General features: G+C 43.2%; 2 protein-coding genes across 2 annotated transcripts; both read left to right on the top strand.

Annotated features, from left to right (window-relative positions):
* Positions 1–49,006: 49,006 nt before the first annotated feature.
* FLT4 (fms related receptor tyrosine kinase 4) lies at positions 49,007–196,020 on the top strand. Its single transcript, XM_084839141.1, has 31 exons — positions 49,007–50,038; positions 50,869–50,988; positions 99,762–99,858; positions 114,338–114,612; positions 125,542–125,654; positions 127,415–127,577; positions 129,874–130,013; positions 134,419–134,590; positions 135,745–135,862; positions 136,933–137,087; positions 140,115–140,277; positions 143,801–143,942; positions 154,719–154,827; positions 156,341–156,700; positions 158,081–158,227; positions 159,998–160,129; positions 160,429–160,535; positions 161,161–161,296; positions 161,962–162,066; positions 170,354–170,467; positions 170,677–170,765; positions 171,655–171,811; positions 173,628–173,722; positions 175,753–175,875; positions 177,652–177,763; positions 178,176–178,275; positions 181,824–181,929; positions 187,368–187,507; positions 188,925–189,045; positions 191,297–191,382; positions 193,374–196,020. Exons 2-31 carry the CDS (start codon positions 50,931–50,933, stop codon positions 193,591–193,593), a joined length of 4,155 nt encoding a protein of 1,384 aa, XP_084695267.1. The 5' UTR covers positions 49,007–50,038; positions 50,869–50,930; the 3' UTR covers positions 193,594–196,020.
* A 15,219-nt stretch (positions 196,021–211,239) lies between these two features.
* RNF130 (ring finger protein 130) lies at positions 211,240–260,982 on the top strand. The gene is made up of 9 exons (XM_084839142.1): positions 211,240–212,569; positions 228,453–228,647; positions 232,170–232,420; positions 236,155–236,226; positions 240,713–240,795; positions 252,926–253,022; positions 254,911–255,115; positions 257,885–257,978; positions 260,267–260,982. The coding sequence occupies exons 1-9, from the start codon at positions 212,311–212,313 to the stop codon at positions 260,280–260,282; spliced, it is 1,272 nt and encodes a 423-aa protein (XP_084695268.1). The 5' UTR covers positions 211,240–212,310; the 3' UTR covers positions 260,283–260,982.
* Positions 260,983–264,262: the final 3,280 nt, after the last annotated feature.

The raw sequence follows: 264,262 nt of genomic DNA, 5'->3' as shown, positions 1-264,262 counted from the left end.
GCAGAATTGGATGAAAACTTCAGGGATAGTTGCCCCTTCTGAGGGATCAAGCCTACCAAATTTTAGAACAATAACTTCCTAGGGGCATCCCTAAGCAAGAAACCTGCAAACTGCAGAGAGCTTCAGCTATTGGGTGGTATAGAAATAAATAAATAAATAAATAAATTTCAGAAGTATGGGTGCAGCGGTTCATGTGGAAGGGAAATTCTCCATTGGAAGCTTCCCCTTCCCACCCCCATGTGGTTTTTGGATCAAGTTGTATGAAAATGGTGCACATAACAGAGGTGTCCGTGGGCAAGAAACCTGCAACATTTTAGAGGGATAGGTGCAGTGGCTAGTGAGTTATCATACTTGAAAACCAATTTAAGGCTTTTTCGTAGTGAAGTGTGGTGGCACTGGAAGAATAGCCATCTCACAATCCCATCCTTGCCCGCCCCCGAATCACAGTGATTGGAGCCCATGGTAAATTGTGCTATAGGAGTGGAAGGTGGACATGTCAGACACTCAACTGCATTCTCTCCCCCTGCAGTGTTTATAGGGCACACTTCATCTAGGAACCCAACAGAACTGGACCAAAGCAGTTTTATTCTGCTTGGGCTCTGGACAGTAGTGAAAGGGGGGAATCCGCATCAAACTCTAAACCATGCCCCTTTTTCAAAAGTGCCCCATCCCCTTTGGAGACCGGAGGTCCCACCTCCGGAAGTCCTGCCCCAGAAGGAGCAATCAGCTAGTCAGGTCGTATGACCTGACGGGGGTCATGTGACCCCTCTACGAACTCATCTTGCCACCATGGACCAATAGAATGAGGTTTTAGAGCCCTAACAGGTACGGGTGCAGAAATGGCCCAAAGGGCCATTTCCAAACCCTCCCCGGATTGGCCCAGAGGGTGAACTCATCATGCCACCGTGGACCAATAGGAAGCGGTTTTAGAGCCCTGACATGCGCAGGAAACCCAGATTGGCCCTGCAGGGCTCACATGCCTCTGTAAGGTCATGCCCCGCCCCACTGACCAATAGGGACAGTTTTACCCCCAGAAAAACAACCTTTCCTACCTAGCAATCAAACGCAGGGGCAGTCAGATTCAACTGAGGCAGACTTTTTTTCTTGTCCAGACATGTTTCTTGCATAGAGAACATGGAGACGCCAGGCACCCTTGAATACTGAACCCCAAAAAGGCTGTAAGCTGAGTAATGTTGACATACTTTAAAAAAGAACTAGAAAGGGAGAGCCTGCTATAGCTCCTGCGAATGTGAGAAGAAAAGATGCAGCTGTTGCCGAGATCATACCTGTAGACATTTTTACAGAATTCCTGGAAAATTTTGAGGAGGCTGTAAGCAGCCTGTTAAAACAATGAAGGCCATCCGCAATAAGCAGTTCAATAAAACTTTAAGGAAGAAAGGAACTTTACATCTGTATAGATGTACTGCCACAAAAGTTACAATTGCAGTTTTCACAGAGCTACTAGGGGGCAAGCCTTATGGAGACAGAAAAAGAGGTTTCCCAGTCAAAAAACATTCTATACTAAGTTGTCTAGCAGCACTCCCGCCTCCCTCCCTCCCTCCCCCCCTCCTTCCCTCCTTTCTTTCTTTCTTTCTTTCTTTCTTTCTTTCTTTCTTTCTGCAGAGCACTTGTTTTATATTTAAAACCTGCTATAAGCTTACCTGCAGTCTGGTCATTCACCCTAGACATATTTAAAATGGTGCTGGGGTTTCCCAAAAAATATGCTCACTCCTGTATCGTTAATCCCTACACTGAGATATAATTGATTGCAGGCAGCTCCAGTATAACTATAATGTTTTGATAGAGGGGGTTAATTGACAAAGCACATGACACATTTAAAATCAGGGGGGCTACATGTGTAAAAGCAAGTTACACTATTAAAAATCTATTGCACAGATAATCGGGGCTCAGTGTTAAAGCTTAAAGGTTTCACAGCATCTTTGTAAAAAGAAAAGTTAAATTCCTCTCTCGGATGAGGGGTCAAAAGTAAAAGAATACATTAGAAAAAAAAATTGTAAGAAGTTAGATGCTAACTTCTTAGCCACAAGCCTGTACAAAGACTTAAAAGCCTCATTTCCAGAGAATGATTACAAATCACACCTTTTAAAATAGAACCCTGTGGAAGTACGTATGCCTGGCCAAAAGGGTCTATGCTGTTTTACACTGCAAGGCTGGTGTTGAATTGATGGCCTGTAGATTAAAAATTACTCAGGCCAAAGGTCTTGCGAGTTTCTATCTTGTGCTATATAGCAAGAGTGGTATCGGGGTCTGCAGATTTTTTTTTTAAGTTACCCAGATCTCTCAATAGTTGAAAATTCTGAGATCGGGGGGGGGGGGGGTTAAAAATCTACAGCCCTGTCAAAAGGCTGCATTATTGAGACTGAATCAAGGCAAAACAAGCTTAACAAAGCTTCTGCAAATACTTCAGTTTCTACAAAGGCCCAACCACCCTCCTCAAATCCTCCAGCTAAAAACCCTTAAAACTAATAATTTCTCTCACCTTTTTGTTGTTGTTCAGTCGTTAAGTCGTGTCTGACTCTTCGTGACCCCATGGACCATAGCACACCAGGCCTTCCTGTCCTCCGCTCTCTCCCGGAGCGTGCTCAAGTTCATATTCATTGCATCCGTGATGCTATCTAGCCATCTCATCCTCTGCCGTCCCCTTCTCCTTTTGCCTTCAGTCTTTCCCAGCATCAGGGTCTTTTCCAGAGAGTTTTCTCTTCACATTAGGTGGCCAAAATATTTGAGCTTCAGCTTCAGTATCTGTCCTTCCAGTGAGCAGTCAGGGTTGATTTCCAATCAACTTAATGTTATGGTCCTACTAAATTACATCCTATCTACAATCATTTTAGGAGTTAAAAATATGCGGAAAAATATCCAGGGGACTTGTAAGAGTCTTCTCCAGCACCACAGTTCAAAAGCATCGATTTTTCGGCGCTCAGCCTTCCTTATAGTCCAGCTCTCACAGCCATATGTTGCTACTGGGAAAACCGTAGCTTTGATTATATGAACCTTTGTCAGCAAGGTGATGTCTCTGCTTCTTACTATGCTGTCTAGGTTTGCCATAGCTTTCCTCCCAAGGTGCAAGCGTCGTACTCCTTTCCCAATTTTGAACCAATCGGTTGTTCCATGTCCGGTTCTTACTGTTGCTTCTTGACCCTCGTACAGGATTCTCAGGAGACAGGTAAGGTGGTCTAGTACTCCCATCTCTTTAAGAATTTGCCACAGTTTGTTGTGATCCACACAATCAAAGGCTTTAGCGTAGTCAATGAAGCAGAAATGGACGTTTTTCTGGAATTCTCTTGCTTTCTCCATGATCCAGCAAATGTTGGCGATTTGATCTCTAGTTCCTCTGCCTCTTTGAAACCCAGCTTGTACTTCCGGTAGTTCTCGGCTCACATACTGCTGAAGCCTAGCTTGTAGGATTTTGAGCATCACCTTGCTGGCATGTGAAATGAGCGCAATTGTACGGTAGTTTGAACACTCTTTGGCATTGCCCTTCTTTGGAATTGGAATGTAAACTGACCTTTTCCAGTCTTGTGGCCACTGTTGAGTGTTCCATATTTATTGGCATATTGAATGCAGCACTTGAACAGCATCATCTTTTAGGATTTTAAATAGCTCAGTTGGAATACTGTCATCTCCGCTAGCTTTGTTGTTAGTAATGCTTCCTAAGGCCCACTTGACTTCACTCTCTATGATGTCCGGCTCAAGTTCAGTGACCGCACTATCATGGCTATCAGGGACATTAAGATCTTTTCTGTATAGTTCTTCTGTATAGTTCTTTCCACCGCTTCTTAATCTCATCTGCTTCTGTTAGGTCCCTGCCTTCTTTGTCCTTTATCATGCCCGTCTTTGCACAAAACGTTCCCTTGAGATCTCCGATTTTCTTGAAGAGATATCTAGTCTTCCCCATTCTATTGTTTTCCTCGATTTCTTTGCATTGTTCATTTAAGAGGGCCTTCTTGTCCCTCCTTGCTATTCTCTGGAACTCTGCATTCAGTTGGATATATCTTCCCCTTTCTCCCTTGCTTTTCGCTTCCCTTCTTTCCTCAGCTACTTGTAAAGCCTCATCAGACAGCCACTTTGCTTTCTTGCATTTCTTTTTCTTTGGGGTGGATCTAGTTGCTGCCTCCTGAACAATGTTATGGACCTCTGTCCATAGTTCTTCAGGCACTCTGTCTATCAGGCCTAATCCCTTAAATCTATTCGTCACCCTTTTAGCAAAATACAAAATCTCCTCAAAAGAGAAAAAAGCCACTTGCCTTCTAGCAGAGCTGCAAGAATGTCAGGAACACATTTTGGGGGGAAATTTCTGTGGAAAAAACAGAACAGCTTATTTAAAAAAACAATATACTAGAGGTTTGAAACTATACAATATTACACATACACACACACACACACACACACAATGCTATTTGGTCTGTTGGCTTGATGCTAAAAGCATGGTCATGCCCAGGTCTTTCTTTAAGCCTTTTTTATTTTATTTGTAAAAGGAGAGAAAGAGAAGTATACTGACCGCCTGTCCAGGGGGAAAAGGAAGTACCTGGCTTTGCACTTTTCTTTTATACCGCCAAATCCTGTTGCGTTAGCTCTGGGGCTGTGATTGGATACAGCCAAGGATTCTCCACCTCCGAGGATGTTTTGTGTTATCCACTTGCAGGGAAATTATGCAAGAGCTTAATTACCACCACACCTTCCTCTTCCTCGGCCATTTCTGAGCACATGGTTTTCAGGGGCCCAAAACTAGCTTTATGCATACTCTCAGTTCTATGTTCTTTGTGTTTTACAAGATAATGAAGTGTATGTCTACCTTACAGATTTGCTGTAACGGACGTCTTTTGCTTCAGACTTGAAGCATTGCTAACCCTTGCAATCTTTGTTCTATACTTTTTTACAAAATGCTTACTTTTCCCCACGGAAAATAAAATCTGCTATACTTTCAATAATATAACTTTGATGATCTATGGGGTGGTTTCTACAGTTAAAAACTTGTTAAGAACCCTATTTTAAGTACCACCAGAAACGACAAGTGTACTTTTACAAAATTCTTGTTAAGGGCTACAACAGTATATTTCCCCTACGTATGAATGTACCAGGGGCTGGGGGCTGCAAGCACTTTCTACATATATCTTTAATGGTTACTTCTGTACATAGCAACTTAAAGGCTGTTACTGCAAAATTTTGTGTCTCTCGGGAATTAGGGAATCCCACACTCTCCAATAATAGGAGTTTGGATCAATACTTTTACCAATCTGCTAACAGCTGATTCTTACAAAGAAAAACAGACAAAGGATTTTTACAAAATCTTAGTGGTGTTTAAAAATATGTCTACCTTGATGGGCTGGTGTAACCCTTGCAACATTTATTTTCTGTTTTGCACAAAATGTATATATTTTTTTTTTACAACAGAATTGTTGTAAAAGGTTCCTTTTGCTTCAGAACTGAAATGTAACCTTGATTTTTCTGCTTTTTACAAATTTATTTGTTTTATTTTTTTATGTCATTTCTATACCACCCAATAGCCAAAGCTCTCTGGGTGGTTCACAAAAATTAAAACCAAACAGCACACAATAAAACAATATAAAATATATAGAACATTAAAACCACAATATAACAATACAACCACAATAAAACCTAGCAGCAGTGCAGGAATTTAAAATACAGATTTAAAACAGCAAAGCTAAAAGTCTAGAAAGCTAAAATGCTAAAATGCCTGGAAAAATAAAAAGGACTTCACCTGGTGCCGAAAGGAATACAATGTAGGTGCCAGGCGAACCTCATTAGGGAGTTCATTTCCACTCCCATAGCCGGGGTGCCACAGCAGAAAAAGCCCTCCTCCTAGTAGCCACCCGCTGTCAGGGGCCCTTGCCGGCCTCTTTCAGTCTACTCCAGTAGCCAACTCCAGACACAGACAAAGGATTCTTTTCAAGGCTTTATTCCTTTTACAACTTAACTCTATCACCAGCGACTAAGCTATGAACAGCAGAGTAACCTATGCTCTGGGTTGGAAACAGTTGGTCCCCGTTTGAATGAGAGTCACTTGAAGACCCTGAACTTGTGGGCTAGGGAGAGTCCCTCCCCTTTTCCCTTGGGTCCTCTGGACGCGACCGTTGCTTGCGCGCCAAACGGGCGCTACGCCTCCTTTCCGTGCCCTCCATAGCTCGTCGCTCTTTGCGTCTGCGTCGAGCATCCAGCCAGCCCTCCTCCCACGCTCTTTCACTCCCAAGACCGCTATCTATGACTGGAATGCCGGCAGGAGGAATCTCTGCCAGCTGCAGGGCCTGGGAGGGATGAGCACGCTCCTCTCCCACGGACGGCTGTTCCTCCTCAGAATCAGAACTGCTCTGAGGTTCTATGGGCTCAGTATCCACCCTGACATCCACCTCACTTCCTTTGGCAGGGGCTCACGGAGAAGGGCCGCTGAGGATGATCTTAAGGTCCGGGCAGACACATCTGGGAGGAGGCGATCCTTCAGATAACCTGGCCCCAAGCCGTTAAGGGCTTTAAATGTTAATACCAGCACTTTAAATTGGGCCCAGAAATGGACTGGCAGCCAGTGCAGCTGAAAAAGTACTGGTGTAATATGAGCTCGCTGGCCAGTCCCTGTTAACAATCTTACTGCCCTATTTTGGACCAGCTGAAGTTTCCAGACCGTTTTCAAAGACAGCCCCACATATAACGCATTGCAGTAATCCAGACGAGAAGTTATCAGAGCATGGATCACTGTAGCTAGGCTATCTCTGTCCAGATAAGGGCATAGTTGGTATACCAGCCTAAGCTGATAAAAAGTGCTCCGTGCCACTGAGTTCACCTGTGCCTCAAGTGACAGTTCTGGATCCAAGAGCACCCCCAAACTATGGAAGTGATCCTTTAGGAGGAGTGTAACCCTCTCCAGAAGAGGTTGAATATCACCTAGACGGGCAGACGAACCACCCACTAACAGTACCTCCATCTTGTCTGGATTGAGTTTCAGTTTATTGGCCCTCATCCAGTCCATTACCGTGCCCAGGCACTGATTCAGAACAGCCACTGCCTCACCTGGGTTTGATGAGAAAGAGAGGTAGAGCTGGGTGTCATCCGCATATTGATGGCACCTCAGCCCACACCTCTGGATAACCTCCCCCTGTGGTTTCATGTAGATGTTAAACAGCATGGGGGATAAAATAGAGCCCTGTGGAACCCCATGGCACAATTGCCATGGCACAGAGCAATAATCCCCCAGCACCACCTTCTGGAATCGGCCATCCAAGTAGGAGTGGAACCACTGCAGTGCCGTGCCTCCAACTCCCAACCCAGACAACCTATCCAGAAGGGTACCATGGTCGATGGTATCGAAAGCCACTGAGAGGTCCAGGAGAATCAATAAGGTTGCACTCCCCCTGTCGCTCTCCTGGCAGAGGTTATCCCACAGGGCGACCAAGGCAGTTTCCATTCCAAAACCAGGCCTGAAGCCCGATTGAAATGGATCTAAATAATCCGTTTCGTTCAAGAGTGCCTGGAGCTGTCCTACAACCACCCACTCAAGCACCTTGCCCAGGAAGGGGATGTTGGCCACTGGCCTGTAAATGTTAACATCCTCCGAGTCCAGGTTAGGCTATTTTAGGAGTGGTCTGATTACCGCCTCTTTTAAAGTGGCCAGCATCACTCCCTCTGTCAAGGAGGAATTTACAACCTCCTGGACCCAGCCGGACATCCCATCCTTGTTTGATTTAATAAGCCATGAAGGGCAAGGGTCAAGCACACAAGTGGTCGATCAGACTTGGCCAAGCACCTTGTCTGCATCCTCAGGCCTCAATAACTGAAACTCATCCAATAAAACTGGACCAGACGGTGCTCTGAACGTCTCTACTAATGGAACTGCATTAATCGTGGTGTCCAATTCATGACGAATCTGAGTGACTTTATCTTCAAAGTGCCTTGCAAATTCATCACAGCATGCCACCGAGGGTTCCGCTGTCTCTCTCCCTGGCCCAGAATGTAACAGGCCACAAACTACTCAGAAAATCTCCACTGGACAATACTGAGAAGATGCAATGCTGGTGGAAAAGAACTGTCTCTTTGCCACCCTCGCTGTCACAGAGTAGGCTCGATACTTCTTTTCTCAGCGGGGAAAATAAAAGGCTGTTACACTTTGAATAATATAATAACCCTGGTGATCTGTGAGGTTACTTATAGAGTTAAAAACAGAAGGTGCCCCACTTTAAGTACCGATGGAGACTGCAGGCCTACTTTACAAGGCTGCTGTTAACAGCTACAACTAGCAGTACAATTTTCCCCTACATATAAATAGATGGGGTGAAAACAGTCTAATTTTTTAATTAAAATTTCACTTTTGTTTCCTATGTACATAGCAGCTTAAAAGGCTGCTACTGCAAAATCTTCTGTCTCTCAAGAATTAGGGAACCCCACCTTCTCCAAGATCAGATGCTTAGATACATTTTACCAAGCTGCTAACAGCAAATGTGAGAGTGTATTTCCAATTAGAAGTCTATACCATTGACTCCTACTCTTTTCTAAAGGGCAGCCCCTGTTTTTTGGCTCCCCATGTAGGATTTTTACAAAATCTAAGTGGCGCTTAAAGAATTATTTACTTTTTAAAGACCCTTGAAGGTTTTACTTGCAACCCCTGTGATTTCTATGTTTAATGTTTCTTTCAAAATGATCCTTTTAATAAAAGCTTACTTTTCCCCTTCAACTCCACCATCATTTGGGATCTAGTTCCATTTTGGGAATTAGTGATAAAAGTTTATTCTTTCAAAATGATTTTTAAGGAAAGAAATAAAAAATAGTTTTTCTCCTTCAACTCTACCAGCATATACCCCCACCTTTTGGAATAGACAGGGGGTGATGATTGGATTACAGCACAGGCTTTACTTGGCAACCTTTAATTTTGTCTACCTTACAGAGTTGTTGCTACCCTTGTGATTCTTACAAAAATGCTTACTTTCAGCTTTACCACCATATCCACCTCCCAGGCACCCATGAATACAGTTGATTGGCTTAAGGCATGGCTACTGGAGTTACCTTTGTTTACTGATTGAGCAGGAACTTCTCTATTGTTTTTCTGCTTTTTATAAAATGCTTACCTTTTTTCCTCAATGGAGAAAATAAAAGGCTGCTACACTTTGAATAATATAACCCTGATGATCTGCAGGGGTGGCTTCTACATCTCAAAATTGGAATTAATGATACAAAGTCACTTTACAGGGGTGAGCATAGTTTTTGGGAAACCCTGTTGTTGTTTATTCGTTCAGTCACTTCCAACTCTTCATGACTTCATGGACCAGCCCACGCCAGAGCTTCCTGTCAGCCGTTGCCACCCCCAGCTCCCCCAAGGTCGAGTTCGTCACCTCCAGAATATCATCCATCCATCTTGCCTTTGATCGGCCCCTCTTCCTTTTGCTTTCCACTTTCCCTAGCATCAGCATCTTCTCCAGAGTATCCTGTCTTCTCATTATGTGGCCAAAGTACTTCAGTTTTGCCTTTAATATCATTCCCTCAAGTGAGCAGTCTGGCTTTATTTCTTGGAGTATGGACTGGTTTGATCTTCTTGCAGTCCAAGGCACTCTCAGAATTTTCCTCCAACACCACAGTTCAAAAGCATCTATCTTCAGCCTTCCTTATCGTCCAGCTCTCGCAACCAGAGGTTACTATGGGGAATACCATTGCTTTAACTATGCGGACCTTTGTTGTCAGTGTGATGTCTCTGCTCTTAACTATTTTATCAAGATTTGTCATTGGTCTCCTCCCAAGAAGTAAACGTCTTCTGATTTCCTGGCTGCAGTCAGCATCTGCAGTAATCTTTGCGCCTAGAAAGACAAAGTCTGTCACTGGCTCCACGTTTTCTCCCTCTATTTGCCAGTTATCAATCAAGCTGGTTGCCATAATCTTGGTTTTTTGGAGGTTTAACTGCAACCCAGCTTTTGCACTTTCTTTGGGAAACCCTAGCACCATTTTAAATGTGTCTAGGGTGAAGGACCAGACTGCAGGTAAGCTTATAGTAGATTTTAAATATAAAAACAAGTGCTCTGCAGAAAGAAAGAAAGAAAGAAAGAAAGAGAGAGAGAGAGAGAGAGAGAGAAAGAAAGAAAGAAAAAGAAAGAAAGAAAGAAAGAAAGAAAGAAGTGCTGCTAAGCAAGACTAACACAAAACTCTCTAACAAAAGTGTGGCTGGATCCTGATATTCTGTTGACTCCTTTGCTTATCTTTGTCTGTCTTCTACATCTCAGTGTGGGAATTAATGATACAGAGTGAGCATACTTTTTGGGAAACCCTAGCAGCATTTTAAATATGTCGTAAGCTTATAGTAGGTTTTAAATATAAAAACAAGTGCTCTGCAGAAAGAAAGAAAAAGAAAGAAAGAAAGAAAGAAAGAAAGAAAGAAAGAAAGAAAGAAAGAGAGGCGGGCTGCTAGACAACTTAATATAAAATGTTTTTTGACTGGGAAACCTCTTTTTCTGTCTCCATAAGGCTTGCCCCCTAGTAGCTCTGTGAAAACTGCAATTGTAACTTTTGTGGCAGTACATCTATACAGATGTAAAGTTCCTTTCTTCCTTAAAGTTTTATTGAACTGCTTATTGCGGATGGCCTTCATTGTTTTAACAGGCTGCTTACAGCCTCCTCAAAATTTTCCAGGAATTCTGTAAAAATGTCTACAGGTATGTTCTCAGCAACAGCTGCATCTTTTCTTCTCACATTCGCAGGAGCTATAGCAGGCTCTCCCTTTCTAGTTCTTTTTTAAAGTATGTCAACATTACTCAGCTTACAGCCTTTTTGGGGCACCCAATATGCAAGGGTGCCTGGCGTCTCTATGTTCTCTATGCAGGAAACATGTCTGGACAAGAAAAGAAAAAAAATCTGCCTCAGTCGAATCTGACTGCCCCTGCGTTTGATTGTTAGGTAGGAAAGGTTGTTTTTCTGGGGGTAAAACTGTCCCTATTGGTCAGTGGGGTGGGGCATGACCTTACAGAGGCATGTGGGCCCTGCAGGGCCAATCTGGGTTTCCTGTGCATGTCAGGGCTCTAAAACCGCTTCCTATTGGTCCATGGTGGCATGTCCAGTTCGTAGAGGGGTCACATGACCCCTCTGGGCCAATCCGGGGAGGGTATGGAAATGGCCCTTTGGGCCATTTCTGCACCCGTACCTGTTAGGGCTCTAAAACCTCATCCGATTGGTCCACGGTGGCATAATGAGTTCGTAGAGGGGTCAGGTGACCCTGAAGATCATATGACCTGACCAGCTGATCGCTCCTTCCGAAGGTCGCAGGTCCTTTACGTGATGTTGACATCCTTCAGGGCCTCTCCCACTCTTTGTAACCATTATCATGGGGATTTTCATGATGAGGAAAGTCTAGTATTTTCTCTCCATCCCAGTATAGGAAGGAGCGATGGGAATTTGATGCAGGTGCCCCCCTTTCACTACTACTCTGGACTTCATTCAAATCTGATGCACACCCCTAGAAAATAACATTAACTTGAAGACAGACATAGTAACATTTAGTATGTAAAAAATATTATAAATGGTCAGAAAAGATCATGAGAAAGCACTCAGCAAACATAAGAATGGTACTGAAATGTCACAGACAAAGCAATCCAAGCCATTTGAATAGTAATCTTAGGCCTACATCATTCTCCACCCATGTCATAACTTTCCTAACTATTTTGGACTATTCCACTATTCATATCTACCGATCCAGTACAGTGGGTCACAGATCCTTTAATCTTTATCAGAACCAGAACAACAGAAAGAAAGAAAGAAAGAAAGAAAGAAAGAAAGAAAGAGCCCAAACAATAGAGAGAAGCAGAATGAGGTGCAGCAATTCAAGATTTATGTCTTGAAATAGGCAAAAAGAAAGCAACAGGTGTAAGAAGGGTTCAGTCCACCCGCCCCTCACCCACTTCTCTGCTTCATTTTGCCCCCACTCCTGTTTTTCAGCTATTTGGCAAAACCTGCATTTGATGACATAAGTCTCCAGCCACCATTTATATCTAGTTCTGTCCCTCAGCCTTCTTCGTGCAGCTCTGACAGCTGTACTGCCTTTCAGGCACAGAATTTGCCGCTTGGGCTTATTCAGGAGCAACTGCATCCTGGTGTTCTAAAGCTTTTCTCCACAACTTGGAGGGTTAAAAACATATTCTCAGAATGAAAGACGAGAGTCCCGTAATGCTGAGGAATGTAACAAAAGGTAACCTAAAAGCCCGATTCTGCGATTTATTTAGATTCCTAAGACTGGGGTTGGAGTGACAGGTTGGACTTTTGTTAGCAGTGCTTTAGCACCTGGGAAAACTGGCTATATCACATCCTGGCTTAAGAAACTCATGTCTGTCAGCAACCTTTCCAAAGGCGGAGATTATAAGGACTCTTTCTGTAGTTTAAGACTATCAACAAGCCTGGTGGATCCAGGCCCAGTTGGCAAGACAAATATCTTCATTGGCAGAAGCCAGCAACTTTGAGAGATGAGAAAATGGTTGAAGACGCTTAACTTGATGGATGAATTTGTCACAGTTATCTAATGTTACAGAAGCCAGGGATGACCAATTATTTTGCCCTGGCACTGAATGAAGCAGATCTCTTCTGTCTTGGAAGCTCAGCTCTCTGGTTTAAAGAAGTTTTCCAGGAGGGCCAAACGGCTTTGTGAAAAAGCTTCCCTTCCACTCTCCAGTCAGAGCCACCCGAAGCCATTTTGTTGCCTGAGGCAAAGCAGCAGAAGGCACCCCTGCCCTGCCCCGCCCCGCCCCCAAATCAAGGTACATATTACCCAAGGCTGGTCAAAGTATTGTGGCACTCGTGATGGAAAATTCCACAAGTATCTCCCCCCAACCCACCCTTCTTGGCTATAAAGATACAATGATAAGTTAAATAACTAACAATTTGCTGCTTTTTCATGACACCCCAAATCAGCTGCCTGAGGCAACCATCTCCCTCTACCTCATGGTAGGGCCAGCCCTGCTTCCAGTGCAGAAGCAGAGGATAAAAGGATATTTATTGTCTTCTGGCAATATTTTGTTGTTGTTGTTGTTCAGTCCTTCAGTCGTGTCCAACTCTTCGTGACCCCATGGACCATAGCACACCAGGCCTTCCTGTCCTGCGCTCTCTCCCAGAGTGTGCTCAAGTCCATATTCATTGCATCGGTGATGCTATCTACTGGCAATATTTACACATATCTTAAATTTGTCCCAATGAAAACTGGAAAACTGAATTAATTATGCAAATATATGAACTTAATTAGCATAAGCTCCATCACTCAGTGTGCGGTTTTGCATGATTTGGAATATTTGAGTAATGGTGTGGCACATTCACCTAGCCTAAACAATGGAGGCCTAAAGGGCCAGAGATTTCTACAGCAACCCAAGGACCTGCCTAAGGACGTCCCTTTCCTCATATCTTGTGCCTCCAGCAATAGGCACTACTCACCCAGGTGTTCAAACTTTCTACCTGTCACAGTTGGGATAGCAGGGAAGTGAGCAAGGATCAAACAGGCCTTTCAGAAATAACTGTGCTTTATTACTACATAACACGCCTGGAATAAACTCCACCTACAAGCCATTGCAGCAACAAACTACTGGAGTTCAAGAGGTCCTAAAAGCACTAACATTGACCCACAGCACCCCCTGGCATACATACCCTTTTTCTGTGTTTACTGATGGGCTTAGAAATCCCAGGTGGCTCCATTTCAGCACGTGTTGTGGACAAAGGGGAATGATGTCTTCCTTCACTTGGCCGCTCTGTCAAGTCCACAGGAAGTGAAGCGGGGGCATCAGACTCCAGACTGCTCTTGATGAGATGCTTCTGATAAGTCAGTCAGGGTGGAAGAATGCCTTCCCAGTTGATCAACATGGTGATGCCACACTGGTCCATCTGGACTCTGAGCCATGTATGACACAGGCTCCTTGACTTCAATGATAGCTAAGGAACCATTTTAGCCCAAATCTGTAGTTCCTGGCCAAAACTCAGATCTTGTCATGAAAATAAGGTGCTGAGAGAGCAGCATCCAGAGTACACTGCTGTTTACCTGTAAATTCTCAGGCTAACTCTGGATGGAGATGGTTCTCTGACAGAACCCCAGGTTCTGTGGCTTAAGAGTGATCTCAGGAAAGGGACCAAGAGCGAACAGGAGCAGCCAGGAAGACAGAGCTTGCCATGACCCAAGAACATATGGCACCAGGACCTTGGGGAGGCCAGCAACTATGGGCATTCGAGCCCTGGGATTGTATAAAAAGAAACATGTTCTTGTGAAAAAATAATACTTAAATAATAGCACTTTTGACCGAAATTGTCTTTGTCCAAATCTAATCAGACTGGGATTTCTCTAAGATTGCTGTACTGGATGGGGAACTGCACCTGATCATACTTATCAGTAGTTATGCAACACTTCCTTGTAGGGGTGTATTCATGTCTACCTTCTGATTAATGTGTCCTAATCCCATCGTGGGGCACTGTATTTTGGTGCGGCTGGCTGGTCATATTACTGATTCTTGCCTGACTATGAGCTTCACCGCACAAGGCTTAGTGGGGCTTCTGCTTCTGGATTCTTTGCAGGATTAAGTTTGGCTCCTTTGCACGGGCGGACACATGCTTTGAATCAGGGAATTCCTATCTTGGCAAGTTCTATATTTTTCATTTTACAGCCACTAGATGATCCTGCAGTTATAGCAGAACTGCACAATTACACACAGCTGATATATCGGATTAACATTCCTTATTGGGTTATTGCCAATCTTTTAAAAAGCGGGAAAAAGCTCAGAAAGCACGAGAAACACGTTGACAATGTTGTGTAAAGGACCCGCAAACTTCTGTGAGTGACCAATCATGAGCGTGCAATAAAAGCCTCAGGTAGAAATGCTTTATGTGACCAGAAATTCATGACTCATGACGCTAGCACTTGCTGGACTCTCTTGCCCACTTCAACTGGAGACGTAAGCCCCCCAGGCTCATCTTTACACAAGCACACAATATCAAATAATGGGGCAGAGTGTCTCCCATTTTGATAGATAATGATACATTATCATTACAGAGTTCTGTTAATCACATTCTCTGAAGCATATGGGACTGATCACTGATGAGATATGATACTAGGCTAGATAGATTTTGGCCTGTTCTGTCCTGGGTAACTGAACATGCCTGCCACACTCAGAATGGCTCTGAGGCAACCCTGAATATTCATGCATGAAACGAAACACTCCCCCATCTCCAACCCACGACATGCAGTAGGGGTTGTGGGGTGGCTACAAAGCCATTCCTGCCACGTGCGCTCTGGGTTTGGATGACACGCCAACCCACGCTGAAGTGCAGGTAATTATGGAAACAACTGGCAGACCTGGGGCATGTGCGGGGGCGGAGGGAGAAGCCATCATGCTTCTTTTACTCCCGTGATCATCAAACCCAGTCTATGGGTTAGCATTATGTGCAAAGCAGGTCATAATCTAACAAAACACAGCCCACAAGGGAAAGGAATCAGGAAAGAGGGATAACATTTCCATGTTGGCTGCTGGATCCGTTCAGCATTTTAATTAATACGATGACTTTCCTTAGATTTCAAATGCTATAAGCCAATGACTGCAAAGTTCATAGGTTTACCTAGTCCATTGTTATAGAGCAAGGTCTTGTCTCTGTCTCTTAGGAGACAGAGAAGTTGTATTTATGCATAGTAAACCAGATTTGGGGGGGCACCCAATTTCTTTATTTATGGAAGAATTCCTTTGATGTACAGTGATGTCACAAAACATGTGGAATAAGGAGCTTTTAGCAGCATCTTTTTGAAGCTGCCAGGTAACGCTGAATTACTATGGCCAGGAACCAAAGAATAATGAGCCCAAAGGGCTTGAGACTTGTTTTCCTTAAAACAGCAGATCCCCGCATGGTCAATGTCTTTCGAACGCAGGGAACTTTCAAAAGCAGTCTTTTGATATGGCTTGGGAGTCAGTTATTTAATGGTGGGGACAGGGAGAGAGAATAAAAAATCCTTCTGGGATAGTGCAAACCATGTGTGAACCTAAGCAGGTCTGTGGATCCCAGTTTATGGGTTGTTCTGACCTCAGTATACATTGGGGCTGCATGTCTATCCAGGCAGCTAAACTCACATCCAATCCACACTTTCATGTAAATCAACTTTATTGAAAACACAACTTGAACAGCAAGCAACTAATAAATGCAGAGGATCAAATATTTAACTGTAGAAGGAGGGTGAATGGAAGTTGAAGCAGACTGAAATAAAACACATGGTATGGATGCGGTGAAAAGACCATGCAAGGCCAGCCTTCCAGGCTGCAGTTCAGCACAGCAGCAGAAAACTCAGTCAGAGGGAGTCTTATTCGTACTCCAGAATAAACCGGAGTAAAAGTTCCCCCTAGCAACAATCAGTCAATGCATGTAGCAAATAATAAGGCCTGATCAGTTGCTGACAGATCTGTACAGGGAAAATTAAAGCAGTTCTAAATGCAAAACCTTGAGGAGAGCGGGCAACATAACAAATTACATAATGCCCAGTTGGGGCAGAACATGTGTCTTAGGGTCAAGAAAGACATACAGCAAAAAGAAGCTATCAGCATTGTGAATGTGCTTTGCGCTGTCTTTCTGAGGTACATGTGCCTGTAGCATATCAGCAAACCATGCTATTGCTACTGGTTTTGTCAGGTCCCCCTGCTTAAAGGCAGCTGCCGGCGTGGTCACATCACTCTAGTGCTGAAGGAGTTGCACCAGTTGTTTTTCGGGCCAAATTCAAGGTGTTGTCTTTGACCTTTAAAACCCTATACAGTTCTAGCCCAGCCTATCTCAAGGAGTGCCTCCAGCAACACCAGATAGGCCGCTCAACAAGATCAGCCTCGGATGGCCTTCTCTCTATCCCGTCAACCAGGATGGCTAGGCTGGTGAGGACGAGGGCCTTCTCTGTGGTGGCCCCCACTCTGTGGAACTCCCTCCCTAAGGAACTCCACCATGCCCCCTCTTTATTGAGCTTCTGCCACGCATTGAAAACTTGCTTGTTCAGGCAGGTGGGTTAGGGTATTTTTAGAAGATGATGTTTTAATGTTTAATTTCACTGTTTTAGATTGTTTTTACTGCTATACATTGCCCAGAGTGGCCGGGTGACTGGCCAGATGGGCAATTAAGAAATTGAATGAATGAATGAATGAATGAATGAATGAATGAATGGTGGGGAGCCCAGCTGATCCCTTCCATGTTATCACCTGTTTTCCTAGCAGGAGGAGGAAGCTGAGGTAGAAACAAGGGGACAAGTTGCTCATGTGTTCACCTGCCTCCTCACTCCTGCTGCAGCTGCCTCCTCTTCCTTCTCCTCTTGCTGGGAAAGATATGCCTTGAAGGTGAGGACCTAAGATGGAAGTAGCCTATCTCAGGGAACCAGCTGGGGTACCTTGCCACCCAGCCTGAGGAGGGGAAGGAGAGGAGGTGGCAGGAACAGTGTGACCTGCCGGTAGCTATAGCATATACCAGCCTTTGACTTGCTGATGTCGTGTAGCAAATTACACACTACAGGAACATGAGCACCAATGGGAACTTTTTTTTCTATCATCAATTGCACCTCATATTGCATATTTGTATAGATATAAATTAGTATATGTAAGTGTTATGCAGATTGGTGTCCTCTGGGCCTGGTCCCCAAATCTTTTAAGTGCCTAGTAACATCCCAAGGAAGTAAAAACATTCTCCTGTGGTTGCTGCTTCAAAGATTCATCATGGAGGAGTTGATCTACTGCAAATTAGCAGAAGAAGCCATTCCTTATACACACATTTTAACATTCAGTTCCATGAAGCCAAAGACTGCAGGCAACCAGGTCCCCTACTGCTCCTGTACAGCGTACACAGTAGGTGATCATCTGTTTTCACGAATGTATCAGCCAGCTGCAGGGTGTGTCTGAGTAGCACAAATCAGAGAGGCAGCTGCTTTGGGAAAGAAAAAAAATGCACGGTGTGGGAGAGTCTCTTTGCTGGGTGTTTATTTGATTTTTCATCTTCATGTGCTGAGTACTCATCCTCCAAGAACCAGTTTCTTTATACATTAACGACAGCCCTGTGTCTTGGCCTATTCCTTCCTTCCAATGCCTCAAGTCATTTCTAGCTCCTCCTAAGCTCTACACCACCCAGCATTGCTTGTGCAGGAGGACCCAGGGAGTTTATTCAACCCATTTTTGTCTGTGGATATCCTGGAACAGAACTAGCTCCCTAACAGCCTGCTGGCCACAGATGAAATGAAAACAGAATAGCAAAGGGGTTGTTTGTTTGAGATCTCCTGTGGAGAGCAGAAAAATAAAGTTCCTGGGGATCTTTTGTCCATGTCCAGACCATAAGAAAAGGTGAAGACAGTTCGATTCAGCAAAGAAGCTGGCTGACCCACACGTATGCTGCAGTGGGACTAAATAGCAATCCTAATCTCTCTGGAACAGCAAAAGAAATCCTCTTTTTTGCCAGGTTTCATTGGCTGAACCAACCCCACAGTTATATAGGTTAGCCGTTCTGCTTAGATAATCGCTTCTGGCTGTTGCACATGCAGCAGCTCATTCAGAATTCTACACTGTATTTTGCGGACACGAGATCAACTCTATAATCAGTATTGCAGCAGTGCACACTTGTGCTGCTTTTCCTCTTCAGCACACTTTGGAAAACAATATAAGCCTTTTGACAAACCAGATGATTTCTATCTCTGTTTCCAAAGGAGGTGGGAAAGTGCATGGTATAAATTATAGCATTACGCTAAAGGGCTGGTTTATACATGCAAAGTGAATCTCCCATTTAATAGAACGCTCATGTTCATGAAGTTGTTCAGGCAACTTCATTGGCTTCCAACTGAATTTTGGGGCACAATTAAATGAGCTGTTACTGACCTTTAAATCCAAAGGTACTTACCCACGGGATCACTTCCTCTAATATGCATCTCCATATGTGTAGCTCATCTCCTGAAGATGTTCGCTGCTGGATGATGCAGTCTTTAGGTGAGGAATGGGGACCCTATGGCCCTCCAGATGTTGTTGGAGTATGACTCCCATTATCCATGACTATTGGCTATGCTGTCTGAGGCTGATGGGAGCTGGAGTCCAAAAATATATGGATGGACACAGTTGTATCACTCCTGCTTTAAGAACATGAAAAGAGCTGTGCTAGATCAGATCAATCTTGCCCAGCATTCTGTTCACACAGTGGCCAACCAGCTGTCAACCAGGAACCTACAAGCAGGACATGAGTGCAACAGCACCCCCCACGCACACACACACCCATGTTCCCCAGCAAGTGGTGTACATAGGCATACTGCCTCTGATACTGGAGGTAGCATGTAACCATCAGGACTAGTGGCCATGCTTTAGCCCAATGACTATAAGAAGCACGGCATTTTTTGTTGTAGCACACTCTTTTCCTCCTTAGAAAAGCCTTAGAAAAGCCAGTCCTTTTCAGCTTTTGGGAGGTTGGTTACTTCAGAAGGTCTTTGAAGTAGCAGGCATTGAAAAGCACTGCAAAAGCAATGTTTTCCAGTGGAGTCATTTCTTCCACTCAGCTGGAAGTCTAAGTTATGTACATTGCATGCGTGCACCTGCTCTTAGGGCCAAATTACAAGTTTCTTGCAAATGCCTGTATTTAGATCCAGAGTGCTTCCAGACACAGGGCTCCTAGCACTACCAATCAAAAGGCGTTGTGCAGCTTTCTGACTTTTCTTCCTTAGTGGATTTTTTTCTGGTGATTTCTCAGCTCCCTCCCCCTGATTTTCCATTTTATCCCTTTAGGAAGTTCCAGATCATTTTTTTAATGGTACAAACATGTCTGGAACCCCTTGTGGAGCAAATGATTTGGGAGAAGGGAAGATCACAATCGTGATGGAGTACTTAAATATTAAGTACTTCCTCCCCCTGTGACTTCTTCAGTTCAAATCACCCCCAGCCTTGAAGCTGCTTTTCACTAGAAGCTGCAGCCACTGAGTTTAAGTACATGTTTGTGTGTAATGTGTATTTTGGTCCTTAGAGAATAATGCTTGTCAAAGCAGGAATCCACTGTTGACCATATTGCTGTGTTACTCAGGCACCATTGGTTTCATTAATAACATGATGTGTGGCACACTGACTTCAGTTCAGTGCTAAAGGTCATATCTGACAGGGCTTCGCAGAGACATTCTGTTGCTGCCCCTACCCATCTCCTGAGCATTTCTGAAAACAGCAACAAGGTGCTGCTTTTGATACACTTCTCTGGTATCCACTTCCTTGTGAGTCCCCACTACCACCATGTTTCACATGACCACTCACACTTGCCTGTTCAGCAGCCTCTTTCCTGTCCTCTTTATTTTCTGTCTATCTTTGCTTCCCTCTCTTGGCCATCCTAACACGCCATGGTTGACTGGAGAAGGGCCAGTCTTAACATACATTTCTATGGAGCAAAAACAAGGTGATTGAACCCTTTTGCCTATGGCACAACGCATCAGTTCACCATGGGAAGAACTGAGCACCCCCAAAATAAAAACAGGATAAAAATCATTCAGAGGCAGTTTTGAAAAGTTAAAAATATTTTGCGTTACTTATTTTCACTGAATGTACACAATACTGGGTGAGTGCTTGTTGTGCGCTAGAATGACAAATTACAGTGTGGTGGAGTTTTGTTTTTGTTTTGTTTTTTAACTTTTATTTTTTTTAAGTGCAACATAGTTTCTGCACATTCCCCCAGTCAGGATGATGGACTTGGAAGGCCTTATTCCAACTCCCACCATGCACTTCTTTGATTCACTGAATATGCCCTTGACCCATCTGCCTCCTGTACAAGGAAGAGACTTGTATGGGGAGAGAATGGACTGTGGGTCAGGAGGGGAGGAAGCACATTGAAGCCCCTGCTGGGGTCACTGTCAGGAAATGAATTGCTGACAAGCATTTCAAAGAAAACTTGAACATGTCAAAATGTCTGTGTATTAATTTGTTGACCCTAGGTAATGCCACAATCCAAGCCATATATTTTCTTTCAAACCTGGCAGTGTGGGTGCGACAAGCAGATTATGCTGTATGTTGTGTGTGTGTACTATATGTGCAGTATGTGCAACTAAAATCCTGGTTTTTGTCTCTGTGAGATGATATTGGACAGAACAGGATCTAATAAAACTTTCAGAAACGAGCATCATTATTGCACTTTTCTATATCACCTAGTCCTTTACTAAAATACATTTTAAAAATAAGCTAAAGCTTTCATGTTTTTCCATAATTTACAATTTTGATTATTTTTTGCAGGTTCACATGAGATTTCCAAAGGTATCATGCAAATCTTTTCTTTTTCAAGAACAAAACCCTGTTATCTGATGGGCTGTCACACAGGGCAAAGATTTGTTCTCTGTTGCCCCAGGTGGCAGGACTAGATCTAATAGGTTTAAGTTACAGGAAGGTAGATCTGGGCTGAACATTAGGAGAAAAGTCTTCACAGTAAGAACAGTTTGACAACAGAACAAGTTACTTAGGGGTATGGTGGCTCCCCCTTGCTGGAGCCAGTGGAAGCTGGTGGTTCTGATGTCAGTGGGGCAGTAAGTCCACTCTGAGTTTGTCAGAACCAGTCAGAACTAAGAGCTATTGAAGGTAGCTGGAGGCCTTCTCACAGTGGCTAAGCAGCCATCTGCTGGGAATGATCTTGCTCTGGCATTTCCTGGATCGAGCAGGGGCTTGGCCTACGAACCCCCTCCCCTAGCATTATAGGGTTAGATCCAGACTATGTTAGTAGAACTTAGTCCCCATTGAAATCAGTGGGACTTAAGTTGTCATGTCTAACTTGACCCATTGGAATTATTGGGACTCAAGTTCAGCTCACTTAGTCTGGGACCAACTCTGTGATTCTATTATTCTAGATATGGGAGCACTGGGGATTGTCTTAATTTGTTTTCACTTTAAATGCCTGTATTATAATCATTCTAAAACTGAAAATTCTTTGGTACATTGACACAGCTCTTATCTTTAATCAAATCATTCAGAAAGAGATTATATTTTGCCAAAAACTTATTAAACATTTGCTTTTCTTCTCTTTGTTTGTATAGAATTAGTCAGTGTTGCTATTTTTACAATCTTCTTAATAAATCATTCCTCTATTTGTTCCTGCTTCCCTCTCTCTCTCTCTCTCTCTCTCTCTCTCAAGATTATTTTGCTAACCTAATTCCAGCAGTTGTCAGTATATTTAGCATTAAACTGTCTCACTTCTCCTCATCAACTACTTCAAATAGCCTACAAGGCAAGAAATCAAGCTGTCCTTTTTTCATTCCTTTGGCTTGTGTTATTCACTGGTCATGTTATGGTATTTGCGCGGGGGGGGGGGACTGCATTCAGGATCACAGTAAAGCAGGAGTCTTAGGTTCCTCTAAACCATAACAATGAACAGTTCCTGTTGTTCGCTGATAGCCATTTCTCTGTGATGGGAAGTTCTCCTTCACTGAATTATGTGTAAATAAAGCCATATGTCACTTTCCACCATTAGATGGCAGTGTGGTAAAGGATGGGCTGGCGTGTGTGTCAGCCTGCATGGCGTGAGATCCAGCCATATAGTAACGGATTCCAGTGCCAGGTGAAACTAGGGTCATAACTCATGCTGTCCCTGTTCTTCAGGTAGAACACAAATCTCTCCCCCCCTCCCACCTGCTACTGAGGCTCAGATGTTACTCACCCCCCAAGGGAGCAGATAAATATGTGGAACTGAAGCCAAGGTCTCATGATTCCCAGACTTTGCTTCCCACTGCCATCAACGCTCTTTTAAGTGGAATAACACTGTATTTCCTTCTGCGTTAAATATATGTGCGTGCCACCTCTCCATCTGTTTATCTCTCTGCCATACCTCTGTTGCAATGGTGAAGAGGAGAAGCAGGTCTGGGGGCCTTTTGTCAGTGGGCCCCCTGATGAAGTGTGGGCCCTTGGCAAGTGCCCAACCATGCCAGCCCTTGACGGCAGCCTTAGAACTGGGATTTTACCTAATACAGATGGTTATAGAAATGTCCTGTCCCAATATTAATTTTCACTCCCTTCTACCTGCTGTAGCATTGGACTAACTGGTTATACAGCATCAACCAGCACTCACTCTCTATAAATAAATATTTATACGGGTTCTGCTAACATAGCAAAGAAGGCACTTCAGTCTTCAAAGTCTCTGCCCATACGTCAGCACAAGGAGAAAGGAGGCAGCTTAAAGAGGGTACAAAACTAAAATCATGACATCTGGCCCCATCACTTCCTGGCATATAGAAGGGGAAGAAATCGAAGCAGTGACAGATTTTATTTTCTTGGGCTCCAAGATCACTGCAGATAGTGACTGTAGCCATGAAATTAAAAGACGCTTGCTCCTTGGGAGGAAAGCTATGGCAAACCTAGACAGCATAGTAAGAAGAAGAGACATCACCTTGCCGACAAAGGTTCGTATCATCAAAGCTATGGTTTTCCCAGTAGCAACGCATGGCTGTGAGAGCTGGACTATAAGGAAGACTGAGCGCTGAAGAATCGATGCTTTCGAACTGTGGTGCTGGAGAAGACTCTTACGAGTCCCCTGGACTGCAAGGAGGTCAAATCAGTCAATCCTAAAGGAAATCAACCCTGAGTGCTCATTGGAAGGACAGATACTGAAGCTGAAGCTCAAATATTTTGGCCACCTAATGCGAAGAGAAAACTCTCTGGAAAAGACCCTAATGCTGGGAAAGATTGAAGGCAAAAGGAGAAGGGGACGGCAGAGGATGAGATGGCTAGATAGCATCACGGATGCAATGAATATGGACTTGAGCACACTCTGGGAGAGAGTGGAGGACAGGAAGGCCTGGCGTGCTATGGTCCATGGGGTCACGAAGAGTCGGACACGACTGAACGACTGAACAACAAGTAGGTGATAGGAAAGGCCTCTGCTGGAGACCCCAGGGAGCCACTGCCAGTCCATAGGAAGGCAGCTCCCTATGTGTTACAACCTATATGAAAAAAATTAAACTTATTTTGCAGTTAGGCAACTGAGACTAAGGGTTGTTTCCCATGATACAGAATTAATTGGTGCATGCCTGTACTGCATTTATCCCCAACATTTCCCATAACAAGTGAAAGCCATTGCATGTTTTTTGTTTAACCATACGTATATTGCATATGCGCCACTTAGGTAAATTTCCCTAAGATCCCCAAGGCTACCGTTTGAATGCTTTTCACTCTGAGGTACAAAAGAGGAAGAGAATTGGACCCTGCCCCAAGATGATACATTCCATACAAGGTTACACTGGCAACCAGAAGGTAGGATGTAATGGCTCGCATTCTGGCTTGTCAACACTGGCTAACCCTGTGTTAGAATTGCAGTTGGGGTGTGACTATAATACCTCCTTTTTAAGGAAAAGATGGGCAGGCAGCTGAGGGGCGTGTTTTGTTTTAGGTATAGATTAGAACATTATACATGAAGGAAAGTGATTCAACTCTTAATCTAAAGTACAGTGACTAAAATTGGACCTGGAACTAGGAGATGGAGATGGAGGTGTCAAGTCTTAACCATAGACTCAGGAGCCATTCAAATCTGTAAGTATTGCAGAAGTTATTGTCTCTTGCACTTCTGCTTAGCTACAATAAAAATGTTATCTACAATCATTGACAAAAGATCTCAAGCATGGTCAGATATGTGTCCAAAAATTAATTCTGGAACTCCTCAGATTTGCCCAAGGGTGAAATCCATGGCTCAGTCTGGACCACAGATGATGAGTAAGATCTACTTTTAGAAGGTATGTGGAGGCATCAGTGATTCCCACATCTGCCATAAGTAATGTTCAAACTGGCTTTTATTACCTGGCCTTAGGTATCAGCTGGTAGGATTGAGACCTACCACCTGTTTGTTAGACTGTTGTCCCTCCTGGATATTAAAATCTTCCAAGACTAAGCTGACTAGACCTTGGAAGTAGGGACTGTCATTGCTTATTGTTTTAAATTGTAATATGTTTTTATTGGTCTGATCAGAAAATGTTTTATGCTGCTGTTTTAAGTTGGAAGTTTTTAGGTAGTGGTTTTCATGTTATGTTTTGATGATATTAGTTGTAAGATGCCTTGAGAAAATGTTTGTTTTGAAAGACAACATATACATCCTAAATATATAAAATAAAGATAAATAAATGATCAGACCTTCTGCAACTTTATAATGGAAATAAGAGTGAACAGGCCCATTTGGAAGGCATGGTCCTGAGGCTGGTAGCTACTGTACTTCCATGCTTCACTCATGTCTGATGGATTTACGTTCAGCTTGAGTCTGACTTTGATAAGTGGCTGCTCTATATGTCCATGGCTCTTTCCTTCCCTCCTTTCAGCACTGACACCCCACTTTTAGGCTGGTCAAGCCAAGGCTTCCTTTTTCCCTGTATTATTCTTTTTTCTCTACTCATTCACTACTCTAGTAATCTATATATTACATAAGAGAATGCTTGTAGCTTTATACTATTATTCTTTTATTACTTCCCTCTTGTCATGCCAACTTGTGACTTAACATTACAGGGTTACCATGGGAGTGAAGATCCCTGAACCTATTAAACATAGATGTTTAATAGTTAATGGTAGCCTATAGGATGCCTTCCAAGTCTTTGTCTCTTTGATGAATAGTGCCAAACCAGTGTCCTGTCTAGAGTATTTCTACACCAGGCTAAAACCCCACAACTTTACCAGGGCTTTCTGCTTCCATTTTAAAATGCAGGATCACAAAGGGCTCCTTTTACACGTGCTTCCCTCCCCACTCCTGACTTTCCCTCTTATCTGGGTGTTCTATCTTTTCATTATACAGCCACTAGATGGCACTGTGTTCTAGCTCCTCTTCTTGCACAACTTCTTTTCACAAGGAAACACAAAGCTCTGTAATTTGATAGCTCATTGTCTCCTATCTTTTTTTAAAAAAGGGCTAAAGCTCATTTAGCACAGGAGATGCCCTGGAGGTTGATGACACCATGTAAAGGACCTGCAAACTTCCATGAATAACCAATCTCATTTGCAGGATAAAATCTCCATTTGGAGAAGTCCTAGCTCATGACCCTGTGGCATTATCCAAGCCTATAGATATATCTGATTTAATGTGGGAGAAATGGCAACCAGACAAGACTGGAATGTTCCAACATGGAAATGAACTCTTGAACATTTTCCTCTGCTAAACTGGAAAGGTATCTAGAACACAGAAGCCCACTGGTTCATCTGGGAACAAACACTTTTTTGTGAAAGAACAAGTAGTTGAATTCGGATGCCCTGAATTCTAGACATCTAGCATCCTTTCCTGTGTTTGTGAAATGAATATTGCATCTTTGATCTTGTTGTCTGTTGAGCAGCTCTGTTTTTGTTTTTGCACAAGAAACATCCCAAGAGACACATGGCAGGCAAGTGACCTTTGTACAATTCCTTAATGAAACTTGTTAGAGCAGTTCCCTGCTAACCTGCATTCTTCCAGATTGCAGAGCTCTACTGCCACTTTGACTGGCACAGCTGAGACCCTCACCAGCAGCAACATACTGAATGAACATGAGCAGTGAAGAAACATACTTTCTTGCCTATGGAGGTTTGCTTGACTAATGGCCTGGAAAGGGAATGAATGACTGAAATGTACAGAAAATGTTTTTTTAAGACTGGGAAAATGGGTAATAAAATTCAATGTTTAACGAGCAAAAAATGATGTACTAACATACACACACCTCAACTGTACTTAACACACTTCTGGGTTCTGAAGTGGTTATTGACATGAAAGGTAGATTATAATTTAATTGTGTATGGGTTTCTGAACACTTTGATGCAATGGGTTGAAAATGACAAATAGGCAGATCATTAGGAGAAATAAAGGAGAAAGTATCTTAATATCTACCTTAAATATTGTACATAGTCCCAGCAATCTCACCTCAAAAATCGATATAATAAACTAGAAAGATGCAGTGGAATGCAACTAAAAGCACTGGGTCAATGAACATTTGCCATGTGAGAAGGGGCTTTCCGCTCAGAAAGGAGGTGAGGGGGATAACATGGAGGCATAAAAAATCTTGACGAGATGAAGAAAAAACTGAACAGGGAAATAGTTTAAATATTTAGGAATGTACTAGAACTGGCGGGAACATAATGATATTAACATGACCCAAATTTTAAATGATGAACAGGAAATATTTTTCACATTGTGTACTGTTATTCTTTATAACTGGGTTACATATTTCTTGAAGACAGGAACTTTGGTAGCTTTAAAACAACAATAATTGAGTGATATTTCTTTTCACTAAGGCTGACTGCTCCACACTGGAACTGATCACTGGTGACTGAAGTTCTTTGTTATTACCCCCATACTACTATATAATTCTAAAACAGGTGGAAATAGAGAGTTCCAGAGGTTCAATATGGTGCTAAATAAGCCACAATGAGGACAGCTTCTCATCCAAGGCTGTGTATTCAATATAGAATCAACACCCCAAAACAAATGTACAGGTGTTCTGTCCCATTCAAGAAAAAGTTGGAAACACAATTAGGCAACCATGATAAGAAACACTGGAGAGGAGATGTAATTTTGTACTGCTTCTTTATCACTGTCCACTAGCTGTGAAAAAAATACTTTCAGTTGGATTAAGACAATGAAACCAAACAGTTCAATCCAATTTTGAAAATGTTGCTTGAGAAATGGACACAGCAATCTAAAAAGAATTTAAAATAAATAAATAGACTGTATTCAAATCTCACTCTTGACATTTTTATACATTATTTTGATCATACAACTTTATGTCAAGGGCAGTTCACCAGTACATAAGTTTATTCACTTATTTACATCTAGTTTTATGACTGGTTGCTAACAAATCACATATAGCAGAGCACATACATAATGTGAGTGAACAAACACATGTTCAGATTAAGGTTTCTCAAAGTTGCCTTGGAATGGTTTCTATTGCATTTTTGTCAAGTCTAAGTTAATAAAATGTAAAGGCAGAAACTAATATGAAATGTACAAGCTTAAACCAAATGAATAAGAAGCAGACTTTTCTTTAAAAGGGGTGAGGCTGTGAAGGATACAGACCTAGAATATTTGACAAAAGAAATGAAAATGGAGGTACTAAAGAAATTTATTCAAGTAGTTAGTGCTGATTTCAAACCAAGGGATTTGGATTCAGATGCTAGCTTTGCTATAGGATCACTGGATGAAACTTGTCACTCAGCCTTGGTTCCATGGGAATAAAAATAACCCACCTGTGAGAATTATTGGGCAGTATCCAAGTTGACACGAGCACTAATATAAATTACATTATGCTAGCATAAAGGACCTTTAGCGCAACACCAGTGTTAGCTGGCACAGCTGTGTTTGTGCAATGATTTCCAAGGAATCCCATCACTACAGCTAATGCGATTGGTATTGTGCTAGAGGTCCCTTAAGCTAGCACAACACAATTTATGTTAGCAGTAGCACTCATGTCAACTAGGATACTGCCCATTGTGAGCATAAAAGTAAAACTCTGACACACTATGGTCTAATCCTATGTCTGGGCTTAGGTCCCACTGACATCAGTCAATTAAGCAAATAGAAATCTGAACAGAGCCAAACAGATGCAGAACTGAAGCCTTAAAATTATATATAAATGGCTAATATTTGCTGTTGAAAAATCCTATTTATCCTAACTGGAGCTATTTATTCTGGCCGGTGCACAGATTGCATGAAAGTCAAGGCTGTTGAAAGAAACAAATTCCAAACATATATTATAAACACATATTTAATAAGAGCTGTAGGAAACAGTTTCCATCTCTCTCAGGCTCATCTCATTTATACTTGCTGTACACCGAGGTTTCTGATCCTGAAATCAGTTCATATGCATGGAGCCACTAGCATCACTTCAACCACAGATGAGTGCAAAGTATAGGACTGTGTCCCAGCAGTGTGTAACATCCTATAGACAGGGATAAAAATAAACGTATTTTTTGTTTCTGCTAAAAAATCCACAAAGTCAACTTATTCATGCATATTTATTTATACAAAGCTTTCTCTCCCATCCTGTTAGTGCCTATGCATTACTCAGTGCAGCTCACAACACTTTAAAATCACAATATCATAACATATTTAATGTATATCATAAAAACCATTAAAGCACAATTAAAATATATTAAAACTACAACAAAAGCAGACACCGCAGATAAAACATAACTGTTACATAAAGCAGGAGATACTTAGCAGGCAAAAGCCTGCTAGAATAAAAAATTATTTACCATCCAGCAAAAAACAGCCAAAGGGGGGCCATCTATGCTTCACGTGGTGTTCTGCAATATTGGTGCAGCCACTGAGAAGGCTCTACCTCTTGTTGCTATCAATTGTGCCTCCACCCTAGGTAGGGCACACAGAAGGGCCTCTCTTGAAGATCTTCATTACCTATATAACATAATAAATATAGATAATATTTCAGAGAAGACTCTATAAAATGCATTTGAGCATCTCTTGTTCTATTTGTTCCAAATATGAATATTATTCATGCAGAATAGAATTTGGAAGAGAATCAAATGTGCAACCCAACCAATTCAGGTTTTGCACTCACATTATAGACCAATTACTTATTTGTTTATTTATTAAATTTATATCCTGCTAAATGTATATTTCCACTAAAAATAATCCATAAGGTGCCTAAGAGTAAAATACAGACAAAACAACAAAGGTATGATTTAAAAAAAATAAAACTAATCCATTTAAAACACACCAATAAAAAGCCAGTGGGTTGGAGAGGGGGGGAGAGAAATAGCAGCACCCAACAGATTAAAAACCCACAATTAAACAACAACCTGATCTAAGTCCTATGTCTGAAAACAAATGCAAGCAAATAGTTAAACTGATTGTTTAACAACACAGAAAATGCCCAGAAAACAAGGGCCTTGAGTATTACCTTACAATGGGGACAGATTTCCTATGCGCAATTCTTCAAGCAAATTCTCCATCAGCATGAGAACCCCCCTTAGGGAGTAAAGGAGAGAAGCATTATAATGCTATCCATCATCCAAAAAAGTGCTTTAGGATTCTGGCAGGGCATGCAGACAAAACCCCAAATTCAGGTAGAAATAACTAACCATTCTAATTCATCACTGCCTGAGCTAATTATTCCCAAAAGGCAGAACACTCAGTCAAACTCCAAAGGTGGCTAAATTGGTGGATCAGACAGCCAGACAGCTATAGCACAGTTCAAGGCTCACAAACATCTGTACTCCTCTCTACGGTTGAGACTATGGTTGAGACTGTGGCTGTAGTACTTGGAGGCTAACTGCTGGGGCAGGTGGTGCTGGCAGAACTCTGATCAGCAGCTGTTCTATTGTGCCTGAAAAGAAAGCACAGCGATCCAAGCTGGAAAGGGACCCTTATTAGTAAGCTGAAGTATTCCATACTTCGGCACCTAAACTTTGGAATGTCCTTCCTGAGGTACATTGAGCCCTCTCCCTTTTTGTTTTCAGACATGCTCTGAAAGTGTTTTTATTTCAACAAATTATTAATGTTTAATTGTCTGCTGCATTATCTAATTTTAACTGATAATTTACTTTTATTGAAGTGCTGCTTTTTGCTGTTTTGATAGTCTGTTCTTGCCAGATGGATGGATGGATAACTGGAATTTTACTGTATTGTTTTATGGTTTTATTTAACCTTGTTTCTGCCTTTGAATGGTGCTTATACTTTTCTGTACCATGTCATCTTTTTATGTTATGTTTCAAGGTGATGCTGCAGCACCATTCCCAATTGGGAAATGTTGTGGAAACAGTTTCAGAACGAGGATTTTGTGGAAAGCTTCTTCAAAAGATCCTCTTATTTGAGGAAGTCTGTGCTCCAGAATGTGACCTGGAGATAATGTGCAATGGTATTGCTAACCTTAAGAGGAATTTGGAATTGCTCAAACTATGATTGAGTGTTGACCATTGAAAAACAGGGAGTAGACTGAATGAAAATAATAACAGAACCCAGAAACCTAGCCATATTTCTTTTTGAGAGCAAATTAATATAAAGTCCAAATCTTAAATAATGGACTTTCAGGTCAGGAAAGGAATGATTATAAGCAGAGAAAGTGTGTGTAAAAAATGTGAAAGCAGAGTTCACATGTGTTCCATCATCAAAGTGAGAGTTCTGAAACCACAGAAAACACTAAATGTCGCTGCAGTCCTATACATGTCTACACAAAAATAAGTCCCGTTGAGTTCAATGGGGCTTACTCCCAAGCAAGAAGCGTGACTGCTACCGTAATTATTTTGAATAATCTTATGAATGAAATATTAGTCAATTAATTCTAAGAGTTTTAAATTAAGAGTTTTAATCTTCCTATTAAAGAAATATTAGTCAGTTAGTTGTAGGAGTTTTAGGGCGCAATCCTATCCAAATAGGTGACCATCTATCCAATTCAGGGCAAGAGAAACATGGAGGGGATTGTTCCCTCCGCGCTCCTCCTGCCCTGCATTTTTGGCTAGACAGCTGATTGAGGCTGTCTAGCTGCAGGAGGGCTGCGTGGGGAAGGAAGCTGCTGTACGACACATTGGAGGTGTCGTACAGGCATTTCCGCCCTCCCCGCCCTGGGAACGCCCCTAGCCATGCCCCTTTCCGGCCACTCCATGCTCCTCTTGCGAGCACAGAGGACAGGGCTGTTCCACGCTGCCTCCGAAGCAGCATGGAAGTGGGGGGAAGGCAGTTCCTGGAAAACAAGATATCCTATGGCTGTCTATCTTGCTCCCTCCATCAATTAAAATCTGCATACTTTTTTGTATGAATAAAGCAATAGTTCCAGGTGACATAAAAGCATTATTTTCTTTGGTTTTAGATAATCACATGCATGTTATATCAGATGTCATCCCAGATATGGTATTTCTCCTTTCTGAAACAGGGCAAGGAATGCCTCTTCTAATGTGGTGATTGTCATATGAAGTACTTGTATGTGTAATAAACGGTTTTTTAAAAAATCAGCTGCCCAGTTACTTGGGAGTAACATTTAACTGATCAAATAAGTGATGGAGGGAGCAATCGTGTGGCCCCTAAACTTTATCTGAGGGGCCATAGGATACTGGGGATTCTCCCCTCCATGGTTAGAGACAGCACTCTGAACTCAGAAGGGGGAGTCAGAGATTTGAACCCCCTGGCATGGCCCCCTCGCAGCTGCTACTGCAAGAAACACACCAGCTGTCCTCCAAGGTCAAAAAGTTACCTCAGAGAGGGGGAAGGGGGGGCCTTCTGGTGGGCGGGAGGTGAGGAGACCAGAGATGCCAGGATATGAGCTATCCTGAGGCTCTTTCAACCTCCTTCCTACTCCTTCTGAAGTGCTGTTGCCAGACAGCCAAAAAAAAGCCCATTTAGTGAAAAATGCAGGGCAGGAGGATGGGCAGGCGAAGATCACCTCTGCCACTCCTCCCGCCCTGCATTGGGTGATCAGAAGCCGCCGAGTTCAGGGGCTTCAGATCATCGAAGGTGCAGTCAATAGCTGTTGTTCAGTTGTTCAGTCATGCCCGACTCTTCGTGACCCCATGGACCATAGCACACCAGGCCTTCCTGTCCTCCGCTCTCTCCCGGAGTGTGCGCAAGCTCATATTCATTGCATCGGTGATGCTATCTAGCCATCTCATCCTTTGCCGTCCCCTTCTCCTTTTGCCTTCAGTCTTTCCCAGCATCAAGGTCTTTTCCAATTACTTTTCTCTCCACATTAGGTGGCCAAAATATTTGAGCTTCAGCTTCAGTATCTGTCCTTCCAGTGAGCAGTCAGGGTTGATTTCCAATCAACTTAATGTTATGGTCCTACTAAATTACATCCTATCTACAATCATTTTAGGAGTTAAAAATCTCCCAAATTGTGCCCCCGTGTCTCAGACATCTGCAGTAATATCTTCAGTCTCCTTTCATCACCATTTGGGGTTTACGAAATAGCACATGATGGGTATATGAACTACTCTGGAGAAGAGGTTGACTACACATGCTATTCATGCATTTGCAAAAGCTGAGCACGTGTTCCTCATTCCCATCCTCTTTTTTTATGTCTGTAGGGTTGTATTTTTTTTTTTATAGTACAAACCCCCCCCCCCCCCATCTACCCATCTATCTAGCCTCACCTCATGCTAGGAAAGATATACACTGTAATGCAACGGCTGGTGTCCAGATTGCCAGGCCTGGATGTAACTTGAATCTGGAAATTATTACGTTGTGTCCATTTATACAAAGCCAGAACTCTACATTTATAAGCTGATAATTTAACAGTATTTGTGTAGGGCTCTTTGGCTTTGATTTTCAACATTTGCTTTTGTATTTTCTCCCCTCCCACTGAAAAAGAGAACTAGTTTTCTTCTTAACAGAAGCCACATTAGCTCTTTGGCAGCCATGTCTTAGATGCAGAAGAAGCCTCTGTCCTGAAATAGGCTCACTTGGTATCAGTCTGCACTGTGGGTGGTCAAGGGAAACCTGAAGGAGAGTTTCCTTCACTGTGCCATCACTGGCACAGTGATGTCAATCCACCTTGCTACGCAGGGCTAACACAAACAGCTAGACATGTCCTGGGTGCCGGACTCACTGTGCCCTCTCCACTCCCCCAGGATGAGGGACAGGAACTTGGCGGGGCACAGGATCTTAGGGACTGAGTGCAATCCACAATACTCTTAAGCAATTCTACTGATTTTAATAGGACTATTTGTGAATAAAGATTGTAGACTGAGGGTTTATATGCATGTAGGGCTGCAATCGTATGCACACTTAGGCAGACGTAAGCCACGCTGAACTCTGTCAGGGTTGCACAGCAATACTAAGTGATTGCGGGGAGGTAGAATGAAGCAGCCTGCAAGGGTGGGAAGATGGGGGTGGTAGTTTTACACTTACCCATCCCACATAATGCTTTTTTAAAACAATTATTGCATTCATTTATTATTACATTTATATCCCACCTTTTTTCCTCCAAGGAACCCAAGGTATCTTACATAATCCTTCTCTTCTCCATTTTATCCACACAACAACCCTGTTTACACCCGCAAAGGGTTCCATGGCCATACCGGGGGCCTTCACAGTTGATGGGGCTCCCCACTGACAGAGCTCTTCTCCGCCAGTGGAGGGGTACTTCCACAACATTTTAACTTCTGACACTGGACAGCAGCTTTCCTTACAGTGTTAACAGCAGTTTGGTGGGATTTTCATCAGGACCATTGCAGGTGATGTAGGGGTTACGCCTCCCGTCCATGTCTTCTGCAGTCCTGATAAAGTTCCTCACTCCCAGGGCATTATTTTTTTAACTGTGACTTGGGGGTTGTTAAGAATGGGTTAGTAGAAGTGGGAGCCATGCAGGGCTGCTTGGGTAGTCACGTACGAAGTAGCCACCTGGAGGATGATTGTTTTTTGGATGTTTCTCAGCCCTGCAGCTCAAGGCCATGCTCTGCTCTGGCTAATTGGGAAAATGAGAACAGCCATGTCTGGTGGGAAGATTCAACCTCCTTGGGGGGGGGTGGAGTGGGGTGTCCTGGGACTGGGCTTGGATTGGGGGTTTCAAATCTGCCCTGCGTTGCTAGGGCTGGGCAATAAAAAGAGGGCTACAGAACGGGCAGGTGTCTCTTCTTGACCCTGATGGTACAAAGGTGTCCTGCTGGTCGATGGCTATCCTGAGAGGCCCATAGTTTGGTATGTATAGGATAGACTAGCTAGCTTTATTGTTTTGCTCTTGGGAGTGTGTGCCTTGGTGTTTGGCATTTCCGGTTTTGCTTAGAGTTTTGTACTTTGCTTGTAATTTCCTGTACAACCTACCACCTCTCCCCATTTCTTCCTCTTTGTTCCTTTCCCCTAATAAACTTTTATCCCACTTCCACTCAGTGTGGTGTGTCCTGTATAACTTCAGTGCTAAATACAGTGCCTATTGGTCTGGGAAGGGAGCTACTGGGTCAACTCTGGGGGAACTTGTGGCCAAGTTGGACCTGGCCTACCTTGCAGGGTTGTTGGTGTGAAACCAACAATCCTTCACATGCTGTTAGCGGTGGGATAAGACACTGAGGTTGTCCAGGGTGCTTGGGAGCATTGAGGAACCAGGGAGAGGGAGACGCTGAAGCTGGGGTCATATCCTCCCAAGGTTTGTTGTTTTGGCTAGTTAGGGACCATGCAGGCTCCAACTAGGGCTGGCTCTGAACAGGAGGAGGCAGCCTCCTCCCAGCTGCCAGGAGCGGAGGCCAGGAGTTCGGCTGTTATTGAGTGGATTGTCGGCGCTTCTGCCTCCGGGCTGGGGGGAACTGGAGCGCTGGCTGCGGCTGTGGAGGTGGAAGATTGGCCTATGGATTTAGAAGCTGCTCCCCTAGCTAGTGAGAGGCAAGGGAGCCCGATGCCAGCTTCTGAGCCAGACAGTATTCAGGACAGTTTGGGGAGTGGAGACGCGCTTCTCAAGAGACTCATGCTAGGCAGCTGAGACTGATGGAATTACAGCTTGAGGTGCTGAAAACCCAGTTGCGTGCCTCGGGAGAGAGGAACATGTTTGCTCGTTTGGATCGCAAGCTTTTCCCTGTCTATCAGCCAGGACAGGACATTTTCAGGGTTTTTTTTCTCTGTTTGAGCTGGCCTGTGAAGACCAAAACGTGTTGCCTCACCAACGTATGGCCATTCTGCGGGCTCAGGTTTCGGGAGAACTAGCTGACTTACTGGGGTCATTGGCCCATCCTGACACCCATGATTACGAGCTGTACGGTCCTCATAAAACAACATTATGGCTTATCTGCTGATCATTGTGGGCAATTTTTCAGGAATTCATGACATGCAATGAAAGAAAGCTATGTTGCCTTGGCGGGAAGATTGGTGAAGGCACTGGACATTTGGTTAGAGGCAGCCAAAGTGGGCTCCTTGGATGAGCTGCGTGAGTAGGTGGGGCTGGAGCAATTCCGTTCCCTGCTTCCCTCGGAGCTGGCTGTCCTGGTCAGTGATCGAAGCCCTAGGACTGTGAGAGAGGTGGGGCTCATGGCTGACCAGATGAGTATACATCACCAGAGGGAATTTCCACGGTCTGCTCGCTCTAAACAGCCTGGAGGAGCTGGAGCAGGGGGGAGAAGGGGGTTGAGGCCAAAGAGAGTAGCTGGCCCCCCTGAGCAGCTGAAGGGGGTCAGCAAGGGCTCCTGCCCAGAGCCACTTCCACTCCACAGACTGTGGGCTGCTACTATTGCACGGAGGTGGGCCACCTGAAGCAAGACTGTCCAAAGTTCTAAAAAGAGGGCGAATGAGGCCCAGGCGAAGGTGGCTATGATTGGGTGCCCCCTGACGCCGGCTGCTGGTCTAGCTGCTTCAGAATGGAATGAGGGAGGGGAAGGCTTGAGTGGGCTGGAAGCTGATAATCTGCTGCCACTGAATGCGGCCCCTGCCGGCGTGAGGACCAGCCTCCCTTCGGAAACCTCCTTGCCAGCAACCCCATGAACCTGGATGGAGGCCAAGGGCTCGGATGTCTTGAGGCCAGCCGGGAGTGATCAGTGCAGCTTTGCCATCCCTGGAGCCCCAGCGTCTGGCTCCCCTGCCATGATGCAGCTTTTGAAGCCAGGACAGATCAAATGGAGCCAGATGCAGTTTTGTGAGTGCATTGTTCTTAATGGGTCTCCAGTCATGGCTTACCAGGACACAGGGGCTGATGTTACAGCTGTGGACCAAAGATACTTGGAGGAGGGGCAACTTTGGGAAGGCCAGACTTACTCTGTGACCCCTTATAACTCCCCGAATATCAAAGTCCCCATTGCTAGGGTTCGGGTGAAGTATTGGGGCTGGAAGGGAGAGCTAGATGTAATTGTCCATCAGGAGAAATCTTCTTCCCCATGGGGGGTGTTGATCGGAAATGACCTTGCATTCTGACATGCACAAATGAAGGCCATTACTCGTAGCCAGGCTGCTAAAGCACGGGGAGGAGCTCCTGACCAGACAGAGGAACCACTGGAGAGCCTTCCACCAGCTGAGGCGGAGGAGGCTACTTCAGCCCCAGGGCAAGGTCTAACGATGGAGGCCCAGATGGGGAGGCCAGGCCAGCTGGAGAACTTCGGCCCGAGGAGGGGGAAGATGGACTGCGGGGGGAAGGTCGCCCTAGCCCTGCCTTCATTGCTGTCCAGGTCTCTGACCCTACCTTACAGAAGTGCCGAGAAGAGGCTGCCCAGGGTATTATAGCTGTTTCTGCAGTCTACCTGGTGTGCTTATTTTGGGCAAATGGGGCTTTGTATAGAGAGTTTGCTCCCAAGGGATGTGGGGGTGAAATGGACTTGTCAGCATCAGCTGGTTGTGCCCCAAGCCTACAGAGAACAAGTCCTCCACCTGGCCCATGAGGTTGCTTGGGGTGGCCACCTTGGCATCAGATGCATGCAGAGCCAGGTAACAAAAGGGTTCTACTGGCCCCTAGTGGCCAAGGCGGTGAAGGACTATTGTTCGTCCTGTGATGCCTGTCAGAGGGTTGGGTTTAATCAAGACCACCCAAAGGCCCCACTCCAACCCCTCCCCTTGGTTAAGGCCCCTTTTGAATGAATTGGCATCGACATCATGGGACTTTTTATTTCCCCCCACAACCAGGACAGGAAAGAGGTTTATTTTGACTGTCATAGACTTTGCCACTCGATATGCTGAGGCTGTACCTTTGTCAAACATCACCGCAGCCACTCTGGCTAAAGCCTTGCTTTCCTTTTGTTCTCATCTAGGAATACTCAAGACAATTCTGTCAGATCAGGGCACCAGGTTTGTTTCTGAATTACTGCAGAAGCTATGGGAGATCGGGGGTTTTAGCATCCTGTACCATCATCACACAAATGGACTGGTGGAATGGTTTAATCAGACTCTGGGCCAGATGATTCAGGCCTACACTGTCTAACATCCTACTGGCTGGGATCAAGCCTTGCTGTTTTTGTTGTTCACCTACTGTGATGCCCCCCAGGAGAGTCTGGGATTTTTGCCCAGTAAACTGATGTTTGGCAGGGAAATCGAGGCCCATTGGCTCTGTTACAAGCAGAATGGGAGGGAACAGTGACCTCCTCCCCTCAATCTGTTGTGGCTTTTATGCAAAACTTGCAGAATACCTTGAGGGATGTTCAGGAGGTGGCTGAAACCAATTTGGCTCAAGCCCAAGAGGGGCAGCCAAACTGTGGGTGTTCCAACCTGGGGACCAGGTGATGGTACTTAAACCCCTCAAACCAGATAAGTTGTCCAAGAAATGGGATGGCCCCCTGGTGGTCACACAAAGGCTGCGGGAGGTTAACTATTTGGTGTCCTTCCCAGAATCGCTCCATAGGCCAAAAGTGTTTCATGTCAATATGTTAGAACCGTACGTGAGTCAGGACCATATGGTATTTCGAGTTTTGGCTGAAAAGGAGGACATCGGGGAGGTGGTGGACATGCTGGAGGAGTGCCAAGGGGTTGGGGGGCTTGAAGAGGTTGTTCTTCCTCCAACTTTGACAACTACTCAGCACCAACAACTGGAGACACTCCTTTGGGATTATAAGGCTATGTTCTCAGCAGTGCCTGGGCAGACATCCCTAGCCCAACACTCCATAGTGACTGGGGATCATCCCCCTATTCAGTCTCCCCCCTATCAAGCCACGGGCAAACATGCTGCTGATATTGCCCAGGAAATTCAAGCTATGTTAGCTTTGGGGGTAATCTGGCTCTCCCATAGCCCCTGGTCCTCTCCCGTGGTTCTGGTAGAGAAAAAGGGCAATGGGGGCATCAGATTCTGTGTTGACTATAGAAAGTTGAATTTGTTGACCCAACCTGACCCCTAGCCGATGCCCCAGATTGAGGCTCTTCTAGAGGACCTGGTACATCACGACAATTGACATGACCAAGGGGTACTGGCAGGTGCCCCTCAATGAGGAGGCAGGCCTAAGGTCAGCTTTCATGACCTACCTAGGCCTTTATGAGTTCACGGTTTTGCCCTTTGGCTTAAAGGGGGCTCCAGCTATGTTTCAGAGAGTAATTAATGGGCTGCTGAATGGGTTGGGGGCTTTTGCCTGCCTGTATCTGGATGATGTGGCTATTTTTAGTCAGACTTGGGAATCCCATTTGGAACATGTCCGTCAAGTGTTTGGACGTATTCAAGAGGCTGGCCTGATCGTGAAGGCCTCAAAATGCCATTTTGTCCTAGGAGAAGTCAGCTACCTGCACCATCGGGTGGGAGGGGGCACTATCAAACCCCTGGATGCTAAAATCGCCTCTATTCAGGATTGGCCGGTACCCAAGCAAGTGCAGTCCTTTTTGGGACTGGCTGGATACTATCAGCAATTTGTGCCCCATTTCAGTGACCTGGTTGCCCTCCTGACCTATCTGTGTAAGAAAAAACAAACTGTGCAAGTGAGGTGGACCGCACTGTGCCAGCAGGCTTTTGACCAGCTGAAGGCCAAATTAGTGGACTACCCAATTTTACAGGCACCTGATTTTGAGGCCCCCTTTGCCCTCCAGATGGACACTTCTGAGGCAGGGATGGGGGCAGTCCTACTACAGAAAGGGCCAGATCAAGAACGCCACCCGGTAGTCTATTTGAGTAAAAAAACTTCTGCCCCGAGAACAGAGCCTGGCTACTGTGGAGAAGGAGTGTCTGGCCATTGTGTGGGCCCTGGGCAAGCTCCACCCTTATTTGTGGGGCTGCAAATTCCAGCTACAAACTGACCATTCCCCCCTGTGCTGGTTGGACCGAGTAAAAGGGTCAAATCAGAAACTGTTGCGATAGAGTTTAGCCCTGCAGGACTATGATTTTGTTGTTTTTCACATTCAGGGCAAGAAGAATACCCTGGCAGATAGTCTGTTCATAATTTGAGCCAAGTGGCATGGGAGGGAGCCTTCAGTCAGTGAGCCTACACCACGCTGGGCTCAGTTTTGGGAGCAGCGTGAGACGATTTATAGATCCTGTTCTAGTTTTTTTTTTTGTATGAGGTGTTTATTTTAGAACTTTAGGTAACGGGGTAGGAGATAGAGAATTGGGAAATTGTCCCCCAAGTTCTCATCTTTTAAAAGGGGGGGATACTAAGAATGGGTTAGTAGAAGTGGGAGCCATGCAGGGCTGCTTGGGTAGTCACGTACAAAGTAGCCAGCTGGAGGTTGATTGTTTTTTGGATGTTTCTCAGCCCTGCAGCTCAAGGCCATGCTCTGCTCTAGCTAATTGGGAAAAGGAGAACAGCCGTGTCTGGTGGGAAGATTCAACCTCCTTGGGGGGGTGGAGTGGGGTGTCCTGAGATTGGGCTTGGATTGGGGGTTTCAAATCTGCCCTGAGTTGCTGGGGCTGGGCAATAAAAAGAGGGCTACAGAACAGGCAGATGTATCTTCTTGGCCCTGACAGTACGAGGGTGTGCTGCTGGTCGATGGCTATCCTGAGAGGCCCATAGTTTGGTATGTATAGGATAGACTAGCTAGCTTTATTGTTTTGCTCTTGGGAGTGTGTGCCTTGGTGTTTGGCATTTCTGGTTTTGCTTAAGAGTTTTGTACTTTGTTTGTAATTTCCTGTACAACCTACCACCTCTCCCCATTTCTTTCTCTTTGTTCCTTTCCCCTAATAAACTTTTGTCCCGCTTCCACTCAGCGTGGTGTGACCTGTATAACTTAAGTGCTAAATACAGTGCCTATTGGTCTGGGAAGGGAGCTACTGGGTCAACTCTGGGGGAACTTGTGGCCAAGTTGGGCCTGGCCTACCTTGCAGGGTTGTTGGTGTGAAACCAACAATCCTTCACAGGGGTCATCTGCATGTGGGATTTAGTGAGGAAGAAGAGAACTTCAGGGTTGTTTGTGACACATGATGTTATCACCACCCTGCAGCAACTCCCTCAAAAATGTGCATTTTCTGAAAGTTGTTTTAATGCGTATTTTCCTTAAATGCTGCTCCTACACGCTTCAGTTGCAGTGTGCCCCATTTACCCAAATTAAATCCTGCATGCTGGGTGCGCCTAGGGGTGTGTCTGTGCCTGGCTCTGACCTTTGGTCAAGGGGTGGAGGGATTCCCCCCCCCCCATTTCCTTATTTCCCACCATTGGCAGCAGCGTACTTTTGGGACACAGGCTTTTCCCCATTCGCATCTTGAAAGAGTGGACACAAGGCTATGGCTACACCAAAGTAATTCATTGCCTTCAATTGCACTTTGCTGAGTATGGAAGCAGAGAGTGAACAGAAACATTTAAATTTCTGGAGCAGCAAATGTGCGCAGAAGTCTCCAGCTGCCTCCGTTTCTCCTCTGCTGCTTGTTTCCCTCTTGTGGCGGCGGTGACTGCTTTGGAGCACAGCCAGGACTCCCCCAGGAGCATTTAAACTTCCTGCCTTTGTTTCCAGCATTTAGACCACCGACCAGAGGGTGGGGATTGAAAGACTTGTCTTTTCCCCGCTGCCCACCCTCGTCCCCAACAGGTGGCTAATAATCCTCTGGAGTCAGCTGGGCGGTGGGGGTAGGGAATGCCACACACTCCCCTCTTTCCCCCTCCTCTCACCTCCCTGCCTCCTGCTAGTTTCCTCCCTTCATTGCTGAGAAATCCTCAAAAGCATAAGGGGGGTAGGCAAGCCTGTTGCTTCAGAGCTCCACTCTTACGAAGCTTTGAAAGACAGTAGTGTGTCTTGGCAGTTTCAGTTATTCAGAATAGCCTCTCTTCCCCATTCACAGTATCGGAATAGCACTGTTTCAGTCATTCAGAATAGCGAAGTAGCTTCTTTACATTCACAGTAGCACTTTTGGACACAGGCTTCTTCCCACTTAGCACTACTTCCCATTCACAAGCTGCTTTACCCATTGAGATCACATAGCGAAAACCATAATTTCGCTTTGCCAGGCGGTCAGAATACTGCAGTAGCAGCTTCACCAATTCACAGAATGCAGCCTGTTTTCCCCATTCATATAAGCCCAGTTTTACTCTTTAATCTTTCACAATATCCCAATGGTGGATAAGAGGGGAGAGGTGTGGGGTAAACTACAGGGGCTTAATTCGGTGCTTCTAGTAAACTTTCCCTGAGCAGGGCAGTGTGGACAGGGGCAGGGAACAAGCCTCTCTCATTTTCTGACCAGCACCTACTGGGTTGATGATGTTCATTTCTACTTGGCCCACCCAAGCCCAAAGTATGGGAGTTTCATGCACTATGCGACCCATGAAACTGGGTTTTTAGGTATGTATACTCCACTTTTCCTGTTTTGTGTACCCCTAACTGACCAAAGCAAATTCATGAACATCCGGATATAACAGAAAAGCACTTCTCATTCCGTTTCCATGTAGATCTGCCCTCTGTTGCTAATGTCACATTTAGCCTCTAGTTTGGCTGTAGCTTTGCAAATCAAACAATCCAACGTTTAAATTATGCCAAGTCAGACATAAACACAATATGATGAAGATCCAGTCCATATATTCTTATTTATAGTCTGACACATTTTTCAAGAAACTTTCTTAGAATTGTTGAAAGATCCATATTATGTAACAGCTTGTTAAGTACTACTAATGCTGAGCTTCACCAAAGCAAAATTTGTGTGTATATTTTTAAACAGAAACTGAGATTTTTACAAAACCATTTGTAGATGCAGATGAGGTTTGATACTGCACTGATGTTTTATTGTATCCTCTCCAACCAGGTATCCTTCAGATGTTTTGGACTACAACTCCCAGCATTCAAGACCATTGGCCTAGGGATGTATCAGTTTTGTTAAATCTGTTCCATCTGAGTTTCATGGATTTCAGACATCTTTCATCCATCATCCATTCATTGATGTAACTGGATTATTTTAACCAGAATTTTGTTCTACTTGCACTAATGCACATTAGCGCTAAAGTGTGCTTGCACTAATGCACATTAGTTAATGCGAATTAGAGCTAATGGAAATCACATATCTTCCCTTTAGTTTGGCTGCAGCACACCTCCGGCAAATCTGGAAACATGCCTGCCATGGAAAGTGTGAAACTACCTTTAATCCTTTAAGTTTCTAAAAAGCCAGAATTATGTTATCTGTCATCAGGGAATTACTTAAGAGCGATTATCTTCTCTGCAGGCCATCCACAAAAGGTTAATCTCCCATAAGAACGCAGACAAAGCAAGCACTTTACAGGCTATTAACACCTGTAAGTCCACAAAGACACAGGAATAAACTTCCCTATAAAAATGAGGTGGCTATATTCCACGCCAGCTAGAGCAAAAGGCTACTTACTGAACTCACCGCTTATTTTGTGGCACAACTAGCTCCTAAGAAACCACAGCACGAAAGCGACTCGGTGCAGATGCCAACGACTGATCCTGATCCTTGGCACCTCCTGGCTACCTTTGTCCTAGCTGTGCTTTGAAAGATTCATTATGCACTTATTAATGTGGGGTTTGCTGAAAAAAATTTAAAGGAGAGGAAGAGAAACAAAACAACAAACAGCTGGAGGAGGAAATAGCAGGTCAGATCTCAGAGGCACTGATTTTTGCAGATGGAGAAAGACCTTTCAGTGACTCCCATGTGTTTAAAATGTTCTTGTACTTCAAAAGAGATTGTATGTGCTTATCTGTAAGTGTGCGTATACACATGGCTGCACATGTGTTCTTGTATATGCAGTAGTGATGTGGTATATGTGTACTCTATATGGCTTTGGACACGTTTGATTTGTACGTATGTATGTCTGACCATGTTTCTAGTCATCCATGTGTGTAGTTAGCAGGATGCATGTTGATGTGCATGAAAACTTTACTTATTTATATGGAACAAAGTCAGCCATGCTGGTCCATAAGAAAAAAATCCAAAATCTACAGTGAGGCAATATCTTTTGTTGTTGTTGTTCAGTCGTTCAGTCGTGTCCGACTCTTCGTGACCCCATGGACCATAGCACGCCAGGCCTTCCTGTCCTGCGCTCTCTCCCGGAGCGTGCTCAAGTTCATATTCATTGCATCCGTGATGCTATCTAGCCATCTCATCCTCTGCCGTCCCCTTCTCCTTTTGCCTTCAGTCTTTCCCAGCATCAGGGTCTTTTACAGGGAGTTTTCTCTTCACATTAGGTGGCCAAAATATTTGAGCTTCAGCTTCATTATCTGTCCTTCCAATGAGCAGTCAGGGTTGATTTCCTTGAGGATGGACTGATTTGACCTTCTTGCAGTCCAGGGGACTCGTAAGAGTCTTCTCCAGCACCACAGTTCGAAAGCATCAATTCTTTGGCGCTCAGCCTTCCTTATAGTCCAGCTCTCACAGCCATACATTACTACTGGGAAAACCATAGCTTTGATTAGATGGACCTTTGTCGGCAAGGTGATGTCTCTGCTTCTTACTATGCTGTCTAGGTTTGCCATAGCTTTCCTCCCAAGGAGCAAGCGTCTTTTAATTTCATGGCTACAGTCACCATCTGCGGTGATCTTGGAGCCCAAGAAAGTAAAATCTGTCACTGCTTCCATTTCTTCCCCTTCTATATGCCAGGAAGTGATAGGGCCAGATGACATGATCTTAGTTTTTTTAATGTTGAGTTTCAAACCAGCTTTTGCACTCTCCTCTTTCACCCTCAACAAGAGGCTCTTGAGATCCTCTTCGCTTTCTGCCATTAGGGTGGTATCGTCTGCATATCGGAGGTTGTTGATAATTCTCCCGGCAATCTTAATTCCGACCTCTGATTCATCCAATCCGGCATTTCTCATGATGTACTCTGCATATAAGTTAAATAAGCAGGGTGACAATATGCAGCCTTGTCATACTCCTTTCCCAATTTTGAACCAATCGGTTGTTCCATGTCTGGTTCTTACTGTTGCTTCTTGACCCTCATACAGGTTTCTCAGGAGACAGGTAAGGTGGTCTGGTACTCCCATCACTTTAAGAATTTGCCACAGTTTGTTGTGATCCACACAATCAAAGGCTTTAGCGTAGTCAATGAAGCAGAAATAGACGTTTTTCTGGAATTCTCTTGCTTTCTCCATGATGCAGCGAATGTTGGCGATTTGATCTCTAGTTCGTCTGCCTCTTCTAAACCCAGCTTGTACTTCTAGTAGTTCTCGGTTCGCATACTGCTGAAGCCTAGCTTGTAGGATTTTGAGCATCACCTTGCTGGCATGTGAAATGAGCGCAATTGTGCGGTAGTTTGAACACTCTTTGGCGTTGCCCTTCTTTGGAATTGGAATGTAAACTGACCTTTTCCAGTCTTGTGGCCACTGTTGAGTGTTCCAGATTTGTTGGCATATTGAATGCAGCACTTTAACAGCATCATCTTTTAGGATTTTAAATAGCTCAGCTGGGAGACTGTCATCTCCGCTAGCTTTGTTGTTACTAATGCTTCCTAAGGCCCACTTGACTTCACTCTCGAGGATGTCCGGCTCAAGTTCAGTGACCGCACTGTCATGGCTATCAGGGACATTCAGATCTTTCCTGTATAGTTCTTCTGTGTATTCTTGCCACCTCTTCTTAATCTCATCTGCCTCTGTTAGGTCCCTGCCTTCTTTGTCCTTTATCATGCCCGTCTTTGCACAAAACGTACCCTTGAGATCTCCAATTTTCTTGAAGAGATCTCTAGTCTTTCCCATTCTGTTGTTTTCCTCGATTTCTTTGCATTGTTCATTTAAGAAGGCCTTCTTGTCTCTCCTTGCTATTCTCTGGAACTCTGCATTCAGTTGGGTATATCTTCCCCTTTCTCCCTTGCTTTTCGCTTCCCTTCTTTCGTGAGCTACTTGTAAAGCCTCATCAGACAGCCACTTGGCTTTCTTGCATTTTTTTTTCTTTGGGACGGATTTCGTTGCTGCCTCCTGAACAATGTTATGGACCTCCGTCCATAGTTCCTCAGGCACTCTGTCTATCAGGTCTAATCCCTGAAATCTATTCCTCACCTCCACTGTATATTCATCAGGGATATGATTTAGGTCATACCTGAACGGTTTAGTGGTTTTCCCGACGTTCTTCAATTTAAGCCGAAATTTTGCAAGAAGCAGCTCATGATCTGAGCCACAGTCAGCTCCAGGTCTTGTTTTTACTGACTGTATGGAGCTTCTCCATCTTTGGCTGCAAAGGACATAATCAATCTGATTTCGATATTGACCATCTGGTGACGTCCATGTGTAGAGTCGCCTCTTGTGCTGTTGGAAAAGAGTGTTTGCTATGATCAGCATGTTCTCTTGGCAAAACTCTATTAGCTTTTGTCCTGCTTCATTTTGTACACCAAGGCCATGCCTGCCTGTTATCCCGGTGATTTCTTGACTTCCTACTTTAGCATTCCAATCCCCTATGATGAAGAGGACGTCTTTTTTTGGTGTTAGTTCTAGAAGGTGTTGTAGGTCTTCATAGAACCGATCAACCTCAGCTTCTTCGGCCTCAGTGGTTGGGGCATAGACTTGAATTACTGTGATGTTGAATGGTTTGCCTTGGATTCGTACTGAGATCATTCTATCATTTTTAAGATTGTACCCCAGTACTGCTTTTCCCACCCTTTTGTTGACTATGAGTGCTACTCCATTTCTTCTAAGGGATTCTTGCCCACAGTAGTAGATATGATGGTCACCTGAATTAAATTCGCCCATGCCTGTCCATTTGAGTTCGCTGATTCCCAAGATGTCGATGCTCAATCTTGCCATCTCATGTTTGACCACCTCCAGCTTACCTTGAGTCATTGATCTTACATTCCAGGTTCCTAAACAATATTGTTCTTTACAGCATCGGATTTTCTTTTCACCGCCAGACACATCCACAGCTGAGTGTCCTTTCGGGTTTGGCCCAGCCGCTTCACTCTTTCTGGCGCTACTTGGAAATACCCTCTGCTCTTCCCCAGTAGCATATTGGACACCTTCCGACCTGAGGGGCTCATCTTCCAGCGTCATATCTTTTAGTCTTGTGATACGTTCCATGGGGTTTTCTTGGCAAGAATACTGGAGTGGGTTGCCATTTCCTTCTCCAGTGGACCACATTTTGTCAGAACTCTCTGCCATGACCTGTCCGTCTTGGGTGGCCCTGCACGGTATAGCTTATGGCTTCACTGAGTTACGCAAGCCCCTTCGCCACAACAAGGCAGTGATCCATGAAGGGGGGCAATATCTTTAGGACCTACCAAATAATGCACAACTTTGGAGGCAAGCTAAAGATCTCAAAAGCACGCTCACAAATTTGTGCATATTTGGTTAGTCCCAATAAAGGTATTGCCTGACCACAGATTTTGGTTTTTTGCTTATTAAGATGGAATGCATGTCAACACGACTTTATAGGATCTCTGTGTGACTCTGTCCAATTCCACAAATATATGCATGCATATCTGGACCCATTTCAATCAGGTTTTAGGCCAGGTTTTGGGGTGGAGACAGTCTTGGTCACCCTGTGGGACGTTCTTTCCCAGGAGAAAGGGGGAGTGTGTCCCAGTTGGTTCTCTTAGACCTCTCAGCAGCTTTTGATATCATCAACTATGGTATCCTTCTGAGGAAGAAATCTGAACTGGGCACTGTTTTACAGTTGTTCTGGTCCTACTTGAACAGCCATTTCCAGAAGGTGGTCCTAGGGGACTATAGTTCTGCCTCATGGAAACGTTGTTCTGTTGTCCCTCAGTGCTCTGTTTTGTCCCCCATACTTTTAAACATCTACATGAAAACACTGAGAGAGGTTGTGTGTGTGTTTGTGTGTGTATGGGGGGGGGTGTAGTTAACTGCACTGGTTGCCAATCATTTTTGAGGCCCAATTTGGGCAGTATCCAACGATGTCATTCCGTTAGCACAAATGATGTTGCACTAGTGGAAACTAGGTTCTGAATTATGCACAAGAGAAGAATCCAACTAAAGTTACATTTGTGCAAGTGCAGTTGCACAAGAGGTTGTGCATTATGCTGGAGTGCTGGTCAGAAAACAACAGAATGAAATTTAACAGGTATAAATGCCAAGTTCTACACCTAGGAAAAAGAAACCAAATGCACGGTTCCAAGATGGGGGATACATGGCTCAACAATACTACAAGCGAGAAGGATCTTGGAATTGTTGTAGATGGCAAGCTGAATATGAGCCAACAATGTGGTGTGGCTGCAAAAAAGGCAAATACTCTTTTGGGCTGCATTAATAGAAGCATAGCTTCCAAATCACGTGAAGTACTAGTTCCTCTCTACTCAGCACTGGTTAGGCCACATCTTGAGTACTGTATCCAGTTCTGGGCACTATACTTTAAGAAGGATGCAGACAAACTGGAGAGGGTTCAGAGGAGGGCAACGAAGATAATCGGGACTGGAAACAAAGCCCTATGAAGAGAGACTGAAAGAACTGGGCATGTTTAACCTTGAGAAGACTAAGGGGAGATATGACAGGCTAGCACTCTTGAAATACTTGAAAGGTTGTGACAGAGAGGAAGCCAGGATCTCTTCTCCATCATCCTAGAATGCAGGACAAGGAATAATGGGCTCAAGTTACAGGAAGCCAGATTCCGGCTTAAAATCAGGAAAAACTTCCTGTTAGAGCAATACAACAATGGAACCAATTACCTGGGGAGGTGATGGGCTCTCCCACACTGGAGCAATTCAAGACAAGGCTGGACAGCCATCTGTCAGGGAGGCTTTGACTTGGGTTCCTGTATCGAACAGGGGGCTGGACTCGATGGTCTTGTATGCTCCTTCCAACCCCACTATTCTATGATTGTATGCTTCTATAACCTGTTGTTCAACCAGTTGCACATTCCACTTGTGTAAGCTATTGTGCAAGCAGTTGTGCAAAAATAATGGGCAACCGCTTGCACAACGGAAAGATTCAGCAGACCTCCACTAGCACTACTGAGTTTGCGGAATGACACCTTTGGATACGGGCCAGTATGTTGGTGCTGACCTTTAAAGCCCGAAACAACTTAGGACCAGTCTACCTGGAGTGCCTTGTCCCATATGATCCTGCCGGATTGTGAAGATCATCTTTGGAGGCTCTTCTCCGGGTGTCGCTGGTCACAACGGTGTGACAGGTGGCTACCAGAGAAAGAACCTTCTCTGTAGTAGCTCCCCATCTGTGTAATGCTCTTCCCAGGGAGATCTGCCTGGCATCTTCATTGTATACATTTATACACCAAGTCAAGACCTTCCTCTTCCAGCAGGCATTTAAACTGTTGTTCTGATTATTGTTACTGATAGCTCTTTAATATTTTTAATATTTTGATATGTTAATGGTTGTATTTATTGTTCTGGTTGCAATTTTATTGTTTGGGGCTTTTTTTCTTCTGCTGTTTTTACTAATGATTGCAAACCACCCTGAGGGCATCTGCCAGTTGGGCACTTTATAAATTTAATAAACAAAACAAATAAATATCAGAGTGCGTAATGTGTTTTACTATGCTTTTTATGTTGCATTTGTAATCTTCTCTTCCACTAAGGACCTTATGGTTTTGTACGTGGTCAATGTTACCTTCACAAGCACCCTGAGAGGCAGGTTAGAGAATGAGAGATCGTGACTTGCCCAAGGGCAGGGCCGGCCCAAGAAACGTTGCTGCCTGAGGGACAAGATGGTGTTCGTCCTGTTCCATGTAAAAAAGACAAGTGGACTGGCAGATGAATTGGTCTTCAATACTAATGATGGGACAAAGTTCTCCACAGACCTTGAAGGCAGCAGGCTAACTTAGGGGGCATAGAGTAGGCCGCACAGTTCTCTCCTTGAACACCTTGCTGCTGCTTCCTAGCGTCTGCTGCCTGAGGCGACTGCCTCACCTGCCTAATGGTAGGGCCAGCCCTGCCCAAGGATCACCCATCGAAGCCAAGTAGAGATTTGACCTGAGGTCTATCTTGTCCACATCTGCCCAATATTTTTCTCTCTTAAATTGTCTCGTGTCTTTTCTTCATTGCTTCTTAGCATCCACACAAGCTTTTAGGGACTCAGATGTCTTCATTCAGTTCATTCACCCCTTGCAAGCAACAGCGTCCCAAATGATGGGCTCTATTCACATCTTGCCCATCCACACCGAAGACCAGAGAGCCACAAAACCTGCACAGAGGTACTGAGGTCCACACAAACCCCTGTATCACATTGTACCTTGGAAGGGGCTTCTTCTCTCACTTCCGGTTTTGCGTCGAGCAAGCACAGCAGCAAGAACCTGATGTTACCGAAGGAAGATGTATATATAGCAAAGGAGCTCATTATCTTGTGGTTGGCCCATTTTTCTTCCAGCAGAGCCCCTGTGCCTTTCACAGTGGCATGACCAGCCGAAATTCAACAGGTGAAGCTAGCCAATCACCAAATCCCCATGTGATGGATTTTGTTTTGTCTGCTGGCTCATAAACGCAGAGGGTGCCTGCAAAAAGAAGTAAAGACCCTACTTATCCTGTTTGCTTTGGGAAGCAACCCATCTGCACTGGAAACAGCACTACTGCGAAGCCTCTCTCACCTGCTTCTTTACCCATTTTGGTGGATGCCCCCCACACTTATCCACTCCAGCAACATGTCTTCCCATTCCCAGGAGCCATGGTCCATGTACTCTTGCCGTGAGTCATCCCTTCTCTGCCTTCCTCCCCGCGCTTGTCTACCACCCACCCGCGCCCTTTAGCACTCCTGCCCAGCCTCCCCTCGAAGAGCCCCGTCTCTCCCACTCTCACAGACCCAGTAGTCCCTCGCCCCTGGGCTCAGCTTCGTTGCCAGCAGGCCCCGCCCCACGCTCGGGGACCGCGTCCGCTCCTCCTTGGCCCTTCTTCCCTCTTTGCCCCTCGCCTTCTCCGCGCCCTCGGCCCCTCACGTCGCCCCCCGGCGGCTGTCTCGTTCTCCCCCCGCCCCCGCGCCCGCCCCCGGCTTCCCGCCTTCTTCCTCGCGCTTCCTCCTCTCCCTTCTGCTCCTCGCAGCGGCTCGGCTCCTTCCCGCAAAGCCGCCGGCCGAGCTACCGAGCCCCGGCAAACTTGGCCGAGCCGCCCAAGCGGGACGCGCTGGCAGCAGCAAGCGGCAGAGGGAGGAAAAGGAAAGGGAAGCGGGGCTGCGCCATCCCCCTGCTCCCGGAGCGCGTCTGCTCTCCCTGAGCCGGGCAGAAGCAGCCTTGCGCCACGCGGGGGACAGCAGCGGCGGCGCCGGCGCGGGGAGCTTTGCGCCGGCCGGGACCGACCGCCCGCCACTTAGCAGCAGCAGCAGGCCACTTGCCAGACGTGGCTTCGCCTGCTGCCGCCGCCCCTTCCCGACGCGCCCTCGCCCCGGCGCTGGAAATGAAGAGAGCGTGCACGCTGTCCCTCTGGCTCTGGATCGGCATCGTCTCGGAAGCAGGTGAGCGAGCGCAGGCGCGCCGTCGACGGAGCGCACGCTGGCGCCAAGCGCGCCGGGCAGCTGCTATAGGCGGCGGAGACGGACCGGGACGGGGGTGACGTCCCGCTACGGGCAACGTGTCCTGACCGCCGGGAGCGCATCGGCGCCTCCCTGCCACTGCCGCCCCCTCGGGTGCCCCCTCCCCCGTCGGACCGGCGGCCGTCTAGTGGGCCAGCGGCGCCTCTGGCCCTTTCTCTTTGGCGTTACGCTTTCGCCGTGCATGCCCTCAGCTCGGCCCCTGCGCCTGGCATTTGCCGCTCCGCTTCTCTCTGGAGCATCTTCCCGTCCCATTTGCCTCCCTGCCCCTCTGTTTTCCACTTCCCCCGCCTCTACAACAGGGGTGGGGAACCGGTGGTCCTCCAGATGTTGTTGGACCCCAGCTCCAGTCAGCCCCAGTCAGCATGGCCAATGATGGTGGGGATTGCATCCAACATCTTCGGGAGGGCCACAGGTTCCCGGGGATGATGGGGACTGCAGTTCAACAACATCCGGAGAGCCACAGGTTTCGTAACCCTGCTCTCCTCCATTGACCACCACTTTGGATTTTGCAACCCGTTTTTGTCCTCTTTGCCCGTTGCTGCTTTCCATATTCCCTTCCTCCTGCATTTCCCCCTTTTGTTCAGTTCCACCGCTCGGGGCACAGCATCTGCCAAACACCCGCTTCCTTCAGCGCGTGCATCTTTTGCAACTGAGGTTGTACAACTAAGCCTCTTTCCACCACCAGAGGGCACTTTTGGGTGACTAATCATTCCTTCAGGGCAGGGAAAAGGGATTTATACATCCATCCCTCTGGGTTAACCTCAGCAACAGGGATTTCTTTCAGGGGACAAACCTGCTCTGGTTCCGCAAGAAGTGCCTACTGGTGCTGTACTGATTTAAACAATGACAACAACAAGAACAACTGCTTTCTGCTTGTGATTGGTGTTGCTGTGAGTGAACTCAGTGGGGCTTACTTCTAAGTAAACATGCTTACATTGGACTGTGAATGTATGAGGGGAATCAGGAAGCACCTCCATTCCTGTGTTGTTTTTAAAATGGAGGTTTTTGCCCATGTGGAGATGATCCCTAATAGAGGGTTGTACTTAGTCCTACTTAGAACAGACCCATTGAAATGAATGAGACATAAGTTAAATGAACATTGGACACAACCCAGAGTCTGTGCTCCATAGGTACAGAGACTGGTGGAGGGAGGAGATGCAAGACAATGAATGGTTCTCTGTTTAGTTTTCATAAGATCATTCATTAATCGGTCACTAGTTATGTGATTCTCTGAATAAGGAAAGTGCCATGTAAGCACCACCATTTTAAAAAATCATTCTAGTCCAATATTCCTGAGGTGTTCACTTTTGCATAAGCACGTTCTGGACTAATTTTAATTCTGGACAGAAGTGGTTGTCTGTTGGTGAAAGAAGCATCTCTCACTTATGGATAACCTATTCTTACTTTGGTTCAGGTGATTGCATTTATCAGCAAAGCACATTGGCTCAGCACTGTCAGATTAAATAAAAAGCAACTAGGGATGCAATCCTGTGCACACTTGCTTGGAAGAAAGCACCACTGAACAAAGTGGGACTTACTTCTGAGTAAATATGCATTGGGCTGCACAAAATGCCTGCGGGGAAATAGTCTGTATGTGTAGGAGCAAATAGTAAAAATAAAGCTCTAGGCCACATTTGCTGAGATGGAGAAAATGCTTCTGTGAAGGAGGACTATGATACATGATTTGCTAGAGTTCAGATGGGAGGCTATAAAGAACCAGAGACCACAGGAAAAATCTTAGCACAGGAAGCTTTACATGTGGTTAGATCAATTTTTGCAGCATAAGACCATCTTCTATAATCCCAGCTCCATGATTCATCGTTGTTGTGGTGTATTGTTTACGGCACCAAAAAGAGATGTAAAAGCAGGGTCTTTAGCGAGCAACATTTGAGAGGTATATATAGAATGTAGCACTGCAAGCCTACAACACGGGAGTAATGCTTTTAATGCATAGTGCTCTGCCATCAGAATGGAACACACTGCATTGTGATACAACGTGTAGTATTTGGGCTCATGTTACCTTTTTCATACTGGCATAATGTATCGAGGCTGATAGACGCTGGGTTAGAGTGACCGAGATGCAATGTTACTAGCTCAGGCTTTATGCTGCAAAGAGAATTTTATCAATGTGATAAGGACCAGAGTTTCTGTGAGGTGGGCAAATGGTCTGAAGTGAGAATAACACTGCTCTGTCCTGAACTAATAGCTGGAAAGCAATGGGGAGAGCACAACAGCATAAGCAGATGTGATAAATGAACAGTGCAGCATACCGGCTTAGAAGGGATACAGGGGTGGGCATCTTTTGGCCCTCCAGATATTTTGGCCTACAACTCCCATGATCCTTAACCACTGGCTATGTTGGCTAGGGCTGATGGGAATTGTAGGCCAAAACATCTGGTGGGAGGCACAAGGTGCTTACCCTGATTTAGAACATGGAGACTCAGTTTTAAATCCCCCCTCAGCCATGAAGGTCACTGGGTAAGCTTGGTCCAGTTATACTCTCTCTCAGTCTAACTGACCTCACGGGGCTGTTGTAAGGATGCGAAGACAAGGAAAATATGTCTTTCCTGGGGAAAGGACTGGATAGCAGTTGAGTGAGTTGGCTGAAGCATAGCGGGGTATATTCTGGACCTGTGTCCTGAGACAGTAAAGCCAAACCTCATACAGAAATAGGCTTCTGCCCATAAATTGGCTGTATTGGGTGCACACTAAAAACAGCAATTCAATACTGTGTTGTATACGTGTTTGGGGGGGCGTTGTGCAGACTTCTGCTGTTCTTATGTACATTTTAAAATACTGATATTTTATTATTTTAATGCCACATTTTAATGATTGTAGACCACCTTGCAGATAGAATCAGGTAAAAAGGCAGGACACAGATATACTAACTAATATGCATGACCACATGTTACCCCATATCTCTCCTCATGTGGCAGTTTGTTGTGCACAAGTTCGCACCATAGGCACTGTATACGTTTGCACATGGCACTATGTGCTTGGCCCTCCAGATGAATATGGTTTGGGGTGTTTAAAGAACTGTTTTTAGTGCTCTTAGTATGTTATACTGCTGCTGATTTTAATTTGGTGTTGTGAGCCGAGATGGTTCTATTCTTTGCTGCTGATTTTATATTGGTTTTATTCTGGGCTGTTTTTATTTATTTATTTATTTATTTTTAATATTTGTATTTTATGTTTTTAATGTATGATGCAGCACCCAGAGAACTTTGGGCACTTGAAAAGTAAAGTAAACTAAGTAAATACATAAATAAGATAAACTGGGTGACATTCAGTTCCTGAGCTCATTTACTCTGCAATAGGTTGATGTCAGTTGAACTTATTTTCAGGTAAGTATGTGGAGGATCAGGATATCCAGCACTGCTAAGGTTATTGAAACAGCAGTAGTAATACCCTTGGTATTCTACCAGTCTATTATCACAATACCAGTGTCTCACAGTCAGGCCTCACTGCAGTTGTTAACACACAGAGATTTTATGTGTAAAGATCCCCACCTCCACCATAATGGTCACAACCAACCAGATTTAAGGAGTGGTTCAGTAGTAGAAGTATGGGACAGTGTGTCACAATGCACTCCTATGCATGTCTACTTGGAAATAAGTCCTACTGCCTTCGGTGGGGCATACTCCCAGGTAGGATTGCCACCTCAGTGACTCAAAATAATCACATACCACTGGTGGTGAGTATACAGTCGAAAGTACTTGATTACTGCCAGAGTTATTCCACTGGTTATAGCTATTTCTCTTACTATGAAATCCTTTATGTGTCTAATCAGAAGTAAGTTCCACTTAGTTCAACGGGGCTTACTCTTAGGTAAGTTGATATAGGATTGCAGCCTCTGTCCACAATAGCTGTAAACAAAATGGTGCAACTGTGATGGAGCTGTTTTTAAAACAAAGGTACTTGAGCACACTCCGGGAGAGAGCTGAGGACAGGAAGGCCTGGCGTGCTATGGTCCATTGGGTCACGAAGAGTCGGACACGACTGAACAACAACAACAAAGTTATTGATCCTCTCTTAGGAACCATAACCAAAAGCAGCACATTTATTGTTTCTATGTTCCCTCTTATTAGTAGATCTATGCATTGCTTTGAACTTCAAGAAAGGGTGGTGGTTATTATTTGTATTGTGATTATTTATCTGAGCACTTGCATTCTGGGAAATCTGACTGCAAAAAGTGGCACTACATCTGCATATATGGGTCCAAGGCTGAGCCACAGCTGCAAAAATATAATCCAGTCACTCTGCCCTGTCTCAGCCTAACCTACCTCACTGGGTTTCTGTGAGGATAAAACGGAGGTGAGGAGGAGATCCAGGTCACCACCCTGAGTGCCTTGGGGCTCGTTCACGGGGACCTTTTGTCCTGCTATTGAGATTGCTCCTTCAGGGAAGTTTGCAGGCTCTTTACCTGAGCTGGCTGTGACCCTCCTGCACTAAATGCCCTTTGTTCCATTTTTAAATAGATCCGCAGATAATGAGCTATCAAATTACCCCGTGGTGTTTGTGTTCCGCCTCAGCTTCCTCCATGAAAAGTGTTAAAGCAGAAAGATGCGGAGCAAGATCAATGAAAGATAATGGAAGACTCAGATATAGGGAGAAGGAAGGGGGATGGGGACGGGGAAAGGAAGCGCTTGTAAAGGGAGTCAGTTGTGATCCTGCATTTAAAACGGAAGTAGAAAGCCCCGTTTTAAACGCAGGATTTTAGGCTGGTGCAGAAATGCCCTTGGAGGAAGTCTGGTATAAGAAGATAATGAATTAGTGATCATACATTCTGTTAAGAAATATTAAGTGTCATGTTTTCAAAACAGATGGACAGCTTTATAGATTCCTTTTTCTTTGCCTTTTTCAATAGAAAAAGACAAAGGCAATTCTATCATACCTCCTTAATTTGTACAATCCAGCACAGCTATTTCCATATGGCCCTGGTGGTTTATGACTCTGGCTTGTCTTGGAGCCAGAGTTCCTGGTTCGCACATTGCAGTAAGCAAACCACAGAGAGAAAGTCCATGGTTCATTCAGCCACTCCTGCTTGCAGTGGAAGTGATTGGGGAGGGTGCACAAGCATGCTGCTCATAAATGAGAAGCCAGGATTCTTCCAGAGCCCTGGCATATTGTTACATGCAAATCAGGCTGTAATATAACAATGAGAAAGTAATGAGATCTGCAATAGTGAACTACAACAGGGGTGGGCAGACTTCAGGCTTCCGGGGTCTAGTACTCTAGTTTTTTACTAGAAACTCAGGTCCACCAGTGGGGGTCGGGTGCAGACGTACACAGGGTAGAATTAAGGAACAGAGTGCCTCTGGGCACATGGATCAGACCAAGAATTCTCTTTTCAGTATGACAAAAAGCTCACAGTCCTTCCACACAAAAATCCATTCCTTACTCTCCCCCCGCCCCTCGCTTTTAATTTAAGCAACCTTATTTAGGTGGGGAAAGTTATGTTGTTGTTGCTATTCTTAAGTGGTTTAGAGTCAGAAACTCTTGCTGACCTCCTGCAAGTCACCCAGAGGTCCATCAGTAGATCCCAATCTACCCTCTGCCTACCCCTGCTCTACAGTCCATACCTCTCAATTTCTCTGGCCTGCAGTACATATCTGGCCCACATCAGATTGACTTGTCCAGCTCCGTGGATCAAGTCTCCATTTACAGTGAGAGTGCTAAAAGCGTCCTTCTGGCAAAAGGCCAAGTAAAATGCAAACCCACAGCTTCCAGGAATGTAGCTGAGGGAGGCAGACAAATCCTTGTAGCAGACTTGGTGGAGTATGCTGACATGACTACAGAGGGCATATGGAATGTATTATTGCCTCACTTTTCCCCAATAGATCCCCAAGTGCTGTAGCACCTGCCGCAATGTGGACGAGTAACACAGTGTGCTGAACAGACTGCCCCCGCCCCACTCCATGTAGTTTGTGACTTGGTGCTTGGCATTCCAAAGGGTTGCAGTGTGGTCCTAATTTCTCCTTTGTGGGCATAGAAATATTCCTGCAGCTGCTTCGCTATCCACTGACTGGTTAAATTAATCCCTAGATTTTTATTGCCTCTGGCTATCTTAGTCCTTTGTTTTCATTTCAAGCTGTTAATGAGGAGGGTTAGATTAATCCCATGGGCACATTTCCCCTAAGGTCAAAATTGTAATGGTGAGGAATAGAGTGTTATTGCCTCTCTAAAGTGCCACAACCAGGCTTAATGGCTATGTGAAGTCAGGACAGTCAGTCGCTCCTATGTTTTAAGCCTGGCTGGCTCCACCCCTCTCTTGAAAATCATTTTCTGCAGACTGTCCAATATCCTTAGATGTGGACCAATGGTTTGACTCAGTGTAAGGCAGCACTACCTGGCGGAACAGCTCAGGTTTCACGTGCCAGAGGTTCCAGGTTGGAACCTAGGTAATAACCTTTCTCTAGGAGAGGCAGGAAAGGCCTCCCACACATAGCCATATATGAGCCAATGAAGAGGAAGGCTGCATGAGCCAATAGCAGGGGCACTGCTAGACCTCAGCCCTAGCCCCAAATCTATTTCCCTGGAAGCCCCAAATCTGTTCTGCAGAGCCTAAGTGTCCGTTAGTACCAATGGAAGTTTTTTTTCTCAGCTTAATTGCCATGCAAGGGGCAATTTTCAAGGGGGATTGCAGCTCAGAAGGGAAGAGTTAACTCTTTCTCAGATGCTGCAACACCCCCCCCCCAACTTTTTCCCTTGCATGGCAACTAAGGTGGGGTGGGGTGGGGGTTCTACTGGTTTCGCATGATCTGGGTCAGGATGAAAATTAATTGAAGAATTAATTTTATTTGAGATGATTTGAAGAGAAATTTATTGGCATGCTTTGCCTCCTGTGAAATTTAAATAATTCCTAGTAATTATTTTTAAATTTGCATATATAGATTTAAATTAGCATATATAACTAAATTATAAACAAACATAAATAAACATTAGCGTATATAAATAAATATATGGGTATAAATTAGTATATAGATATAAATTAGCAGATTTTTGCCCAATGGGCTTGGGCCCTGTACCTTTTAAGTGCCTGGCAATGCCCCTGGCCAGTAGCTACACACAGGCCACGTGCCTTTGGGAGGTGGGCTGTAGGCTGTAAGGCACATACTTTACATGTAGAAGAATATAGGTCAGCTTTCCCAAATCCGGTGCCCTCCAGATGTTTCGGAATTGGTAGTCCAAAATGTTTGGAGGGCACAAGGTTGGGGAAAGCTGGTCTATGTGCAATTCCTGGAATCTCTAGGTAAAACTGGGAAAAACCTCTGTCTGAAACGCTGGAGCACTGCTGCTGCTCGGTGTCAACAATACTGGGCTAGATGGACCAATGATCTGACTTGGTATAAAGCAGCTTCCTATGTACCTTTTGCAGCTTACAAAGGAAGATTCCCAGTTCACCTAATATTTTCTCATTCAGTCCTGTTAATTGTCCTTGTTGCAGTGCTCTTCTCACAGTACAGTAATCTTATTCAAGGCCAGCCCAGTTCAGATGTGGCTACTTGGCAGTAAGATTTATCCATGCGCCAAACCAAGAGATCAAAGAAAAGCTAAAAGAAGTTACCAAGTGGCCAAGTGGAAAATCTGTTATTATGCTCTGATCCATGACTGCCCCGCATAACGCACACAAAGACTATCCTAAGGCAAAATCACACGGGAGTCATGAAACTTCAGCCACTGGAGAGGCAAGAAACCATGTGAAGTTGTGTAATATGCAGGACAGGGGATGATGTATTAATACAGGGATGGGGTCAATAGGACTGTGAGATCTCCACATCCAGCCTGCTGATGCCCTGGTAGAGGCTCCAGCCACTCTGTGAAACCCCTCCCACTGCTCATTGTCCCACCCCTCAGAGAAAGGTGCTCCAATCTGCTCACGGAGGAAGAGACCTGGGTAGCCCTTTTCTCTATATGCGGATAAAAGAGTTATCTATTCATGGACAGAAGACTTGCAGACCTCTCTGTGCATGAAGAGAGGGGCTGCACCTTTCTCCATTCACAGAGAGCATATGTATGAACGGGTGTTCGTGTATGTATGTATGTATGAATGAATAAATAAGTAAGTAAGTAAGGTGTGTGTGTGTCTACCCCACCCCGCACACACACATACAGGCTGGATCTCACAGTCCTATCGAGCCCATCCCTGCATTAATACATCATCCCCTGTCCTGCATATTACACAACTTCGCATGGTTTCTTGCCTCTCCAGTGGCTGATGTTTCATGACACCTGTGTGATATATATGTTTTTGAATGAATAGTGTGCATGACAGGGAATGGCTGTCCCACTTTGGGATGTGGCCCTATCCACTGCTGGCATGGAGCCCCCAACATGCTTCCACAGTGCCAATATGGCCCTCGGAGCAAAAAAAATGTCCCTTACACCTGTATTAACATCTTGAATCTGGTCCTCACACTTTGCAATTGTGATTTTCAATTAGCCCTTCTGACTATTCCAAGCATTTTCAAATGTCCTGATTTTTCACTTACTCCTTCTGTATAGTAACAGTGATTCCTCCATTCTCTACATCTGTTTTATGACTTTACAGCAAAGATTTAAAAACAAAAAAACAAGTTATCAGGCAGAAAAAGTAATAACCCAAGTTCATATTCATAGCAAAGAGTGCCGAAAAAATGTGGACCCTCTGGAATCCATCTTTAGGCACTAGGAAGTTTCTAAGAGGTATACAGGGGGTTGGTAGGGCTTACCTGTTCATAGCACTAAACTTAGAATTGGCCAGATGTCCTTGACAGGCAGTTTAGTCCCCTAATGACTTCAAAACAGGAAAGATTCTGTTCAGCATCTTGGAAGCATGTGAGTAGTTGTAGTGTAAACAAGCAACTATAAACCTTCCTGTAAGGAGATAAAATAACCAGCTCATGTTTTTAAGACATGCATATGCTTAGATTCCTTGCATGAACTTAATAGACTATATAGTTAATAGTTTGCTGGTACACATGGGTTAAATGTATGCATTGCTGATACATGCATTTACTAAAATGAAGACATCTGAAGACATTTGTTGAAATGAAACTGTGCGAAGTGTTCCTCTCTCCCAAGATGGTGCAACACCGAGTGGCACACTATTGTATCCTTCACATAGTTAAACCAGGTATCTGCAGGATCCTGCATTAACAGGTAGCTTCCAAAGAGTTAAGTGAAGATGCTTAGCTGTGATGCCAGGCTTGATGTCCAAGCCCTTGCTGGTAGAGGTCAGCAGTGGTTCATGGGAAAGGAAAAACTGGCAGCTGGGCCGGATGTCCTGCATTTTCCCACTTCCTGCAGCCGCCTGAACTACGTTCCTTATTTAGCTTTCCTAATGGGCAGGAGGAATCTGATGGCGGAAACTGTCATAGCCTGATAACAGCTCAGACAGACCCCTTTATGATGGGTGTCATGGCAGGCAATGGGTTAGTGTTCATTTTGATGAAGATGGAGGAGGAGAGCAGCATGGTTGGCCCACCACCCAATTTCTCATTTGGGCAGGGTTTGCAGTGGCCATTTAATAAACAGCATTTTCCAGGGGAGAAGGCATCTGTGCTTCAGTGTCTTGGTCTCTTTACTCATTTGTATGCAACTCGCACTGCATTCCACTTGGAAAGTCATCAAGGCTGTGCAATGATGACGTCTTTTAGGGAAGTTTTGATGTGGGTGGCTGAGCCAGCTGATGCAGGGAGGAGTTCATGGGGAGAGGAGAGGGGGATTCTGGAGTAGAGCCTCCTGGCTGGTGTCCAGGCCTGGGCAGAGTTTTCCACTGACTTACGATGACAATGTGTCAGCAAGGCCAGCAATAACAATGGCATGGACCATGGTGACGCAGGGCTTGTCAGCTGGAGGTGGGAGGCAGTCAGTCAGAAATCTGCGCACAAGCAGCATTAACAAAACTTTTGGAAATATCTGTTCACCATTTATGATGCTCCAACATGATCTATGTACCAGAACTAGGGCAGGTATTTACATACACAAGTTCATATGAGAACATAAGAAGAGCTGGATCAGACTTAAGGTCCATCTAGTCCAGCACTCTGTTCACACAGTGGCCAACCACTGTGGCCAACCACTGTTTCCACTGGAAACCCACAAGCAGGGCATGGGTGCAACAGTACCCTCCCACCCATGTTCCCCAGCAACTGGTGTACACAGGCATACTGCCTCTGACACTGGAGGTAGCACATAGCCATTAGGACTAGTAGCCATTGATAGCTTTATCCTCAGTGAATTTGTCCAGTCCCCTTTTAAAGCTGTCCAAATTGGTGGCCATTACTACACCTTGTGGAAGTGAATCCCATAGTTTAACTATGCGCTGTGTGAGGAATTACTTCCTTTTATCTGTCCTGAGTCTACCACCAATTAGCTTGATGGGATGACCAGGGGCTTCATTAGGAAGGGGTCACCTGGGCATGGGGCATGCATCTTTTTTGAGCTGTGCAATAGATCTTTTGAACTGTCTTAATTGCCTTTTTTTTTTTTTTTTTTACATTTTCTCATTGACTTGCATTGGAAAACAGAAACGGCCATAAGTTTTGTAGTTTGGATGATAAATACATGAAATTTGGAGACCTGGTAGCCTGATCTGATTGAACCTGCCCAATTTCAGGCAGTTAGATCCAGTGACTTTTGTGCTAGTCGCAGGTAAAATTTGCTATTTTCGAGAAAAACTATCAAAGCAAACAGCTATATATATATTTTTGTGCTTCCACGTAAGTTCACGGAATTTGGGGACCTGACAGCCTCTATGGAGCTGGCTGAGCCTGCCAAAGTTCAGACAGGTCCAGTGGCTTTTGTGCTAGCCATGCATAAAGTTTCCTTTTCTCAAAGACTAAAAAAGTAAAAAACTGTCAATCCGCACAGGCGATTAGAGATCCTAATCAGAAGGTGTTTAAGGTGACCATTAGGAGGTCAATATCCCTAATCTCTGGTGTAGGTTTTGTTTTTTGAGGCGCAAAAAACCTCTCTCCTGCTACTTTACTGCTCTTACATGCCCACTGTTAGGTACTTGCTTGCAATGAAATTTTGAAGAGGGAGAAGGAAGAGCTCCATTTGAAATACTGGTATGTCACACAACATCTGATTTTACTGCCCCAAACTGGAATCTTTGGCTTCTGCAGAAGTTTAGTAGCTTCAGAACAGCAAAGGATCCAATTAGCCTCCACAAACTTGTTTCTCCTCCTCCACTTTAATTTCTCCTAAATAGCTGTAGACTCAAATTCTCCTCATAAAGGAGAACACCTCATAAAGTTAACTTAAGTACGTGCAATCCTTACAAACCCTCCACATCCTCCTAAATTCCTCTGAAGTACTACCTCTCTGAAAGGAGCCACTTGGCTTAGGGAATTCTCTCTACCCCCACCCTGCATTTCTGATCACCATTCTTCTTCCCTCCCCTATCCTGTTCTTTCTCTTCTTTATTCCACCCAGAGCATATCTTGGGGAATTCTTAAAGAGAATTCTTTTCGGTGGGCAAGAGAAGTTCTGAACTGTATTTGACTTTATACAAACAGACAAGAGGGTTGTTTTTTCTCCTTCTCACTCAAGTCTTTGAGAAAAGTGGGTTCACATGGTTGCAGAGAAACACATCTGGGGCTGTTTTGTTTGTCAGGTGCCATTATCCAGCAATAGGAAGGGCTGCAGCTCAGTGGTGGAGCATATGCTTAGTATGCAGAAGGTCCCAGGTTCAATCCCCAGCATCTCCAGGTAGGGCTAGGAAAAAAATCTGGCCTGAAACCCTGGAAAGCCACTGCTGCCAGTCAGTGTTGACAATACCGGGCTAGATGGACCCAGGGTCTCTTCCTGTGTTCCTGTGAACAGAAAGCTTTAATGAAAATAGGAGTTTGGGGTTTGTTTTTTAAGTGGAGGGGAGATAAATACTGTTCATTTATACAAGCCTATGTATGCCTGCTCAGAAGTCCCATTATGTTTAATGAGGCTTACCCCCAGGAAAGCATGCATAGGATTCCAGCACAAGTTACTTTTGCAGGGAGGTTTGCATTCTACATGTTTGCTCATAAATAAGTCCTGACATATGAGCATGGTACTGCAGGCTTAATACAGTGCTTCAGTGGTAAGGGAAAGGCGCTTAGTACATGCTTAGAGTTTCTCCATAACTTAACCCTAGTTTTGAAAACTGATTCATTGGCTGAATCTTGGTGAAGACTTGGCACAAATGACATTATGGGGAGGAAAATACAATGAGAGCGTGTGCATAACAAGGAGGAAGTAGAGGAGAGTTGCACAAAACAAGACATCTGTTTTTATGAAGAGTTGCTGGAGGATGGTAGGGTGAGGAGGGATGGTTGCATGGAGGGGAATAGAATTGGTAAGGGGAGAATGTAAGTGCTCAGTGGTGAAAGAAAATCATTCTGCATATGCTCAGCGGCACTCTATTTAAGAACGTAAGAAGAACCGTGCTTCATCAGACCAAGGTCCATCTAGCCCAGCATTCTGTTTACACAGTGGCCAACCAGATACCCACAGGAAACCCACAAGCAGGACATGAGTGCAATAGCACCTTCCCACCCATGTTCCCCTGCTGCTAACAGTGGTGAAATGTAAATAAATTCTAGTAATTTTAAATTTGTATGCATGCATATCTTTCAGAAACCATGCAGTTTTCTTGCCTGGGGGACAACTTTAATGGCCTGTGTATTTTCATTCAAATTTACCCAAAAACTATTGGGGAAGGGGTGAAGGGAAGGGAAAGCAAATAACTCCCTCCCCTAAATTGGAGAACTCCCCTTCCACATGAACTGCTACACCTATCCTTCTGAAGTTTTGCTGGTTTCTTACTTAGGGACAACTCTAGTCCGTAATTTTCAGACCAATGGTCCACAAGGAAAATATGGAGAAAAGTATGTCCTCTTTTGGAGACCTCAAAATGTCAAGGCCACCTTTGCACAAAAACCCTTGTGGCTATCCTTCTGAAATTTGGCAGACATCATCTGCTCTGATGGGGCAATGAATCCTGAAATGTTTATCCACTTCTTCCAAGTAATAAAAATGTTATTGGCAGTTCCCTTTAAAAGAAAATCAGAATATAAACCCTGCACCTATTTTTCTGACATTGGGGAAGTGTCTAGGGGGCTACTATGCCTGAAATTATCATCCAGTTCTGACCAAGAGAAAAAAGTTACTTTTTTTCTAATTTCCTATGGTAGTCAACAGGAAGCATAAAAACTCATTTTTCCAAACCTTGACTCAGGTTTGGTGCTGAGCTGAAGTGGTCCAACTATAAATTGGCCCGAGCAGAAGAGGGATGTTTTCCAAAACGCTGAATTGGGGTCTGAGTTGAAGGGGGGGGGGTCAGAGCATGCTTCTTTTGTTTCTATATATGTAATCTATATACAGATGCAAGCACACCACTTGTGCGCTCGTGCACACATGCACACGTGTGTGTGTGTGTGTGTGTGTGTGTGTATCTTAGAGGTACGCTTAGGCTCGGATATATATATTATATATATGCAAATTTGTGTTATGGGCCTGTGCCCTGGATCTTTTAAGAACTTGGAAACGCCCCTGGGGATGACCATGGGTTCTAGTATTATGGGAGAGGGAGAAAAACTTCTCCCTGTCCACTTTCTCCACATCATACATAATTGTGTACACCTCTATCATATCTCCCCTTATCCCCATTTTTCCACGCTAAACAATCCCAAATGTTGTATCCTTCCTCATAGAGTTGCTCCAGCCCCTTGACCATTTTGGTTGCCCTTTTCTGTGCTTTTTCCAACTCTACAATATCCTTTTTTTAGGTGCAGTGGCTGGAACTGTACGCAGTATTCGAAGCATGGTTGCCTCATAGATTTGTCATTACCCTGGAATACCAATGAGCCATGCAGGCTCCACAGCCCTGGAGAGGGCACTTGGGGGTAATCATGGTGATGGCCTCACGCATCTCACTATTCCACAGCAAAACTAGGGCCTCAACAGGATTGCCAGTTCTGTCCATGGGGGCAGAAGGAGCAAAGGAAAGGGTTGGAAGGAAGGAAGGAAGGAGCAAAAAAAAAGAAAACATAAAACCAAATAAGGGTAGTGCTCAAATTTCTACACCAATGAAGAGGGTAATGTTACTCTGGATTCCAGCAGAATAGAATAAGGCATGCAGTTATGCAGATATATTCAATTAGCATAATTGTGTACTATTCATAAATTTTTAGTTTTCTGGCTGCAGAATTCTAAATTATGAGGCAAAGGCAGGTTTCGAAAGTAATTCTTGCCTTGTAACCCTGATTTGTGGATTGGCTGTGGTTTTGAAGGGGAGTATTGCAGGGTGGTAGTTCTTAAACTTTTCCAGCCCAGCAATTTTCCCCCCAGCCCTTCCTCCCAACCCGTTTTTTCTTGTTTTACACAGATTTTTTTTTGGGGGGGGCAATTGGCTACAAGTAGCAGAGTGGTCAAGCAGGAAGCCTGGGAGAAGGAATGTGGGGAAGGGTTAAGCACCTCCACCCACTGACTCTCCCTTGTAAATGCCAACTGCTGCATTTACTGGCAGAATTTGCTGAATTATTATGTGCTAACTGTATGTATTAAATTGTACACAGTAATGTTTTGGTTGCTGCAAGTAACTTGCAAATGGAAATCTGAAGAGAAGGGATGCTAGTCAGATTCAGAACAGCCTACTGCCCTTTCTATTTACTTCAATTTGCTGCCCATTCTGTTTTTCTTGCTGATTTCTACCATAGCAGTTAGCATCTGCAGGAAGGAATAAGGACAATCTAGCAGATGGCAGCTCAACAACCAGAATAGCTGATAGCTCTAGTCTCAAGAGATGTGGACAGAGAAGAAAGAAACATAGCTGTGTCCTGCAGAGTGTGCCTCAGAAAGAAGGAAGGAAGTTTTTATTACTAGGCTTAATCCTAAATTCGTTGTTTTGCACTCAATGACTTCCGAGGGAATGTTGCCTGATTAAAATTGGGAATAAAAATTCCAGGAATCACTCCAAAGTACAACTTTCCAGAATGGCTTGGGCTATGTAAAAACATTTGGCTCAGAAGAAGTTTAGATATTGAACCTGAATAATCAAGGAAGTATAGAACTGAGATTTGTGGATAGCCATGGCTCTACAATGCCTACTTTATTAATGGAATACAGTTAAGGACGGGCCCTAATAAAAAAAAAAAGTTGTACTTAGGGCCTGTTGAAATAAATGGGGCAAGTTAAATAGTGACAAGCTTAATTCCGCTGTGCCTAACATTATTAGTATCAGGACCAAGGTCTACAAGGATTTAGTGGTCCTTTCTTGACATGTCTATACTGCAAATTATAAATTGTACAATTCAGATACACATACTGTGTGACAACCCAAACCTTTCAGCCATGTAATATGCTTTTTCTGATAATACAGTGAAATTTATTTGAGCTGTTGGATCATCCTTTATATGTATATTTTATATAAATACCTTGTTTAAACAATACTTTTCCTAAGTGGCCGAAGTACTTCCTATAAAATTATCTAAGAAGTGATCCTTACAACAACCCTGTAAGGAAGACTAGTGTTATTATCCCTATATTTACAAATGGGGAACTGTGGTTTTCTATTTTTCCAAGCCATCCAATGAATTCATGGTTGATTTGAATTTGGACTGGGAGATTCCAGATAGCAGCTTATGCCCTTATAGTAAATCCTATATATGTCTACCCAGAAGTAATCCCCATTACATTCAATTGGGCTGACTCTCAGGTAAGTGGTATATGATTGCAGCCTTAAATGTTAATCTACACCATCTCTTGGCAGGATTCGAATACGTCACTTGCTTTCTCTGAGATGTGACCCACTAAGGTCATATTTGTTCTCAGGAAAGGCTTAGGATGTATGCATAAAATATTGCTTGATAATGTTGACAAAAATTATGTCAAAAGTTCAGAGATTCTTGACAATCAATAATGAAGCCATTTACTTACTTACTTACTTACTTATTTATTTCACTTGTACCCCTCCTTTCTACCAGAAATGGCACTCAAGGCAGCTTACAATCACTAGTAAAACTTGATAAAAACAGTAATAAAAGAAATACATTAAACACAATTAAAAGCACAACAGTAACACAGTAAAAACAGCCTCCAGCCCAACAGACCCACTTATACATCAAAGGCCCTATTGAATAAAGCACTCTCTGTCTGGTGGTGGAAGGATAGCAGAGAGGGAGCGAAGCTAGCCTTCCTGCGCCAGGGGGTCGCCACTGAGAAGGTCCTCTTTCGTGGCGCCTCTGAAAGCGGTGGTATTGAAAGGACAACTTTCCAGAAGATCTTAAGAACTGGGCAGGCTCATATGAGAGAAGGCAATCTTTTGGGTAGCCTGGTCCCAAGCTGTATAGGGCTTGATAGGTCATAACCAGCACTTCGTTCTGCCCAGAAACGGATCCGTAGACAGTGATCCGTAGACAGTTACAAGCATGCTCCTTGTAACCAATCCCAGTCAGCAGTCTGACTGCAGCATTCTGGATCAGCTGAAGTTTCTGGCCAATGTACTTCAGCTATCTACATTGTGGATATATAGGTACATGCTTGCTCAATTTATTCAAATACAGGGTTTTCCAAATTTTATTGTATGACCCCAGGAAACGTGGGCTTGGATTCTTCCTTCTGCGAACAATTTTCACGTTCATGGAAAGGGACTCTCCCTTCCCTCTGTAGCCCCCTGAAAATCTGCATCTGGAGGTCAAGGGACCCTTGGGAATGGTGTGGGATTTGCTGAGAGAGGAGTTGGCAGAAATCACAGTGAAATTAAAATGACAAATCAGAAATAGAAACCAACAGTAAACCCCTAAAATTGCAGCAGCATAAAAGCACAAGAAAGGCCAAATTAATTAAATGCATGCTGAAATAAAGTTAAGGCAACAAAGCATGCTTACCTCTAACCATGGTTGAATGTAATGTCTGCACTGGGTCTGTGTCTGCCTAGATGCCCATCAATTATCTGCACAGTAACTGCATCTGCCCTGAGGACATTTCAGAAGAAGGCATACCTCCAATTATTTTTGAATAGAGCATTAATACTCTATTAATGTAAGAATCCTTGGGGTAAGAATACAGATGAGGGTGTGTGAGGAGAGATGGTATTTGAGCGAGGAAATGGACTTTGCATTTTGACCAAGATATTAGCTAAAAATTCTAAAGCCTCCTTGGAGGAAAAAGTGTGTTTGTGTTTTTAAGTTTGTAGCCTTCCTTATCCTCTCATCCCCCACATAATGAGCACCCACTGCATAATTTTGATATGTAGCTTGGACAAGCACTCGGCTTGCTCCCGACTTTGCAGTTCAGTGGCAGTCGGAGGCCTGTACTCCCAAGGCTTGGCATTTCCCAGTATTTACAGCCCTGCTCCGCCCCCAGCTGCTTAGACAAATAAAATCTAATGCTGACTGAATCCTGTCTGTCCTCAATAGCAATAATAACAAGATCTGGGTGGCATTTCAAAGAATGTATCGGTAGGCGAGGTTTTGAAATTAGCTAGCAATAATAGTATTTTAAATTGAGGGCTGGCATAGAAATGAAATAGTTTCTTTATAATAGGCTAGAGCCTCTGACTTAACTGCTGTCAGCTGTTACTGGTACGAATGGGAATGCAAAAGATTGCTCATAGCACTGACCTCTCACTAACCCCACCCCCAAATGAAAACAAGTTTGATTACAATATTAGATAAAAGGAATAATAAATGTGATTTTGTGCAAACTCGAGAGACCCACACAAGTGTAAAATGATACATTAGCACTGAAATAAAGTTGGTTAAAAAACAGCTTCCTCCACATTTACAGTTTTATGATGTTTAAAAGGATAGAGAGACTGAATAATCAACTTTAGAATGCAAACCATAGAGCTTCGCCACAAAGCTTCTGCATCAGATTCAGATCCATTGTGGATACATCAAGTTAGAAGGTGCTTTCCTATCCCCATTTTACAAGAGAGTGGCTTATATTATGAGAGAACAATGCCTGCTAAAACACAGCTCTGTGCAACATGGCAACATGGCTTGACCTGGCTTTAACCACACAGCGCTTTTGTATTATTTTCATTACATTGATATCCCACTTTTTCTCCAAGGAGCTCGAGGTCCCCCTCGCCATTTATCCTCACAACAACCTTGTGAGGTAGGTTAGGCTGAGAGAGAGACTGTCCCAAGATCACCTAGAGAGATTTATGGTTGAGTTTGGATTTGTACCTGGCTCCCTCCAGTCATCGCCTGACACTATTACCACTCCATCCCACTTGTACACCATAATCCTACATAATACTTTCCTTGGATTTCTATCACTCCTGCTTTGTGTGGTGCTAACGCCTTGCCCCATATCTAGGGGATATTTGGGTTTTGTCTGGGGTTTTTGTTGGTTGCAGTATGGGAAGGTTGAGTAAATATTGGTCTACACAGTTTGTTATTGGAAAATGACTCTTTCCTGGCCTAGCTTTCCTTCATCCTTCCCATATCCTGAATGGAGCAGGTCTGAATAACATGCCAGAGGGATATTTTCAAGAGTCAGATGGTCCCACAAAAGCTTAAGGCTCTTGTAGAGCTACATGCTTAGAGAGAACTTAATATTTAAAAACATTGAGATTGGGGAAATCTGTATACCTTCCCCAGAAGTTTGTTTCGTGCTGGCAGCAATGGCGTGCGTGAAAATACTGTATAATTAATCAAGACTGGAGATTAGGGCTTTTAGAAACCACAGAGTTTGTAGCTTTGCCTACATGTTTTTGCTACATCTTGAATGCACGGGACCAACTAGCTCATGTGATTTTTAACCCCACTCAAGCTTACTTAGTTATTAAGTGCAATGTCTTTGGTAGTAATTGCTATCCTTATATGGAAGTAATTAGAACATATAAACATTTCCCTGCTATTGTGTTATAGATCTGAGCACCCTTGGGGTTTGAGTTATTGTGTGCGGGAACAATTTTAAATAGGAAAACAACAATCAGTAGATTTGGCCAGAGATTTTTTTTAGAAGTCCTTCGGAGGTTTATGATGTTCTGCAAACCATTTGGCAAACTATTGTAACAATCTTTTTCTAGCTTGCAGTTGTTTAGTGAAGTTCTAACTATGACAATATGATTGACTGACCACAGGAAGCCTGCAGAGATAGCCAATGTATGGCATTTCAACTGACATCTTTTTTTTGTCTGGAAAAAAAATGAATTTCATGTCTGCATGTGATTTATTTCTAATTGCAAGATGCCTGAGATACCTGTGCAGATTCATCTCTATCTCTTCAGACTCATTATAATAATTAGGATTGCTATTTGCAAAGATTACAGTTTTCCTGACTATTTCATTCAAAAAATGTCTGTGAAGGCCTTCAGTCCATATCAAATAGGGGAGGCTTCCAGAAAAAAAAATAGATTAATAATCCTTTCAGAATTAATAAAATGATCAAAGCCTCTTCTGTCTCAAGGTACCGCTCTCTGTGCTGTTATTGATTATAGCTCATCGTTCTGTCAAAGAATCACAGGAAGCCATCATGAGACTGTAAACCTAAAGGAAGGATAAACCTTGCTTTTTTGGGAGATATCATATGTTTCAAAAGCAAGAAAACAGAGCTTCAGCCAGTAACCCCAAAGTAACATACTTAAAAAAAAGTATTTATTGATTGATTATTACATTTATATCCCACCTTTTTTCCTCTTGCAAGGAACCCAAGATGGTTTACATGGTCCTCTTCCTCTCCATTTTATCCTCACAACAACCCTGTGAGGTATATTAGGCTGAGAGTCAGTGACTAGCTCAAAGTCACCCAGTAAGCTTCACAGGGACTAGAACCCAGACCTCCCAAGTCCCAGTCCAACACTCAAGCCACTACACCACACTGGCTCTCAAGGACCAAAGTAGGCATGGTACTTTCTCTCTCCTATTAGTGCTCAAGTGCCTTCATGAAGAAATTCAACAGGTAGTGTTTCCCAGTATGGAGCTGCTGTAAAGTGGAATTCTTCACCAGTTGAATTTCTGTCAGGCAGCTGTTAAAGTCAGAGGAGCACTGACAGAAAAAATGCACTGACAGTCCTAGAGAAAGAGTTGTTTAGTTCCGTTGCCATCAATTATTGGCAGGTCAGATCCAAAGGGAAATGAGTGCTTTCGGGTGGGCAACGAGCACCACTCCTACTGCTAAAAGCAGCAAATATCAAACTCCCCAGAGGGATGAAAGGGCTGCTGACAACCCAGATCCGAGAGGAGGTCTGCAGGGTGGCCCTGGCTGACCCGCTGGCATTAGGCCGGATATGTGGCTACCTGACAGGCTAACTTTGGCTCAGGACATCTCCTCTCTGAGAGGATGGAGCACGGGGAGAAAGGGCACTGGGGGGAGGGGAAAGGAAAGCTGACAGGGAGAGAAATGCAAACACGGCCTAGCGGTTACGGTGTGGGGGAGGTGTGGAGGAAAATGAAGGGTAAACCTGGCAGGAGAACTCAGGAAATCAGGCCGGAGCAAAGTAAGGGGATGATGAGATAGAGTTTCCTGGAGAGGGCCAGGGAGAAACGCAGACAGATAAACAGTCAGGAGGACACAGACCAAAGCCAAGGGTGCCATTTCCTCAGCAAAGTCCTAGAGGGTGCTGCGCAGCTGGCAACTAGCCAAGGCCCTGGTTTCCATCCCATGTTCTTCTATCTCCTTCTGTCTTCTGGTTTTACTTCAAGGTCTTGAACATATGGGAAGCATATTAGAAAGAGAATGGGCTACTGCCCACCCCTTACACACACATACACGCTACTGCTTTCCAAACACTAAATATTGTTCATAAGACCTGGCAACATGCCAGGAGTACTGCACTCCTGAAGGCAGGGCCAAGTATTAGAAATACTAGGTTATGCCCCCCATGCACACACCCATCAGACCTTTAAAGGGCTGTATCTTGTAATGCTGTGTCACATCATATCAGTGCCATGTTATTCCGTCATACCTTGTGTTTCAGAACCTCAAAACCTCCCATCTCTTTCTGAAGACGGATCAATCCCTATAGAAATGTGAAGTAAACAGATGCAAACTAATCTGATGGGGGTACTAGGCCTGATTGCATCAAAGAGCAGAGCTGGCACATATTTGGTATGGTTACTCAGAAATGTATGGCTACTCAATAGACATTTGGGGGTTTATTAAATATATAAAAGGATGCAAAATACCAGCAAAACCAGAAGTGATATCACTATATAATCTACTAATAATATGTTGATAATGGCAAAAATGCAGGCTGTTACCAAATGGAAATCTGACATGTATCAGTCCATTAGAAAATTGCTCAATAAAATGTGGCATATGACTAAATAAAGTTAGGGTGCAATCCTATCCATGTTTAGAAAGAAAGAAGGCCTACAACTCCCAACATTCCCTAGCCAGCCATGTTGGCTGATGAATGCTGGGAGTTGTAGGACTTTTTCTTCTGTCTAAACATGTACAGGATTGTGATCTTAATAAATTTTGTAAAGCATGGACACAATCCTTTCTAGGACACCCCCTCCTTATTCTCATTTGGGGACATTTTGTGAAATATTGGATAAATTATAATGTATGTAGCATAGAAGTATTGTGATTTTACTATATTATGTTTTTATTAGACCTTTCCTTTTTTATGTCCTTTCTCTTTTTATTTCTGTTTTTAATTTTACGAAAAATGTGTAGACTATAATAGCTCTACATGGCTATTGTAAATTGAAAACGATAATGATTAAAACAAACACACACGGCCACAAGTAAAACTTCCTCATCTGTACAATATTAAAATTATACTGACTGGTCTACCTCAGAGTGAGAGTGTCAGCATGGGACTGCCATTTCCCATGTAGCCTGGAGGTCCTATACCTTCAAGGATTCTGCTGCAGGGAAGGATTTCCATCATTTGCATGTCATCCCTCATTGCTTCAAGGCTCAGGGTGCAGCATTTTTCTGAGAGTCATGTTATTTGGGTTCAGCTCCACTCTGCAGCAAATGAGTGAGAGGGAAAGACAGCAAAAGCGCTCTTGCTGGCACCTGGAGTGAGAAATGGTGGAAGGTCAAGCTCTTTCCTGCAATATATTATTCCAAAGTGTTGGGAAATTGGTTGTATAAGTGGGACTTGCCATAGAATGTTGCAGTACATACTCACCCCCAAACCTGGGGGGTGGGGGAGACAACCTGTGGCCTTCCAGATGTTGGGCTACAGCTCCCATCCCTCATTACTGGCCATGCTGGCTGAGGCTGATGGGAGTTGCACTCCAACATCTGGAGGGCCACAGTTTGCCCACCCCAGCATGGAAGCATACTCGTTCAGGATGCCAACTGGCCATGCCTTCCTCCAGACTCCTATAAGCTGTCAGGGGCTTACGCCAGCCAATTCACACTTACTCCTCCCCTCTTGATTTTCCATTCTTCTTTCCCAACTGTTATTCAACATTCCAGTGGCATTCAGCATGGCTCCTGGTGGTCACTAGGCAAGCAAAGTTGTCATTGGGCTGTGTTCTTTTTGGTGGGGGAGTGTCCTTGGGTATTTCCGGGTTTAAAAAAATGTACTTCTGCAAACCTCAAGGTTCCTCTGAGCATGCTGATACTTTGCTCTTTTTTCTTGTTGGCCCATTTTGGTTCCATTTCTGCTGGCATGAGGGAACTGTTCATTGTTAGAGAGAGGGATGTCAGTGCTTGCATTCCAACTGGCTGTGAACCCATTTTAATCCTTCTCTTAATCCTCCTACTCAGTTCTTATACTGGATAGACAAAAAGAGATGCACCCTAAAGCAGCACAACTACTATGGGTTTTACCTGAGTGTTGTAAGAATAGACTCTACCTGAGTGTTGTAAGAATAAATTAATTGCTTGAGGAGGCGATGTTTGACAAGGTCATTGAAGATAGCTACTCTTTTAAAGAAATGCACAAAAGGTCCCATAACCCCTTCTGAGAGGCTTGGCATTTGCAAGGTTTTTTCAATTCCATTGATCTCCCTGTCCCATGAGTATTTTTGTTGTAGTTTTAAGGAACCTAAACATGCAAGCTGATTCAGGTCTCTCTCTCCAACTATAATAATGTCTCAAGGAACAATTTAGAATTGCCAGATCTCCTGTGTTATTATATCATATTTCAAAATATATCAGCTCCATAAAACAAGAGTATCTTGGCGTCTTGGCATCAATGATTATGATCTAGCGGTTCTATGACAGTTTCTTGTACAGCATTAAAATGTCCCCCCCCCTTAAAAAAAAAGTATTCAGAGCTAGGCCAGATCTCACCATCTTGTTCTAGTAACTATGCGTAACCAATAGTTTTACAGCTTTCTGATGGGATGTAGGTCTCCCTGAAAAGACTTGGGAAATTGGTAAGTTTGAGAAATGTGAGATGCACTCAATATTCTAGTAACTAATTCCTTTCACTTGTGTGTCTTGTCTCGACCAGCATGATGTACAACACGCTCCTGTACATGTCTACTCAAAAGTAAACCCCATTGCATTTAGTGGGGCTTACTTCCAGGTAAGTGAGCATAGGACTGAAGCAATCGTGTCTCCCCACTCTGTGCATCCCTGTCAGTGTAACTTGTGTGTCTGTGTGAAGGGAGATTTCTATTCAATGGAACCTGAAGACCAATGGAGCTGCCAGTTCTTTCAACTATTGGTGTGGACTTTAGCTTCCATGACCCCACCTTCTTTCATGCCACTAAAACATACCACTGATACTTTCTCCTTCTGTCACTTTAGCTGCCCAGAACAGTGACTCCCACCTCCCAAGTTGGCTGTCCTTGTCTTAGGAAGGTTCCCTTATGGCAAACCTTGGGAACCCCTGCTTTAGGATGCTGTGTTTGCCCTGCCAGCTCTCAAACAATTACATTTGTTGGGTTCCCATAAAACCAGAGTGGCATGGGACATTTTTTAGGCCAGTTAGTTAATCCCTTATTTTTTACTGTTATTCTTCCCTTATTCTTTGCCCTGATACACGTAACTGCATTGGCTCATCCATTATTGTTATCCTTGTCTTCCCCATTCCACCCTGTTCTCTAATGTCTCCCTCCCTATTATTATATACATTGTAAGCTCTTCAGGGCAGGAACCATCGTTTTTGCATATGTTACTCTGTAAAAGCATGGTGTTCATTGATGATGATGTTCTACAAACAATAATTTACGTTAAAAATTATCAGTTGCTGAACACTCTAGCTGGCTCCCCCATAGTCCTTTATGATGTTGTTTGTCTCTATGCCGTTTTTCCTGCTGCCTTTTAAAATTCCTGAATGGTGTTCGGTACATTTTCTTGATAGCTGTCCTGTCTGTGCGGCCTAGTTCTTACTGTGGTGGTAAATCTGTGTCTTGGCCATAGCATTTCAGGCTACAGGTAGGAGCACACATGATTGAATACTCGTACGTACAAAATAATTCCCTCCACATAGAAAACAACACATCAGACAGAAGGTAGTGGAGAATCTTTCTTCATGGCATCTGATGATGATGTTGTACAGGAGCACTGAATCATGGTAGATGAAGTCTGCATTCTGAATTGCAGCCTCAACTGGTAGAGCATAGACAGTCAGAACTATGTCAGAGCTGCTTCATGAGTTTTCAGGGCAATTTATAGTTTACTTTTTCTACTTTCTGTCACCAAAATTATTTCATTGGTATTTGCAGTGGAAAAGGTATAAATTGCAGTAATTAAAATTTGCTCTTTAGACTTCCTGGGCAGGGATAGGGGAAGACATAGCTGCTTACGACCTAGGTGTTTTGAAGTTCCACCTAGACATTTTGTCTTGCCTTTATTACTTTACTCCAGCAAATATGGTGTTATTTAACTGAGATAAATTCTAATCTTCATTGCATATCTTCAGAACTATTGAGATACTAATATAATTTAGGTAACAAGTAGTCTTTTAATATTTCAGTTAATTTTTCGTATAGTTTCAAATTAATGACAGCAATTTATCTTAAGTGTCATGTACTATAGCAAATCCTACTTGGGAAAGGAGCAGGCATTGTCCCATGTTATGAATTATCCTAGGGTAGGCCTAGGAGCCTAATCATTTAATTAACACCATGTGGGGCAAGTTGGAGGACACTGACTAATTCTTAATTTGTTTTATTTATTCCCACTTGGGCTAAATAAAGTATTTGGACTAACTCTCAGTGTGATTAATTCTGGATAGGTGGGCAGACGTGCCCATGTTATAATAAACATCTTGTAAATTATTGCAAAAATGTAACTAGAAATAGTTGTGATTAGCTGTATATTTCTATGGCGGAGGGCATTGGCTGAAACCATGCAATTAATCTTGTAGGAGACAGGAGTAAGACAGTGATGGAAGACTTAAAATTAACCCCATGTGGAGCACACATGGGATATTGCTTGATGCCCTCATGTGAAAAGTAGGAGGGATATTCGCACTGATCCTATGAAAATAGCACATAGCATGAATTCTGTGTGTCTGCTCAAAGTGTGAATGTATTTATTTACATGTATATTTTGTATACTTGAAAATTGTCCCCACTATTATTGCTAAGACAATTTACTCAGTAAGGAGAGAGACTCCGCGGGAGGCAAGAAGAGAGAGAATCCCCCCCCCCAAATGACAGATGTGCCCACAGGACTGAAAAGGTTGTCTACCTCTGATTTACTATATATCCATACATTTATACCTTAACATAAAATAAACAGCAACTTCATATCATTCTCCATCAACAACAAATTGTTTTACACTTCAGAAAAGTTTTCAGTGGAAGCAAACCGCAGAGTTGGGGAGTCAACATCAGGGTTCGTCAGTCTGATGGCTCTCAGTGTTTTATCTGGCACAAGGAGGACACCATCAAATGGTCAGTCCTGGCTGACTATTCAGATCATAGAGACACACAGAAGAGAGTTGCTCTCTATGTTTAGATAATATATAAAAAGAGACCTTGCAACATGTTCATCTGCAAGTCCATCTTCACAACTGAAATGTCACACAGACACATCAACAAACTGAGCCTTTGTTCAAGCCCATCAATCTTGCCCTCCCACACTCACCCCCTTGCTTGCTACCACTGCCTCTTCCCCACGACTGATCCTGAAAGCGCTGGTACATGCGTACATGAGATGGAAACTTGGCTGCAGGATGCTTTGTTAACTGTATCCAGCTGAAGGCAGAGGTGGAGGCAGCAGTGGATAGGTGAAGGAGACACCAGGAGCAAGGTGGATGTGGAGGATAAGACTGATGGGCTTGATCCAGAACTGGGGTTCCTAGTATGTTGTTTGAAAGCTGAGTTGTGAAAGCAGGTTCAGAGCACTGAGAATGCACTGGGAGTCCTTTTTGTATTTTACTTCAGCTTAGGGCATTTACAGCCCAAATGATGTAGATCCCTATAGGTTCATAATAGCAGCAGGGTGTCTAGAAAGCAATACCAGAACCTGGAAAAGTAATATAACGTGTTAGTTGCAAAGACATCCACCAGGTGGTCATCACGAATTGCCATGTTGACTTGACCCTTTTTTTGCCCCTAATAATAAATCTGGACTATGCTCTGTTTGTGAGAGCTCTTGAAAGCAGCTGTGAACGTTAAAGATCAAAATACATCGCTGGAATATATTTGCCTGTCTTCTGTGACGACTGGCTCTGTGCTTATAAAACCAAACGATTTGGTGCAGGACAGGATGGAGGCACAATTCCAGCTACTCCAACTGTAAAGGAGAAGCAGAAGAACACACAAGCATAGAACCAGGAAAGCAAAATTTGTGGCCTTATCCTGACACTTCTGGTGCTGACATCACTGGTCAGCAATAACCTCTGCTCTTGTTGATACAAGGAACTAACCCCAAAGGCCGTCTAGACATTGGGTTTGCTGCCAACCTATTCACTAATATCTGGAAATGCTCAGAGATCAACTTGGAGGCAAACAAGGGGGAGACAGAAGATTGAGAAGGGAAATGCCATTTCCCGTGTGTGTGTGTGTGTGTGTGTGTGTGTAGATTTCATTCCCCTCTGCAAAACTGGTGCTTTCTACTCTGCCTCCCACCCTCTCCTGAGTCTGAGGCTTGGAACATATGCCGGTTTTAACACAATACCACGTAACTCATGGCCATCTCCTTTCTAAGACATCCTTCGCTTTTCCCCTCAAGTGCCCCGGCACGAGGTGTGAATTACAGTCCAGCCACATGTAACTGATCAGATGGATTAACATCTATCCCACAGCTGAGTAGAATAACACAGAGAGGATATATCAAATATTAGTCCTATGGAGGATAGACCCATTGAATTGAATGAAACTAATCATGACTAACTTAATTCCCATTCATTTCAATGGATCTACTTAAGTAGGACTAACATTGCATACTACCAGAAGCAGCTCACATATGGCTCAGTGTGCGCACGTGTGTGTGTGTGTGTGTGTGTGTGTCACATTGCATATGAGCAGTAAGTGCAGAATAATATGAGGCCACATTCAGACATTACATTAAACTGTGGTTTAGGGTGGTCTGAGAGTTGGTGACTAAAATGGGAGATTTGGCAATAAAAATATGGTATAAGAGAAGAATCTTAAAATGTCATATGATTTTGTCCTTTAAAAAAAACAAAAAAACACCCACCAAGACTATGGTTTAGTGTTACTCGAATGAACCTTGGGCTCGTGCATTTCCCCTCTGCCCTCTCCTCCTCCTGCATGGCTGTGACGAGAACATCAGAAGCTTTTGTTTCCATTTTCAACTAACCAGTTTGTTTGCTGTTATGTCTAAACTAGGCGAAACCATGTTAGCTTTAACTACGGTTTGTCTGAACAAGCCATCTTTAAAACATGGTTTACGATACTGGCTTGTTTGGATAAACCATCATTAAAATTAACCACAGCTTTCATTTTGGTTAGTTGTAAACAGAAGCAAATGCTGCACCAAAGAAGGGAAGAGAAAGTGGGCAGAGGCTTGTGCATGTAATGTAAAACTATGGCTTGGCTTAGCATTATGTCTGAATGAGGCCTATGTGTAAAAAAGAAAGATGTTGAAAGAAGGAAGAAAGGAAACGTGGGGGAAATCAGAAAATGGTACAGAAGTGCGATGTGAGGCCAGTGAACCAGAAAAGATGTGATGATAGGAGAAAAGGGGAAAAGTTTAATGGAGTCAAGCAAAATACTATGAGGTAAGGGAATAAGCTATTGAAGTTCACTTGTTGTGAAACATTAAAAAAAATAAAGACATCTCCACCACAGTAAATTGGGGACACATGATAAAACAAATTATGCTTCATCAATTTACTAATTGAATAGATTATAAATATGAGGTGTTTATTTATTTTAGAATAAAATAAATAAGGCAAGCCCTCTCAAGCTGGCATGGGCTCCCATCAAAATAAAAACACAAAATAACACTACAAAATACACCACATGCCTATAAAACCACACTCCAAACTATGTTTAAAAAGCATTAAAAGCAGCCATTTAAAACAATACATGCCACCACACGTATTAGTTAAAAGTAGGTTGAAATAAGGTTTTCGATATCCATTTAAAAGCCAATAAAGTAGGAGTCACATGTACTTCCCTAGAGAAGTTCCAGAGAATTGAGGTGTGCATTTTGCAGGGAAGAGAGCTGTTTCAGGGAAGAGAGCTGTTGCACCAAGGTTTAATCCTGAGGAGACATGCTTAGACTTGAGCTGTGTTTTGTATGCTTGCTGGGAAAATGTCCAAATTGATAAGAATTACATCTGGCCCTGCCCATTTTGCTTTCTCTGTCCTTGGTCGTGCCCAGGCCCTTAGCCCCACCCACTGCTGGAATACGCCCCTCTCAAGACCCTTCACAAATTGGCATTTGGCCCCTGGGGCAAAAAAGGTTCATTTCCCCTGGTAAAGGTGTTAAATGTGGACACCATAGTCTGAGCAGGTGCTTTCTGTACCAGCTGAAGTTTCTGCATACCTTTAAAGGCAGCCCCACATAGAGCATGTTGCAGTGGTCTGGATGTAACCAGGGTATGCCTAACTAGGCAACGTCTGCCTTCTCTAGTTAGGGCAGCAAGATTATTAACAGGGACCGGCCAACAAGATCACATTACGCCAGTACTATTCAAGCTGCACTGGCTGCCAGTCCATTTCTGGACCTGATTCAAAGTCCTAAATGGCTTGGGGGTAGGTTATCTGAAGGATTGCCTCCTCCCATATGTGCTTGCCTGGTCCCTAAGATCATCTTCAGGGGCCCTTCCCCAAGAGCCCCTGCCAAAGGAAATGAGGCGGGTGGCTACCAAGAAGAGGGCCATTTCTGCTGTGGCATCCCCCCGCTGCGGAATGAGCTTTCTAGAGTAGTTTACCTTGGGTCTGTGTTGTACTCTTTCTGGTGCTGGGTGAAGACCTTTTTATTCTCCCAGTATTTTAGCATTTTAACTTCCTAATCTTTTAGCTCTGGTGTTTTAAATCTGTATTTTAAATCTCTGCATTGCTGCTAGGTTTTATTCTGGTTGTACTGTTATATTGCAGTTTTAAGCTTTCATATTTTATATTGTTTTATGCTGCACTCAGTTGTTTTAATTTTTGTGAACTGCCCAAAGAGCTTCAGCTATTGGGCGGTATAGAAATGAAATGGAATAAATAAAATAGAGTTGCAGCTAGTGAGTCAACCTAAATGGATAAAGGGCACTCGTACCAACTGATGACACCTGTGCCTCCATAGAGAGTGCCAAGTCCAGGAGAAACCCCAAGCTGCAAACTTGATGCTACATCAATCAGGGGGGCTCACGTGGACTTGAAGAATAATAAAGAAAGGGTTTGTTCTTCTAACTTCATGTCAAAAGCAGCCAGCAGTTTCAGTTGTTTATCAGACTGGAAGGGAAGTCAGTGAAAAGGACAGAGAGCGTGAACTAAGTACTTTGCTGGAAGGAACCCTTGTTAATCAGCAAGTCTGACAATTCCTCCAGGGGTGCGGGAGGGAAATGCAAAGAATGCTGGAGCATTTTGGAGCTAGTGATGATCAGGATACTGGAGAGGATTTCCTGCTGGCAGGAAAGGAAGCTTTCAAAAATGTGTCTGAAAGGTCTTAAGTATTTCATCCTCACCTTTGAAATTCTACACACCTCCCACCTTGCTTCTGTGAACTTCCCAATTAGCAAAACAAAGACTCTGTAAGATCACTCTGGCTCCTACCAAACACCTGTCCTGGACATTCCAGAATGCACCAAGTGTGAAAGTCTGACCACCCTTGGGCTCTAGCAGCTGAGCATGTAGAGCTGCAGCCAGTCATGCAGCCACAGATGATGTTAGGGAACTGGCCCTGGAGAGTTTGAATAAGGTGCCCCTATAACAACCAGGAAGGAGTGGGAGCAGCCTAGATATTGGCAAATATTATCTGGTTAGCTAAGGGTAGGAACATTGTGGCCAGAGAGTGAGAACAGAAAGGTACACATTTACTATCAAGAAAGCAACACCAAAAGGGCTACCATAACAAAAGAGCGATGGAACAATGACCAGGAAGAACACAGTGAGACTTCTGTTCAGGCCAGTTATAGTAAACTGCCAGTACCCTGGATCACTAAGAAACAGCTGTTTTATTCATTTATGCAAATAAGTGTTTTTAATCTGTACTCCAATCACTACCTAATGCTCTATTGTGGTACAAAGGTTTGTACATAATAATCAGTCAGCAGAGTACAAACAGTCACAGAGCACAAAACACTGTACAAACCCTTTGTATGAATTTCTGTAGCAGATGATGCATCACACTGCTGGTTTGGACACACCCTTGTTATCCAATGCAAATGTTTGCCAGTTCTTGCTTGCAATAAGCCTCTACCTGTATTAAGCAACTGTACACACTGTACAATTGGAAATGCATTGTACTTTATTTGGAACAAAGACACGGAGAGGACACCATGTTCAGCAGAACATTTTAGCCTCTGGGATGGGCAGCTTCCAGGGGTTGGGGGCCACACCCCTGCCCTCACTGCCATGTCACTGAATTTGCCGCCGAAATTCAGTGGTGCCGCAGGGGGGAAAGCTGCAAAATAACCTCTTTTTAAAGAGATAAAACAGCAGTTTCCTTCAAAAATTTGGCAGTGAGGCAGTGGCAGAAAAACCAAAACCAAAATTGTTTTAAAATAGCCCCTTTTTGCTGTCACCATTTTATCCTCTGAACAGGGGTTATTTTGTCACTCCCTCACCCCACCGTATTGCCACATTGCGGCAACAGCAGCAGCTGGGCAGTGGGGTGGGGGCAAGAAAGGCCAGGGAGGCCACATGTGGCCCGTGGCTCTGTGCTGACCACTTCTGCTGTAGATGTTCTATGGTAAATCCAAGGAATCAGATTAATGAGGTGGAAACCATGGGTGCCACTTAGAGAAGGCAGAGTCAGATATCACATCCCTTCCATAGTGCTTTAGACCATATGTGATCATTTCTCAGGTATATCTTTAGTTGTTATGAGTAACTACAACAAATTATCTGATTATGCAATATTTCTTTGCAAATTAATCTTCACATGTAGGAAGAAAGCCAGACTATGAAGCACATGGTCTTCGATGTCTATATACTAATGCCCAGAGTATGGGAAACAAACAGAACGAACTTGAACTCTTAATACAAGAGGGAAATTATGACCTGATAGGTATAACTGAGACTTGGTGGGATGACTCTCATGACTGGAATACAGCAATTGAAGGATATAACTTGTTCAAAAAGAACAGGAGGAACAGAAAGGGAGGTGGGGTTGCACTGTATGTGAAAAATACATATCTCTGCACAGAAATACAGGAGGAGGAGCTTGGTAGCCCCATTGAGAGCATCTGGGTTATGATAAATGGAGCAAAGAATAAAAGGAACCTGGTGGTCGGAGTCTACTACCGGCCACCCAATCAAGGAGAAGACAGGGATGAAACTTTTGAAAAGCAAATAGCCAATGTTTTAAGGAAGCATGATGTAGTAGTAATGGGGGACTTCAATTTCCCCGATATTTGTTGGGAGACAAATTCTGCAAAACATGGCCCCTCCAGGAAATTCCTGACTTGTGTGGTGGATAACTTCCTCCTACAGAAAGTAGAGGAAGGAACTAGAGGATCGGCTATCCTTGACTTGATCCTATCCAACAGAGATGACTTAGTGGATAAAGTGGCAGTTACAGGAACTCTGGGGGAAAGCGACCATGTTGTACTTGAGTTCTTGGTTCTAAGGGAAGCAAAAGCCGAGTGTAGTCAAACGCGTACCCTGGATTTTAGGAAAGCTGATTTTCATAAACTCAGAACAATGATCAGTAAGGTCCCATGGCAAGCGATGCTAGCGAGAAAAGGAGTCCAAGATGGGTGGGAGCTTTTAAAAAAGGAAATTCTCAAGGCACAATCACAAGCAATTCCAACAAGAAGAAAAGGTGGAAGACAACAGAAGAAGCCAATGTGGCTTCAAAAAAGCTTAGGGATGACCTGAAAACAAAAAAGGACACATATAGGAAGTGGAAAGAAGGCCAAATAACAAAGGAAGAGTACAGGCAGATAGCACAGAATTGCAGGGATGGCGTCAGGAAGGCTAAAGCTGAGAATGAGCTGAGGTTAGCAAGGGATGTTAAAAACAACAAAAAGGCTTTCTTCAGCTACATGCATAGTAAAAGGCAGAGGAAAGAAATGGTGGTTCAGCTATTAAATAAGGATGGCAAAACGATAACAAGATGACAAAGAAAAGGTAGAGGTGCTCAATTCCTACTTTGGTTCAGTCTTCTCCCAAAAGAGGGTCTATGACCCCCCTGGCAAAGGCGAAGTACAGGCTGAAGGGGCAGGATTGCAGCTTGAGATCGACAGGCATATGGTCAAGGAACACCTAATTACTTTGAATGAGTTCAAATCTCCAGGGCCAGATGAACTGCATCCTAGAGTCATAAAGGAACTGGCAGAAGAACTCTCAGAACCGCTGTCTATTCTCTTTGAGAAATCATGGAGGACGGGGGAAGTGCCAGATGACTGGAGGAGGGCTAACGTTGTCCCTATCTTCAAAAAGGGTAAAAAGGAGGAACCTGGGAACTACAGACCAGTCAGTCTGACATCAATCCCTGGGAAAATTCTGGAGCAGATGATAAAGCAATCCATCTGGAAGCACCTTGACAACAATGCCGTGATTACTCGAAGCCAACATGGATTTGTCAAGAACAAGTCCTGCCAGACAAATCTGATCTCATTTTTTGATCAAGTAACCTCCCTTGTAGACTGTGGGAATGCTGTAGACATCATATACCTCGACTTCAGCAAAGCTTTCGACAAAGTGCCCCATGATATCCTGATGAGCAAACTAGCTCAAAGTGGGCTAGATGAAACAACGATCCGGTGGATCCACAGTTGGCTACAGAATCGGACTCAAAGAGTGCTTATCAATGGGAACTTCTCAAACTGGGGAGAGGTAACGAGTGGGGTACCGCAGGGCTCAGTCCTGGGCCCAGTGCTCTTCAACATTTTTATGAATGACTTGGAGGAGGAGGTGCAGGGAATGCTGATCAAATTTGCAGATGACACAAAATTGGGAGGGATAGCTAATACTTTGGAAGATAGAAACAAAATTCAAAGTGATCTAGATAGACTGGAGTGCTGGGCAGAAAACAACAGAATGACATTTCATAGGGATAAATGCCAAGTTCTGCACCTAGGAAAAAGAAACCAAATGCACAGTTACAAGATGGGGGATACGTGGCTCAACCACACTACAAGCGAGAAGGATCTTGGAATTGTTGTCGATCACAAGCTGAATATGAGCCAAGAATGTGATGTGGCTGCAAAAAAGGCAAATGCTCTTTTGGGCTGCATTCATAGAAGCATCGCTTCCAAATCCCGGGAAGTACTAGTTCCCCTCTACTCAGCACTGGTTAGGCCTCATCTGGAGTACTGTGTCCAGTTCTGGGCACCACACTTTAAGAAGGATGCAGACAAACTGGAGAGGGTTCAGAGGAGGGCAACAAAGATGATCAGGGGACTGGAAACAAAGCCCTATGAAGAGAGACTGAAAGAACTGGGCATGTTTAGCCTTGAAAAGAGAAGACTGAGGGGAGATATGATAGCGCTCTTCAAGTACTTGAAAGGTTGTCACAGAGAAGAAGGCCAGGATCTCTTTTTGATCATCCCAGAGTGCAGGACACGGAATAATGGGCTCAAGTGACAGGAAGCCAGATTCCGGCTGAACATCAGGAAAAACTTCCTGAGTGTCAGAGCAATACGACAATGGAACCAACTGCCTAGGGAGGTGGTGGGCTCTCCCACACTGGAGGCCTTCAAGATGAGGCTGGACAGCCATTTGTCAGGGATGCTCTGACTTGGATTCCTGCATGGAGCAGGGGGTTGGACTCGATGGCCTTGTAGGCCCCTTCCAACCCTACTATTCTATGATTCTCTAATTCTATGTTTTTAAAATGCAGGGCTTAATATTCACTATTTTCCAAGCTGTTGGCAGTCTCCTTTACATAGCTCAGTACTGCTTAGCTTGTTGGGTTTTTTTCTGTAATGCTAAAAATCAGCTTAAAAACATAGGTGGGGCTCCTTGTGTGCTTGTTTTGTTCCTTTGTTTTAGTAAGAGCAAATTACGCAGAACAAGATAGTGACTGCTGTGAAGTGCCAGTGCATGGACCAGTAAGAGCTGTTACAGTGATCCATCAGTACACCAAGGACTCTTTTCTGATATGCAGCAAACAGTAACAAATGCTGTTTTAGGGAGATTAACCTTCCTTCCTAAGCAGTGAAGTATACATATCAAGAACAAAGAGGAATGGACAAAGTGGGAATTACATCTCAAACTTGCCAATAATGATATAGTCATTGCTCATTATATGCTGAATCAGCAATCTCAATTAATAGAAGAGGTTTGGTGACAAGTAAATTTAAGCAATGACAGACAATAAGTCCAGTTTGGATAAAGTCTCTTGTCTGCAGCTTGCCCCTTTAAGAACCATAAAATGAAAGATCAAGGATAGAAAAACCAATAGGAAATACAGATTTCCAGAAATAGACAAGGTGTGAGCAGCTGTGGAATCCTGCTTCCTTATTCAATGTCCCATCAATCCAGTTCTGTTTATTTTAATATCCTGCTGCCAGCTCTCTTGGAAACCATGTTGAAAAAGTAAATATTAGCTGAAACTGCAGCATGCCTTTTTAATTACACTAATTCTTTCTGCATGTCAACTATGTGCATATTAGAATAATATATGCACATATGAGACACAGTAGCTGGCTAGCACTCTTTATAGACACACATGGTTGCTACATGTTAACACATGTCATCATGGATGCTTATGAGCCCATTTGGTTTCTTCCAGGAGTCTGTGGAGAAAAAGCCTAAAGGTTAAATGTGACAGGATATAAATCTTGGGGAGGGCAGCATGATGTTCTAGCAGGAGTATCTCCCTCACACCTTGGGATTTTACTAGAGACACAAACCATCTGCACATCACTCAGTGCTGTTTCAGAGCAGATCTCATTGCCAAAATCAACTGTCAGGAGGGACAAATTGTGCTTTGCGGGCACCAGTGAGAATTCCAACCTGGCTGGAAGTCAGTTATACAAAGAGTCAGTGTAAAAGGAAGGGGTGGTTTGGGGCAAGAGGGAATGGAGGTGTAAGAGGATGTAGGGGAGGCTTTAAATTTGAAGGTCTGATCCTGCCTTGATATCTCAAAGTTTGTCCCTAGTTCCAAAGCTGCAAAACAGCAAAATGGCTACACGTGATGTCCGAAGACTGCTGTTAACTTTCTAAAAAGCCTTCATGCATCCTACTGTTGCCAGACATCCCACATGTTAAGGTCCATCCCTTGTTTGAAAGGGTTACTTCCCACTTAAGCAGGGAGTTAGCATGGTTCTTTGTTTGACAAAGTGTTTGAATGTGGAAGACCTAAGTTCAGCTACGGCGGCCTTGACACAGCTTTGGTTCCTTACTGTAAAGTTTGAATAATTGTGAGGATGTCTAATATAAAAGTATTTTGCACTAAAAATTCTTATGTAAATGATACATAATAATTACATCCAAATACTACAGGAGTACAGGGTATAATAGAATGGATATCCCACCTACCCACCCCATATTTTTTCATACCTTAGCTCAAGAGACCTCCATATAGTGACCTTTACTTTTGGTATTGTCAACTTGCAATGTCACACCGTGGCACTGGCAGAGGTTATGGTAGAAATTTACTTCAGACTTAATGAAGAGGCAGAGACATTTGGCACAACAAACCAGAGAATAATAGATTCATAACATGGAAATACAGATGACTGGAAAGTCACAAGAATCTGAAAATATTGTAAGAAATATAATTCTATGTTTATATGAAACCTCCAAATACATTATGAAATACATAATTTTATAGTAATCCCATGATTACTATATACAAAGTTTCAGGTTACAATAAAAAACAGTGATTCAAGAAGACATATTTTAGTGGGGTCTCTGGTATACTCCCGTTAGGAAGTATCTTTTTCAAACAGTTCTTTTGAACCACACTAATCAATAGTACCAGAGCAATGTTCACCTTTCAAAAGATTATGAGTGATAACAGGAACGATATCCCACTCTCAGAAGACTGTTCAAAAGTTTTCTTCAAAATACAAATGCCTATAGATAAGATATAATCATTTATACAAAATGCCAAATGTTTCAACATGCATGTGGTAAATATACATATGCAGGGGAATTTAAAAAAACAAAAACAAATAGAGGACTGCAATATTTACAAATTTCCTGTCTAAATGTTCACTCCCTCACTCTCTAACTGAACCTCATTCAGTTCCGTGACTGTCCCTCACCTGAATTCAATGGATTTTTAACTCTCTTGAGTAGCTCAACTCTAAAGCAGTTCCTCCCCAAATTCTAAAGGCTAGGTCATTACACCAACATGTGGAATACCCCAAACCAGATGTGCATGTGTTTCTTGAGCATGTGCTTGCCTGTTTGGCTATTAAGTGGGGCTAGGGGTTAATTTTTAACACTAAAGGGAGTACATAGGTGACAGGAATGAAACCTACCCTTCCCTAATCTTGTTCCATGCGCCCCATTCCTTTAAGACTCCCCCCCAACACACACACACACACACACACACACCAGCTCACTTCTGATATCAGAGCCATGATGGGGGAAAAGTCTTAAAGCAACAGAATGGAGTGGGAATGAGTGAGAATCTCCAGTGCTCCCTCCCATTCCCTTTTTGTCTTGAATGTCTGGCTGCAAGGGAGACTTCCCAGTTTGTCAAACTATGGTTTCCGATGATATCTGAATCAAGAAACTGAAGCTGTAGGGAGCACTCAAACCAATTTCACAGTTTTGACTTATGGCAAACTGCAACTTAACAAACCAGGAAGCCTTCTCTAAAGCTAGACGTATGAGACAGAGAGGAGAGAAGATGGAGCACTCAGGCTCATCACTTGATTTGTTGGACCAGGAATGAGATGTCTGAACCGGGCTACTGTCTAGATGTGGACTCTGAATAACTGTAAATGAAACAAGTGCTTCTTCAGATCAATTCAAAGATGATATATCTCAAGCAGGGGCAGCCCTCCTACACCTCCCATCAGCCCAAGACTGAATTGCCAATGGTGAGGGATGATGGGAGTTGTAGGTGAAAACAGCTAGAGGCCCACAAGTTGCCCACCCCTGAGCTAGAGGGAGAACCTAGACATTTGTGCCCTGCATTGCGATTATTTTATAATGAAAAGCGGAAAAGAAATGTCTTAAATAAATAAATATTTGATACTAAATTATTTGGAAAACTCCCTTTTTGCTGCTGGAAAGGAAAAATTGAGGAATGTACAACAAATTGATGGGAGGGATGGTTCCAGGCTGACTGGTCAGTGTTACAGATGTTTGTGTTGTTCTCCCCACCCCCACCCCCAGTGCAGCTTGTGGTGTATTCCAGTAGAGGGTTTGTTCCTTTTCCTGTTGTACTTGTGGAGAGCCTCAGACAGGATACATCTGCAGGAATCCCAAAACCTAAACCTGCACAGGCTGTACATTTTTTTCTCCACCCACCCCCACAACCTTCTCATGGTGTTGTTGGCCTAACAGGTCATAAGTGGAGAGAGATGGCTTCATTTTTTGTCACTTTGCATCCTTCCTGGTATCCTCCACCCAGTTCTGTGTTTGTCAGGAGTCTTTGTACTCAGCCATCTGATTATCTCTCCTTGACAAAATGGAAGAACACTCATCTCAGTCACCCACCATTGTTTGCATGCTTTGCCTTTACCTTAGGGCAGCAATAGCTGATAGGGACATGGCTTCTGTCTCTTTTCCCAAAAATACTTGGGATTAGGAAGAGCACAGCAGACCAGTGTAGTGGATAAATTAGGGAACAATAGCTTAAATAGGCTTGGTAACTCTATTCTAGTGTGAGAAAATCCACACCACTGAAGTGTCAATCTCACTTTGAATTCTGTACGAAATGGGGAAAAGGAAAAAAAATAGTGCTTTACATTTTTTTTAAATTTAAGAATTTATACCACCTTTCAAAACAAAAGTTTTCTCAGCATTTATAAGAGGGAGAGATATTCCAAAAGAGAGCTCTGAGCAAGGGTGACATAGTCCCACCTGCAATGTTCCCATCTTCCTGACCTCTACTCTTTATAAGCATCAGTGTAAAAAGAATACCGGCAAAACTGGGAGAAGCATGGAGAAAGGCTTATATCTCACTTAGACATTTAGGGATTTTCTACACGAGGCTGTTCATTTCCTGTATTTACTTTTGGTTTTAGTCCCAGAATTGAGATCTGAGCTCTACACAAAGAGCTTTTCCTTACCTGCTCTTCAGCTACATGACCTCTAGGTGGCACTGTGCTATAGCAGAACAACACAGTTACACAAGTAGGAAAGTATGTTTACTTTTGCTTTCAGAAATATTACTTCATTTCCCCCTCTCTAAAATAAACCAGGAAAGTGCTGTTAAGAGACAGAACTGAAACTGGAGGGTCACACCCTCATTTAAAGAATCCATAAACAACTGAGAGTAAGGAATGCCAAGTGCACAATAAATGCCTTGTGTAGAAAAGTTCTTAGGTTTTATAGATCAGTGCACTAAGAAAAGAATGGGTTGAGCCTTAAACACGAGGAAGCTCATATTTGTTTCTATGGAGCACTTAAACCATAAATGATTGTGTATACATATATGTGCATAACAAATATACATATACATGCATATACATGCAGTGTAATCCTATGTATGTTTACTCAGAAGTAAGTCCCACTGTATTCACTGGGACTTGCTTCCTAATAAGTGTGTTTAGAATTGCAGCCAGCATTTCTGTACTGCCCAATATCTGAAGCTGTCTGGTTGGTTCACAACACAGCCTTACAGCCCCATGTTAGAGGCAAGGAGTTATCTAAATTCCAACTTCCTGCTGCAATTTGAGGTGCTCAAGCCCTCAGATGCTCCCTGATATCCTCACTTCAGTCGTTGTCATGCTTATGCATATATCTGCTAGGTACGTACTGAGGGTCCATCAAACTGTTTCTGTAGCAAAAGATCCCAGCCATCTGGTCACCAGAGTTTGTACTAGAGGCAGACATGTCCAGCAATAAATTGGAAATACAGATTTGTATTCAGGATGAATCAGAAATACTTTTTGTTTTAAAATGATTATATTTTCAAGGGATTTCACAAAAATGCTTTCATTTATTTTCATAACCACAGGATGCATTTTTTGTTCAACATCCAAATGTTTTTCTCTCTTATGCATCTAACACTTGTTAAGTTATAGCTTCAGGGGGGAAATGATGCTTAACCCTTTCCAGCTGCACCTCTCCCACTCATTCATTCTGTTTTCTTTCACCCAGTACTGCAAGTTTGGAGCTGGTTTTCCACTTGTGTTTGCACTTCCATCTCAGTGTTAAGAACTCTGGGGCTTGAGGTAGGAACCCTCTGTGCCCAGGGCTAGGATGACCTAGTTTGGCTACATGTGCTCAGGCCTTAGAGACCTCTGCAAGTGCACAATATCCAAATGATGAATGATGTGAATATTGAAAAACACAAGTTAACAATTTTATAAAAAAATCCTTACTCTTAATTAACATGGTGTTAATGCAAGCCAGAGGGACTTCAAAAACTGGAAGGCAATACAAATCTCTAACCATTATTTCTTTTAAAGTTGGGGGTTGAAAAATGCATCGATAGACATTGACCTCTCTAAGTGGCTTCTGTCTTCATTGCCTTCATTATCTTTCATATCTCCAACTCAGACATTCACATCTGTGTTTGTGTTCATGTGCATGTATATGCACACGTGCTCAGTCCTGCTCTGATTCTACTACTTGTTCTCTAACTTTTGTTCTTCTCTTATTATAGTTAATTGTTGTCAGCTGACTGCGACTATGTGCTCAGAGCAGACTGAGGATCCATTCTTACTTTACTTTTTGGAAGTCAAACCAAGAATGATTCTATCTTGAATTGTTGATAGTTCATAGCATCTTCAGTTGTTCAAGCATGGTGAACACTTATCATATGAAGTAAAACCTCTGAAAACTAGCAGTCAGAATTCACCCAGATATGGTAAATACTGAATCTTGTTACATGCGTTCATAGGAAATATTCACCAAGCAAAAACTTTACTTGGTAAAACGACATTGTGGAAACATTATTACATCAAAGAGTACACTGTGTGAAATTTATTTACGTATTTGTTTGTTTATTTATACTGACAATGCATATCCTGCCTTTCAGTCAAATGGCTGTCAAGGTGGCTTACAAAGCCATTTACAACTATTCCCCTTGCTTCTATAGTCCCAGTGTAAATGGCAGGTGGAACAGTCTTTCTGCAGCTGCTGCTGCTTCTCTGGTCAAGGGCTGGAGCCAGGCTGTTCTTGACCCTCCTGATGGCATTCTTCCTGAGAAAGAGGAGCAGTTGCAATCTCTGAGCAGCCTTTGTTCCTCTAGCAGCCTTCTACTCACATCCACAATCTTACGACAACAAACGAAGGTCTCACTTGTTGGCCTGGAGATCTATATAATTTTTAGTCCATAATTTCTACTCTGTCATTTTTTGTTGAGGTATTTTCAGTAGGAGTCTAAATACTCAGGGTTGTGATGAGTAAAGGTGAGGACCAAAGAGATACTCCATCTTTCCACACACAGCCTAGTATGTTTCATTCAACAGTTATCTCACACAGCAATATAACAGAAGTTATCCAACCCCCACATGTGAAGAAGAGAATGTTCAAGCCTCTCATATTGTAATCAAGGCCTAATTCAAATGATACCTCTGCCTTGTGATCGTTGCTTCTGGTCTGGTCCCATGCTGAACTGTAATATCTGTCACAGCAAACCAAATTAGTCTGTTCTGTACTGTCCAAACTAACAAGGTTCTCTCTACTTCTTGAACCTTAGTTTAGTCAGATGGTCAGTAGTGCACACCTAAGGGCATGTCAACATAGTAGCTTCCTCTATTCCCATTTTGGTGGTGTAGAGCAGGGGTCCCCAACCCCCAGTCCGCGGCCTGTTAGGAACCAGGCCGCGAAGGGGTGTGCGAAACCCACTTACCTTGGGTCCGTGGGCGGAGGAGGTGATCCGTCCATCCCCCCTGGAATCCTCGCTGGCCCTGGCCGGCTCTGCTCCACGGCGAGTCCGCGGCGCTGCTGGCCAGCCCCAGCTGCTGGCAGACTTCCGGCCGCTGGGACACTAATGGCGTCCGCATAGCGGATGCCATTTGCGTCCCTGTTCTTCAAGTAATAGATTTACGTAGCCTATTACTGCAAAGAACAGGGACACAAATGGCGTCCGCTACACGGACGCCATTTGCGTCCCGGTGGCTGGAAGTCCGCCTGCGAAACCTCCCCGCCCCCAGTCCGTGGTGCAAAAAAATGTCAGTCCATAGCAATAGGGCAGTGTGGTTTGTTTCGTTCCTCTTTAGGAAAGTCTGCTTCACACTTTGGAAATCATGATGCTAAATGCCACGAGCAAAGGGGGAAAAAATGCTCTCGATATCATAACAATCCAGGGAGGGTCTGCCTCCATCCTGTCATTTCATATTGCTGTTGTGGCTGCTGCCACTACTATTATTACTACTCTTGCTCCAGCTGCTACTACAGGAAAAGCATGGTTGGGAGACAAGCATGTCCGTCAGAGACAGAGGTGCAAAGACTGCTGATGCTAGCCCAGTTTTTATAGATACTCCTAGTCAAATGGCTGCAGTCTGAATGACTTCTTGGCAGGAAGGAAGTATAAAACAATCAAAATGAGCAAGGATGTCTACACAGAGCTACGTTTTGGGCAGGTCATTCTTATGGTCTGGGTGTTACTTTGCACGTTTCTCAGCAGTCTGTGGGGAATCTGCTTCCCAAATGTTCTCTCTCCTGCTTCTCTGGCATTTCTTACGTGCTTTTCCAGATTGTAATTCAAGCTGACTGAGTTTTCAGTTTCTCTTTCCCACTGTCTTTCTCTTATCCTCCCCTTGTTGTTATAAAACATAAGTGTGTACTGGCCAAGGAGTGCAAATATTTTAACTTCCTCTGGCCATGGTATGACTGAAAAACAAGTATTGTTTTACTCATAAAGCGGCATGTACCTAGATGTTGGAATATAGTTTTAAACAAGGAGTCAAAAGTGTGCCTGATACCTGAATCATCTACAATTCAAATCTATATGGACATTGTCTCCTTTGTAAAAGAGAATCTGTGAGTTTGGGGTGAGAGAGTGTAAATATGAAAAATAATTCCTCTCTTTGTGATCCTTGCTTTCAAGAGTAATCTCAGTAGGCCACAGTATTTTGAGCATTTTTTAAAACCTAGGGGCCTATAGGCAAAAGGAATCCTCGCTAATGTCATAGTAAATTAGATATCCTATGAAAAATATATCCCAGAATGTGAGATTACTAATAAAGAAAGTGATTTACAAGCCAGGATAAGTAAAACCCTACCGTGCACTTACTTCAGAAGTCTGAGTGATGCTTAAGTTACTTTACCCTACTATTGTGGGCTTGTCACAGTTTTCATACCCCGTCTTTCCCCCACTCCAGGGCTATGAGTTCCAAGCCTTGTCTCCCCCTGCTGGAATTCTAGTCAGTAATGGTTAGATTTGAACCTTTGCCCATGTGGCTCACTAGTAAAATAATTTAGAGCAGCAGTAGAGTCATAGAATATACAGGGAGGGGCTGTGGCAGAGGATGTGCTTTGCATGCAGAAGGTCCAAAGTTCAATCCCCAGCATCTCCAGCAGGGCTAGGAAAGAACCTTGCCTGAAACCCCAAAGAGCCGCTGCCAGTCAGTGTCAAAAATACTGGGCTAGATGGACCAAGGGTCTGACTCCAGTATAAGGCAGCTAGCTTCCTATGTATTTAACAGGTAAGGGTGCTAGAATGTCTCTCGACTACCTCCAAAGCAGGTTTCACAACATCCAAAAATAAATATCCTGTATTATTGTGTTATTTGAAAGCCATGTGCTATAGTGGTTTGAGTATTGGACTGGGAGTCGAGGGATCCGGGTTCTAGTCCCCACTGAGCCATGGTAGCTGAGGTGACTTCGGGTCAGTCACAGACTCTCAGCCCAGCCTACCTCACAGGGTTGTTGTTGTGAGGATAAAATAGAGAGGAGGATTCTGTACACCACTTTGGGTTCCTTAAGGAGGAAAAAAGGTAGGATAATAAAATAAATAATTAAGGCTTTAGATATTTTTTATTATTTTCACTATATTGATATATTTGTTTCTACAATGTATTTGCTTTGCCCCACACTTAGAATCATAGAATAGTAGGGTTGGAAGGGGCCTACAAGGCCATTGAGTCCAACCCCCTGCTCAGTCCAGGAATCCAAGTCAGAGCATCCCTGACAGATGGCTGTCCAGCCACATCTTGAACGCCTCCAGTGTGGGAGAGCCCACCACCTCCCTAGGAAATTGGTTCCATTGTCATGGTAATGCTCTAACAGTCAGGAAGTTTTTCCTGATGTTCAGCCGGAATCTGGCTTCCTGTAACTTGAGCCCATTATTCCATGTCCTGCACTCTAGGATGATTGAGAAGAGATGCTGGCCTTCCTCTCTGTGACAACCTTTCTCTTCTCAAGGCTAAACATGCCCAGTTCTTTCAGTCTCTCTTCACAGGGCTTTGTTTCCCGTCCCCTGATCATCTTTGCTGCCCTCCTCTCAACCCTCTCCAGTTTGTCTGCATCCTTCTTAAAGTGTGGTGCCCAGAACTGGACACAGTACTCCAGATGAGGCCTAACCAGTGCTGAGTAGAGGGGAACTAGTACTTCCTGGGATTTGGAAGCGATGCTTCTATGAATGCAGCCCAAAAGAGCATTTGCCTTTTTTGCAGCCACATCACATTGTTGGCTCATATTCAGCTTGTGATCTACAACAATTCCAAGATCCTTCTCTCTTGTTGTGTTGTTGGGCCAAGTATCCCCCATCTTGTAACTGTGCATTTGGTTTCTTTTTCCTAGGTGCAGAACTTGGCATTTATCCCTATGAAATGTCATTCTGTTGTTTTCTGCCCAGCGCTCCAGTCTATCAAGATCATTTTGAATTTTGTTTCTGTCTTCTAAGGTATTAGCTATCCCGCCCAATTTTGTGTCATCCGCAAATTTGATAAGCATTCCCTGCACCTCCCACTACAAGTCATTAATAAAAATGTTGAAGAGCATTGGGCCCAGTATTGAGCCCTGCAGTAGCCTGCTCATTACCTCTCCCCAGTTTGAGAAGATCCCATAGATAAGCACTCTTTGAGTCCGATTCTGTAGCCAACTGTGGATCCACCTCATAGTTGTTTCATCTAGCCCACGTTGAGCTAGTTTACTCATCAGGATATCATGGGGCAGTTTGTCAAAAGCTTTGCTGAAGTCGAGGTATATTATGTCCACAGCATTCCTGCAGTCCACAAGGGAGGTTACCTGATCAAAAAATGAGATCAGATTCATCTGGCAGGATTTGTTCTTGACAAATCCATGTTGGCTTCGAGTAATCACTGCATTGTTTTCAAGGTGCTTACAGAGGATTGCTTTATCATCTGCTCCAGAATTTTCCTAGGGATTGATGTCAGACTGACTGGTCTGTAGTTCCCAGGTTCCTCCTTTTTACCCTTTTTGAAGCTGGGACAACATTAGCTCAACTCCAGTCATCTGGCACTTCCCCCATCCTCCATGATTTCTCAAAGATAATACACAGTGGTTCTGAGAGCTCTTCTGCCAGTTCCTTAATTACTCTAGGATGCAGTTCATCTGGCCCTGGAGATTGGAACTCATTCAAAGGAATTAGGTGTTCCTTGACCATGTGCCTATTGATCTCAAGTTGCAATCCTGCCCCTTCAGCCTGTACTTCGCCTTTGCCAGGGGGGTCATAGACCCTCTTTTGGGAGAAGACTGAGCTAAAGTAGGAATTGAGCACTTCTGCCTTTTCTTTGAAATCTGTTATCATTTTGCCATCCTTATTTAATAGTTGAATCACCATTTCTTTCCTCTGCCTTTTACTATGCATGTATCTGAAGAAATCCTTTTTGTTGCTTTTAGCATCCCTCGCTAACCTCAGCTCTTTCTCAACTTTAGCCTTCCTGATGCAATCCCTGCAGTTCTGTGCTACCTGCCTGTACTCTTCCTTTGTTGCTTATCCTTCCTTCCACTTCTTATATGTGTGCTTTTTAGTTTTTGGTCATCTCTAAGGTTTTTGTGAAGCCACACTGGCTTCTTCTGTTGTCTTCCACCTTTTTTTCCTGTTGGAATTGTTTGTGATTGTGCCTTGAGAATTTCCTTTTTTAAAAGCTCCCACCCATCTTGAACTCCTTTTCTCGCTAGCATCGCTTGCCATGGGACCTTACTTATCATTGTTCTGAGTTTATTAAAGGCAGCTTTCCTAAAATCCAGGGTACGTGTTTGGCTACACTTGGCTTTTGCTTCCTTTAGAACCAAGAACTCAAGTTTAACATGGTCGCTTTCCCCCAGAATTCCTGTAACTGCTACTTTATCCACTAAGTCATCTCTGTTGGTTAGGATCAAGTCAAGGATACACGATTCTCTAGTTTCTTCTTCTACTTTCTGTAGGAGGAAGTTATCCACAACAGAAGTCAGGAATTTCTTGGAGGGGCCATGTTTTGCAGAATTTGTCTCCCAACAAATATCAGGGAAATTGAAGTCCCCCATTACTACTACATCATGCTTCCTTGAAACATTGGCTATTTGCTTTTCAAAAGTTTCGTCCTGGTCTTCTCCTTGATTGGGTGGCCAGTCGTAGACTCGGAGCACCATGTTCCTTTTATTCTTTGCTCCATTTATCATAACCCAGATGCTCTCGATGGGGCTACCAAGCTCATCCTTCTGTATTTCTGTACAGAGATATGTATTTTTAACATATACTGCAACTCCACCTCCCCTTTTGTTCCTTCTGTTCTTCCTGAACAAGTTATATCCTTCAATTGCTGTATTCCAGTCATGAGAGTCATCCCACCAAGTCTCAGTTATACCTATCAAGTCATAATTTCCCTCTTGTATTAAGAGTTCAAGTTCGTTCTGTTTGTTTCCCATACTCTGGGCTTTAGTATATAGACATCAAAGACAATGTGCTTCATAGTCTGGCTTTCTTCCTACATGTTTGTGAAGAATATTGTTGGGCGCTATTAGAGCTGTTCTCTCTGTTGCGGTGCATGAGCCTTCGCCCATTGTGACCCCCAACTTTACATCTCCCTTCCCCATCGGATTCAGTTTAAAGCGCTCCTGATAAATTTCTTCATGCTGTGGCCAAACACATTCTTCCCAGCCTTTGTGAGGTGCAACCCATCCCTTGCCAACAGTCCATCTTCCAGGAAGTATAGCCCGTCGTCCCAGAATTCAAATCTCTCTCGTCGGTGCCACCTTCGTAGCCAGTCATTCACTTGGGGTATTTTTCTTTCCCTTTCTATCCCTCTTCTAACTACTGGAAGGACGGATGAGAAAACTATCTGGGCCCCAAAGTTCTTGAGTTTCTTTCCGAAAGCTTCAAATTCTGACGTGATTTCTTCGTAGCTCTGCTTGGAGGTATCATTTGTTCCCACATGGATGAGAAGAGAGGGATACCTCTCAGTGGAACACTTGTCATATATGTTTTTGTTTTCTTTTAGATATTATATTAAGCCTTTCCCTCTTTGGTATACATTTTATTTCAAACTATTGGAATTATTTGAATATGCGTAAGAACGAATGGATAACTTGGAAGAGACAATTTGCCACAGGGACTTAGATTGCTGCTCCATTACACATAGCTTGCAGAACTTATGCAAAGAGCATTGGCTACGGGGCACCTGTAAAACTACTAAGGACGCAATCCTATCAGGAAAGGCAGCCGCCTCCCAATGCAGGGCAGGAGCAGAGCGGAGGGGATCTTCCCTCCGCACTTCAGCTGCCCTGCATTCATGGCTAGACAGCCGATTTCAGCTGTCTATCTGCGGGAAGTCAAGGCGGGGGATGCGGGACGGTGGATATGAAGCATTGGAAAGGCACTTCCACCCTCCCTGCCCCCAGGAACGCCCCATTTTTGCTGCTCCGCGCTGCTCTTCCAAGTGTGGGGCCGATCCACGCTGCCTACAAGGCGGCGCAGGAGAGGGTGGAGGTCGGTTCTCAGGGAACTGACCTTGGAGTGCAGGCTCTGAGGCCTGTTCCCGGGAACCGACCTGTCCTATGACCATCTAGCCGCTGACTAGTGGCCATAGGATTGTGCCCTAAGCCTGTTTGAGGCTTCTGCTTCTAGGTTAGCAAGAAACAATGTGTGATAAAAACTGGCTGAAGAACTTGTACATTTCCAAGAAAAAAAACCCCCTAACTCTCTCAGACCAGTAACAGCACTGAGAGCTTTTCTATACAAGGCTGTTAATCTGCTGTATCTACTTTCGGTTTCCTTGCAGAATTAATATCTGAGCTCTATATAAGAGCTTTTCCTTTCCTGCCACATAACTTCTAGGTGGTTCTGTGCTATAGCAGAATAACGCAATTAGACAAGTAGGAAAATATGTTTTTCTTCGCTTTCAGAAATAGTACTCCATTTTTCCCACTCTAAAATAAAAAAGTGCTCTGAAAAAACAGAAGCAAAACTAGAGGGTCACAGTGTCATCTAAAGAAACCATAAACAACTGTAAGGAATGAGGAGCTCACAATAAATGCCTCATGTAGAAAAATTCTGAGCCCGATGACACAAGCCTGTGCAACCTTCCATAAGAGCACCCAAAGACTATAACGTACAGAGTGACCATAGGTATTAAGAGCTGACATCTCTCTGACCATGTGCTGATAGCTGGTGGTCAAGAGAACAGAGGGTATGAAAGGAGGAGGCTTGAGCAATTGATTCTCTGAGAACTGGGAAAAGAGTGTAAGGACCAGCATCTTGGGGGAAACTTTGGAGCAAGACCTCTGCAGCCTCAGAGCAGTGATAAACTTCCCTTTGTGCTTCTAGACTAGCCATCTAGCAGTCAGCACGCTTGTCAGTGGTAACTGTATCCCTCCTCTCTTGCAGATTGTGAGTTTTAACTTCATATTCAATAAACGTTGTGTTTCTTGCCATATGCTCTATATGAGTCTTGTTATTTTTGAAATTTGGGCTTAATGCACAACAGTGTCACCTCTTCTCAACTCCAAAACCATTAAAAAAAATTCACAATGATAAGCCAAATTAACAGTGTGCCAGAAGCAGGGAAACGTAGAGATACAAATGGCAGGATGGCTTTTTCACGTTGCTCATTTATCCATTATAACCAGTTGACTGAAACCCATGAAATGAATCTTGATATGCTATTACTCATTTTTTCATTCAGTGTTAACCAGACAACCCTGAAATATCAAACCAAGTCAGGTCATGACAGGTGCTTGATAGAGCTGCTGCAGTAAATAATCACGTTAATCAGTGCATGCTGTTGTGCTATACCATGAACTTGTTTTTTCTCTCTGTAGATCTAGTGAGTGGCTATTCTATGACCCCTCCCACTCTCAGCATCACGGAAGAGGAATACGTGATCAACGCCAAAGATACATTGAATATTACTTGCAGGTAAGAGTCATATAAGAACGCCCTTCACTTTTGCCAACTTATGTCAAAGTTCTCAAAGACAATTCATAGGCACTCGGTGGGAGACCTCCTCCTGGCTTCTGGAGAATGAAAAACCTGAACTTAAGTGGACTCATTATGATTACCTGGAATAGGGTTCTGATAATCCATTTTTGGTGGGAAAAATTGGTCTGGGACCGCAGCGGGGGTGGGGGGTGGGGGGAGTGGAAATGACTAGAAAGGGGAAGAGCTACAAGGTTAAGTAACACACTCCTACTTAGTGCTTCTCTACTGCAAATTGCTTCTGTTGAACACTGTAGAAGAAACAGAAACCAGGGTTTTAGAAGAGTTAGTACAGGTATACACAACCCATGGCCTGCACCCTGCATGCACCCTCCTCCAAGGCCTTAACTACAATCCCCCAGACTGCCTCCCCTTGCTGAATTCCTCCCCCACTGTTTTCCTCATACAGATCGCTCTTCCCCACCACTGTTAGCAATGAGGAAAGAGCAATCTCTATGAGGATTGCTGGGGTAGGGGGTGGAGAGAAGGCTCACCTTTTATCCCCCAGAAATCCCCATACAGTGCCCCCATAAAGCAGCAGCAGGGAAAGAGCTATCTGAATAAGGAAATTGGCAGGGGAGGAATTCCTGTTTATGCATGGAATTAGCATTCTTTTCACCCATGTTCACAAATTAAAAAATAACAAAAAAAGCAAGTGCAGGGACATATTTATTTATGTTATTTATTTAAAACATTTGTATCCCGTCCTATATCATTAAGATCTCATATAATAACTATGGCTGGAATACATCACATTGCAGTAGTTCCGCATGATGAAGGGGACCCTGGGCTTGTGTTTCTTGGACAGCAGTTTCCCCAATGTCACATAGCAAATCTCTTTTGAAATTAAAAGGGCTTTCTAAAGCAGATTTTGATATCGCAGAGAACAATCTCACCTTAACAGTGCTTTCTACTGATTTACTTGGAACAGAAGTTAGGTTTACAAGGCTTTGGGAGGCACTTTGGGAGGCTGTCATGCAGGCAAGGCCTAAAAGTCAGTGTCCATTCTAGTAGATGCAGGCATATTTGGCCACTGCAACATGGTCATGCAGCTGTGCTTTCCCTAGGCTTGCACCTTCCACTAAAAACCTATCGCCAGATCTTTTCCTCCATAAGAAACCCTGATCTACATCAACAAAACAGTAGCGCAATGTATTAGAGTTGAGTATACGGGCTTCTTCACTCAGAGCTTCTATCCTGCCACTGAGATTGGTTACTCACGGAAGTTTGCGGGTCCTTTAGATGATGTCGTCAACCTCCAGGGCGTCTCCCACACTAAATGACCTTTATTCCATTTTTTTAAAAGATTGGAGATAATGAGCTATCAAATTACAGTGCTTGACAACAATGGAACTACAGCAGCAAAGTGAAGTATGGAAGCTAGAAGAGCAACAGCAAGCTGAGGCAGAAAAGGAAAATACTGAGTTGAGGAAAAATGAAGTAGAGGATACTCTGTGGAAAAGGGTAACAGTTGGGAGCAGAAGACCTAGAAACTACTCTGCACCAGTGCAAGCAGAGGAACTATGGAACCGTTTCCAGGTACTTGGGGATGAGACTGGAGGACAGCCTGCAGAGGAAGAACTACAGGGGGCCCCACATGAGAGCAGTCAAGAGGCTGAAGGTCAGGCAGGTAGAGGCAATGAAACCAAGGCCTACAACCACAAGAAGAGAAGAGTAGTAGTTGTCGGAGACTCCTTCCTGCGTGGGATTAAAACCCAAGTATGCGAAGAGAAAACTCCCTGGAAAAGACCCTGATGCTGGGAAAGACTGAAGGCAAAAGGAGAAGGGGACGGCAGAGGATGAGATGGCTAGATAGCATCACGGATGCAATGAATATGAACTTGAGCACGCTCCGGGAGAGAGCGCAGGACAGGAAGGCCTGGCGTGCAATGGTCCATGGGGTCACGAAGAGTCGGACACGACTGAACGACTGAACAACAAATGTGGCGAAGACCCATGGACTTGCCAGGTATGCTCTCTCCTGGGAGCACAGATTAGAGAATTGACTGAAGAGTTGTCTACACTCATAAAGCCCACTGACAGATATCCCTCTATTTTCATCCATGTGGGAACAAATGATACCACCAAGCGGAGCTACGAAGAAATCACGTCAGAATTTGAAGCTTTCGGAAAGAAACTCAAGAACTTTGAGGCCCAGGTAGTTTCTCATCCATCCTTCCAGTAGTTAGAAGAGGGATAGAAAGGGAAAGAAAAATATTCCGGGTGAATGACTGACTACGAAGGTGGTGCCGACGAGAGAGATTTGGATTCTGGGACCATGGGCTATACTTCCTGGAAGATGGACTGTTGGCAAGGGATGGGTTGCACCTCACAAAGGCTGGGAAGAATGTGTTTGGCCACAGCATGAAGAACTTTATCAGGAGGGCTTTAAGTTGAATCCTATGGGGAAGGGAGATGTAAAGTTGGGGGTCACAATGGACGAAGGCTGATTCACCGCAACAGAGAGAACAGCTCTAATAGTGCCCAAGAATAGTCTTCACAAACATGTAGGAAGAAAGCCAGACTATGAAGCACATGGTCTTCGATGTCTATATACTAATGTCCAGAGTATGGGAAACAAACAGAATGTACTTGAACTCTTAATATGGGAGGGAAATTATGACTTGATAGGTGTAACTGAGACTTGGTGGGATGACTCCCATGACGAATACAGCAACTGAAGGATATAACTTGTTCAGGAAGAACAGAAGGAACAAAAGGAGAGGTGGAGTTGCAGTATATGTTAAAAATACATATCTCTGTACAGAAATACAGGAGGATGAGTTTTGTCGCCCCATCGAGAGCATCTGGGTTATGATAAATGGAGCAAAGAATAAAAGGGACATGGTGGTCAGAGTCTACTACCAGCCACCCAATCAAGGAAAAGGCAAGGATGAAACTTTTGAAAAGCAAATAGCCAATGTTTCAAGGAAGCATGATGTAGTAGTAATGGGGGACTTCAGTTTCCCTGATATTTGTTGGGAGACAAATTCTGCAAAACATGGCCCCTTGAAAGACAGAAACAAAATTCAAAGTGATCTTGCTGGGCTGGAGCGCTGGGCAGAAAACAATAGAATGAAATTTAATAGGGATAAATGCCAAGTTCTGCACCTAGGAAAAAGAAACCAAATGCACAGTTACAAGATGGGGGATACGTGGCTCAACAATACTGCAAGTGAGAAGGATCTTGGAATTGTTGTCGATCACAAGCTGAATATGAGCCAACAATATGATGTGGCTGCAAAAAAGGCAAATGCTCTTTTGGGCTGCATTAATAGAAGTAAAGCTTCCAAATCCCGGGAAGTACTAGTTCCCCTCTACTCAGCACTGGTTAGCCCTCATCTGGAGTACTGTGTCCAGTTCTGGGCACTACTCTTTAAGAAGGATGCAGACAAGCTGGAGAGGGTTGAGAGGAGGGCAACGGAGATGATCACGGGACTGGAAACACAGCCCTGTGAGGAGAGATGGAAAGAACTGGGCATGTTTAGTCTTGAGAAGAGGAGGGGAGATATGATAGCACTATTCAAGTACTTGAAAGGTTGTCACAGAGAGGAAGGCCAGCATCTCTTCTCAATTATCCCAGAGTGCAGGACACGGAATAATGAACTCTAGTTACAGGAAGCCAGATTCCAGCTGAACATCAGGAAAAACTTTGTGGCTGTTAGAGCAATTTGACAATAGAAACAATAACCTAGAGAGGTGGTGGGCTCTCCCACACTGGAGGCTTTCAAGATGAAGCTGGATAGCCATCTGTCAGGGTTTCTTTAACTTGGATTCCTGGCTGAGCAGGGGGTTGGACTCAGTGGTCTGATGGGCCTCTTCCAACCCTACTATTCTATGAGTTCTGCTTGAGTTCCCTCGTGAAAAGAGGAGGCAACCATCTAGCAGCTGTATAATGAAGCATATGGAAGACTCAGATAAGGGGGGGAAGGAGGGGGACAAGGGGGAAAGGAAGCCCATGCAAGGGGAGTCCGTCTTGATCCTGCATTTAAAATGGAAGCAGAAAGCCCCGTTTTAAATGTGGAATTTTAGGCTGCTGTAGAGATGCTCTACATCTCCAACCTATGTATCTGCCTACCTTAACATGCACATGTTCTTACCCTAAACAGGTTGGTGAAAGCCCTTTATTTAATACCTCCTGCCAGGGAGAGAAAAACAGCTATTCCAGCATGATTTCTTTACTCCAGATCAGATGAAGGATTTATTTATATGTCAAAAACTCACAGGGAGCAAGAAAGTGTCTTATTTCCAATCTGGATTCTTATGTGGAAAGCTACCCTTGCCAAAGCAAAGAGCTGATCTGTTCTCTGAGTTATACAAAGGAATCTTCCCAAATAGCAGTTGACTCTCCCATCATCCCTTGCTGTTGTTTTGAGCTGGATCAAAACAACAGCAAGGGATGATGGGAGAGTCAACTGCTATTTGGGAAGATTCCTGTGTATAACTTTAATTCTCTTTAATTAATTATTTAATTTTCAAGGGGAAATGACCAAAAACCTGCCACATGCTGGAATGAAGACAACAGGAAGGAAACATTCTTAATTAGTGCTTCTGGGTCATATATTCACTGAGAAGGGATGGGGCCCATATCCTTGTGCAAGATCATGACTATCATGTCCACTAATAGCTGCCTCCCCCAACGTTCAGCTCCCTCATTCTGTTAATAGCTACGGAGTCCCTTGTAGCTATTTACAGAATGGGTTGGTGGACACATTTGGAATTTTAAGAGTGTGTCATGGGTACTCTCCCAAAGAGCCAAAGTACAAGGTAGATGTGGGGTTTCAGCCCTGGATGCCAAATCACATGTTTGCCCCCACAAAGCACAACAAAATAGCCATTTCACAGAATGCAGACTGGTGATGCTCAGAGAAATTCACACGCGCATGCACACACACACACACACACACACAGGCAAAACATACCACACCATACACCCACATGGGGAAAAAATGCAAAACACACGCAAACACATGGCATGGGTAAAATACCCCTCCTCACCCCACACCCCTCTCTATCCCCCCAGGATGCTCCCTGACACCCCCCTCTAGCCCCCTAGGACACTCTCTACCATCCCAGATTACCTTTTTCTTTTTTTCTGGATGTCTGAGTTGCAGGCACCCAGCATTTTTATTTTCTAAGAATGCCTCTAGGGCCCATGTGGGCATTCTTGGAAATAAGATGGTGCTGGAGGTCAGCACTTCATTTTGCAGTATGCCAGTGTCCCAGTTAAAAAGCATTTTTAAAATTAAAATATTAAAAAATATAAATAAGGAGGGAAGGAACCTGGCAGGTACCAAGAGGGGTGTCTGCAGGCACATTGGTGTCCATGGGCACCACAGTGGAGATTCAGCTAAAGATTCAGCCATCTGTGAGCTTCCCTGCATGAGGCTGTTAATCTGCTGTATCTACTTTCGGTTTCGTTGCAGAATTGAAATCTGAGCTCTACACAAAGAGCTTTTCCTTTCCTGTGTTTCTGTTACATAACCTCTAGGTGGTGCTGAGCTATAGAGGAATATTGTAATTACACAAGTAGGAAAATATGTTTTCTTTCACTTTCAAACATAATACTCCATTTTCCCTGATCCAAAAAACCTGGGAAAGTGCTCTTAAAAAACAGAAGTGAAACTGGAGGGTCACAATGTTGTCTAAAGAATCCATAAACAACCATGAGTGAGGAATGATGAGTGCACAATAAGTGCCACATGTAGAAAAGCTCTGCAAAATAAACCTTAACTGCAAGTCATACTGAAGTAGTACCTTCATCCAGAATTCCCCTGCAAAACTTATTGACGCATTGTTGACTGCATCACACATAAGCATATTTTCTGCTCTTAAGATATAGTTAGTATTCTCTCCCTCTTTGCCTGTTGGTTGTGGGCTTTTATTTCTGCAATGTCTTGAAGCGATAGTTTTACCAAAAAGGAAGTTTACCTTATTGATCTCTCTTACCCACTACCATGATCTTCACTATGTACTCCCCACAACAGGCTCCTAATATGAAGAAAATTCCTACTTGTTCATGCATCTTTAATCTTGCCCAGCTGTCTTGTTTCACAGTCTCTCCTCTGGACCATGGACCACCCTGAATAGATATGGCTCATATTAGTGGGAGCTGGGGGAGTTAAAATACAGAAATATTTAACATCCAGGCCACTGGGGAGGATGCTGGGGTGGGCCAGTAGGTTTCTGAAATAGACCAAATTGTTTCAAATGAGTATGAAGCAATGTCTCTCCTCAGATTTCACTGGAGAATTGGAGATAGGTTTGTTTGTCCATGTTGTAACTCTAGCAAGAATGTTCTGGCTGCTGCTTGTGAGCAGTGTTAGAATGTACCCTCACCATCCTCCCAGCTCCTTTTGCAAACGTCCAAGGTTTTTTGCCTCCTTGCACTTATGATGCTGGATTCCATTTAGTCCCAGGAACATGAACCACCCGGATTACGTACCTTGATAATCCCAGAATGAAACAAAGTAGGAGTAGGAAAAGTACAGAGAAGCATCATTCACTAGTACCAATGCAAACATTGGATTATGGATGAGTGGATGACCCCCATTCTATGTTGTTATTATTCTGCTCCATATTTCACTCCACATGCCTTTCACTTTAACTTAATTTCAGAACTTGTACACATGCAGTTTGCTGTGGTTGTCCGTTTGTATCTTTTTTTCTCCTCACTCCCTTTGCTGGTTATTGATGTGCGCAAACTTCGATATGCATTGCTTATATCACAGCACAAAAAGATTTTATTTTTAGGCGATTGCACAGTTGCATCAGGATGACTTCTTGTATTCTGATCACATCTATGAACACATGGGTGTGAGAGTATTGATGAAATCACACTGCAAAAAGGAATCTTCATGTGCTTGTGAGTCCTACTAAGATTCCTTTTTGTGCTATGGCTTCATCAATGTGCACACGTTTGCACATTGGCAATTGTTAAAGAGGAAAAAAGATGTGAAATGAAAACTGCAGCAAACTGTTTCTGCACAGTAGTCAAAGTAAAGTCTGGAAATCAAAAATGGATAATTAATCTCTAATTCATCAGTATTGAAGCTGAATGGTGGGGGATTCAGGAGAGATAAAGGAAGCACTTCTTCACACAGCACATAGTTAAAGTATGGAACTCACTATCACAGATGTAGTGATGGTCATCAATTTCAACAGCTATAAAAGGAGATTAGACAAATTAATGGAGGATAAGGCTAGCAATGGCCACCAACCATGATGGCTAAATATTACTTCCAGTCTTGAAGGTGGTATACCGCTGAATGCCTGTTGCTGAGGAACACGAGCAGGAGGGTGCTCGAGTCTTGGTTATGGGCTCCCCATTGGGGCACCTGCTTGGCCACTGTAGGAACAGAATAATGAACCATTGGTCTGGTCCGGCATGGTTCTTCTCATGCTCTGCTAACAAGATCAAGCAATTTGGATCCCCAAAATATCTGGAGAAGTTCAGACAGGGATAATTTCATAAGCACCCATCAACCAAGGGCCAATGTTCCTCAAATCTTGCATAGCAGAGTTATGCCACAGTCCTGATTCAAATCAGGACCACATGCATTTACACTGAAGTAAATAAGCCGATCCTGCATAGCTCTGCTATGTGTGATCTGAAGAACATTTAATTTGGGCCTGAATGAAAGGATTTAAGACAAATTCCTCTAAATGTGGCCTGGGCAAATTCTGGTCTTTTCTGTATAGGGAATATATGAACTATCTCTGCAATTCTTAATTCAAGAACTGAGAAGTAGACCATATGGAAACTGGTGGCAGAACTCCAAAAAAGAAATATATAAGAAACTGGTACTACCAGCCATTATTTGATATAACCTTGAACAAGTACCAGGCATCTTAATCATTAAACATTCAGAAAGAGGTGTGAAGTACTACTATCTACTATCTAATTGCCACCACAGAGAAGAGGAAATCTGACCATACCCCTTCCACCTCCCCCGGCAAAGATAGACAGTAACTAAAGATAATTCAGGGCATAAAAGACCATGAAGAACCTGGCTTGTGAAGTGCCTGGCAGAATTTTGCCCTTGCGGATTGTCAGTGTTTCAAACTATCAGTACCTCTGGAAGCAGGACCCTTTAACTGGGATACGTCTGGCTGTTGTATAATGCAAAGGCTGGTAGTAACTTTGCCCTGGTTGTTAAGACAGAATTTGTGGTGACCACCACCTTTGTTGCCCCCCTTGGATGAGGGTGGGGTTTGCCTATGATGTCACACTGAATTTTGTTAGTGCTAACACACCTCTGAGGCCTAGTACAACTGCCAGGGCAAGCCCAGTCTCCTTCCCCAGCTCTCAGCTGGGAGACAAGCTTGAACCTCTAAGCACTGGTATTGTGAACCGATGAGGGATTTTATTATTTAGCGGTATATAAGTGTCACAATAAATACAGAAGGAAAGAAAGAAAGAAGCTTGCAAATCAATGAGACATCTTGCAACTTTGCAAGCTTCTCCATGCCTCAGAGAGAAAACCCCTATAGCTTGGAGAAAGGAAGGAGGGATCTCTCAGACATGGGACAGAGAGGCTTGGAAAGCTGGCAGGTGGTGGACTTCTCTCTTTCTGGAGAGCTGCTGCCAGTCAGAGCAGCCAATACTGGGCTAAATGGACACATACTCTAACGTGTATAAGTTAGCTTCCTATGTCCTCAGGATTCATCAAACTACAATTCCCAGAGTTCTAGGAGGAAGCCATGACAGTTAAACCGTGTTATAAATAAACAGTGATTATAATTTTGTAGTGCAGATATGCCCTGTCTCAGCCTTCCCTAACCTGGTGCCCTCCAGATGTGTTGGACTACCTGTCTGGAGGGCACCAGGTTGGGGAGAGCTGTCCTATGTGGTCCCAGTTCACTCTTCTACCTTCATATAGTTTCCCCTTTCTGCCTGCACAGCTAGCCCTACCATTAAGCAGAGTGAGGCAATCACCTCAGGCATCAGAGCCCCTTCCAGCCATTCCCCTCCCTTGGAGGACAGAGGTATGTGCCACACTCCATGTCCTGCTCCCCCTAAATTAGCCTGCTGCCCTCAGGTGTGGCAGAGGAGTTTATCCCATTGCCAGTCTTGAAGTAAGATTGACAGTCGGCTTCTGTACGTGGAATGGGCGCCCTCTTGACCCTTGCCCCAGGCAGCAAAATGTCTTGGGCCAGCAATGTCTGTCTGCAACCTCAGTCAAACCAAGTGCAGCCTGTGTGCCACACTCAGACTGTGGAATCTTCCTCAGCCTCAAATGCTCCAGTACTCCTCCTTGCAATGCTTATTTTGAGAAGCCAACTTGTGGTGATTCTCTAGGCAGGATCACTAGTCTGGCTGGTCCCTCAATTAGACTCCTCTGCTCAGCCCTTCTGCCTGACTAAGACTGCATTGTATTCTGCTGACTTTGCTTACTACCTATTTTCCTGGAGGTGAAAAGACTTAAAACTTTTCCTTAGGAGCTCTGTCTTGGGCCATATCTCCATGACAACAGAAAGAAAAGCTAGAGGAGGAGTACCAGATTTTTAAAGAAGGAATCAGCTTTGCTGTGCCTTGGTCCATGCAGGGCTCCACGAGCAGGTTCTTCACACCAGTAAAAATAATTTCACAGTACATACTTCCTGGTGGGGGTTGGAGAGAATGTCATCTGACTGGCAGGGGCTGTTCAACCAATAAGAGAGCCTCCCCGCCCCTTTCTCCTTTCCCCTGAAAGTCCAGATGCAGCTGCACTTCAGGAGCAAGCCTCATTGAGCAGAATGGGAGTTACTTCTGAGTAGACACACATATGCTTGTGCTGGGAAAGAGGGGGGAGACACAGGTATGGGAAACCAGCCCCCTTTCTAACTGCAGGATCTCTATAACAAAGGTGTGAAGTAGTTACTTCTTAAAGCAATAAATGAAGCCACAGAGAATTGGGCTTTAAACTGTGCCACTTCAATTAAGGGGGATCTCTGTAAGTTCTGATATGGACATTCAGGGGAGAAGCCTCATTGACCACTAATTGGTTTCTGCAGGGACAGAGAAACACTCCTTGTCCGGGGTCACGGTGAAAGGTGGTAGGCTGTCCCACGCTGGAGGCATTCAAGATGAAATTGCACAGCCATCTGTCAGGGATGCTCTGACTTGGATTCCTGCATTGAGCAGCGGGTTGGACTTGATGGTCTTGTAGGCCCCTTCCAACCCTACTATTCTATGATTCTATGAAAGGCACACCCCTGGACAGGGCTAGCATACCCAAGGTAAATGTGGGGGTTGGGGCACATAGCAACTATATCAGGGAGAACCTCACTTAAGGAAAAGAATCGGACTTTAAGCAGTCTCAGGAAATCCGGTTTTTCCCCTGATAAGCTCTGGGGTGGCTGCTAGATGGCCACAATGTCATATATCCCTAACGACCTTGAAACGCAGCCAGCTTGGAGTAAATCGCTCATGGAGACACCCCCTGTAGGGTAGCTGTGCACCCTCCCCAAGTTAGGCACAGAGAAAATCATTTATTCGGACACTAAGGTCCTGGCAGCAGCTGGGTGTTCTTCTCAATTTAATCCACAGTTTACTCTGTTACAGTTTCCACTATAATTTCACTGGGTAGGAATTGAGGAGAGTAGGCTTTGTAGAGCAGCTGGCCTGAAAAGACAGGAATCTTCCATGCATCTATTCCTGCCTAAAATAGCAGAATTTTCATGACTGTTTCTGAACCTTTCTCAACATATGTACACTCGCATTATCTACATAGAGCTGCTATGTAGTAATATCTATTGTTTTTCTAATGGCGGCTATTGTCTGTATTGTATTGTTATTGCAGTTGTTTTAATGTGCCGTGAATCACTTTGAGGATTACGCTCAAAAAGCAGGATAGAAATTTTTAAAAATAGATGGGAAGAAATATCCAGCTAATGCAGTCTTCCCCAACCTGGAACCCTCCGGTTGTCAACTCTCATCAGCTGTAGGTAGCATGATCAGTTGTCAAGCATTCTAGGAGTTGTAGTCCAACCTGATGCGTCCCACTTATACATGCTTAGTATGTTGATAGATAGAAGGTGCCAAGTTTATCCACAGGTGGGAATGGTCGCACTTACTGGCTGAATTTATATTTAATGATACAGCACAGGTTAGCATTAAGAAGATGAGCCACCTCTTCTGGCAAGGCTGTGAGGAGGAATTCAGAAGCTTTTGGTTCTGTTTTAGACTAACTGCAGTCTGTCATAACATCTAAATTTGGATAAACTGGGGCTAGTCTTAACTAAGCTTAGTGGAATCAAGCCAACTTCAAACCATAGTGGCATGCATTTTTAACCATAGTTAATAACCACAGTTTAGGCCTTTGGACATAATGTTAAACCGTGGTTGATCTAAACCAGAAGCAGAAGCGTCCAGTCTCCTAAAGGCTTGGCTAGAGAAGGAAAGGGGAGGGTGTAATACATGGGTAGAATCCAATAAAAGTCCTACTTAGAGTAGACCTATTGACAAATCTGGAACACTCAACAATGACCACAAGACTGGAAAAGGTCAGTTTACATTCCAATTCCAAAGAAGGGCAATGCCAAAGAGTGTTCAAACTACCGTACAGTTGCGCTCATTTCACATGCCAGCAAGGTTATGCTCAAAATCCTGCAAGCTAGGCTTCAGCAGTATGTGAACCGAGAACTACCAGAGGTACAAGCTGGGTTTCGAAGAAGCAAAGGAACTAGAGATCAAATCGCCAACATTCGCTGGATCATGGAGAAAGCAAGAGAATTCCAGAAAAACGTCTATTTCTGCTTCATTGACTATGCTAAAGCCTTTGATTATGTGGATCACAACAAACTGTGGCAAATTCTTAAAGAGATGGGAGTACCAGACCACCTTACCTGTCTCCTGAGAAACCCTCCAACGTACAACGAGGGTCAAGAAGCAACAGTAAGAACCAGACATGGAACAACCGATTGGTTCAAAATTGGGAAAGGAGTACGACAGGGCTGCATATTGTCGCCCTGCTTATTTAACTTATATGCAGAGTACATCATGAGAAGCGCGGGGTTGGATGAATCACAGGTCGGAATTAAGATTGCCAGGAGAATTATCAACAACCTCAGATACGCAGACGATACCACCCTACCAGAAAGCGAAGAGGCTCTAAAGATCCTCTTGTTGAGGGTGAAAGTGGAGGGTGCAAAAGCTGGTTTGAAACTCAACATTCAAAAAACAAAGATCATGGCATCTGGCCCCATCACTTCCTGGCATATAGAAGGGGAAGAAATGGAAGCAGTGACAGATTGTATTTTCTTGGGCTCCAACATCACCGCAGACGGTGACTGTAGCCATGAAATTAAAAGATGCTTGCTCCTTGGGAGGAAAGCTATGGCAAACCTAGACAGCATAGTAAGAAGCAGAGACATCACCTTGCCGACAAAGGTTCATATAATCAAAGCTATGGTTTTCCCATTAGCAACGTATGGCTGTGAGAGCTGGACTATAAGTAAGGCTGAGCACCGAAGGATCGATGCTTTTGAACTGTGGTGCTGGAGAATACTCTTACGAGTCCCCTGGACTGCAAGGAGGTCAAATCAGTCAATCCTAAAGGAAATCAACTCTGAGTGCTCATTGGAAGGACAGATACTGAAACTGAAGCTCAAATCTTTTGGCCACCTAATGCGAAGAGAAAACTCCCTGGAAAAGACCCTGATGCTGGGAAAGATTGAAGGCAAAAGGAGAAGGGGACAGCAGAGGATGAGATGGCTAGATAGCATCACCAATGCAATGAATATGGACTTGCGCACACTCCGGGAAAGAGTGGAGGACAGGAAGGCCTGGCGTGCTATGGTCAATGGGGTCACGAAGAGTCGGACACGACTGAACGACTGAACAACAACAATTGACATGAATGGGACTTAAATTAGTCATGACAAAGTTAAGTTCCATTCATTTCAATGGGTCTATGGTAAGTAGGACTTGTGTTGGATTTTACCCCTCAAGTCCATGGGGGGGATCTTCATGACAACGGAATGAGAAGTGCGTTGGAGTATTACCCAGATTTTCATGCCATCGACTTTGGTCCATCAGGGACACACGAAGCAAAATCTGAGTGTTTTCAGGGGTTACACAGCACTTGAAAGGAACATACTACTGGGTGAAGTGCGGGGAGTAGAACTGGATGTTATCAAACTGGCAGGGGCTGCTCAACCATTGAGAGAGGCTTGTTTCCTGCCCCTGTCCAGGTTCCCAGTTGCTACTACATTGTTATGAATGGAGAGCAAATAATTTTCCCCATGTGTGCAGACTTCCCTGAAGAAGCCAAAATCTCTGGTTCTCCAGTGCAGCATTTGAAGGCCCCCCCTGAGAGCAGCTCAGCCACTCAATTTTGCCCCATTCCAGGACTCTGCCCCAGAGTTACTGCTTCCAACCCTCCTGTTCTCCTTCTCCCTGCTTGCAGTGAGAAGCTCCCAAAAGATCATTGCTGTGATAAAGCGGAGAAGGGTCTTTACATAACAACGGAGAAACAACTTTACATCAGAAAAACTAGACACATCAGAAAAACTAGACGACATCAAAGAAGGACAACATTGTAATAGTGATTTAAGAGAGCAATGGAGAAGCGAAAGAGTGCTTTAGGGCGAGTTACTAAAGTTAGTCTTTAACCCTTTTACTGTAGGGGAGTGAGATTTATTTCTTGCTTTTGAGTAAACATGCACAGAACGGGGGATATGTTGAATATTAAAAGCAGGCTGCCTGAGGTGAATGAGTATCCCAACTACTGTGGTAATATGAGGGGTTGCTGCTGTGCTCCTGGGGATTTTCTCAATGGGAAAAACTACTTCCACTGCGGAAACAAGAGGGAATGGGGCCTCCCACCCCCTTGAGCACATCACTGCCAGGTCACGGTGGCACACCCAGGATTTAATGCAGGGGACGATGACACATGGCACACTGTGGTAAAACTGCCAGGGAGCCGCTTTCAGTAAAAAAATGTCGGAGTAAAAGGAGTTTCAGAAAATGCGACCTTTCAAGAGGGAAGCGGCTGCTTGGCAGCAGATTGGTGATGACATCATCTGTCACAAAGGAATTCAGACTGCTCTAACTTTGCACTAAATTGCTCATGAAGACAGCCCCCAAGACTCAATGTCGCTCATCCTCGTAATGCTAAACATAGGTTAGTGTCACATGTGAACCAGGCCATTCCTTAAACTGTTCAAAAAAAATTTACAAGAAAAATGGCTTCTGTAACCAGCACAATTCATACAATATGATGAGAGAAATCTGAGGTAGGCCAGGTTAATGAACATGGTTTAACATTAAGGATAGGATAGAAAAATATAAGAGAGGCAGAAATAATTGATTTACATGTTGCAGGAATCCAGTTGGTTCTCTAAAATTGCAATTTAGAATGTAAGATTGACCACAGAGAGTCAGTTAATAAACCACCTAACCCAACTTATTTTATCCCTTTTTATGCTGCTAAAGAGGACAGCATCCCCTGGAGTGGTCGTGGCCTGGAGGCAAAGAGGATACTGTCCAGATTGGAAAGGAGAGTGATTCAGTGGTGTTGGTGAGTCTCAACAGTATCCGAACAGTCAAGGAAGAGGATTGTGACGGCACTGACACAAAGCCTTACTGCAAGACCCTGACACTAACAGGGACTCAGGCTAACAACACGGGCTCCTACCGCTGTTACTACAAGTACATCAACGCCAGAATCGAGGGCACCACTGCAGTCAGCACCTATGTATTTGTGAGAGGTAAGAAGGTAAAAGACCTGCACGGGAAAAACAGATTAAACTCCCAAGTGAAGGAGCTCATTGGCCAAACTGTACTACAGCCTTTTCAGATGTTATTGAAACTCTCTATTATATAGCTGGTTGATAAAGGAAAAGCTGTTTGGAGTTAAAGACTGTTGTAAATGAAGAGAGGTGACTCTGCCTTTCTAAAGAGAAATACCAACAACACAGTTTCAAACAATGCAAAGGGGTACAACGTGCCAAGCCATGTGCAGTTTTCCAGCCTCCCTCTATCCTGACCTACTTCATCCGTGGCACTGGTCAATGTGCAGTGCTGTCACTGGTCTCCTACTACACCATGCTCTTAAAAGGTTTCCCTGTTCCCTGTTATATTCAGTACTTTAACTGAATATTCATATATAGCTGCATATGTTGATCTGGAAGGACACTGTTGCTACAATCCTATACACACTTCCCTGGGAACAAGTCTCATTGAATTCAGTGGGGCTTACTTTTGAGTAGACATGTATAGGATTGCACTATAAGAATACCTTTTTTGTTTCAGGTAGATGTGTAGTGTTAAGAGAGGGAGCAGTACCACCTACACAACCCTAGAGACTGCGTCATTTGCAGCGCAATTCTATGCATGTTTACTTGAAATTAATTCCTATTTTGTTCAATGAGGCATTGAAGCTCAGAATTGCCATGCTGCCTAGGTAGATATACCATATTTATTGGATTCTTGTGTTTATTTATTTTTATTTCATTTTAAAAACACATTTCCGTAAAACCCTTCATTGCACGAGATTCTAGGGTGGTGCACAGTATTAATAAGAAATTACTTAAAAAAACTAATACAGTACAATAAAATTAGTATCAAACATCCATTATAAAAGACAGCAATAAAAAAATCAATTACAATTAAATTACAAAGGCAGATTGAGAGATTACACAAATTAAAATGCTGGGTAAAAACATACATCTTAACTTGATGCCAAAAATGATTGTAAACTAGGCACTAGGCATACCTCTTTTGAGTTCCAAGCCACTTAGAACTTTAAACTACCAGCATCTTGAACTGGACCTGGAAGTAAATAGGCAATCGGTGCAATTGTTTTAAAATTGGAATGACGTGAAAGAACCTGGCAGCACCAGTTAAAATTCTGGATGCTGAATTCTGAACTAATTGGAGCTTCCAAGTCATCTTCAAGGGCAGCTCCACATATAACACATTACAGTAATCCAGCCAAGTGGTCACCACTGGCAAACTATCCCTGTCCAGAAATGGCAACAGCTGGAGGACCAGCCAAAGCTAGTGAAAGGTACTCCATGCCACCAAGGCCATCTGGGCCTCTAGTGACAAAGCTGGCTTTGGGAACATCCCCCAAGCTGCAGACATCTTCTTTCAGAGGGTGTCAGGATTCCTTTTGCCCCTACTGAACTTCAAATGCCAAATCAAACACAGACAAGAGGCTTCAATCTACAGCTTTTAATCCATTACTTTAAAGGGTTATACTGATGCAAATTCTCAGTGACTCTCATTCTACAAGGAAATGCCTTCAGGGGGTTCAAAAGGTAGCTATGAAAGTTGCCCGCTGTTTGAAAGGAAGTCAGTCTCACTAGCCTAACTTAAGGAGTGGGGTGAGGTCTCTGTCTCTCTCGTGAGGTTTCTAGGTGCAGCTGTTCATGCAAGGCCAATTGGGTAAACTGTCTAAGTTCCGCCCCGGCCTTCTCCGTCTTTGCTCTGCATCTGCACCTGGCATCTATTAATACAGACTCTCCAAACCCCACCTCTCCCTGTTTGCTGTCTCTCATGGGGGGGGGGTGAAGAGGGACCCTCCTCCTCCAGCTGGACCTTTGAAATCTGAGGAGTCTGCCTAGCCATATCTGGACTAGCCTGGGAAAGTACTTCCCTCATGTCTGGCAGTTCTTCTTCAGAATCTGAACTACTATCCCACTCTCTGCACTCAGAAACACTCCTGACAGACGGAATGCAACCCCATGCAAAACAGGTTGACCACCATTGCCCTGGACCCAAGAACCATCTACCCACAGTGCCTGCATCTTGTCAGGATTCAGCTCTTAGCACTCATCCAACCCATTACCAAATTCAGACACCAGTCGTATGCACTCCCTGGACATAATAAACTACGGGAGTGGATGTCAGGGTGGACACTGAGCCCATAGAATCCCAGAGTAGTTCTGATTCTGAGGAAGAGCAGTCGCTCCTGGGAGAGGAGCGCACTCCTCTTTCCCAGGGCCCACAGCTGACGGAGATTCCTCCCACCAGCATTCCTAGATTAGAAAGCAGTCCAGGGAGTGACCGAGCAGAGATAGCAGACTTGGTGGATGCGCGACGCAGAGAGCGGCGCCAGATGGAGGGCACGGAAAGGAGGCGCAGTGCCCGGTTGGCGCGCAAACAATGGCTGCGCCCCGAGGATCCAAGGGAAAAGGGGAGGGACTCTCCCTAGTCCTTAAGTTCAGGGGTCTGCCAGTAATTCCCTTTCAAACAGGGACCAACTGTTTCAACTTAGGGCATAGGTACTCTGCTGCTCAGATCTAGTTGCTACCTGTAGAGTTGTTAAGTTGTAAAAGAAGAATAAAGCTTTGAAAGGAATCCCTTTGTCTGTGTCTGGACTTGGTTACAGGATTAGACTGAGAGAGGCCTCCAAGGAGCCCTTGACAGTGGATAGCATCAAAGAATTGGAGGCTGCTGATTGAACTGAGCATATGAATGAATCTATAAGAGAAATTAATAGAAGAGGGCTGCCTTGCTGCCTCTGACACCCAACCCCCCCTGCCCGAAGTTCTGAGATTATGTAGCTTTTTTCTGCCCACAACACCTGGTCAGAGTAGAGTTGTTTCTTTGCACATATATGCTGGTTCCCTCTCTCATTGCATTGGGCTGATTAAATCCAGAGGAGTTATGGGTGTCAAGCCCCCTCCTGCTGAGAACAAATCAAGAGTCATCCTCTTGTGTGGGATTGCAGAAGATCTGCTCTGTCCAGGGGATTCAGTTACAACGGTGCCTGGGGTGAATGTTTCTGTTGGACTGGAATGCAGGATTTTCAGTTCCACGGCACCCTAGAACTACAGCATTAGCCCTGTCTAGTTCTTGTTGTTTTTTTAAAAAAGAAATTAAATCCACTGTTTGGGAGAGAAGGGTGAAATGTGGAAGCCGTTTTGAATAAGCCCGAAGCAGAGAAGGATAAAAAGATGTATTGCTAAGTATAGTGCTAGAGGTGGACGCAGAGACTCTCTTCTCCCCGTTTGCATACTGCCACACCTCTGCACCTGAATTGTGATTTGCCATAGATCTGGATCTTCCAGGCTCCCAGATTTTTGCAAGTTAATGAAGGCCTGACATGCAACATTATTCTGCTTTTAATAGTCTTTACCTGTCCAATGAGCTGTCAGTCAAGCAGAATTCTGATTTAAAAGTAGGAAAGGCTGTTGATTAGGGGTCTAATCAAGAACTTTTTACCTCAGATGTGTGACCAGGAATGCCGGAAAAATCCTTTTGGGGGGTGGAGTTGTAGCAGCCATGTCAGAGATCATAACATGGTACAGAGTCATGATCTCTGCTACAGAGATCAGAGATCAGAGTCATGATCTTCTGCTACAGAGTTTGACAATTTTTCCTAGGCTTCCCCCCCCCCGCCACCGCCCAATTTGGTTTCGGTTCCCACTGTGGCGCCCAACTCGATCTGCAATGAGTTGGGCCAGTTCATGGATTTTCCAGAAATTTTATGCATTTGAGGAAGGAGAAGGTTCTGTAATTTGTTCAAATTTCTGGGCAATTTGTGCAAATCACAGCCAAATTTGTGAAATTATGGCCAAATTTGCATAAATCACTCAGAAATTTGCACAAATAGCAGAACCTCCCCCCCCCCCCAATGCAGGGAAAAGTTCCTGGAGTTTGGTGAAAAGCCTGCATCTCCGCTCACAGATGCAAAGCGAGCTGTACACACCACAGAACTTTGTCAAGCCAAAAATAAGCAGATTTCCAAGCGACATGCATTCCTATGTGTGTCTCAATATGAATTTGAGTAATGTCTCACTTTCTCATACAATCACACTTACTACTACTTGTCCTTTTTCTTACTGAAAACACCCCATATTAGGACCAAACTAAACATTCCTTTAATCACACATAGCCGAGCTATAAGTGATTGTTTCCACTACTCTCCTGAAAGAACACATGAATTGGGATCATGGTTTAAGCTACCTCCCGCTTCCCCCATTTTTATTCCAAAAGTCCACTCCTCCCCCATGGGCAGTGATTAAAAAAGGATAAGAAGTCTCCATCGATTCCAATGAAGACTTTTTTTCTTTCTTTGTACCCAACCCCCCATGGCAGGGGGTTGGAATTTTCAGATCAAAATAAGGGGGATGGAAGCTTAAAACTTCCTCTTCTGAAGCACCATGGTCCTGATCCAAATCAGGGCTGTGTGCACTTCCAGGAAAGTAAGGGACATAATCACACAAAGCTCAGCTATGCATGATTAAAGGAATGTTTATTTTGGCCCTTAATTATCTGGATTTTTAAAAATACCATTGCTGTAGGATTCTGACAATGCTCTCCAAAACATGTGTTCAGTTGATCTGAAAAACAAGTTTTATCCCTTTCCTCCCATTTTCTTGACTGTTTATGTGATCAAGAGTGGTTAAGTAGTATAAATAATCTACCACTATTGATCTTGGGAATGAGTTCCAAATGTGGTGATTCTAAATCAGTGAAAGGCCTGTTCACATGATCATCTGGTGCAGGCTTCTACAACCTGGTGCCCTCCAGGTGATTTGAACCAACTGTCATCAGCTCCAGCCAGTATGGCTAATTAGTATGGCTAATGGTCAGGAATGCTGGGAGTTGTAGTCCAGAACATCTGGAGAGCAACAGCTTGAGAAGGCTGGTCTGATGCATGGTGAAAAGCATGTGTATTTTGTAGCACCCTGCCTGTGATGAGGTAGTCATATGTATCTGTTTTCAGCACATGTTGGAAAGCACTAGAAAAAATGACAATGTAATACATAATATCTCTGCACTAAAATGTGTCCAAATGAAAACACAGTTTACTACAACCTTTACTGAGAAGAATGTGCGATGAGAAAAGCACCAGTTGCATCTTTCAACTAGGTTTCCATGTCACATAATTCAGGATGTTCCCTAGTTTTCAATTCTGTAGTAGTGGCAGTTATAGCATCAACAAGCAGATGAACTTCACGTGTAACGTTGTAAGGGGAAGCTGCACAAGCTCTGCATCTCTGAAGGTTGTGCATCGCCCCAGTATGAGTTCCCCTTTAATATCACAGGTACAGTAGAAAAAGCAATAATGCAAGAAATTTGTGGATTTGCATCTCGGAGTTTCTTCTTCTAACACCTGAAGCATGCTCACTACCTGTTACACAGAGCCCTGATGGTGTTTTAAAGAAAGCACCTTCTGGGGAGAGTCATATTTGGTGCCAAGAACCTGCCACTTCTCCACTCCAAATCACTCTTCCGTAATTGTTCCCTCCCCCGCCCCCCTTGCAGGCTTCCAAATGCAGGTTTCCCCTTGCAAACTTGCATTCAGAACTCCAAAGAAAGTGGGGGCAGTGGGGTGCAAGGAGAGAAAATGCCCGTGGGGCAATTTGGAGCAAAGCAGTGGTTGGCAAGGAAAATATTAAGCACCGTTTCCCCACGCCAATTCTCTTCTCCAAATTCTCCTTTCTCAAAACTGTAGAAAGTATAGAACAATGAATTCACGATGCATTCATGCAGGCCCATTTATCACATGTGACTGTTCACACTTTTTTGTTTTTTTATTGCACAACAATACATCCCAGAATGGTCTATTCTTTGCTACACTGAGGGCCCACATCAGAGCCAAATAAAAATGTGTGCCCTGAATATGTCAGCCTGCTGCTCCATGCTTCTCAGGCTAACAGAAGTGGTTACTTCTCCTGGCTCACTGGCCCTAGGAGAAGGACCATGCTGTTGGTATAGGACAGGGCTGGGCAACTTGTGGCCCTCCAAATATTTTGGACTACAGTTCCCATCACCCATCACCATTGGCTATGATGGCTAGGGCAGATGAGAGTTGTAGGCCAAAACATCCACAGAACCACCAAGCAACCCACCCTGGTATAGAGCTAACAACTTCATTCAAGTGATCTCTTTTTACAGACATCACTGGAACACCATTGAACCCAAGCACATAAAAGTGGTCACCATGCCACTCCATTCCTGTGTGAATTGGCCCTCAGATGTGTGAAAATCTCTGAACTGATAGGCAGAGTCTTTATGCTTTCCTGGTCCCAGTCCTTGCTGGAACAAGGGACCACTGCCCCTAAACTCAAAGCCACACGTTAGCCTTCTGTTCCATAGTAACAAGAATTGCTATTCCTTCTCGCACATATGATTAAATCCAGAGGAGTACATGTATGTACCATCTCTTTCTCTTAAACACACCTCCCCATCAACCAACTCACATCTCTCCCTACCAACAATCCTCACTTCTTTTGGGTGGAGGCGACCAAACACTTAGAAAGCTGGGAGTCGGGTCACTGTTTAAAGGGAAGGTGCAATTGCTTTTGAGTTATGTGGGTATTAGTGTAGATCATGGACTTTGGATATTTAGGATCCAGTCTAAATATAATATGGGCAATTAATAGTGAGCCCCTGTGGTTTGCCAGCTGAGCAACTGTTGCTGGTATTTTAAAATAAATCATTCTCCGATAACAAACTCAAAATAACAATAGCCAGAGGCATTAGAACTTTGGCAGGAATTTCCCTGCATGAATGTTAGTTCTCTCTTAATCTAATCTTCCCTTGGTCTTTGCTATGAACATCTGTGGCTGCTCTTCAAATACATCCTGGAGGAATATTTATATAAAAACACAAGAGATGGAATAAAATCCAAAACCTCTAGTCAGGAGCATTTAGCAAGAAAGAAGCTGATGTACAACACTGCCCATGAAAATATGTCTCAGTCATGACCCTGGGCTACAACTGTAGGTGAAATAGGCTTGTTCTCAAAGTCTAGATATCTGTGTTGCTCTTTGTCAGCACAATGGTAGATTGAGCTGGGCATTTCTGAATATAATGAACTTCTGGAGAAGCAGTGTGAGAATCAGTGCTGTGTAGTGGTTAGAAAATCAGACTCCGATTAGGGAGATCTGGATTCAAAACGCCATTAAACTATGAAGCTCACTAGATGGGCTTGGGCCAGTCACTCTCAGCCTAATCTACCTCACAGGATTGTTGTAAGGATAAAAGTGGAGGGAGGAAGAACTTTCTTGCATGCTGGTCTGAGCTTCTTAGAAGGAAAGGCAGGATATAAATGTAATAAATACATAAGCTGTGGTTTGTTAGGGCATGTGGGATACCTAATTTACCTAGAATCTCTTGGCACTGACTTCTTGGGATTTCCTCCACAATTTGCCTCATAGCTGCACCTCATTTACCTGCATTTCCCAGGGATGTCATTGTGTGGGTGGATTTGTTAAACAAGGATGAAGTGGTTGGATGAATTCATGGTTAAATGAATGGACAGACAGGTAAGCTAGAGTCCTCTTCTCATTGTCATAAATTTTTCCACCTTAAGTGGAAACTAGAAGAGGATAGGCATCATGATATGTTCCTGTCATAGATTTCATCACCAAACCAGGGTTAATCTAGTTGCATTCAGACCTAGCCTTGGGTGACAAAAGTCACTTAAGACAAAATAAGCTAACTAAATTTAACATTGGTGCTTAATCCACAGTAACTGCCACCTCTCTGCTATGTATTTATATCCAGGTAGGTAGAGAGGCCTAGTTAACACCACAATTGGAATGCCTGGAACTGACATAAAATCTATGTGCCTCTTTCTTATTTGGCTGCAGGGGTTTTCCAGTCATTACCTTCTCAGAGATGCATAAAGCAGAGTTGTTGAATCATCCAGGGCAAATGAAATAATCTTAAATGATGAAGAAGTTTTATCCAGGGAAAATGACATGAAACATAAAACCAAGGATATTAGGATATAACACGCACACATCCAGTAGCATGCTAACTTTAGCGAAAACTTTGAGTTGGCTGAAGATGGATTACACGTCAGGAAGACAAAATTAAAGTTCCAATAAGTTCTGTGAGAGATTACAGTCTGTTATTGGGCAGTTATAGTTGCTCTGCTCAGAGAACAAGAACTCCTCTCTGTCTTAAAGAATATGTCAACCTGGATTCCAAACATGTATCACACCAGTTGTAGCCCTCCATGAAACAATTATACATCCTTTGCAGGGCGGGGGAACCCAAGCTAGTCTTAGGTATAGTGACATCATGAGTCAAGTGACTTTTAACCAATCCACAGAATGTGCATTACATTTCAGATTGGACAATGACTCAGACATAAGTTGTCATGAGGAAGGAAGATGGGCAGTTGTCCAATATGGTTGGATTACTGTCTTATCAGAGAGTATCTGAAGGAGATATCTGCCTAATTGTAGAATCTCAACAATGGAAACACAGAGAGAGGGAGAGAATAACATTCATTAGTCTGAAAGTCCTTATGTTAGGGCCTAATTGTTGTCCCTAGCAAGCCTAACATTACAGAAAATGGTTATAGTGTAATCAACAAGAATACCGTTTTTTTATAAAGAAAAGGAAAGGGAATAGAATATATAATAAGTATCTACTGTAGATTCCATCTAGTAGTTTTTTATGGCTGATAATGTTAAAAGGCAATTGTGGAAGGAACTTTTATTTACAGAACACAGGAGAACAATTCACAATGCAATGAGTTTTTGACTGATCAGATATGTTTTTCATCTTAGTACATTGGCATACCTGTGAAATTATCACATATCTATCCCCCTGTGTACAATACATCCCATTCATTTATCTGTAACTCATATACATCTATACATAATGCGTACCACACATTGAGCTGCCATTTTTAAAATGTGGACAAGCTTGCCAAGCTGACTTGTTTTTCTACTGTTTAATTGGCCATCATGGGTATTTTACTACTTGTTTTCATTCTTGGACTGAAGTTTATCTGCACTGTTTAGCTATTTTTTATTTGTTTAATCTGGTTTATTCTTTTATTGCTTATGTTAACTAGTAGCTTTGTGTACTAATATAAAAAGATGGGCTGTAAAGTGAAATAATAATGATCCGTTTAAGGACAAGCCCCACCTCCCATGAAAATCAGTACTTGTTAATTTTTACTTTTATTCCCTGTTCTAAAATTCTGTGCTGCTGGATTATCTATTTATTTTAAATATGCTGAAGGAGGAATATATCTTAAATGATGCTGGAAATTTTTTTGCTCTTAACAGCAAGAAAGACAATAATCAGAAATAACCTAAGCTTGACTGCCAGTAGATTAGACCAGCCTTCCCCATGTGTTGGCCATGCTGGGTGGGATGATGGGAGTTGTAGTCGAAGACATCTTGAGGATGCTAGATTGGGTAAGGCTGGATTGGACTGACACAACAGAGATTAAAGGCTGTCATGTCATTACCCCACAATTCAGTATATAAGATTTGGTTAGTTATGAAGCGGTTGTCAGGATTCCCTTAGCCCCCACTTCATTCAGTACTCAAACATACACAGACGAGAGGCTTCAATCTACAGCTTTTAATCCATTACTTCACAGGGTCATACAGATGCAAATTCTTAGAGAACTCTTCATCTACAAAGGAATGTTTTCAGGGGATCCAAATGGAATTTACGAGTGTTGCCCGGCATTTGAAGAGGGAGGGAATCTCGCTAGCCTAACTTAAGTGGGGGAGGTCCCTCTCTTGTTGTGATGCCTCTAAGCACAGCTTTTCACTCAAGGCCAATCGGGTAGACCATCCAAGTTCCGCCCCTGCCTTCTCTCTCTTTGCTCTGCGCCTGGCATCTGTTAGGTCAACCTCCTGTTCGCTGCCTCTCACGGGGGGTGGGTGAGGAGGGACCCTCAAGCTCAGCTATCTATACGTTTGTAACCTGAGAAGCAGGCCTACTCATATCTGGACTAGCCTGGGAAAACACCTCCCCCATGTCTGATGGGTCTCCTTCAGAATCTGAACTGCTATACCACTGCTATCCCACTTCCTGCGCTCAGAAACACCCCTGACATCAGTAAAGATTGAAAGAAAGCATAATCAGCCATGTTAAAGAAATTAGCAGTGGTGTCCAAATTTTATTTATCATATTTACATCCTGCCCTTCTTCCAAGGAGCACAGGATGGTATATAGGGGTTTATCATATTATCCTTACAACAACCCTATGTTGTAAGTTAGGCTGAGACAGACACTTACATTGAACCGAGATTTGAACCAAGGTCTCCCCCTTTCAAGTCAAACACTTTGTTCATTATAACACACTGGTTTACAGACTATTTGAGCTAATTTAGGACCAATATTACTGTGAACTAGAATAAAACACTTAATTCAAAAATTAGGATTAAGCAGGCAACCCAAATGAAATAGTTTGTTTTGATCTAAGGGGGAAAAATCTTATATGCAGGTCTGCTGCCTGGGTTAGTTAAACATAAGTGTTTTCCTAAAAATAATCACTGTGTTTGGGTAAACATTTGTTTTACTTTGCTTTCTGGGTGTCCTTTGGCTATGAAGTGCAAGAGAAATATACTACAGATGGTAAACTAACACCTGCAATTCTGTATACAGTTACCTGGGTGTATGTCCCACTGAATGCAATGGGACTTGCTTCTGAGTACACATTCCATGGATTACACTGTAAGGCTGTCATCCTGTACCCACTTACCTGGGAGTAGAAATGTATAGGATTTCACTGCAAGAGTGTTTGTACATTACCCATCTTTTCCTCATATTTATATTTGCATCAGGCTTCCTTCAGATTTTAGCAACCTTCTCCCCAAGAGAACCTAGAAGGAAAAAATAATTATATTTCCCTTGTCCCCCTCTCCCAATTCTGCTGCTATTCTTCTCTGCTCTTTTTCCACTTCTTTCCTTCTCAGATTTTGAACAGCCATTTATCAATAAACCAGAGACTCTTCTTATTTACAAGAAGGAGAATATTTGCGTCCCATGCCTGGTATCTATTCCAGACCTTAACATCACGTTGCTCTCGGTAAGAAACCTCCCTGTGGAATGGTTCTGGACTCTGCCTTGTTTCAATCTTACCAGCTTGAAGAGGAGAGGAGAAAACACCTTGGGTGGGAGCGGGGTGTGGAGAGACAAACAGAGCTCAAAGAGAACCTGCTAAAGCTGAATCTGTGGGAAAATATCCATAGTGATGTTTTCCAGTAACATTTGTGCTTTTTCCTCTTTGTTTTGTTCTCTCTTCCCTCTTGCACTGCTGTCTTCAGATTACCTGTGGGTTACTCTATAACATTAATTATTTTTTTCTGAACAGGTATACACAACAGTACAGAGCTTCTGAAGTAGGGATGGGAACCCTAGGGAGGCAAGAGGAATATTTCATACATAGTTCTCTCTAAAACTTCTGTATCGGGCACATCAACAGCAACTTAAGCAGTTTTGCATTTCTGAAAGTTACACTGACTTTCTGCAGATGGGGGTGAGGGGTGGGGGGCATTTAAGAGATGATGTAGAGGCAAACCCAGATTTGCTACCAAGTGGTACATGCAACAAGGAGCTGCAGCCACTCATGTTCCCTGAGTGTATGATACATCAAGAGTGGGCAGAAAGTTGATCTCCAGCTGTTTTGGACTTCAACTCACAGAAGCCCCTGCCAAGATGGCAAATGGTCATACGTAGTTAAACGATGGAATTTGCTACCATGAGATGTAGTGATGGCCACCAATTTGGATGGCTTTAAGAGGGGGTTAGATTAATTCCTGGAGGAGAAGGCTATCAATGACTACTAGTCCTGATGGCTATACGCTACTTCCAGTATCAGAGGCAGTATGCCTGTGTACACCAGTTGCTGGGGAAAATGGGTGGGAGGATGCTGTTGCAGTTGTGTCCTGCCTGTGCATTTCCTGTGGGTAGCTGGTCAGCCACTGTGTGAACAGAATGCTGGACTAGATGGACCCTTGGTCTGATCCAGCACGTCTCTTATTATGTTCTTAATACTAGGAGTTGAAATCTAAAATATCTGGAGATCTACCTGTGATATGTATCTTTGGAAACACCTATTTGTCACATTCACATTTTACAGTGTGAAAACATCTCAGGGTGAAATAGCTTTTGGCTAAACTGCAGGGGTTGCTGTCTCTTAAGGGGATTCCTAGTCCTATAGGAGTTATAGGAAACTGTGGAAAGAATCTGTGCATTGTTGCATGCAGCTGTATCTGACCTTACCATTAAATGCAAATGAAAAGATTAGTCTTGGATGGCCAAAAACAATTATATATTATATATATTAGATTATATACTGCAGGCTCCGTGTCTCAGGAAAATGGCATCCTGTGCAAAATGTAACCTCACTAGCTTCGTAGAATATGAAACCATTCCTTCTGCTCCTAGCCATGTAGTGCTCTCACATTTACCTTTGTACTCTGGAATTGGTGTGGCCTGTCTGGGCTGATTACATCATGTAATCCACCCTCTCAGCTGCTTTTTTCCCCACCCCCTCACATGGTAGCCATTCCAGAATTGAAATAAACACATGAGAAAAGCTTCATTTGGACACATATTATTAATGGAATTTATGTACGGAGGTGTCTGTGGAAGCGTCTGCCCAAAAAAAAGCACCTGTGGTAGCATGCCATAACATAATGTTTTCTATAGGTTTCTATTTTCGGTGGATGTGAACACTACATTGTAACTGACTCTGCGAAGCCCCTGGAAATAATAGAGAGTGGAGAATGTAGGCATATCACCATGCATTTCTAAAAAGAGTTTTTAAATTTTCTCTGATTCTAGACAACCTCTGCCATCTACCCAGATGGGAAGAGCATTCTTTGGGACAACAAAAGAGGAATCTTGGTTCCCACCCTGCTGATAAAGGACTCCTTGTTCGTTCAGTGTGAAACTGTCATTGACAAGAAGTCCTTCAAATCCAGTTTCTTCCTTGTCCACATCGCAGGTGAGCTTTGGAACAGAGTTGGTCACTGTGAAACTTGCCCTCTTTAAGATTATCTTCTTTAGACTGCCACTAAGATCAGTAAAACTGGCCAGCACTAGAGAGAGGACCTTCTCAGTGCTGGCTCTACCCTAAGGAATTCCCTCTTAAGAGAGGTATACAGCTGGCTTCATCCACCTATGGCTGCTTTTAAGAGAGCTTTAAATATATATATATTTTTCCCTGACATTGTTTTGAAAAGGTTTTATGGTATTTGCTGCTGTTAAATATTTGAAATTGCATTTTAACTGTTTTAAAATGTTAAATGTTTTAAAATGTTAAAATGTTACAGTGCCTTTATAACATATCAAATCTTACTGTTTTATATTGTAAGCTTCCTTAAGAGAACCACCATCGTGAAAGGTGGCTAAGAAATATGTTCATTCAGTCAGTCATGCAGTTTAATAATCATTTTTCATACATGGGGCTTGAAATGGCTCTTGCTTCAATTTATACAAAAAACATCTTGAACATAAGAATAAATTCAAAATCTATATAGCATAATGCCTTTATTAGGCCAACTCAAAGATCACAAAAAATGTGATCTTTGTGTGTGTGTGTGGGGGGGGGGGTTGTGATCTTTGAGGTGTCCTAATAAAGGTTTTATACTATATGGATTTTGGAATCTTGCTTCAGTGTCTTTTGTAATTTGAATGTAAAATCTATTTTGGCCAGAAGGCTCAGTTTACATTACAAATGCCTCTCCTTCAGTTTTTCTGCCACATCAGCAACAAGCAGAGCATTTACACACATGGTTTTAGTTGTCTTGGCCCTGGTTTCATGCCATGACCAGGACATGGATTCAGAAGAGGAGATCGTCTATAGTGGCATGAGGCACAGACCCTTAGACAGGTCTAGGAACTAATCACCCAGACATCCCCTCCCCATGAGCCCCCACAAGCCAGAATTTCCTGGGCTAAACGCTTGACCTCAAGGGCAAAGATGCCAGCACATGTAGCCAGACATAGCTGAGTGGTGACAGAGTGCAAGGCTGCAGGCCCAATAATGGGCCCTTTAAACCTTTCCATCCATCCCAGCAGGAGCCGAGTTTGACAAGTTGTCAATTAGGAGCTGTCCTAGGTGCTGCGACTCCACCCTGATCTCACCCTTCTGGCAAGCCTGGTTCAGGGTGCCCTTCGACTCCCTACCGCTAGGTCACCTCTCTCTGCCCCTCCCCTACCTAGAACCTTCTTTTGCACCCTGAGCTCCCACTTGGGGTCAGAACGGGACATAAATGTCCTTTGAGTGTTGTTGTTTGAGCTCCATTTCTTGGTTTTTACTTGTGAGAAAAATGTTTTTCTTTAAAGAACTGGTGCAAAAATAACCTCTGATCATAGTTTTTTAATGCTATTTTTCTTCCTTGTCTCCTTCACAACAAAGCATGTTTTCTGTAGGTGAATAGGTGGAAAACACTTGCACATTCAATATAGGCTGTTCCTAGTGAGTTTCCTGCCCCTTCCCAACCATTGTCCTATCGCTTTTCCAAAATGGAAGATCTTTTTCCATATTTGCACATTGGTAGATAGGTGTAATTGCGCATTTTGAATATTAAAAACAAAAGTGCATACACAAGTTCAGGAGTAAGCAGCTGGTGCCAACAGAAGCAAACCATTTCAGAATTAAATAGGGCAACATGAAATGAAATTAAAGGAGAAGTAAAATAAGAAAAGTCTGTGTACGAATAAAACCTCACATTTGGTTTTTTCCATTTGAGTACACTGGCACTCTTCATTGCACCTTCAACTGGGTGCATCTTATTAGACATATTCCATGTCCAAAATGTTCTCTTTGATGCAGTAAACCAGGGATGGGCAACTTGTGGCCCTCCAGATGTTTTGGCCCACAACTCCCATCAGCCCTAGCTAGCATAGCCAATGATGAGGCATGATGGGAGTTCTAGGCCAAAATATCTGAAGGGTCTGAAGTTACCCACCCCTGCGGTACCCTCATTCCTATTCTCTGCTTGTGGCCCACTATATTCTGTATGACATCTTTTAGACCAGGATAATTGAATAAGAAAGAAATCAACAAGCTTCTAGGACCAACTGGCCCTAGAATAGCATGATGACGCAGACACATCGCCAAAGAATTAAACAAATCCAGGGAAGAGGGTATCTTATCCCAATGAGTCTGAGATGATGTGATTTTATTTTTAATTTTACAATTTTGGACAATTGTAGCAAGAGTTCTGCTTTCCTAAGGAAAAGGCTAATTTGTATTTGTTTTGAGTGGTTGTCTTTCTTGCTACATTTTACACTAGGAAATGAACTTTATGACATTCGGCTGTTTCCCAGCAAAGCTATGGAGTTACTAGTGGGAGAAAAACTCGTTCTCAACTGCACAGTATGGGCTGAGTTTAATTCAGGAGTTGATTTCCAGTGGGATTACCCTGCAAAACAGGTATAAATTAACATTTGTTTTGTTCATTTCTGTCTTCTTTGGCTAGTTTGTGTGCTGATGGGTTTTTATGATTTGTGGTACATGGGGCAGAAGGAATCACACAGAACTGTACCAGTACAATCACGTCTAACATGCCCTGCAACCCCTTCCACATTACCTGTAGCCTCCCTCTCCCCCTTAATTTACTCCCTGGAGCAAAGAGAAAAATAAAATAATGGCTTGGTTCAGACATAATGCTAAGCCATCATGTGGTTTGTTGAAATCAGGCTTGTTTGTGTCTGAACCCAGCCCTGCAAACAAACCATGTCTTGTTAACCAGCCACAAATCCCAAATAGAAGCCATGATATTGGCTACAAAATCTGACTAGTTTAAACCATGGCTTGTTGTGGCATCTGAAACCAGAACTGTGGTTTATCCTGGCTTGTTTGTGTTACTGTCCACCCTGAAATGGAGGTGATTGTTGAGAAAGCCTGAAAACAAAACTGCTCTGAAGGGTGGCAAAATAGGTGGGAGAGAAACAAATAAGAAAAAGGGAAAACAAACCACAGTTTTTCTGCTCGTCTGTAAGACAATCCATGGCTAAAGCAACAAACCATGGTTAATATAAACCACGGCTTAGCATTACATGTGAATACAACCAAGGTATTCTGCAGCAGATGGTAATCCAATCCAGTTTTGAACATGTTTGTCCTCACAAAATCCCTGATACGTCCATCACTATATTATCACTATATACAGATGAGGATCTTAAATTGACAAAAGGTGATTTCCCCAAGAGTTACTCCTTAACTGTACTTTCCCATACAAGTGTGGTAGTGGAAGTTAAACAGGACAATTTTACTCCTTGAAACACTTTGCCCACCTTTGGGAAGAAGGTTTGCAGTGGCAGCTGAGCTAGGTAGGTGAAAGTTCCCCATTAACTTACTTTAAGGAACAATCCTATGAGGAGAGGCGGCTGCTTCCAAACCTGGAGGCGACTGCCTGTGCAATGCGTGGCAGGAGGAGCGCAGAGGGGATCATCTCCTCCATGCTCCAGCCACCCTGCATTTGTGGTTAGACGGCCAATTTTGGCTGTCTAGCTGCGGGACATCAGAGCGTAGGATGGGGAGGTTGGATGACGCATAGGAAGCATCGTACCAGCACTTACACACTCCCTGCCCCTGGGAACACCTCCTTTTGCCCTGCTCCACACTGCTCTTCCAAGCCCAGAGCCCGGGGATGATCTGCACTGCTTATGAGACGGCAGGGGAGGGGGCAGGGTGGTGGTTCTCCACAAACTGGCCAATCCTATGGCTGTCTAGCCACTGACTAGCTGCCATAGGATTGCGCCTTTAACTACCTTTGTGGCTAGCTGGAGTATCTTAATGACAGCAAAAGACATGGAAGCAGAGAGAACTATTTAAAAAAAAATCCCATTAGTGATAGGAGTGTGCCTACATTGGGGCCAGGGGGCAGGGGGAAATAAGGTATGTTTGCTCACTTCTATGTTCTATCAACATCCCAAACATTTAAAAGTGGTAAACATTAAAGACAACTTCATCCAGAGGAAGAAGCCAATATTAGTAGCATAGTGAAATACATCTATCTGGAGCAAACTAACAACAGTTGTTTTAACAGCGAAGAGCAGACAGAAAAATCTTACCCCAGAAGCTGCAGCATCCTCCCCCTGTACCCCCTCTGCTCAGGTTAGATCGTTTTCGGACACCTTGCCTCCCCACTTCTTCACCCCCAATGCATGCACACATCTGTATCTTGCTTAGAGATTGTCAGGGTGGAAACTGAGCCCATAGAGCCCCAGAACAGTTCTGATTCTGAGGAGGAACAGCAATCTGTGGGAGAGGAGCTCGCTCATCTCTCACAAGCACAGCAGCTGGCAGAGGTTCCTCCTGCCAGCATTCCTGAGAGAGAGAGTGACCCTGGCAGCGAGAGAGCGGTGGAGGGGGGCTTGCTGGAGGCTCGGCGCAGATGCAGGGAGCGGCGACAGATGAAGGGCACTGAAAGGAGGCGCTGAAAGGAGGTGCTCTGCTCGTTTGGCGCTAAAACAATGGTCGCGTCCCGAGGACCCAAGGGAAAGAGGGAGGATCTCTCCCTAGCCCATAAGTTCAGGGTCTTCCCGTGATTCTCCTTCACACAGGGACCAACTGCCTTATCTGGAGCATAGGCTACTCTGCTATCTACCCCAGTGCAGTTCCTTGCTTAGTCGCTAGTGATTAGTATCTGTAAGAGTCATTAAGTAATAAAGGAATAAAGCCTTGAAAAGGATCCTCGTCGTCTGTGTCCTGAGTTGGCTATTAGAGGGGACTGTAAGAGGCAGCTAGGGCGCTCCTGACAGCGATATAGCCTAACAATTTAAGTGTAGTCTACCGCAGGCATATGTTTATCATAATTATTAAATGAAGCAATATTATTGACAGGAAAAGTAGCTTGATGGAACATTTTTCAAAGATACATGTTGTTTGTTGCGAAATAAATCAGCAGCTATCCTCCATTAAATGTTTAATCAAATATGAGATTTGAGTGGTGAAATGGTCATCAGACCATCTGTGTTCTGTAGCTGAAATACTGTTTGGAACAGAAAGGTATTGGCCTGTAGATAAAGCTGAATTTATTTGTATTCTAGATTATTTTAGCTTCTGATGCTGCTGTTCCTAAGTATCCAAGAATAATAGCTCCCTGCATGGTGGAAAAATAAAAATATTTTTAAAAAATTATAGGTGTTGCTCTTGGCTACACAGGCCATGCTCTATAGGTTTTGCTTGGTTTTCTTAAGCTGCACACTAGCTTACTTACACTAAGTTCAAAGGTAAAACTAATATGCATTTTGTGAATACTCTGTAACGCACCCATGATTTGGGGTGAGGTGGGATGGGAGGTGGATTTCATCCCTTAGTATTTCCCTGTACAACCTAAATACAGCCTCAATGTGACCAAAAGGCATCCAAAGGCTTGATTCACTAGGTAAGTGAATGCAGTCCCCATTACTTGCACATTCACTGGAGTTTCTGTTGAAGTTAGGACTTTGAGCTAATGTCAGTTACCCGGACTACAATGACCCTTTTAAGGAGGGGAAGGTTCCTGTACAAGAGTTCCCTCAGGGTAGCAGACACAGTAATCAAGTCGGAGAAAAGAGATGCAGCAGAGGCTGGTGGCTCCAGTTTCGGAGGGGTGGTGATTCCATTCCGGGTTTTAGTTAGAACCAGCCAGAGCTCTAAAGGTGCTACCCAAGGTGCTGAACCCATTTTGGGGATAGGGTGCAGCACCTTGGATAGTGCCTTTAGAATTCTGGCTGGTTCTAACTAAAACCCAGAATGGAATCACCACCTCTCCGAAACTGTACCCACCAGCCTCCACTGAAGAGATGCCTAGCTCCGCCTCTTCCAAGTCACTTTGGATGCCGCTACTCCACATTGACTTGGCCCTGCAGGCTTGCCTCTACAGCTCTACTCGTCTTCACCCCTCCTTTTGACTCCAGTTCTTATCGGGGGTTCATTACAACAGAGGTACTAGCGCAGGAGTAAGTCGGCCACATTGCCCACCCCCAGAATCCACCAGGGGCCGCACCCCTGCCCTTGTTGCTGTCAGCCAAATTGCTGTGGCACTGGCAAACAAGCTGCGATTTTGCTTGAAAACGAAGTATGTGGGGAGCGCGGCACATGTTTATAAGTAGAATCACGCCCCTAGTAGGCTTCCGGGAGCACAATTTTGCTACCAGACAAGGCGCGCACTCTCCACATGCCTTGTTTTCAAGCAAAATCGCAGCTTTTTCTGCTGCTGCCGCCACAGCAAATTCTGCAGTCTGGCGGCAGTGGGGCCCCCCAAAATGGCCAGGGGGTCTGCATGTTGCCTATTCTGTGCTAGCACCTCACGTACACCACATACACAGCACCTCCTATGACTTGAAGTCTCACTGTACAGAATCATTTTTTAAGAAATCGAAACCCCTGCACATAGAAAATTAACATGTCAGGGGAAAGGATTCTTGGCGGCCTCCCTGATTTTCTGGTTTCCTATATAGAGATAAATATTTTGTATGAAGGAAGATTCAGTAAAGAGTACAATGTGAGCCTCCACCTGCAGTCTGAAGTGGTTTAGTCTGGAAAGGATCACAAGTTTACCACATCAATGAGAAATGTAGGTTTTGACTACTCTTGTCTTCTACCTTTTAAACAGGAAGGCTGAGTATTTCCATTATTAGACATTATTTAATTATTAGAAATTATTTAAATTATTATATTATTTAAACAGGAAGGCTGAGTATTTCTATTATATTATTAAGATATAAGGAAAGATGAAGCTCAGAAGAAGTCCACCAGTCCAGGGGGTGCTGGTGGACTTCTTCTGAGCTTCATCTCTCCTTATATCTTATCTGTTTATTCCTTTCCTTCTATCACCACCTTCTGGCAGGTGAATCGGAAAGTCACAGAACTGCCTGAGAGGCGCTCCCAGCAGACACATACTGAGCTGTCCAGCATCCTGATCATCCAAAATGTGAGCCAACAAGACCTGGGAAAATATACGTGCAAGGCTAGCAGTGGGGAGCAGGACTTGAAGCAGAGCACAGACGTCATCGTACATGGTAAAAACCATTAACTCAGGCAAAGAAAACCTTTTACGTGCTTCTATTTATTAACGTAGTAGAAAACAATGTAAAGGTAGCTGACCTCTTCATGAAACAATGGCAAAGCTCATATAAGCTGAGGTTTGCCTAACGAAAGGATCCCCAGAGGAAGGAGAACATCCTGTAAAGGCTGCCCTTGCTGTCCTGTAGTGCCTGCCATGTCAAGACTTTCTTATGTGGCACACCAAACACTCTGCGGTCCAGCAAAGCAGAGCGCCCCTGATAGACAAAAGAAAAGTGTGTGCTTCTGGGAGTGGCATGACATGGTACGACTTAATTCAGAATCACTGGGTAGCCAGTATTTGTATTGTTCTCCATGTGGGGTATAATGGGAATACCCAACTACTGAGAAATCAGAACAGGCGTTATTCCTCGTAAAAGAAAAAGAAAAAAAATATAATAGCTGAGTGGTAAGTACATTAACTATGAAGCTAGTCACTTTCCCTCCTTATGCCTATGTCATTCCATAGGAGATCTAAGGTGGGATCCAAATTTAGGCTGGATCAACTGCAGTGGCGGAAGTGGACTTCCCCACCCCCTTCTTCCCATAGCAGCCCCTCCAGCCCTCTGAAAATACTACACAGAGAGAAAGGAAACCCTGCTGAATGGGGTGAACTGTGATATGGGGGAGGGGATTCCCAAAAGTCAGGCAGAGGGTCCCTCCTCGTGCAGAAGGTACCTCCTCTGTCCTCAAGGCAGATCTTGGATCAAACCTCTATAGTATAAGCCAGACACCACCACCCACACAAGACAAAATTTTGCTTGAGCTGAGACATTCTGGCAAAAGGAGTGGTAAGTGTACAATTAAAATATTTGGCCAATGGAACATTATTTACAGGGTAAGGTGCATTAGCGTGTAAGAAATAGCACTGTGTTTTCATGGCATAAAATGTGACTTGGTGTGCCCATCACAGGCTGTTCTCGTGTCTGTACAAAGGCACAGCTGTACGAATCCAGTGTCTAATGGGTGTGCATACTGCTATTTTTTTTCAAATTGCATACTTCTGCTTCATGTATGAATTAGTGGTAGCTCTGCTGTTGCTTCAGCCAGCATATTTAACAGCTTTCATTCTGCTTCTCTCCCCCACCCCCTTATCCGACTGGTTTTACAGAGAAGCCTTTCATCAACGTGGAGTGGAGAAAGGGTCCAGTGATAGAAGCGACAGCAGGAGATGAAACTGTGAAGCTGCCAGTGAAAGTGGTTGCCTACCCCCAGCCTGAGTTTCAGTGGTAATACATTCCTCTTAGCACACAAGCTTAGTACGCATTGGGAGTGTTCTTTGTAGAGAAGGGAATAGGGGAGGAGGAAGACCACTCTCATTAAGAAGGATCTCACTGGAATCTCATTTGAGGGGAGAGAGACTGCCCTCCCACAGTGTGAGAAGTTGGCTTTGGAGGCCTGTTTCCAAACCTGAGCAATTCATGTTGATTGCTGTGGTCTTTAATCTTGCCTCATAATCCAGCATCTTATGTTGTGGAGAAACAAGCTGCTCTTTTCACCAGAGACATAAAAAATCTTCCTCATCTTTTCCTTCTTCTTCTTCCAGGTTTCTGGCAGACATTAGAGGCAGGGGGAAAAAAAATCTCTCTCATCATTAGTTCCGTTGCCAAACACACTATCTACCCCCACACAAGTGCTGTCTCACATTCCCCATTTCTGTATAACACCTGTTATACCTTTAGAAGGGTGAGGCCCTTCTGAGTGAGGGAAAATTATGGAATCTGGTACTGGGGCAGTAAATGTTCTGGTCTAGACTTCTACCTCCTCTATCCTAACCAGAAGGGATAACTGCACCCCCCTGGTTCAGATGTGCCAATCTCATTCTGATCAACCAGCTTCATTTTGTGTACATTGGGTATGAAATAACAACCAATATGGGCCCTTTGGTTTACTCCCTTGCTCACCTAAGTGGCAGCAGATCGCCATAGGTGACCATTCTAAAAGACAAGACAGTGACGTGTCCATTCATACATCTAAATGTTTCCCAGCGTGATTATTAGCATTTTCATTTTGCCAGTAAACACAGCATGCCTGCCTTCCCCAACCCCAACTAGTGCCCTCCAGAAGTTTTGGACTACAACTCCCAGCATTGCTGACCATTGGCCATGCTGGCTGGGGCTTATGGGAGTTGAAGTCCACAACATCTAAAGGGTGCCAGCTTGGGGAAGGCTGCAGTAAGCTTTTCCTAGGGGAACATTTTTCAAGATGTGCCTCATTGCACTGGCTGAAGCCCTGTAATTGCCTTTCAGAAGGAACATGCTAATCCATACACATCCCTTCTTTCTCTTCTTCCGCTCAGGTATAAGGATGGAAGGTTAATTTCCAACAGACAATCTCAATATTCCCTGCAGATCAAGGATGTGGTAGAGCAGAATGCTGGCTCTTATACATTGGTTCTGAGGAATGAGCTGGCTGGACTGCAGAAGAGCATTAATCTCCAGCTGGTGGTCAATGGTAAGGAGGTAGCTGCAGTGGAGACAATGTGGCTCTGATTTCGGTGGGGCTGTGAATCCATTCTGGGTTTCAGTCAGAACCAGTCAGAATTCTAATGGCGCTATCTAAGGTGCTGAACCCATTTTGGGGCTAGGGCTCAGCACCTTGAATAGCTGCTTTAGAGTTCTGGGTGGTTCTGACTGCAACCTAGAATGGATTCACAGATCCACCAAAATCGGAGCCACCAGCCTCCCCTGGGTAGCAGGCTGGGCTAATAGGAGGCACTGTGTAGCCTGACAGCCATTTGTCCATGATGGATTTATTTCATGAGTACGTCCATGAATCGGCAAGGACCAAACTAGACATGACATTGTTGCTTGGCCTTGCATGGTTGCCGTTTTTAAGTAGATAGCTGATATGGGGAGGCTGGGCTGGATTAGGGCCATGGCATGTGGGAGGGGCTTGAATAGCTTGTCCCATAGGGGTGGGGGCTGAGCTTGCTATTCACAATGGGTGCGAGGAGCAGATGCAAGGATGCTGTATTTCAATCAGGACTGTGGTGGGGGCAGAATGTTAAAGCCCCCACCCCACCCCTCACAACCATGCAAGGCCCAAAGATGTGAATAATGCCAGGTCTAGTTTGGCCCTGCGTTTGTGTTTCTCTCCTTCCCCGCCTGGGATATCTCTGGTATGGTGAGAAAAATACAAATGTAAAATGAATGTAACTGGGGCAAGTTCAAGTTTTGTTTGTTTGCTACCATGCTAAGTAGGGCAGCAGTTGAGTGCCAGGTTTGGACAGGAGGTACTTGGGTTAAAATCACTGCTGAGCCATGCAGCTGGGTGGTGTTGGGGCACTCACTGTCCCTTACAGTAAAAGTAAACTTTATTAGAGGCATGCAGCTGCCACCCCTCCATGTATCTTGCTCCCTCTCCCTTGCAAGTACAACACATGATGTGTCACCTTTGTGCTGCACGTCTTCCTGCCAACACCTCATCTCATTGCCTGGCAGAGGTGGGGAAGTGCTATGTCACACATTCCCCTCTAGTACATATTGCAAGGAAGAGAGGACAAAAGAGCAGGGCTGGTCCAAGACCTTTTGCTGCCTGAGGCAAAGCACAAGATAGCGCTGGTTAGACTGGCGGTTGAATCTCATTTTGACACTGATAACACAGTATCCTCCTGAGGGCAGCAGGCTAGCTTAGGGGAGCCATACAGTTCTGTCCTCCAACACCACACTGCCACCCTCTCGACATCTGCCGCCTGAGGCAGCTGCCTCATTCTACCTAGTGGTGGGGCTGGCCCTGACAAAGAGACATGGAGTAGTGGAGCTGTGTTTCTCTTGTAACATCTAGTCTGTCCTTAGCTTAACCTTCCTCACAGGTTTGTTGAGAGGATGAAATGTTGGAGGAAGGGCAGGGTACAGGCAGGTTATTGATGTTTACAATAAATAAGTATCTGTGGAAAATCAGGAGTGAACCCCTGCATCACTGTGGAGAATTCTGGGTTGCAGTCAGTTTGCACAGGGAGCCAGGAATGCAGGAGCAATTGAGAGCCTGGACTGGCATGCTGCTTCCAGTATAGGAGACATCCCTTCAAATGTTCTGGTCCAGGAGGCTTTCTAGTGTGCCTGTATGGTACAGGCAACCAGGAATGAAATCAGTCTGTTTCCCAGGCATCGGACAAAGTGAGCTTTGGCCCATGAAACTATATGCCACAATAAATTTGTTGTTATGCTACAAAATCCTTTGTTGGTTTTCCAACGACAGTATCTACCAGCTTCCAAGGTTGGCTCTGCGGTCCGATCTCTAATATATTTTATCTGATATTTTAAGAAAAGACTGGAATATGAGTGAGGAGGCAGCAATACTGATTCTGACTGAGATTTCCCACTTACCCTACTCAACGTATGCTGAAGGGTTCCCTGATGAAATGCCCTTCATTTTGGTGAAAATACACTTGGGAATGAACTCAGCACTTTATGGACCTCTTTAAAAACTCTGCACTAAGCTAGACATGATGGCAGCAGATCCATTAGGACTGAGTTACCACCAGATCCCTATACATTGAGCCGTGGGGGTGGGGGGGCCTGAGGTCTCATGCAGGCAGGTGAGAGATGCTGAGCTCTTCCCCTACCCACATTTCCCCCCGAACTGCTTCTTAAACAAAAGCAGCAACAACAAAAACTCTCTATCTCAGTGGGGCTCCATTACAAAGACAAAAATGGCTAAAAAAGCTATGTGGAGTCATTGCAGTGAGAACATGGCTGGGAGGAGGAAGAGTTCAACTCCCCTCCATCCTTCCCTGCTTCACACCGCCCAGGTTGGGTCATTTCAAGTTTGGCCCTGTCTGCTAGAATACAACTCCCATCATCCCCAGCCAGCATGACCAATGAGCCTGATAACTGGGGGTGATGGGAGTTGAAGTCCAACACAGCTGGAGGGCACCAGGTTGGGAAAGGCTGCTTTAAACATACCTAACTTAAGGCGCAATCCTATGTATATTTAGACAGAGGAAAAAAGGCCTACAATTCCCAGCATTCCCCAGCCAGCCATGCCTGCTGGGGAATGCTGGGAGTTGTAGGCCTTTTTTTTCTGTCTAAACATGCATAGGATTGCACCCTTAAACTCATATCGCTTTACCCATCACAATTCAGTGGCTAATTTCTAAAATGAGAGCTGACAGATAAGTATATGTTACCGCCTGGTAAGTTGATACTGGCCTACTCGTTCATAGCAAGCAACAGTTGCCCTCAAAACAATATCTTCTAGCAGCAGCAGCAGCAGCAGGGAAAAGCCAACATACCCTGTTTAACAGAGGGAAGCACTATGAAAACTGCAACTGTATTTCTCTCATTCCTTTTAGTCTTAAAAAGTTGCTGGAACTTGGGAGAGGAGGGAGGGTAACTACTAGCAGCAGCATGAAGTTGCAGAGGCTGGGGAGGAGAGGGGGAATGGAGCGGGTAGAGGACTGGCAGAGAAAATGGCGCACGTGATCATCCCAGTATACCTATTACTGAGGCTGATATATTAACATTCCTTTGATTTCAGTTCCTCCACAAATCCACGAGAAAGAAGCCTCGTCACCAAATATTTATTCTCGTAAGAGCCGGCAGCTACTCACCTGCACTGTCTATGGCATTCCAGCACCAGAAAAGATCCAGTGGCAGTGGAGGCCTTGGACGCCCTGCCGGATGTTCCCCCGGCACAGTCTGTAAGTGGCTTTCCTCCTTAGATCTCTGCTGAATTTGGAGGAAAGGCAAGGAAGACCTTGGCATGGCTCTTTAAGGAAAGGAAAGGAAAGGAAAGGAAAGGAAAGGAAAGGAAAGGAAAGGAAAGGAAAGATCTTGGCAGGAAAGGAAGACCTTGGCATGACTCTTGAAGGGAAGGGAAGGGAAGACCTTGGCAGGAAAGGAAGACCTTGGCATGACTCTTTAAGCCAGCCTTATCCAACCTGGTGCCCTCCAGATGTTTTGGACCTCAACTCCCATCAGCCCAGACAGCATGGCCAATGGTCAGGAGTGCTGGGAGCTGTAGTTGGAGGGCACCAGGTTGGGGAATTCTGCTTTAAGCCACTGCACAGGATATGGTTGCCATGTGGAGGCCACTTTAAACTGCATCATGTGGCTACTGTCTCTGCACAATGAGCCGTTTGTATGGCTTCTTGAATATCTTGGAAGATTTTTTTCTCCAAAGCACCACAGTCTTTTGGGGGGACATTTGCAGTAGTTTGGAGAAAACTGCTAGTTTGTGTGGTATGAGCCACACTGTAATACAGGTCCTTGTCTTGGTAAGGAGGAAATGATCATGTTGGCCAGGACCTAAGGGCAGTTTGCTCATTCACATAAAAGGCAAAGGAAGAAGAACTAACTAAATTTTTATAATAGGCTGATAATACTGCCTTGATCACAGAGAATAAGAGATGCAAAATAGGCAAGGTTGGGGCAGTGTTTGTCGATCAAAGTATAGTTGGTCCAAGTGCATCAGTTTTTAGATCATGTGTATGAGGTGAATTATGAAGTTCATTCTTATGTCAGCACTTTCCAGCTGCAGAAAAGCAGAAAACATCAGTGTGGAAAGGACCTTTTAATTTAGCCAACAGAATGCTTTCCACCATACAGGTGTGGATAAAATGGCAGCTTCCACGTTGCTCTGGTAATGAATAAATTGGACCATGGGCTGCCTTTGTATGTTAGGTTTCTCAAAGAGCAACACAGGGCAGTGGGTTAAGAGCAGACTTTTCTTCTTCTAATGGTTATGTATGTTGCTGATTAGGTCTGCATGGAATAATTTTGTTGGGCTTTTTTCATTTTGTGCTTTCATTGCATTTCTCTGGTCACTGGAGGATTGGTCTGAAGATCTGCATGACATGGGAGATCCATGAACTAGATCAGCCTTTTCCAACCTGGTGCCCTCCAGATGTGTTGGACTACAACTCCCAGAAAGCCCCTATAGGGCACCAGGTTAGGGAAGGCTGAACTAGATCATCCAGGTGTGCTTTTAAAAAAAAAAGGAAAGAGGGCTCTGATTTGGATTAGAATTGCTGTGCTGTGCTGTGGTTTTAAATTGCTCCTTCACCCCTGAAGCTGTTATTTTCCCAGGTGAGGGGAATATTGAGATACCATATTGGTACCTGTATGTCTTTGCCCCAGAGGAACAAATGGAACCTTCCGGAGGGCTGGGGGTGATTTAACTGAGGGAAATGGCATGCCTTCCTTTCTACAGCACTGCAGTCTCAGTCTGAGTCAGGGACTTTAGGGCTAGTTTTATCAGTTTAGAAAAAGCAGGAGAGTCAAACCTTTAAGCCAGCCATGGACCTCCTGCATCATGTCTAGGCTGATTCTCAGTGTCTGAAACTGGTTACTCTGTAGATTCCAGTTAACACAGTGCTGAGAAGATGGCCTAGGCGACAGCTGCCTGAAAAGACAGTTTGTGAAATGGGCTCAGCTCAGATGTTTGACAGGCTGAATGGAGCAGAAAAAGATCAATGAATGCCATGTTCCAGCATGAAAAATAAGGCAGCTCTTTCTCCCATCTTTACAGACATCTAACAAAACAGGTGTGGCTGTACTAACTGTGCCTGTTGCAATTTGAACTGCTATAGGGTTTTATTATCCTCTAAAATATTTTTACTTCTGATCATGCAAGGGACAGAAAGAACACAAACCTTCCTGCTGTACAGGAACAATGCAGGCAGAAATTACTGCAATGGCAGATCTATGGGGTTTCCTGTGTGTTGCAGCATAAAATTTATGCAGCTGGCGGAAAATTACACGTTAGGAAATGGTGGCACTGCTAATTAAAAGAAACAGACTCAGAAGATCAATGGGAGTGTGATGCAACGTTTCCTAAAATGTGTTTCAATGCCTTTGTTGTGTACTGGAACAGTATCCCATAAAAACAAATCTATGGGTACCACCTGCAATTCACACACCTCAGAAGGTTCCAGTGATATTTTGTTTCTTTATTTGATTTGTACACCACCTTTCCACCAAACAAAGTGGTGCTCAAGTAAGAGATAAAATAAGTTGTGGAATGCTCTGAAAAACAAGAACAATTGTAGAACCTCTATACCTATTCAAGAGGATTAATGTGCGGGAGTCAAGCTGCGTCCTCTTCCTCTGGCCAGGACATTTGACAGGGAAAGTCTATTATTACTGAGGCAAAAAGACAGAAAGAGGCCTCCATGGTAAAGAGGAATGTGACAGGGAACATTATTGGCCCAGGAGGAAGCAGGGTGTCTATAAAAATACTGATGCCATAAATGTGCTGTTGGACTGGTTGAGGAAACGAGGGCATTTCCAGTCCCATCAGAATGCTTTGTGGCCCTGTCAGGAGGAAGAGGAGCAGTGAATTATGCGCACTGTCTCCCAAGGCCACAGTGTTTCTGCTTATCCCAGCTCCAGAGGATGCAAGTGGCTACATCATGATTTCCTGTTTTTAAAACAAGTTTTCACTCTTGCTACAGGACAGTAGTGCAGTAAAGTTCTGTACATTCATCACCTCTAGAGAAAGCCTATCTAACCTCTGTATTCTTGGGCAGGGAGGGGGGGCTCTCACGTTAGAAACACATTTACACTTATCCACAAAACTCTCCCCAGTACACCTGTGTTATTTGCTCCTCTGTACAAAATGCTCCAGCTCCAAGAACTTATCATGGTTCCCTAGATGGACTAACGGTCCATCTAGTAAAGCACCTTGCTTCCCACAGTGGCCAACCAAATGCCTCAGAGAAGCACAGCAGCAAGACATGAAGACAATAGCCTTCTCCTGCTTTTGCTCTCCAGAAAGCAGTATCGAGTGGCATCCTGCCCCTAAACATCAAGGTTCCAGATAGCTATCATAACCAACAGCCATTCATAGGCCAACCATCCATGACTTTGTCAGTTCACTTTTAAAGCTGTCTAAGTTCATGTCCATCATCACATCATATGGAGCAAATTCCAAAAATTATGTAAATTTATTTATCTGTTCTGACTCTTCTGCTGCCAATTACTTTCACTTGATGACCCTGAGTTATATTATTATTATTGGAAAGGGAGAAAGTGGTCTCCAGACCATGCATGATTTTATAAACCTCTATCATGTCCTCACCACCACCACAGTTACCTTTCTCCCTAATGATATTATATCCAGTATTGTCTGTTTGTCCTGCACCCTTCTCAATAGCTCCTTTCCTTGCTGACAAGATCTCCTGTTTCTCTCCATCTCCTTCTCTATATGACTTCTGTAAACAGTAGCCGACGGAGGGCTGTACGACGACATCAGCGGGACCGGATGCCCGAGTGTAAGGACTGGAAGGATGTGTCGCAGTTGGATGCTGTGAACCCAATTGAGAGTATTGACACCTGGACAGAGTTTGTGGAAGGAAGGAACAAGGTGAGGCCATTTCCCTGTTTCCTTTCTGTTTTGGAAGGAGCTAAAAGAGAGACACCTCAGACTCATGAGATGGAGCCTGGGCTGGTTTTGAACATGAAATCAGCCTGAATTGGCTCGCCACATGGTCAGTCAGTTAGGCAACTGTTACAATGCATCTCCAAGCAGAAGTGTACTACATCCCCAAACAGGTTGCCAAAATGGACTGAGTAAGGATGTGGTGGGTTTTGGTTTGGAGAAACAATTACAATTTCATACAGAAAAGTAGCATTTTTTGCTGTGTGGTAAAACTACATATTGAAAATCCTATACAACCATATAAAACTTCAACTGTACCATATTAAAAATGAGCCCAAAATGGTTTTATGTGGTAGCCCAAAGTAGAATCCATACAAGGCTTGGATTTGAAGTGAGCAATGTACATATATGCCCATTCATGGCCTGCATGTCTCTGGGCTGTTTATCACAACCTCGAAATCTTGCAAGGTAGTTTTCCTAGTGGCATTTCACATTATTTGTTCTGGAGGCTACAAGACTATGAGTTACTAAACAGTTGGTCTGCTGGGCTTGCCAGCTACAAAGGGAAGCTCCTCCTACCCCCACATCAGATTACTAAATGGAATTAATTTTCTGAGCCATTATGAATGCAGTAATGCATTCGCAAACTTAAAAAAAAATGGGGGGTCATGTGCAAGAGTGCCTGTCTACTATGGAGCTCAGCATACTGATATCCTCCTCTTGTCAGTGTCCTTGTCAACTTCATCTTCCACTTCTGCATTTGCCTTGGTAGCAAGCACCTTCTTTAAACAAAGAAAAGAAAAAAAAGTTGCTTCAGGTACTACCAATTACACCCCCCTGAAAAGCTCCTTCTCCTGCAGCCACCAGCTGCTTTCAGCTCCCTTCACCCCTTTCATGCTTGTTGTTTCCCTCCACTGGTCTCTTTGTTAGCTGTCAGATATACGAATGGGTTACAGAGCAGTGATGGGGACCAGTAAAAATACACAAATTCCAGGGCAGAGCAGGGAGTGAGGGGAATTGGTAAAGATTTGCAAATTTCAAGGCAGACATCTGAGGGGGATCAGTAAAGATATACATATTTCAAGGCAGAGCAGTGAATAGGATTGATAAATATACACAATGTACATGGCACAGAAGTAAAGCAGAGGGGAGAATGATGCAGATTTCATAGCCGTAGACTTTTGAATGTGTGCACTTGTGCATGGCTGATTTTTTTTTAAAGATTGTGAATACATTCAGGACCCTCTCTGGTGTCCTTTCGTCTAGATTTTTATAAGCACAGGACAGAGGGCACTGAGAAGGGATGAGAGAGGATGGTAGTGGCAACATCACGAAGAGCGGCAGAGGTTTTTGCTGCTCTTGCCGGGCAGCTTTCTAGCCGTTCCTAATAATCCATGATGAAGTCGCCCTGCCAAGGTCAGACATCACAACAAGCCACCCTGAACAACCCAACAACAAGCCATGAGTTATCAGGCTTGTTCATGGAAAATAAGCTATCCTGCAGAAACTGTGTCAGGTTCTGACGTCACGACAACCCACCATGGGTAATCACCGATGGTGGGTTTTCCTTTCATGAGAACCAGGTCAGTGACTCACACAGCTTCTGCTTATCTCTGCTAAACTGAACTAGACAAATATTTTCTCCTTCCTTCTTACTTTAAACCTAACATACCTCAGTTCCCAGAGACGGATTTCCACTGTTCTTTACTCCCCCTCTATAAATCAATATTGATTAAAGAGGTCAGAGGATTGTGTTGTTGTTTTGTTTTTTGGTAAAATCAGATATCAGTGGTTAGGAATCTGGGCAATGGCAGCTCTCAGTTAATCAGTGGGAAGTACTAACAATAGGTTATTGGATAACTCAAAAAAGACATAACCAGTGTGGTGTAGTGGCTAGAATGTTGGGCTGGGAGCCGGGAGATCCGGGTTCTAGTCCTCACTCAGCCATGGAAGCTCACTGGGTGACTTTGGGCCAGTCACAGACTCTCAGCCCAACCTACCTCACAGGGTTGTTGTTGTGAGGATAAAATGGAGAGGAGGAGGATAATGTAAGCCATCTTGGGTTCCTTGCAAGAAGAAAAAAGGCGGGATATAAATGCAATAAATAATAAATAATAAATAAATAACAGAATGGTCAGGATTAAAAAATACTGTGAATCAGCAGAATTTGTGATACCAAGATGAACATAGAATCATAGAATAGTAGGGTTGGAAGGGGCCTACAAGGCCATCGAGTCCAACATGTGATATCAATATGAACATTTCTCAGTTTACAGCCATTGTGACAGAGGTCCTAATAAGCAAAACTGCGTACAAGGGGGAAGCTGTTTGTAATACTTTTCGTATCCATTTCCCATTCACTCTCTCATATATCTCATTCACACATTCAAACAATTGACTGTCGTTGTGATAGTGCTGCCTCCTCCCTTTTCTGCCTTCCTTGCAATAGGTCTCCATCTGGTCACTAGGCCTAGAGTGGTGATAGGTTGTTTATTTTTAAAACTTCTGGCAGCCAGAATATTCAGAGACATTCCATAACACCTCAAGAGATAAGCCTACAAATAGGAGGGTCTCATTTCAATATACTGGTGCCAAGCTGTAGTCAATATCTATGGAAGTTTCAAGCTCTGCAGCCTGCATTTTCTCACAGTTTTTTTCACAGGAGTGGGCAACCTGTGGCCCCTGGAGTTGCATGCAGTCATGGCCTATTTTCAGAAGCCCTCTGCAAGCAATTAGTTCAGATCACAAGAGTGGTATGTGCCCTCCCTGGCAGCCATGCTGCATGGGAAGGAAGAGGAAGAGAGAGAAAAGGGGGTGGCAGAAAGAGAAAAGGGGTCACCTGGCCACTTTTGGTGCTGACACTATCGCCTGCTGGCTTCAGCCCCACTCACTACTGGCATGGTGCCTCTGACAGATTACCCAGCTGCGAGAGAGAAAAAGTTGGCCACCCCTGCTTTAGATCATAGAATGTGCACGAACAGATTATTCAAAGCTAGGTTTGCCTTTTCAAATAAACATATAGATACGTCAGAAGGTGATTAGGACATTTGTATCACTGGGAAAACATGTGCAGACATTCCACAATAATTAGTTAATAATTGGGAGGTTGAGCATACTAAATGTTGCCACCTATAACTATGAAACTAAACATCTGTTGAGCACTACTAAAATGGCTGTCGTTATTATTCAAAGGATAAGAACGCAACAGATCTATGTGAATGGTACTCTGTCCCCCTTAGGCTGGGTCAGACTCCACATTAAGGCAATTGAGAGGCAAATCCAATGGCAAGACCAGAAACAGGCGAATGGTCAAGCGCAGAATTAGCAGGTAAGAGGGAGAGTTCCAAGATAAAGGTCTGAGGGGTAGTCATGGTCCAAACCTAGGCAAGCAGTCAGATGCAAACACAATTCCAGAAGCAGAGTCAAGGAGGGGTCCAAGGTCAGTAGCCCAAAGTTTCATTCACAGACCAAGATCAGAGAAACAAGGGTTCACAGTGGTAGACCCTGAGGTAAAGTGTTGTTTCCAGCAGCTAGTAGATCTAAACTGAAGGATTAAATGCTGGAGCCAGAGCTCCCCCCACACCCCCAAGACTCAGCTGCATCCTTTCAGTCTTATGTAAGAAGTACTGCTCATGAGGAGGGCCCTACTCATTTGGAGTCCTTTAAAAGACGCTTGCTCCTTGGGAGGAAAGCTATGGCAAACCTAGACAGCATAGTAAGAAGCAGAGACATCACCTTGCCGACAAAGGTTCGTATAATCAAAGCTATGGTTTTCCTAGTAGCAATGTATGGCTGTGAGAGCTGGACTATAAGGAAGGCTGAGTGCTGAAGAATCGATGCTTTTGAACTGTGGTGCTGGAGAAGACTCTTACGAGTCCCCTGGACTGCAAGGAGCTCAAACCAGTCCATCCTAAAGGAAATCAACCCTGAGTGCTCATTGGAAGGACAGATACTGAAGCTGAAGCCGAAATATTTTGGCCACCTAATGCGAAGAGAAAAGTCACTGGAAAAGACCCTGATGCTGGGAAAGATTGAAGGCAAAAGGAGAAGGGGACGGCAGAGGATGAGATGGCTAGATAGCATCACCGATGCAATGAATATGGACTTGAGCACACTCCGGGAGGACAGGAAGGCCTGGCGTGCTATGGTCCATGGGGTCACGAAGAGTCGGACACGACTGAACGACTGAACAACAACTCCTGAGGAGCCTGGTTGCTGCGGTTCTTGAGGCACGCGTTTCACCTGCAGGTAGCAGCCTGCGGCTCCACCTTCTAGCGCCAGTGCACTGAGCAGCCTCCTCCTCCAACTCTACAAGGGATTATAGTCCTCCGGGGCGCCATCCAGGGGTTCCTCAGAGTCCACCAGTACTGGAGCACCCAGTGTGGCTTCCTGGAGGTGCTAGGGGTGTCGGTGTCAGGATAATACAAAGGGTTGTGGGGATCCACAGTCTCTGAATTGTTATCTGACTAATCATCCTGGCCTGGGTTAGGCATAATAACCAGAAACCTGACACACTGGCAAATTTGGGATGATGTTAACGGGAGTCACAAACTAACTTACATAGAAGTGGCAGGTAATATTGGGTAAAATCCAACATAACTCCTACTTAAAGTAGACCCATTGAAATGAATGAGACTTGAATTTGTGATGACTAACCTAACTCCTATTCATTTCAATGGGTCTCCTCTAAGTAGGACATATTGCTGTTACCCATTGATCCAAATTTGCCTTGCTTTCATTGAATTCAGTACTGAATGTACATTGTATTCAAATGCATAATAAAAAAAATTAACATTAGATTAGAAGGTACCGTACACACTAGTTGTTCAAAAACAATCCAATGGATGGAGTCATAAGATCATCTATGAGCAAAGTTGTGTGGATGACACATTGCAATTAAACATTTTCATGCAGTGAATATGCAGGAATCATTCCAAAGGCTATTCCATAAGAACAGATACCAGAACTGTTTTTAAGCCAGAAGTGTCTTTAACGTTTTCCTCCTGGCAGGAATTACTTCCAATTTCAGAACACCTCTGAGGGGAAAAACAGTTGCGGCACAGCATTTAAGGGGTGAAAAGCACAGGCAATGACAGTTCAGCTCTCTTTTCTCTCCTGTCCGTGCTGTGCTTATGTTATGTATCCGGGGTGGGGTGCGGAGGGCTGGGGGGTACTATGGCTTAATTATTGTTTTGAACCTTGGCAGTTCCTGTGGAGTTGGGAGTAGCAGCGGTGGGTGGAGCTTCTGCTGAGTTCTGCAGTTCTGTGTGTGATAAATAAAGGACGGTTGTGCTTGAGGCCTGCTGAGCCTTACAGTCACTCCCTCTACTTATACAACCATTTGTGGCAATGAGGATGGGATACTGAGAGCTATACAGTCAGTAAGGACTGTGAATCCAGTTAATACAGCTAACTGGTAAGCAGTCAGCTAGGCCCACTTAAGAACTTGAGCAACTCCTGTGTTTTAAAAAAGAGAGAATTAAAATCAAAATGGCTGCTTTGGGACATATCGAAGAGTTTGATGTTAGTCAACCTGCTTCCTGGGATTCTTATACAGAATGGCTTTCATTCTGTCTTGAAGCAAATAAGATCGCTAATGCTGAACAAAAGCGAGCTGTGGTCATAACTGTTTGTGGGCCACAGACATTTGCCATAAAAGTCACCCAAAACTAAGACATTTCATGAACTTTTAGGATGATTGAAATCTCACAAAATCCTTCAGTTATTGTGCAGAGATTTAAATTTCACAAATGAATGCAGCAACCTTGAGAGGGCATTGCCACTTATATTACAGAACTCAGTCATCTTTCTCAACACTGCAACTTTGGGGTTTTTCTAAAGGATATGTTGAGGGATTGATCGCCTCGTCTGTGGGGTTTATGACGAAGCACTACAACGACGCCTCCTGCCCGAGCCAAACTTGACATTTGCAACGGCTCAAGAAAAGGCATTAGCCAGTAAGACTGCATCACTATGTGTCACAGAACTCAAGAGAGATGCAGATGGTGTAAATGCCATCCAGACCAAGCAGACTGAGAATTCTGGGCAGCAAGGTCAACAGAACACATGAAATGCACCCTCCATAAAATCTGCAGATACGCCCTGGCTTCCCTATTCCTGCTCAGGCTGTGGAGGACCACGTCAGCGCTCTCTGTGCAGATGGGTCAGTGTGGCATCGCCATGTTGACCAGCTGAGAAGGTGTTCTGGTCAGAGTGGTTGTCATCAGCAGAGGTAGCTGCTGAAGATCTGTCTGGCGCTGATGTGTGTCTCTTACTGCTGGTTGAAGCACCAGAACCACTAAGTGAGGGGAGCAATACTCCTTCCTTACCTATGGCAGTTACTGAAAGGTAGTCATCTGAGCAATCTACACCTACTAGTCAAGTGCAGGGACTGTGCCGTGAAAGGGTACCTCCTCGTTGGTTGGAAGACTATGATAGCTAAGGGGGGCAATGTTTTGTATTGTGGGGGCAGGGTACTATGGCTTAGTTATTGTTTTGAACCTTGGCAACTGTAGAGTTGGGTTTAGCAACAGTGGGTGGTGCTTCTGCTAAGTTCTGCAGTTCTGTGTCTGATAAATAAAGGACAGTTGTGTTTGAGGCCTGCTGAGTTTTACTGCTATTCCCTCATCCTATACAACAGCTTTAAATCTAGTCCCCCATCACTTGCCTGCCCACCCCACTTCCTATAGATTCAGCCTCAGACCTGATTTTAACTCACCTGTCTGCTACTGTCACATCTAGTTTGGCCCTGAGCATGATGCCAGTACAAATCTGTGAATTAAAATTATGAGGTGTCATGTTGACATGTGAGAATCTTACACTGCATTTCCTCTCTGGAAGGGATTTTTTTCCTCTCTCCTGATATGTTGCCCCGCCAAAGACTAGCCAGCATTTAAAAGCTGTTTCTTTCCATCCTCCCTGGTAAGTATAAGTGCTAGAGTCATGCATGCTTTTCTATGACTAGCTTCCTGTTCTTGGTGACAATGTCAGTTACCAAACACATGCACATAATAATGATGCGGGCTAAAGAACAAACAAATGGTTCCCAGTTTCCTGAAGTCACTTCCTGTTTTCATACGCCCCTCAAAAACTACTTCCTGTTCCATTGCCACAGGCAGGGAGTTCCTCACAGAAGGGCCAAAAAGGATGATAGGAAGGAAAAAAACATGTTTCTTGTTCTTTTTCAACCTGGGCTAATGGTTTACATCAAGGCACAGATGGTTTTCTGAACCTATCCTAGTAATAAACAAATGCATTTGGTGATATTACTTGGGATAGTTATTTTGCATATATTCCTTTCTAGTGCTTCACCATCACTTTTTTTTTTTTTTAAGGATGCTGGTGAATGTTGACTCCAAAAGCTGTTTTGCATTTCATTTTGCATAACTGATTGTGGGGTGGGGGGTATTTAGTTTATTGTTATTAGCTACCTTGGGCATGTTATCATGGAAAGGTGGCTTATCCTTTAGGGTGCAATCAGTGCATAAGTAAGAAAAAAGTCCTACAATTCCCAGCATTCCCTGAATGCTGGGAGCTGCTGTAGGGCGTTTTTTGTGTCTAAACATGCATAGGATTGCACCCTTAATAAATAAATAAGGCTTGGATCCAGAATCCGGGTTCCACCAGCAGAAGAATGCCACTTGCAGAATGGAACTTCTGCATCCTCTCCTCCCCCCTGCAGCCCCTTGCCCCCCCTTTTGGGCACACACCCTCCAAATCTCCTCTGAAGGGTTGGCAGGCATGGGGGAAGGGGCTGCAGGGAGAGGAGAGGATGCAGAAATCCCGTTCTGAAAGCAGTATCCTTCTGCTGGTAGAATGAGGTTTCTGGACCCAACCCTAAATAAACATTCCTATGAGTGTTATAAGAAAATCGGTGACGTTCTGGCCTTCAAAGATTTTACCACTGGTGGATTAATAAATGCTGCTGTAGTAGCAAGGGAGTTTTTCCAGTTGGGATCATTGTTAGTTTCACTTCCACCAGACAATTTAAAATTAAAACAAAAGCTGAGGGGAATACATCACAGTGGGAAAAGACTCACTGAGAATTTAAAATACTCAGTGTTATCTTTTCCTGGAAAGGTAGGAGAATATTTAAGTAGTGCGGCTAAACTGAATGGGTTTATCAGCTTGAAGCATATGGAGGCATGATGCCAGGTGAATTTTTTGATTACGTGTGTTATCTGTGAGAGAGTGTGTGCATTTCAGCTGGGGGCTCTGTGGGGCTGAAAGGCGGAATAGCAATGATTTTATAAATATATAAATAAATCCCGCCCTTCCTTTGACAAACTGAGTGTTTCCTATGGCGGTCCCAGGCAGTCTCCCATCTAGGTGCTTTCCAGAATAAAACCTCCTTAGCTTTAATAGTAGCAGCAGCATCTACCCCCAGACCATTCTCTGGACTTTTGTATATTACTTATGCCACTGGTGTTGTTAGCCATGGACCTTTGGGAAGATGTCTGGGGCCCTTGGAGCCTAGATGGCCCCCAAGCAACTCCCCAGAGATGGGACAATATCCCCCTGGAGCAGGGGAAACAGTTCAGTAGCAGCAGGCGCGGTGTTCAGCTGGCCCAGCCACAACTGCCACCATCTTAGTTTCCCAGAGTGCCTTTGAGCGATGGAGGCACTCTGGGAAATGAAGGTGGTGGCAGGCACACGTGGCTACTGAGCTGTTTTTTAAAAGGGAGAAAAGGAAAAGGACCCCTTTCCCATTCTGGTTCCAGCCTGGTAAGTGAGGGCTGGGGTGGGTGAAGGACAAAGTGACGAGGAAGGTCCCAGCATCCACCCCACCATTTCTTCCCTCCAACTTATGAGGTGGCACTGGGATGGGAAGGGGCTCCTTTTTCTTCTTGAAAAACAGTCGTGCAGCAGTAACCAGCCAAGCTTGCTCCAGCACTAGGCTCGGCAGCATCTCTACCATTGCACAACTGTGTTTAGAAAGTAGGAAAAGGGGGCCCTTCCCAACATCACCTGAGAAGCAGCTGGGGAGAGAAGAGCGGGGCCTGATGCTTGTCTTCTCCACTCCCCTACCAAGCAGCGTAGAGGGAAGGGGATCCCTTTCTTCTTCTCCTTTCTTTTTTGTCCACTTGAAACATGGCTGTGGTGGGACAGGTGCGCTTGCTCAATGAAGTGCCTGGCCAGCCAGCTCCACCAGCCTGTTGTTTGGCTGAGCGGCACACCTCTTGCAACTGATTTTTAGAAAAGAAGAAAAAGAAAGGAATCTCCTTTCTGACCATGCTTGGTAAGAGAGTGGGGTTCAGTATGCATTGGAAAGCACTGGAGGGGAGGGGAGCGGCAGGTGACCAGAACGGTGTGGCAGGGGGAGAAAGTTGAGCCGTGTGTGTGCATATGTGTGAGTTGGCTGGATAAAGTGGCAGTGCTGGAGAGGACAGGGCAGCACCACGTAGCGCCCCCCCCCCCCAGAGTTCACCTTGCCCAGAGCCCCCTCAGAGACGGCAGCACCACTGCCTTCTCGTACACACTCATCAAATCAGTTCCTTTTGTTTCTGGATAAATGTTGGACAAGAACTGTAATCTGAAATGGCATTGGACATTGCACAGAAGTAGCAAAAGAAGAAGCACAGATGAAATCTATTCACATCTCGTGTAATGTGCAGAGAAGTACCCATGTATTACCGCAATGGTAAGATGTAACATTACATCAGAAGCATGGAAAGAAGATGAAAAGTCACTTGTGTTTCCTCTTTTGCTGCTTCAGTTAAAGCTGTCCAAACTGTGGATCATTCACTTCAGTTGTCTTACTATCTAATCTCCTGGGCAATATCTCATGTCTGAAGCACACAGCTTCAGTGCACATCTGGAGCAATACAATTCAAATTGACTCTAAATGTTGGGTAATGTGCTTATGCCACATGTGTCTGTACTGCAAATTTTGTCAAATATGGTATTGGTTCAGTTGAACTGGTCAGAAGTGCCGACAGCTTTTATAATTAAAAACAAGTACATTTTGCCTAATGATCTATCCTCTCACATACAATCTGAAAAAGTCAACAGAGCAGACAAACCATAGGGTATGTTCCCACCAGCCGTTTTTCATGCATTCTGTTGGTCTTTCTATTGAATTGAAGTGGTGCTGTTTGGACTACATATGCAATCCCTGTTTAAATGGGCACAAAGGATGGTATTTATCTGGTGCACACACTTATTTGTTCTCACCCTCTGCTTGGCCCAAATTCTCTGTCAGTTCAGTGTGCACCGTCTGTTTGTGTAAACCCTCTTCCATCCTAGTTTCCTGTAACCAGGAGGCAGCTCATAAATAAAGTGTGCTGCCCCCTGTTTAACTCTTTTTATTGAAAGGGGTCTCTTAGTGCACAGCAGCATTTCAGCAGCAGGAAGTGGTGAATGGAGATCACAGTGTAATACGTAATGCTGAGCAAATGTTTAGTGAAACAAAATGCACAGACATGAGAAACTAAACAAATTTGGGAATGAGTGGTATGAACTTAGCCATAAATATTTCATTCTGCAATTCTCCACAGGATAGAGATGCAGCTAGAGCAGCCTTTCCCAACCTGGTGCCCACCAGATGTTTTGGACTACATCTCCCATCAGCCCCAGCCAACATGGGGTGTGGACAGGAATGCTGGGGGTTGTAGTTCAAAACATCTGGAGGGGTAGCTGGTTGGAGAAGGCTGATCCAGCATATCATCCTCACTCCTGGAAGGCTGCTAAGGAGTGGCCAAGAAGGTCTGGTGTCTCTCCACCTGAAATGCCACTCATGCTGCCATTCTCTTTCTTTATCAGACGGTCAGCAAGTTGATCATCCAAGAAGCCAACGTTTCTGTCATGTACAAGTGTGTAGCCTCCAACAAAGCTGGTCGTGATGAACGGCTGATCTATTTCTATGTAACTAGTGAGTATCATAAAGCACAGGGGCTCACTCCTTTATCTTTGTGTATGACATTTGCTCAAACAGATAATCCACAAATATTTGAAGGATTCAGAGAGTATTATGTTTTTAAAACCTGTTGTAAACTGCTGAATGTTGAGTGTTCATCACAGCATTACTGGCATTATGTGCTCACAGTCAGGAAACAACACCGTGTGTTCGTACATGTATTTATAGTCTCCCCCGTGAATGAAAATGCAAGACATCACTGGAAGATGCTGATCACTCAATATCGAAGACTAGTGCTGAACTAAAATTCTGCCCAGCTTTGAAATGTATCCATTCCAGATCATGAAATTTATAATATATGAGTTGTCTGAAACTTTGATTAAACATTCATTTTGATGGTGAAACCCTAATTTTGGTACTCATGCTTTAGTTTTACCACTAGAATTCTGCAACTAGGTCCACACATTTGCCACCGAAAGTCATTCTTCAGCATCATGACCGAAACTTGAGATTTGTGGCCGAAAAATTAGTTTCCAAACAAGGAATTCAGAATTTGAATTTGGAAATTTTCCTTTTGCAAATGTTGTACTTGAAGTGTCCATAGTTTGCATTAGAATTTCATACTGGTTTCATGTGTAGCGAAAATGCAGGGTCTTTGTAGTAAAGTCTGTATTCAGAATAGAATGTTGAAGTTATAGATGGTTAAAAACCAGCTTGGACTCTGCTGCAGATGAGAGTAGCAAAGTGACAGAGGTGTCCTGGAGACAGAAAATACAAGCCCAATTCCCTTCTCATGCCTCCTGTGACTGAGGAAACCCAAGGTCTGTTCCATAAAATGGTGCGGCTCCCAAGTGTTTCTGGTGCAGTAGCACCCCCTAGTGCCCTCCTCCCAGAATAGACTCTGTGTTGTCTTGATCGCATTATTTAAGCAGGTGGGGGTTTTGTCCCTTCAGGAGTGTAACTTATCTGCACTTAGATGTGATTGAGTGCTTTTTATCTTTCTAACAGAGACAAATGACCACTGCATGTGCAGATAGGAATACTTCTTTGTTTACCAATGGAAGCTAATTTGAAATCCAACCAAGCTGACACTGAGATAGTGTGGCTTGATCTTAATTTGAGCCTAGTCTTCAGTGCACTGCCTGTTATTGTTCTTCTCTGAAGCAACACACCAACTTGTCATCATATAAATGTGAAATCATTGTCGTATAATAATAGTAGTTTCCTCTTATCAGTGTTTAGATTGCAGTCATGGATGGCCCCTTTCATCCTTCTGTGTGTCTGGACAAAGCTGAAAGTACAAAGCTTACCTTGGGGTCAGGATACTTGAAGCCCAGACTTCAGGAAGCTTCCTTCGTGCATGCATTTAAATAAATGCAAACAAATAATTAGTGGCTTTGCACGGTCCTTAAGCACGCAGCCATAAGCACATAGATAAAATAGTATCCTATAAACATAATTAGGGACAGACCTTGAAGCATTAAAGTCTTGATCACACCTTTGTTTCCTTATCTTGCTTTCTTGGCAGCCATCCCAAATGGGTTTGAAATTGAGTCACAGCCTTCAGAGGAGCCTATTGAGGGACAAGACCTGAGGCTGAGTTGCAATGCTGATAATTATACCTATGAGAACCTACAGTGGTACCGGCTTAACCTCTCCACACTGCATGATGAAGAGGGAAACCCGCTGGTCCTGGATTGCAAAAATGTCCACCACTATGCAACTAAGATGCAAGGCGAGCTGCACTTCAAGCCCAACTCCAATTATGCTGCTTTGACACTTACCATCCCAAGTATTTCTCTAGAAGATGAGGGAGACTACGTGTGCGAGGTGCAAAACAGGGAGAACAGTGAGAAACACTGCCACAAAAGATACATCTCTGTGCATGGTAAGAACCGCAATGAAACTGCTAATCGGGTGGGTAGGCAGGTCTTTGTGATGACGAAGGATGCATGGAAGGAGAATGCTTGGCCAGAACAGAGGAGTGCTAACACTGGCGGTAGAATTCAGACCACTCAGATTTATCCTAGATTGAGGTGATCAGAAGATAATCTTTTGGGCCACAAATTGATCTACAAGGCACTTCTTTGTGGATTGCAAATTCTTCTTGGAAACCTGAGGCACAGCTTTCATTTGACAGAACAATAAGTGTCGGTACTAGTCCTCACAGCTGTAGAAACACTGGGAAAGAAAGTAATGGCTCTGATGGCAGATCAGATGCTGTCCAGTATATGTCTAGCTTATTATTTCTGAGCGAGTCTTGTGCTTTTGTGAGGCTGACTTGGGATTTTGAATAACCAGAGTTAGCAGTAATGGAGTTCATCATTTTCCTAAACACACTGGCACACCCAGCTGATAACAGTAGGAGTCTTGTTAAACTTACTAGTATTTCAAATATTATTTCATGAAAACGAAATGCCACATGCCATAATATTATATTCTTGCTGACAATATGTGGATTTAGGGGCAGATGTATTGTGGACTTTTAAGGGTCACTGCAAAGGTTAAATTCCTAACTGCATTACCACGATAACTTCATCTTTGATGTAAACCATGACTAGAAGTACACAGACTTTCTGCATAACCCAGGACCACAGTTCAAAGTTGGTTACAAGTTCTGATCATGTTAGTGCTGCAGACGTAACAGTGAGACTCAGCAGGGAGAATTAACACTTCAACAGGGGTGGGGGAACGGAGGGGGAGTACCCAGCCTACTCACAGCAGCCAATTCCTAGTAGCTTAATCATTAAGCATTTGGGGATGTTATGTCTGCACTGACCCTCAAGCATAAACTGAGATCTTTATCACATTAAGGACACTTCCACCAGGGGTATTTCAAGATGAGGGGTTGGCCCTGCCTCATTCACGGACGTTTACACCGGGTAGTCCAGATATCGTTGTCTTCTACTCATAACAGTCCCATGTTTTCCCATTGCTGCTTTGTCTTTATTCATAACGCAGAAAATCCATTAAGGAAGAAAAGATGAAACAGCTGCACAAAGCCTTCTCATTGGTAGCGCTGGGAGCTGTCTGTCTGGAAGCATCCTAGGCTTCTCTTTCTTTTGGTCACATTCTGGAAATCACACAAATGGCTTTAAAGAAGAACTGCAGTGCTTCTGCTAGCTATGGCCAGGTTCCATTATGGCTGTGCAGTTTTTATGCAATTTTCAACACACTATCCCCAAAGAACAAAGTCGTCTTCCTTCCTACAGAATGCTTTTTTCCTTTAGTCTCCTGACATATTGTTTTCTTAATGTTACTTCTTTAGCTCTAGAGGTCCCCAGGTTGAAGCAGAACCTATCAAACATCTTGGTGAATGTGAGCGATTCCATAGAGATGCGCTGCAAAGTGGACGGCACATACATTCCAAACATCAACTGGTACAAGGATGAGAAGCTTGTAGAAGAAGTCTCAGGTATGGCTGATGGAAGCGATTGGGTGGGAAGGAGTGGGGCACGAATTTTCCTGTTTGTACAAGGCTCTGGTCTGGATTTGGAGCTTTCAGCTCTGGGCTGGGATTATGTCCAAGTGATGGTGTGTGGGTGCATTTGGTTCAACAGCAGACAAAGGGCCATACCAAAATTACGGTATGGAGGTCAGGCAGGCACCAACACTGCATTGTTTCCAGCGCCTCCTGAAAACAGCACTTTTCCAGGAGGCATTCTTTAGTTGACCAGTTACGGTTTTTATTGGCATTGTGTTTTTAAACAAGTGTAATTTTAATGTGGTTTTTTAAAAATCTTTTTATGCTCTTACTGTTTTATCTTCTGTGTTCACCACTCTGAAATCTGTTCTAGATATGGAGCAGTATATAAATATTGTAGATAGATAGATGGATGGATGGATGGATGGATGGATAGATAGATAGATAGATAGATAGATAGAACAAACATCGGTGCAGCCAGTGTGGTGTCATGAGCAGAATGTTAGACTTGTACAAGGAAGATCTGAATTCAAATGTCCACCCAGTCATCAAGTTCTTTGGAAGATTTTGGATCAGTTGCTATCTCTCCGCCTACTATATTTCATAGGTGTACTGTGATGACGTAATGGATGGGGGAAGCTCATATACACCACCATGAGCTCACTGAAAGGTGTCATTAACTAATGAAGCCTTTCCATGCACCTGTGTGCACATATCCGCAGGTCTACACTGCAGTGCAGGGGATAAACCGACTATGTTTGTAATTAGTGCATAGAAGCTGAGCAATCAGAAAAGTATATGCTAATGTAAAATTTGTGGAGATGCTTCTAAGTGACAAGCAGGCAAGTCAGATTTCATTCCTGCAGTTTGCTTGGAGCTTCCCCTCCCCCACAAAAGTGAATATCTGTACTTCAAATGGGCAGCAATCCAAAGGAGCCGCTTGCATGCGTGTAAAGGAACCACAGGCAACGCTTGAGCAGTAGGTTCTCTGTTGTTTTCTCTACCAGAATTCTTATAGTTACGAGGCAGGATACTTTTAGGATTAAGCAGCTTGCCTCATCAGTTCTAGGATTGATGTTCTAGTCTAGGACAGCGGGCACAGTCCCCGTACACCTGAGTAAATGGCTCCTTTGGATCAGTTTCATTTTACTGACCTGCAGTGGCAAACCAGGCCATATTAGAATCTGTCTCAGAGAAGATTTATTCCATGAAGCAAAAACTGATGGAATTTAAGTGCCCCTGTCACCACTGGACATGTTCCCAAACCTCCTCTGGCTGTGAAGCCTTCAGAAACTACCTGCCTGGTTTCTGGCTTTTTATCTATAATAACAAGGACTAGAAACTTGCTTTTTAAAAATCCAGAAGAAAATTGGGAAATCTGCAGAAATGACAATACTGTGCATTAGAAGCCACATTCTGTGATTTATCCCATGCACGTTTCTGTCGCCTTGATAGTGACATGCTGCCTTCCATGTGAGTTGTGTCTTTCTGTGCTGCATTTGGGTGCTCTTGCACCCAAACATTTACTTTGTTGCTGGGAGATAAGGGACATCTCCTTGAAAGTGCTCAAATGCCAATGACAACAGTGTGGTGAGTGATGGTAAAAAGGGACTAATGTCACTTTGACTATAACTGTGGTTTAATTTCAGTTCATCCTTCTCCTCCCTAGAGAGAACTTTAATGTAGGGCCATAAGAATCCAAACCCTCCCTAGGCACAGTTAGTTCACACCTGAAAGCTCTTTCCCTTTTGCATGTTTCAGGGATTGACCTGGCAGATTCCAACCAGAGGCTGAGTATCCAGAGGGTGAGAGAAGAGGATGCTGGGCTTTACCTGTGTAGTGTCTGCAATGCCAAGGGTTGTGTGAACTCCTCTGCCAGTGTCTCTGTAGAAGGTACTGTTAATAACTTCAACCCCTAAACCTATGTAAAGGGAAATGTATTTGGAAAGAAATCAGAAAGAGAAGAGGATCCATCCAAAAGGGCAACCCTTTGCGAGGCTAAGGCAACTTCATCCTCCTTCATTCAAAGCACAAAATAATACTCTCCTGTCCTTGGCCCAACTTGAGGGAAATCTAGAATATTCTCACCAGTGTTTCCATTGCTCTTTCTCAATATGTCCTTGGTTTTGCTATGTGCCTATTTTAAGCTGTTTTCTGCGGCTAATTCCACCATTGCTCTTCCTGGTCTGTAGGCTCAGATGACAGGACCAATGTGGAGATTGTGATCTTAATTGGGACAGGTGTCATTGCCATCTTCTTCTGGATTCTCTTAATCCTCATCTTCTGTAACATTAAAAGAGTAAGTCCCCTGTTCCCTCTGCCTTCTTTCGGAGACTGATTTGGTGAACAGCAAGCAGAATCATGAACAAGAGATGAACCCAGAGGACAGCCGCCTCTACGTTCCATTCTGATGTGTTGCTTTTTTCCCCTTGAGGCATCTAGTTTTCAGCAGAACCAAAAAAAGTGGTGCTGGCAAACACAGTAGAATACAGTTGGCATTGCTGCAGAAGGAAAACCAGTAGGGCAGCTCATGCCTAGCTAAACAGTGTCCCTTTGTCACTTGCCCTCAACAAAAGAGCACGTAATGTGGATTTCCTCTGTCTCTAAGAGCCAGTCTGGGATATTTCCGAACTGAAATGTGAATTCCTGGTGTGTGAAATTCTTTGTCCAGGGACTAATCTAGAGACAGTTGGAGAAAATGCAATATATACTGGGCTAATTGTAAAAAATATAGGTGGTCCCATTTCTATGGGGCTGGGGCATACCAGTTTTGATGCTGAAGGGCCAAACCATCCACTTTGCCCTTTGCTCGGTCAAGCAAAGCCCAGTGTTAAGGTTCCGGATATGAAGAGAGCTGCACAGCAACATATACCCATTGCAAAATGACAGAGATCAACTAGCTTCTCTTTCTTCCTCCCCTGCAGCCTGCCCATGCTGACATCAAGACTGGCTACCTTTCCATTATCATGGACCCAGGCGAAGTTCCCTTGGAGGAGCAATGTGAATACCTGCCCTATGACTCCAGCAAATGGGAATTCCCTCGGGAGCGGCTTCGACTAGGTACAGTGGAGCACATGGTTCGTTGACGAGTGAGGAACAGGTGTCATTCTTTCTCTGGCTGATCATTGTGATTCTGACTGCCATTTCTGACGGTTGGTTTGCACTACAAAATATACTTATAGAAGCAATTGTCCAGTCAGTCTCAGAACACAGTGTTTTCCTGTCCCAACAAAACATCCATCGTGTTCTAAAGTGGTCTAAGCACTCAGCTCTGTGGGGCTGCCCAAAAGTCAGGCAGACAGTGGATAGAACTATGGTGGAATGATCATCCTTTTCCGGTCTAGTCCAAGGAGATGCCCTCACCTTTCCCACGCGCTCTGCTCGAGGGCAATAAATGGCACCTCTCTTTAGCTAGCTGTTTCCTTCCTCTGCTTTGTCGACACTGGGTCTGTCTCACTTCCTCCCTCTTCTGGCCCTTTCTCTGAAAACACAACCACCTGGAGATGGTGAAAAAGCCATTCCTTCCTCTTCCTTTTTCACACCTTTTCTTCTTTTTTTTTCCAGTTTCCTGTTTTGTTTTGGTCCTATTCAAGTTACTCTTTTGTGGGTTCTTTGAATAGTTATATAAAATGAGTTCCTCCCATTGCACCCTGGCTCTTATTTTACCCTGTTTTTGCCATTGGAGCCATTACTTTTTTTACCCTGTTCCCCACTTCTGTTTTCAGGTAAAGTCCTGGGCCATGGAGCCTTTGGGAAAGTGATGGAAGCCTCTGCATTTGGAATTAATAAGAGTAACAGCTGTGAGACCGTGGCAGTTAAAATGCTCAAAGGTAGGCAAGATAAATGGCTTCTTTACACATCAGAGTATTAGTTACCTGTCTGGAAACATCCATCTGGTTAATGTTTGTATCTGGAAGACATCCTTCCCATAATTTAAACAAATCCCTCATCATCTCCTGAATGCCATCCTGTCCTTATACTAGGAGGTTCCACAAACCTGATCTTTCTTCATTGAAGTCAACAGTGATTAAATATCTTCTTTTCTGAATACTCTGTTTCTTGGCCTTTGACTCTGTTCATCCTGGCAGTATCTGCTAAACCAGCCTTTCCCAACTTGGCACCTTCCAGATGTGTTGGATTGGAATTCCCATAATTCCCAGTAGCGATGTCCAACATATCTGGAGGATGCCAAGTTGGGCAAGGCTGTGCTAAACAATGTCCCATGTCTCCCAATATAGCTGTCAACTATTTTGGAGCTGACTATTCCGCTTGTAGCTTATAACTGAATGGAATGGAATGAACTGATTGAAATAAATATGGTAGTTCAATGTAGGTGATATTTTGATAGTGTTTATTGAAGATATGTTTCACTTAATAACACAGAGCTGGCCTACAGAGTCTTCAAAAGTTGGATCCAGGTAGGAAAGAATCAAATCCAGGAACATCAGGGCAGGCAGGTAGTATAAGGACCTGAGGGAGCAGGAGACTCATATTGAAAGCTGTTCCTTAGAAGCACAGCCTGGTTCTCCACAACAAGTGAACACAGAGTACCATTTACCAAGCGTAACTTACTTTGGTATGTATGGGATCGCTTTGCAAACTGGTTGGTTGTACTGGTAAAAACAATGTTGTCATTCTTCTGCTTCCACAGAAGTGTGATAAAATTGTCCTCACTAGTTGGCAGAATGGTACAGATGACTGGCTTACCAGATGGTTACCTGACACCATGGTAAGTTACCATTAGGTAAATGGTCATCTGTATTCAACCAGTGGTATTCTACCTTTCTTTTGCTGGGCCTGCTAGGGGGCTGGGCCCAAAAAATGCAAGGTAGGCCAAGCAGTCCCACCTGTGACTTCATTCCTAAACCCTGCTCTACTACCTTGGAATAAAATCTGACTGGAATATTATCTTAAACAAATTGTTTAGAAAATCAGAAATGAGGATTCTATCACAGAGGATACCACTAATTAAAATTCTGTGGGAAACCCATGGTTTTAACTTGTTAATTTTAACTTCTTCATGGTTTTAACTTCTTCATATTAACTTCTTCATTTTCAATTGGATTGATTGATCTGTTAGCAGGGCAAGCTCTAAATTTAGATTCATCTACTCGGCTGCCTCAGGATAGCACTTTGCAGATGGCAGCAATTGCAGCAGAACATGGGGGAAGGACTTTCCTTTTCAGTGTCATTTTGGGACATTACGCATGGTGTCTGCCTAAAGGCTGCCCAGGCATGGTGAAACAAGAAGGCTTTTGTGTGATGCAAAACTACCAGGACGAACAGGGGAAGGGTTGAAAGAGCCAAGAGGAAATTTTACACAGAGAGAAAAACAGCAGTATTCAGCCTAGTAGGGAAGCAAGTCACTCTAGAGGGGGGTGGGGGAAGTAGGGAGGAATCCAGGGAGGCAAGCTGGAGGTGTGACTGTGAGTGATTATTTGTGGACCTAGCACTGTCACTGGGGAGCTTATGAATGGGCAAAGATGAAAGGAGCAGGAGTGCCTAGCCAGACCTCAGGAAAAAAGGGAGGTGATACAAGAAAGTGCCAAGGAAAGCAGGGGTGGGATTTAAATGCTGGGGTGGGGGAAGGAGGAGATTTTAGTATTTTGCTAATAGTACAAAAATACCTAAGGCTAGCTTGTCTGTTAATAACACTGATTAATGTTTTCAGCCTTCATCAGTATACTGAAACGTTGATAGCCGGGAAGAATATTGTTTTATGGAATGGTTTAAGGTGCCTGAAATTAATAACAGATTTACCTAATCAATGTAACATTTTAAACTGCAGCATTTAAATCTCTATTTGTTTTAATAATAAAATAACTGTTGGGATTCTTCTAAAATTACTATTAGCACCAATTAGTGTAGGGAGAATATAGAAAAATACTCCTTTTCCTGGTTATTTCAAAAGGCTTGGCATTTCATAGTGGCTGTTAAAATGGAATTAGAGTCCTGAACTCCAATATTGGTAATGGAAGTCTGCATTTGAAATCATCCTCTTTCCAAAATACCAGAAAGCCAGTTGAAAACTGTAGAGAAATGGCCGCAGTTGAATGAAATTAGCAAATGTTGCTGCTTACCATAATCAATAAGGCATGGTGTACACATGGACAGAGTGAGGCAGTAGAATGCTATGGTGATAGGTAATATGGATTGTACCACATTAGACTGCAGGTAGGTGGTCACATTTTTAAATGCTCCACTATATTAAAAACTCCCTGCAAAGAGAAAACCGGCACAGCAAGCAGAGGGCAGGAGCAGAACCTTTCTCCCTGACTTGCTACCATTTTAGTTTCAGGGAGGTGGTGTGTGTGTGTCTGTGTGTTTAGTGTGGAGGAATATTAAAAACTTGTATTTTCCATCTGTAGTCCAAGTTAGTGCAGTCCATTCTACCATCTCATTACCATCTCATTCTTCTGTATGTGTTGTTATTGTTCAGTCGTTAAGTCGTGTCCGACTCTTCATGACCCCATGGACCATAGCACGCCAGACCTTCCTGTCCTCCGCTCTTTCCCGGAGAGTGCTCAAGTTCATATTCATTGCATTGGTGATGCTATCTAGCCATCTCATCCTCTGCCATCCCCTTCTCCTTTTGCCTTTAATCTTTCCCAGCATCAGGGTCTTTCCCAGGGAGTTTTCTCTTCGCATTAGGTGGCCAAAATATTTGAGCTTCAGCTTCAGTATCTGTCGTTCCAATGAGCAGTCAGGGTTGATTTCCTTTAGGATGGACTGATTTGACCTCCTTGCAGTCCAGGGGACTCATAAGAGTCTTCTCCAGCACCACAGTTCGAAGGCATCAATTCTTCAGCGCTCAGCCTTCCTTATAGTCCAGCTCTCACAGCCATGCGTTGCTACTGGGAAAACCATAGCTTTGATGATACGAACCTTTGTCGGCAAGGTGATATCTCTGCTTCTTACTATGCTGTCTAGGTTTGCCATAGCTTTCCTCCCAAGGAGCAAGCATCTTTTAATTTCATGGCTACAGTCACCGTCTGCGGTGATGTTGGAGCCCAAGAAAATACAATCTGTCACTGCTTCCATTTCTTCCCCTTCTATATGCCAGGAAGTGATGGGGCCAGATGTCATGATCTTCGTTTTTTGAATGTTGAGTTTCAAACCAGCACTTGCACTCTCCACTTTCACCCTCAACAAGAGGCTCTTTAGATCCTCTTCGCTTTCTGCCATTAGGGTGGTGTCATCTGCGTATCTGAGGTTGTTGATAATTCTCCCAGCAGTCTTAATTCCGACCTGTGATTCATCCAACCTGGCGTTTCTCATGATGTACTCTGCATATAAATTAAATAAGCAGGGTGACAATATGCAGCCTTGTTGTACTCCTTTCCCAATTTTGAACCAATTGGTTGTTCCATGTCTGGTTCTTACTGTTGCTTCTTGTCCCTCGTACAGATTTCTCAGGAGACAGGTAAAGTGGTCTGGTACTCCCATCTCTTTAAGAATTTGCCAGAGTTTGTTGTGATCCACACAATCAAAGGCTTTAGCATAGTCAATGAAGCAGAAATGGACGTTTTTCTGGAATTCTCTTGCTTTCTCCATGATCCAGCGAATGTTGGCGATTTGATCTCTGCCTCTTCGAAACCCAGCTTGTACTTCCGGTAGTTCTCGGTTCACATGCTGCTGAAGCCTAGCTTGTGGGATTTTGTTCATAACCTTGCTGGCTTGTGAAATGAGCGCAATTGTACGGTAGTTTGAACACTCTTTGGCATTGCCCTTCTTTGGAATTGGAATGTAAACTGACCTTTTCCAGTCTTGTGGCCACTGCTGAGTGTTCCAAATTTGTTGGCATATTGAGTGCAGCACTTGAACAGCATTATCTTTTAGGATTTTAAATAGCTCAACTGGAATACTGTCATCTCCGCTAGCTTTGTTGTCAGTAATGCTTCCTAAGGCCCACTTGACTTCACTCTCTAGGATGTCCGGCTCAAGTTCAGTGACTGCACTCTCATGGCTATCAGGGACATTAAGATCTTTCCTGTATAGTTCTTCTGTGTATTCTTTCCACCGCTTCTTAATCTCATCTGCTTCTGTTAGGTCCCTACCTTCTTTGTCCTTTATCATGCCCGTCTTTGCACAAAACATTCTCTTGAGATCTCCAATTTTCTTGAAGAGATTTCTAGTCTTTCCCATTCTGTTGTTTTCCTCGATTTCTTTGCATTGTTCATTTAAGAAGGCCTTCTTGTCTCTCCTTGCTATTCTCTGGAACTCTGCATTCAGTTGGATATATCTTCCCCTTTCTCCCTTGCTTTTCGCTTCCCTTCTTTCCTCAGCTACTTGTAAAGCCTCATCAGACAGCCACTTTGCACATTTTCTTGCATTTCTTTTTCTTTGGGATGGATTGAGCTGCTGCCTCCTGAACAATGTTACGGACCTTCGTCCATAGTTCCTCAGGCACTCAGTCTATGAGGTCTAATCCCTGAAATCTATTCCTCACCTCCACTGTATATTCATCAGGGATATGATTTAGGTCATACCTGAATGGTTTAGTGGTTTTCCTGACATTTTGCAACATGAAGCTCATGATCTGAGCCACAGTCAGCTCCAGGTCTTGTTTTTACTGACTGTATGGAGCTTCTCCATCTTTGGCTGCAAAGTACATAATCAATCTGATTTCGATATTGACCATCTGGTGACGTCCATGTGTAGAGTCGCCTCTTGTGCTGTTGGAAAAGAGTGTTTGCTATGATCAGCGTGTTCTCTTGGCAAAACTCTATTAGCCTTTGTCCTGCTTCATTTGGTACACCAAGGCCATGCTTGCCTGTTATCCTGGTTATTTCTGGACTTCCTACTTTAGCATTCCAATCCCCTATGATGAAGAGGACGTCTTTTTTTGGTGTTAGTTCTAGAAGGTGTTGTAGGTCTTCATAGAACCAATCAACCTCAGCTTCTTTGGCCTCAGTGGTTGGGGCATAGACTTGAATTACTATGATGTTGAATGGTTTGCCTTAGATTCGTACTGAGATCATTCTGTCGTTTTTGAGATTGTACCCCAGTACTGCTTTTCCCACCCTTTTGTTGACTATGAGTGCTACTCCATTTCTTCTAAGGGATTCTTGCCCACAGTAGTAGATATGATGGTCACCTGAATTAAATTCGCCCATGCTTGTCCATTTGAGTTCGCTGATTCCCAAGATGTCGATGTTCAATCTTGCCATCTCATGTTTGACCACCTCCAGCATACCTTGATTCATTGATCTTACATTCCAGGTTCCTAAACAAAATTGTTCTTTACAGCATCGGACTTTCTTTTCACCACCAGACACATCCACAGCTGAATGTCCTTTTGGCTTTGGCCCAGCCGCTTCACTCTTTCTGGCGCTACTTTGAAATTCCCTCTGCTCTTCCCCAGTAGTATATTGGACACCTTCCGACCTGAAGGGCTCATCTTCCGGTGTCATAGAATCTAAAATTGTCTGTTTACAATTTCTAACCATACTTTGCAAACCATAGTTTGTTCCATTACGACTAAAACTGAATCCTTACTTGGTAAGCAGAGCAGAACCCCCCTCTATTGCCTAATATGATCAAATGTCCTTTAAAGTGCAGGGTCTTGCCATTGTTCCCAGCTCGGGGACAATCAAAAGCCCAGCTGGTACTTCCTCTACCTCTCTCCATACTCTCTGTCTCATTCAATCAGCCCCTTGCATGGCATAGCTATAAGGCATGAGGGAAATGGAAGAACCCTAACAGGGTAGCACCAATGGCTTCTGTGCCATTGGCACTTTGGCTGAAATTGGGTTTCTGTACTGGCACAAGGGATGGGAACAACTTGTCTGCCAGGCTTGACTGATTAGTGCTGCCTTATCCTATGACACACCATCGCCCTGGCTCAAGAAAATTAAGAACAGCGATAAACTTCTATTCCTGAGGAGGTAGCCCCACTAGCTTGTTTCAGCAAAGAAGGAGCCTATGTTCAAAGGTGTATGCACTTTTTAATGTGCACTTAAAATACGCTGCTAACAGTTGGTGTTAACAAGACTGTGTTTTTAGTTTTCTCATATCTTTGGACATCACATGAAACTATGCTTTAGTGAGATGTGAGTGAGTTAGGCTAGGCCTCCCCATGGGCTTGCAAGCTCCCCACTTCCCTCTTCCCCTGCAACACAGCCCCAAAGAGGAACTCAGGAGCTTCCACTTCTGCTTTTGATTTACCACAGCTTGCCATATCATCTGAACCTGGCAAACCTGGTTAATCCATGGTTAGCTTCAAGCAAGTCAACTTCAAACCATGGTTTATTAAACTGGCTTACTTCTGCTACCCATAGTAAAGATTTACCACAGTTCCAGGTTCATATAGCATGGTAATCTGTGGTTAATCAAAGTGGAAATGAATGATCCTTAAGTCCTTTTCTCAGCCATGCAAGAGGAGGGGAGAGGAAGTGGGAGCACATGAGCCCTGGAGAAGTCTAGGCTTGTTTGCATTTCGCTTAACCATAGTTTAGCGTTGTGTCTGAATGCAGTTGCTGGAAATGATCACAGAAAAAGGGGACTTCCATTTCAAAATTAATTTACTTCCTTTAACTAAGAGCATGTTCATGTTAAGTCTTGTTAAGTTCCATGTAAGAGAACTTAATGTTAAGCCTTGTTAAGTTCCGTGCTTAACTCTTCCATTGAAACCAACAGTACACATGTTGATGTGTGTGTGTGTTTGTCCTATTAATGGTTAATAATTAGACTTTAAAACTAAATCTCAATTTAAAAATAAATAAAATGACTACCCTTCCAACACTATAGGTATATTCATTATTGACAAGTAGTTTTTGCATATGGGATAAATACATAGAAAGGGTGTACCCACAGAATTACATTCTCATTTGTGTGCATGGCTTAGGCTGCCATCCTCTACTCACTTACCTGGAAGTAAGCCCCACTGAACTCAATGGGACTTATTTCTGACTGGGTATGTACAGGATTGCACTGAGTGTATGTAAACTCTGTGAATCCAAATTCAGATCTGTTTTAAAATGTACATGCAATTCTATGGTTTTCCTGTAATACATTGCTTTTGCTGTTACAAGGCTAATCACTTTTGTAAGGGGAACAGTAAAGAGCAGAGAAAGTGGTAAATAGTAGAGGAAACTGTAAAATGTTACAAATTCCAATAGCTACGATAATGCAAATAATGATAATGAGAAAACAGAAGTGAGTGACATACTCTAATGGAGGAGCAATACAACAGTTATCTCAATCTATGGTGCTGCTGCTCAGGTTCTCCATGTGTCAACCTTTGTACAGCAGATGTTCAAAGGAACCTTTGGGTATTCAGTATTCTGTTTATCAAAATCTCTGGATTATAATCCAGCAACAAGCTCTGATCCCATCTGCTTCAACCAGAATCAGAAAAATCCAACCCCCTTGAAATTCTAACTGACCAGAAATGTTTGTAGTCAGAATCCCAAGTAACCACGAGTAATTCAGATGATGGTAAACAGAGACCCCATCTGATGTCCCCGTTCCACCTCTAGCATTCAGTGGGGCTTACTCCCAAGTACATGTGCATAAGATTGTTCTGTAGCAGGCAAATATTTGAAAGACAGGGCTCCGTTGTGCTGGTATGATATCCACCTAATTAAAAAAAACACACACGTTATTGTTTAGAGAAGTTGTCAGTGCTGCCAAAGACTACCCTTTCCTCTCTCTTAAAAGACAGAATGCTGAATGAAGAGAGAAATCATTTGTTTATTGTGGATTATATTAAGCTCTTTCTTTGCAATGTAATGTCTGCACCTTTTTGTTTAAAATGCAAAACATTTTTAATATAAAGAAGAAAGAAAGAAGTGCCAGTGTGGTGTAGTGGTTAGAGTGTTGGACTGGGACTCAGGATATCCAGGTTCAAGTCCCAACTCAACCATGAAACTCACTGGGTGACTTTGGGCCAGCCACTGACTCTTAGCCCAACCTACCTCACAGGATTGTTGTGAGGATGAAATGGAGTGGAGGAGGATTATATGAGCCACCTTGAGTTCCTTGGAGGAAAAAAGGTGGGATATAAATGCAACAACAACAACAACAACTTGAATGGTTTGAGGGACTAATATGGATATGTATGGATATGTGAAGTTAGAAGTAGTAATTAAGAGTTCACTGTGACATTGTTTTCAGAGGGAGCTACTGCAAGTGAGCACAAGGCACTCATGTCAGAGCTGAAGATCCTCATCCACATCGGAAACCATCTGAATGTGGTTAACCTGCTGGGTGCCTGCACCAAACCTAATGGTAAATATTCTTGATCAGCTTCAATGGTAAATGGGGGATATAAAAATGCTACAGGATCTGTTATCTGATTAAACACTGACCAGTCCCCCATTGTGACACATTGCACAGCTTTTGGTAGTGTGTTTATATCATGAGGATTGTACAGTCTGGAAGTCAAGGCATGCCCTTGTCTGTGGACCCACTTCCTTTCCTCTTGGCTTCTTCTGCAGGTCCCCTCATGGTCATTGTTGAATTCTGTAAATATGGAAACCTCTCCAACTACCTGCGGACCAAACGGGAAGGATTCAGTCCTTACAGGGTATGTGACTGACCTTACCTTGGCAATATTTCTAACACCACTTTCATTGGATAGGCTGGAAGGAAGAATAAACAACAATAAGTGCACCACAGATTTAGTTTGGATCAGACTTGACAATGTCATTCAAGACAGTCGCCTGCTTACCTGCATCCTAGTTCTTCTGACACTGTTGCTTGGTGTGTGAATAAACAGGCTGAGGGCCAACTAGATAAGATGGCGGCAAGCCTTGTGCCTTAAGACCTGGGTTGTTCTGTAAAGTGGGGGAAGCAATTTAAAGCAGAGGAGCAGCTGTTGGGAGTGCTGCTGCTCCTCCACCCAGTGCCCATAGCTTTTGCTTCCAGTTTCATTTCTCCTGGCTTGCCCTACATGTGATCTAGGAGGCTGGCCAGGAGAAAAGCAGCTGGAGGGAAAAGCAGGAGGGGCTGTGGAGTTAAAAGCGACAGGAAGAGGCCGTGATCAACATCTTTCTCCCACCCATTGCTCCTCTAAAGCAGAGGATGTCTGCCACCATCAGGTTCAGAGGCAGCACGCCTCTGAATATCAGGTGCCGGGGAACAACAGAGGACAAGGGATATTGCCCTTGTGTTCTGCTTGTGGGCTTCCCAAGGGCATCTGGCTGACCACTGCGGGAGGCAAGGTGCTAGACTAGATGGACCGTGGTTCTGAAATGGCAGGGCTCTTCTTATGTTCACACCCGCTTTCTAGTTCTGTGGCAGATCTGCATTCTAATGCTGCCTCCGTGTCTCGCCAGTCACTGAATTTCCTTTTGCTAAATGGAGTTAGATTCTCTGGGCTGCCTAAGCTGAGCTAAGGCATGTTCACAGTGCCTGACTCACTGCAGCAGTTAGCCTGCCTCATGGTAACCTTTGTGGTCTGGCCTGCTTCCTAGGAAAAATCCCCTAGATTGCGCATCCAAGTTCGTTCCATCGTGGAAGCTGTCCGAGCAGACAGGAGGAGCCGGTCTCGTACCAGTGACAGTGCAATTCTTAATAGACTTCTGATGAACAAGAGCCAAACAGCACCACCTCCGCCTCTTATACAAGAAGGTAAAGAACTGTAGCTATCCAGTTTTTCCTCTTAGGGATGCTTCCAGATGGAAAACTAGTGCTACCAACCAGAAGGCACTGTGCAGCTATTCTGTCTGTTCTTCCTTAACAGTTTTTCTGTGATAAGAGATGGAAGAAGCAGTGGGAAAACATGGGAGGTTTTTGAGTGGATGGTGATGATTTCTGCCCCCCACCCCAAATTCTGTGGATGAGACAGGGCAATGGCATGATAAAAGCCTTGTCTGGAAGAACCCTTAGTCTAGCAACTCATTGAATTTTCAGGGGGATATTGATTTTCAGGGAACTTGAACCAAAATAAATTGTGCAGGATTTCTTAAATGTTGTGCTAGTGAGCCTCCAAATGTAACTGAGACCAGTGAGTGGATAATGTTCCCTTTCATCCTGGACTTGAAGGCAGAGGGAAAGAGGGGAAGCAAGACTCTTTGGGTCTGTAGCACACTTCACATGCAAAGTAGGTGAAACCTCAAGAACCAAAGGAATACAAGAACCATTGTAAAGCCATGGCGCCAGGCTATTGACCCTCAGCAACATCCATCAGTGTAAAAAGTGAAGGGGAGCACATCCTAAACAGCAGCTTGCATTGTTTACTGAGAAATGGAAAGGGGGACTCTGGACTTTGCCTCCTTAGTCATGAAAACCAGTTTGTGGAGTATGGGGCAAAGTCAAGGAAGGGCCTGGACTTTCCCTTGAAAGTGTCAAGTCCTCCTTCAGCGGGCTGTGTCATGTCATTGTATATTGTGCGGCACCAACATGAGGATGAAAGAACATATGCCCTGTGTAGGAAGTTTGGTGGGAATTTTATTATTGGATTCTAATAATATCTGTAAGAGTTAAAGAGCTTTATACCAAGGGGTTTACAATCCAGGCCTCAAAGAACTGCACAAGCATGAATAATTATAATTGTAATCTATGCACTGAATGACAAGCTGAATGACAATCATACGAAACATATGTGCTTTGGTTTTCATTAATAGATACAGACACAACTTTCAGACGTTCCCATTTCTGTGTCAGATTCTCAAATGTTTTGTTTGAGACAAAGGAATGTCTTCAAAATAATATGATCAGCCTTTCCTGGTAGGCCATTGCTCTTCACTCCATGAATATATCAGACTGTCTACAACTAGTTCCCACTCTAGCTAAGATCAAGTAGCAAGGTTATACAGCAACAAAAGCCAGCACCCTGCAATGACTTAGGCAGTGCCTTGGCAAAGAAAGACACAAAATGATTTCCTTGGGAGCAGACAGGCAGTTCCCCTATCTGTCTGGTACTGAGATGTAATTTTCTTCATCAGGAAACAGATGTAGAAATCCCATAGAGGGACATATTAAACCCATCTTTATTTCCTTCTGCAGGCCTCACATCTGTCTGCTGGGTCTCTCACAATTTAATGGATAACTCTTGGTGGGTGTCGAACACTGCTTTCCCCTTTAAGCAGAGACAATGTCTAGTGCAGAGGGCACTAGTGCTCTCTTATGTAAAATCTGGGTATACTTCCAGCAGCACAAACGATAAATAGTCATGGTTTCTGTCGTTGCAGTCCAGCATTCACCTACACATGCTCAAGTCCGTTTGAGTTCACTTGAACTTAAGCATATATAACTGTGCCCTGGATTGTAGCTGTTGATCCCAGTTAATCCACTTTATCTCTCCATACTTTGCCAGTAAGTCTAAGATATCTCTGGGACGTTCTCCAGAAAAGAGCATTAGCACAGCCTGTTGCCTGGAGAAGGTCCCTTTTTTTTCTGCCACTAACCTTCAGAGAGTAACCTCCTTTCTTACACATTTGTACAGTGGATGATTTGTGGCAAAGCCCTCTGACAATGGAAGATCTGATCTGCTACAGCTTCCAGGTGGCCCGTGGCATGGAGTTTCTAGCTTCCAGAAAGGTGAACACTCCATTTATTTATCCTGACGTGCTCTTTCTATCAACAGACATGATTGAGAGGAGATGATAGAAGTGTATAAAATTATTCATGGTGTGGAGAAATTGGAGAAGATTTTCTCCCGCTCTCGAACTAGAAATTGAGGTCAGCCAGTAAAATTGGTTGGCAATAGATTTGGAATAGATGAAAGCAAGTACAAAAAAAAAAAGCATGATTATTAATTAATGGAATTTGCTGCCACAAGATGTGGTGAGGGACTTTTAGGTAGCATTAATAGGGAATCAGACAAATTAATGGAGGACAGGTCCATAGTGGCTATTAGCCATAATGGATATTTAGAATCTCCAGATTCAGAGTCAATATCCTGTATACCAGGGGTCCCCAACATGGTGCCCACAGGTGCCATGGTGCCCGCAGGGACCTGCAGAGGAACCTGCAAAGCTCTCCACTCCCTACCCCCTTCAAAACATATTTTTTAATAGAAAGTCTGAAAAACATTAAGGTTCTCCTTCCTGTTCCTGAACCTGCCACTGATCACCTGTTCAGCGGGCAGGAAGAGAAGGAAAGAATGGCTTCCTGGCCCCACCCAGTCTTCTTACATTCTCGCAGTCCTTTCCCTTTTACTCTCTCTGTCTCTCTCTCTGTCTCTCTCTCTCTCTCTCTCTGTCTCTGTCTCTCTCTCTCTCTCTCTCTCTGTCTCTCCACTCCCAGCCTCTAGCCTTACTATTTCTCTCCACCCAACCCTTTTGCTCACTATTTCCCTTCCTGTCCTTCTTTGTCTCCCTTCCTAGCCTCTAGCCTTGCTCTTTCTCTCCACTCACCCCTTTATCTCGCTGTTTCTCTCCACTCCCAGCCTCTAGGCTCACTATTTCTCTCCCAACCACCACCTCTGTTGGGTAACCAGGCCCCCATGGCAGCCGTTATGTGACTACCCACATCCTCCATGGGAGCCATTTTGTGGTGGCACCAACAGCAGTTTCTCAAATTCCTAGATGTGGCCACGGGTCTACTGCTGTATACTAAGAGCAAACTCATTCTCTGTGTGTGGATCTTTATATAACCATAACGCCACTGTATACACCAAAAAGGGAGATATCAGCAGGCTTGCAGGAACCCCAAGGTTTGCAGAAGTACAAACAAAATTACAGGAAAAAAACTAACAGGTGGAAACCCCAATGAGGATTGGCCATGGAATGCTGACTGACTGTTTGGGTTGTGAAATGGAATGGAATGGAGTGTCCTGGAAAAGAGCAAGACTGGCTGGCTCAGAACACAAAACAGGAGCACTCCGTACTGCAGCATTTTGTTGCACGTCCCACTTGTGCCACATCATTTCAGTTGCTGGCGGGCCAGAGTGGGAGGTTGTTTCCTTCAAGCCCTGCTTGTGGGCTTCCTGGAGGCATCTGGTTGGCTACTGTGGGAGCAGGATGCTGAACTAGATAGATTTTTGGGTTCGTCCAGCAGGGCCTTTTTTACTTGCATAGATAATGCAGCCTTGCAGATACATGGAAGAGAAACATGCCTGCCTTCTAACAGGTCTGGCAAGCTGCACTCCCAGAAGGGTTCATGGCTTGTCATGGAAGAGAATAACTGGCAAGCTGACTTAACACTCCAGAGGAAATAACTACTGAAGGTCTTCATAGTATCAGTGTCCTGCTTGAATTACTGAGCTATGGTCCTCCCCCTGCAGGAGAAGGGCCATAGCTCAGTGGCAGAGCACCTGCTTTGCATGCAGAAGGTCCCAGGTTCAATCCCCAGCTCCTCCAGGTAGGGCAGGAAAAGCTCCTGCCTGAAACCCTGGAGAGCCGCTGCCAGTCAGTGTCAACAATACTGGGCTAGAGGAACCAAGGTCTGACTCAATATAAGGCATCGTCCTGTGTCCCTATGCTCCTACTTTATTTGAGAGGAAAGGCCTGGAAGAGACTTCTGCACTTTCTCAGCTTTTTGGATTCCTCTTTTGTCCTTCCCACATTGGAATGCATTTCGACGAGTCTTTTTGATATATCTCCCTGCCCCCTCTCATTTTCCTTTAGTGCATCCACAGAGATTTGGCAGCTCGCAACATCTTACTATCAGAAAACAACGTGGTGAAGATCTGCGACTTTGGTCTTGCCCGGGATATCTACAAGGATCCTGACTATGTCAGGAAGGGCAGTGTGAGTTCTGGGTTCTGGCTGTGGGTGAGCTGGAATTGGTCTTATAAGTTTATAGTCAGCCAGTGGCCTCAGTATCATTGCTTTGCTTGTGACTGGTACTTGTTGCAGTGCAGATGGAAAGTTTATAGATTGTTCTTAGAGTGGATACATACAGGAATGAAGCAGAGAAATAAAAGCTCGAGAAGCTATATCTAATGCAGTGCCCTGGCACATAATGCACATTTTGTTGAGTATAAGCATCTCTGTAGCATATGGCTACCAGATTTCACCCATCATCTGCAAAAATCAAGAGCCTCGTGCGGCACGGAGTGGTAGGCGGCAGAATTGCAACCGAAACTCTCCCCACGACCTGAGTTCGATCCCAGCGGAAGCTGGGTCTCGGGTAGCTGGCTCAGGTCGACTCAGCCTTCCGTCCTTCCGAGGTTGGTAAAATGAGTACCCAGCTTGCTGGGGGAAAGGTAGTCACGACTGGGGAAGGCCATGGCAAACCACCCCGCTATAGTCTGCCATGAAAACGCCGGCGAAAGCAGCGTCCCTCTAGGGGTCAGTAATGACTCGGTGCTTGCACAGGAGGAACCTTTCCTTTTCCTGCAATAATCATCATGTGTTCCTCACCTGAAGCATGTTCATGCGTCTGATGTTAACAGCACTTATGTGCAATCCCCAACTGAATCAAAGCCTACATCCATTTGCTTACAATTATCCCTTGCTACCCTCGATACACATAGGGGTTAAATCTAACATTGCATGAGCAGACTTCTGCGGGTGGGGCTGCAGGAGCGCCGGGGAAACCGTTCTGCCAGCAGTTTCCGTTCTACTGGTGAACAGACAGGATTGCACCCTACAACCCATAATGCAACACACCTGGATTAGTAATTAGTAAAATGGTGGGGCATTTTTTATTTCTCCCCTCCTCCAAAGTTGCTTTGAGCAAGCCAAGGTGATGAATTTGACTTTTAAAAAAATCTGTCTTGAGGTTTAGGTCATTGCCACAACAAAATATAACCTATTTTCAGACTTCTACGGTAATCCAAGCATTTTGAACTCAGAAGTTCAACTATGTGCATGCCAGAGATGAATTATGTGCATGCCAAGCTTTCTATCTCTGAGCTTGCTATCTACTGTGGAAATAGTTTTGATAACCCATTTGAGTGAGTGAGCAAGTGACTGAGTGAGGCCCAAGCATCTACTGTAGGTCGATAGATAATACCAGACTGCACTTCCTTATGAAGCTCCAAAATAGATACTTCTTGTGCACCTGATTTGCTGCCTGTCAGTATGGGTCAATCTAGGATGTTTGGAGATGTTCTTGTGGCTTGTCTTCTTTAGGGCGCCAGCCTCCTTGAACTTATGAGTATCCTGTGCTGAGTGGGAGCGCCTTGCGCCTGCCTCTCTGCATTTTAGCTAGATGGGTGATTTCACCCATCTAGCAAAGGCTTCAGGGAGGGGCAGGGAAAGAGGCTGGGAAAAGGTGTAAACCAGCTGCCCTGGTCTCCCCTTCCCACCCCTAGGAACACCACCTTTCCCCCATCTCCACACTCCATTTAGTGAGCAGAGAGAGGTAGCTGGTGTGATTCTCTCTGTATTGGCTACAAGGCGGAGGAGGAGGGGAGCGCAGTTTCCTGGCTTCAAGCCCCATCTCCAACTTTGTATCCAGAAAACTGAAGAATCCTAAGACTCCCAGATGCTGTCTAGGGGGAATAGCATTGCTCTCCCTGTTGCTATTCACTTTCTACTGGACTGTAACAACCAAAGACATCTCTTTCTGTCCCATAGGCCCGCCTCCCACTAAAGTGGATGGCCCCAGAAAGCATCTTTGACAAAGTCTATACCACCCAAAGTGATGTCTGGTCATTTGGAGTCCTCCTATGGGAAATCTTCTCTCTAGGTAAGTGCTGAGTAGTTGGACTCTCCACTGGGTCATCCATACTTCTGTGGGTATGTGATTTTGAAGGTAGATTGTCACAAGGACTCCCACAAGGAGTCTGCTTCGCCCCCAGCTTTATATTTCCCATCCAGACACTTCATTTGCAGATCTCTTCTGCTAATTGCCTTGCTACATGGGATCTTAGAGCCCACCTGTGTTATGCATTACAAAGCCTGCTGTTGGGTCTCAGCGGCACAGCTTGCCCACCTCCCTGCATACACCAGTGATCTCCCATCTCATTTCACTAACTTGTAAACTTCTTTACATTATTCTGTATAGAGCAGATGGGGACATTCTTGCAGGTGTGGCTTTCTTTGCTGCCCCCTGTCCGTTCAGACGATTACCTAATAAAGCTATGGATTATCTTCTTCAGGTGCCTCCCCTTACCCTGGAGTCCAAATCAATGAGGAGTTTTGCCAGAGACTGAAAGATGGCACCAGGATGAGAGCTCCAGAATATGCCACTGCAGAAATGTGAGTCAAAGTACTTGAAAACGTTGTTGTTGTTCAGTCGTTAAGTCGTGTCCGACTCTTCGTGACCCCATGGACGATAGCACGCCAGGCCTTCCTGTCCTCCACTCTTTCCCGGAGTGTGCTCAAATTCATATTCATTGCATCGGTGATGCTATCTAGCCATCTCATCCTCTGCTGTCTCCTTCTCTTTTTGCCTTCAATCTTTCCCAGCATCAGGGTCTTTTCCAGAGAGTTTTCTCTTTGCATTAGGTGGCCAAAATATTTGAGCTTCAGCTTCAGTATCCGTCCTTCCAATGAGCAGTCAGGGTTGATTTCCTTTAGGATTGACTTATTTGACCTCCTTGCAGTCCAGGGGACTCGTAAGAGTCTTCTCCAGCACCACAGCTCGAAGGCATCAGTTCTTCGGCGCTCAGCCTTCCTTATAGTCCAGCTCTCAAAGCCATACATTGCTACTGGGAAAACCATAGCTTTGATTATACGAACCTTTGTCGGCAAGGTGATGTCTCTGCTTCTTACTATGCTGTCTAAGTTTGCCATAGCTTTCCTCCCAAGGAGCAAGCGTCTTTTAATTTCATGGCTACAGTCACCGTCTGCAGTGATGTTGGAGCCCAAGAAAATACAGTCTGTCACTGCTTCCATTTCTTCCCCTTCTATATGCCAGGAAGTGATGGGGCCAGATGCCATGATCTTCGTTTTTTGAATGTTGAGTTTCAAACCAGCGCTTGCACTCTCCACTTGCACCCTCAACAAGAGACTCTTTAGATCCTCTTCGCTTTCTGCCATTAGGGTGGTATCGTCTGCGTATCTGAGGTTGTTGATAATTCTCCCGGCAATCTTAATTCCGACCTGTGATTCATCCAACCTGGCGTTTCTCATGATGTACTCTGCATATAAATTAAATAAGCAGGGTGACAATATGCAGCCTTGTCGTACTTCTTTCCCAATTTTGAACCAATCGGTTGTTCCATGTCCGGTTCTTACTGTTGCTTCTTGACCCTCGTACAGGATTCTCAGGAGACAGGTAAGGTGGTCTGGTACTCCCATCTCTTTAAGAATTTGCCAGTTTGTTGTGATCCACACAATCAAAGGCTTTAGCATAGTCAATGAAGCAGAAATGGACGTTTTTCTGGAATTCTCTTGCTTTCTCCATGATCCAGCGAATGTTGGCTATTGATCTCTAGTTCCTCTGCTTCTTCGAAACCCAGCTTGTACTTCCAGTAGTCCTTGGTTCACATGCTGCTGAAGCCTAGCTTGTAGCATTTTGAGCATAACCTTGCTGGCATGTGAAATGAGCGCAGTTGTACGGTAGTTTGAACACTCTTTGGCATTGCCCTTCTTTGGAATTGGAATGTAAACTGACCTTTTCCAGTCTTGTGGCCGCTCTTGAGTATTCCATATTTATTGGCATATTGAGTGCAGCACTTGAACAGCATCATCTTTTAGGATTTTAAATAGCTCAGCTGGAATACTGTCATCTCTGCTAGCTTTGTTGTTAGTAATGCTTCCTAAGGCCCACTTGACTTCACTCTCTAGGATGTCCGGCTCAAGTTCAGTGACCGCACTATCATGGGTATCAGGGACATTCAGATCTTTCCTGTAGAGTTCTTCTGTGTATTCTTTCCACCTCTTCTTAATCTCATCTGCTTCTGTGAGGTCCCTGCCTTCTTTGTCCTTTATCATGCCCGTCTTTGCACAAAACGTTCCCCTGATATCTCCGATTTTCTTGAAGAGATCTCTAGTCTTTCCCATTCTTTTGTTTTCCACGATTTCTTTGCAGTGTTCATTTAAGAAGGCCTTCTTGTCTCTCCTTGCTGTTCTCTGGAACTCTGCATTCAGTTGGATATATCTTCCCCTTTCTCCCTTGCTTTTCGCTTCCCTTCTTTCCTCAGCTACTTGTAAAGCTTCATCAGATAGCCACTTTGCTTTCTTGCATTTCTTTTTCATTGGGATGGATTGAGTTGCTGCCTCCTGAACAATGTTACGGACCTCCGTCCATAGTTCCTCAGGCACTCTGTCTATTAGGTCTAATCCCTGAAATCTATTCCTCACCTCCACTGTATATTCGTAAGGGATATGATTTAGGTCATACCTGAATGGTCTAGTGGTTTTCCCGACGTTCTTCAATTTAAGCCGAAATTTTGCAAGAAGCAGCTCATGATCTGAGCCACAGTCAGCTCTAGGTCTTGTTTTTACTGACTGTATGGAGCTTCTCCATCTTTGGCTGCAAAGTACATAATCAATCTGATTTCGATATTGACCATCTGGTGATGTCCATGTGTAGAGTCGCCTCTTGTGCTGTTGGATAAGAGTGTTTGCTATGATCAGCGTGTTCTCTTGGCAAAACTCTATTAGCCTTTGTCCTGCTTCATTTTGTACACCAAGGCCATGCTTGCCTGTTATCCCGGTGATTTCTTGACTTCCTACTTTAGCATTCCAATCCCCTATGATGAAGAGGACGTCTTTTTTTGGTGTTAGTTCTAGAAGGTGTTGTAGGTCTTCATAGAACCAATCAACCTCAGCTTCTTTGGCCTCAGTGGTTGGGGCATAGACTTGAATTAATGTGATGTTGAATGGTTTGCCTTGGATTCGTACTGAGATCATTCTGTCGCTTTTGAGATTGTACCCCAGTACTGCTTTTCCCACCCTTTTGTTGACTATGAGTGCTATTCCATTTCTTCTAAGGGATTCTTGCCCACAGTAGTAGATATGATGGTCACCTGAATTAAATTCGCCCATGCTTGTCCATTTGAGTTCGCTGATTCCCAAGATGTCGATGTTCAGTCTTGCCATCTCATGTTTGACCACCTCCAGCGTACCTTGATTCATTGATCTTACATTCCAGGTTCCTAAACAAAATTGTTCTTTACAGCATCGGATTTTCTTTTCACCACCAGACACATCCACAGCTGAGTGTCCTTTCGGCTTTGGCCCAGCCGCTTCACTCTTTCTGGCGCTACTTTGAAATTCCCTCTGCTCTTCCCCAGTAGTATATTGGACACCTTCCGACCTGAGGGGCTCATCTTCCGGCATCATATCTTTTAGCCTTGTGATACGTTCCATGGGGTTTTCTTGGCAAGAATACTGGAGTGGGTTGCCATTTCCTTCTCCATTGGGCCCCATTTTGTCAGAACTCTCTGCCATGACCTGTCCGTCTTGGGTGGCCCTGCACGGCATAGCTTATGGCTTCACTGACTTACGCAAGCCCCTTCGCCACAACAAGGCAGTGATCCATGAAGGGGCTTGAAAACATAGCCAACTATGAAAATAATATAGGTCAATAAAATGTAGATCCACAAGAGGTTCCAGAGGTTTAAAGGCTTTTTTCCTGCTCTCTGCTTTTGTTAGTGTACAGAAGGCATGAAATGATATCAAGTTCAAATGCTTCTGTAGTAACGTTGCTGGTGCTCAAGTACAGCATCTCCCTTACGGAGGGGCTTTCCCTTTGCAGGAATTTCCAAATGTTGCCTCAGCAGCTCTGTATCTGATTGACAGTTATAGGGTGAAGAAGTTCATTAGCTTTATGCAAAAGCTTGTATTGTTCTCTGCAGTTACCGTATAATGCTGAGCTGTTGGTATGGCGACCCCAAGGAGAGGCCAACGTTCTCTGACTTGGTGGAGATCCTGGGGGACCTTCTTCAGGAAAATGTCCAGCACGTAAGTTCTCGTTCATTATCATAGCACAGAAGCCAGCTGCAATAGCCAGAAATAACTGGAAAGTTATTTCTTTGTTGACCTGCTGTGTATACATTTAGATCAAGGATTGTCTAGCATTTCCACAGGTACAATCAAACACAACTCTGTTGATTTCATTGGCGCACGCGCATTCATATCAGCTTGTATGGATGGCATGCATGCGCATATGACATGTCTTCCAAAGGTTTTCTTGCGATACTTTAATATTCATGCCTAGGCTGCCTTGACAGGGGCAGCTCAGGATTCCTTGGCCTCCATGTCAACTGTGGGCCTTTACATGCTGCCTTTAAACTTTTAAAGTCTTATATTAGGTGTTATCATGTTGTATTTTATGGTTTTAATTGTTGTGAACCTCGGTTGTATATAAATGATATAAATAAATGAATGAATGAATGAATGGCCTGTCTCAGTTAATATCTGGACCAACACATGTTGTGCCAGATATTAACTGAGGACATACCTTTGATTTGGTATTCTATACTGGACTAGGGGAAAATGATCTGTGGGTGGAGGAGCCATTAATGACTCCATTGGCATAGACAGATCAGGGATCAGTTTGGACCTTCAAGCTGCCTGTAACCTCCACAGAGGCAATGTACTGAATTTGATGGTCTGCCCCAGGAGACTAGCGAATCCAAATGGTTTTCTGAGGTAACTTTGGAATTTCCTACAAGCTTAACCAGCAGTTCTGCTGAGGCTCTGGTCGCCACTTGGAATGAGGGGATGACCCAGACTCTCAATAGGATTGCTCCTAAACATCGGGGCAGCTGAGGTCAATGAAGCACCAGGACCAATGACTAGAGCACAAATGGCAAAATACTTGTAATGAGTATGACTGAACATATTTAAGAACCCATCTTAAATCTTATTCTATGGGTGATGGTGGCAAAAAGATCATATTTCTCCACTACACTGCATCTGCTCTATGTCATCCAGTGGTTTTTGGGTGCAGTGAAAGGCCTTCTTTGAGTAGGCCCAAAAAACAACAGCTTGAATCCTCAAAAGCCTGCTGTGATAAGTTTGGACATTTTGCAGATAAAGTTACTCATATCCATACCAATTTAGATGCTATTGTTTTAATTGAGTCAGAGCTGGATGTAACCAGAGTGCTGTCTAGTCTTGTTATCATGTATATATTTCAGCTTGTACAGCCTGAGGACATGGCCAAACTGCTTGGAGGATTGAGACCCACCACTTGCTCACTGAACTCTTGCCCATTCTGGCTTGTTGAATCATCCACAGCTGGGCTGGGTGTTTGGATCTCAGAAGTGATTAGTGCCTCTTTGATGGAAGGGGTGATCCCTGCCAGTTTAAAGGAAGCAATAGTGAGACCACTATTGAAGGAACCTAGCTTAGATCCACTGATTTTTATCATTACCGCCTATTGTCAAATTTGCCATTCTTGGGCAAGAAGCATGTGTAGCTTCTCAACTCCTAGTAGTGTTGGACAATGCTAACTATTTGGATCCTTTCCAGTCTGGCTCAAAACCCGGTTTTGGGATGGAAACAGCCTTGGTCACCCTGGTAGATGACTTACATCCGGGAATGGATGACAGGTGACCCTGTGGATTCTTCTGGAGCTCTCAGCAGCTTTTGATACCATTGACTATGGTATCCTTCTGGATCTGGGTTGGGCACACTGTTATAGTGGTTCTGGTCTTTTCTGGATGAACAGTTTCAGGCGGTGGTACTTGGGGACTTCTGCTCCGCCCCATGGCCATTGGTGTGTTGAGTACTGCAAGGTTCCATCTTGTCCCCTATGGTTTTCAACATCTACATGAAACCACTAGAAGAAGTCATTCGGAAGTTTGAGCTGAGGTGCCATCAATATGCAGATGATATTAATCTCTACCTCTTGTTTCCATCTAATGATCCTAGGAAGGCTGTTAAATGCCTGAACTAGTGTTTGAAGGTGGTTTTGGGATGGATGAAGGCAAACAAGCTGAGAATCCAGACAAGATGGAAGTGCTGTGGTTAGGGAAACTGGCTAACCTGGGTAGAGGGTTATATCTGCTCTTCGATGGGGTTGCAGTCTCCCTGAAGGACCAAGTGCACAGTGCTCCTGGAATTGGCACTAACTGCGGAAGGTTGGATAGTGGTGGTGGCAAGGAGTACTTTTTACCAGTTTAGGATAGTTTGCCAGTTGTGACCCTGTCTATAGAAGCAGGGTCTTGTCTCAGTTATTCATGCTGCGGTGACATCCAAGCTGGACTACTGTAACACACTGTATGTGGGGCTGCCTTTGAAGATGGTTCGGAAACTTCATCTGATACATAATACTGCCACCTAGATATTGGTGGGGGCTGGGCAGTTGGCTCATGTGACACCAATACTGTGCCAGCTGCACTAGCTGCCAGTGCATTTCTGAGACCAGTTTAAAGTGCTGGTTTTAACTTTTCAAGCTTTAAATGGTTTGGGGCCAGGTTACTTAAAGGGCCACCTTTCCCCATATCAGCCCGCCTGCATTCTCACATCATCAGCAGAGGCCCTTCTCACTTGCCCACCACCAAGGGTGGTTTGGCTGGTGAGTACAAGGGAGAGGACCTTCTCAGTGGTGGGCCACACCTCTGGGATCAGTTTCTGTCAGGGGTTTTCGGGCCCCTTTTTTGCAGATCTTCAAGAAAACTCTAAAGACCTTTCTATTTTCACTGGCCTTTCTGTAACTTCTTGGGCTGCTGGTTCTAGGTAACTTTTGTTTTTATTGATTTTTTTTATCAGCAACCTTTGTTTTTATTGAACTTTTAATTAATATGTAGTCATTAAGTTTTATTGTATCTGTTTTGATCTTGTACTCCACGTTGAGAGGGTTTTCCACTTAAAGGCGGCCTAAAAATACTTTTAAATAATGATTAAATTTTAAATTATTAAAAGGCCATTGCAACCAAGGGTCCATAGGTCAAATGCAGTTTGAGTGAAACTTTTTGTTTCCAGTTGAACACACCTAGTGGTGAGCAGTGTCAAGCAAATATGGCTTCCCCCCAAAGATGTGAGGAGAGTGTCTCCCATTATCTGTGTCATGGACCTGCTACCCAGTATCAGCTTTCAGATAGTAGCAAAAGCTGTTTCTTAGTTCTGTTGTTGCAACCTGTGCAACATCATCACGTTTGTAGGAACCAAATGGCTTACACTCTGGCCCCTTGCTCTGAGACAGCACTATTAAAAAATCCAGATGACCATGTCCCACAAACAGCCTACAAAGAATCCAGACCACAGTGTGCCACAAGCAGATAGTAGATGAATTGTGGAAAGGTGTTTGCAAGTCAAATAGCTCAAGATGACTCAAGGCAAAAAGCAAGGCATAAAGCCAAGGCACAAAGAAAGAAATCCTTCTGAGCTACTACCAGTCTGAGTGGGGGGTGGGGCAGATATCCTTCCCCGCCAACAAACACAGAAATCAGTCATACTTTATGAGACCAAAACCTTTGCACCAATCTCGTCCCAAAGGAAAATGCATAGACTGCATCACCGCTACACTCAATATGTAGGCCCTGGCTTTAGAAGTTCCACAGGGAAGTGGGGATGGGGTAGAAGAACTCCAGCAGCAGAGGCATCAGAAAAGAACCTGCATGGCATTGTCGAATGCCTGTGAAGTGTTTTGCTCCCCCAAGATTATTGTAGAGTTTTCAACTTTTTAAGTGTTTAAAAACCTTCCTCTAACCTCAAGTAGTCACCATTAGTTATGATAGTGTAGGATATTAGGCCAAACAATGGAGGCCTTCCTATCCAGAGTTCATGGGTAAGTGTAAGGAACATCCCATGAAATCTCAAGATGTCTTGGGTGCTGTGGCACAATTTTTTTTATTCTCCCATTATTTTAGCATTTTAGCTTCCTAGTCTTTTAGCTTTGGGGTTTTAAATCTGCATTTTAAATCCCTGCATTGCTGCTAGGTTTTATTCTGGCTGTACTGTTATATTGTGGTTTTAAGCTTTCATATTTTATATTGTTTTATGCTGTGCTTTGTGGTTTAATTTTTGTGAACCGCCCAGAGAGCTTCGGCTAATGGGCGGTATATAAATAAAATAAATAAATAATGACATAGGATAGATTTAGTTTCATTATTTGGCAGCTGTTTGTCTTGCAGTCTAGTGTTTCTTCTGCATTAAAATTTCAAGTAACCTTCAGATGAGTCAAGTTTGGTATCTTATGTTTGATTCTAGACAGGCCCCACACAATTAATGCTGTGAATCTGACAGGGTTTTAAACACTTTCCAGGCTTATGTAATATATGAAACTACTTGCAGTTAAAAGAGAGGGAGACTTCATAAGGTCACATTATTTAGATGTATCAGCTCAAGCAGTATTCATTCAGTGGGTGGTCCATTGGACTTGAGAGAGACAGGGTGACTTTGGGGCTCTGTCGCGTTCTTCTTCTATACCAAAAGAAAACCATTCTCCTATGTCAATGGTGCAGAACCCCGTTTTCCCGTCATACCTTTGTAATGATGCTTGAAGAAAAGGGCTCTGAAGCTTGAAATCAGAAATGGGCCCAATAAAATATATCTCCTTGCTTATTCGTGTGTCTTGTATCCTGGGAACAAGTTCATACACATTAAGGGCACAATCCTATTGTGATAGACGGTCGGCTCCGACTTCTTCTGAAGTCGGAGGCGACCAACTATCCAATGCAGGGCAGCTGATGCATGGAGGAGAGAATTCCTCCAGTGCTCTGGCTGCTCTGCAGTTTGCCTTAGCCTGATTTCAGGCATCTAAGCAAGGCTTTTGGGGAGGAGGCAGGAACGGGGCTGGAGACCGCATAGGAAGCTGTCTAAAAAAGCTTCCACAGTCCCCTCCCCGCCCATGGGAATGCTCCCTTTTCACCCTGCCCGTGCTCCATGTTATGAGCATGGACAGGCATGGAGGGGCAGTCACTGCCGTTCTCTCTGCCCCAGCTGTGAGTGGGGGGCGGGGAGCACAGTTTCCCGGCTATGAGCTCATAGTGCTGTCTACAAGCTTGGAGCTGGGAAACCAAAAAATCCTATCTCCCCCAGACTCTGTCTAGGGGACATAGGATTGCTCTCTAAACTACACAGAGTTGGTGCAGCCTGCAAGCAGTTAAATGGGATGAATGATAGCAAGGGACATCCCTTCAACATCTTATCTCTGCTAGTTAGGGGATGCTGGGAAAGGTTAAGACATTGTATCACTCTGTGAGATAAAATGATTGATTTACTGCTTTCCTCATGAAATGCCCCAATCCGTTATCCCTCACAAGTGTGTGTCGGCACAGCTGTATACAAGCACCCATTAGAAATTCGGTGGGCACAGCTTTGGCAGGGGTTTTTTCCTGAAAGAAAAGAGAGAACATGGAAAAAGTGTATTCACTCCCATAGTTGCTGCTCCCTACTTGTAAAGCCCTCTGTTCTCCTTGCTCATGAACATTTATCTACGTTCCCATTAGGAGGGGAAGGATTATATCCCACTGAATGACTCTCAGAGCTCTGAAGATGATGGCTTCTCCCAGGTGGCTTCCTCCATCCAGCAGAACTCTGATGAAGAGGAATTTGACATGAGAATACACTGCCACAATATAGCAGCAAGGTGAGTCTCTGCTGATCCCTGGGAAACATGACAGGAGGAAGAGCCTAGCAAACAGCCATCCCACTTTCAAACCATAACTTTTAGAAAGCCCAGGTGTCTGTCTCACAGGATCAAAGGTTTCTGTAGTGTTAGGCTATCAGGAACATGTCAATATTTTTAGCACTGGGACATGCGCTTCCAGTAAGGGAGTCTTTATAACAGCCTTGGTGCCTCCTGGATGTGTTATCCCCATCCTTGCACTTCCAACACATCTGATGGGCACCAGGTTGGGAAAGGCTGCTTTATGTTCTTCCAATAGCCAAATCAAGTTAGTTATGACATACAGTTTTGCACCTGAAGAGCAGCAGAGGCTGAATGGGCCCTCACCCCTTTCCCCAGGATGCATGTTTAAGGCCTCACTTGATGCTGCATGCAGGTGCATGCAGCATTCCCCTGATGTTTAGTTCTTCTGTTCTTAATGAAGCAGCCTTGAGGAGGCTGTGATCAGAAGAGAAAGAGTGGCATAGGAGAAGTGGTGTTCAAACTTGCCCTGTGCACAAGGAGGAAAAGCAGCTAGTTTTGAATAGGACAATGGATTTTTAAAGAACCCTCTCCCCTTGCTGCTGCTCCACTCCTCATCACTGCTTCTCAATGGTGCTTTTCTTTTAAAAACACAGGAACATAAGAAGCTGCCTCATATAGCTCTCCAGGGCCTCAGGCAAGAGGTATTTCACATCAGCTGCCGCCTAACCCTTGACTTAACTGGGGGATGTCAGGGATTGAACCTGGGTCCTTCTGAATGCAAAGCATGTGCTCCACCACTGGGCTACGGTCATCCCCCACCCCTCATATTGGGATAGTGTTATGCACATGTCTAGTTTGGCTCTTAGGTTAATCTTGCAGAATGGAGCATTTGTTTGAATTTAGTAACATACAGCAGGCAGCAGGATTCATCTTCTGCCACAGGGGATATGTGATGGTTTTGTTGGGGGTGGTGACTTTCTCTTCCTATGTCATCTGCATAGATCCTGTCACTTTGCAAGTCCAGGTGCAGGCAAATATGGTGCAGCAATTTCCTTGGTTTTTTTTTTAGTAATCGGGGGTACCCACCTTAACCAGTCCAGGGAAAAGTCTTTCTTGTCCTACAAGACCTTGGTCATATGTATACCATCCAGACATGTATAAAGCAAAACTTAGTGGTTTATTCTAACCACCCCCCACAAAAGAAAAACCTGGGGAAGGGGTTCCATAGACATAGAGTGTGGAAACATCAACAGATTAAATCTTGGATATGGAAAGTAGATGGGAGTTGCAGTCCAACCCATCTGGAGGGCACCAGCTTGGGGGAAAGCTGGCACAAAGTGAAGGCTCCCTTACTTGAAGCAAATGTCCCAACAGTATCTTCCTGACTTACTGCTTACTTCATTTCCTCTCCCAGATACTACAACTGTGTGTCTTTCCCCGGCTGTTTGACTGGTGGGAATCAGATCAGATGTCCATCCAGAATAAAGACTTTTGAAGAATTTCCTATGACACAAACCATGTATAAAGCACATCCGGTGAGTAGATCAAGACTGTATGGTGACAGGAGGAAAGAGAAGAACCATCAGCTCAGTCTGGCTTCATCTGTCACTGCAATCTAAAGACTTATCTAGAAGATAAAGAAATATACAGCCCAACTACATTTTCCACCATAGTGCAATACTCACAAAAGATCATGTCTGAAGCCACATGTATTGGTGGGTCAGGGGAAGTCTTCTAAATATAGAATAGGTGCTATCCAGGCCTCATTGTATTCATCTAGGCACATCCCAGATGGCAGTTGTGCTTGCAACAATAGTACCCGCTGGATAAAACCCCCCACAAATTTTCCTAGAAGATGTATTGTGGTTTCAGTGCTGGGAAAATGTAATGTCCTGGCAACAACTCTCAGCAGGAAATAGCTGAGCTCACTGGAGAAGGGGGTCACAATATTGCCACCTCTGCTGCTAGCATGGCTGACATAGACAATAGTTAAGCTGATGGTTAGCAGTGAACACACACCCCCGACTTCCCCGAGACTGACTTCTGATTTGCTGGATGCCTCAGGGAAGGTCGAACGGGACTTATTATTTTTGGCTCTCAACGTCTGGATGGAAATGAAGGGATACAGCAAGCTTATTTGTGAGATTTGATCTTCTCCTCAGTAAACACCCTACACCACCACTGATTTGGCACAACCCACCGTAAGACACTAAGAGGGTCTTACTGCCATGGATGGCAGTGAAAGCTGCCTGTACGTATGGCAGATTGAAGTGGGAATTATTCTCAATGCAGTAGGCAGGTCTCCCTAATTAACTGCAGGTGTTACTGGAAAATGGCGCATGTTCCTCCCTGAGCCTGGCCTGGTCCTTCCTCATGAACTGCTTCTAACCTTCTAAAGGATGAAAGGTGAAAGGGAAGGGTTGTGCCATATTGTTTGCTCTATAAACAGGACTAAAGACAAAATTCTCTCATTCCATGGTGAGGGACCTTGTAACCCAATGTGGACAACCTGCAGCCTGTGAACTGCGTGCAGCCCTCAGAAATCTTCTGTGTGTGGCCTGCCACAGGTGCTCAAGTTGCCACCATCATCCTCACGACCGAATTCCACCCCCACCCCACCCTCTGCTACTGCTCCAGTTGTACTGGAGAAGACAAGAGTCATCCCAGTGCACTGCTTCCCCAGCAGGAGGTGCAATTTAAATGGGGAAGGTGGCACACAGGGATGGTGACTCTCCTCATTCTCCGTCTTCCCCAGCACAATTGCGCTCCTGACACTCTACCAAGCAACTGTTTGGCAGGCTGTTCAGAGAGCAATTTAAATGGGGGAGAAGGTGCATGAGGGGAGTCATCCCCAGACGCAAAGTGTGTGCGTGTGCACAGGTGAGGGCCCTGACCCATCACTACCTATCACCACATGTGGCTCTCCGAGAATTTACCGAACCCTCCAAAAGCTGCACGGTGCGGTCTGCTCTAGAATAAGAATTGTTATTTCCAGGGAAGGCTCAACACATTTTTCCCATGGACTTAGAGTAGAACTATATTTTATGCCGAAACCTGTTTGCTGAGATAATGACCCTGTTTGCACGTCACAGCAGCGTTCTTTGGCAATTTGTGGGTTAATTAATTGCAGGGACACACACCACACACAAGCTGGTTCTGGTTTCTCCAAGTCAAAACCCAGGCACTTGTGGCTGTTCATGGGTTAACAACCCAGAGTTAACCCACGGTTTGTTCTTAGGTTAACTTTGGTTTGTTAAACTCATGAACAACCTCAAGTGCCCAGGTTCAGATGTCACAGCATTCATAGATTGTTGCTGGAAACCAGAAGTGTCTCGCACACAGTGCACAACCCCACACTTCATGGGTTAATTAACCCATAACTTATGTCCAAACAGCCCCAATGTGAATGCAAGGGTGGAAGGGGCATTTGTAGAGAAGAATCACAGAGAAGGAGGAGTTCTTAACGCCTCCTATGCCCCCCATTTCCCCCCTCCACTGTCCCCTCCCCTGATCTTTTTTCTCTTAACCAGGCTTATAGCTGATAATGGAGACTGCCGGGGGTGGGTGAGGGGAATATATTAAGAAGAGCCTTTGGAGGGGAGAATCGGTGGGCAAGAACAGCGGTAAGCACCTCGTCCTGCCCGTCCATTTTTGTCTGCAACTGTCCCCCATACCACCTCATGTTTGTTTTGCAGTTTCTACCCATGGGAGTGGTGGTTCATGGTACAAACGTTTCAGAATGAATTTTCTACAAGCTTGGCTGTTCTTGCTTCTGTTTCCTTGCAGGATAATCAGACTGACAGTGGGATGGTTCTGGCATCTGAGGAGTTTGAGAGGATAGAAAATAGACACAGAAAAGAAGGTGCATTCAGGTACTTCATTGTCTAGCTCTCCTATCTGTGTCTCACAGTCCTTGGTAACATAAAATACCCGACAGTGCTCTCTGCAGCAAATCTCACTGCAGTCTCCTGTAAATGTGCTGGGAACACAAAAATGCAAGCACATCCATCCTCTTGTAACCTGCTGCTGGCGGCAGCATTCCTGAAGGCATTTGTAACAAAAAGGGTTGATTGAGCTTAATGGGTTTTGAGGGAGCCAGTTGAATCTGTGCAAGGAAAGAAAGAGAGGAAGCTTCATACATAGGGATGAAATACAACAGGAAATGAAGGGACTTTCCAGACAGTCAAGCAACACATGCATATTTCTCTCAAGGAAACACTTGTCTTTGGGAAATAATGCATGTTCCCAGTGCTCAAACTGCAATATATTGTCTTTGGGTAAATGTTATTCTTTCCCCAGCAAGCAGGACAATTGTGATCACAAGTGGAATGTGGTTGAGCGTCTGTAATAGGCATGTGTCACAGTGAACCTGACATCCCTGATGAGTGACAACCTTTCTCAGCCCCTAAGACAATATTTTATGATTTTCCTTAAAATGTTTTGTTATTCTTAAAGGACAATGTTAGGCTAAGTTCCATTCATTTCAGTGGGGAGAGTTTATCTTTCTTTCCCATTGAAAGAAGTGAGGCTTAAAATGTGCTTACCAAGGCTGGGTCATGCCATTATTGCTGTTGTTGCTGAGCACTTCCTTCCTGTATCACTACTTTAAAGGCTGAACACTTCCCTCCTGTCTCACTAAAGCAGGGAGGGGGAACCACTAGCCCATGGCATGGATCAGACCCACAACGCCTCCCCGTTTGGTCTGCCAAGGCCCTGGTGGAGGCCCCAACCCCTCCATGCCGCCCCTCTCCTCAGAGAAGAGTGCTCCAATCTATTGACGGAGGCAGAGACCTGGTCTCTTCCTCCATGGACAGATTGCTTGCGTACGTCTCTGGGTGAGGAGAGAGGAGCTGCCCCTTTCTCTGTGCACAGAGAGGCAGATGTATGGAGCATGTGTATGTGTGTGTGTGTGAATGGGGTGTATGAAGGAGTGTGTGCTTGAGGGACAGTGGGAGTGCCCTGCCCACTTTAGGCTGTGGCCCCAGCCATTGCTGGCATGTGTCACTCTTTATTATGGTCCAATGACCAGAGTGATTACTGGCATATGGCCCCAACACACTTTCAAGGTATCCAGGTGGCCATCAGGGCAAAAAAGGTTCCCCACCACTGGACTAAAGTACTGGATGGCTTATGCATCCATATAAAACTAAACTGCACTTGCAAATACCAATAATATTATCCTGCTCATAGCAGTGCCCCTCTTTCATTTCATGAAGCTTTTGTTCATTTTTTGAAATTAAAATTACTTTGAGGGGTGCGCACTCTTCGTCCCCAACACATCTCCCTTATTTGTAAAACCCATGAAACAGACTAAACTGCCTCCCACTGCCCAAACAGCAATGCTGTCTCTCCACACAAAGAAATTACATAAGGACAGGATATTGTAATGAAAATATGAGAAAATAACTATATGCAGATGTATTTATTTTGTTACAAGAACTTAACTGCAACTTCCTCTGGTGTTCAAATGGCCCTGCAGTGCAATCCTGTGCATGTTTACTCAGACGTAAGGCCCACTGAGCTCATTGGGGCTTACTCTTTAGCACATGGGTTTAGGATTGAAATGCTAGCCTGTCAGACTGGTTTACTTACCAAGATCCTGACTGCAGCATCAAAGTTTTACATAAAACCACCTTCATGCTTCCTGTTTCTGGTTCGCCGCTTTCGCTTTCCCATTGGAAAGGTGCTCTTTGCTTTTGAAAGTCTTTTGCCACATGGCTTCACACATCTGCCAGGTTGACCAATCTGCTAAATGGCTTGTGCTTGTCTTGAGCTTTCTGCCACTAAGAAACTTTTTCTGGAAGATTAATTAGAATATTTCTTCCTCAGAACTGACCCCCTGGCTCTCTTCTTTCCTCAACAGCAGTAAAGGATCCAGTCGAAAGGCAGACTCAATAGCGGATCAGTCAGATCTGAGGGGCAGGTGTCGGCCATCATATCAGTCCCAGCTCCGAGGCCAGACTTTTTACAACAGTGAATATGGTGAACTGTCAGAACAGTCGGAGGAAGGCAGCTGCACTCCACCCGCTGAGGGCGCCAGCCCCTCCCTCCTTCATGCATCATTCTTTTCAGACCAGTACTGAAGGGGGAGCAGGTTCTGGAGACACCCCGCTGAGAGATGCACCCTTCTCCCTTTGTGCAGCATTGCCCTTGTTCAGTGGAGCCCACATCACTGTCGTCCTAGGAGAAACCATGGTAGAGATCCCCCACGGAACAGGTGGGGAACTCCTTGCATTAGAGCACGGATGCCGAGCATTTCGACACAGTTCTTGGATTCAGCATGAGCACAAATCCTTGATCTGATGCTGTCTGCTGTTGTTTTTATTAGATTCTGGATGCAGTTCTCTGGGTGAAATAGAAACGTTCTGCCACCAGATGGATTTCTGTGCTGAGAGCTGCAACCACCACCAGTGTTCAGCCTCCATTCAAATAGTTTGCCATAATAAGCTTTGTTTCAGGTCAGATAAAAATAGATGTGTCTTAGCTGAGTTTCTTCCTGATATGCAGCTTTGTTTGTTTCTGCTCTCATTTCAGCTCAACTAGTAGTGGAGGGAAAAAAGAACCCAGTGAATGAATGTGGGCAACAGAAGAGCAGCAGTATTTCCACACTTGGATAGTCCTGCTTCACTTGACATAGATATTCCCTGTAGACACATCAGTACACAACTATATATTGCATGCGTAGTTCTTGTATGCTCTTACATATTTCATTTTTGTTAGACACCAAGATAACCCCAGACTTCTATAGCTTTTATACATCATTATTTTTCACACATCTGTGCTGACATCACTAGCTGCTCCAGTACAAGAGAGAACCACTTCATTTGCATTGTTACGGAATCTGGCAGTAACTAATTCCAGTAGGGAATGAATTTTCTTCACTCTCTACTGAGAGGTAGAAAAGTATGCAGTGACTAAAAGGCATATAGAAAGATGGAGAATCACACTCCCGAAGTGTGGCCAGGCTAATCTTTGCAGGGAAGGGTGCTCTGACACATTCTCCATAAAAGATAGTAAACTTTCAGTTTCTTTATTGGCAACCAGTTTTAGGGGATCAGAAAATTAGTACCTCCCATGATCCCATTGCAAAGTGTGGAACATTGTCCTTGTGGAAGTGAATGTGTCACCATTATACTTAAACAAAGAAATACACCTATTGCACTTATAATAATAAAGGAAAAACATGATGACTTTCAGAGACTATCTGATGAGGCTGTAACTGGAGTTTGAACTCCACCCTTCTCCTTCCCTAGAAGTGGCAGTCTCTGCCTCCCAGCCCCTACACACTTACTTGCTGTTCCTTATATATCATGTCTTACCCCTAAGAGCAAATTCCAAATTTTGCAGTCAGAATAAATATTCCAAAGTTAATTTATGCAGATTTCTCTAATTTGCGTTATTTATTGTGATTCTGGAATTTGGGGATAATGTCTACACACGTAGACACACTTGCCCCCTACCCCAAACACAGCCTTTAGGATGGTCAATCTTTCTGTTTCTAGCTGTAAACTGTTGCATTGGTGGATTTTTTTTTTTTTTTTTTTTTACCTAAATGGGGAATGAATATAGATAGAGCAAAGCTGGACCCGTTTGTGTCATTGCTCCCCAGTCTACCCTGCCAGCCTTTTTCTCCCTGCTCCAATTCTGAAGGGACACTGCCATAGGAAAATTTCACAAGAGCATCTGTGAAGGCTTTATGAAATGGCTTTGGATCAGCTTGTGAACTTCTCTTTGGAATCCTGTACACTCCTTGGTGTCAGAAGCTCTCACTCTCAATGGTGTCTCCATGTCAAAGGATTTCTGCTTGCAGGCCAGGCTTCTGTTTATAGAACTGATAATTTTGTTTTGGCGTATTTTATTTTATTTTTCATATTGGGCGTATATTTTTTCCAGATATATATTTTTTTCCTCCATAAGAGGGCTTTATGCATTTACACATTTGTAACTGTCATTGTCCATACCTTTTCCACATTGATCTGTATCTTGTGCAAACACACTCAATGTCTTGTCTTTTTTATTACATTTCTTATCTATATATGTGTACAGTTGTGGTTTAGTTATTAGTGGAAGGTGACGAGGGGATGAAGTTACCTTGTTTCTGTAAGTATATATCTATATTTTTAAATAATACTTTTCTAACAAAAAAGGGGAAACTCAAAGTGGTATATAAATGATGTAAATTGAAAATGTAATTCTATCCAGAACATCTCCTTCCTCATTTCTGTCAGCTGAGTTACATTGGTTTAGGTAGCCGAGAACTTCACAAACCAGACGAGTTTCAAGTATATCTCTCTCTGTGCCACCCACATGCCAATAGTTTCCGCTGAGCAGTGTAGATACCAGTATGCAAATACACACACACACACACAAGCTGTAAACCACCTCCAGTCTAGTCTTTCAGACTGCAGTGCTCCGGGGAGGCAGAAAGGTCAGGCCGCAGCTGCCTCAGTTGCTTTAGCCTTCATACTGATGCATGATCAAAATTTAAAAATAAATGACAGTATGAAACCACAGTGAGGTGAGTCTTCTATAAGCATCAGTTTGTGACTTGTTTGTCCTGTAGTAGAAGTCATTGGCTTCGAGCTGGGAGATCCGGTTTCTAGTCCCCACTCGGCCATGGAAGCTCACTGGGTGACTTTGGGCCACTCACAGACTCTCAGCCCAACCTACCTCACAGGGTTGTTGTTGTGAGGATAAAATGGAGAGGAGGAGGATAATGTAAGCCACCTTGGGTTCCTTGCAAGAGGAAAAAAGGTGGGGTATAAATGCAATAAATAAATAAATTTAATGGGAATGTACTCAGGATTAAGTAATTTGAAGGCTGCTACACAGTGTGCAGGATGTCACATGGAAAGCATCCCTTAGGGCGCAATCTAGACAGCAAAAAGTTCTACAAATCCCATTATTCCCCAGCTGGTGTGGCTGGCTGAGAGTTCTGGGACTTTCGCTGTCTAATCATGCATAGGATTGTGCCCTTAATGCTAATGTTTGAAGAAGCCACACTCACTAGTTGAAACCCAGAATCCACTTCCATTTTTGTTCTCATGTTTTCCAATATTAAACCAGCAGAAGTACTTCCACTTCCTTAAAATCACTTTTTAATTCCCATCTTTTCTTTCTTGTGCCCTTGTTTACCCATGCTAATTCTACTGAATTTTGTATAGCTTCTGTTGTTAAAAAAAAGCTTTTGAAAAATATATACCAACATAGTGGCAAGTTCTGTAAGAAGATTTTTTAAAAAAGATATAAGGGTAAAAGGTCTTGCTCATGCTACAGATAAAGATATAATTTCACAAATCCCATTCAATGAATGCAGTATCATAAATACACCAATAAATGTGTACAGGTTTTTAAAAATAACCAATTATTGATATCACAGAGAGTATAGCGAGACATTTTGCTCATCCTAGGTCAGCTACCAAAGTGGCTCAGAACTGAGAATATGGTCAGTTCTTCCCTGTTGTGGGATGAGATAACAGCAGCCCTTTCCTGAACAGCAAGAAATCATAAAGCAGCTCACTGTGGTGAGCAGGTCAGATTAACCGATCATCCACATTAGGGAGTTCCCAAATAATTGCATAATAGTTCCCCTCCTCCCTCCCAATCCCTTTTCCTTCGTGTCCTTTCTTTTAGATTGTAAGCCTGAGGGCAGGGGCTGTCTTAATATTAGTCTCAGTAAGCCACTCTGGGTGCCTTTTTCGGCTGAAGAGGAGGGTAAAAATGCTGTAAATAAATAAACAAACCCCAGTGCAATTATTTGGGAACTCCCCAGTGTGGATAATCTGTTTATCTGATCTGCTACTTCACTTAGCTTTTTTACCTGTTGTGGTTTTCAAACTTTCTACCTTTGAGGAACTCTTTCCACAGAAACTCATTTTGATAGTATGTTACTGTTTGCCTTACAGTGCAATCCTATGCATGCCTACTCAGAAGTAAGCCCTATTGGGTACAATGGGACTTACTCCCAGGTAAGTGTGTATACAATTGCAGCCTTAGTTGTGTTTTTAAATTCTGTAAATATGTAATGAGAACCTATCACGAGGGTTAGGAATGTCTGAACAAATAGATAAAATATTTGCCAAGAAACTCCTGTACTTCTGCTATAGAGCCCAATTGCACTGCAGAAAATTCTAAGGCATGTTTTAAGGCACATGGTTCATACTTGGCCCTGGCCAGGACTGTTGGCCCTCAGTGTTGCCTCATTGTGGCCTGGGGATATGGTCATGAACACACCCAAACACTCTCCTGTATGTGTGCATTGTTGGGGGAGACAGGCAGTGGCGGGCAAACCGTGATTCATGGAAGCTTGTCCACCGTTACTAATTTTCTCATTAAAGAACGCCTGATAAACTACACTGAAGAACCCCTGTTAAATGGACTACAGCATTGGGTTGGTAGTTGCTGGTTCATCTTGTTCTGAGCAACACCTGCATTTAAATTTCACTTTGCCTGCCTAGGGATACTAAGCCGTTATTTCTTGTCTGTTACCTCCCCTGGTGTTATCTGATTGGTTAGATGGTTGCTGCACCCCCTTTACAGTGCTCTTTGAATGACACCACATCTTGCTAAATGTGTAATTCAGGACACCCACAGAATGTGCATATTCACTGCCTCCAAAAGAGAGGGCTGCCCTGGTTCTCAGTTTTGCTTGTCTCTATTTTGCGACACTAGCAACTTAAGCACGATTATTGTATCATTGAAAATAACTGAGTTACAGAAAGAACTGGGAAAATTCAGGGTGGAGGTAAAAGCAAATACTGATGAAATGCAAAATATAACATTCATTTTTACTTCTTACGATATACCATTGTTTAAATGTGTACTTTTAAGTGTATGCGATCTTCTAGATGCAAGGGTAGTCTTTCATTTTCCTGTTCTCCCCCATGCTTTTATGAGATTGATTCTGAAATCCTGGTTGTGTTGACAGACTGAGTCATTCTGCAAGAATATATCTTTTTATGGAGGAATGAGATGGCACAGGACAACCAAAACTGCTACTTTTCCTTAAGGCAACCCCCACCCCATGATTACATTAGGGATCACATCTGTCTTTAGTGTAAATTATACAAATCGTTTGCGCACTGTGCAAGTGGCCTGTGAGTTGTTTGCTTCTCTGATATGTAGCCAATTCCTGAGTTGATGCTATTTCTCAGACACTGCCTCAGTTTCTTCTACGAGATACAGCTTCACTCCCTTTGTAGCTTTTCACTCAGTGGGTTTCATGTTGTTGGGCCATTAAAAGCCTGGGTAACATTCCTGTGTGTGCCATAGATTTGAGGTACTCTGAGAATCACTTTGTGCTTTGTATGGACAAATGTCTAATCTTAATTAATCTCCAAATCTCAAATAGCACAAACATATAGACAGACCTTTAAAAATTACAGCAGTACAATGAGCTGAAACCTCCGAAAAAGTGATTCCAATATAATTGCTGTAGCCTCTTCCTTTTTACAACACTCATTGACCAAGTTAGAAGATGACCTTTACTGGACTGACTAATGTTTAAAATACTGGAAGCAAACTTTTGCATTGTACAGAACTGTGCTTTGACATAGAATTTCAAAACAAAATTCAGTAAAGCAAGTTAATATCAATATATTATCTATAAAACACATAACAGGGAAGATGTTATTTAGACAAAAGTAGCTGAAATGTTTAGGCTGCTTTTCTTTCCAGTTGGATATGCCAGGAACCAGTCCCCACACACAGTTCAGAGTTCCCCCAACACCTCTTTGAATAACAAAGCTGCTGTGTGTTCTGCTCTGGTTGCTTTATACTTTCTGAAATAATACTTTTCTGATTGGAGTCCTATAATTTTTCCTTATTCAGCTAAGATCTATGAACTTTTCTCTGGATGAAAAAAATACTTCTAGTATTATTGAAGTTGGCTGGTAAGAATCAAAAATAGTTTTTCAGGCTCCAAATTCACCTTAGGGCAGAGGATGAGTTATTTACAGGGTGTTAACCTCTGCTTTGGACATCCATTTTTACATCTTGAAGTACAAGTTCAACTCAACCTAGACTCTACAAAAAGGAAGCAGGAATGGTTTTGCTGAGGATTCTCTCTCAATGCAGTCCTAGGCATTGTGAGAGGCTCCTCAAAAGTAAGCCCCATTGAATTCAATGGGACTTACTCCCAGGTAAGTGTATGTAGGGTTGCAGATTAAATTATACTGCAACTTCAGTATTGCCTTTCACGTGATTGTCAGTGGCTGATGTGACCGATGCATTTTGGAAGTTGCTGGTGTAGAGCATATAGTGCAGATAGCAAGGACAGCAAGCATGTAAGTGTTTCAGCTGTACTAACAAAATAGGTCATTATGAAATGTAGGTTTCTTGCATTGGGAGTGGAGGAAATTAGCTGTTAGAGAAAATAGCAGGAACTTGTTCACCTGGGACCTGTAAGAAAGTCAAGGAAAAAACTTGATAGATTCTGACAAAGAAAAAAATTTAAAGCCACTAAATGATTCTTGTAACTTCCTGCACATCAGAGGATCTAAACAAATTCTGAATGGGTGGAAAACTCAGATTCATACTTAATGTGTATTATGGACTCTTAACACATTTTAACCAGCTTTTTGAAAATACTTTTTATTCTATTATCTTTATAAATAAAATAAACAGTACAACCTAATCAGTATCTACAGTTTCCCAACAATACAGTATTCTTATGAGGACACAGCAATAACGAAAAAGAGAAAAAAAAGGAAACAGAAGGAGAAGGAAGAAGAAAGCAAGAAAGAAAATGAAAAAATATAAAAAGTTAGTTAAAAGGATTAAATTTAAACTGCATTACACACAAAGTTCAAATCCCATTCTACTTAAAAATTATACCTATAACACTGGCAATATTACAATTCAGTACAGCACAGATAATCAACCTTACATTTCAATATCATATCATCAGTCTTAAAGCAAGGAAGCAGGCCTACAATTCATTTCCAATAACCATATATTGCCCTTCAGTTAACATATAATAGTAGAGCTTAACAATTTAACCAGCCTGAAATATTACTAACCAGTCTCATAATAATGATAGTAATAATAATTAAAAAGAAAGGAAATTAGGATAAATAATAAGTCACTAATACATTTTATATTGTTGTACAGTAATAAAGCTTAAAATCAACCTTACAACAATCACTAATATATTTTGTACTAGATATATAAATGAGTGTGCACATTTCTATATACCCTCAAACAGTAAATTTAAGTACAGTATATCATACCCATTTAAAGAGAAAGGATTTAAAAGGAAAAGAAAAAAAATGAGAGAGAAAAGACGAATATATACGAGCAATTATCTCTGGCCTAGCCTGGGTCTCACAGACAAAATATAGCCAGCTGACAAAACATGTTTATAAATTTCCTCCTTGATGTAGCCATCCTTTAAACATCTTGCGGGTCCTCAAATATCGTTGGTTTTTCTTAATCCATAAAGTACATTGGAGCATGTCAGCCCTTATTTCTCCTAATTAGATAGGAGTTTCAAAATGATTAAGCTGAGTGATGATTAAGCTCTGGCAGGCTAGCCCCGGAGCCCAGCCCCCCTGCTACTTCGCAAAGGGTGCTACTCTTCCAAGACTTCATCCGGATGCTGCTCTTGCCTCCCCTTTTCAATCCAGGGGAAGATTAAAAGGTTTTCTAACCTTTTAAAAGCTGTTTTGAGATAGCGTCCTGTGGAGGCTCCGTGGAATGCTGGCTCTGACCGGAAGTCCCAACACATTTTAACCAGCTTTTCATACATCCAGTCAGACCAGTTAAAGAGTAGTAATTGCATGGATGCTCCCTGTCCTTTCAAAGCTCATTAGGAATAGTGGGATTCTCTCTTCTAATCCATTTAGTAACTTTAAACATAAAATAATTGGGCAGTGGCTATCCCACATTCATTAAGAGTAGAAGGGTTTGATCTTACATGTATGACAAAAGATTGCTTTACGCTGAAATCCTATACTTACCTAGGAGTAAACTTATTGAACTGAATGGGGCTTAATTCTGAGTAGATATGTATAGGATTGGTGATCAGTTTACAATCAGCAAGTGTTTCTGGAACTCATGAATCAGTTGTATTTTACTAGACCTACATCTGCTGCACAATAAACTTTCATGACTTAACTTGCGTGTTTAACTCCATCCAGTTTAAATAAATGAGATTTCAAAGGGCATGGCCTTGCCTGGAACATGTCCATTCTTGTTTTTTTGTGAACTGCCCAGAGAGCTTCAGCTATTGGGTGGTATAGAAATGAACTAAGTAAATAAAATAAAAATACAGAGAAGTAAATATTTTTCAACACACTTAGGTGAAAATGCAAACACACACACACACAACCTAAATGTAGTCACTCCAATCCAATAGAGGTGGTAGGCGAGTCATCTACTTCTGGGCTGCGTCTCTTGCACATGCAAAAGGGTGGTATGAGACCTGTTGTTGGATCCCCCCATCCAGTACTCAAGGTTGCATACATTATTCTTATTGCTGGACCTGTTGCACTGCAATTTTTATTAGGTTGGGGTTGGAGAACTCAATCCAACACACACACCCCTGCCCATTTCTCCTTCGAACAGGTAAGCAGTGGTATCAAAGCTGGCAGTACCAACCATCTGTTTAGCAGCTACACCAAGGTAGCTTCTGAGACACAGCACGCTATTGCTGATCAGCAAGTGTCAGATATGGGGTTTTGTGAGTCAAACAGAATTTGTAAAGCTATTTTAGATTTTCAGTGTTTTGAAAATATTTCAGCTACCCATGGCTCAAGATGAGGCAGGAACTAAAGGCAGTTGTTTTCTTCTTTTGCATTTCCTGTATTCTCAGCTTGGATATGTATGAACCAACGTTATAACACCATAGATCTCATTTGCTCTTCACCCTTGGCATCGAGAAATAAGTTTTCTGGTCCATCATCAATATTTGTCCATTGAGCAGATCTCTAAAAAGAGTGAAGGGTTTATACTGTTTGTAGTAGATAAAATATTACACAGTCATTTTTACTTGTGCCAAATCTGCTAGCATCCTGATATCAGGGCATTTTGGTGCACTCATGTTCCACTAGTGAAAATGATACCAAGGATGAGGCACACAGAATCTGAGCTCATGCAGGCTTGAGAAAAGATGATTAAGTATAAATGCCGGCAGACAGATTTGTGGATGACAAGGTCTTAATGGAAATAAAAGCTGTACATGGGGAAAAGGGGAGAGGCAGGTGGAATAAGACATAAGAAACTGGATGCAAGAGATTGGAATCTGCCTTCTCTAGAATGAAATGGTGGTCTAAGAGTAAATAATAGAGAGGGAGGGTCGAAGAATTAAACTATTGACCCATTCTACCCTTTAATTAAACTATTGACCCTTTAATTAAAAGGTAAAAGGGGTCAATAGTCGGCTTCTTTTGTTCTGTCAATGGTTCTGCCACTGATTTGTGTGTTTTATTTCCTGACTAAGGACTAGTTCGATTAGCCAATTAAAGTGATGTAATTAAAACTTACCATTAGGCAGATCTGCCTTGATTTTGAGTGTCATGAAATGGCAGCAAATTGTTAATTTCTATTATTATTATTATTTATTGAGGAAGGGGCAGATGCACATAATTGAGTTTGGAATTGGCTAAATTGCTAAAAGACCTCCATCTGCAGAGCTGGTTTTTAGGATTGTGTGGTGCTGGGCTGATGCTGTCTTCTGGGGCCTGGTATTGTATGCATGCAGGCATGCATCCATGTGCTTGCTTGCTTACTGCTTGCTGAAGTTGTACAGTTGTAAATAAACAGTGCTGGCTCAAGGTTTTTGAGGACCTTTGGGCAAGACACCCTCAATAGGCTCCCTCCCTCAGTGCATTTACCTTCTCACCAGCATTGTCAGCAGCTGCTTTTGCTACTCATCCTCTTTCTCATCATTGCTACCACTTGTTTGCTTGACAGGTAGAGAGCCAGTGAGCAAGCAGGTAGTGGCACCTATCACTCACCACCACCACCACCATTGTCTGGGCCAGAGCAAGAGGCAGGTGAACAAGCAGATTGCAGTGATGAAGAGGAGCAGCAGCTCCAGGGGACTCTTGTCAGTGGGACCTTGTGGGGTGTGGGACCTTGGCAGGTGCCCAGCCATGACTATCTGTGACACTAGCCCTGACCATATGTCTCTGCTCTGTAGAATACTGCCCCACAACATCCCACTGCTCAAGGAAAAACAGAGCATGGAACAATCTTAAACATCTTTACCTTCCAAAAATGTTAACATTAGCTGTAACCCAGCAGAACATCCTAGTGAACCAAATACAGTGAAAAGTCTCTAATATGGACTGTTACGATCTTCATTACATCCTCTAGATATTTATAGGCTATATGTCTGCCTCTGCTGCAGATGTTACAGACAGATTTAATAAATTGTGCATACAGAGGAATTTGCATATGGAGATAGGCAGGCAGTTTTTGGCTGAACTGATTTTAGCTCTAGTATTATACTGCTTATATCCTGGATACAAGGCAATATCATGGACATTTATTTACACATTTAGCAAAGTGACATGCTTACCAATCTTTTCCTCTTTGCTTTTTACTTACTATTGCAGTGAAGTGAATCCTGTCAATGCTACTGAAATGGTGTGAGTTTACTGTACAGCTAAGCTGTCAATAAACCTGCACTTGATCAGGAGATATTATTCACTGCAGAACAACTGTGAAATTTCTCCACAGCAGTGTATTCACATGACTAAATTCAAGGCAACCATGGAGGAGCAAGAAGGCATTTTCTGCATCACTGGCACTTTGTTTCTGGTGTCTGAGACATAGAGACTATGTGTCATTTTCCCATCTGGGCTGTAGTTTTGCAACTTGTATATGTTGACACAGTCCGTGTAAAGATAGTGCAAAGCCAGAAGAGTGGCTGAAGAGATCTCATGTACATTGTGGATGACTGCCCATAAACGGTAAAGAAGAGTAGAATCAAACTGTGTGTTATGAACAGAACTGGTTCCAGATATCAAAAGTACTCTAGATGTGCCTGCTTTGATGCCTTTCCGCCATCTCCATCTTCTAACATCTGGAACAGTTTAGGCAAGGGACTATAGCTCAGTAGTAGAACACATGTTTTGAATATAGAAGATCCTGGGTTCAATCACTCGCATATCCAAATTTGGGGTGGGTGGATCAGCTAACAGGTCATCGAAAAGACCTTGGAGAACTATTGGCAGTCAGAGTAGACAATTGGATTAGATCAGAGGTGGTCTACCTGCTGCTGTCCAGATGTTGCTGGACTCCAGCTCCCATCAGCTCCAGCCAGCATGGCCAATGGTCAGGGATGAATGGCAGTTGCCATCTGGAAGACCACAGATGGACCACCCCAGGGCTAGATGGACAAATACTTTTCCCTGGTATATGGCAGCTTATTATGTAACTGATGGGGAAACTTTCTATGCAGTCAGAAGAACCCACCTAGCAAGCCCTGCTAGACATTTCAGCTGGAACATGGACAGTCACACAGGTGAATCTTAGGGATAAGTTAACACCTACATTGCGCCTCATTGACGAGAACATAAAGCACTGTATTATTGCTCTGTACTCTTCTCTTGTAGCTTCAAGTAAAAGCCAGTGTAGGGCTGGATGGGCTTTCCTGTGAATTAGTAAGGCTGTGGAATACATTTGTCTTAAACACTGTCAAGCCATCTGCCCATATAAGTAAGCACCTGTCCCTATTCCAGGCATGGTGAGACACAGCAGTAAATATTTCCTGTGAAGGACACTAGTGAAATGTGTACATTTGTCGTTTTTGTTGCCGCATAGTCCCTTGGGTAGAAGATGAAGACTTTTCCAAAATGCTTAGAGGCCATTAGTGGAATCATTGTGGTTCATCACCCAGCATTTCCCAAGCAGGAGAGGGGGGGAAATGTGATGTAAAAGCAGAACATTCAGCTACTGCTTCAAAAACATTTCCTGTATTGTATTGACATTTCTATAGAGCTTTTCATAAATGACATCTGAGGATTTTACGGAAGGATTCCACAAGTTACCTGCCTTTGGTGGGCTCTGCAGGTCAAAGCCTGCTCTTACAAGTACACACTGCATTTGTTGAAAGCCACATGCAAGGAGAGAAATTTGGCCTTTGTTAAAGGAAAATAAAACCAGTACAATATTACTTTCTTCTACATTTCGCACTCTGGTGAACTAATATATCATAGCAGCTACATCAGCTACTCAAAAAGGATACATTTCACCGGGTTATTTAATGCTAATCATTGCTGTCAACGTGGAGCTTTCCATTGCTACTATCATTGTTGCTAACTAGGAAGAATGTATCTCTGCAGAATGGCCAGACAATTATTTCCTCCAAAACTCAGATATATTATTCAACAAACTCTCAAAAGGTGTATTTAAGCTGTCATATTTATGTCACTTCTGTCATGAGAAGAGCTGGAAGGTTGCTTGCTTCTGAGTTCTCTTTTAGATTGTTTCTGTTTTTATAAGAACAGAAATTATGATTTAGGATGGTTTCATGTATTTTAGTTTTATTTATTGTTATTTATTTGGCTACTTATACCCTGCTTTTTCAAAGAACCTTCACAAAGCAGCTTACACTATTAAACTGGTATAAATACAATTAAAACAACACTTCAATATAGCAAATACAATGAAAACTGCCATTTAAAATAGGGATCCAATAAAACAAGAGTCAAAAGGCCTTCCAAAACAGGAAGCTCTTCCAAGCACCTTGAAAAACCAGGGCAGTGGGGGACTTGGTGAATCACCCTGAATAGCAAGTTTTCACAGAACTATCCCCGAGGTGTTCCTGTTTCTAGTCCTTGCCAATCAGATCTTAGTTAATGACAGGACCAAGAGCAGAGTCTCAGATGCTGATCTCAAGGCTCAGATAGGTTCATGGGGCTATGATGTTCACATTACGTATGAGCAAAATTATGTAAGTTTTACCACTGTGTTGCAGGAGGTGCCCCTTCTATCAGGAGGGACATGTCACTGGCCTTGTTTTCCACCAGAAGGATCTATAGGACAATTTAAATACAGTAACCCTGGACTTCATTAACCCTTTGTTACAGCACAGGATCATTCAAGTTAGTAGTTGGAGGAACAGAATCCCATCTTAGGGTCCAAAGTAAGTACCTGCAGAATAAGGTGGAATGCAACCAGAGCACTACTGGTAAGTAGCTGCAAGGCCAGGATGAATGGTTATGGGGTGATATGGCTAAGTATCTGTAGAATCAGAAAGCATGCCCACAGACCAGGTAAGTAGTTGCAGGACCAGGCTGGATGCCATCACTGCAACACAGGCAAGCAGCTGCAGGCTCAGAATGAATGTCTATGCAGTGGTGCAAGCTGTAGGAAAATAGATGTGGGGTGAAGATGATTGCTGTGGAGGTGGCAAAGCCTTTTCTTGTCCTCTTGGTCTTGTACTTTCCTGTTTGCTGCCATCTGTACTTGGAAGGTCTCTTTTACCCTTCCTAGAAGCCAGTACTCTGATTCAGCTCCTTGACCTTCTAATAAGCTCGCTGGACCCCTTCCCTCACCGCTACCCCTTTTTGTACATTCTGATCTTTGTTCATTGCCTGATGTTCTTTCTAGCCACCCCTCCTGAGCTTCTTCACTCCTGCTTTGTCCTTTGTCTCCCCTTATGGTTCCAGCATTCTTACTTTTAACCTGTGCTTCTGCCCTGCCTCCTCCTCCTCCCTCAGAGTCTGAGTCATTTAAAGAGGCCTTGTCCTGATTCCCTTTCCTTCTGTTTACCTAGCCCTACCTGTGAGTGGTTACTGTTGCTGGGCAACCCCGGAAACCTGAGAGATTGTACTGAGACACCTGATGGCTCTTCACACACTGGTATATGTGTTGGTATTATTTATGTGTATTCTGCACCTCCCTCTAACGAGCTCAGAACAAACATTTACCTGTCAGGTAAACTAATCTGAAATCTAGTGGTTTGCTGAAGGCCATCCAGTGAGCATCATGGCTAAGCAGAGATTAGAAGCTTAGTTTCCTAGTGAACATTTCTGCTGTATTCAGTATACTACTCTGATTCTTGCTGTGCAACTTAGAAAAGATAAAGCACTTTACTTAGCCATTATTAACTTCTCAACCATGCCTCCTGTACAACATGAATTTATTTCCTTGGTAGCAAACAGAAATGTAGGGCTTCAGTTTGAAAAGGGACCTCCATGTTTAGATGCTGATGCATAAATCCCCAAATTACAAAACAGTTAATAGAGCCAACTATTTATTCAATATAATTGACAAAGCCCTACTTTTTAGGGTCATAAATGGTTATCTTAGATCAGGGATCCCCAATCTTTATGGGTTGGTGGGCACATTTGGAATTTTGAGTGTTATGGGCAGTCTCACAAAATGGCTGCCATGTGGGGAACTTGCCCATTCACAAGATGGCTGCCATGGTGGGCATGGTTGCTCACACAACACCCATTTCACACAAAGCAAACTGGTGAGACAAAAAGAAAAAATAACTTGCCCAAGAACCTAAGTACAAAGCAGAGGTGGAGTTTGAGATCTAAAACACAAAACCACTCTTTTGAACCCACAGCTCTCTACTTCAGCACCCATTTTACAAAGGCTAACTGATGAGGCTCAGAGACAAGTAACTTCACCAAGAACCTGAGTATGAGGCAGAGATGAGGTTTGAGCTCCAAATGCCAAATCACATATTTGCCTCCACAAAGCACAACAAAATACCCATTTAACAGAAAGCAAACTGGTAATGCTTAGAGAAGCACAAAGACACACAGGCAAAACATCCACCCACTCCATACATCTTTATGTATGCCACTTATGTATATCTGCATGGAAAAGAAATGCAAAACAAACACACGTTACAGGCAAAACACCTCTCCTCACTCTGTGCCCCTCTAGCCCCCTAGGACACTCTCTACCATCCTGAATTACCTTTTTTTCCCCTGGGTGGCTGGGCTGCCATTTTCATTTTCTAAGAATGCCTCTAGGGTCCACATGGGCATTCTTGGAAATAAAGATAGCACTGGAGGTCAGCACTTCATTTTGCAGCGTGCCAGCCTCCCAGTTAAAAAAAAAATTTTAATTTAAAATATATTTTAAAATAAAATATAAATAAGGAGAGCAGGGAGCCTGGCAAGTGCCAAAAGAGGTGTCTGTGGACACCACTCTGGATACTCTAGTCTTAGGGCTTCTCCACATGGGCCTTTTATCCTGTGATTGAGATTGGTTACTGATTGAAGTTTTGGGGCCCTTTACATGATGTCGTCAGCCTCCAGGGCCTCTCCCATGTCTTCTGACCTTTATTCCATTTTTTAAAGATTAGAGATAATGGGCCATTAAAATGACAGTGCGTTGAGTTTCTCCATGAAAAGAGGAAGTTGAACAATAATAGATGCTGTACCACAGCGCCATCTAGTGGCTGTAAAATGAAACATATAGAACTCACAGATAAAGGGGGGGAAAGCAGTGGTGGGGGAGGGAAGTGCATGTAAAGAGCCAATCTTATTCCTGCTCAGAATCCAGATACAGAAGCCCTGGTAAAATTGCAGGATAAAGAGCCTCTGTGTGGAGAAGCCCCTAGATCCTCAGAAGCATCAAGTAAGCTTCTGTCAAAGAATGTTCGCAGCAGCAGTGCTTGAATTGTTAAGGAAATTGAGTATGTCAGTGGCCACATACTATATCAGATCAAAGTTTTTTTCCAACCGAATCTGTGGGCTTTTCCACATCCTTCTGATTTTCCTTTCAGTGCATCCATGTCTGACAGTGCTGCAAATGTATGGGCCAACCTATCTCACTCTCATATGGAAAAGCATGCTGATAGCACTGTTCACATCCCAGCCACCTTTCATCCTTGGGGTGGGTGGATCAGCTAACAGGAGATAGAAACTTTATTGGCAGCATGGATGAGCCACAGATATAAAGATACAATGATAGATATTTCTAGTGCTGCCCCTGAACTTCTATCTCTGAAATCTTGATTTGTGTAACATTTTTTTCTGGGATGGTGATTAATCTTTAGTAGTGTCATTTAAAAAGTGTGCACCTGTAGTATCCAAATAGCAGCGTCTTTTGTGTGTATCACATGTGTGCATGTAGATGAAAACCAACCCATGGTTCTGTGTAAAATAAATGTATTCATAATTGTAGGGTCAAGCATGCTCCATTCTCTGGTAATTACAAAGAAGACAACTAATAGCCATCAGAAACGGAACAGCTAGTTTATTACACATGCCCTAATGTTAATTTTATATTTGGTAAAATGAGTTTCAACACAATCCTATGCACATTTACTCAGAAGTAAATGTCAATGGGTTGTTTCCCTAGGTAACTGAATATAGTGAGAATTCCTTTGAAGCAAAATACACAGCACTGCACTGCATGAGATGAATTTATTCACATCCCGCTTTTCAGCCAAGATTGACTCCCAAACCAGGATACAGTTAAAATCCACACAAAGGTACAACATAATTAGAGATATGTATGTTTGTGCAGATGGGGAAATCTCTCCAGGTTTCTGGCAGTTGGTGACACATCTAGGCTCTTCCCTCCAAGTCCAGAAGGATAGAGCTGAAGGCACTATGTTCGTTTTATTTAAACTACTTGTATACTGCTTGATATCCCAAGGTCTCTAAGCAGTTTACATAAAAATACGTAAAATATAATATAAAGACCAATATAAAAACAATATAGAATAATAAATACATCTTTAAAAGTTACAAGAACAGTAGAACAGAAAAGTGCAATTAGGAAAAGCTATAGATGAACTCGGGAATGGCTGAAGGTAAAAATGCCAACATGGAGAAATAGCCTTTCCATGAATCTCCTATGTGGCCTGTTTTTCTCACATGAGGGCAATGGCTAATATAATAAAAATAAAGTAATAGTAGCAAGAATAGGGTTGCGATGTTAAACAGAATTCCCATTAAAAAAATTAAAACGGTACAGGAATATAATCCTCAGAGCCCTATTGAAATGCAAGTCATCATATGAAGCTTAGCCTATTAAAAAGGCGCCAAGAAGGTGCCCTCAGTATACACTGTGGGTGGAGGAATTGTGTGAACTTCACGGAACCTGGGACGACATAAACGTACTCCAGGAATTATGAGGCGATTTCTAGCTGAAAGAGAAGAGAATTCCCCCATTAACCATGGAAAGAGCGAACAGTCTTATTATTTAACGCCGAAAGATATAAACGTGTGAAAAATGCAGCGTAATAACCTGAGAGAGCCCCAGAGACGACTATGACTAGAAGCGGAACGCAGGAAGTAAACCGACCGAGTGAAACTACTTGGTGAGGACGAGGGGAAGAGAGACGGACAGACGGCCCTGCCACTCTCAGAAGAGGGCCTCATCACATTGGTTCAGAAGGAATTATCCCCTGCTTCGATTGGCTGGCAACGCTGGGGAAGGGCGGTGTCGGAGACCGCGTTGGGGGAGCGCGCATCAATCCTGCCTCGTTGCGCGGGGCGATGTTACAGTTGAGCCCAGGTTGCAAAGCGGAAACGCAGAACTCGCAGCGCTTGTGCCGGCTGCCCTCCCCCCCTCCTGCTCGCAGGGGCCGCCGCCGCCGCCTCTCTTTCCGAACCCCGCCTCAGCCAACTATTTTTAACTAGCCACGCCCCGCGGCTGGCCGGCGCTCTCGGCCTTCCCGGCTCTTACCCACGCCCCTTCCCCTCCTCAATGAGGTAGGGTGGGTGTGGCTTTCCCCCGAGCTCCCGCCCACCTCCTCGTGGCGGCGGGGGAGGGCGAGCATTGTGTTGGCGCAGTGCGCCTGCGCACTCGGCGCGAGAACCTGGCCGGCAGGTTGCAGTTGGTGGGCCCGCCATCAGGTTCCGCTCGGGCGCTGGCGGCTGCCGTTGTTCGAACCGAGAGGAAGGGAAGGGAAGGGAAAGGCTGGCGCTGGCTCGGTGGGTGGGGCCGCTGGCGCTGCGCGTTGCCCCGTAGCTTTTGGGCGCGCGGCCGGGCTGAGAGGGGCCACGAAGCGGCCGGGGCCGGGCCGGGCCAGCCTCCATGGAGCTCCCGCTCCTGCCTCCGCCGCAGTCGCTCGCCTGGGGCTGGGCAGGGTCTGCGGAGGCTGCGCGCGAAGTTGGGCTCCGCGTCGGGACCCGACAGCCAGCCCGAGAGTGACCGCCGGCTGCGAGGCTTCCGAGTCGCAGCGGCACCGGCAGCCCTGGCGGCGGCGGCGGCGGCGTTGGGCTCTCCGCTGGTGTGTCTCGAGCAGAGCGGCGACGCGGAATAGCCGCCCTCTTCCTTCGCTCAGTATTTCCCTCCGATTGGACTGTCGGGGGCTCCTTCCCCTCTCGGCCGACCCCGGAGAAATAAAGACCCGCCAGAGTGGCCGGCGCCACCAGCTGCGCTTCTCCGCTTTCCTCTTCTTCCGTCGTCTTCTTGGCCGAAATTCAGAGGAAGCCCCAGGAGAAGCAGGCAGACAGGCCCAAAGCAGAGCCCCTTCGGAAATCTGAAGGGTTGCTTGGCTTCTTGACGTTCATCGGCTGCTGAAAGCATTTGGATACGAGTGTCCCCCCCCCGTTTAAAGAAGCTGTTGTCCGTCGTCTGGCTTCTGTTGCTCAGAATATATCGGCTTCTTCGCTCTGATTTGTTTCCACCGTTTTAAATTGAGAGTATTTATCTCTCCCCCCACCCCCCATATCATCTTAAGCTTTCTCAACAGTCTGAAGTGAATGAATGGATAGAAAGGGCCAAGCATCCATAATTTCCGAAGTGTCTCTTTTTGTGGTTATAACCCATTTTGACACTGGTATGGAATAACATGCATTTATGCACACAATAAACATAAATATTTTATTCAGGAGAATTTTTGAAGATAATATTTTTTAGGGCTGAAAATGATCCTAAAGTGGGTTTTGCCTTACTGGAACTATTTATCCTCCCTGCCCATTTTGGTCCTGTTTAACTGTTATGCTCTCCTAGCTAGTGCAGATAATACCAACCAAGCATATTATACAGCTCTCATAAACGTGACTGTATTGAATCCTGATCGTTCAACACCTACTTTGCTAATACTTGAGCGTGGACGCTACGGACAGGATTCTCCCAAAGTATCTGTCAAAGGCTTGCTTCTGGCACCTTTGCCAATTAATGGAGGTAAGTTTTTTCTATTACACTTCCTTTTTTGTGTGAACTAGGCTGCATCTCTGGATTGTTAAATTTGGTTAACTGCATATTTTAATGTTCACAGACACTATCCTAAACCTTCTCTCCTCACACCAAATACCAGGGTTCAAGGTGGGTTTTAATATTTCCTTATTTAAGTAATTATAATATTGCAAATCAAAGTGCTGTAACACTTTGGAGGCTGGCTTTGGAGTAGATTAGAATGACAGTTTGGACTATTTCATGCTTGCCTTTTAGGTGTACACTTAAAATATGCGAAATAGTCTTAGCATACACATGGTCAGAAACGCAGCTATCCTATTCCCAGGTATTTCCATAGACTTGCAGGAAACCAACAAAGAGTGTTGTGGCAACTTAAAGGCTAATATATGTATTATGGCATAAATCATATCATAGGTACTGTCATCAGCCAGCTGGGATTGGATGAAGTTGCCTATCAAATTGTTCCTCAGAGGTAAATCTTGGTTTGCTGTCATGTAATGTATGAAATGGCACTTAATGTGGATTAAACAATATTGAACAGAAGATAGATGTGGAAGTGTTCCACATAAAAATCTAGCACTGCACTGCACTGGCTCCTATACAAAAAAGTTACTGAATGTCATGTTCCTGGACAATATAAACTTCAAAATTAATATTTCTGTTGGTCATTGTAACATCTGTTGGCGTGCATTGAATCCAATACCATCATGAGCTGATCCAAATTAAATCGGCTAAATCTATTTAGGGTGTATGGCTGGCTGGGGAATGCTGGACTTCCTTCTGTCTAAATATGCTAGGGTTGCACCCTTCGTATTTCAGATTTTCTGTTCTGGTTCTAGAAAAGAAAGGGGCAAGGGAAGGAGAATTCTCCTGGGGAAGTGCTGTTTTGAGTAACTTGAAGAGTTTTGTAGTGTTCAAAACCTTAATTTTTCTATCTCTTGCACAATGGTTTTAAGTTTCTCAACTGATGAGAATTGGTTCAGTTGCTCTGTGGAGCATTGTTGACTTGCATATTAAAACTGGCTTGCTTATAACGTTGCCACATGTCCATCCTAGTTATTAGAGGCATAGTTTGACCTTGTCTGGTGCATTAAATTATATAGGAAGTTTAATTAATGTTCTGCACTTAATACATTGGATCCAGATTTAGGCATGTGGAACTGGGCTGGATGAAGCAGATTCACCCTCCCCTGCATGGCAGCCCTTCCAACACCCCAAAAATGCCACATGGAAGGTTGGGGGACCCTGCTGAATGGGGTAGGCTGCAGTGCAGGGAGAAGGAGGGATCTTGGAAAATTGAGTGGAGGCACCTTTCATGAGCAGAACCCCTTACATCTACAGAAGGCAGATCCTGGATCCAACCTAGTATTTGTAAAAATGGTTTTGGATCCTCATACTCATGCATGATAAATAAAGGTACATATATGGTATGTATATTTATTTAAAGATTTTTATACTGCCTTTCAGTATAATTGTAACAAAATATATAAAAGCAAAATCAGTAAATATGGCAAGGGGTGTGTGGAAGCATGTACTGGACTTATATTCTGAAAGTGCAACGGAACGTATGAACTTTCATCTTGAACATAAGAAGAGCCATGCTGGATCAGACCAAGGGTCCATCTAGTCCAGTGTTCTGGTCACACAGTGGCCAACCAGTTGCCCACAGGAAACCCACAAAAAGGACATGAGTGCAACAGCACCCTCCCACCCATGTTCTCCAGCATCTGGTATCCATAGGCATACTGCCTCTGATATTGGAGGTAGCATATAGCCATCAGAACTAGTAGCCATTGATAGCCTTCTCCCCCATGAATTTGTCTATCCCCCTTTTAAAGCCATCCACATTGGAGCCCATCACTTGGTGGTGGTCTTGTGATAGCCAATTCCATACTTTAACTGTGTGCTCCGTAAAGGTTCAGGTGATGCCAGATGGGCCTATCCCAGGAAGTCATTTGAAAGTTCCAGGGCTATAACAGAAAAGACCTTGTGGCTTATTGAGGCCAATCTGGCCTCCATGTAAAATGATATCTATGTTTGGTAAGCAATACAACATTAATTTCATACTACATCTCAGTTTCATTTCCCATTCTTCAGAGATAACTCAGATAAGACTTCAGAGCCTCCCAGTATTAAGTACATCTAAAACAAATAATAATCTCTTGTCTAACATTTGTTGGAAATGACTTAATTTCATTTTTATTAGCTTTTAAAACTTCTGGACCACTTTCAAACTCATTACTCAAAATGGCTTATAATAGCATATATAAAGTTAATAAAACACTGGCAAAACAAGTCTTATCAATGTCAAGGAGCTAAAAAACCTATTAAAATAATGGAACTTTCATATGGTGTCTAAAACTATGAAATGATGACTAGTGACTCTCTTCAGGGAGAGAGACCCAGAGCTGTGGCACCAACACAAAGAAAAGACTGTTCTGTAGCCTTGGTTCTGGTTTCCATGGAAGTCATATCTGAAATATGGTCTTGATGGAAGTTATCAGTAGGTGGAGAAGTTCATTTAAGAGATGTTCCTAAAATACACTGGATCAAGGCCATGTAGGTCTTGAGAGATAATAGCCAGAACTTCACATTTGGGAGAAAACTATGAGTTAATGCAACTGAGAGAAAATTGGTGTAATATATGGAGCATGCCCTGCTCTAGCTTAACAGGTAAGAATGGTGGTTTCCTGCATCAGGTGCTGGTTTTAAAGTTTAGATAATGGTGGAAGGCTCTTGCACTCTAAGGGGACATCCAATGTCATGTGATTGGACTTCCATTCATGCAACAGGATTTCTCCTCCCCCGTGTGCCCCCCAAATCTTCAGAGGAGCCCACAATGTTCCTGAGCAGATTTGGGGAGTGCAGAGGGGTTGCGGGGGTGGGTGGGCAATCTATTCCACCAACGGTGTCCATTTCACTGGTGGACAGACACTATTGAATTTCACCTTAAAAAGCTGTATTTTTAAGGTGAAATTTCATGTAATTGATTATAAGTAGCCTGGCTATGATTGCCACAAAGCTGGGTCTGGGAGCATTCAGCCTATAAACCTGTTTGTTTAGAGGAACTGTCTAGAACAGGCAGTCTAACCAGCTCCTGTAAATAATGAAATCTTTTTTTAAAAAATTGATCAATTAATTATTGTTATATTAATTTAGAAACTCTTGGATAAGTCTGAAAACTAAAAGGTATCCCAGTTCAGGTCATGGATACCTCACAATGTATTGGGCACCTTGTGAATTTTGAAAGAACTGGGAGAATACAGTACTGTTCTATTTGATAGATTAATCTGATGCTCAAAACACTTTTCAAAATTTGTCTTTACTTGTATAAGTGTGTGTGTGTGTGTGTGTGTGTGTGTTAGCAGATTCTGGTATGTCATAGCTTGAATTTCTACTACATCAAAACCTATTTAGAAAAATTGGAATAATCTTTTTACACTGGGTGTAAACATAAGGTTCTATAGCCTGAGTGCACAAAAAATATTGTAACATTCACTGGAAAGTGTTATAGAAAGAATAATTAAAATACTTAGATTAGGGTATGTGCTTAAGGGTCAAGGGAAGAATATATAAATTAGTGTATTTGTGTAGTTGACAGAGCTCTGTGAGATTTAGGCCTGTAACTTTTTTTTCTACATCCCAATTTCATAGGGGTTTTCATCTTACTGCTCCTGTTTGATTTTCCTCTATTGCTTAATCTTTGCGCTCTCTGTCTGTAGCAATTTATTTTAAACCTGGTGTGATTCAACTCTATACGCTATTTTCTTTCCCATCCATTAAAATGTACCTTATGTGAATACTGACATTGGCTTGTTCTAAGCATTTAAAATTTGAATGGGATCAGTTTTAATATAGGAAACACATTCATCCTGGAGTAGTTTTAGGGAGCAATCCTATTGTGATAGGTGGCCACCTCCAAACTCGGAGGCGACCGCCTATCCAATGCAGGGCAGGTGGAATGCGGAGGGGATCTTCTCCGCGCTCTGGCCGCCCTGCATTACTGGCTAGATGGCCAATTTCAGCTGTCTAGCCAGAGTGGTTTGGAGCAGGGTGGGGGGGAATGCATAGTAAGCGTCATAATGATGCTTCCACTGCTCCTGGGAACATCCCCTTTCCTCCCGCTCCATGCAGCTCTTCCAAGCGCAGAGCCTGGGATGATCTGTGCTGCCTACGAGGGGGTGGGGAGGCTGGCTCCAAGGTTAGTTCCCAAAACCCAAAAAATCCTATGGCTGTCTAGCCACTGTCTAGCAGCCATAGGATTGCCCCCTAAGGTTATCTGTAACATTCTGCATTTCATAATCTCTCCTGAAAGTAATTTATGAATTTTAAGACATTATTGATAGGGCAGTTAAAGTGACTCTGAAAGCCCTAGAAGGAGACTGCGGTCAGAAACGTTTTGGTCACCACTATTTGTCTGGATTCAGCCATAGTCAGCTTGCTTGTATTCAGTCAGAGTAAATGGCTAGGCTGCAGAACATGAGTTGAGTGACTTTAACACTCTGATAGCTCTAAAGTTTGTCTATATATATCCCAGTGATTGTATATGCAAATTGAAAGGTAGGGACATGGTCAACGGCATCATGTACATAGATGGCACTACATAAATAATAATTAAATGGGTCACAGCATGTACATCCTCCTACATTGTACCAGTTGTGATGAGTGGGGTGTGAGACTGCATTCTACCTTCTTCCCTTTTCACAATGATGTACACACAGATTAATTATGGTAGTCAGCCCTAAGAGGCAGTTTGTGCCTCTGAAGGGAGGCTCCTTTTACAATCTGAAAACCATGTTGTGTTCTCTTTCCACTTCTCCCTCACTTAAAAAGCAAGGGTGGAATAGCCTTATATAATTCCTTATTAGGAAGAGACCAAAAAGGGCAAAACATGAATAATTTGTAAGGACATCTCTTTTTACTGAACTTGTTTTCCAAAATTCCTGACCTGAAAGCTTTTTCCTGTCCTTTATTTGTAGGCAACGTTTTCATTTTGAATTCAAAACAATAATGTGGCCAAGTCTTTTTTTTCCCCAATCCATTATTGGGTTTACATTTCTTTCAACTAGTCAACATGATAGATCATGAAATTCCAGCCTTCCAAATTATTACAGTTTTTAAATGGTATAATCATTAAAATTTGCTGTCATCAGTTGCCAAGCTAGTTCAGTAATTATTGGAAAAGATCGATATACCAGCAATTACCTATTTTCCTTTATGTTTTCCATGAATTCATCCAGCTAGCGCTATTTTATATCAGATGCATTGTTTAATAGTTCATATTACAGAGAAATAGAATTTGTAAATTTAACAGACATATCTAAGAAATTAGATGGTAAATACAGCTGATATTTTGTCATGTGCTGGATTAACCTTACTATGTTGTTTGTGTGTTTTTCCAATCTTGGCAATTGCACCGGGTATTCCTTTGACATCATGCATTCTCTGCTGTGAGCTAACTGTGAAGATGCTCTCTCTTAACACAGTGATTGAACGCTTCTTCACAAGATATGCTGTAACAGTGGGACAGGCACTTGAAAACCTTGGCTGTCCCCTAGTTGTGTACATCTGCTGCTAAATGCAGAGTTCAGCCTTCTATATCTAATGAATCCTCGAAAAGTGAAATTTATCTGTGAAGGTGCAGCAAAGGCTGAATCCTGTACATGGTAGCAGATACAAGGCGACAGCTGGAGATAAACTAGGAGCTGGAACTTAGAAGTTTTTTTGAACTGTTACTACATGCCTAATGGCTATGCGAATAGTCACTGAGAAGAAAGGATCTTGCTTTAGTAATATGATTGAGAGTAGTGTAATACCAGCCAAGTTATCTTTATTTGCTTGGGAAGTGCAGCTTTCATGGTCCAAGTTCTTGAGGTAATGAAATTGTAATTGTATTAATCATCTCTAAATGTTGGAGTAGTAAAGACTGTGCCTTTATGGATACAAGACTGAATTGTCTTGTACTCATTAAATAAAATTACTAAATTACATTTTGTGGACACACTCTAGTTTTGAAGGCATTTGTAATCCATGAAACCATGCAGGTAATATGCATGGTACCATTTCCAGGTGAGATCCTAAAATATTTTAGTGTTATTTTTACGTTAACCAACTTATTTGGGGGTGGGGGGGAGAATTGCCATAGATTTTTCCCCCCTGTAATATTAAGTGCTTGGTAGGTATCGACTCTTGTTTTTGAAATAGTGTTTTGGTGTTTTTAGAATTTCACATATCCCTTGAAGTAAGTTTTTTCTCTGCAAACGGAAGATATAGCATCATGTGATGATTCCTAATCCAGAAATAGTCTGGTGCACCAGTGAGAGCCATGAGATTAGTGAGTACCAGAGACAAGGCCTTTTCTGTGGTGGCTGCACATCTTGGGAATGCCTTCCCCTGGGAAATGCATATGGTTCCCTCTTTGTTGCCCTTTAGGAGGCTTTTAAAGACCGTTTTATTCCAGTTTGCATTTGACTAAATTTTAGTGTACTGTGCTTTTAACTGAAGTGTTATCTGCTGTTGCTATCCTTTTGCTTTATTTCTTGTATGTATTGAATTGTGTTTATGGTTTAATTATTTATATTTTAAAGCATGTTGTGATCTATTTTGTGAGGGTTTTACCCTGCAAAGTAGTTTTGTTGTTGTTCAGTTGTTAAGTCGTGTCCGACTCTGTGACCCCATGGACCATAGCATGCCAGGCCTTCCTGTCCTCCGCTCTCTCCCGGAGTGTGCTCAAATTCCTATTCATTGCATCGGTGATGCTATCTAGCCATCTCATCCTCTGCCGTCCCCTTCTCCTTTTGCCTTCAATCTTTCCCAGCATCAGGGTCTTTCCCAGGGAGTTTTCTCTTCGCATTAGGTGGCAAAATATTTGAGCTTCAGCTTCAGTATCTATCCTTCCAATGAGCACTCAGGGTTGATTTCCTTTAGGGTTGACCGATTTGACCTCCTTGCAGTCCAGGGCACTCGTAAGAGTCTTCTCCAGCACCACAGTTCAAAGGCATCAATTCTTCGGCGTTCAGCCTTCCTTATAGTCCAGCTCTCACAGCCATACGCTGCTACTGGGAAAACCATAGCTTTGATGATACGAACCTTTGTCGGCAAGGTCTCTGCTTCTTATTATGCTGTCTAGGTTTGCCATAGCTTTCCTCCCAAGGAGCAAGCATCTTTTAATTTCATGGCTACAGTCACCGTCTGCAGTGATCTTGGAGCCCAAGAAAATAAAATCTGTCACTGCTTCCATTTCTTCCCCTTCTATATGCCAGGAGGTGATGGGGCCAGATGCCATTATCTTCGTTTTTTTAATGTTGAGTTTCAAACCAGCTTTTGCACTCTCCACTTTCACCCTCAACAAGAGGCTCTTCAAATCCTCTTCGCTTTCTGCCATTAGGGTGGTATCGTCTGCGTATCTGAGGTTGTTGATAATTCTCCCGGCAATCTTAATTCCGACCTGTGATTCATCCAACCTGGCGTTTCTCATGATGTACTCTGCATACAAGTTAAATAAGCAGGGCGACAATATACAGCCTTGTCGTACTCCTTTCCCAATTTTGAACCACTCAGTTGTTCCATGTCTGGTTCTTACTGTTGCTTCTTGTCCCTCGTACAGGTTTCTCAGGAGACAGGTAAGGTGGTCTGGTACTCCCATCTCTTTCAGAATTTGCCAGAGTTTGTTGTGATCCACACAATCAAAGGCTTTAGCATAGTCAATGAAGCAGAAATTGACGTTTTTCTGAAATTCTCTTGCTTTCTCCATGATGCAGCGAATGTTGGCGATTTGATCTCTCGTTCCTCTGCCTCTTCGAAACCCAGCTTGTACTTCTGGTAGTTCTCGGTTCACATGCTGCTGAAGCCTAGCTTGTAGGATTTTGAGCATCACCTTGCTGGCATGTGAAATGAGCGCAAAGTAGTTTAGTGATCTATTATTGATGATAATATCACAAAAATCTCTAATGCCATCAGGGTCTTCTTATTGACTAAATCAAATCCAAAGAGATTTTTTTAGTCTAAGACTGCATAACAACTGTGGTACTTAAGTTCACAGGTGGACAACTTGTTCAGTATCCAGCTACGCTGAAAGTATACTGTGAATGGAAAAACTGCATCTGAAGTATAAAGGCCAAAAACACCTTGGTACTTGATATTCGTGTTTTGTTTTTGTTTTGTTTTTTACTTCTGGGAATAGAACTGGAATTCATGGGGATATCTGGCAAAAACTACAACTGAAGCCAGAACTAGGTTGGCCTGGCTGTAACTGGAGTTTTTGCCAAAGAAGGGCAGTGTTACAGCCGAACCACTATGGTGAAGCTGCATTAGTTCTTGGATGTGTGATTTTTTTTTTTAGTGACCGTTGTTTCTGAAAATAAATAATATCTGAAAGAAACATAGTAGATGACAGGACACAGCCAATGATATGTTGTGCCCCTTGTGTAATGTAATTTGTGTGATACTTCTTTTGAGGGTGAAATGACAAGTTAGTAAAATGTTGATCATCAGTTAATTGAAGTTTGTATTTAGTACAGTTCAGAAGCAGAAATATCTGTATTCAGTATGTTGACACCAAAAAAACTTTGGGGTGTGTGTGTGTGTGTGTGCGCGCGCGCGTGTGTGTGTGTGTGTGTCATAGGCTCAAAATACATGTTCAATTGAGTTTGTGGTCCCTTCTTCCTTGAATGTATTTTAAACCCAAAGTAGCCTCAGGCAAGTCTGTATCTGAGTGGAAAAGTGTGGGCAGGGAGATCACCATAACTCTTTCCTGTCTGGTCATCCTGTTCAAAATCCCTCCCCCCACACACACACCTGCTTTTTCCCCTCACCCCCTTTAAACTGTGGTATGCTAAAAAGTAAAATAGTAAGATCTTACACAAGGCTAATTTGTTAACTATAAACAAATAAATGCTAAGTCAGCGTTCACCAGCATGGTGCCCTCCAGATGTGGTGGACTACCACTCCCATATCTCCTGACAGCCTGACCAGTGGCTATGCTGGCTGTGAAAGATGGGAGTTATAGTCCAATGCATCAGAAGGGAGGGGACACCACGTTGAAGAAGGCCATCAGCTGAGCAATCTTTGTTTCTTCTTAGAAGTAACTTAATAGGACATTATGGTATGAACCAAATTTTGGTTGTAAGCAAAATTCACATAATTGACTAAACTGATACATAGATATGAAGGAAAAGACTGTTGTGTCTGCATTTGATCTTTTTGGCATTGCAGTTAAGGTAAGATATTAACCTACTACAGCAAGGCATTTGGTTCAAGTTGCAATAAGTAGTTTTATTTCATACTGTATAGCAATTAGAACCCAAACTTCAAAATCTCATAAACTGCAGTGACTTTCCTATAGAGTGAGCTCTCAAAAAACAAATCAGCAATTTCAAAGGAGACACACCTAATTAAATCCAATATGTGTGTTCTGTTTTGTGGCAAAAATAAGAATGAGAGATAAAGAAATATGCTTGTTTATAAGGTAATGGAGCACATAGCCGAATGTTTATGTGAGAGTGTTAATTTGATATTGCAGTTGAAATGTTAACTCCTAAAAAGACAGTGCATGCTGCTAGGTAGATAACCAGTGCTGCTGTCACCTTTTCTCTTGATACTGATATAGAATCATTTGCACAACAGAAGTGGAAACTGCAACAAAATGTTGCAGGGTGCAGTGCTTCCTATTTGGGATATACCATTCTATCCCTATTTTTCCATTTTCCCCCTTCGCCAACAGTTAGTCAGCATTTTGTGTCCACTAAGCATGCTCGGGCCACAAATTGCCCGCTCCTGATTTATATAATGATGATTCATTTCATAGCCTCTAAGAAAATGCAGAGTCAGTGATAGGTTTATATGAAGACACCATGAAACCTGCATGAACCAGGCTCTGTGACTTATATAGTTGAAGTACCTCAAAAGGGAGCACTGGAATTACAGAAACCATAGTGGCTGTATGTGCAACCCTACATGAATACACCAGTTCATACAAATGGCTTTCTGCATGTGATTCTGGCTGTGAGCATGCCAACAACACTGAGCTCAAATAGGCAGGATATATGAATTGGATCAATGATGGGAAGGATATCTAGTCTTTGAGAAGGGAAGTTCTTGTTGTTTTTAGGAGAGTGTGAGTATAGTATCCTACTTTTTCCTATTTTGTTCTAGAGAGCTGGTACTTCAGACTCTTTGGCGCGAAGTTCACATTTTACAATGGGTTTCCTCATTGAAAGTGATGTATTACCTATTTTTAAATTGCATTCAGTGATTAAACCATGAACTACCTGGAAATATGCTCAGCTGTTATTTGTTATTTGTTAAGCAACTATCGCCCCAGTAACAGTTCTTGTCCAAAAATTAAGTCAATCCCTTGTGATAATGGGATGATTGCAAATATTGTGGTCGGACTGGTTTCTTAACTTATTCATTGCACTGTCTTTTTCTAAGAAGTTAATATGTCAGTACTGACTATATTACATAGAAGTAAGCTCAGTTGAAAGCAGATATATTTCCAAATACACTTAGGATTGTGGTACATTGCAATCTTAAGGAAATGTCTACACTGAATCCATAACAAGCTGATCAACACCATTTACTGACTGCTAACTATTGTGCTGCGGTGTTATTACACAGACTATTGTACTAGTTTGAGATGCAGATTTCTCCTCTTGAGTTACCATGCTTCAGAACTGTTTATGGACTAAAATATTTCAAATTGAAAATGCGACTGCTGCCCACAGGCAAAGCCTTCCTTGTTCTGTTAGACAGATTTCCTATCTAAGCTTCATTTCTTATAATTTAAGAGGTGAGACCTGAGGACTCTAAAGAAAAATTATACTTCTCACAACTGTACAAGTTTGCTAGAAGGAACCTCAAATGCCTCCAGCACATAAAACATAGAACGGATTTTGGTTCCAGTAGGTACAGTAGCTACCAGAAAATACACAATTATATTATTGTCTAAACCTCTGAAGGAGCAAGAGGGGTGTGTATTAGGATGATAGAAACACATGTTTCTGTATGTTTGGGACAGACCATTTCCCCAAATAATCCAGTACTTGTTGACTGTCAGATCATGAGAAAGAATAGACTTGAGCATTGAACACCACCACCAAGTATAAATAAATTAACCTATATGAAAGATTTAGTTTTGACCAGCAGTACTGCATGCAGTGTTAGATCAGAGGGAAGGATGAGTTTAGATGGGTTAGTTCTAAATATTCTGAACCAGATAGGCTTTGGAAATAGCAGCTTGAAATAAACGACAAAGCATGTCCAAATAATTCTGCCCTAGAGATTCAGGGTCCATTGTGAGTAAGCTGGGCTGTAGCAATGCAGAAATGGCTTAGAAACTGAAATAGTCCAGATAACAGAATTGGGTATCGTATTGAAAAGGGAGAAAACATTTTATATATTGAGGGTTTTGTACAATTGTGAAATGACATAAATGACATCAGATCACATCTTTTTTAATAAGTGATTTGTCTAAGCTTGAAATTACTCTTAAATTGCTTTTCATTATGTTATGGAGACTTTCCAGCATATATATCCAGAGTCCTCAGCTTAGGAAAAATATACTTTACAAATGGATTCTGAATAACTGATCATAGATGACAGATGATAATGGACAACTATTGACGATTAAACTTGCTGACATGGTTCTGTGTCCCTTACAATGCTATTGATATGTCTGGCACTTGAGGTGTATAGTAGTCTCCCCTACTTCCAGTAAGTTTTGGCAGTTACTATGAGAAGCTATGAATAAGTCAGAGATTGCTAGCGTAGTTGCTTTTCCTAGCTTCCTGATACTTGCAGAGACACAAGTTTGCTGATTTGCAATTGCTCAAATAACTTTTATGGGACTTTGTAACTTTTTTCAGCCCCATCTTGTAACATTTAACAGTTAATATGTTAAATGCCTGAATTTGTGCTAGGAAAATCATCGGTCTTCAACAGTTTTTTTACCTGTCTGGCAAGGAAGGGGATGGGGAGAGGAAGATGTGTTTTGTTCTAGCATGAAATCTGGTTAGCCTATTCCTATTAAGTCAATTCTTGACCTAGGAGAGGGTTAGGCAATCTTTGTGTGCCCATGGGCACATTTTGCAATTTAAAAATCTGTCCTGGGCACCACCACAAAGTGGCTGCCATGACCACCTGCCATCTTCATTTCCCAAGAATGTATCTGGGCCCACCATGTATCTCAGAGGCATTAATGGGAAATTAAGGTGGCAGTGGCTGGAGGCCCTCAGTTTGCTTTAAAGCTATCTCAGCCACCAGTAAGAAAATGTGTTAATTTAAAAAAAACCTGGGATGGGTAGTGCACCTTGAAGGGTGCTATGAAAGGTGTCTAGGGCTCATCAGTGCCTGCGGGCCTCACATTAACCACCCCTGGAATTTGGGACCTCTGCAAAGCAGCTGAGGAAAGATGGTTCCAACTCCAGCACCAAGGATATGAAAAGGGAGAACGTGGAGGAATTTAATGCTGGTGGTGGTGGTAATCCTTAAAGGTATTACCACCACCAGCAAGTAACATAGGATAAGGCTGCAAGTAACAAATTGCAAATAGTGGATAGATGAATAGAGCCATCTTGAATAGACAGTTGTTTCTCCATCATCATGTAGCTTGGCTTTTCATTTTTCAGGCCAGGGATAGGCAATTTGTGGCCCTCCAGGTGTTTTGACCTACAACTCCCACCATCCTTCATAAATGGCTCTGGTGGCTAGGGCTGATGGGAGTTGTAGGTCAAAACATCTGGAGGGCTACAAATCACTCACCCATGTTTTAGGCATTATGCATAGGTTTTGTTTAGATGACAATGGGATTAAATCTCATGTTTATATCTTGCCCTCCTGAATTTAATGGAGTTGGCTGTATCTTTGCACCTGATTTGAGTAATAGTGGATGTAATTCTTCTTGGTAGTCTCTGTGGTTCAGACATATGGGTTCTGTGCCTGTGCAGAGCATTGTTTGGAACATTCTAGACCTGAGCAGAGTTTTGGTGAGAGCCCACCACCTCTTCACTGTGCATGCTCAGGGTATAACTTGCACTCAATTCCTTGTCATCCCCGGCAGCAGCTTAAGGAACATTCTTTGGCTCTTAGAGATCTCAGGTCTTTTGGAGCCTGCTGAATACTTAGTACCTTTTTTGTTTTTTTTTCTTTCTGTTCCCCGTTGTATCTTCCTTTCCATTTTAAGTTTTTATATTCCTCAATGGGTCATCACTAGCCTTCCTAGTGGGCTTATGGCCTTCAAGGCACTTTTCAGAAAATGCAGTAGTTGTGGTGGGAAGATTTCCTCCCTCATGGATGGTCACTGTCCAGAGTCTGCTTTGCTTGGGAGAGGGTCACCTGGTAGACCAAGCCTTGATGAAACAGACACAGAGAAACAGATTCTCTTGTCTGAGGGCCCTGTTGTGAGAGCAAGCTCCACTCCAAGCCCCACTGCCTTCCTGCTGCACTCTCTATTCCCCCCCTCCCACTTTCCCTGCTGGCTTCCTGCTGGCTTCCCTGACCACTTCAGCCGGCTTACCACTTCCCTTCCTAGTCCCCACTCATAGTTTACCAGAAAAAAGTGACAGGACTCTCTTTTTCTTTTTTCCCTACTTTTTTGGGTGGCTGACATGCTGCAGAGGAAAGCATTAGCCTGTAGCCACTCACCAACTTCATTACCTAAGAATATTTTTGATCCCCACATGTGGCCTAGAAGCATTCATGGGAAATGAAGATGGCAGCTGTTGGAAGCCCTCACTTTGCTTTGAAAGCAATCCCAACTGCCAATTAGAACATCATCATGGTTTAAATAGGAGGTGTAAGGCACCTTGGCGGGCATCAAGAAAGCTTTTCTGGGGTGCACTGGTGCCCACAGGCACACCATTGCAACCCCAACGCTACAGACTTGACACTAGGGTGAGGGCAAACACAGCTTTCGGCTGGGGTCTCCTCTCTTCTGGCATGACATCTGCCCACCTTGACTTGGTAATCACCCATATGTTTAAGTCAAAGAGAGCATGAAGGAGGACAGGTTGCTTACCTGTAATTATGGTTGTCTGAGTGGTTATCTGTATACTTCTTCAAACTGTCCTCTCCCCACTTTGATGTCTCACTGGTATTTTGTCCTACTGCTGCGACATACTGAGAACTGAGCAGAAACGGCAGAGCCACACCCAGAATGTGTTAGAACTCTGCTCAGTTCTATAGTGTTCTGAACATTGCCCTGTGCAGGCATAGAACCCATATGTGTGAGTAGGCAGATGACCGCTCGGCGAACCATAGTTACAGATAAGCAATCTATTCTCTCTCTCCTTCCCCTCCCCCAGTACTCCCATATAGTACTTTCTGTATCACTACCCACATAACACAAAGTATTTGCTCTAGAAAATTCTATTCCCTGCTTCTTTTTGAAGTGGTAGAACTAAGGGAAAAGGGAAATATGAAAGGGTAATGTACAACACCTAAGAAATCTATTTTAGCAGGTGTTTAATAAATAAAATAAATGTTGTGACACACTGGTGCTGCTTTAATAGTCTTCATTGTAGCAGGCAAATGGGTGAGAAATGCTGCACTAGGTAGGGCAGCAGTAGAATGGGTGGCGAGGTCTTCTTCGTTCAAACATTATCATGATAAAGAAAAATTAGCAAGAACAAACTAGAACTTGTATGAACAGTTGTTATAATATATTCAGTTGAATCCAGTACAGAGCCATAGAGTTTTAAAATCAGCCTTCACATGACAAAAAGCAACATATACATGGGCTCTTGCTGAATGGAACATTTCTCATTAGTATTCTGGTGGAAACTGCCTGAAATACTTTTCTGGAATAGTGAGAGAACACAACAAAAAATACATATATGAGATCTTATGAAACTGAAAGTTGTATGTGAAATTTCCTGTGATGTTGTACTATCACAGAAGATTGCAGTAACTCTTTCCGATTTACTTTTATTTACCATAGGTAAAATATGCATGAGTTTGACTAATTTTATTAAATAATACTCAATAGGCCTAATCTTCATAATGACTCATAATGGCTGTTAATCTCTAATCTGTTAGAATCCAAAAGTTAGATGAAGTACCAGTTACTAGTTTAAATTCTATTGTAGAAAACACTGTGTGTGTGTGTGTGTGTGTGTGTGTAAATACTTGTATGCCACTAGCTCATGCCAGAGCAATTCAAGTGGTACACGAACTTTCCTTCATTCATCTGACCAGGTATTGATTTTAATTGTTCACTCTGCTAACTATTCTGAAATTAAAAACAAAAATTCCTTAATGGTAATGGGCTAGATGTAGACTTAGTCATACTTGGAGTAGGCCCACTGAAATGAATTTGACTTAATTTAGTGACCTGGTTTGCATGTCATAGTAAGCCACTGTGGGTGCTCACAGGAACTACCTGCAGGGCTCTGAGACACGTGTCAGCCACCATTTTGAAAATGCAGTCCATGGCAGGGGTGTGCCATGGCATGTCATCTCGTGCGAATGCGGGCATCGTGGGTTATTTGAGGGTTAAACATGGGTTGTTCTAGGGTTAACTGAGGGTTATTTAACCCTCAAATAACCCAGAACACCTGGGTTCACACAACACAAGCCCTGACATGCCCCTGCCCTGGCTTGCATATTCCAAATGGTGGCCAGCGCATATCCCAGAGCCCTGCAGGTGAATTAACCCACGGTGGCTTACCGTAATGTAAGAACTTGGCCAACTCAATTACTGCAATTTTCAGAGACAAAGTTAACACTTGAAGATTAATGTTTAGTTTTTAAAATAGCTTTCAGTTACACAGATAGATGTGGTCTGGTAGCCAAGGAACAATTTAAGCCATCAATCTGTTTTTAGGGTTTTTTTTTAACCTTTATTAGCAAACTTCTACTTGTATTTTTTTTTTAGTTGCAGATCGTTTAGGCTGTGATCCACGAACACGATTTCAAGTTCCTCCAAACACCAAACAATGGATTGCTCTCCTGCAGCGAGGAAACTGCACCTTTAGACAAAAAATACTGCGGGCAGCTTTACACAACGCTTCAGCTGTGGTAATTTACAACAACATATCTGGTGAAGAGCCTGTCACTATGACCCATCAAGGTAAAAGCTAGGATGCCAAATCCTCCTTTCTCTCTCCCTTCTTCTCGGGTTTTCTTTTTATTTCCTTTTATGGTGTATGACTTCAAAGATTTATTAGAATTATTAATAGTCTTCAAATATATAAATATGAGTTGTTTTCAGCAGGCATGGCCAAATACTTTATAGTGGACAATGAACACAAATCTTGTGTTTATCCACTATGGGAGTTATTTTTTTTCATCTTTGTGACTGTCAAAATGCTAGACAGAGTGCTTGATCTAGTGGTCTCCACTAACTGGTGACCATAGCACATTGCTATGTCTGCTTTGTGTGTACATAAAGTGGGGCGGGCATTTGGAGCAAAGTGTTGGTAATAACCTTTTTCAATATGCACTTGTAAGGTTGGATTAACCATGATCAAACTTTTTGCAAAAGGCACATTATAATCTATAGAAACTGTTTTGTGGCAGCTTCCTGTCAGCAGAGTTTCTTAAACTATGACTTAAAGCTCTTTGGCCCCAGTATTTAGGTTCTACTAGAGATGTGAAGGCCCAGAAAAAAACAATATTGTGTGGAGGGGGGGAGTTTCCCCCTTCCCCCCCAAGGATCTGTTTTTTGTTTTTTTTCTGAAAAGTTGGAAACATTTCTGAGATAGTTTGAAACAGATAGCCCTACCATAAAGCCTGTAGATAATCAACTGAAGTCTGCTGGCTTCTCTTCAACCTTGGCAGGTGAATGTCTCACCTACAAATGAGTACTCTTATAAATGGTCCCTTTAAAGGTACGATCTCTCTTAAGAAACCTAATTATAAGTCCTGTAGAAGTACTGTCAGTGAATCACTGACAAAACATTATCAGGTGGATGCCTCCCGTACAATAAAGTGTTGAGTACAAATAATGCTTTATAAAATAGTCTAACACTGATTCTGTAGCTTATAAACATTTAATACTTAAAATTGTAAATTTCAAAGGGGAAAAAAGAAAAGGGAGTGTTAAATTCAAATCGTGATTTTGCCTCCTTTATTTGACTATCATGAGTCTGCATGTTAATTTATTTGGCACTCCCCTTCCCCGCCCCCCACCATGGACCAGTGGTGATGCAGTATCAGGCAGCTTCGTATGTTCAAATTGGTAGTGCTTGACTGCTAAATTAAAACATGTGCTAAAATGTGTTAAATCCTTATTTGTTCTTGAGCTTGTCTTCTATTGAAGTTTCCAGTGATATATCATAGCTATATGTACACTGTATAGTAGCTGTAAGGAAGAAAAACGATACTGATAGGTTATGCATGACAGTCGTTGAAAACATGAGATCTGTGATTGGATCCCTCGATGTTTCTGCTTTTTCTTAAAAGCAGTTGTAGGTGCCCGCCAAATTAGATTAGAGCTTGAGAAGAGAGGGATTAATCCCCACTACATGTTTTCCCACTTAAGTCGTCCCCTCCCCAGCCCAAATAACTACCTTACTGTGGGAAATAGCAACTTCAGGGGGAGGGATTTGGATCAGAAAAATGGTGCAGGCAGGAAAGTGTTTACTCCCCTTAGTGCCATGGTCCTGATTCAATTCTGGGTGCTCCAGTGGCTGTTTTTAAGAAAAAATATACCCAATCACAATCTTCCACAGTGTGTCCACTTTGGCCCTTGCTATCCTTTTATGCTGGGGTCTAATTCTATTTCAGCATCTATAACACACAGGGATGTTTTTGTCTGAATTTGCAAGTTTCATATTTAAAGTATGTATCACTCTGAATGTGTTAAACTACTGGTTTTTGTCACTTCTAAAAAAATGTATCTAAAAATGTAAGAATTATCTTTGTGAATCATACTAAAGATATAGCATTCTGCCTCCAGCACTGATCAACCAGAAGCTCCTGTCCCTCATAAGTAGAGTGTGACGGGGACTTGGCTCGTACATTACAACTACCCATGGGTTGTTTAAATCATGGGTAGTTGTGAACGAGTGGGAGCAAGCATGTGTGCTGATTCCTGCCTGACTGCTCCCACTGCGATACACAACCCAGGGACACTCCATCCCTGGGTTGTTTATCATGCCACATGAACACAGAATTCTGTGTTGGGGGATGAACAAGCCAAAGTCTGAACTTTGCTCATCACCCAACAAACCAGAATTCTGGGTTTGGAGGTCATGATTATTGCAGCAGGAGCTCGTGCACATGCTCTCTTCTGCTGCATTTTCAACAACCCACAGTTCATTAAGCATGGGTTGTTGAAGATGTGCAAACTGGGTCAAAGCCACCCCCTGTTTGTCCTCAGCATCTGGTAGCCAGATGTCTCTGAGCATAGAAGTTCCATTTTTTCTATCATAGACTTATGATTTCACCTTTTTAAAAGCTCTCTCCACTAGTGATCATTGCCATGTCTTGAGATAATGAAATCTCTAAGCTAATTATGGGTTGCATAAAGAAACACTATTTTTGTCTGACCTTAAATCTGTTGCAAGTTGTTGAATGACTTTGAGTTCTGGGCTGTTATCATTATGTCTGAACCAGAAAACACTGGGTTGTTTAGGGATTAAGCAACCCAGAGTTAACCCAACAAAAAACTGTGGGTTATTTAGGAAAGCAGAAGCAGGCGGGAACCAGTGCGCTCTCATGTGCTCACAAACCAACCATGGTTTGTTAATCATGGGTTGTTCGATTGTATGAACTGGGTCATTATAACAAATGCCCACAGTTTTAAGCAAGAAGCACAACTTCATAGATGCTTTTCAGTAGGGCAGTGGTTCCACCCATGATCATGTTAGTGCCCTTTTGCCTGTACCTACTCCAGATCTACAGTATTCATTTTGAGATTAGAAGAACCAATCTGGATATAATATTTGAAAAGGGGGTGTACAGTAGATGTGTATACAGCATTATGCAAACTGTTCTTACGTAATTTTCCCAACAATTCCTACCACTAAGTTCACTGCTGCATCACATTAGGGCAGAAGTCCTCAGTGCAGCACCTGTGGCTGCCATGGCGCCTGCAGGGATCTCCAGTGGTGCTTGTGAAGGGGTCCCCAATGTGGTGACCATGTTCACCTGATTTTTTTTTTTAAATTCCAGAAGATGCTTGGACCACCAAACATGATTACCTTCCCATTTACTCTTAGGTGATGCCATAAGCTGGACCATCACCATCTAGAAAATCTAGAATATTTTCAAGGTTTATGAACTTCCTATGGTCTCAGAACAAAGATGCTGTGATTAGGAGGAAAGAGGGTCCTGTTTTGTCTTACTACTTTGTCACTGTAGATATCACAGTGAATAGTTAGTATGTGTGTCTGATGTCTGTTAGAGATGTACATATAATAAACTAATAAAGTACGTACGAAAGCCTGGTTCTTTCCTAATTTCATAAAACTTCAGGCTACTAATTAAATTGTATAATATTTTTTAAAAACACACTCAACTGAAAATTAGAGAAGTTTTTTTATGACTTAACAGTCAGTTTAGATGTTCAGCTGGAAGAATTGCATAATATATATGTCATTTCAGATAACAGTGAATTCTTTTTTTTTTCTATTTACTCTTTTGGTAGGAACTGGAGACATTGTCACTGTCATGATCACAGAATTGAAGGTTAAGGAGATCCTGAATTACTTAGAAAAAAATATGTCTGTCCTGATTGCAATAGCAGTTGGAACCCGCTATCAAAACAAAAACTTCAGCCGTAGCTCTGTCGTCTTCGTATCAATATCATTTATAGTTTTGATGATAATTTCTTCAGCGTGGCTAATATTTTACTTCATCCAGAAGATCAGATATACAAGTGCACGTGATCGAAACCAGGTAACTGTCCTTTGGTTCTCTACATTTACTGTGTCTTACTTTATTGTGTTTATAGATTTTTATTTTTGTAGTTGTTTTTAACTGTTGTAAGCCACCCTGAGTGCTGTTCCTATCATGGAAGGACAGGATATATATCTTCTTAATCACAGATAAATTACAGTTTAAATAGTATATATAGGCAGTTGTAAAGTAGTAATATATCTTGATGAAATTATAGTTCTGTACTTTAGAATGCCTTTATCATAAGCAGTCCAGTAATATCAAAAAGGAGTGTAAATTGGGCTTTACTAAATATTTACCCACTTCAGTTTTTAAGTCATAAGTAATGTTTCTGGGGCAGGAGGAGAGGATACTTCCTTTAAAAATCCTCAAACTTGTGTGAATGTTCACCTTGATTTGAACTGTTTCCCTTTTTGATTTGAACTGTTTCTTTTTTTAATTGAGTTGTTCTGGGAATATAAAAGTAGTCCCAGCAGTTGGGTTCATTTAAGGAGCAGGATGATGTCACAATGATATGTAGCCAGTTAAGAGTTTCCATGTGCTATTATCACTGAGGGAAGCCTTCAGAAAGTATTTTCCTCACTCTCGGTGAGCAAACATCTTTGCCCTCTTTCAGGACAATTGAAAGTGAAGGTGAATTCTTTTGATTCAGCCCTGTATGTAAACCAGTAGAGTTTCTTTGCATATTCATTTCCAATTTATCCAATTTATAATTTACTATATGTGGATTTTTGTCTTTAGCTCTGGAGCCAGTTAAGGCATTCTGTTCTACTTTATGAGTTGTGTATTCATAGTAGTCCATTACTTTTATATTTCAAATTTTTATAATTATACTTTCAGCTTCTTAAAACTTACATCTTCTTAAAACTATCTTTAATTTTGTAGCATTTGAAAAGCATAATGAGTAAGCAGCTAATTTGACTAGGCAGCGATCCCATATATTAGGTATTTCTGCATTTCAGAAATCTGCAACAGAATAGTCATTCTGTGGGTAGAAGACTTAGGACCTTTTTTCTTCCTTCAAAATTTTACAAAGGTTAGGAGAAACTTGATAAAAAATTTATGTGGTTTAAGAAGCTTGTCTTATTAAAATTTAATGAACTTCAAACTTTAGCAACAGCTAGAGCACAGCTGGAAAAGCTTAGTTATTATAAAGGGAGAATATTATTGATAGGATAACTGCTCATTTTCTGTGCTGCTTTCCTCCCACAGTTTGGAACCCACCTCTGCTGCCTTTTTTTTTTTTTTAAGTGGGAACTGCCACGGCAGCACCTTTGATAATATCCATTGTGCATTTTATAAGTCTCACATTTTCTGGAATCAAAGGAGGAATGTAGGACTAGAGACCAGAACCTGGTCTGTATTCACAACTAATACTGGGGAAACTAGGCTCTGTTATTGTTTCCTTGCGTTGCCAACGTTATTTAACTTGTTGGTCATTGTGGAGCTAAAGATATAGTTAATTCTATGAAATTCTATGGTGTTCTAGGGTTGGGGAAATGGGGAACATGATGTCAATTACTACTAAGCAATAGGGGGGTTGCCCAGGAAAAAATTACTTTGGATAGATGGCCGATTCTCCTTAGACCACATTGGGCAATACCTGCTTCATCTCAGATTCAGAAAACCCTACACTTTGGATGTCTCCTCATTGACTATAATGGGGAAATCCACAAATTGTTATAACCTTTTAATTTATTGGCAGAATTGGATGACATTTACCGGCATTCCCCTCTTTTGAGGAAATGAAGCTTGCCACTTTGAGACAGATAGATGCAGGGGCTTTTGTGCTAGGTGCCCTTAAAGTTGATTTTTTGTGTGTGCATCAGGGAGGAGAACTGATCTTGTCACTTCTGCTTCTCCTCCCAGAAGCATCTTGGGGCAAAACATGAGTTTTGCTATATTCTTGCTTCATCCTTGATGGAGTGGTTAACACTTCATTGGCATTTGAAAGTATATATTATTTTAGTGTATGTGCGTCCTTGACATTGTGTGTGCATGTGTGTAAGAGTCACACACAAAAAAGAACAGTCACTGATTATAGTACTACTCAAAGACATGTAGACCTTCAAAATCACTGAACTGAAAATAAAATACTGCTATAACTAAGGCCAGAACAAGTAGGTGAATAGGGGGTGAAGAGAAGTGACTTGTCTAGTAACAATTAACATTCAAGATGGAACAGACAAAACCAGCAAGATTAAATAATTTAAAAAATAGGATGCAAGGAACTGGATTTTTTTAGGGTAGGATTTTAGAAAAGGGTTGGTCTGGACTGGAAAAAGGAAAGATTTAGATCACATAAGCCATAAAAAAAACAATCAGCACTCAGCTTTCCCGCTTCCCAAATGTGTCACTGAAACCTTGTTTATCCACAATGCATTACTGCCATTTTTGTTGTTGGAATGAAGGTTTTAATGTTAGCATCTAGGATTTAGAACTTCACCCGGATCAACTGAAGTAATGGATTCTCCCCTCCACCCCACCCCTGCCAAATATATGCTTGATATAGGAAGTTGCCTGATCCAAGGTCAAGCTGTTTGTCCATCTGGCCGATCCAAGGTCAGGCTGTTTGTCCATTGTCTTCTTGGACTGGCAGTGGCTCTACAGGGTCTTGGGCAAAGGTCTTTCCCATCACCTACTATCTTGTCCTTCTGTCTGGAGTTGCCAAGGAATGAAACTCTACCACTGGGCTGTGGCCTTTCCCTGTGCATCCCATAGTTTGGAGAAGTTGTTACAGAAAATATTTTGGACTCTTGTCTTGTTTCTGGATAGCGTACACACATGTAGTGAGCAACTTCTGGGGATCAGAAGGCCATACTGCCCCCCCCCGGGGGGGAGGGGACTGCAGCTCACCCCTGCTTCTTACACAGTTGTGGCTGAATTTGTTGTTGCAGTGACAGCAGTGAAAAAGCTGTAACTTTGCAAGCAGAATTGTGCTCCTGGGAGACTTCAGGGAGTGTGATTCTGCTCGTGAACAAGGCTCCTCCATGCACCTTGTTTGCTTGCAAAATAAACTTATTTTCTCAGGGAAATGAATATATTGTTCTTGCAGCCTGTGTGTGTATGTGTGTCTGTTTTTCCCTTGATCTTGTTCATAGAGGTGTAGACTATCATTTATAGTTTAGAGCCCTGCAAATTTGGGGGATTAGGAAAAAATTAATGTAACCACCCCCTTCAGAGACTTTTGTTTTCAGCAGTTTTCAGAAAACCTAAAACAGAATAAGACAGGTCCCAGGAAACATCTCTGTAAAGGTAGAACCATCCAAATAACTGATAGCATAATTACAGTAGCTTAAACAAAAAAGTTAACTCTTCTTCCTTGATCTCTGCTGCATAAACCTAATCCTCCTCTAGAGTCCTGGTTACTGAAGCAAGGAAATGTGACTTTGCTCATTCAAAGTGACCTGTCATTGAAATCTGTTGGATCAACTGGCAGATGGCCATTCTCAATTACTTTGGAAGATACGATAAAGCTGGAATCTGTAGTTAAAACATAGATTCCTGCATGTTACCAAAATGGATTCTTATAAAATATGAACTTGATGTTTATGGCCAAAGAGACTCCTCAGCTGCTCGCAGGCTATTCACAGTTCCCCTGGAGTGTTTATCAAGTATAGTGAATAAGCAGAAATAATACACCATTTAGCTCATAGCCAAAGGAAATGTAAGAGGGGGAAATTCAGTTTTTCCAATACCTAATCACGGTGTGCGTGTTGTTGTTTTTAACATAGCGTCGCCTTGGAGATGCTGCTAAGAAAGCTGTTGGTAAATTGGCAACAAGGACTGTGAAGAAAGGTGATAAGGTATTGTCATACAAATGACATTTCAACTCTGTGTGTTGCTTTACAAGAAAAATTATAATAAACCTCTGATTATTCCTTCCCCTTTCCAGTTTACTTTCCTCACTGCAACCATCTCTCTTGTTTATTCTTGCACAGACATCTCTCTGCTTGTTCATCTGTTGCCATAGCCTGTCTCAATAGTATTGTCCCAATCCTTTTAAAACTGGGACATCTGTTTTCAGTCTGCCTAGTCCTATGTGGTCTTCCTAGCTTAGGAAACAGCATCACACAGTATGGATCCTGTGTGCACTCTCTCTCCAGGCCTTGTTACCATTCCTGATTGTTTACTAGCTTCCTTTCTTTGCTGTGCCTGCCTGTGATTTTATTTTAAGTGAGATTTTGATTATTTGTTTCCTGTTGTTTCTTTGGCATACTGGTCATGCTTTAAATGATCCAGCACTGCCTCAGTATTCATATTTTCCTGAGGAGAACTATTAAAGCTTATTTGTCTTGCAAGTCTTTTTTCTCTTGCTTGCTTTGTCACAAACCCTTTTGGTTACTAGCTGATTACAAGAGTCATCACAATAAAAGTGTGCTTTATTAATACCAAGAGGGAAGTTGCTGTCTTCCTGACAATATCAAGGCAGGATGAGAAGATATGGAGATTGCAATGCAGGCAGCAGGAGATGTGCATGCCGCTGACAGGCATATGGGAATAAATCTGCCATTCATCAGTTACCCATCATGTTCTCTGTATGAAATATTGGCTCTCCATTTCCAGCAGTGAAGTTGCTAATTTTGTCTTGCAGTGCTTTTTAAAGTCTTACCGGTACATTTATTATATCTAAAATTTGGCTGAAGAAAAAAGGATTGGATTTGTGTGTACATAGTCCACAGATTTTGTTCTAAAATACAAATACTGCAACTATAAAGAGATCATGCTACTAAAAATCTGTGATGCAGATATTTAAATTTGCACTGTGTAGCTAGAGTAGTTGGACTGTAACTATTGTTTAGAAATAAGTTTATTCAGCAAGCAATACTGTCCTCAGTTAGGAATGGTAACTCATTAGTAGTGACAAACCCTAAGCTTTCCAAACCACAATAAAAGCAAATGTTTCAGTTCTCCACAGTCTCTGTACAATCCCACATATGGGTTCTGTGCCTGTGCAGAATAAAATTTGGAACCTTCTAGAGCCAGGCAGGGAAAAGAATTTTGGAACCGTCCCCAACCCTCAAGACACATTCTCAAAGTGGCAAAACCCCTTCCTGCTGTGTTCCTTCTTGACTGCTGCAGCAGTTGCATCCTTGGAACTTTCAGCAAAAGTTTCCATTCTTGTGAAAGGAATTTTACTTTAGTATAAACACACGCTATTTTTATGTTTTTAAAAATCCCTCGAACTATTTGTCACAATACATTTTTTTTGTGGTCTGTATCACACATAAGAATTCTGCACTTGAGCAGAGCCTCATTTTGATATTCTAGAACTAAGCAAAGCTTTGGGTGGGAAGCCCGCACCCACCCTCAGTGCACACACTCAAGGTCATGGCTCCTCCTATTCCTACTCAGTTTCTCGTTGACCACTGCAGCAGCAACATCCTTTTGGAGCATTCTCCATCAGTCTCTTCATGTGCTGAGGAGACTAAGCTGAGCTATCTGTCTCATTCTTTTTAACGTTATAGTTTATTCTCTCTTCTCTTCCTCTGTAACTTCTTTCTGTCATAGTTTGCATGTTATTTTTGCCACTATGTTCTTCGGGCATGTCCATTCATTGCCACCTCAGGGCTGATGGCCTTGCAGATCACTTTCCATAATGACTCCAGGTGTGGGAGTAAGCTGCTGCCCCGGTTCGGATACTCAGTGGGCTGGCTCACACAGTCAAACAGCCTACCATGGCGTATTTAAGCTACGGGGGGCTATGGTGTGTGCTGGTTTTGAATATTCAGTCACTGGCTGTGGCTTGTCGTGTCATATAGCAGTGAGGGTTAAACAACCCTTGCAGAACCCAACATCAGATCATGGGTTATGTGTGGGGGGTTTTAACCCTCACATAACCTGCCTGGGTTCGCACAACACGACAAGCTGTAGCAGACTAAAGAGTAAGTGAAGTGTGGAAATGCTATGGAGTCCCTGTAGTCATCATCTGTATCAATCTGTTTGGTAATGACAGCGTAACTGTCCTCAGTACTGAACTTGCCAGAGCCACTTTTAGTGCAACCACCCATAAGGCACATTGTGCCTTCACTACCACCACTGCTGTAGTCATTCCTGATTCCAGTCCTGGGCAAGATGCAACACATCCTGGATTTGTTCTACATTAGAGGGGTTGATTCATGATAAATCACCTAAACTGGTCTGAAAGCATGACCATAGGGTGTCTTTTTCACCCCATGGCGAATCTGCACCCAATGAAAGAACTCCTCACCAACATTCTCCAGGCTTCTGTCGCAGTTCCCTGAAATCCTGAAACTCCAGAGCCTTTGCCTAGAGATAGCATGGAGAGGCACACCTAGGGATCGGTGTGGACGGAGCCTCTTCAAGACTGTTATTCTCAGTTCCTTTTCTGTATTTGGGGCTATAGATCACTTTGTTGATGGGAATGCGCATCCTCTCATTACAGTACACATGACCAATTTTGGTACTGCAAGTTGTATCCAAGTGATGGGTGGAACTGGACCTCATGGTATTATTGTCATAGTAAATCTCCCTTACTGTATTACCACCATCAGTCCTATCACTCTAAAGCTACATCTACTATTTCTGGTCCTCTGGATGCTGATGCCTTAGTCTTACAAGCTACATGAGGTGTTTCCACACTAAACTCTTTGCCCCCTCTCAGAGGCATATCACCTCAGTATAGTGGTACTAGTAGTATCAGTACTGAACTCTCTGGTACTGACAGTGGTAACAGCAACGCCAAGCAAATCAGCAGAACCAAGTGCAATAACAGTATCCATCTCTGCTTTGGTGCCGACCACCTCGGATACACATGTGACTCAGAAATGTAGACACGGGTTCAGTCTGTGTTACTTTCTACTATGGTACTGATAGGTCCTGCACCTTCCTCTGCCCCATCTCTGGAGCCACTTCCTACATCCTCTGTCTTGGACATATGCTTCTTCTTATCAAAGGAATTGGAAGCAATAGTGCTGGTTAGTGGGATGTTCCCCAAACCAAACAGTTGCTTAACTGTAAGTATTGTTCTTCAAGTGGTCATCTGTGCATTCACACAACCCATCCTTTATCCGTATTGCAGTTGCCTTAGTCTGCTTTTTTCCTTTCCTGCTTTCTACTTGTCTGCTGTAGTGGTCTGTAGGTACTGAGTGGGAATGGGAGGAGCTACACCCTTGAGTATGTACAGTGAGGAAGGGGTGGGCTACCCATCAAAAGTTTAGCTCAGCTTTAGAACATTCCATATGAGGCTCTGTCCAGGCACAGAATCCTTATTTCCTTATGACGACTGGAAGAACCACAGTTACTGGTAAGCAAACTGTCTTTCAAAGCGATGTACAAAACCAAATATTAAAAAATTTAAAAATTAAAACAATAAAATACAGCAATTAACAATAATATCCAAGTCCAGCATAAAAGGAGAAAACAAAAATATGCACCAATATGTCAACTAATTGGATAAATGAGCTAAACACAAGAATATGAGAAGAAGTGTTCTGGATCAGACCAAAGGCTTATCTAGTACAGCAATCTGTTCCTACCAGATCAACCAGATACCCATAGAAAACCCACATGTGGTCAACCAGATACCCATAGAAAACCCACATGCAGGACATGAGCACAGTAGTACCTTTCTGCTTGTGTTGGTCTAAAAGCAACCCCCCCCCCCTCCCCGGCCGCCCAAGCCAGTAACCATCATCAACAGAAACTGGTAAAACACTGTTACCGTAACATTAAATAGGCCTGGGAAAATAAAAATGTTTTAAGAGGGTGCTAGAACATCCTCTCTTGGGAGAATATCCCACAAATGGGACAAACTCTGTTGTGTCCAAAGGTCCTCTGAGTATGTGAGAACATATAGAGATGCCTTATACCAGGTCAGACCTAATTGTACATCTACCCCAGTATTGTCTACTCTGAGTGGCAGCAGCTCTCCAGAGTCTCCAGATGGGTTTTTCACATCACTTGATCCCTCAACTGGAGTTTCCAGGGATTGATTATGGGACTTTCTGTGTGTAAAGCAAGAGCTCTGCTGCTGAGCTATGGTCTCTTCTCCCCATATGACAGGACAACAGAAATATCACAGCTAACATTCTGTCCCATATGTGGATTTGCTTACTCTAAGTGCTGAATTCTAGTTTGAGTTTTGAACATTGCATGTAAACCCCCCCAGGTCCCCCCCACAAACACACACACACCCTCCGCCCTGCCCCCCACACACTTTGTAAAGCATGTTTTAGTCTTTCAGCTCATACTGTTACTTGCTACTACTGTCTACTGTAGATATCTGTTCACTGCTAGTTCTTGCTTGAATTTTCACTCTGTTCATTTTAGGAAACAGATCCAGACTTCGATCATTGTGCTGTCTGTATTGAAAGTTACAAGCAGAATGATGTTGTCCGCATTCTGCCGTGCAAGTAAGCCAACAGTTTTTCTTCCTTTTTGGAGAATGCTTTATACTTTAAAATAAATGTGTTAGTTTTTAAATCCTTTTTTGTCACTTGACTTCACTTAACACCCTTGACTTCACTAGAACTTGGGTACTGAGGGTTTTCTGTGTAATTTTGTGCGTGCACAATTTCCACCAAAGTCAAGTGGGAGAATCGTGTGAAAAAAGGCTAGTTATTGGATATATCAGGAGAAGAAAGTGACTTATGAATGAGGTGAATAAAGGTGGTGGGAAATGAGACAACCACTAAGGGCGAGTTAAGTATGCCTAACTTGATTCTTTCTAGGAATATAAGAGATGTATGCAAAATTTAGATGAATAGATGCTGCTGGTCATCTTAATTATAACTCCTGGGTATGTGTGTTGGGGGCTGGGTGAAGGGATGCTGAGGGCTGCATGGAGGCTGCGGGTTACCCACCTCTGATTTAAAACTTCTAAAACTGGTAAATGTTGTATGTATTGCAACTATTTCTTGTGAATGAGCTTCCCAGATTGGTGTGATGGAGGCATCCAGCAATGGGTCAAGTCTCCCTACCACCCAGGAAAGGTAAGGATCATGTAAACAAGATCTTTGCCAAAGTATATGGGATCTTGGGCTCCTCCTCCATTTGTCCCTGCCTTTCACTCAGGTCAGAGCTAGCTCTTTATTTCTCTACTGCTCTAAGCTCTTGATTCCTTGTTCCTTACCGACTCTTTGTGCTTCTCTACTTACCTTTTCTTCTTGCTGTTTAAAAATCAAAAAGCCTCATCTTTCGGATCCCCACTGAATTTCTGGCCTTCTCTCTCTTGTGTACTTGACCTACTCTATCCATGGCACCAGCAGGGAAGAACCTTGCCTGCATGCCTGCAAAACACAAGGAAAAAGGGATTCAACACATCTGTGTCATGAAAGCCCCTGCACAGCTTGTGCAAACGCTGCCACTGAATCTACCTCCCTACTTGGTGCGGAGACACACAGCAAGTGCACTTATGCTGGCCCTAACTGCCTTCGGAGCTCTGCCCTGTCCTTAGAGGCTGTCCTTAGTCACCTTGAGCACCATCTGGAAGGCAAAAAACGAGTAGTAATTTTCCCTCCTCCCCAGAGCTTATAGTCAAGCATCAGCCTGCTAGCCACTCCAACTCTGCATCAAGCCCTAGCTGCTGCATGAACTGGCTTGATGATGCTTTCCACACTGAGTCATGTAAGGATTACTCAGACAGCCGTAGAGCAAGAGGAGTGAGAGTGTACCTCATGCCAAAAAAGAGATGCCATTTTTTTTCCTGCATAGTATCCACCAGGGGCCCCAGTACTTACTTTGTCTCATTATGGCTGTTAATCTGGCACTGAAAGCGTTAAGTGATTTTGCTAACGAAAGATTGTAGAGGCTACTTCAAACTGCCGATGATTAGTTTGATCTGGAATGGTTGAATGGTCTGAGTGAGGGTTTTGGGGAGACCTACAAGAAGACCCCCTAAAAGACTCCAGACTCATCTTTAAGAAGACACCATACTTAGATTCCAGACTCCTGACCCATGGGCAAGAAGACCGTGAAATTGTGATTCTGTGCCAAGTAATGTTATGAAAATATTATACCTCTAAGACTTTATAGGACTGACTTTGAAAGAAGAAAAAATACAGCTGTCTTTTGCAAATGGCTTCTGCAGAGCAATAGCAAGGTCACAGTGAACTGTGCTAGCAGAGATGCTGGTATGAGTGGTGGAATGGAGGAACTGACATAAGAACATAAGAAGAGCCATGCTGGATCAGACCAAGGGTCCAGCATTCTGTTCCCACAGTGGCCAACCAGCTGTTGATGGGAGACCCACAAGAAGACACGAGTGCAACATCACCCTCCCGCCCATGTTCCCCAGCAACTGGTGTACATAGGCATACAGCCTCTGACACTTGAGGTAACATAGAGCCATCAGGACTAGTAGCCATTAATAGCCTCCTCCTCCAGGAATGTGTCTAACGTGTTTTTAAACAAGTGTAATTTTAATGTGGTGTTTTAATCTTTTTATGCTCTTACTGTTTTATCTTTTGTGTTCATCGCTCCAAAATCTGTTCTAGATATGAAGCGGTATCTAAATATTGTAAATAAATAAACCCGCTTTTAAAGCTACCCAAATTGGTGGCCATCACCACATCTTGTGGTAGCGAATTCCGTAGTTTAAGTATGCAGTGTGTGAAGAAGTACTTCCTTTTATCTATCCTGAATCTGCCACCAGTCAGGTTCATAGGATGACTCCAAGTTCTAATATTATGAGAGAGGGAGAAAAATGTCTCCCTATCCACATTCTCTACACCATGCATAATTTTGTACACCTCTGTCATGTCTCCCCTTACCCCCCTTTTTTCCAAGCAAAACAATCTCAGCTGTTGTAACTTTCCCTCACAGGGGAATTGCTTCAGCCCTTTGATCATTTTAGTTGCCCTTTTCTGCACTTTTTTCAGCTCTTTTTTTAGGTGTGACCAGAACTGCACACCATAGATTTGTATAAAGGCACTATCATATTGGCAGTTTTATTCTCAGTTCCTTTCCTAATTATGCCTAGCATGGAGTTCGTGTTTTTTACAGCAGCCACACATTGGTTGACATTTTTATCAGACTGTCCATCACAACCCCAAGGTCCCTTTCTTGGTCAATCACTGCTAGCTCAGATCCCATCAGGTTATACTTGAAGTTGGGATTTTTTGCCTCCGTGTGCATCATTTTACACTTACTTACATTAAGAACATAAGAAGAGCCATGCTGGATTAGACCAAGGGTCCATCTAGTCTAACATTCTGTTTACACAGTGGCCAACCAGCTGTCAACCAGTAAGCCACAAACAGGACATGAGCACAACAGTTCCCTAGCAACTGGTATATATAGACTCACTGCCTCTGGTTCTGGAGGTAGCACATAGCCATCAAGACTAGTAGCCATTGATAGCCTTCTCCAGGAATTTGTCTAACCCCCTTTTAAAGCCATCCAAATTGGTGACCATCACTACATCCTGTGGTAGCGAATTCCATACTTTACCTATGCACTGTGTGAAGAAGTATTTCCTTTTATCTGTCCTGAATCTCACACCAGTCAGCTTCATGGGATGACCTTGGGTTCTAGTATTTTGAGAGAGGAAGAAAAATGTCTCCCTATCCACATTCACCACACCATGCATAATTTTGTACACCTCCCCTTACCCTTCTTTTTTCCAAGCGAAACAATCCCAACTGTTGTAACCTTCTCTCATAGGGAAGATGCTCTAGCCCTTGATCATTTTAGTTGCCCTTTTCTGCACTTTTTCCAGCTCTACAATATCTTTTTTTAAGTGTGTTGACCAGAGCTGTACACAGTATTCCAAGTGTGGTCACACCATAGATTTGTATAAGGGCAGTATGATATTGGCAGTTTTATTCTCAATTCCTTTTCTAATTATGCCTAACGTGAAGTTTGCCTTTTTTACAGCGGCCGCACACTGGGTTGACATTTTCATCGAACTGTCCACCACAACCCCAAGATCTCTTTCTTAGTTGATCACTGCTAGCTCAGATCCCATCAGGTTATATTTGAAGTTGGATTTTTTTGCCCCAACGTGCATCATTTTACACTTGTTTACATTGAACCACATCTGGTATTTAGATGCCCATTCTCCCAGTTTGGAGAGATCCTTTTGGAGCTCTTTAGAATCCCTTTTTGTTTTAGCCACCCTAAATAATTTGGTGTCACCCTCAAACTTGGCCTGCTCACTCCTACTTCCAGAACATTTATGAACAGGTTGAAAAGCATTGGTCTTAATACAGATCCCTGTGGAACCCCACTATTTACTTCCCTCCATTGCTAGAATTTACCATTTATTCCTACTCTCTGCTTTCTGTTCTTTAACCAGTTAGTGATCCATAAGAGGACCTGTCCTCTTATTCCATGACTGCTAAGTTTCCTCAGAAGTCTTTGGTGAGGGATTTTGTCAAAAGCCTTTTGGAAGTCCAAGTAAAAACTGTCTACCAGATCACCCCTGTCTACATGTTTATTGATACTGTCAAGGAATTCTGAAAGGTTAGTGAGACAGGACTTACCTTTGTGGAAGCCGTGTTGATTCTTTTTCAGCAGGGCTTGTCCTTCTGTATGCTTACTAATTTTATCTTTAATAATGCCTTCAACCAATTTATCCAGAACACACATTAAACTAACCAACCTGTAATTTCCCAGGTCCCTCCGGATCCTTATTTGAGAATTGGTGTTACATTGGCCATCTTCCAGTTCTCTGGTATAGAGGCTGATCTTAGGGACAGGTTGTATATTTTGGTTAGAAGATCAGCAATTTCATATTTGAGTTCTTTGGGAACTCTAGGATGGATGCCATCTGGGTCCGGTAATTTATTTGCTTTCAATTTATCAATAAGGTTGAGAACTTCATCTTTTGTCATCACTATTTGCCTCAGTTCCTTAGACTCCCTTCCTGAAAACATCAGTTCAGGCACAGGTATCTGTCCTATATCTTCTGCAGTGAAGACGGATGAAAAGAATTCATTCAGCTTCTCTGCAATCTCCTTGTCCTTCAGTTCTCCTTTAACTCAGTTGTCATCCAGTGGTCCAACTGCCTCCCTAGCTGGTTTCCAGCTTCTGATATATTTAAAGAATTATTTATTGTTGGCCTTGATATTGTTAGCAAGATGTGCTTCAAAATGCTTTTTTGCATCTCTTATTGTCTGCTTGCATTGCCTTTGTGCAAACTTGTGCTCCTTTTTGTTTTCCTCGCTTGGGCAAGACTTCCATTTTCTGAAGGACGCTCTCTTTTCTCTAATAGCTCCCTTAACACTGCTCGTCAACCATGTGGGTGACCTTTTGGATTTGGTGCTACCTTTCCTAACCTGTGGTATACATTTTAGCTGAGGTTCTGTTATTGTGGTTTTGCATAATCTCCAAGCATTTTGAAAGGATTTAATCTTCTTGACTTCCCCTTTGGACTTCCTTTTCACCAGTTCCCTCATTTTAGAGAAGTTTCCTCTTTTGAAGTCAAATGTTGTTGGACTTCCTGGACAATTTTCCACTTAAACATATGTTAAATCTGATAGCACTGTGGTCACTGTTTCCAACTGGTTCAACAATATTTACATCTCGTACTAGGTCCTGGGCGACACCGCTTAGGATTAAGTCCAGGGTTGCCTCCCCTCTTGTTGGTTCCATGACCAACTATTCTAGGGCACAATCATTTAGGCATCAGGAAATTTAACCTCTTTGTCATGACTGGAACATGCATTCATCCAGTCAATGTGGGAGTAAGTGAAGTCGCCCATTATTACAACACTTCCATGTTTGGAGACCTCCCTGATTTTGTTCGTTTCCATCTTGAGGTCACTCTGAGCATTCTGGTTTGGGGGATGAGAGCACATTCCTATCACTGAATTAGTTTTGGAACCTGGTATTGTCACCCACAGTGCTTCTGTGGAAGATCCTACCCCTTTTAGGTGTTCTAGTCCGCTCAATACTATGCCCTCTTCGATGTACAGGGCAACACCTCCCCCAGCGCGCCCTTCTCTGTTCTTCCTGTAGAGTTTATATCCAGAGATGACTGTATCCCACTGGTTCTCTCCATTCCACCAGGTTTCTGTAATGCCTACTATATCCAGGTTCTCCTTTAAAACCAAGCACTCCAACTCACCCATTTTGTCTCGGAGGCTTCTAACATTTGCATAGAAACACCTATACATGGTATCCCTTCCCAGATGCTTCTGGCATGTGCATCTTTTGCTATGGGACATTGGCCCCTTTGATTGGCTATTATGTTCTGTCATGTACTCCCGGCCTACCCCCCCCCCCCAATTTGGGCAGTCAGAAACATTTTTATCTTCCCCTTGGGATGATTTAACATGAACTGGATGCTTCCCAGCTCCTGTCAGCTTTCCTCCAAAGTTTAGTTTAAAAGCTACTCTGCCACCCTTTTTATGTTTAGTGCCATCTATGTCCATTTTGGTTCAAGTGGAGTCCATCCCACTTGTACAGGCCTGGCTTTTCCCAAAATGTTAATGCCTAACAAATATGAACCCCTCCTCCCTGCACCACCGTCTCATCCACACATGTTCAGATATCTGACACATGCTCAGATATCAACTAGGAGGAAAATAATCCTGCTAAAGCAGATCATGTGGTATTATGATTCCTCAAACCAATATGCATTGAGTAAGGACATGCCTGATAAGAGATGCTGAAGCATGTCCTTGCTTGATGCCTATTGGTTTGGGGCATCATAACAATAAGCACCAACACTGACTTGGAAGAGGCATTAAGGTATATGTGACCAAAGATGACTGTAAGTTCAAGGAAGATGTACTGGGGAAAAACACGTCAATCAATATAACATGTCCAGATGGTAGACCTTTAGCAACATTTGAGGAAGTGTCACATTAACCCGTTAATGATAATGCCAGAGATGTTCCCAAAATGTGGGATTGTTGGGTAATAGATCAACACTGTACTTGATTGCTGAATGGGTGGTTTAATCACCCTCACACTCCATTTTTGATTGGAAGACAGCTGTCTCATCACTCATTGGAGCCCCCGCCTCTGGTTAGAACAAGTGTATAAAAGCACAAGTAGCAAGAGCTCTTAGTTACTTCTTTCTCACTTCGCTTTCTTGCTGCTTTGCTTCTGATCTTGGCCTTGGACTACCGGACCCAAATATTTGGTTCACTACAGACCACTTTAGACTCTTAGCCTTTAGAACTTGCAAATAATTGTAACCCTTTACTTTCTGAAGTTAGGACTTAAGAGTTTTTTCTGAACTTGAAACGTGTCTTAATTTATAAAAATGGGACTTAGTATCATTTCCAAACTTGAAGCTATCTTAGAATCAAACTTGATTAATCCAAATTTGTTTAACCCCTAAAGAGAGCAATCCTATGGCCCCTAGACGGCATCACCAGGGGTGGATGGGTCATGGGATAGTTTGAATTCTTGGATCGAAGTTCAGAGACAGCACTCGGACCCAGGAATCCAAGCTCCCCACCTCCTCCCCCTTGCAGCGAGCACGAAGAGAACCATGGCGGCTGCCTCTCGAAGCTTTCAAAAGTGACCTCAGAGAGAACAGAAAGGGGGTGGTTCTGTGGGTGGGGGGGAGAGGGGACTGGGGAAGTGGGGATAAGAATAATCCTCAGCCTCCTTCCCTCCCCCTCCACAGAGCCCAAACTAGACGAGTAAAAACATCCATCTAGTAAAAATGCAGAGTGGGAGAAGCGGTGAGGCTTCTCCCCCTCTGCAAAAGATGCCTGTCAGCCTCCAAGTTTGGAATCTGATGGGCATCTGGATAGGATTTCACCCTAAGTCCCAGAAACATTTTTATTTAGGCCACTTAATTTTAACTTTTAGGCTTTGTTTTTCTTGCTCTAAGTTTTCCATTTAACTACATACGTAGGTGTTCAGTTTAATTCTTCACATGCCTAAAGGAACTTAGTAATGCTTTAGCTTAGTTTTTTACGTTCAAGTAGTGTGCAGGAGGAAGCCAAATTTTTTAGCATTTCTAGTTTAGCTTTAAAATGCAAGTAGAGTGCTGAGGGGGAGTCATATTATCCAAACAACAATGCTAGAAGCTCAATTTGTTATCTTGCTTGCTACATTTGTAATGCCAGCTTTGTCAACTGCAGTCCTTTTAAATCTTAGATTTATGATATTCTCTTTCACTGTTAATAATGTAATCATAAAGAAGTTTTAAAATTATTCTTATGTAATCATCACACTAATTTTCCTAATTTTTATAATTTTCTTAAAGCATTTAATGCATTTCACTTTACTTTTGCATCTGTGGTGATGATGTTTGCCTGTTTGGACTTAGTGTGGTTACCCATCGGCGTGTCTTGAACCCAGTTGGTATAGGTTCTGAAGCAAAATGACCAAATTAACAACAGCAACTTCTAGCTCTTCTACCCCAGCATCACATCTCCTGGCCTTGTCCCTCTTTAACTTGGATGACAGACTTGGAACCAGAATTAAAATAACGGTTGTTTCAGAGTTTACTGATCAAATTTTGCAGTAGAACAGATAGGCAAACTTGTAAAAGAGACAGAAGAGAGACTTCTTCTGAATCATCCCCTCTGGCTGATTAAAAAAAAAGGATTATGCCAGCTCCTCAAAATGCTTAGGGCACCCCACTCATCCAAAGAGTCCATGGAGGAGTCTTCAGGGCCCTGCTGATCAACAATGATCAGACACATCTTGCTAAACCAAGACCATGCAGAGCACAGAATAATGATAGTGACACCCCCTGATCCCTTTCCAGAGACAAAGGCATCTGAGACAAGAAAAGGAGAGAGAATGGTCTGACTGTGGTCTCATAGATCGCTCTTCCAATATCAGGCTGTTCAGACATGCAGATTTTCTACCCCTTCTCTCTAAAGTGTTAGTGTCCCTTGGATTGCATCCAACTACGCCAGAAGTGACACAACCACTATCAAGGGGAGATTTGTATTGTCAGAACTGAAGTCTACCAGCAGGGGGAATTTCCTTTTCTTCTTTAAACAAACTTTTAAAGATGGATTGGGCATCCACACTCCAAGGCAAATAAATCAACAACATTTCTCAGAAATTCTACTCCCTGCCCCATCAGGCCATGGACAATCTAAAGGTGCTTCTAGTGGGTACCTCTGTAACCGCCCTCTCAGGAGTCATCACACATAAAGATGGTGACACACACACACCACGGAGACCCTGGTGAGAGATGCCCTGACATGGCTCTCAGAAAAGCACATGAGGCAGGAGCCCTGGGTACCAGAGCTCCCTCTACCACCTCATTCTTTGCCCAAGCTTCCTTCCTCTGGGTGGAGGACCTTATAAACAACAAGGATTTAGACTGGTCTACCCTCTACAAGGGCCTTTTTTTCTATTAAACTTTTAATGGTAATTTTTACAAAACAAAATAAGTCATGAAAAAGACAAGAAATTACATGCATAGAAATAGCAATATTCCATTAAGTACATACCATCTACAGGGGCCTAATGAAACTATCTAAATCATATTCCTTTGTAGCCAGTGCTACCCAGGATGCCTTATTGTTTGCAGCCTGATTCATAGCAGCCCTGTCATCAGAAGGTCTCTCTTGCAAAATAATAATAAAAAAATTGAATGTTGATGTGCCCTTTAGGGGCAGCCTAGCCACAGTTTCCTTTAAAGGGAGCATGCCTCTTTTGTGAAGAGGTGCTTAAAGATACTCAAGGCAAGAAAAGGCAGTACCTTCCCACAAAAAGAACCAGATGATCCTACCCTTACTTTCTTCCCAGCAGGGAAGCATTCCAAAGCTCCTTTCATTTCAGGTACTACAGATATCCCAAGCCAAGTTGGTCCCAGTACAGACTCCAAGGTAGAATCCAGTCATCCTCCTCTAATAGGCCCACAACCTCCCAGCCCAACAAGGGTAGTCGTCAATCACACTGATGCCATCAACTTCCGAGTGGGGGAAAGGCTCCAGCACTTGTCACAATTTCATGAAAACTGGCAAGGTATAACCATCTCATTAACAACTTTTAATGGGAGAAGGGGCAGAACAGCATCTACTGAATATGTCTTTCTGCTGACATCTGCATCACCATTGCATTGTCAACCTTTTCATTGAGATCTGGTTTATATTTTCCTGTTTTGAACTCTGATACAAACAGTACTTGAATTTAAATGGCAAAGTACATACATAGCGATGGTGAATGGTTTACATGTTTCTAAATAACTATCTTTCTCCACAATAGACATGGAAGCAACAATTGATTAAAGTATCAGACCTCTTCGTCTTTGTTGGTTAAAGGGAAACGTGGCGTTTAAAAATATATGCACCTTTTCCAACTGATGCACCAGGCATGTATTGGCCACTTATGCTTGTTCATCTTCTTAAATCAGTGTTCAAAGAGTGAAGAATGAATTGCCTGCTTTACCCCACTGGGTCTTGTTCTGTCCTGAAATGGTATCTCAGTCTGATCTTGGTTCACTGTATGAAAGTAACTTTTCCTTGATACTTTCTGATCTTTCTTAACTCTCCAAGACTGGCAATAAGGTGATAACATGCAGTGAAATCTGCTGAGATGCAGGAATAAGGTATCCTTCTTGGAATCCCAGTCCAGTCCTACATCATGTGCAGAGACGTCTGTTTTAGCAAGTGTAAAACAAAGCAGGTGAAAGAGGAAAACAAACAAACAGGTACTGCAGATTGTAAAGTAGAAGAGAACTGGTGAGAACTGTACACAAACATGAGAGAGATTTGATTTTGAAAAACATGGTATCGTGTTTTTATAAAGCTGTTTAAAACTCATGAATTCTAAAAAGATAGTAAAAAGGAGTGCAACTTCAATCATGCATATATGCATGTGTTCAAAGTCTGTTCATGAATAATAAATTCAATTCTTGTTCTCTCAACAAGATAGCTATCTAGTGCTTGTTTTGGCTGTAGCCTGTCCTAAACCTTTGTATGATGATAATCACTAATATACTGTGTAGCTTTTATCTTTGAAATATTTTTCTACACTGAAGATTCTATCTGAATCTTCAGATAGCCCTCATCTCTTCCTTTTTCTTTTTCACCAGCAGCAAGTGTATTTTACTGCAAATGAATATCCAGTTCTAAATGTTCAGTTTGGTATGCAAGAAATGTTGTGATGCTACTTGCTAAAACCAGAGAGAGATGTTCAGCTTGAAAGAAGCTTTAAAAATTATATTACATAGTTGTAGTTCTTTATATTACCTCTTAGGCCTCTTGCTAATCCTCATAATTTTGAAACTACAGTTTGTCTCCCCCACACTCTGTTTCTTGGTGAAAAACCATACATGTTCTTGATATAAAGCATATACTGAAAACAAATGCTCTGCTTGTTCAGTTAAAACTTTGGTAACAATTGTAAATTTTTATATGACTAGTAATCATACTCAACAAATACAATGTATTAATAATATAATATACCTGTTTTTATTAATTCCTTACCTAACTATATTGTGAGTTATCTTTTAAATGGTTTACGTAATTACATCATGCTATAGGGCAGTGGTCTCCAAAGTGGGGTGCATGCACCTCAGGGGGTGCGCAAGACGATCCATTGGGGTGTGTGAGCTGCCTGATAATTGAGCAGCCTCCCACTGCCCTGATGAGCTGCAGTTGTATGCAGCAATGGGGGTGGCGGCAGCAGGATGAGACGGGAGCCCAGAGGGAAGTTCCATGGCATTTCGCTCTTGGCTCCAGTCCTATCCTGCCTCCGCTGTGGCCACAGAGAGCAACTGTGCTAGTCTCTGCCAGACACGGCAGAGGAAGCCGTGGCACCAGAGCAGCTGCCATCCTGCCGAAGGAGAGCAGGAAGGAGATTAACTCTTCCCACTCTCCTTTGGCAGAATGAAGCCGAGAAGAAAGTCCATGCTATGACAGCTATGTCAGCAATTATAACCAAGTATCGAAGTAAACTGATCTTAGAACCAGACCTTGGAATTGCTGTATCACAAAGGGTCAAACCAAGTTTTTCAAAAATAATGAAGCATATTCAATCACATTGCTCTCCCTAAAAATATTATTAATATTTTAGTGAGAGCAAAAAGGGGGTTTGGACTGTTAATTTTTTAAAATATTGTTGATTTCATCTTTATCTCATTGTTTTTTAATTTCTATAAATTTCTATTTTTATGTATGTTTTATAATGTATGTAATATGAGGCCAAATGTTAGGTGAGACAGACCCAGACTGAACCCCCCATGGTTGCTTAATTTACACACTTTGAGCAGTGTAAAGCAGGGAAGTAACTCCTATGCTACTGTGTGTGCATATGGATGGGGTTCCAAAGCACCAACACCTGGGGATACATTGAGAAATACTCTCCTCAGTGACTACTTCTGGCATGGCCAACTATTCTTCTTCCTCTCCTAATTTCTCCTAAGTTCTCTTTTCTTTCAGAAAAGAAATAGGTACAAATAAAAGTTATGCAGTACAAATATGCAGTCCATACCTTCACAGGAGACCCAAATGTAACATCAGTATTCAATGAACCCAATTTAAGGTTGAGTGCCAGTTTATTAGAAATCACTAAATTAGTTGTCCAAAATTGCTAATAATATTACAACCTCTCCAGAACGTCTGGTGATTTTAATGGTTACATTTTTGTTGTGCTTGTCTGTTTTTCCAGGCATGTTTTCCACAAAACCTGTGTGGATCCATGGCTCAGTGAACACTGTACCTGCCCTATGTGTAAACTGAACATTTTGAAGGCCCTGGGAATTGTGGTGAGTTCTGGCTTATTTAAACAGGAATGTAAAGGTTTGCTTCCCTAAAATATCACAGATCACTACACTCACCTAAGAGAGGACAGAAATGCCAGGGTGTGTTAGTCATTCTACCTTGCTTGCTTGCATGCATTTGTGATGCAGCCCCAACTTTGCTTTTTGTAAGTAATGACTATAGAAGTGAAATGTTCATACCTATATTCAGCTGCAAGCCGAGAAGTGGAAAACCTCTGATTTATTCAAAGTAGTCTTCTTTGCTTGTAGCTTGTTACCCTCTGATTTTTCCCGTGGTCATGGATCAAGCCCAAAGTGGAGACAGATTATCTTGGGATAAGTTCATAAACCTTAGATAACAACCACCTTCTCTATCATATTTCTTAATATCAAGTAAATTTGTCCTAGTAAAACATCTTCAGGTTAGAACAATCCATCATGAAATCGATTTTACCTGGCTTGCTATCCCTCAAGGCTTGTGTGTGACCTCTGGTTTGTCCAGTGGAAAACCTCCAGGCCTCTAAGTATTGTCTTTAGGGAAAACTTTCTACCAATATTTTAGCCTGAGGTGAGCACTTACCCTCTCTTGACCATTACTGCAGAGAAATTAATGAATGAAGTGGCTGAACCGGATTTATTACAACGTAGTCGTTCCTTGACTACCCTATCTATCCCTAGATGGGTATTTGTTATTTGAAGACAGAAAGATGCTGTGTTCAAATAAGCTTAGAACAGCCTAATTCATGTGTTGTTTCTTTGTCCATATGGTGGGGGAGAGGGGCATGCATGCAACCAGGAATAATACATTTCTGGGGGGAAACTCTGAACCTGGTAATCTCTGAACAAGGTGTGTGGGTCCTAACCCTAAATTGTTGTTTGGTTAAACCCTGTTGTCTTCGATATAAAGGTTCTGAACCAGGCTCATAGAGGAGGAGATTTGCTTGGAGTAATGATTTGGTATCCATTAGATATTGGCCATGCCATGGGGCACTGTTGATGATTTCTTAAGCAATCATCTTTGCCTTTTGCTGTTTATTAGAGGCATGGGAGAACAAAGTAACCTCTAAATAAAGAGATAGTAGAGTATTATGTCTAGCTACTGTCATTAGGGAAGATTCTGCCATCATCTCTGTCAAAAGCACTCAATCTCCTTTAGAAATACAGATCCTATATTGAAAGTAGGCAGTTACCATAACAAGTTCGTGCTGTCAGTGACAAATAAGGATGTATAGATATATTATACCTAAGTTAGCACATTAAGGGCACATTAATGTTTTTATGACATGGCAGTTAAGTTACTGGCTGTTCAGATGTAGTATTCTTCCTGAGCCCTCATAAATGTGCAGAACATTGTCACTGATGTTTTAGGTAGCATTTGTGCTAGCAGTAGGGTAGCCTATATTTTTGCCAGCAGGTGCCAAAAGACAGTGGCAGAGGAAAGGGTGATTGGCATCAGCATTGTGCGGGCACAAGGCTGTATTGTATTTGGGCCTGTCTACTATGATTTACACAAATATAAATTGTGTAATTGAGGAATGTACACCCAAGTATATCTGCCATCTCATTTTTACATTTGAGCTTGATATAGTATAAATTGTAGGAATAGTTTAAACACTGTCAAAACAACCTGTGATTACAGGATTAAAAAATCTGGTTATGTGGCTGGTTGCTGACAGTCCCCCCTCCCTGCCCTCTGGTTGCTACTTAGCAGAGACAGCTTCTTTCTATTCACCACGCTACCTCATTGTCTACTATTGGTTGCTTGTATATCCCACAAATAGTCAAAAGATACTTAGACATTTCTGACACTTTATGATATATTTGGAAGCATGCATGAGCTTGCCAGCAGCTTACAATAATGAATTATGTTAACACAACAATGCTGTATTTTCAGACAAATGTACCATGTGCCGACAATATGGCCTTTGACATGGAAAGGCTCACGAGAGGCCAACTAGGCAACAGGAGATCAGTACTTGGTGATCTTAGCAGTGACAGCTCACTCACTCTTGAGCCTCTGCGTACTTCTGGAATTTCACAATTTCCACAGGATGGGGAGCTGACTCCAAGGACAGGAGAGATCAACATTGCTGTAACTAGTAAGTGAAATCTGGTTTTAATTTGAGAATTACAGGTTTTGTGTTGCTTTAGATTTGTTCTTCATTAACAGTAAGTTCCTGAACTTGGAAATGGCTTTGGCAAAATCTAATGGTTAAAAATCATCACAAATCAATTAGAAAATGGATCCTGCAAGGTTAGCGGTTAAGATGGTTAAAGTACTAATTTGGTACTTTCCCCCATTAGTGTAACAGCTGGATCTAAAAATTCAGGAGACTAATCCAAGTATATTTATCATCCTTTTTTTCAATACTTTTGGGCTCGATGCAGTCTTAAAATAGTGTATAATCTGAAAACTATCAAAGCAATCATATGATTGCTTAAAGGATTCAACAGTATACCTGTGAAGCTAGCCTTGCAATAAATGAATAGCTTATTGATAATGTGATAAGCTATGAGATATTCTTTAGACAAATTGTAACATTGTACCATGCTTAAATCGGGTGTAGAATCTCTTTCAACCCGAGAGCCAAATTCCATTTTGGAGAATCTCTCGGGGGCTGCAAAAAAACCAAATGCACCAGCATATTTTAGTTTAAAGTTCTTACTGCCAGTAACTAAACTGTAGGGGAGGCATTTCAACTTTTCAGAGTGGGGGAAAAATGCACAAAAGCTGGGAAACCAACAAATGATCAGTGGTTAGGGGAAAGGGGATGGGACCAGAGGAAGGGGAATGGACTCTGGGGACCCACAGAAGGCTGGATTTGCATGCACGCACCCCAGTCCTGAAGTTCTGCACCTCTGTTCTAAACACTGACAGGGTTCACATAAAGTGCTAACCCATGATCTGGGTTGTTGAATTCTGGGTTGTCATGTTGTGCGAACCCAGTTACGCTAACAAACCGTGGTTTGTTAGCCATGAACAACCCAGAAAGAGCACCTATGTAGTACATGCCAGTACTACAGCACAGCAAAGTCATTTGGGATATAGGGAAGGAGGAGGGGAAACAACCCAAGGACTGAGAAAACAAACCAATTGTCTGCCAAACAAACCCTGGGTAGGGCATAAACTTTGGATTAACCATGGGTTAAATAATCCATGGATTAGTGTTCTGTGAAAACCAGGTCACTGACTCCATACTGGATGTATAGATAGGAATTTTTATTTCTCTCAATCGCAGAATCTAAGCCCCAGCTGAAAGAGTAGGATCCTAACTTCATTTAATCTAGCTGCATTGCCTGCCTGCCTTTCCCTTGGTGCTGAGCATGGTTTGGTCTGTCCTGTGCTCAGTAGCTGTACGTGAATTCTCTTTCACCCTAGCATACCAGATAATACTGCATGTTGTGGGTAAACTGCAGTATGTGATCTGTCAGATGAGCTTCAAAGGTCCTTGCAATCCTCACTTGGTAAATATTGTGGGGCTATGGCATATTTTACTAACTGAATGCTTTTCATTTGCTAGAAATGTTGATGATCTTTATTAGCAGAAGATAGGTGAAAATACCTGGATAGAAAGAAAATCTTGCACATTGCTTGACTAGCTACTAATTAAAGGGAAGAATGTTAGAGTTAACATGACAGATATTACCAATCTGAAGTTTGGAAGACTGCCAGGCAGTTTGCAAGAACTGCCTTTGCCCCTGACATTTCCCATCACTCCCACACACAGATCGCAAAACCCGGGCGGGGGGGGGGGGGGCGGCATGTTTGCTCTGTTAATTCCCTTAGAAGTTGGGTAGGTAGTGCTGAAATACTTCACACATGACAGTATGACTTTGGTCAATAAATCATCTAGCTTGAAAATAGAGACATACTGAATCCTTCCTACAGTCCCAGTTCTGTAATTTTATAATGGAATGTCTCTGCCATCTTGAGAATGAGCAAGGATATGTCCATTGTATCGTATTGCCAGTTTCCTTGATGATTTCTTTGGTGCCCCAAGCATGTATTAAGTAGTGGGTTGGCCACTCTTGGGTGTTTTTTTTACTAGACATAGAAACATTGTTTAATGTCCTTAAGCACTTTTCTGGTTGTTTAACGCAGGTTAAATCTCAAAATGTTCTAAAACGTTTAGTTGCCAAAAAATACATTGACACTCACACGCACCTTTAAAAGCAAGCACATTCACTTGGCCTTGGTCCTGTTGCCTTTCTGACCACTCAAAAAATAGAGATCCTGATGAAGGAGAAGAAATGCATGCAATATTTCAAGTGCTGCCATGTGAAACTATGAATGCACCAACTAGTTAGAATGGTATACAATTAATCATAATTGTTTAGATAATATGTCTTTTGTTAGACTAAAATTATACTTCATTTTGTGCATTATGATTGACTCCGCATGGAATTCTGCCTTTAAAAAGAATTAGATCACATTCTTTGTGGATAAAGGAGAGCAAACAATTCCATATGTGTGAACGTGGGTGTGTGCTGTCATACACCTTTAAATACAGGCCTCATTTGGCGATAATCAGTCTTGACATACTTTAATTACAGGTAAAACTTTTGGTTGTACTTTCCTTATTTTGCATTTCACAGTAATAAATCATTTATCACTAATGTCTGGGCTCTGCTGATTGATATATTGTATCATGCCTGTTTTCTCACTTCTCCCCATAACTTCTTTGCTGGCCTTCTTCATTTAGTATCTTCTGTGGCTAACCTCCTGCTTTCTTCTGGAGCTTCACTTCCTGGTGCCTCTCATGCCTAGAATTGTTGTCTTTTGCCTCTGATCTTTGAGGGCAGTGTTGCCATCGATTTGACATAAGCCTTCTTCCACGAGTGACTTCCTCCCTTTCCTTTGTCAACAGAAGAATGGTTTATTATTGCCAGCTTTGGCCTCCTGAGTGCCCTGACACTCTGCTACATGATCATCAAAGCCACTGCTAGCTTAAATGCTAATGGGTAAGTATATGTTCAAATTGTGTGTTTGTATGTGTGCATAGCAGCAGCAAAGAAGTGACAAGTAGAAAAATTAGAAGGAATGAAATTTGGAAAACATCCAAAATACAATGTTCTCTTATTTTCCTGTTGGTTCTAATATCAACTGACTAGAATATCTGACGATATTATTTTTTGATTTGATTTGTATCCTGCCTTTCTACCAAAAAATGGCACTCAAGACTGCTAAGGATAGACTTTTCAAAAGGATGACCATAATACATTCATATTAACGGTGTTCTTTTGGCACACTTGTGCGTTTTACTCTTTTTATTTTTATATATGTATGTGTATATATACACACATTTCGTTTTAGCTGAGCTTATATTGCCATGCCTACTATCAAGGGTGAGTTGTAAGGGTCAGTGTCTATATAGACTGAGTGGACAGACCTAGAAGAACAAGTGCCTGTTCAGACTCTCTGGAAGGCAACTGAACAGTATTTATCCTCATAGCAGCAAAAGAAACTCTTGAACAGGAAAGTTATAGAAAGCCCAGTACAGCAGTGAGGGCATTACTTGTTCTAATGTGTACACCATTGGGGGATACATTAAAAATTGTATATGAGTAGCCCCTGGCCCTGCGATAAGTCTGCTGTAAGGGGGATGGAAAGGTTCTGTGGGTATATAGATCCTACTTACATGTATATAAACCATGGTTTCCACTACAGATGATGAGTGTATAGAGCCCAAGCTTGCTCACACACCCTGCCACATGTAGGAGGCACATGCCCAGGCCATGTGTGAGAATAGTTAACATTTTCAGTGCTCTCTGGAGATGGAAAAATGATAATTTGCAGTCCAAGTATTCAGAACAAATTTTTCATTAGGTAATTGTAGGAGTAGTCTGGTAAAGTGTCAGGTAAGATGGATTCTCTGGGCCAATGTAGTTCCACTTCCTTAGCCACTAATTCCTACCTACTAAACTTCTATCAATTTTACATCATGTTTTCCATTACATTAGTACCCATGGTTTCAAGTTGGTTTGGTTCAAACATACCACGGTTAACACATTAAATACAGTTGGTCGGTTCGGATAGTGTGACTAGCAAAAACAGAAATGAAAGCTTCCTTTGGCCAGGGAAACGTGTGAGCCTGAGACCTGTTGTGGCCTTGATCTAGTATGACTTTCAAACAGCCATTTTTTCTGGAGTAGTCTCAGCAGCTACTAATGTAGCATTTTGGCTGGCTGTTATCATATTTCTAAAAAGAGAGGAAGATTTCATAAATATTTCTTGTTGCTGAAAAAAGCTATTTTTAACTAGACTTAGCCCTCTGTACCTAAAAGTAAAATTAATGCTTATGTAAGTAATGGCCGCACTGTCAAAAGTGTATGTAGGCAATAACATCAGGAGCCATTTTCAGTCATTTTCTTGTTCCCCAAGTTTTATTTTCATTATAACGTTACATCCAAAACAGAATATTTGAATCATCTCATCTCAGATCTCCTGGCAGAGGAGACATAGAGATTGTATTTTTGATAGGATGACACAGAGGTTTGGAAAGCATGAGGAACATATATATTATGTCTCTGCAGACACTGAGACTTGGCTCACATATAATGCTAATTTATGTTTATTTAACCCATGAGTTGTTGAATGCTGGATTGTTGTGATGTGTGAATCCAGGTGCACTTAACAAACCATGATTTGTTAAGAGAACCCAAGGTTTGTTGTTGGGTTGTATAAATCATGGGTTGTTGTTACGTTTGAACACAGAACCATGGGTTGTTCATGGGTTGTTTTGCCAGGCTGCAAGAGTGGTTAAAAAACAACTGCTCTACATGCCAGTACTACAGCACTGCAAAGGCATATGGGGATGCAGGAAGGTAGTGGGTGAAGGAGGAGGGAAACAACTCCAGGGATTGAGAAAACAAGCCATGGTTTATTTGATTGTTTGCTGGACAAACTTTGAGTAGGGCAACGAACAACAGGTTAACCATGGATATGAGTTAGTGTTATGTGCAAATCAGGTCTAAGTGTGGAGGTAGGGATGATAACTAGAATTCATCACTTCTTTCCAATTTTTCTGAACCTGCTTTTCTAACTCCTAATATCTGTGTATTTACCACTTGTGGGAAAAATAGCTTTATGCCTTTCTTCCCATTGACTGAAAGCACTAGTATTTAGCAAATAATTTTTTACTTGGTAGTTGGCTCAAAATATTTTGCTCATAACTTATTTTAACATTTCTGAGTTAAATATTAACAGTAAAATATTATTACTGATATTCCATTATTTTACTTTCTCACAGAGCTGAATGGTATTGAAGAAACAGTCTAACCAGCTGCTTCGGAGAGAACGCAACTTATTTTTATGTATAATACACTGATCATGTAACACAAGCATATGCTTAGTACACTCTATTTTCATAATTTGCTAATGCCAAAGCTTTGTATTAAGAAAAGGATCAATAAAACTTTAGTTATAAAAATTTAGTCTGAGATTTATTATTATGCAACCAGTTTGGCAGTGAAAGGGTTGTAGCTTCTAATCCAGTGAAGGTTTCCGCCTGATTTTATTAATGTGTATACGTGGATCAGATCTTTATCTTCCACTTCTCTTGAACACAAAGCTATCTGAGAAACACTATCGCAAATGGAAGAGAGTTCTTCTTGCTAAAGTGGGGGAGGGGAAGATTGATTTCAATCCACCCCCCTTTCCCCTGCCACCATTGTAGCCCTCATCTTTGTCACATCTCATACTGTTCTAGATATCCTCCAACCTTCAGGAGTGGCTTCTGGGGTAGGGGGTGTAGCAGAAAATTCCCATTCCACGAGTAGAACTCCACACATGATATTTGGGGCTCAAACTATTCATTAAAACCAGGATTTGAACAGAAGCAGCAGCTGTAATACCAAATGGAAGTATAGTGTTTTATAGTTACATGCACATAACATGTTACATTTGTTATGTTTCACTTTTTATTGATTGATTTGTCATACGAGTTTGAACAACGCGGTATAATTCAATTTTTTGGTGGATTTGTACCTTCGTTCCTTGAATTCCTCTTTCATTCCTTAATTTTCATTCCTCTTTCATTCCTGCATTCTTCAGAAAAAACTACACATTACCTATAGTTCATACTATAGATTATGAACTATTCTAATCTATACTATCTATACCTATAGTAATCATACTATAGATTATGAACTATAGAAAAAACTACACATTACCTATAGTTCATACTACACATTACCTATAGTTCATACTATAGATTATATACATACTATAGTAGTTCATACTATAGATAACACAGATTATGATCCTTCAACTTGAAGGAGAAGGCTGGCATAAGGGAAGAAGGGCTTCTTAACAATTTTCTCTTGGGCTGTTTTCCTGCCTAAAATCACCACCAACAAGTTACTTTTACCACTCTTAGGGAAATATATGGGTGCCCATAACCATAGAACTATATATAATGTGCAGTTCCACCCTTAGTGCCTACTCAGTGCCTAGCCATGATTCGAATTCCATACAGGTAAGCCAATTCAAGACACATGCATGTGTCTTCTTCACTTATTGATTGAGTGCATTCTATAAATAAGCTAGTGAAGTCTCTATCATACAGTACCCTCACTTAGGGGTACTTAGTAACGTTCATGCTTTGATGCATTTATGTTTTTATTATTCCTTAAATGCTGTTTGAAATTTAAAATGTGATGCATTTCATCATAAATTCCAAGACTGTTTGCACTGAATAAGGAGCTCCACTGAAAGTAGTTCAGCTTTATCAGAAAACTAAAAACAAGTGTACTTGAAGGTCAAGATAACCATCCTTGCATACTACCTGATTGCCCCTTCTCTACTTTTAAATTTCAGATTATTCTCCAAGAGGCTCATGTTGTCCAACACTGCACACAAGTAGTGTGAATGTTTGTTCAGATATTGGGATGGGATGTGAATTGTGGATAGGATTCTTGCCCAACCCAACTCATTAGTTTTAAATCTGATCAATGACTCTGACTCTGGAAATTTCTGTATCCCTGCCTCTTATTCTGTTTCTGTAGTTGTGTCTCTGCTTGTTTGCCAGTGCATTCTTATTCATTCTCCTAGAGTAAGAAATCATTCAACTCTTACTTAAAAAAAAAAATGCATAGTGGTCTTGTTAGTGAATGTAGAACTGTTGGGTTCTGATTTCCAGCCAAAAGCTAATGACAGACTTAATGTGATTGACTATTGAATCAGGCAAACCACAAGGCATAAGCTGGCCAAAGCCAGAACCTTTGTATATTTGCTCAAAGTTTAACATACTTGTGAATTTAGTGGTGTGTTTAATTAAAATATGCCTATTTGCATTTCTAGCTATAAAAAAGGAAATAGTTTTCTTATAATAGGATTTGCTTTTTAAGAAACATTGGGAATGGGGACTTAGAGGCACTTCTTGAACTTGGGAAAGCAGCCAAAATCTATATTAAAATAGTTGCTTAATTTGTAGTTGTCAAGAAGCCTTCAGCTGAGAAGGCAGCTTTTATAATTAGAAATGAAGTGTGTTAAAGTTTCTATAATGTAATTGATATTTCAAAATGTCCTTGTAAAATGTCACAAGAGACAGCATTTTTGCTTTGGAAAATTTGAAAAACTCAAATAGAGGAAATGGGGTGTGGGGAGAGAAACCTGAATTTTCCATACCTCCCATTTTGTTTTTTTTATTTTAAAAAGCTGAATCATGATTTATATAGCGCTTCTTAAAATGTTCACTGCCTTCACATGCATTTTCTTAGTCGTTGCAACAACTCTGTAAGGTAGGCCAGAATAATATCATTATTATATAAAAGACCATCCAGTGCATTTACGGGGATAGCATTCCAAAACTATGAAGAGAGAGCCTCCAGGAAATAATACTATATAGTCCTCTGAGCATGTAAACTGAGGTTTCTAAACAAAGTCTGTGGTTCTTTGGTGAAGAGATGTTTAAGCTCCAGAACATATTGGGGAATACTGGAAGTATTTGCGATGTTTCCTGCCTCCAATATAACCACTTCATAGTATAGCTGAGTTTGTGGTGCTGCCTTATTCATTCATAACTATTGTGTTACCCCTATATGGATCTGCTCTATGCACTCACAGATTTTGCATCACAGATTGAAGGGAGATAGAACATGGCTGCTTCAGAAAATCTTCCATAAGGATGTCTCTGATTTAGAAGCCACTTCTTAGCTACACTGAGTTTAGGTTCTTTAGACTGTATAGGAACCATGAATGCAAACGGGCATCCAGTGGAGAATGGAAAGAATAGATGTAATACTTCCTTCTAGCAAACGTGCCCCGCTTCACATAGATTGGAATAGCCGTTTGTTTGATATAGCGACGCCATCAAGCAAGGTTTCACAGCTGTCAAACTTGGACTCATTGTGCTCACCCAGTCTGACTCCATGGCCACCAACACCCCTAGGCATGGCCATTGCCACAGTGCACCTCTATTGCCCTTTTGAGGGAAGGGCCTGTCTGCTCCATTCCCTGGGGAGGGGGCAACTGTATAACTGTCCTTCAGATGCATCCTTCCTGGTTTCAGACTGCCTTGACTGCAAAGCTACTGGATGGTTAGGGAAGTCTGCCACCTAGTGAACAGAAGAGGCACTGCAGGCTTCAAACACATGGGCACATTCAAATTAATTTAAATGAATTAATCTGCCTTAAAAGCCAAATAACCCTGATGTGCACACTGCAAGGGTCTCCTTAATATACTTGCCAAATTTCATGTACTTAGGTTTCCTGGTCTTATAGCTATGGTGCTGACAGACAGACACATCCTCTTTTATTATAAATGACTTCAAACTTGCCAACAGACAAGCACCTGAAGTCTGCAGTGCTTCTGAACAACCTTCAAGGATCACCCCAAGCAAAGTAACTTAAAAGCATTGATCCATGAAGTTTGTTGTTGTTGTTCATTCGTTCAGTCGTGTCCGACTCTTCGTGACCCCATGGACCATAGCACGCCAGGCCTTCCTGTCCTGCGCTCTCTCCCGGAGCGTGCTCAAGTTCATATTCATTGCATCCGTGATGCTATCTAGCCATCTCATCCTCTGCCGTCCCCTTCTCCTTTTGCCTTCAGTCTTTCCCAGCATCAGGGTCTTTTCCAGGGAGTTTTCTCTTCGCATTAGGTGGCCAAAATATTGGAGCTTCAGCTTCATTATCTGTCCTTCCAATGAGCACTCAGGGTTGATTTCCTTTAGGATGGACTGATTTGACCTCCTTGCAGTCCAGGGGACTCGTAAGAGTCTTCTCCAGCACCACAGTTCGACAGCAT

This window comes from Heloderma suspectum, chromosome 2 (genome assembly GCF_057233095.1).
Source record: "Heloderma suspectum isolate Gila_16-S chromosome 2, 16-S_ref, whole genome shotgun sequence".
In the NCBI taxonomy this organism is placed as follows: domain Eukaryota; kingdom Metazoa; phylum Chordata; class Lepidosauria; order Squamata; family Helodermatidae; genus Heloderma; species Heloderma suspectum.
This window is presented reverse-complemented; position numbering and strand designations above follow the sequence as displayed.

Excerpts from the sequence above, each read along its gene's own strand:
- RNF130 (XM_084839142.1), top strand. The coding sequence starts at position 212,311 with ATGATCCTAAAGTGGGTTTTGCCTTACTGGAACTATTTATCCTCCCTG. Across the intron at positions 212,570-228,452 it reads ACCTTTGCCAATTAATGGAG|TTGCAGATCGTTTAGGCTGT; the intron begins GTAAGTTTTTTC and ends TTTTTTTTTTAG. Across the intron at positions 236,227-240,712 it reads CTGTGAAGAAAGGTGATAAG|GAAACAGATCCAGACTTCGA; the intron begins GTATTGTCATAC and ends TGTTCATTTTAG.
- FLT4 (XM_084839141.1), top strand. The coding sequence starts at position 50,931 with ATGAAGAGAGCGTGCACGCTGTCCCTCTGGCTCTGGATCGGCATCGTC. Across the intron at positions 114,613-125,541 it reads CACCTATGTATTTGTGAGAG|ATTTTGAACAGCCATTTATC; the intron begins GTAAGAAGGTAA and ends TTTCCTTCTCAG. Across the intron at positions 160,130-160,428 it reads TGCCAGTGTCTCTGTAGAAG|GCTCAGATGACAGGACCAAT; the intron begins GTACTGTTAATA and ends CCTGGTCTGTAG.